The sequence below is a fragment of the Phacochoerus africanus genome, chromosome 8 (genome assembly GCF_016906955.1).
Source record: "Phacochoerus africanus isolate WHEZ1 chromosome 8, ROS_Pafr_v1, whole genome shotgun sequence".
Lineage (NCBI taxonomy): Eukaryota > Metazoa > Chordata > Mammalia > Artiodactyla > Suidae > Phacochoerus > Phacochoerus africanus.
In genome coordinates this window covers 75,135,625-75,379,539 of record NC_062551.1, presented here as the reverse complement: position 1 = coordinate 75,379,539, position 243,915 = coordinate 75,135,625, and the positions used below count along the sequence as shown (strand labels likewise).

Here is a 243,915-nt window from a genome sequence, read left to right as displayed (position 1 = left end):
TGGGCCGCTCCCGTGGCATATGGAGGTTCCCAGGCTAGGGGTTGAATCGGAGCTGTAGCCACCGGCCTACGCCAGAGCCACAGCAACGCGGGATCCGAGCCGCGTCTGCAACCTACACCACAGCTCACGGCAACGCCGGATCATTAACCCACTGAGCAAGGGCAGGGACCGAACCCGCAACCTCATGGTTCCTAGTCGGATTCGTTAACCACTGCGCCACGACGGGAACTCCAGAACTCTGGAATTTAAATGGCAGCTCCGAGTTTTTCCATCTGGAGGCAGAGTTTTGTGCACCGCACCATTAGCTATGGGGACTTCAGTTCTCTGAACAGGCAAGGGGACACCAGAGCCCATGGGAAGTCATCTAAAGGGGATCATAGCTGTAGTTATTGGCAGCAGAGTCACAGGAGCTGGTGGATGGGCTCACAGAACCAGAAGAGGATCTGGACAGGGCACCAGTGCTGTCCACTGCTCTGAGTAATGTCATGTTCTCATAATATGGAATTGTTACATGTGGGTATTTATGATTTGACCCATGGTATAAAATCCATACAACATAGTCATAATCTTACAGAATCTTTGAGAACAAAAACTCCTGAGGTCCTAAAATAGAACCACCTAGTTGGTTGGTGAGCCCAGAAGCCACTTCCAAGCTCTTTGGGATGCACCTGGGGGCTTTTTACCCCTCAGCCCCTCCTTGGCTCTTTGGATGGATGTTTTGATGCAGCCACTTTCAAGGGCCACTGGAAAATGAAAATCACTAGTTCTCTTACTCCTAGATTGAACCCATGGGTCCAGCTCTCTGAGGTCATTCTTCTCTTTTATACCCACCTAATGTGGCCCAAGTCAATCTTCAAAGGGGGTTTCCTGACACACCTATTTCTGAGACTCCCCAAGGGATGCTGATGTGTTCAGTCCATACTGATAATGTTTTCACGTCTTGGATACTCACCTCAAGATTGCTGAAAGTCACACTGAGACTTCTAAAACAACACCTTCCAGGAGAAAAATCAATGCAAGCTTTATATATAATGTTAAATTTCCTAGTAGCCACATTTTTAAAAGTGAAAAGCAGGTGAACTTAATAATATGTTTTCTTTATCCCAGTACATCCAAATTATTAGCATTTCAACATGTAACCAAAATTTTTGAAATATTATTCATTCTCTCTTTTTTTTTGGTCTTTTTGCCTTTTCTAGGGCCATGCCTACAGCATATGGAGGTTCCCAGGCTAGGGGTCGAATCGGAGCTGTAGCTGCCGGCCTACACCACAGTCACAGCAATGTGGGATACGAGCCTCATCTGCAACCTACACCACAGCTCACTACCAGATCCTTAACCCACTGAGTGAGGCCAGGGATCGAATCCACAACCTCATGGTTCCTAGTCAGATTTGTTAACCACTGAGCCACGACAGGAACTCCCCTTCTCTCTCTCTTTTTTTTTTTTTGAAAGCTAATGTATACTCTATACTTATGTCACATCTCTCTTAAGCTTACCCACATTTTAAGTGTTCAATAACCACAAATCGCTACCATATTGGGAGGCATAATTGCAGAATCTTCTCTATCAGGTTGAGCCTCAATTATAGAAACAGGTACTTTTCCTTAAATCTCCAGAGTCCACCTAGTCTGACTGCAAAGGCTATCAAACTTGATTGGTATAGGAGTTCCCTGGTTGCTCAGCAGATTAAGGATCTGGCATTGTCACTGCTCTGGCTCGGGTTTGATCCCTGGCCTGGGAACTTCTGCATGCCATAGATATAGCCAAAAAAAAAAAAAAAAAAAGTGGATTGTTATAATACCAAAAAAAAGAAACATAAGATAGACATCGGCTCTCTCTGGCCTTGGTGAGCAGAGCTTTGCCCTTCTAGAAGGTTCTCTTGCCTGAACATGGCCACCATGTTACCAGGACTGGCCTCCATCTCAGCAAAGGGAGGTTGAGAACCTGCACTAGCTTCATGGAAAGGGAAGAGGTAATTCCCTCACCTCCAGCCTCCTTTTCCTCACCATTACCTTGGCCACAATTTGATTTTACTTTTTTTTTTCCTCCCCTTTGGGGGCTGCCCCAAGGTGTATGTAGTTCCCGGGCCAGGGATCAGATCCAAGCCACGGTTGCAGCTTGGCAACACTGGATCCTTTAACCCACTGTACTGGGCAGGGAATCAAACCTGCATCCTGGTGCTGCAGAGATGCCACCAATCCCATTGCACCATAGTGGGAACTCCCTTGATGCTGCATTTTAATGTAAGATGTCTTTGGATCCCAAGTGAGAGGAGTTGAGGTCCCCATTATCTCAGCCCCTTGATTCCGGATGGGCTCTGATCCAGTCTCTGGCATAGCCAAAACCCTGTGGAAGTGGGGTTCCCCCACCAGACAAAAGAGCAGCCAAGGATGAATTCTGCCTGTCCAATGGGATTTATCCGGGATCCTCACCCAAGTGACATCAGGTTCAGGGGGCTGATGGCAATGTTATTGGTAACTAAATATAGTGCCATGACACCAAATGACAGCACATGGACTCTTTTCTAGCTGGACAACCAGAAAAAGGACATGTTGGGAGTTCCCTGGTGGTCTAGTGGTTAGGATTCAGCACTTTCACCACCACGGTCGGGGTTCAATCCCTGGTCTGGGAACTGAGATTCCACATCAAGCCTCCATGGCCCAAAAAAAGAAAAGAAAAAGGACATGTCCACCCAGAAAGCTCAGCTCCGCAGCTTTGCCTCAAGCCTGGCCGATGTGAGAAATCTGATTTTACACCTATACCTCACCTTCCTGGCCGGCCGAGCTCCAGTTCAGCCCTGATCTCTGAGAAAGCAAAGGTCCACTCTTCTCTAGCTAGTCTCAAAGCAAACGTCTTCAAGCCTGGGCTTTGCATCTGCCCCTGACATTCTGCAAGCTAAGGCCCACTTTATGACAAGCATGGGTAAACCCCAAGATGACTCTTTAAGGGTAGTCTCTAGGAGTTTCTGTTGTGGCTCAGCAGGAACAAATCTGAATAGCATCCATGCGGATGCAGGTTCAATCCCTGGCCTCACTCAGCAGGTTAAGGATCCAGCATTGCTGTGAGCTGGGATGTAGGTCGCAGATGCGGCTCGGATCCCGAGTTGCTGTGGCTGTGGTGTAGGCCGGTAGCTGCAGCTCTGATTCGACCTCTAGCCTGGGAACTTCCACATGCTGCAGGTGCAGCCCTAAAAAGATTTTTAAAAAAATAAATAAATGAAAGAGTAGTCTCTAACAAGTGTTCTAGGACCTTATGCATATGCTTCTCTGCCACTGAAATGTTGAAGATACATTTAAAAGGATAGCTTTGTTTTCCTCCTGATGGTAATTCCTGATACATAGCCAGTGCTCAGCAAATATGTTTTGAATAAAAGAATGAAACGCCTGTTTGGCTAGGCGATGGAAGCAGAAATATCTGTTCAACCAGATGCGATAATAACAGCCAGCATTCCTCAAACACTGACTACCTGCCAGGCACTGCCAGGTTGAACTATATGAAATGCCATCTTAAAGTTCACAATGATCAAACATTTTCGTATGATTCAGTCTAATATTTTACATTTATCATCTCATCTAATTCTCACAACAAAGCTATCAGGATGGTATCCCCACTTTACAGGTGAACAAACCGAGACTCAAAGAGGAAGTGACTGACTCCAGCTTACACAGCAGGGAAGCAGCAGGGACCAGGATTCACACCCAGGTGGTCTGACTCCGGAACCCACCTGCTGAACCCCTGCTCTTGAAGACCTTGTTTTAGAAACAGCATCCTAACCTAAGTTCAATGAGTCACTCTTTTATTCATACTAGATGAACCAGTTTTTTAATATACTAAATGAACTATTAGAATCTTGGTACTGCAGTTCCCACAGTGGCACAATGAGGTCGGCAGTATCGCTGCAGCACCATGACGCAGGTTCAATCCCCAGGCCAGCACGGTGGGTTAAAGGGTCCAGCATTGCTGCAGCTGGGTTGCAGCTGCAGCTCTGATCTGATCCCTGGCTTGGGAACACCATATGCCATAAGGTAGCCAAAAAAGAAAAAGAAAAATGAAAAAGAAAAAAGAAAAAAAAAAGAATCTCCATACCTGCATACAAGGTGTCTGGAGATCATAGGATTCCTATATCCCCTCAAAGGCAACAGAGGCCAGAGTGAAATGACCTCTGTATAACCCAGAATATACTCCTGAGCCTTCAACTCAGAGTAAGAAGGCATCTCATGAAATCATGAAATGCAAACCCATTCATTCTTTTCCACTATTTACTATAAACGTCTATTGTGTGTAAAATTAGAGCCATCATATAATTTTTCATCTCCCTCGGAGTAAAAGGGGGCACTACTGATAATTCTACCAGTTTGACAGATAAAAAGTGGAACCACGCTGGGTGAACCAGGACCCTGTTCTCCCTGAAAACCCTGTGTATGAGGCATGATCCTGTGCCTCAAGGAAATGAGAGAGTCAGGGAGACAGGAGAGCAAAGAGGTGAACTGATGGAGCAGACACCTGATAAATATTTGCTGAATGGAAAAATGAATAAGATGCAATAGCTGGGGAGTCACACATACATGCACACAATTATTTCCAGCTGGAAGGGTGGCCTCGGTATTCCCTGGGGCTAGGATGAGTGACTGCTGAATGAATATCAGAACATATGACTGGGCAGAGAAGGGAGGAAGGGCTGCCAAGCTAAGTGTAAGTGTGTGGCACGTTTAAGAAACGGCAGTCATGGAGTTTCCATCGTGGTACAGTGGTTAACAAATCCGACTAGGAACCATGAGGCTGCGGGTTCAATCCCTGGCCTTGCTCAGTGGGTTAAGGACCCGGCGTCGCTGTGAGCTGTGGTGTAGGTCACAGACGCAGCTCGGATCCTACGTTGCTGTGGCTCTGGCGTAGGCTGGTGGCTACAGCTCCGATTCGACCCCTAGCCTGGGAACCTCCATATGCTGAGGGAGCGGCCCCAGAAAAGGCAAAAAGACAAAAAAAAAAAAGAAAGAAAGAAAGAAAGAAAGAAAGAAAGAAAGAAAGAAAGAAAGAAAGAAAGAAAGAAAGAAAGAAAGAAAGAAAGAAAGAAAGAAAGAAAGAAAGAAAGAAAGAAAGAAAGAAAGAAAGAAAGAAAGAAAGAAAGAAAAAGAAACGGCAAACGTGGAGAGTGGCTAAGATACAGATTGCAGTCAGCCTGGAAATCTGAGGGTTTGAGCAACCAACGGGAACCCCCTGGAGATTTGGGGCAGCTGCAGTGATATGACCAATCTTGTATTTTAGAAAGAGGACAGTAACATATATTTCCTTGTTGCTATTAAGAAACTCCCTGAGGAATGATCAAACCAGGTACATCCCTAGATTTGTATATTTTGTAGCACGTTAAGATGAAATATATCTACATATACTGTCACAGAAAGATAGTATATTTGATGTTGGTATTTAAAATAAAGTCAAGGGAGTTCCTGTTGTGGCTCAGTGGTTAACAAATCCGACTAGGAATCATGAGGATGTGGGTTCGATCCCTGGCCTTGCTCAGTGGGTTAAGGACCCGGTGTTGCCGTGAGCTGTGGTGTACGTCGCAGATGCCGCTCGGATCCCATGTTGCTGTGGCTCTGGTGTAGGCTGGGGGCTACAGCTCCGATTCGACCCCTAGCCTGGGAACCTCCATATGCCGCGAGGGTGGCCCAAGAAATGGCAAAGAGACAAAAAATAAAATAAAATAAAGTCAAGCAAAGCCTTGGATTTCTGTGGAAATATACATGTGTATACACCTGCAAAGAAAAAGGTATGAGAACAATCCCATGGAATTTATCCAGAGAAAACCATGGCTCAAAAAGATACATGTGCTCCAGTGTTCATTGCAGCACCATATACAACAGCCAAGACCTGCGAAGAACCTAAATGTTCGTGGACAGAGGAGTGGATAAAGACGATGTGGTACACATTCGCAGTGGAATACTACTCAGACATGAAAAGGAATGAAATAATGGCATTTGCAGCAACATGGATGGACCTAGAGGTTATCATGCTGAGTGAAGTTAGTCAGACCATGAGACACAAACGTCATATGCTACCACTTAAATGTGGAATCTAAAAAAAGGATACAAAGAACTTATTTACAGAACAGAAACTGACGCACAGACTTTCAAAAACTTATGGTTACCAAAGGAGGCAGGTTGAGGGTGGGAGGAAAGGCCTGGGGGTTTGGGAGGGAAAGGTTGTAAAACTGGGTTGTGATGATGGTTGTACAAACTATAAATATGATAAAATATATTGAGTTTAAACAATTTTTTTAATTTAAAAAAAAGTGTGACTGAGGGAATTTAAACTTTATCTCTGTTGCTTAAAATTTGTACTTAGTGTGAATTTAATTGCATATGTATTTTTAAATAATTTTTTAAAGTTGCCAGAAACCCTTGGCATCTTATTTAAGCTGAAGTCTTCCCATCCTGATTAGCATAATCTCTTCCCCCTAATAATTCACAGTTCTTTTCTTCTTCTTCTTTTTTTTTTTCCTTTGTCTTTTTGTCTTTTCTAGGGCCGCTCCCACAGCATATGGAGGTTCCCAGGCTAGGGGTCGAATCAGAGCTGTAGCCACCGGCCTACGCCAGAGCCACAGCAACGCGGGATCCGAGCCACCTCTGCGACCTACACCAAGGCTCACAGCAACACCGGATCCTTAACCCACTGAGCAAAGCCAGGGATCGAACCTGCAACCTCATGGTTCCTAGTCAGATTAGTTAACCACTGCACCACGATGGGAACTCCCTCACAGTTCTCTTTTACTTTTTTCCCCCCCCAACTCAGCTTCCCACCACCAGTTTAAGAATGTTAGCTCCTAGAGTTCCCGTCGTGGCACAGTGGAAACAAATCTGCTTTCTTTACTCCACCTCCCTGAAAGGTGACTGTGATTCTTTTTCCCCATTTTACACAATAGGAAACTAATGCACAGCAAGGTTAAGTTGCATGCTGAAGGTCATATAGTAAATGTCTGATTAAAAAAATTAGCATTGGAGTTCCCTGGTGACCAAGCGCTTAAGGACTCAGAGTTGTCACTCCTGGGACTCAGGTTACTACTGTGGCTAGGGTTTGATCCCTGGCCCTGGGAACTTCCTCATGGAGCAGGTGTAACTCCTCCAAAATAATAAATAAATAAATGGCTGATATAACAAGATCTGAACCCCCAAAGGCCTCATGCTTAACCACTGCACCCCCTGGCCTCTCTAGAAAGTCGATTTCCTTTTAACACTCTGCACCCCTCTGACTTGTTTGCTTTCAATAAGCTGATATCTACTCATTACAAACCAACATTTACCACATTTTTTTTTTGCATTTCCTTTACACAGCTGTCTCAGATAGAAAGAGGTGCTCAAAATTCAGATTCAGCTGGAAAGGGAGTTTTACCACATATGCTGTTTAAAAAGCCCACACCTGCACACATTTTGAGGACCAAATTAACAGCTAATTTGAGAGTGTGCTGGGGATGTGGCAGGCAGATGAGAGCGAGACAGAGGTTAGCAGAGTGGGTAAGCTCTAACTGTGTGGTGTGGGGTGTGGGGGGGGTGCTATAGGGCCCAGCAATGGGACAGTCCCCAGAAGGCCTTGGGGCGCTTGCTAAATCCCAGCAGCTGAGCTGACGTCAGCAGGGTGAAACGCAGCTCCAGGTGGAGTGGGGGTGGCTCATGACTTTTGCTCCGGGAGTTCCAGAGAGTCTGCTCCTGAAACTGGAGAAGTCTGTAGCATATGATCGTCTCCATCCCACTCAGAATATTTTGAGACATCTAATTATATGGTGAGGGTTGGAGGGAAGAGTGTTTAGAGAAGTCCTTTCTAAGGGCAGGTTGGGAAGGGCCGTTAGGGAGCCCCAGGCAGTTCCGTGGGGCAGGGGCACCCTCTGCAGGTGGGCCAGAGGAGCTGCAGCCACCGCGTTCCTCTGAGCTGGGGTGGTGGTGGGGGGCAGGTCCAACAGCCCCGCCACCTCCGTAACAGAAGATGCTGACCCCTTAGCTGTGTGACTTAGGGTAAGTTGTTGACCCTCTCGGAGTCTCAGCTGCCTCAGCTGTAAACAAAAGACAAAAACCTTTACCTTGGGAAGTTGCTGTCCTGATAAGAGAGAAAACAGTTACCCAAATTGTTCTGCAGAAATCCTCCAAAAGTGGCAGCCGCAATCTTCAGCGGCAGTCACAGCCCCCTCACCACTGTCACTGGCATCACACAGTGGTAAAGATGAGGGCTGAGGGACCTAGCAGATGGGTGGGGGGCTCCTTTGAGAGCAAACACAGGCAGGGTTGGGGCAGGAGCTGGAGACCAGGGCAGCTGGAGAGGGTTTTTTTGCTTTTCATTTTTTTGCTTTTTAGGGCCACACCTACGCTTATGGGAGTTCCCAGGCTAGGGGTCAAAGTGGAGCTGCAGTTGCCAGCCTACACCACAGCCACAGCAAGCCTAGATCAAAACCACTTCTGCAACCTACACCACAGCTCATGGCAAGGTCAGATCCTTAACCCACTGAGTGAGGCCAGCCTCATGGATACCAGTCAGGTACACTGAGCCACACGGGAACTCCTGGACAACATTTTGATTTGCCAACTATATCTTTTCCAATTCTGGGAGATGTTTTCACCTCCTCTTCTTGCTCCAGGCTCACCATGCTGAATTACGCTGCTTCCTGGAAGAAAAATAGTCCGGCCAGAGAGCTGGGAGGTGCTTGGAAGAGGTTTGCAAATCTTGAAATGGTAGTGGGCTCACATTCATCCACAGAAGGGACTCCTCCCACAGCTGAAGGGAAGGGATGCCGCTTTGTCCCCTTCGGTGACTCAGCCCCTAGCCTCTCTGTAAGGGTCGCTGGCTCCCGCCCCACCCCCGCTCCTCCCTGGAGATCAAAGGGCTGGACCAGGTCCAGGCAGTGATCACCGCCATCCCCCTCCTTCTCACCCACCCAGGCTCCCTCCTCCCTTCACTCTTGTCCCTGAAAAAGCACCCAACCCCCTTGATGTCCCCCAAAAGTTCTCTAATGCTGAGTACAGGGAAATAATGGGTTAGCAAGACTAAGATCAGATGGAGAAGTTATGGAAAACAGCGAAGGAAGAGTGGTCTGCCGTCCTCACCAGATGGAAACGGAACCAGGGGGATTGATTGCTCCCAGTTCCCTTGACCAACTCAGTTCTCTGGTTTTTCTTGGAGAGAAATTCACTGAAAATGTTCATGTTTCATTATCATGAATTTTTTGCATTTTAATAGTGTGTTCAAGTATCATTTATCTTAATGACCAAGCTTTGTCTCTTTTTATAGATTTTCTCATTAACGTGTAGTTGATTTACAATGTTGTGCCAATCTCTGCTGTGAAGCAAAGTGACCTGGTCATACACACATACAATTCCTTTCTTCTCTTCTCTTCCATCATGGTCTATCCCAAGAGACTGGATAGAATTCCCTACGCTCTACAGGAGGGCCTCAGTGCTTATCCATTCTTTTTTTTTTTTTTTTTTAATCTTTTTGCCATTTCTTGGGCCGTTCCCTCGGCATATGGAGGTTCCCAGGCTAGGGGTCTAATCAGAGCTATAGCTGCAGGCCTACACCAGAGCCACAGCAATTCGGGATCTGAGCCGCATCTGCAACCTACCCCACAGCTCACGGCAATGCCGGATCGTTAACCCACTGAGCAAGGGCAGGGATCGAACCCGCAACCTCATGGTTCCTAGTCAGATTCGTTAACCACTGCGCCACGACGGGAACTCCCTTATCCATTCTAAATCTAATAGTTTGTATCTACTAACCCCAAACTCCCAGTCCATCCCACGGCCTCCCCCTTGGCAACCACAAATCTGTTCTCCATGTCTGTGCATCTGTGTGAGTCCGTTTCTGTCTTGTAGTCAGGTTCATTTGCGCCTTTTTTTTTTTTTCTTTTTTGGCCACCCTGCAGCCTAAGGAGTTCCTGGGTCAGGGATCAGATCCAAGCCACCGTTGAGACCTAAGCCACAGCCGTGGCAATGCCAGATCCTTAATCCACTGTGCCAGGCCAGGGATCGAACCTACATCCCAGGGCTCTCAAAACGCCAGCGATCCCCTTGCACCACAGCAAGAACTCCTGTGCCATATTTTAGATTCCACATGTAAGTGATATCATACGGCATTTGTCTTTCTCTTTCTGACTTACTTCATGTAGTCTGAGAATCTTTATTTGCATCCATGCTGCTGCAAATGGCATTATTTTGTTCTTTTTTATGGCTGTGTAGTCGTATCCCATCGTATGTATATATCACATTTTCTTAATCCATTCATATGTTGATGGGCATTTAGGTTGTTTCCATGTCTTGGCTGTGGGGAATAGCACTGCTATGATGGGGTGCGAGTATCTTTTTGCATTGCAGTTTTGTCTGGCTATGTGCCCAGGAGAGGGGTTGCTGGATCATATAGTAGTTCTATACTTAGTTTCCTGGGGAACCTCCATACTGTTTTCAGCAGTGGTTATGCCTTACATTCCCACCAACAGCATAGGTGATTCCCTTTTCTCCACGCTCTCTCCAGCGCTGGTAATTTGTAGATTTATTAATGATGGCCACTCTGACTGGTATGAGATAGTAGCTCATTGTACTTTTGATTTGCATTTCTCTAATAATTAGTGATGTCCCCGGGCCACAGATGTATGTATGCCGCAGCTGCAACAATGCCAGATCCATAACCCACTGTGTCACAAGGGAACTTCCATGGCCACCTTAAATGCATCTTAAACTCACCTTGCCCTAGTGCCGGCCCAGAGATTAAAGCTGCCTGAGTCTCCACTGGGTTTTCTCCTGTTTTTATTTACTCCTCCATTCAACCAATATTGATGACGTGCCTCCTCTGTGCCAGGTGCCAAGCCAGGCACTTTGGAAACAAAGATGAATTTGTTCATTCGTTAAATGTTTTTTGGTCACCTTCTTTATGCCAGTCCCTGTGCCAGACTCTGGGGACACAACAGTGAACAAGACAAACATAGTTCATGATCTGGGGCATGGGATGGTCAGTTGATAAATATATTCATAAAGAATTAAAAACAAACTTGCAGGTAGCAACATGTTCTCCAAAGACAATAAAGTGAATAGGCCATGGCCTCATATTTGGGGGAGACAGACATATAAATGGGTAATTGTTAAACCAGCATTATGTGCGTTAATGGCAAATGCAGAGGATGTTTTGATGGAGGTGGTCCAGGGGAGATTTCCTCATGAAGAGAATCTTGAACCTGAATCTTTTTTCTTTTTTCTTTTCTTTCTTTTTTGGTCTTTTGTCTTTTTATGGCCACACCAAAAGTCTCATAGTTTCTTTGTCTCATAGTTTCTTTGTCCTTTTCTTCCTGTAAACTGAGTCACAGGGGCTTAAGGATTCCTGTCCATCTGGACATAGGTACCCTCCCTATAGTAAACAAGGCCTGTGGGGATGTTACTCCCTGGAGCCCTTAAGCCACACATGTTAATCAATGGTCCTATCAAAGAAGGCATCAAAGCCCAGGCTCCTACCCTGATGACCTGAGTTAATATTCTACCTCAAAAGCAAAAAAAATTCTGAATTTTGGATGGGAAGGCCCCCAAGTCCCACCACAGGAAGCTATTGGGGTGAGTGGGTTCTGCTCAGAAGAAAATAAATCTCCCAGGCTATAAAATCATCAGCTATTCCCCCCTTAAATCCAACCCTCCCTGACTAGGGGAATCCAGTCACGTTGCCCTAAAGCACAAGACACTCGAAATAGAGTCGATTGTACAAATGACAATTGAGTCTATGCTTTAGGGTTGGTTTTTTTTTTCTTCTTCTTCTTCTTCTTTTTTGTCTTTTTAAGGCTGCACCCACAGCACATGGAGAGTCCCAGGCTAGGGGTCAAGTTGGAGCTGTAGCTGCTGGCCTATACCACAGCCACAGCAACACCAAATCTGAGCCTCGTCTGTGACCTACACCACAGCTCACGGCAACACCAGATCCTTAACCCACTGAGCAAGGCCAGGGATCAAACCCACATCCTCATGGGTACTAGTAGGGTTCGTTAACCACTGAGCCATGATGGGAACTCTGCTTTAGGGGTTTTTTACTTTTAATTTCCAGCCCTTGGAGAAGAAACAAGTCCTGAAGCAAGATTCGCACCCCAGCTTGCTCAGCTTTCTCATCATCCAAAAGACTAAAGTCTGTAAAATGGAGTTAGTTATGCCAACCCAGAAGGGTTGTTATAAGGACTAAAGGCGACTGTTTATATAAACACATTTGTAAGTGATGAGGTTCTGAGTAAACATAAAGCATCTAGCTGACTAGCCAGACGAATGGAAACAAACCAAAAACTCTGGGTCTTATCACAAAGACACCCTGGGAAGTTATGTCAGGAACAGGCCATGAAAAGCTCTAAGTCCGCCTGCAGCTGTGCCTTTCTAGAATCCCAAAGTTCAGGGCGGAGGTACAACCGCCCAGGAATTTATTTCTCCATAAATTTGAGCTCCCCAAATCCCCACGAAGCCCAGGAATGATATGACTGCAAGGCGCGAGGGCTCATTGGCACCAAGAGTCCCTCCATAAATCAAGGTCTCACTACTGCTGGCCTCAGACTGCTTTTTCCAAGGTGACCTGGACGAAGTAGACGAATCATTGCTAACCTAGGAGTGGCATCTGCCTTTGAGATGAAAGAACCCTGAAAATGCCCAAGGTACCAGCTCTCCAGAAACACAGCCCTTGGGGAGAGGTCATTCTTCCTTCGCCTCAGAAGGTAATGCAGACAGGAGGACTCGAGGGAGGGTGATAGTCTTTCCATGAGTTCAATCATTTGGGTAGCCTCTTGGGGCAGATGCCAGGGCTGGATCAGCTCCAGTGAAAGGTCAAGGTGTAACCGAGCAGGACTCTATGAGTCCTTCCCAGAGTGGACCTCCCCCCACCGCCCCCACCCAGGTCCTCCACCTGTCTTTTATTTTATTTTACTTATTTACTTTTTTGGTCTTTTGTCTTTTTAGGGCCACACCCACAGCACATGGAGGTTCCAGGCTAGGGGTCCAATCGGAGCTGTTGCTGCCAGCCTACACCACAGCCACAGCAACACCAGATCCTTGACCCACTGAGTGAGGCCAGGGATCAAACCCTCAACCTCATGGTTCCTAGTCGGATTCATTTCCTGCCTTTTAGCTATAGAAAAACTTTAGTCAAAGAACCAATTTAATCAGAGAAGTAAAAGAAAACACAGAGAAAAAACAGTAATGATAATTCAGCCATTTGGAGTTCCCATCGTGGCTCAGTCGTTAGCAAATCTGACTAGGAACCACGAGGTTTCAGGTTCGATCCCTGGCCTCGCTCAGTCGGTTAAGGATCCGGCATTGCCAAGAGCTTCGGGGTAGGTCGCAGACACAGCTCGGATCTTGCGTTGCTGTGACTCTGGCATAGGCCAGTGGCTACAGCTCCAATTAGACCCCTAGCCTGGGAACCTCCATAGGCCGAAGGAGCAGCCCTAGAAAAAGGCAAAAAGACAAAATAATAATAATAATAATTCAGCCATTCAACAAAGTCAAGGACCTTCAGTTCTTCAAAGACTGTAGATGATATTCTGAGCCCGGTCCCTGGAGCTGTTTTGGGGGTGCTAAAGTCCCCACCAGGTGAAAGAAGTCTACTGTATGCTGCCCACAAGCACGAGGACCCCAGACCAGAACAAGAAGGTTGATGACGCTGACTGCCCATCACCTCACCACTCACCAATCAGGAAAATGTCCACGAGCTGGGCACGCCCTGCTCCTCAAACACTGGAAGACTTCTCACTATCCCCTCTAAGTGGGGGCCACAGTCCTTGAGGGGCTAGCCTGCTGTGTTCCCCTCTTTGCCTGGCAATTAAAGCTAATTTTTCTGTTTCCTCCAACTCTGTCTCTGCGTTTCTAATTGGCTTCAGTGTGCAGAAGCAGGCGAGATTTCGGCAATACAAGTGACCTGAGCCCTGTCACCAGTTACCCCCAAGGCAGCCAGGTGAATCACAAAATCTTTTTTGTTGTTCTTTTTACAGCCACACCTGCAGCATATGGAAGTTCCCAGGTTAGGGGTTGAATTGGAGCTGCAGCTGCTGGCCTACACCACAGCCACAGCAAAATGAGAGTCAAGCTGCATCTGCAACATACGCCTCAATAATGGATCCTTAACCTACTGAGCAAGGCCAGGGATCAAACTCCCATCCTCACAGAGACAACACTGGTTCTTAACCTGATGAGCCACCACAGGAACTCCACAAAATCTTTTTTTTTTTTTCTTTTTGGCCACACCCACTGCATTTGAAGTTCCTGGGCCAAGGATTAAACCTGGGCCACAGCAGTGACAATGCCAGATCCTCCACCCACTAGGCCACCTGGGAACTCCTCACAGAATCTTAAATCAGCTGATTTTAATACCCTGATTTTACAGGCAAGGGAACTAAAGGCCAGAGATGGGGAGGGACTAGTCCAAGGTCACACAGCCTCAAGGGGAAGATTCAAGGTTAGGCCCAGAGGTCCTGGTTGTTTCCTGTGGCCTCACTATATACCTCCTCTGAGGCCACATGGCAGCTCTGGTCCAGGACTCCAGGAACTTAGCCCCATCCACCAATGCAGCTGGCCATCTTAATTTCTCCAGGAGAATCTAAATTATATGGGTGTGTTGGAGTTCCCGTCGTGGCGCAGTGGTTAACGAATCCGACTAGGAACCATGAGGTTGCGGGTTCGGTCCCTGCCCTTGCTCAGTGGGTTAACGATCCGGCGTGAGCTGTGGTGTAAGTTGCAGACGCGGCTCGGATCCTGCGTTGCTGTGGCTCTGGCGTAGGCTGGCAGCCACAGCTCCAATTAGACCCCTAGCCTGGGAACCTCCATATGCCGCAGGAGCGGCCCAAGAAATAGCAAAAAGACAAAAAAAAAAATTATATGGGTGTGGAAGCCAAAGACTATACAAAGGTGCTTTTCACAGGGTAGGGGAGGAGTTCCTGTCATGGCAGAGTGGAAATGAATCTGACTAGGAACCATGAGGTTGTGGGTTCAATCCCTGGCCTTGCTCAGTGGATTAAGGATCTGGCATTACTGTGAGCTGTGGTGTAGGTCACAGACGTGGCTCAGATCTGGCGTTGCTGTGGCTGTGGTGTAGGCCGGCAGCTGTAGCTCCGATTTGACCCCTAGCCTGGAAACCTCCATATGCCGCAAGTGCGACCCAAAAAAGACAAAAAAAAAAAAGCAAGGGTAGGGGATTAATAAGTACAAACTACTCCATAAAATAAATAAACTGCAAAGATATAGAGTACAACACAGGGAATATACCCAATATTTTATAATAACTATAAATGGAACATAATCTTTAACACCTGAAACATAATATTGTACATCAACTACAACCTCAATTCTTTTATTTATTTATTTTTTGGTCTTTCTGCCTTTTCTAGGGCCGCTCCCGCGGCATAGGGAAGTTCCCAGGCTAGGGGTCTAATTGGAGCTGTAGCCAGCCTACGCCAGAGCCACAGCAACACAGGATCCCAGCCACGTCTGTGACCTACACCACAGCTCACGGCAACACCGGATCGTTAACCCACTGAGCAAGGCCAGGGATGGAACCTGCAACCTCATGGTTCCTAGTTGGATTCGTTAACCACTGCGCCACGACGGGAACTCCTAACCTCAATTCTTTTAAAAGGTGACTTTTATATGTCGAAAACAAGTGGGCAGGAATTCTCTCCGTGGCTCATGGGGATTGGCAGCATCTCTGGAGTCCTGGGACACAGGTTCAATCCCCAGCCCGGCACAGTGGGTTAAGGATCCAGCGCTGCTGCAGCGTAGGTCATATCTGTGGCTCAAACCTGATCCTTGGCCGGGGATGCTATGGGGAGGCCTAAAAAACAAAAACAAAAACAAAACAAAAGCAAGTGGGCCGAGAAGGGAAAACATCATCCTGGGAGATACAGGGAACTGCAAAGTTAGCTAACTACATAAACTGCCAGAGCTGACTGAAGAGACTGAGAGACACGAAGGACAAAACCCACACCTGCCCAAGGTAATTGAGTTTCCAGAGTGAGATGGGCTCTGAGATAACCCATGCAGAGGTCTGGATAAAGCAGCTGATATGACTGAAATAGAAAGTTAAGGAGCTTCCGTCATGGCTCAGTAGTTAACGAATCCAACTAGGAACCATGAGGTTGTGGGTTCGATCCCTGGCCTTGCTCAGTAGGTTGACGATCCCGCGTTGCCGTGAGCTGTGGTGTAGGTTGCAGATGCGGCTCAGATCCCACGTTGCTGTGGTTGAGGCATAGGCTGGTGGCTACAGCTCCATTCGACCCCTAGCTTGGGAACCTCCACATGCAGCGGGTGCGGCCCTAAAACAGGCAAAGTCAAAAAAGAAAAAAAAGAAAGAAAGAAAGAAAGTTAAAACACGCACACCTCTTTCATAAAAAGACTGCTGTGAGGATTAAGATGAATCATAATGCTTGGCACATAGTAGGTGTTCAAGAAATGGTTTCTAACGCTAACTGACTGACTGAGCCATCCTGGGTTCCCTTCTCGCCCCTCTTTTACAGAACAGAACTTACCGTATTACAATTGTCTGGTAAGTTTGGTGAGGGCGGCACCGGTGCCCGGCTTGCTCACGCACTGTAGTACCCAGCACCTGGCACATAGTGGTGCTCCATACGTATTTTTGAATGAATGACACCTTTGCCCTTGATCGTTGAAGTCCCCTCGGACTCCAACCTTCCTGATTTGCCCCGGACTGAGGGGTTTCTTGGGAGGCAGGAATGCTGAAACCCGGTCAGTCTCGGGCAAACCGCAGTGAGTGACATGATAGATAAATTTTCAGGAAGAAAGGGGTTAAAAATCTGGAGAGGACAAGGATCGAATGGCTCCGCCCACTTAGGCTGTAGCCCCACCCCTTACCACGGCCCTCCCTCTCTGGCTCCGCCCCCTTCCTCTGGGAAGGTCACCTTCGAACGCGGGAGACTAAGTGGGCATGCGTCCGGCCCACGGCAACTACGCACGCTCTTGCAGGCTTTCTCCGCCTTCCCTCCACCCACTCGGGAAACCGGAAGCCACCTCCCACTCGGTGGTTCCGAGCAGCTAGCGGGTCCTCGGTGGACGCTGGCTCGGCGCCGCGGTGCTCGGTGGGACAGCGGCGGAGAGTGACCGCGGGTTAAGGGGTGGGGCTCGACGTCAGAAGCCAAAATGGCGGCGGTGGTCGCGGTCTCCTTGAAACGCTGGTACCCGGCCACAACTCTTGGCGGAGCCTGCCTGCAGGTGAGCACCCGCCCCGGGCGGAGGGGGCGAGCCAGGCGTGAAGGTCACGGAGACGGCTTGCAGTGGGGAGGGCAGCGGAGGGGCTGAGGGAGCATAGGGCCAGGCCTCAAGGAGGAGGACAACCCGCTCCCACCCGCGCAGTGCTCTAACTCTGGCCGGGAGCGTCCCTGCCGGTTATCTTTCTGCACCTTTCTGCAGCCCGCGAATTGGTCAGGGCGGAGAGGGTTTTTTAGACACAAGAAAGAGAAGTTCGGAGAGGGAACTGGAATTGCCCAAGGTCACATGGCGAGCGAGTGTCTGTTAGGAAGCATAATTCGAATCCGACCATTTGGCCGCCGAGCCCTTTTTCTGTCTCCTTTGGGAAAGACAGACCTGCCTGAGCGCGAAGGATAAAACTGGGAGGCGAGGTCACTCCTCCAGGGTGCTCAGTAAAGAGGGAAAGGGCGGGTGAACTGTTGGGGCCAAGGGAACAGAAAAATGGAAGGTAATCCGCTTGATGCCCTGAGGATATGAGTTTTCGTAAAGCAGAGTCATCCGCTCTGAATCCCTACCTGTAAAGGGTGTACCGACCTTATCGAGCTTGGCACTGCTCTTATTTATGTTCTTCAGGGTGCATCCCTTGAATTGTCAGGAAGCTACCCACTTGTGATCTGCATTCAAAATGGGAGGAAGGGAAATTGCCATCGCAATTTGTGTGTGTAAATCCCTTTCAAATCTTTTTCGTCCTTTGGGCTCCAGAAAAAACCCTGTAAGTTGGACAAGCAGGAATTCTTATCTCCGTTTTAGAGTTTTGAAAACTGAGGCCTCAGAAAGTGGTGTTTTGGGTTGTGTTTGTTTTTTTACTTGTTCAAAATATCACAGCCAAGAATGGGTTGATCCAGGACCAGACCCCAGTATTTTGAACTTTGTATGTGAAAAACTCCTAGCATAGATCTGGCCCACAAGAGAGGTACAAGAATTATGAATTCCCCTCCTCTTCCTGCACCTCCATGAGAACATATTCGCTGGCATATGGCCAGTCTTCTAACACCAGCTCTTTGCAATATGCTCTATGTGAACTCTATGTGACAGGTCATCTCGCAGCCTTCCTGAGAAGTAGGGCTGGGGATGAGAACTGCCTACCAGCGTCTTAAGCTGAGGGTTAAATTGGTGATTGATAATGACCTTGTTTACAGCTCCTTTTATACTTGCTGAGCAAGCAGTTAGGTTGTGAGAGTCCCACCAATGAGAGTGCATTCTGAAGCTCAGGTCCCTCCTCCAAGAATGAATTACAGAGAAGGTTGGTTTCATAGGTCAGTGTTGTAATTCCAGGTGAAGCCACTGTAGGGCCTCCTGAGGGCAAAGAAAATAAATTACACACACACCCCCATGTAGGAAAATGTATTCACATCCATAAATAGTGACATCATCATAATCCACCTGAATAGAATCCGTAATGAGCTTGGTGTACTACTTTCGGGTATACTCGGGTTCCTAGGAGTCTAGGACACAGTGGGAGATCTCTTCTGAATTCCTCATGCTTTTGTTTGTACCACTGAACCACAGTTCTGCCTGTGAGTATTGAACTGTAGTGTATTAACTGTTGTTTATGTTGCCTCATTTCTTCCTCTAGACTGTGTACTCCCCAAGGGCAAATACCACAGACTTTCAGCTGTGTGTCTCGTTGCCTCTAGCGCTGACGGGGCTTGCTATACCTATCTGCCAATTAGAATAATGCAAGAACAGGAGTTCCCGTTGTGGCACAGTGGAAACAAATCCCAACTAGGAACCATGAGGTTGCAGGTTCAATCTCTGGCCTCACTCGGTGGGTTAAGGATCTGGCATTGCTGTGAGCTGTGGTGTAGATCGCAAATGCAGCTTGGATCCTGCATGGCTATGGCTGTGGCCCAACTGTAGCTCCAGTTCAACCCCCTAGCCTGGAAACCTCCATATGTCCCAGGTGCCTCCCTAAAAAGAAAAGAAAAAAAAAAAAAGAATAATGCAAGAATGGATATGGTTGCCAATGTGGAAGAGCAGAAATTATTTTCTGAGCAATGCCAGAAACTTGGCCCTCCTGTTAATCCTATGAGGTAGATTTTAATACCCACTACTTTCTTACAAAAGGAAACAAAGTCAGAAAAGTTAAGTAATTTGCCAAAGAAGGTCCAGCTACTAAGTGTTAAATCTTGGCTTTGGACCACCGCCATTCACACCTTTCGGAAACTATCTCTCTCTGGTGAGACCTCCCTGCCTTTTTCCTCTCCATTTCCACATCTTTCCCGCCTATCTCTGAATCTGTTATCTGCACAGTCGAATTCAAGCTCCCAGCCTGCTCCCAAGGAAGCTCTCCTTAGAGAAATAACACGCTGCCTTCAGCGTAATCCAGAATTCACCCTTCTCATCCTCAGTCTGGTTTCAGTCCAGTTGTTGATATCTCGCTTCTTGCCTTCAATTATAAACTGTGCATTTCAGGAGTTCCCATTGAAATGAATCTGACTAGGAACCATGAGATCGTGCGTTCGATCCCTGGCCTCACTCAGTTAGCCACGAGCTGTGGTGTAGATTGCAGATGCAGCTCGGATCCTGCGTTGCTGTGGCTGTAGCATAGGCTGACAGCTGTAACTCCGATTTGACCCCTAGCCTGGGAACCTCCATATGTCGAGGGTGCGGCCTTAAAAAGCAAAAAGTGAAAAAATAAATAAACTATGCCTTTCAGCTTATCCACGATTTCTTACAAAGGTACACTCAGCCTTGAACTCTCATTAGTTTGTAGATTGAGGTAGAAATGCTTTTGACAAACCCCCTTCTTTGGGTTTGTCGTATAAATTGCCCAGCTAGGCTACAACGAAGAAAAAACTCAAAATTTTTGTCTGCCTCCTGCTTCTGCCCGTATATTCTCCTTTGCTGCCTGTGTTGTGGGAGAAGTGGTGGCACTGCTCTGGCTCCTCTCCTCTCGTGCTCTCCATCCTGTCGCCTGTTCAGAGGTGGCTGTCCAGGACTTCTCCCCTCACCCTGCATTACCAGCTTTGCTGCTCTATCACAGCAGCAGCAGCACACAAACACACTATAGTTTCTTCCATCTTAAAAAACCATATCCTGGGAGTTCCTGTCGTGGCACAGTGGTTAACGAATCCGACTAGGAACCATGATGTTGCGGGTTCGATCCCTGCCCTTGCTCAGTGGGTTAAGGATCTGGCGTTGCCGTGAGCTGTGGTGTAGGTTGCAGATGAGGCTCGGATCCCGAATTGCTGTGGCTCTGGTGTAGGCCAGCAGCTACAGCTCCAATTAGACCCCTAGCCTGGGAACCTCCCATATGCCGCAGGAGTGGCCCAAGAAATGGCAAAAAAAAAAAAGACAAAAAAAAAACCAAAAAACTATATCCAGCCACCATCCCAGTTCTCCACTCACCTTTATAGAAAAACTTCTCCAGAGGTGTTTCAACTCCCTGACTACAATTCATTTCCCCTTGTTTTCTCATGAACCTATTCCAGTCAGACCTTTCACCCTTACCACTTCACGGAAAGTACTTGTGCCAGGGCCGCCAGTGACCTTGGCTTTGTTAAATCCGACATCAATTCTCATGATACTTTGCTCCCTAAATCATAGTGTGCACTCCCTCCTTAAAACACTTTGTGGCCTGAGCCCCAGGACATGGCAGGTTTCAAGGTTTCCGCCTCGCCCACTGGCCAATCTTTCTGTCTCCCTTTGCTTGTCTCTCCACATCACCCCAAACTCCATAAATACTGGGACTCCGTCCCTAGGCCTCATCTTTATAGACGCTCCTTTGGGCTTTAGATACCTCCCAAATTTGCGTCTCCAACCCAAACTTCACCCCACATCTCTAGACTCAGATGGCCACCCAACTATAGTCTCAAAATCTCCACATGGATATTTAATAAACTTTGATTGCCTGAAGACAGAACCCTGGCGCTCTCCCTGCCACACACTTTTCTCCTGCCATCTCAGCTGATGGCAGTTCAACTTCATGTGGCTTGTGACTTTTTTTTTTTTTTTTTTAGGGCCACACCCTTGGCATATGGACGTTCCCAGGCTAGGGATCAAATGGGAGCTACAGCTGCCGGCCTACGCCACAGCCATGCCAGATTGGAACCGTATCTGTGACCTACACTGCAGTTCACAGCATCACCAGATCCTTAACCACTGATTAAGGTCAGGGATCAAACCCACATCCTCATGGATACTATTCGGATTGGTTTCCACTGTGCCACAACAGGAGCTCCCTACCTTGTGACTTTGGAGCCGTCCTTGTTCTCCTACCTCTTACATCCTGGCAGTTCTTTCTTAAAGTGTATTTAAAAACTAACTGCTTCTTGGAGTTCCCACTGTGGCACAGTAGGTTAAGGATCTGGCATTGTCTCTGCAGCAGCTTGGGTTGCTGCTGAGGTGCACGTTTGATCCCTGGCCCAGTGCAGTGGGTTAAGGATCCAGTGTTGCTGCAGCTGCAGCGCAGATTCAATCCCTGGAATTCCCTGGCCTAGGAACTTCCATATGCTGCAGGCGCAGCCATTAAGAAAAAAAAAAAAATGGTTCTCAAGACAGAAGGTAATGTGATCCTTTCAAAACTTGTCTCTCTCCTGTGTTCAAAACCTTCCGGTAGTTTCCCGTCTTTCTCAGGGTAAAGGCAGAAGTCCTCCCACCTGGCTCTCCATTGACCTTGCTGTCCTGTTCCCATCCCTCTCACTCACTCCATTCTCAGCAACCACTGGCGCCTCCTTGCACCTCAGACACATTCCCACCTCCAGATCTTTGTATTTGGAGTTCCCATTGTGGCTCAGCGAGTTAAGAACCCAGCATAGTGTCCATGAGGATATGGGTTTCATCCCTGGCCCATGGATTAAGGATTGTTGCTGCAGCACAGGTCGCAGATGCAGCTTGGCTATGGCGTGGCTGTGGCTGTGGCAGAGGCCCGTAGTGCAGCTCCAATTCTCCCCATTGCCTGGGAACGTCCATGTGCTGAGGGTGCAGCCCTAAAAAGGAAAAGAAAAAAAAAAAAGGTGTTTGCACTCTGTGCTCTCTGCCTGACCTGCTCTTCCCTAGGTAAGTGTATGGGTTGTTTACTTACCTCCTTCAGGTCCTTGATTACCTGTCACCTTTACAGTGAAGTCTTCGCTGGCTGCCCCATCTGGGGTTGTGGCCAGGATCCCCAGGCCCCCCACCCTCTTCATGGCATTTATCACCACCTGACAAGCTCTAGGTTTTATTAGTGTGCATCTCCTCCAGTCACTGTAAGCTCCACAAGGACTACGATGTATGTCTGTCTGTCCTTGATTCCCCAAAGCCTGGAACAGTCCCTGGAGCATAGTAGCTGCTGTGTAATTAATTATTGAACAAATAAGTGAATGAGAATATCTGGACCAACTACCACCCCAAAAACCTTGCTGATTATGCAAGTATAGTAACAACTTCTCTTGTTCCTTGGATCTTTGGGGGAAAGGAATTACCTTTTTGAACTCTTCTGTTTTGGATTTGTGTTTTCACAACTGTGTAGTGGCTAAAAGTTTGGGCTTTGGAGTCAGTGACCTGTGTTTGAATCCTGGCTCTTTTGTTAAATGACCTTATTCTCATTTTTTATTTGAGAATAAAAAGCTTTCTTCATAGAGATATTGTCAAGATTAGAGATAATTTAGTAGAACATCTGGCACCTGGTACGGGCTCGGTGAATGAGCTGCTATTATTACTTATACTTCTACTATGAATACCTACAGAACAGATTTTCCCGTTTCTACTTCAGGCAATTTTTTTTAAAAATCCAGGTCCCATAATCCTCTGGACTCTTAGTGCAGCCCTCAAGGTGAGCAAAGCTCCGTCACTATTAGAACCACAGCCTGCTCTGATCATTTTGATTTCGGCATCTTCTCTCTTCATTCTTGTTAGCACCACCAAGTGTTGCATGAGATACTTTCATTTATTTATTTTTTTTTTAGGGCCGCACCTGCGGCATATGGAGGTTCCCAGACTAGGGGTCAAATTGGAGCTGCAGCCACTGGCCTACGTCACAGCCACAGCAACTCAGGATCTGAGCCACATCTGTGACCTAGAGCACATCTAGAAGCAACGCTGGATCCTTAACTCACTCAGCGAGGCCAGGGATCGAACCCGAAACCTCATGGATCCTACTCGAGTTCATTGATGCTGAGCCACAACAGGAACTCCAATACATTTTTAACTCAAAATGAATTTAAATTAGTTGTTTTAGAAAAAAATAGTGGCACTTTGGGAAGCCCCAAAACTTATATTGGGATTTAGCGCCTTCTGATACTCTGTTGTGATTGATCCTTGCATTGCTTTTTTTTTTTTTTTAATGATTTTTACTTTTTCCATTATAGTTGGCTTATAGTGTTCTGTCAGTTTTCTACTATATGGCGAAATGATCCAGTCACACATAAGACTTTTTAGGAGTTCCCTGGTGGCTCAAAAGTTTAAAGATTGGCGTTGTCACTGCTATGGAATAGGTTTGATCCTTGGCCCAGAAACTTCTGCTTGCCTCGGGTGTGTCTTTTTTTGCTTTTTCTAGGGCCTCTCCTGAGGCATATGGAGATTCCTAGACTAGGGATCTAATCGGAGCTGTAGCCACCTGCCTACGCCAGAGCCACAGCAACACAGGATCCGAGCGGCATCTGCGACATACACCACAGCTCACGGCAACGCCAGATCCTTAACCCACTGAGCAAGGGCAGGGATCGAATCCACAACCTCATGGTTCCTAGTCGGATTCGTTAACCACTGCGCCACGACAGGAACTCCAAAAACGACTTTTTAAAATGATTTCTGGGAGTTCCCATCGTGGCTCAGTGGTAATGAACCCAATCAATATCCATGAGGACAGGGGTTTGATCCATGACCTTGCTCAGTGAGTTAAGGATCTGGTGTTGCTGTGAGCTGTGGTATAGGTCGAAGATGTGGCTTGGATCCTGCGTTGCTATGGTTGTGGTGTAGGCTGGCAGCTCCAGCTCCCATTCGACCCCTAGCCTGGGAACTTCCATATGCTGCTGGTGTGGCCCTAAAAAGACAAAAGAGTAATTTCTAAACAAGCCCAGGCCCTTTGGGGAAGATCCATATGATCAAGTTTAGACCTTTGTGTCTTTGTACAGTGGATGGAAAGCAGATATATTTAGTTAGGTATTAGAAGGAGCTGATAAGGTGAGGCCCCAGTGCAGGTAACCAGGATCAGCTTTGACAGGCCTTTGCGGGAGTGAAACTGAGCCTGACAGAGCCAGATGCCTGTTGCCCACTGCCAATACTATTAAATCTGGCTTTAGAACCAGGGAGTGATAGCTGACAACCTCAAAATCCCAGGTTCTATTTAAATTCCAAGTTTTATTTGTATTTTAGTAAAAAAGAAAAATTTTTTGAAGGGGTGATATTTTTTAGAGGCTTCTCATGCCTCTCGCTACCACCTACCTCAGACACAGCAGCTGCCCCCTCTGGGAAACAGTAACAAATTGTAGTGCATCACATCATGAAACAGGACTTGGTAATAAAAAGCAATGACTCTTGAAGAACAACAGCTTGGCAGAATCGCCAGGAAATTATGCAGGGTTTATTGGTTTGTTTTTTTTTTCCTTCTTAGGGCCACACCCACAGCATATGGAGGTTCCCAGGCCAGGGGTCATATTGCAGTTACAGCTGCTGGCCAATGCCAGATCCTTAACCCACTGAGTAAGGCCAGGAATCGAACATTCATCCTCATGGATGCTAGTCGGATTCGTTTCTGCTGAGCCACAATGGGAGCTTCTAATTTTTTTTAATTTTTAAAAAGCCAATTACCCCAAATTACATATGAAATGATTACATTATATAACATTCTTGAAATGATAAAATTATAGAAAATGTTACAGATTAGTGATTGTTGGGGATGAAGGAGTAGGGATGGAGGGCATGAGGGGCATGGTTGTGGCAGATATTCTGTATCTTGACTGTATCTCTGTTAACATTCTGGTTGTGATATTTTTTGGCCACACATAGGGCATGTGAAAGTTCCTGGTCCAGGGATCAAAACCCAAATCACTGCAGTAACCAGAGAGTCAGTGCAGTGATAATGCCAGATCCTTCTTATCCCACTGAGCCACAAGGGAATTCCTTTGGTTGTGACCCTGTGCTATGGTTTTGTACACTGTTACCACTGGGGGAAATTGAATAAAGGGTACTTGGGAGCTCAGTATTACTTCTTATAAATGCATGTGATTCTACAGTTATTTCCAAATGAAAAGTGTATTTTTAAAAAAAGGCAATAAACCATGGGTATATGCAGCAGCATGAATCAATCTTAGAAGCATTATGTTGAGTGGAAAGAAGCTAGGTCCAAGATGTATAACCTCACTCAGTGCATTTACTTATTTATTTATTAGCACCACACCTGTGGCATATGGAGGTTCCCAGGCTAGGGGTTGAATCCGAGTTGCAGCTGCCGGCCTACACCACAGCCCGGCAACGCTGGATCCTTAACCCACTGAGCAAGGCCAGGGATTGAACCTGCGTCCTCATGGATACTAGTCAGATTCTTTTCTGCTGAGCCACACAATGGGAACTCCCCTCATTGCATTTGTATGACATTGTCTAAGAGGCAAATCCATAGTAATAGAGAGCTGGTCACTTGCCAGGGGCAGGGAGAGGGTGCTGACGGTAAAGAAACACTGGGGAGCTTTCTGAATGGAAATATTCTGTCATAATTGTGGTAGTAGTATTACAACTTTATCAAAACTCATTGAATTATACTCTTAAAATTGGTGAATTTTATTGTAGTGCTTCATGTCATTGCATCTAACAAAAACAAGGAGTGTGTTAAGCAAGCTCCTGGGACTGCTATCTTTAATTTTTTCACTTCCTCCAGTTCCTGTTGTACACCACAAGGTGGCGTAGCCAGATGTTCTTGTCATTTCACAAAATGGAGGTCCTAGTGGGAAATGTTCATTTGTAGAAATGACTTTCCTTTCATTACTGATCTTAGCGAGGTTAGTGATAAGATAAAATACAACTTTCATCCTCACTTTCATTTTCCTAATACCTTTTCTTTCATACTAAGAGCTGATGTTATCAGCATCATTAAATTTGGGAGCAAGTATAAACTGCATTGCATGTCTTACAATTACTCAATTAATCTTAAGAGTTTTTACTTTAACAGTTTATAAGAGAATTAGCTGGCCCGGAATAGAATACCTGTGGCATATGGAAGTTCCCGAGCCTCAGCTTGTGACAATGCCAGATCTTTAACCCACTGACTGGGGCCAGGGATTGAATACGAATCCTCACAGACACTGTGTTGGGTTCTTAACCCCAATGATCCACAAGGGAAACTCTGTATTTTTTTTATCTTCAACTTAATAAGTGCTGTTTGGACTGGCAGGCTCCTCCCCTCCGTATCACCATAGTAGAAGCTCAGCAGGACTTGGTGTGGCCTCTGCCTTGCCTCATCTGCCTAAATGCAAAAGGGCTTCACGGACCCTGGGATGGGAGCAGCTTAGACTTAGCATTATATGTAAATGCCATATACAGAGGGGTCTAGGTTTGTTTTATTTGTTAATGGCTTGATATAAGTTGCACTGTTTGGTCTCTTAAGGTACATTTAAAATAAACCACTTTTAGGAGTTCCCGTCATGGCTCAGCAGTTAACGAACCTGACCAGTTCGATCCCTGGCCTTGTTCAGAGGGTTAAGGATCCAGCGTTGCTGTGACCTGTGGTATAGGCCAGTAGCTACAGCTCTGATTCGACCCCTAGCCTGAGAATCTACATAAGCTTCGGGTGCAGCCCTAAAAATGACAAAAGATAAAATAAACCACTTTTTGCATTTGTTTAATGCTCGATTTTTGTTCTTCAATCTTTACTAACCAGGGATTGAACTGCTCTATGCAGAGGCTTGGGCCAGATACCCTGGGAGATGGAAAACGTGACCTGTTCTGTGCTGGTTTATGTTATGTACCAAGTGACCGGGCTCAGATAGTTGGTGGAAATGTTATTCTGGGTATTTCTGGATGAGTTTAACATTTAAATTGATAGACTGACAAAGACCAGTGCTTTATTGTATCACTTACAGGTAGAATCTAAAAGATACAACAAACTGGTGGAGCTCCTGTCATGGCGCAGCAGAAAGGAATCCGACTAGGAACCATGAGGTTGCGGGTTTGAGTCCTGGCATTTCTCATTGGGTTAAGGATCCGGCATTTCTGTGAGCTGTGATATAGGTCACAGATGCAGCTCAGATCTGGTGCTGCTGTGGCTGTGGTGCAGGCCGGCAGCAACAGCTCCAATTAGACCCCCAGCCTGGGAACCTCCATATGCTGTGGGTGCAGCCCTAAAAAGACAAAAAGATAGGAAAAAAAAATACAACCAACTAGTGAATAAAACAAACAAAAGCAGATTCACAGATATAGAGAACAAACTAATGATTACCAGTGGGGAGAGGGAGGAAGGGCAGTATAGGGTGGGGGGGTGGAAGGTACAAGCCTTTGGGTATAAGATAGGCTCAAAGTTGTACAACATGGGGAGTATAGCCAGTGTTAAATCAAACAAATCGATAGACCAAGTAATGCATGTTGCCCTCCCTAATGCGAGTGAACCTTACCCAATCAGTTGTAAGCTGGAATAGAACAAAAGGCTGTCCCCCCTTTAAATAAAAGGAAATTACTCCCACCTCATTGCTTTCAAACTGGGACATTGATTTTTTTTTTTTCCCTACCTTTAGACTTGAAATATTGACTCTTCCTGGGTCTTGAGCCTGCTGGTCTTTGGACTAGAACCACGTCATCTGCTCTCCTGGTCTCCAGCTTGCCTGCTGCAGATTTTAAGATTTGTTGTCCCCTGTAATCACACGAGCCAGTGCCTTAGAAAAAATCTCTTATCGTGTGTGTGTGTGTGTGTGTGTGTATACGTACACACCATTGCTTCTATTTCTCTGGAGAACCCTGACCTAATACGCATACCTTCAAGGAGTTAGGACATAAAGAGAAGAAAACAGCATCAAGAGCCCTGAGAATAGTCACAAGTAAATAGGATGGCTCAGGGTTCAGGAGCCTGGCTGAAGGCAGACAGGCAGACCTGGGCTCCGGTCCTGGCTCACCTCACGAGCTCTGTAGTCATGGGCCCATCACTTGATCTCTGGGCCTTTTTTCTCATCTTTAAAATGAAGATTCACTGGCCTAGCATTTCAGACAGTATGTGGCAATAGTAGTGGTTTTAAGAATTGGTATATAAAAATTAGTGTATACAGTAGGAAATTGACAGAACACTGTAAAGTATAATGGAAAAAAATTTTTTAATTTAAAAATTAGTGTAAATTTTAAAAATATTTTTAATTTTTCTATTATAGTTGATTTATAATGTTCTGTCAATTTCTGCTGTACAGCAAAGTGACCCAGTCCTGCACACACATGTATATACACATTCTTTTTCTCACATTATCCTCCATCATGTTCCATCACAAGTAACTAGATATAGTTCCCTGTGCTATACATTAGGAAAAATTAGTATGAATTTAAATATAAAAATTTTTGAACATCTGTGCCCTTTTTGCAAATATGTTCTCATAGGGAGCCTGTTTTGGTTGAAGGAGGAAAAGACGTCAGGCCCACCCCGCTTAACCTGATCCTCTCAGCCCCGGGTGGCTCTGCAGGATTCCTTGGCTCACTGTGTGAAACCTACTGGCAGAGGCTGTGGACACTGGGAAGGTTAATAGAAGCATCAGAGAGATCAGGTCTCAGCGGTTTGTTACTTCCCTAAATTTATTTTAAGATACAGTATTCTGGGAGTACCCTTGTGGCACAGCAGTATAAGGATCCAGCATTGTCACTGCAGTAGCTTGGATCGCTGCTGTGGTGCAGATTCAACACCTGGCCCAGGAACTAGCACATGCCACAGGCGTGGTCAAAAGAAATTAAGATACGGTATTCTTTTTTCTTTTCTTTTTCTTTAAACAGCCACACCCGTGGCATATGGAAGTTCCCAGGCCAGGGATTGAATCCAAGCCATAGGTATGACCTAGGCCACAACTGCACCAACACCAGAGCTTTTCACCTACTGTGCCAAGCTGGGGATCAAACCTGTGTCCCAAGCCTCTGCAGTCAGTATCTTAGCTATTCTTTGATGTTTTGTTACAGTGGCCCAGGCTAAGACATATACCCCCAAAACACTAGCATCTCATTTTGACACCTCCAGTAGCTTTCTGACTGGTTTCCCCGGATGTCATCTGACAGGTCTTCCTTTGTGAACTAGTGATGTCCTTCCCGAGAGTAAAAATGATCGTGTCCCTCACCCATTATGAATTTTTGTTAGCTTTTCACTGTTCTTGGGATAAAATCAAAACCTGATTTGTAACTTCCTTCCCTCGACTTCCTCAAATCTGCCACTCTTCCTTCCCTGCTTCTCATTGGCCTGCTCTCCGCCCTGCACAGGTGCCTGTGCTCTCCCCCACCCAGGCCTCTACACATGCTGCGTCCTCAGCTTATAACGCCACTTAATCCCTATTCATCAAGCTGCAGCTTAAATCACTTATGGGGCCTTCCCTGACTGCTTAGACTGGTGTAAGTCTCTGCTGTATTCTTCCCTCTCTACACTTTTATTTGTTTGGGGAGGGGGGTACACCCAAGGCACATGGAAGTTCCCAGGCTAGGGATAAATTGGAGCTGTAGCTGCTGGCCTACACCACAGCCACAGCAACACAGGATCCGAGCCACATCTGTGACCTACACCACAGCTAATGGCAACGCTGGATCCTTAACCCGCTGATGGAGGCCAGGATCAAACCCGTGTTCTCATGGATACTAGTCAGATTCGTTTCTGCTGAGCCATGACGGGAACGCCCCCTCTGCACTTTATTATGGCTATTTCATTTCTCTTGTTCACTGCAGAGTAGCTTCTGTGAGAGCAAAGGCTTTGTCTGGGTTTTGTTTGTTTTTGCTTTTTTTTTTTTTAGGGCCACACCCATAGCACATGGAGGTTCCCAGGCTAGGGGTCCAATCGGAGCTGCAGCTGCCAGCCTACACCACAGCTCACAGCAATGTCTGATCCTTAATCCACGAGCAAGGCTAGGGGATGAACCCGCAACCTCATGGTTTCTAGTCGGATTTGTTTCCACTGAGCCACGACTGGGGACTCCCAGGCTTTGTCTGTTTTGTCAAGTGCCATTTCACCAGCCCCCAGCACAGAGGTGCTTAGCCCTGTGTGTTGGATTTCGGATGACTGCCTTTCCCAAGAAGGCTGTGTGTGTCAGTAACGTGTGGGTTTGTATCCAGTATTGTAGTTTATAGTGCCAGCTAGATAGAAGGATTTACCTTGTGTTTTTAATAATTTAAATGTTTCCTTCTTGTGAACTTTTAAAATTTCAGGCCTGCCGTGGGGCCCAGACAGCTGCAGCCACAGCTCCCCGAATCAAGAAATTTGCCATCTATCGATGGGACCCAGACAAGACTGGAGATAAACCTCATATGCAAACTTATGAAATTGATTTGAATAAGTGAGTATCTCAGTGAAAGCTAGGTATTTAATAAATGAAGGTAAGCTCTCAATCTGATTCAGGGACATGCTTTTCCCATCCTTGGAAGGTTTGACAACTGAGATGATCCAGTGGCTCTGGAAATTATCTATTTTTAAAACAAGAATGAGGAGTTCCCGTCGTGGCGCAGTGGTTAATGAATCCGACCAGGAACCATGAGGTTGCGGGTTCGATCCCTGCCCTTGCTCAGTGGGTTAACGATCCGGTGTTGCTGTGAGCTGTGGTGTAGGTTGCAGATGCGGCTCGGATCCCTCGTTGCTGTGGCTCTGGTGTAGGCCGGTGGCTGCGGCTCCGATTAGACCCCTAGCCTGGGAATCTCCATATGCCACGGAAGCGGCCCTAGGAAAGACAAAAAAACAAAAACAAAAACACAAGAATGAGATAGGTACCTGATTCAAAAAGATAATATCAAGAAAAAAATTTTTTTTTGTCTTTTAGGGCCGCACTCATAGCATATGGAGGTTCCCAGGCTAGGGGTGGAATAAGAGCTGCAGCTGCCAGCCGCAGTCACAGCCACAGCAGATCTGAGCTGCGTCTATGACGTACACCACAGCTCATGGCAACACCGGATCCTTAACCCACTGAGTAAGGCCAGGGATCAAACCTGCATCCTCTTGGATACTAGTCATATTCGTTTCCACTGAGCCATAACAGAAACTCTGCAAGCAGAATAATTTTTACAATATTCCTTTCCTTCCTCCAAGTCAAAGTATAACAATTTCTAGGAATACTGGTAGAGATGGCTTTATACATAGTATTTTGTTAATTTTATATATCTGGACCCACATATTCTTTAATTATAAACACTGTGCACTTGGCTGGAATGGTGATAGGACAAGATAGGGATATAGTTAAACTATTTAAAATGGTCCATACCTATGTATTAGCCTCCTATTTCTGTCATAACAATTGCAACCAACTTAGCGGCAAAAAAACATATTAGAGTTCTAGGAGTTCCCGTCGTGGCTCACGACAGGAGCGAATCCGACTAGGACCATGAGGTTTTGGGTTCGATCCCTGGCCTTACTCAGTGGGTTAAGGATCCGACGTTGCCTCGAGCTCTGGTGTAGGTCGTAGACGTGGCTCAGATCCCGCGTTGCTGTGACTCTGGCATAGGCTGGTGAGTACAGCTCCGATTGGACCCCTAGCCTGGGAACCTCCATATGCTGCAGGAGCGGCCCTAGAAAAGGCAAAAAGACAAAAAAAAAAAGGTTCTCTAGGTTAGAAGTCTGGTAAAGGTAAAGGTTTCATGACTGAAATCAGGGTGTCAGCAGGCTGTCTTCCTTTCTGGAGACAAATGGAGAATCTGTTTTCTGTTCCCTTCGAGCTCTTGGCAGAACTGAGCTCTTGGCAGAACTGAGCTCTTGGCTGTAAGACCGAGGTCCCTGTTTTCTTGTTGGGTAAAAGCTGGGGGCCACTTCCAGCTTTCAGAGATCTCTGCACCCCTTGGCTCATAGTCCCCATCGTCAAAACCAGCACCAGCCGGCTGAGTCCCTCACGTTCCGTCTCTGAACCACTTCTCTGCCCTCCTCTTTAAAGGGTCCCACAGGTGGCCAGAGGGAAGGGAGAGTCCACGAGCCTGGGAGCTGTGCTCTAGCTTCCCGCTGCTCCACTCCTCCCTCCTCAGTATAAGCAGAACTCTTCTATTGTATGAGCGATTTTATGTGTAAATGAATAAGTATTTTATTTCTTCAGTGGCACCAAAAAAAAAAAAGGTTTGAAAGCTACTGATACTCAAAATGCTTTTTTTAACTCTCTTTATCAACACATAAACTCTATTAATGAGATAGAGTTAATTGATATATAATCTTCTCAAACACTCAACCAGAAATTATCAGTACAATTCAAAGAAAGGAAAATTATTCCGGCCACATTTTCTGACTGTAATACAATAAAATTAAAAATTCATATTAAAAACAAAAAAGCCTAATTACTTGGAAATTTAAAAGCATTCTTTTAAATTAACTGCTTGATTAGGGAATAATAAAAATATTCTCAGATACCTAGAAAATAAAAACATTGCAAATTGAAACTACAGAACATGTGGCAGTTCTCTTGTGGCACAGTAGGTTAAGGATCCAGTGGTACCACAGCTGTGGTGTAGGCCTCAGCTGTGGCTTGGGTTCATTCCCCGGCCCAGGAGCTTTCACATGCTGGAGGTATGGCAAAAAAAAAATGCAGAATGTGATTAAAACTGGAAGAGTTAAATTCATAACTTTTTTAATGATTAAAAAATTTTTTAAGAGTGATTGCATTTAGTTGTAGTAATGGCAGAATAGCTTTCCTCAGACTAACCCTCCCACGAAAAATAACCACACATTCCAGTTTATAAGATAAATATAAGAAGCAGTGACTTGAGGCACAGGACAGTAACCAAAGCAGGCCAATGCTGGGAGTGAGTTGACCTGTGAAAGAACAGAATGTTACTTGGGTAAATCGGTTTTTTTGCATGTTTTTTACCTGAGGGCAAGCCCCAGTTGATGAGGGAGTGCAAGAGCTAAAACCAGAGGCTTGAAAAACCAGAGGATACATGTGGAGGTTGCCACAGCAACCAGAAAATGAGGGGGAAGTCCTAGAAAGAGGCACAGAGGGAAAGCCCCGAATGTGAACTCTGCCCAGATCCTGAGTTCAGCCAAACTAATTGCTGCCTTAGAGAAAAATCAGCACTCTTCTGAGAAGGATAATACAGTCCAGGGTTACTACAGCATGTTATTCACAAGATCAGCATATGAGCCCAAACTACTAATCATTCAGAGAAACACTTGACGCCTCCTCAAGTGAAAAGGCAATCAGTGGAGACAGCCTTGAAGCCCCACAGTTGTTGGAATTGGCAGACAGGATTTTTAATTGTGTTCATAGATAGAGGAAGATATACTCATGATGGGATAGGAAATCTCAGCAGAGAGGTAGACACTATTTTAAAAGAACCAGTGGAGGAGTTCCCATTGTGGTGTAGAAGCAAACCAGCTAGTATCCATAAGGATGCGGGTTCAAACCCTGGCCCTGCTCAGTGGGTGAAGGACCCAACGTTACCATGAGCTACTGTATGCAGCTTGGATCTGGCGTTGCTCTGCTTTATAGATGGTGAGCTGTTAACTAACCATTTAAGGTTAGCTATTAGCTACATCCCAAAAATAAAACTAAAATTTGAAAATTATTGGGAAAACTTTTCAGGGAGCTTTGAAGAAAGAACAAAAGCTGCCAGTATACAGAAGTTCTTTCCTAACCTGACTACTTCTCTCCGTCTTTAGCTCTCCACTTTCCAGAAACGTATATGCAGTGTGGTCATCAAAATAGAATTCTGCAGTACTAGTTCCCGTCAGTGGAAACAAATCTGAGTAGTATCCATGAGGACGCGGGTTCAATCCCTGACCTCAATCAGTGGGTCAAGGATCTGGCATTGCTGGGAGCTATAACGTAGGTCGCAGGTGCCACTCAGATCTGTTGTTGCTGTGGTGTAGGCCAGCAGCTACAGCTCCAATTCATCCGCTAGCCTGGGAACTTCCGTTTGCTTCAGGTACAGCTCATAAAAGCCAAAAAAAAAAAAAAAAACTCTGCAGGATTTAAAATGTGTAAGAATGTGCAAAAATAAAACTGGAAAAAAATTCTGCATGTGATCTGAGAAGGCCAAATGGTTAAGAAAAACAGCTACTATATGCAGATGTCTCAGATCACATTATGATAAAGTGTAGTAAGGCTGAACTTTGTATAAATACGATTAAGTTTTGTTGGTTTGGTTTGTTTGTTTTGGTCAGCTGTGGTCCTATGGTGTTGGATGCTTTAATCAAGATTAAGAATGAAATTGATTCTACCTTGACCTTCCGAAGATCGTGTAGAGAAGGTAAGCGTTTCCTTCCCTGTTAGGCTTGGACACTTTGGTTCTGATTCCTGAAAGAAGCTTGGGCCGGCCAGAACTGCCAGGGGTACCGGGAGGACAACTGCAGTGCTCTGCCAGGTGACCTTGCCACAGGTCACACTTCCTTTTCTTGGGCACAGTTCCTTTTCTTGGAAATTTGAACTGTGGTATGCGTTCTGGTTTCTGAGTTTGCTGTGGCTGTGGTGTAGGCCAGCAGCTGCAGCTCTGGTTCTCCCGCTAGCCTGGGAACTTCCATATGCTGTGAGTGCAGCCCTAAAGACAAAAATAAGATGAAGAAAACTCCTAGGGAGTTCCCTGGTGGCGCAGCAGGTTAAGGATCTGGCATTGTCACTGCAGCAGCCTGGGTCATTGCTGTGGTGTGGATTGAATCCCTGGCCCTGGGATTGTCCACATGCCACAGGCAGAGCTAAAACGGAAGAAGGAGAATTCCTAAATAATCATTCAGATGGTACTCGGGTGTGGGAAGAATCAGGCGGGTGCTGTGCCAGCTCACTGGCCCTGATGGCTGTGGGGCACTGACCGAGCAGACTCCATTCTGTGCACTTGACGTGAGGTAGACAAGGGTTATTAATCATTTACACTCAGTGTATGTAGGAAGATACTGAGGCCCAGGGAGGGACTTCCCAAGGACACAGAGATGGTGAATTGGGAGCCAGGGCTCAGCCAGAGTTGTCACATTCCAGGATTGCACTCTCAGGCGGTACACTCCGCTGGCCAGGCGTGGGAAACCCGGGATAAAACCAAAACAGGGCAGCTGGGGCCAAGACCAAGGGCTGTGATTGAACTTTCTCCCTGAAATATCCTTCCAAAAAATAAGTCTTTAGAGCCGTTGGCCCATCACTTTTTGTCTTTGTTCTGCTGTACATCTCAGGCTTTTATAAAGTCCTACTTCTAAGACATCTGTTTGGATCTTCCAGGCTTGGATTTGATGTAGCAATTGCTGACAGATGTGGTAGTTGGGCTGAGTCCTGCTGTTTAGGGAACATTCTTCTGTAATTAAATACCAACCCTCCCACATAAGTCCTGGCAACACAAGAAATAAAGACACTCTTCAGTTTCCTTTCCCCATAAACTTTCAGAGACAAGATCACAAGGTGTGGCCTATGGGGACTTAAAAAAAAAGAGGCAAGATGATTTTAATTGTTGCTCGTTTTCCTTGTTTGTGAAGAGAATTTCCAGGAAGCCTTTTTTTTTGTCTTTTTGCCATTTCTTGGGCCACTCCCGCAGCATATGGGAGGTTTCCAGGCTAGGGGTCGAATCGGAGCTGTAGCCCCCAGCCTACACCAGAGCCACAGCAACACGGGATCCAAGCTGTGTCTGCGACCTACACCACAGCTCACAGCAACGCCGGATCCTTAACCCACTGAGCAAGGGCAGGAATCGAACCTGCAACTTCATGGTTCCTAGTCGGATTCATTAACCACTGCACCCCGACGGGAACTCCCTCCAGGAAGCCTTTTTAAGAGAAGTTTCACTGTATTTTCTTTTTTCTTTTGGTCTTTTTGCCTTTTCTAGGGCCGCTCCCGCAGCATATGGAGGTTCCCAGGCTAGGGGTCCAGTGGAGCTGTAGCTGCTGGCCTACGCCAGAGCCACAGCAACACCAGATCCAAGCTGCCTCTGCAACCTACACCACAGCTCACAGCAACGCTGGATCCTTAACCCACTGAGCAAGGGCAGGAATCGAACCTGCAACCTCATGGTTCCTAGTCAGGTTTGTTAACCATTGCGCCACGATGGGAACTCCTATATTTGTTTTCTTTTGATTGTATACTTTTTTTTGGCCATTCCTACAGCATGTGGAAGTTCCCGAACCAGGGATCAGACCTGCACCACAGCAGCAAGCCAAGCTGCTACAGTGACAATGCTAAATCTTTAACCAGCTGAGCCACAGGGGAACTCCTACCATTTCTTATAAAAGCTTACTGCTCTCAGAGTTCCTGTTATGGCACGGCAGAAATGAATCTGACTAGGAACGATGAGGTTGTAGGTTCGATCCCTGGCCTCGTTCAGCGGGTGAAGGATCTGGTGTTGCCACAAGCTGTGGTGTAGGTTGCAGATGTGATTCGGATCCTGTGTTGCTGAGGCTGTGGCGTAGACTAGCAGCTGTAGCTCCAATTCAGCCCCTAACCTCCATATGCTGCAGATGCAGCCCTAAAAAGAAAAAAAAAAAAAAAGCATACTGCTGTGGTTGGATGCCAAGCACACATCAATAAACCGATAATATTCAGTCTCTGGGGAACTGGAGGAGTGTTTGCTGATGACAGACGTTTGTGTTCTCTTAGACCCTTACTACTCTCGGGAGAGGGAGATAGTATAGACCTATGAAAGTGACACCCCAGGACAAGTTTCACAAGTAATCACATTTCTCTGGCCTGAGGATCTTCAAAAAATAGCTTCAGAGAAGTGGGAGAGGGGTTAGGTTGCATAGTCACTTTTAATTCTGAAAATAACTAGGAAATTCCATACACAGGAAATTGTCCAGGCTAAGAAAATTCTCACTTCAGGGTCCTTAGTCAGAACCTTCTTTTTGCTTGCTTTGGTTTGGTTTCACATTAGTTCATTCTTCCAGAAAAGTGGGTCTCATATCCTCCCCTGGGAAGCTGTTCCACTCTCTGGAAACAACAGAATGGGCGCTGTCTCTGGATAATCTGTATCCAGGCTGAAAAGAAAAGAAACAGAAGACTAGTTCCCATTGTGGCTCAGTGGGTTAAGAACCGGACTAGTATCCATGAGGATGTGGGTTCCATCCCTGGCCTTGCTCAGTGGATTAAGGATCCGGCATTGCCATTAAATCTGGTGTAGGTTGCACATGCAGCTTGGATCCTGCGTTCCTGTGGCTGCGATGTAGACCAGCAGCTGTAGCTCTAATTCGACCCCTAGCCTGGGAACCTCCATATGCCGCAGGTACAGCCCTAAAATGACAAAATAAAATAAAAGGAAGAAAGAAATGGCTGCTTTTTCTCTCCGAATACATGAAGCAAGACGCTAGGGCTGGTGTGGGCACTCCATGATGCCAGCAGTGCATCCTTAGCAGGCAGCCTCCAACCTCAGGGCAGCCTCATGGTTTCACAGCATGGGTTTTCGAACTACAGCCGATAGGTCTACCTTCTAGGCAGGAGGAAGGAGGAAAAGGAAGAAAGGCAGCAGGCACCTCTGGCACAGGTGTATTCCATGTCAGCACCACTCCTGATGGTAGAGTAACAGCAGTCCCTCGGGGAGAATTTGCTGCTTGGACTGACGGTGTCTGGGCACCTCTTCTGTTCCCTCTCAGGCATCTGCGGCTCCTGTGCCATGAACATCAATGGAGGCAACACTCTGGCTTGCACCCGAAGAATTGACACCAACCTCAACAAAGTTTCAAAAATCTACCCTCTTCCACATATGTATGTGATAAAGGATCTTGTTCCTGTGAGTTTCTGCTTGTCTCTCCTTCTCTCCACCTCCTTCACTTTTTTTTTTCCCTGTGTGTGCGTGGGGGGGGGTATATGTGTGTGTGCTGTACTATAGTTCTTCAGGGCAGGATTTTTTCGTGTCTGAGTTTAAGGAATTTGAATGGCAGAAGGTAAATGGCCTAGAAGATCCTCCAGCAGCTCATGTAGTATGGACTGCTTGGGAATAACAGGGCGAGAATTCTAGACTTGGAATGCTTTCAGAAGTGAAGGATTTGGTCCTAAGTATAAAGAATTCTTGTGGAAAATGGCAGTTGGGAAAGCAGCGGTTGTTGTGGGTTGTAATTTCCGCCTCCCTGCGCTTGGCCACCTTCCCTTCCCTGACTGCGTGTTTTCAGGGCAACTGGGGAGAAAGGGCCGTGGGATTGGAAAGGTTCCCAAGTGGGTGAAGGAGAGATTTCTAACCGCACTGACGTTGTGACCGTTTCTCCTTGTGTGATCTTTGCACGTGTCTGTGCCAAAGGCAGAGGGTCTGACTTGTGCAGAAAAGTGGGCTGTGTCCAAGAAACAGGGGTAGGAAAGAAAGATAAGGGGCGGTGGTGGACTCTGACTCATTTCTTTTCCTCGCACCCACAGGATTTGAGCAATTTCTATGCTCAGTACAAATCCATCGAGCCTTATCTAAAGAAGAAGGATGAATCCCAGGAAGGCAAGCAGCAGTATCTGCAGTCCATAGAGGAGCGCGAGAAACTGGTCATTAGTCCCCCTTTCCGGTCCTGACTAGAGGGAGTGTGTGGCAGAGGGTTTGCTGGCAAGCGAGCCCGGGAGGGGAGGGGCAGCGGGAGATACTCTGAGTCCTCCGGAAAGGAGCCGCAAGGGTGGGACGCCCATCCTGTCTCAGATGGTCGGGTCTTGAGAAGTTGACAGCTGAATCGGAATTGTTCTTTAACCCTGTGGGCAAATAAGACACATGCTGGCCCTCTGCAGTCCTGCTGCCACTGCCCCGTTTACAGGTGGGAGTGGAAATGGTGGCGGCACACCTGGGATGGCAGCTTGGCTCTCTCCTGACGCCGCCCCTCTAGTGACGGCTGGGTGGTTGCGACGGGCCTGCTCACTCTTCCAAGTTGCTAGCCTCTTTACAGGCCGGGAAGGCTCTGAAAGGGAAAGGGTTCTTGGCAAGTTTTCGGTCTCTTTCTCTTGCACACTTTTACTTCCTCTGAGACTGATTTGCACACTCACACCCTGCACACGGTGTCCTTTGGACGGGAAGAGGTGGGAAGGGAGGACCAAAGGAAAATAGGTCCCAGCATCCTGTCTGCACCGGAGTGAGGCCATGAGCTGTCATGGGGTCACCACCTCGTTCATTTACATGACGGTCCATTAGCGGACTGAGCCCCCCCTAGGGTAGGGGCTGCGTCTTAAGGCCCTTTCTGGATCCTGGCATGTGCTGTTTATAGACAGATACTAGTTGTGTCAATGGATAAATGAATTCTGCCCTTTAGGTCTTGGGAAATATTTAGCCCCTCTCCTCTTCCCCATAAAATGTTAAGAAAGGAAGATCCTGGTAAGAAAAGCCAGCTCTCATCGTGGAGATCATGCGGGTCAGCATGGTCGGGTTGTAAGTCAGAGAAGCAGCAGACTTCTCTTCCAAGAGTTTCTTGTTTACAGGAGCTCCCGTCGTGGCCCAGCAGAAACGAACCCGACTAGTACCCATGAGGATGCCAGATCAATCCCTGTCCTCACTCAGTGGGTTAAGGATCTGGCATTGCCGTGAGCTTCGGTGTAGGTTGCAGATGCGGCTCGGATCCCAAGTTGCTGTGGCTGTGGTGTAGGCCAGCAGCTGCAGCTCTGATTCGACCCCTAGCCTGGGAACCTCCATATGCCGCACCTGCAGCCCTAAAAACAAACCAAAAAAAAGTTTCTTGTTTTCAGTTTCTAATTCCCAGGAGGTCTGACCCATCCAAGGGTCCAGGCAGGAACTGGCCACTCTGGCCCAGCTTGTCACCTCACAGTCCTCTGGTAGGCAAGCATGTAGCTGGTACATCTCCTCGATGTGGTGTCTTTAGGGACTGGAGGGTCTCCTGAGCATGTTTTCTAGATAATCAAAATTTATTCATTTAAGTACCAAACGTTTGCGTATTTAGCATTTTTCACTCCCTTAATACGCTGTACCTACCTTTTTCTCATGATTTTAAAACCCATTATGCTCATTACAGATGAGTGGAAAATACAGAGAACTTCTTTTTTTTCCGGCTACATCCACAGCATATGAAAGTTTTTGGGCCAGGGATCAAATCCAAGCTACAGCCACAGCCTATATCACAGCTGCAGCAACACCAGGTCCTTAATCCACTGCACCACATGGGAACTTCCAACAACTACCTTTTTTTTATAAGTAGACTAAAGAATATGATTGTCATTGGGGCCTTTATCCTGTGACCTTATGCTTCCTAGACCAGTGGGACCAGTTTATACTCCCACCAGCTGATTGCACGGAACATAGGTTACAGACTTCCGGTTACAGATTTGACCATCAGTTCTGTCATCTGTTTCCAGCTGTCACTTCAGATGTCAGTGTGCCCTTCTGTGTGGCCAGTTTTTTTTTTTTTTTTTTGTCTTTGTCTTGCTAGGGCCGCACCCACGGCACATGGAGGTTCCCAGGCTGGTGGTCCAATCAGAGCTGCAGCTGCCGACCTACGCCACAGCAACGCAGGATCCAAGCCGCGTCTGTGACCCACACCACAGCTCACGGCAACACCGGATCCTTAACCCACAGAGTGAAGCCAGGGATCCAACCTGAGACCCCATAGATGCTAGTCAGATTAATTTCCACTGAGCCACAACGGGAACTCCCTGTATTTTTAATCAGTTTCTGTTCCCCAAATCAGAAAGTCCAGGTTGTTAAAACTGGTTGGGCGGGTTGCCATCTGTGTGGCAGGGTTGGCATGGAGGCTCCAGGGCCAGACTGCCTGGGGTCCCATCCCAGCTCTGCTATTTGCTGCTGGGTGAACCTCAGCAAATGACAGCCTCTAGGCATCTCAGTTACTTACCTGTAAAATGAAACTCTAGAGCACTCACCCCAAGATTATTGTGACAATCAAATGAGATCAAGTCAGACACACCATACTTAGTACAGGTCGCTGTTTTAGGACGTTGTTGCTGTTCCATTGAAAAGTTGAGGTCTCTGCCGAGCCAGGGCAGAAGCTGGTGTAGACTCTAGATGCCTCAGCACCCAGGGCCTTTTTAATTTCTGCTAAACTGCATTCAAGGTGATGAGTTACCTTTCATGTTTTTGTTAGGGGGTTTTGTTTTTTAAGATAAGTGAGGGGTTACTAATTAAAGGATACATACACCACACTTGGACTTAAGAACTCTGGGCTCTAATTCAATTCCAAGATCTTTTTTATGAATCTGATAAATCTCAACAAACCACTCCTAGGATTTTGCCAAGAAGACTCAGGGGCAAGTAGGCACTTTGCTCATGGGCTGACCCCAGGCCTCCCGGGTAAGTTAAGGATGCGACTGTCTCCCACCACGGGCTCCTGATGCCCTTTCTCCGCACGCAGGATGGGCTGTACGAGTGTATTCTCTGCGCCTGCTGCAGCACCAGCTGCCCGAGCTACTGGTGGAATGGAGACAAGTACCTGGGACCCGCAGTCCTCATGCAGGTAAGGTGCTCCTTCGTGACTTCCAGAGAAGCTGACACTCAGGCTTCCAGAAATCCAGAAGGACAGTGTATTGTCGGAAACCACACACTTTGGGGGGCGATGGCGTCCTTCGTTGGCATCCATTACAAACAGGGTAATTGGTGGCCTTGCCTTCATTTGGCTTTAGGTAAATCTGGGGCTTCATCTGCAGAATGCCTTCATTTAGCGTGGCGTGGTGGGGTGGCAGCTGCTGGCACACTGTGCCTTGCAGATGCTTAAAATGTCTCCCTGCGCCACTGGCCCTCCCCTGCCTCTCACAGGGGTTTTCGATGACGTGCAGGCAGGAGAGAAGGAAATTGCATTGAGTGCTAATTACCCAGCTGTAAGTTTGGCAATTGTTTTCAGGCTAGTGAAAGCCTGCGGTACTGGGTTTAGGGCTTACCTGGGGAAACGTAGCATTGCTTTTCATTGCCTTTCACTCTTTGTATGCAGGTCACTGCAGAGAGAGTCGCTGCCTTCGTGCCCGAAAAGCTTATACTTTTAGATTTGTGGTTAGTGCTTTTTATAGGCTCTTAAGAAACTCAAAAAACAACCTCTTGTTTCTCATTTTCCCACAAAAAGAGAAGTTCCGTGGTTGTGTGACCACTTAGCAGTACTGATTCCTGGCCAAAGTAAAGATGGAATAATAAGGTGCATTCATGTTGGTGCTTGTATGGATGATCGAGCTGCTGGGAAACAAAAGTCCTCTCAGTAGCACTGCTGAAGCAGGCCCACTGACCAGGAGGTTAATCAGGTTTCAGCTGGCTGATCTCAGGCTTCTGGGATGGGTATACTGATTGAAGGAATTAATTAATAAGTAGAATAGATACCTTTTGCTTTTTAGGGCCACAAGCGCAGCATATGGAGGTCCCCAGGCTAGGGGTCGAATCGGAGCTATAGCTGCCAGCCACAGCCACAGCAACGCCAGATCTGAGCTGTGTCTGCGACCTACACCGGATCCTTAACCCACTGAGCGAGGCCAGGGATCAAACCCACAACCTCATGGTTCCTAGTCAAATTCATTTCTGTTGCACCACGACGGGAACTCCTAGAACAGATATCTTTACACGGGTCTGCTAAGTTATCAGTTTACTCAGAGACAGTGAGTAGGTGCTATGAAGACAGGGGGTCAGACGGTACCGTCCCTGCCTTCCCTCATTCATGATCGGGGGGGCAAGCTAAGCAGCCCCATGAAATTGGTAGAAGATGACTCCTGATGGTATATAATTAAGCACCAGGGACTAGGTGCATGTGGTTCAAAGGTTTGTGGGAATCATTAATCAAAATGATCAAAAGCTGTTACAAAACGGTTGGGAGACTTTCCTTGAAAGATGACAAAGAGTGCGGAGACGGCATCTGAGCTGAGAACTCTCCTGTTCTGCACACCTGCAGCTTTGAGTTGGACCAGAGGGCTGCTCTGGCCAGTTAAAGTTTTAACAGCTCAGCTCACCAGTCCCCACTTCCCCAGGCCTATCGCTGGATGATCGACTCCAGAGATGACTTCACAGAGGAGCGCCTGGCCAAGCTGCAGGACCCGTTCTCTCTGTACCGCTGCCACACCATCATGAACTGCACGGCGACCTGTCCCAAGGTAGGGCGAGCAGAACGCGCACTGTTATCTCAGAGTGAGCCTGGGGGCTGTCGGCGCTTCGTTGCAGGGAACAGGCTCTTTCAGGACCCCTGAAGAAGGGCTTTTAGGTAGGGTTCCCATGGGCGTGGCAGAAGTCAGGGATGCCATGGGGATCCAGGCACAGGCAGCTATGGGACCGAGTACCTCTCCCAGCCCCGAGGGCTCCGTGTCAGCGTCGCTGCTGGTCTGCTCTGCTCCTAGCAGCAACCCTGTGCTTTCTCTCTACTCTGAGTCTTTGCTCTGACTCAGAGCTCGTCCTTACTTAGCTTTCACTCCCTCTTCCTGTTTAGACTTCCTACTTCCCGGGCTCACCCCGCCTGCGGCTTCAGCATCTGCCTGTCTTCCTCAGCATTTCTCAATTCACATTCCTCGGAGGGAGTCTCGTTGGCCCAGCTCAGCTCTCCGTGGCCGCCAGCGCTGGTCAAGTGCCAATGCTGGTCTGGCCAAGTGGGCGGGGAGCAGCCAGGGCTGCCCTTCAAGCCCAGACTGTGGGCAGAGCAATTTCACTTTAAAGGTGCAGTGAGCAAGCAGGCAGTGAGATGGAAAGTGCTCAGCCAGCTAGCAGTTTAAAACAGAAAGTGCAGGCAGCATATGCTCGCAGACATGAACTCTAGACTGTTTGAAGGGCCCTCCCTTCCCTGGTCACAGTCGTCTCATGTGACGTTGGCCCTGGGGTTGGCTGTGAGGCTTGGTGGGGTCCCCACCAGTACAGGAGGGCACTGCCTGCATCCCTGCCCAGCCTCTGCCCGTGCGCTGGGTGACTCCTGAGGCAAGTTATGCCACTGAAGTCTTAAATCAATGCCTGGCACGTGGTAAGTGCTCAGGAAAGGGGCCCTGCTGTTATTTAAAAAAGCAAACAGGTGCTGGGCCCAGTTGAGCCAGTTAATCAGAAGACAGCCTCTCCGAGGCTGAGGCCCAGCTTGTGTATTTGCTCAAAAGTTCCACAGAGGATCCTGAGGTCTGGGCCTGGGCCTGGGCATGAACCTCTGCATCGCAGAGGGCAGCAGACAGATGAGACACTCAAGAACAGACCCTCTCTGGGACCTTGTCTGTGTCCTGCCCTCCCGTTCTGTAAAGCAGGGGTGGATGCTGGGGCTGCAAGGCTAGACATAGGCCCACATTGAAATAGAAGGGATCTTGAAAATCATCAAGTGCAACCCCTTTTACAGATTAAGAAACTGAGCTCATGAGTGGGGGGCTGGGGGGGCACTTGCCAAGGTCACTCTCAGGTTGGGGGCGAGGCAGGGGCAAGGCTAGAAGCGGGCCATCTGCCGTCCTGCACCAGGACTAGGTACCATCCTGTCACTGACCATGTGAATCTAAAACCCATTTGCTGAACAGGGGCGGGGCAGGGGGGCTGAACATGGTTCAGCAGCGTTGACAAGGAAACACTGTGGAGGGTCTTCCTCCTCCCCCAGCCCCAGCCCCTCCCTGGAAGCAGGAGTATCCCCAGCTTCCTGCCTGCCCTCTCAGAGAGAGTTTACACCACATGCAAATGTGTCCTTTGTCACAGTCGCCTGTCTTTTGAAGAATGTCTTCTCTCTCCCTTTCTTTCTCTCTGACGATCTCTCTCTCTTTCCACACCTTAATTTCAGAGTTGGCCTTTTAAAATGAGGGGACCCTTCCCTAGCCTCAGATGAGTGTTTGTCTAATTTTACCAAATTCTAGGTTACCTCCCTTCCTCCTTCAGGGCTGGCATTCATTAGGTTCGATGACTGAACCTCCTGCAGAACAGATGTTACAGCTGTGGGGCCAGACTGCAGCTGACCCTGGTGCTGCTGGCCGGTTGACCCCTACGGTGCTCATGAAGGGTTAACACAGGGTTGTTTTTCCCACATACCTTTGACACTGGTAGATGCTGACTTCTGGTAATGATGACTTAATAATACGGTAATGATGTGAAACCTTTAGAGAGATCTAGCTTTTTTTTTAGCTGCCCCTCATCATACAGAGTTCGGAGGCCAGGGATCAGATCCAAGCTGCAGTCACCACCTAAGCCACAGCTGTGGCAACACCAGATCCTTAACTCACTGTGCCAGGCCAGGAATCAAACCTGCAGCCAGTGCTCCCAAGACACTGCCAACTCCATTGCACCACAGTGGGAACTTTTTTTTTTTCTTTTTTTTTTGCCTCGCCCACAGCATATGGAAATTCCCAGGCCATGGATCGAACCCGCACCCCAGCAGCAACTGGAGCCACTGCAGTGACAGTGCTGGGTACTTAACCCCCTTAACCTCCAATATCCAGCTAATGTTGACACTGTCTGTAGTCATAGAAGAGACAGCTCTTCCCTGGGCTCACTTACCTGCTACCGTGAGCCTCACCAGCAGGACTCCAGTGAGACAGGTCTCCTACCAGGGAGAGCTGGCTGTTTTCAAATGTCTAAAAGTGGAAATAGAGTTCTTAGGAGCTCCCTGGTGGCTCAGTGGGTTAAGGATCCATAGTTGTCACTGCTGTGGTGCGGGTTCTGTCCCTACTCTGGGAATTTCCACATGTCATGGGCATGACGAAAAAAAAGAAGAGAGCTCTTAGCCCAAGAGCTGGCTAAGATCTGGGACTGGACTGGATTTGCACTCACTGTGCTTTGACCCTGCACCAGCTAAGGCAGGAGTTGGCAGCCAAGGTCATGGGGTTCTTCCATTCACTTCACTTACCATTTGAGTTTTTGATTTTTTTTTTTTTGGTCTTTTTAGGGCTGCACCTGCAGCACATAGAGGTTCCCAGGCTAGGGGTCTAATCGGAGCTACAGCTACCAGCCTACACCATAGCCATGCGGGATCCGAGCCACATCTGTGACCTACACTACAGCTCACGGCAATGCCAGATCCTTAACTCACTGAGCGAGGCCTGGGATCGAACCTGCAACCTCATGGTTCCTAGTCGGAGTGTTTCTGCTGCACCATGACGGGAACTCCCCCTACCATTTGGTGTTGATTCTCTTCTCTTTTTTCAAGGGGCTGAATCCAGGGAAAGCTATTGCTGAAATCAAGAAAATGATGGCAACCTACAAGGAGAAGAAAGCTTCAGCCTGACTGTTCCCAACCTAACGTGACTGTAACCAGCTCAACTGAACGTAATTTACATCTAATTTGAGTTCCTTCAAAGGTCTTTGATTTTCCACAAATACTGCATGTACAATAAAAATTTTAAGAAAAATAAATGTTATTCTACTTTATTAACAAAAAAAGCAAGCCTGTTCCTTGTACTTGCTGCAGACGGAGGTGAATGTGCCAGAAGGAGTGTTTGTCCTTGAAGAGGGGGCCAGGACTCCAGAACTTACCCACACTGGGAGGTGGATACTTTGGGTCCAGGCGTAGAATTGGTGTCACGCTGGACGACCTTGGGGAGTCCCTTCCTTTGCTGTTGCATTTGGCCATCTGCAAAATGGGCATCCTAACGGGGCCCCCCTCAGCCACCTGAGAGTGGTAGGAGAGTGCCAGCACTTGCTCTCAGTGCTTCTTTGTATCTCATCAAGCAAGATTACAGCTGCCTCCAGCTCAGCTCTGAACTCCAGTCAGCTCCACGAGTGACCTCCAGAGACCTCTCCCGGGAAGCAGGAATTCCCACCACTGCAGCTTGGCTCAGGTGATTACTACTAACGTGGTAACGCCGCCAAAACAGTACAAAGGTTCCTCAAGTTAAAAGTGGAAACCCCTCAAACTCCCCAAGTTTCAATCCCCTGTAGACAGTTCACATATTTCCTTCCGGACTTCTATGTCATTACAAATGTGCAGCATATATAAAGTTTTTTTCCTTCAAAAATAAGGCACGAAGCAATGTTAGCCACTTTCTATTTTTTCATCGTGGTGAAACACACCTAACAAAATTTACCACCCAGGAGTTGATGTTGTGGCTCAGCAGGAACAAATCCGACTAGCATCCATGAGAACACAGGTTCGATCCCCCGCCTTGCTCAGTGGGTTAAAGATCAGGCATTGCCGTGAGCTGTGGTGTAGGTCGAAGACAAGGCTCAGGTCCCATGTTGCTGTGGCTGAGGGGTAGCCTGGAGGCTACAGCCATTCGACCCCTAGCCTGGGAACCTCCATGTGCTGTGGGTGTGGCCCTAAAAAGACAAAAAAACTTAGCACCTCAGCCCAGGGACGTTGTTGGGCCGCCCTGGCACCATCCAGCTCCAGGAGTCTTCATCTTGCAAAACTTAAGCTCTACCCAATAAACACCAACTTGCCATTTCTCCTCCCAGCGCCTAGCCACCATCTTTCTATTTCTGTTCCTGACTGCTCTACCTCCTCAGTGGAATCACATAGTATACATCTTTTTCTTTTTAGGACTATACCTGCAGCGTATGGAAGTTCTCGGGCTAGAGGGCACATTGGAGCTACAGCTGCCGGCCTTGCCACGGCCACAGCAACGCCAGATCCAAGCCTCACTTGCTACCTACCCTGAAGCTTTCAGCTGTGCTGGAACCTTAACCTGTTGATCAAGGCCAGGGATCAAGCCCACGTCCTCATGGATAGTAATCAGATTCGTTGCAACTGAGCCACAACAGGGACTCCTGAAATTTTATTTTCAACCTTTTTTTTTTTTTTTTTTGTCTGTGCGCAGCATGCAGAAGTTTCTGGCCTCAGGATCAAACCCACACCATAGCACCAACACCACCAGATAGTGAACTTGATAGGCCGTCAGGGAATTCCAAATTAGCTTTTTTAACCACTGGTCCCATGCTCTGTGGCGTAGATGCACCGTAACTGTTTACCCATTTCCTCTCTAATGCACATTTGGGAGGATCCTACCTTCACTCTTACGAAAACTCCAATGCTGTTTTTAATTTGTAGCATTGAGATCATCCTGGACACAAAGGCCTCTTATCTTAGGAGGCTAAGAAAAATGTCTGACCGAGAAGGAACCTTAATGAGAATTTCTGGCTTTACAAGGGGGCAATTCAAGGGAGTTCCCGTTGTGGCTCAGAAAGTTAAGAACCCACCTAGTATATCCATGAGGATGTGGGTTTGATCCCCGGCCTCACTTAGGGAGTTAAGGATCCGGTGTTGCCGTGAGCTGAGGTGTAGACTGCAGACACAGCTTGGATCCTGCATTGCTGTGGCTGTGGTATAGGCCAGCAGCTGCAGCTCTTGATTCAACCCCTAGCCTGGGAACTCCATAGGCCACGGGTATGGCCCTAAAAAGCAAAAAAAAAAAGCACTAGTCTCTGACATTGTGAGAGGTCAGGTGCTGAGGGTAAAGATAAACAAGCTTTGTCCCCTCACACCTAGGAGCCAAGTTCATCAAGAAAAAAGGAACAAACATTAAATTATTAAGGAGTTCCCACTGTGGCACAATGGGATCCCCTGTATCTCCAGAACACTGGGACACAGGCTGATCCCTGGCCCAGTGCAATGGGCTAAGGATCTGAAGTTGCCACAGCTATGGAGAAGGTTACAACTGCGGCTCAGATCTGATCCCCGGCCCAGGAATTCCATGGGCCGTATGAGCAGCCAATACAGAAAAACAAATTATTAGAAATTTTGGGGAGTTCCCGTCGTGGCTCAGTTGTTAACGAATCCAAATAGGAACCATGAGGTTGAGGGTTCAATCCTTGGCCTCGCTTAGTGGGTTAAGGATCCGACGTTGCTGTGAGCTGTGGTGTAGATCACAGATGTGGCTCGGATCTGGCATTGCTGTGGCTGTGGCATAGGCCTGCGGCTACAGCTCCGATTGGACCCCTAGCCTGGGAACATGTGCCACAAAGTGCGGCCCTGGAAAAAGACAAAAAAAAAAAATTGGGGGGAGTTCCTGTCTTGGCTCAGCGTAGAGGAATCCAACTAGGAACGATGAGGTTTCAGGTTTGATCCCTGGCCTCCCTCAGTGGGTTAAGGATCCAGCATTGCCGTGAGCTGTGGTAAGGGTCAAAGATGAGGCTCAGATCCCACATTGCTGTGGCTGTGGTGTAGACTGACGGCTGTAGCTTTGATTTGACCCCTAGCCTGAGAACTTCCATATGCCGCAGGTACAGCCCTAAAAAGCAAAAAAAAAAAAAGAAAAAAAAAAGAAATTTTGGCGTTCCCTTGTGGCACAGCAGGTTAAGGATTGTCACTGTTGCAGACTGGGTTGCTGCTGTGGCGCAGTTTCCATTCCTGCCCTGGGAATATCCAAAATGCCTCGGGTCTGGCAAAAAAGGAAATTTAGAGAATACGGTCTTTGCCCTTAAGTTAGCATCTCAACTTTTTTTTTTTTTGTCTTTTTGCCATTTCTTGAGCCGCTTCCACGGCATATGGAGGTTCCCAGGCTAGGGGTCGAATTGGAGCTGTAGCCACCAGCCTACACCAGAGCCACAGCAACGCGGGATCCGAGCCGCATCTGCGACCTACACCACCGCTCATGACAACGCCGGATCCTTAACCCACTGAGCAAGGCCGGGGATGGAACCCGCAACCTCATGGTTCCTAGTCAGATTCGTTAACCACTGAGCCACGACGGGAACTCCCAGCATCTCAAAATTCTTGACCACCTCAGTAAGACCACACAGTACACAGTCCTCAGATGTTAAAGCTCAAATTTGGAAGTGAAAACTGGATAAACCTCAGGCTGACCTCCATACCGGGAGAGCAGCAGGGGAAAAGCTGCCTTCAAGGTTCATTCACACCTAATTGATTTCTGACAGCCCTGAGGAAGGTCACATTCCTTGGATGTATGAATAATTTGACTTTGCTTCTAATCTCTAGACCTTTGGGAAAGGTGTTTTTTTTTTCTCATGACTATAATTTAATGGCTTATAAAACCAGCTCCTGATAAACTGGGAAGCTGCCACTTCAGATCAGCTTCATCACACCTGTAGGTCACTCTCACCCCATTTAAGCTCGAGCTATGTTAGAATGTGACATCAACTCATAGTTTAATTTGCTACTTATTTAATCTTTCAGGGGAGTTCCCATCGTGGCGCAGTGGTTAACGAATCCGACTAGGAACCGTGAGGTTGTGGGTTCGGTCCCTGCCCTTGCTCAGTGGGTTAACGATCCGGCATTGCCGTGAGCTGTGGTGTAGGTTGCAGACGCGGCTCGGATCCCGCATTGCTGTGGCTCTGGCGTAGGCTGGCGGCTACAGCTCCGATTAGACCCCTAGCCTGGGAACCTCCATATGCCGCAGAAGTGGCCCAAAGAAATAGCAAAAAAAAAGACAAAAAAAAAATCTTTCATAGATTGCAGGCAAATGTTTGATTTCAAAGACTTTCCTAATTAAACTGCAGACCTGAGCAGAGAAAGACGATTTTGTCGTTACACTACTTCTGTGCCCTGACTGTATCCAGTCCATGTGCTTTCATTCACAGAAACGATCCTGTGGAATGCTTGGAGTTTCTCTAGGACTGAAGCTGGCCATCTCTTCTCACCTGGCCTTTGGGCAAGTTGTTAAACCTCTGATCCTCTATTTTCCTATCTGTAAAATGGGTATTAAGAGCACCCACCTCTCAGAATTAGGGGTAAAGTTCACATAAGAATATATGTGGGGAAGTCCCCATGGTGGCTCAGCAGGTTAAGAAACCCAATTAGCATCCATGAGGATGCAGGTTTGATTTCTGCCCTCGCTCAGTGGGTTAAGGATCTGGTGTTGCTGTGAGGTGTGGTGTAGGTCGCAGTCATGGCTTGGATCCTGAGTTGCTATGGCTGTGGCATAAGCCGGCAGCTACAGTTCCAATTGGACCCCTAGCCTGGGAACCTCCATATGTCTCCAGCGCGCCCTTGAAAAGACAAGACAAACAAACAAAAAAACAGGATCCAGCATTGCTGTGAGCTGTGGCATAGGCCAGCAACTATCATTAAACCCTTCAGCCAGCGCCAGGGAATTTCCACATGCTACAGGTGCAGCCCTAAAAAAAAAAATTTTTTTTTTAAATTCATATACCATTGGTATAGCAAAAATAACTAATAATAGGGATTTCTGCTGCAGCAGAAACAAATCCAAAATGAATAGTAACCATGAGGTTGTGTGTTCGAGCCCTGGCCTCACTCGGTGGGTTAAGGAACCAGCCTTGCCATGACCTGTGTTATAAGTTGCAGACAAGGCTCAGATTTGCTGAGGCTGTGGTGTAGGCTGGCAGCTGCAGCTCTGATTCACTCCCTACCCTGGGAACTTCCATATGCCGTGGGTGCAGCCCTAAAAGGCAAATAATATTATTAATAATAATTAATAGGAGTTCCCATCATGGCTCAGTGGCTAAGGAATCCGACTAGGAACATTGAGGTTGCAGGTTCAATCCCTGGCCTCACTTAGCAGGTTAAGGATCCGGCATTGCCCTGAGCTGTGGGGTAGGTCGCAGACGTGGCTTGGATCTGGCGTTGCTGTAGCTCTGGCATAGGCTGGCGGCTACAGCTCCGATTCGACCCCTAGCCTAGGAACCTCCATATGCTGCACTGCAGCCTTAGAAAAGACAAAATAATAATAATAATAATAATAACAACAAATGTGAAAAGCATCTAGCCTGCATTTGAGCAAATGATCCATAAACTCAATTTAACTGATTTATCTCAAATACCTACTGTGTGAAGGCTTAATACTAGAGAGACTTCAAAAGTGATTCATTCCCAGCCCTCTGGACGTGACAATTTGGTGTATTTCTGAAATGACTGGCAAGAATTGGAGACCTCCTGAGAGAATGGTTTATCTGTGCAAGACTAATAAATCTCATTTCTCATCTCTCCCATCACACTGACTGCTCGGCACCAGGAGGAGTGCCACTGACCCCTGACCCTCAATTCTCTTCCAGCCTCCTCCTTGCCCAGGAAACCAGCTGCAACTCCACTTTATGTGTCTAGACAGCCATGATCTTGTCATGGGGTTTGTCACTAGGTGAGAAATTCCCTTTTGTTGCAAAAATCTAGAGAAACTAGAGGAATTGAGAAGTTTGGCAATGCTCTAGAATAAACCAGTCCAAATCAGTGAATTCTTAAGCTGTTTGCCACATGGGCTATTACCCTAAACCTGGGATTGCCTCTTGGTGGGTATTGAGACAAAAGACACAACCAAGCCAAAGTTCCTGGAATAAGGAAGAATGTATTCTCAGCAGCAAGTAAGAACAGCACCTGGGATCTGTCCCAAAGTAGCATCTCCCAGCAGCAAAACTGGGGAAGTTTTAATCTAAAGGTACACATACATCCAAAAAGGGGCCTTGGCAGTGGGCAGAGTACAAGCTTTAGTTGATGACACAAGGGTCAGAAGAGGTCAATGTCATGACAGCTTAGGTTTCTGCTGATCTAGTGGTTGAGCCTTCAGGCTAATATTTACCACTGAAACAACTGGGAGTCTTTACTGATATATTATCTTTGCTACTGTTATTTCTCTTGCCAGATAACAGTTTTTTTTTTTTTTTTTTTTAGGGCCAAACCTGCAGCATATGGAAGTTCTCAGGCTAAGGGTCAAATAGGAGCAGCAGCTGCAGGTCTGTGCCACAACCACAGCAACGATGGATCCAAGCCACATCTGCGACCTACGCTACAACTCTTGGCAATGCTGGATTCTTAACTCACTGAGACACTGGCTGGGCCAGGGATCGAACCAGCATTCTCACAGACACTATGTCAGGTTCTTAACCCACTGAGCCACAATGGGAACTCCAACAGTTTGTTCTTTTGTTCCCTTAAGATCATTAATTACTGAGACCTGTTCTAGGGCAAGCCTTGCGACTAGGCTTAGATCACGAAAATCTTAGACCAAAAATGGCTTCTCTCTCTCTCTCTCTTTTTTTGTCTTTTTGTCTTTTCTAGGGCTGCACCTGCAGCATATGGAGGTTCCCAGGCTAGGGGTTGAATCAGAGCTGTAGCTGCTGGCCTACCCCAGAGCCACAGCAACCCGGGATCCGAGCCGCATCTGCAACCTACACCACAGCTCACGGCAACGCAGGATCCTTAACCCACTGAGCAAAATCAGGGCTCAAACCTGCAACCTCATGATTCCTAGTCGGTTTCATTAACCACTGAGCCACGATGGGAACTCCCAAAAATGGCTTCTCTTAAGTCAAGAAAGCCATACCTGGTTTTCTTTCTCTGGCCACCCCCACCCGCAATCCCATCTGGTTTCAGGACCAGGCAGATCATGTCCTTCCTGTGGGCCCCAAGGGAGCAGCAGCCCCAGAAGGGAATATCTCCCATGGGCCCAGCCCACAGATGAGTGCAGCCCAGCCCACAGACCACCCGGAAGACCACAGCGAGAGCCGCTTCCCTAAAGGGAACACTGGGCAGATGCAGAGCCTCCCACATCCTCTGTGGTTTGAAAGGAAGCTTCCTCTGGCCTCCTGCCCATGAAGACCATGGGCCAAGCAGCAGGTGCAGCTCCTCCCCCGAGGATTCTCCAAGGAGTCTCTTAAATGCCACGTTGCAACAGGAAGAATGACAAAGCAGTCATGCGATGCAGTCCCTAAGGTCCCACTTTTATGAAGCTTCTAGCCCAGTGCCAGGATCTCAAAAAAGCAGCCGGCATCTACCAAATTCCTGCCTCCTCACTTCATCCTACCAACAGCTTTCATTTTACAGATGAGGAGAGAGGCTCAGAGAGGGAAAGTGAATTTTTTTAGCTCACCCAGCAAAAAAGCAACTGATGTACATCCAGGCCCAGGTCTCCCTGGTGCTGGAGCCCAGCCCCGTGCCACTGTACCACACTGCCTCTTGGGAAGGTCATCTAGAGCAAACCAGTTATGCAAACTTAGCCATCCTGTTTACCACTGAAATTGGGGCTCCCCTGGTAAGTGTTCTGCCAGGCATCCGGCTAAGTCCTGGGGGAGGAGATGTGGGCTCTGAGAAGTTAAGTAGCTGCTCCCACTGGGGTATCTGCAGGTGAAGCAGGTCCTCTCACCCCATCCCCCGGGTGGTCAACCTGCTGCACTGGCAGCCTACCCCAGCTGAGCAAATGGCCCCCCACCTGCTCAGACCAAAGCCCCAGGGGAAGGGCATCTTTGATTCCATCCCTGAATCTCTGGCAATACTTACTCCTTTATCGAATGTATATATTGAGTTCTTGGTCCAGGCCTTCCCTGCTTCCCTTCCGAGTCTCCTCCCCACCATTACTCTCCGTCGCAGCTCTGTCTCCTTCCAGCCCTTTGCACCATAGGTTGTTCCCACACATTGCTTTGGAGTTTTCCTCTGCTTACCTTGGCTGCTCCCCATGTCTCTGTTCACCCTCCTAGAACAGTACCTGGCACTGCATAAATCAGCCTGATACATGATGATGGATCAGGCCACCTATCCTTGGCCCTAATGTGATCCTTCTTGGGTTTGCCCCAGAGTCTCCCCAGGCTCTCTGATCCTTTGGAGATCCTAGTCCAGAAGCCATCCACCCCAGGGTCAAGGGATGCCATGTCTGTACCTGTCACTATGGGGCAATGCCATGTGCCCTGCAGGGGCCTTCTTGTTTCCCACCTGTGCAGGTGTGTCTATGGTCATGCTATGAGGCTTCTGAAATCGGGTCATGCTTCTGCTATTTCTCTGGCTTTTTTTTTTTTTTTTTTGTCTTTTTAGGGCCATACCTGCAGCATATGGAGGTTCCCAGGCTAGGGGTCAAATAGGAGCTGCAGCTGCCAGCCACAGCCACAGCAATGCCAGATCCCAGCTGTATCTGCAACCCACGCTGAAGCCCAAGGCATTGCCAGATCCTTAACCCACTGAGCGAAGCCAAAGATCGAAGCCTCAGCCTCATGGATACTAGTTAGGTTCTTAACCCACTGAACCACAATGGGAACTCCTCTGGCATTTGAGAGGCTTTTTTTTGTGTGTGTGTCTTTTTGCCTTTTCTGGGGCCGCTCCCATGGCATATGGAGGTTCCCATTCTAGGGGTCTAATCAGAGCAATAGCCACCGGTCTACACCAGAGCCACAGCAACGTCAGATCCTTAAACCACTGAGCAAAGCAAGGGATCAAACCCGCAACCTCATGCTTCTTAGTCGGATTCGTTAACCACTGAGCCACGATTGGAACTCCTTGAGAGGTCTTTTGTACATCACTGCAGAGCCTCCCCAGGTCCATGCATATCTCTGTGAGTCTCTGGGCAGGAATGTCTTCTTTCTTTAATATTTACCCAGCAGAACCAGCACTGTCCCTAGTAAGCCTCATAATAATCAAGCAGGGATTGCTAATGTCATCATCATCCTATAGGTTAAGAAATGAAGCCCAGAGGAGTTCCCTTTGTGGCTCAGTGGAAATGAATCCGACTTGAATCCATGAGAATGCAGGTTCCATCCCTGGCCTCCCTCAGTGGGTTAAGGATCCAGCATTGCCATGAGCTGCTGATGCCCATCGGATCCCGTGTTGCTGTGGCTGTGGTGTAGGCCAGAGGCTATAGCTCCGATTCGATCCCTAGCCTGGGAATTTCCATATGCCGCTAGTGTGCCCCTCCCAAAAGAAAAAAGAAGAAAAAGAAATGAGGCCCAGAGAGGTCAAGTGACTTGCCCAAGGTCCCAGAGCCTAGAAGAGATGGAGGCCAGCTTGAATCAGCACGCATCATCCTCAACCACTATAATATGCAGCCAGGGCTGACTCCATGTGTGGAGAGTGTGATGGTGGAGGTGGGGGTGTGTGTTACACCTGTGTTTTAAGTGTCACACTACTGGGTGTGCTCTGTCTCTAAGTATCACCTCTGTGCGTTGTGTCTGTGTCTTGAGAGTCTAGCCTTTGTGTGTGCCTCTGAGGTTGTTGTGTACCTGTGTGTTTGTGTACCAAAGTTGTCCTGTTTCCCTGAGACAATTCTGCGTGTCTGAGAATTGTCGTGTCTGTTTCTCTTTGTCACAACTCTGTAGTCAGTTTGTGTGGGGAGGGAGAGGTGGGTGTACTTGTGTTTGTGCATCTGAGGGCTATTTCTGAGTGTGTGTCTGTGTGTTCATTTGTGTCTGCGGATTGTCCTGTCGGAGTCCCTCAGTGTCCCTTCTCTGTCTATGCGTCTGTCTGTCCCAGAGCTGTCGTATCTCTCAGTCCCTGCTTGCGCCTTGGCGGGAGGAGGGAGCGTGGCGGGGGGGGGGGGGGGGGATCGGACTACAAGTCCCGGCAGCCCAGGCGGCGCGCGGGCGGACGTGGGGCCGCAGAGGGCGGGGCGGGGCTTGGCTGCGCTCAGATCCCGACTGCGGCACCTTGGCGGCCGCGTCAGCCACTCGGCTCTGCAGGTTCCCTGGGCCGCCCAGCCGCGCAGCGCCCTGCGCCCCCCCCGGCCTTCCGCCTTGGTCCCCATCGCGGGGCGTCGCGACGCCTGGGCCCGGCGATGAGCGCGAGGAGCCACCATGAGCGCAGGTGAGTGCGCAGCCCCTGCAGACAGGAAACCGGGGCGCGGTCCCCAGGCCGCGCGTCGTCGCACCTGGCGTGGGTAGACACTCCCACTGCGCGGTTGCTGGCCGAGGAGCGACCCCGGGGGTATCACTGCGCCCGTGCCCTCCCCCCTTCCAGAGAGGCTAAGAGCCGGGGATGGCGCTGCGCAGAACCTTGGACGAGGAAGCGCCTGGCGCCTTGCAAGGGGCCGGGGGTGGGGGTGGGGGTGTCGGTGGCCGGGCACGCAGAGATGCCTCCCTCCCACTGGACGCCCTCCCGCACTGACGTCCAGGTGGGGGAAGAGGCGCGGAGGCCTCTGCATCCGGGTCCTCGGAGCAGTTGTTCCTCTTGGCTGAATGAATGAATGGGGTTGGAGAAGCCAAGGCTCCCCGAGTCCCTGGATGGGAGTGCCCCGGAGCCCAAATGCCATCCCTGAACTCCTGCCTCAGGCCCCCAGCTCCAAGGACCACACCCTCCATATTACCCATTCCAGGTCCACCCTTTCCAGAGCTAATTTAAATCCCACCTGCTGCAAATGAGGCCAATAGACCTCTCCTATCCAGAAGGGTCTCATTTCCATGTGGGTTGCTCAGAGCCCAGACCTCAGCCAAGAGCCACCAATGCTGGAGCATCCTCTCCACAGCTGCAGACCCTTCAGGCCTCTCCCTCCCGATCTCCCACCTTACCCCCCCACAGCACCACTCCCACTAATCAAAATCTAGAGTGAACCTGGCTGAGGGAGGGGAAGTACTGAGGAAATAGTCCAGATCCAAAGATCACAGAGCTCCTGGCAGATTGTCCCTCTTGCTCCTAGCCCAGCAGAGGAGAGGAGCTTCTGGCCACAAGGGAAACACAGCAGGGGGAGGCGGCAGTGCTGCCCTGAGCCACTGCCAGGTCACCAGCAGGAAACCCGTACTTCCGCAGGAAACAAGAGGTTCCCAAATGGTTTGACTCCAGCCCCTCTGTTCTGCAGTGCCAGTGGCATTGCCCCTAGGGCTGTGGAGTCAGACTAGGTTCAAGTCCAGTCTTGACCACTCAGAGCTGTGTGACTTGAGACGGGTTAACCTCTCTGTGCTTTATTTTAAATGGGGATCCTGGAGTTCCCACTGTGGCTCAGCAGTAACAAACCCAACTAGGATCTATGAGGACGCAGATTCAATCCCTGGCCCCACTCAGTGCGTTAAGGATCCGGCATTGCCATGAGCTGCGGTGTGGGTCGCACATGCAGCTCAGATCTGGCATTGCTGTGGCTGTGGTGCAGACCGGCAGCTGCAGCTCCAATTCGATCCCCTAGCCTGGGGATATCCATATGCCACGGGTGCAACTCTAAAAAGCAAAAAGGCAAAAATATATGGGGATCCTCATCCATACTTTCTACGAGGTGGCTGTGAGGATGAACGAAGAGGGATGTGTTCATTCAGACCCATTTTTTTCCAGCTTCTCCCCTTTGAAGCTGTGTGACGCTGTGTTCCTCAATTTCCCCAGCTGTAAAATGGGATGATACTAGTCCCTGGAGGGTTATGTGTGAAGATCAGCCCTTGTTGTTCAAAAGAGTCATACAGTCATTGCGAAAGCTTCCTCATCCCAAGCAGCTGGCCTGAGCCGGCTTCAGGAGAGATCAGACGCTGGCCTGACCTTCCTATGCCATCCTGGAGGAGACTGAGATGCCAATTGAGATAAACAAGCATTTCCGAGTGTTTTTTTGTTCTTTGTGTTTTCTTTTCTTCCTTTTTGACCACGCTTCAGCATATGGAGTTCCTGGGCCAGGGACCAGATCCGAGCCAGAGTTGCGTCCTAGGCTGCAGCTGTGGCATTGCCAGATCTTTTAACCTGCTGTGCGGGGCCAGGGATCAAACCTGCATCCTGGTGCTGCCGGGATGCTGCCCATCCTGTTGTGCCACAGCAGGAACTTCCCGAGTGTTCTGACAGGTGTTTTGCAAGAGCGTACCCTGGGCTTGACCTTGGGGATACCAGAGGGTTCCCTAGATGTGACTTCCTCCTTCGAGCTCCCTTCCCTCTTCCCCAGGCTGACTGGAAGAGCATTGTCATGAAGCGATGGGCGTGTGTGAGGCACAAGAAAGAACTCCCAGAGGGAGCATTTTGTGTAGATCCTGGAGAAGCCAGCCAGTGATGGACTCGGGTGGGGCCTTTGAAGAAGAGGCTCCTCCCTGTGCCCCTCACAGCTGAGCCAGGGCAGGAGCAAACGCAGTGACTCCCAGAGCCGTGGCTTCCACGCTCTGTAATACCAGCAAGGTGTGCGGGCCTTCATTCACTCGTTCATTCATTCAGTAAAGGGTTCCTGAGTCCCAGCCCCATTCCAGGCACTCTGAACAGGAGGGTGATGACACGTGTGCCAGTCTGATGTGATGGTGTCAGCGGATGGGGCTCAGGTGGGCAGAGAGCACTTTGGAGGAAGGCCCTTTCCAGCTGCGAGACAAATTGACAGGCAGACTGCCTCTCCCGAGGCTCAGGTCTCTCTGTAAGATGGGATGCGTTGCGTGATGGTCGCGGGAGCAAATCAGATCAGTGGGCGCAAAGGGACCTGCCCAGGCTTGGCTGGACATGCTGCAGTCCCATCCCCAGACCGGCTGCTGGCCTGAGGGTTTTAAGGCAGAGGGAGGAGCTGTTGAGTACACAGGGGCGCAGTGGCACAGCGGTGGGTTTTCAGACGGGGTGATGGTAATGTGGAGGGGAGCCTGAGAAATGGGTCAGAGCAGAAGCCACATCTCTTTGGCAGGGAGCCAGCAACCGCCCATCTGCGGAGGCCCATGCCTCAGGAACTGCAAACCCCACGTGTGCCAGCTGCTTGGGTATTATGACCCTAGAGATGGGAAACAGAAGCCCAGCGAGGCTAAGGCCCTTGGCAGAGAGCCAGGAGCACAGTTACTGATGGAAATGATGGCGGGGACGGTGGCAGTGTTGTTAAGAGCATGGGCCCTGCAGCCACACTGCCGGCATCCACGTCCCACAGGCTCTGTGGCCTTTGGGCAACTTACTTCACCTCTCTGGGCCTCGATTTCCTAATCTAAAGTGGGGATAAAAGTAGGCAGGACACACTGCATAGGGTTGTGGTGAGGAATTAATAAATGAATGTAGGTGAAGTCCTTGAACACTGCCTGGCCCATGTCATTGCCTGTTACCCCGAGGTGCTCTCTTCCCTCACGCCCCAGAAACAGCCCAAGAACAGCCCTAAAGGGTGTGAAACTCCCCACCCTGCCCCACTCAGGGAGCAGGGCTCTGGGGCAGATGAGGGGTTCTGGCAACAAGGATACTGGGGAGTTCCCGTGTGGCTCAGCAAGTTAAGAACCTGACTAGTGTCCATGAGGATGCGTGGTTGATCCCCAGCTTTGCTCAGTGGATTAAGGATCTGGCTTTGCTGAGAGCTGTGGTGTAGGTCACAGACGTGGCTTGGATCCCTTGTTGCTGTGGTGTAGGCTGGCAGCTACAACTCTGATTCAACCCCTAGCCTGGGAACTTCCATATGCTGCAGGTTTGGCCCTAAAAAGACCAAAAAGAAAAGGGCTGTGCTTGTTGATTCCCAGAGATCTAAGAGCCCAGGTTACCAGACTGGGTCAGTTGTCCTGAATGCCTGTTTCCCCTGCCCCGCACCCCCAGACCAGGCTCCAGGGCGAATCACCCCCACCCCGGACCCCCCCATACACACACCAGAGAGGGGCCTCTGCTGTTATCTGCGGGCTGTCACCAGGAAGGGGAAGAGATGATGCCCTGACAAGCCTCACTCACAAGCTGAACTGGGACCAGAGAGCAAAAGGGACCACCCCAGGGACCCAGGCTGGGTCACTGAGCCCCAGGGGAGAAGGCTGACCAGGCCTCCTGCCCTCTGGCTTCCAGCCTTTACCACTGGGCAGACACACAGTTGGTTGAGGGGGGTGTGTGTGTGTTCGATCCGCAGAGGCCAGGCTCTTCCTGGAGCGGGTTGCAGCTCCGTATATTTTCTGAGTCATCCAGTGGACAGGGGAGGGCTTGGCCGTGGGTGGGGCTGGGTTGATTTGGGTTTTGAGTCATCTTGCCTCAGAGGCCTCAGGCAGCGTAGGGCATAGGCCCTCTTTGAAAGTGCCCACATTGGTCCCCAAAACACAGGATCTGGGCTCTGACTTCCCAGCACCACCATTTATGGGGGTGGGGGCAGGGGCTTTGTAGTTCTGAGCCTAGGTTCCCTCGTTTGTACACATGGGAAGAATAAGAGTCCCCTCATCGTGTTGCTGGAGGGTTCAAAGAGCTGATTCATGTGGAAGGTGAGAGCGGCTCTTGTCACCTGGGAAGTGCTTAACGGATGTTGGCTGCTCTTATTGTGGTCATTACTCTCGTGGAGGCGGGGGCGCTGGGGTAGGAGAGAACAGACTCTGCTCGGCCTGATGGGAAATCAGATCCACCCACCCTGGAGTCATCCTGCCTAGAATTGCATCCTGGCTGTACCACATACTTGGCTCTGTGATCTTAGATGAGTTACTTAACCTCTCTGAGCCTCATTTTCTTCTATAAGAAGGGGATAATTGTGCTCACATGGCAGGGTCCTTGTATTAACGATGTAAAAAGACCAGGAGCAGAGCCCACAGGTATGGGCCCTTGGGAAATGTTGACGGTTGTAGTTGCTTTGAGGCTTGGGAAAGCTGCAGAAACCCAGGTGTTTGAGGGCAGAGCAGCTGTTGCGACAGCGGCAGCTGCCCCGGATAGCCTGGGCTTGTTGGATGGAACCTTTAGGTCTGCAGGGCTCTGGTTCCTGAGGGGAAGGGGAGTTCAGAAAATCAGGCCTCCCCCACCTGTCTGGCTTTCCCATCCCCCTTAGTGAACTTGTCCAGAGGCTCCTGGGAGATATGCAAATGCCCAGCAGGTCTGGGGAGGGGCCCAGGCATCTTCCTGTCTGACAGGTGCTCCAAGAGGTCCAGGGAGCACGGTTAGAGTAACCCTAGCAGAGGCTGCCCGTGGGTGGGTACTGGAGCCCCACCTCCTCCTGGGCCCCAGAGCAGCTACTGTCTGCCTACCCTGCTCGAACCGCAGCTCTCCAGTAGGGGAGGCAGGAGAGAGAAAGAATTTCTGCATTGGAGCCGCCTGATGTACTTCCCTGAATCTCAGCTTACCCATCTGTAAAACGGGGGTGATAGGGGGCTCTTCCTCACGGAAGGAACCTGTCGGCTGGGCCATGGCACAGCAGCTTCTCTTCTCTGGCTCACACCCTGGGCTGGGCTCTTCCCTCCCCGTCCCCCATTTCACTTTCCTAGTGAGGCCCTTCCCCTCAGGCTGGCTGACACTGGTCAGTCCAGACTCAATTTCTTGGCATCTCCTCGCTGCCAGGCCTGTGCTGGGCTCAAGTGTTGAACAAGAGTGAGCCGCCCTCTCCCTGCCCTCAGGGTGGAGCCCAGGTGGAAAGTGGGACACAGAGCTCCCAGGAGCTAACAGCTGGGTGCCTGGGTGCTGTGGCAGCTCAGGGTGCTCACCAGGCCCTGTTCCCTGACTCCAGGCCCACACCCTGTCAGAAATCACCAGACACACAAGGAAATAGGGCACTATGTGTGAGAACCAACAGAATGGCCAGATAACGGACCCTGAGGACTCGAGTTACTGGATTTATCAGACCATCTTTATAAAATGACTGTGCTTATGTTACATGGGGTTTTTGTTTGTTTTTTGTTTTTTTTTGTCTTCTTATTTTTCTAGGGCCGCACCTGTGGTATGTGGAGGTTCCCAAGCTAGGGGTCTAATCAGAGCTGTAGCTGCCGGCCTGCACCTCAGCCACGGCAATGCCAGATCCAAGCCACATCTGCAACCTACACCACAGCTCACGGCAACACCGGGTCCTTGACCCGCTGAGCAAGGCCAGGGATCAAACCTGCAGCCTCATGGTTCCTAGTCAGATTCATTTCTACTGCGCCACGATGGGAACTCCCCGCTTATGTTACATTTGAAGAAGGAAGAGAATCAGGAGCCCCTCCCTCCCCCACCAAAGGGCATTTCTCCTTTCTGTCCACAGACAGCAGCCCGCTCGTGGGCAACCCGCCCACCGGTTATGGGACCCTGACGATAGAGACATCTATAGATCCCCTCAGCTCCTCAGTTTCATCCGTGGTACGTGGGCAGGGAAGGGGCGGGGGACCCCCCCAGGGTCAGGGGTAAGACCCAGGCCCACCCGGGTACCTCCTCCAGCCCCCACCCCGCCCCGACCTTGGCCTCCTCTTGCCCGTGTCCCCAGAGGCTCAGCGGCTACTGTGGCAGTCCATGGAGAGTCATAGGCTATCACATCGTGGTCTGGATGATGGCAGGGATCCCTTTGCTGCTCTTCCGATGGAAGCCCGTTTGGGGGGTCCGGCTGCGGCTCCAGCCATGCAACCTGGCCCGCGCCGAAACACTCGTTATCGAAATAAGAGACAAAGAGGTGAGCAGGGGCAAAGCCTGGAGCTGGAGAGGGGTCAGGGTGGGCGGGGTGGCCGCTGACTTGCTGTGGGACCTTACACAGGTGGCTCTCCTCCTGGGGCTTCAGCTTTCCCGTCTGAGCAGTGGGCAGAAGGGCAGGTCAGGTGGTTCCTGAGGAGCTCACCTATATCCTTGATCCCTGCCTCCTCCAGCAGAGGCCACGTGGGGTGGGGCCTGGGAGTCGGGCCCGGGGGGGGGTCTCTTCCAGGACTGAGTCTCTACCTCTCTGTTCCAGGATAGTTCGTGGCAGCTTTATACCGTCCAGGTGCAGACTGAGGCCATCAGCGAAGGCAGGTGAGGCAGCCCTATTGTCCCTTCCCGGAAGCCCCTGCTCCCCTGCCCTCCTTCCACAAGGCCCTGATCCTGGCGCCCCCGGCCCCCGCCACCCACCCCCGCAAGGGAAGGTGGCTCTGTGAGGATGGGGAGGTGTCAGGTCAGACCCCAGGACTCCTCGGTAACCCCACACCCCTCCCCAGCCTGGAGCTGCCCCCACAGACCCAGGTGGAGGACGGCTGGAGCCAGGTGGCTGTGGGGGCAGTGCCAGAGCGTGCTTGGAAGGACACGGCCCAGCTCCACAGGACGGAAGAGGCAGTAAGTGGACAGCTGGCTTCTGGACAAGTCCTTGCCTCTCTCTGGGGCCCAGTTTCACACGGTGGGGGCAGGGGTTGGACTCTATCGTTCCCTGGTTCTCTTGTCCCAGACATCCAGCTGGCTGGTCACCTTGTACATTTCCATGCCGCCTCTCCTGCCTCTTCCCTGTGACACTGGTCCCTACCCCAACCCCACACGCACAGGCCCGGGGCTGCCTCCAGCCCACCTCTCCTCTCTCCCACCAGCAGCGGACACTACGCTACTACCTCTTCCAGGGCCGGCGCTACATCTGGATCGAGACCCAGCAGGCCTTCTGCCAAGTCAGGTAGGGTCAGGGCCAGCGCAGCTCACACCACCTCCTGCAAGGGGGCTGGGTGGGCAGAGGAGATGGCAGCCTGGACTCCCCTCTAAGCTCTGTGTCTTGGCCACCAGCAAGTCACTGAGCCCCTCAGGGTCTCTGTCTGTAAACGGTCATGAAGGGGGAGTCCTGGCCTTCTAGGGTTTAAGTCTGTAAGCACCATATAAGGCTTGGCACAGCATCTGGTGTGAGGTGGCAACGCCGCTGTAAATCAGACCACAGGCTCTGAACGTGGACCTTCTGTTTGGGCTTTTGTACCTGCTCTGTCACCCTTGATAAATGTCAGCTCACTTTATGTCTTAGTTCGAGCCCCAAGAAGTAGACCCCAAGACAAGGATTCAGGAGTTCCCGCCATGGCTCAGCAGTAATGAACCCGACTAGTATCCATGAGGTTGTGGGTTTGATCCCTGGTCCCACTCAGTGGATTAAGGATCTTGTATTGCCATGAGCTGCAGTGTAGGTTGCACATGCAGCTCAGATCTGGCATTGCTGTGGCTGTGGCGCAGGCTGGCAGCTGCAGCTCTGATTCAACCCCTCGCCTGGGGACTTCCATATGCCGCAGGGGCGGCCTTAAAAAAAAAAAAACAAGGATTCAAGCGCAGGGAATCTGTTGGGAAGGTGATCCCGGGAGGCAGGAGAAAGAAGTCAGCCAGTGGAAGGGGGTGTCATGGACACCCAGAGCGCAGACCCCTGGGGTCCCTTTGCGCCAGGGTAGAGCACGCACTCGGAGCGCCTTTACCCAAGGAGTGAGCAAGCCGGGTACCTACTCATCTCCTCCCTACTGCTGTCAGTTACGGGCCATTCCTGGGACATGCCCTCTGCTTGATTTCGGCCTTCCTGGCTCATGCAGAGATGGGCGCCAACAGGGTGTGGGGATGGCAGCAAGGGCCTCTGCTGCACAAGAAGAATAGCAAAAATCGCAACCTCCTTTGCCACCTAGTGCCAGGAATTGTCTGAGCACTTTGCAAAACTTACTTCATCCATCCATAGCCCTATGAGGTAGGTGCCATCACTGTCCCATTTTGCAGATGAGACACCTGAGCCCAGGGAAGTTAAATAACTGACCTAAGGTTGCATCGTTGTAAAGAATGCTCTAAAAGGGGAGTTCCCGTTGTGGCTCGGCAGAAATGAATCTGACTAGTATCCATGAGGATGCGGGTTTGATCCCCGGCCTTGCTCAGTGGGTTAAGGATCCAGTGTTGCCGTGAGCTGTGGTATAGACCAGCAGCTGTAGCTCCAATTCGACCCCTAGCCTGGAAGCTTCCGTAGGCCACACATGTGGCCCTAAAAAGCGAAAAAAAAAAAGAAGAATGCTCTAAATGTCACCAAGTAAGAGGGGGTGTCGTCACTGTCAAACATTCCCATCCTCTTCTGTTGTTCTTCCTGGGCGAGATGATTCAGGAGGACGGAAGAGGAACAAAAGGAGAAAGTTATCCCAGAGTTAGTGAGGAACCTGCTTTCTCCCAGGAGGGTGAGAGGTGCAGAGCTCGGACCCCGCCACCCACACAAGTGCCCCTTCCCTGTCCCCGCAGCCTGCTGGACCATGGCCGCACCTGTGACGACATCCACCGCTCCTGCACTGGCCTCAGCCTCCAGGACCAAACCGTGCGGTGGGTGCTGCCCTGAGAGCTGGGGACCCCTATCTGGCCCCTCGAGTGTGGCCTTCTTCCAGCCCCCTGCCTTCTCTGGGCCTTGGTTTCCCCAGCTGTAAAGCAGGGAGCTCTGTTACCGCCAGAAGGTGCGGCCCCTCCATCTGATGGCTCTGCCTCTTCTCCACTTACAGGAAGACCATCTACGGCCCCAACATGATCAGCGTGCCAGTCAAGTCCTATTTGCAGCTGCTGGTGGACGAGGTAGGGCCTGTCCCTGGGCCTCACCCCAGCTCTGTCCTGAGTTGGCTGTGTGACCTGGGCCACGGGCTTACCCTCTCTGGGCCTCTCTACAGAGGCAGATCATACCAGCTGTCGTCTTCTCCATAGCGGAGGGGCCTCTCAGGCCCAGCCCCAGTCAGCTCAGGGAGAGGCATTGGAGGTTCTGGTCCAGGCTGGGGCTGGGGCTGGGGACTGGTGGCCAAGAGACAAGCCCACATGGCCTGGCTCCTGCTGTGCACCGAGAGCCAGGCTGCAGAGTCTCGTGCTTCAGCAGCCCCGAGAGTAGGGCCTGGGAGGAGGGACACGCCGCTCACACATGAGGAACCTGAGCCACGTGGCGCAGCCAGGGTCACACTGGGACAAAGGGAAGTTCAGTGACCCAGACCCAGCTAGAGTACACTGCTGCGTCCCAGCCCTCTGATCCAGGGCTGACGCCTGTGAGAGGGAGAGGAGGCCTTGGAGTCTGGCCTGATTTAACCCCAGTTGGCCACTTGGGAGCTGTGTGATTTTAGGCAAGCGACTTAACCCTTCTGTGCCTCAGCTTCCCCAGCTGTGAAATGAAGCTGATGGTAGCATTCCCCTCGTGGAGCTGTCATCACCATTGTATTGACACGTAGATGACCTGCCGAGCAGGGGCCTGGCCTGTAAACACCCGTGTCCTCTTTAGAGCAAAGAAAATGGGGGTTCCAAGGACGTCTGGACAGGACTGACCAGGAGACAGGCCTGGCTTTGGTCCTTTGGCAGCTGCCTGGCCCTCTGCTCCCATGGGCACAGGAAGCCCGGCCTGTGGCTGGGCTGCCCCGGGGGACATGGGCCCTGATGCTGCCTCCCCGCCCCCCCCCCAGGCACTGAACCCCTACTATGGGTTCCAGGCCTTCAGCATCGCGCTGTGGCTGGCCGACCACTACTACTGGTATGCGCTCTGTATCTTCCTCATCTCTGCCGTCTCCATCTGCCTGTCGATATACAAGACCAGAAAGGTGGGTGGCGTGGAGTGGATGGGGCGGGGCAGGGGCTCCCCCAGCGGGCCCACACCCACCCACTCCCTTCTTGTCCCCCTGCCCACAGCAAAGCCAGACTCTGAGGGACATGGTCAAGCTGTCTGTGCGGGTGTGCGTGTGCCGGCCCGGGGGAGGTGAGAAGCTGGGGGAGGGGGAGAGGGAGGGAGGCCGTGGGGTGGGGTGGGGGCCCGGGCCGCACTGAGGCCCCTGCTTGCCCTTCTGCAGAGGAGGAATGGGTAGACTCCAGCGAGCTGGTGCCAGGAGACTGCCTGGTGCTGCCCCAGGAGGGTGGACCGATGCCCTGTGATGCTGCCCTGGTGTCTGGCGAGTGCATGGTCAACGAGAGCTCTCTGACAGGTCAGCCCCAGCCCTTGGCCCCACGGCCTCCCATCCCCGCTTCCCGGCCACTGAGTCCCTCTGCCCTGTGGGTGTCAGAACTTGGAGATGGAGTTCTCTTTCCCCTTGGCTCTCAGATAGCAATCTGGCCTCAGCAGTGCCCATCCTGCCCCCTGAGGCCCTCATGAGGGACGGCTGCTCTGTGCCAGGCAGCGAGCTCAGAGCTTTACAGAGGTTAAGCCCCCTCATGTCATTATTTTATTGGTTTGAATTATAAAAGCAGCACAGCTTGGAGTTCCCACTGTGGCTCAGCAGGTTAAGAACCTGACAGTGTCCATGAGGATGCGGGTTCGATCCCTCACCTCGCTCAGTGGGCTAAGGATCCAGCATTGGCACAAGCTGCAATGTAGGTCTCAGATGCAGCTCAGATCCTGTGTGGCTGTGGCTGTGTCGTAGGCCGGCAGGTGCAGCTCCCATTCAACTTCTGGCCCGGGAACTTCCATAACCCGCACGTGCGGCAGTAAAATGGAAAACATGATAGTGAAAGTAACACAGCTTGTTCCAAAATAATTCCAGCAGAAGAAGACCACCCCCGACTCAATCCTTGCCCGTGCCAGCACACCCTTTATGACTCCCCCAAGAGATGTTCCCAGAAACTGGCGGGCACACATCCTTCCAAGATTGTCTTTTGTCCTCTCTGAGCCTCACTGTGCCTCTTTGGAAAATGGGGCAGTGATTTCTTCACACATAGTTGCAAGAGTTAGATGAGCCCTAAGGCTTGGGTCATTCTGTGTGTAACCTTGGCCTTGGTGGGAAGGGGCAGCTGGAGGCCCCCATGGTCCTCACACCTCCTCCCTCCCAGGGGAGAGCATTCCAGTGCTGAAGACAGCTCTGCCAGAGGGACCAGTGCCCTACTTCCCGGAGACCCACCGGCGGCACACACTCTTCTGCGGGACCCTCATCTTGCAGGCCCGGGCCTTCGTCGGACCCCATGTCCTGGCAGTGGTGACCCAGACAGGTGGGGGTCAGGAGAGCCCAGCACCCAGAGGGGAGGTGACCTAGAGTAAGGCGGACCCACCTCTGTGGCTGCCCTGCTGGGTGACCCAGCAAATGCCCCCGCAACTTGGGGTTGGCTGCAGTAGGCAGGGACGTGGCAAGAAGGAAGGAGCCTACCGCTTAGGAAGAGAGCTGGGCTGTACAACTCCAGCAGCTTGGGAAAGGGATCCAGTGTCACCAGAGCAGATTTTTTTCAGCAAAAGCCACACGTCACTGGATCTGAAGTGGAACCATCAATTGTAGATGCTCTCCACTAAGTCCCTATTTACTAAACCCTTAATGAGGGCGGGGCGGGGCTGTGGGGCCGTCAAGTGTGGCCATCCTGATTGCTGACCCCGGAGCATCATGTTTTACAAGCTCGGAGGTGCAGATGGTGTTGGGAGGGGGCCCTGACCCTCAGCTTTCCCCGCCTCCCATCCCCTGTCCTGCCAGGGTTCTGCACAGCTAAAGGGGGCCTGGTGAGCTCTATCCTGCACCCCCGGCCCATCAACTTCAAGTTCTATAAACACAGCATGAAGTTTGTGGCTGCCCTCTCTGTCCTGGGTGAGTGGCCCCTGCACCCCTTCCGTTGGAGCCCGGAAGCCCCACCCAAATCCCGCTGAGTCTTTCGCTGTCTCCCCAGCTCTCGTCGGCACCATCTACAGCATCTTCATCCTCCACCGCAACCGGGTAAGCCTTGGGGCCGGGTGGGGGCTGCCAGTGGGGGCCCAGGGCCCAGCCAGCCTGGGCCTTGGCAGTCACAGTGCCTCCTGCCAGGTGCCTCTGAACGAGATTGTGATCCGGGCTCTGGATCTGGTGACGGTGGTGGTGCCTCCTGCCCTGCCAGCTGCCATGACAGTGTGCACACTCTATGCCCAGAGCCGCCTGCGGAGCCAGGGCATCTTCTGCATCCACCCGCCGCGCATCAACCTGGGGGGCAAGCTCCGGCTCGTGTGTTTTGACAAGGTGGGGGCTGTGGGGTGGGGCTGGCCTGGGGGGCGGGGGGACAGGTACCACAACTGGGCCTCCAGCCCTGCCTTCATCCTTTAGTGCCATTGACTGAGGGTTGCTGGGTGCCAGGTCCTGTCCTGGGACGGAACACTCAGAAGCTCCCCCCAGTTCCTGCCTGCGTCAGGCTCACGGTCTGGCAGATGAAATGTGTTTGTTTGAGAACCACTGGGGGCCTTCTGGGGCCCAGTGCTGCTGTCAACGCTGGGGATCCAGCAGTGACCCATGCAGAGATGTCCCTACCACCAGAAGGGGTGAACCAGGAGCACGAGGTGCAGATGGTGATGGATTCCAGGGAGAAAACAAATGGGGTGCACGATGGGTGGTACGTGGGGGTCACTCCCTTGGCGAGAGGGCTCTCAAGGAAGGCTCCTCTGGTCCTTTGGTGACTTCTGAGATGTGGGCCACACAGAGACGAGCGCGGGGCTGGCGACGTGGAGGCGAGTAAGCAGCATAGCTCATGCTCCTGGGAGGAACAGACCCTGGGGGGGGGGACATGGGGAACAGTTGGGGGGCGGGGGCAAGATGAGATGGCAGAGCCCTGATTGAGCGGAGCCTGGTAGGCCCCGGTGAGCTGTTTGGATGATTTAAACTGACAGGATGGAGCGTGATCAGACTCACCGGGCTCCCAGGCTAGCCAAGGGACCAGGTGTGTCGCTGAACCACTGGAATACAGAATAGGAAATGCAGGCATCCACCCACTCATTCATTCAGTAATGACACTGGGAGCTGTGCGTGGCCAGGCCCTCCGCCTGGTGCCCCAGTGAACTGGTGATGGGGCAATAAGGAGCCATGGGTGGGGGCCCAGAGCAAGGACCACCTGACCCAGCTGTAGGGTTGAGGAAGAAGACTTGGGCTTCCCATTGTGGCTCAGCAGGTTAAGAACTGGACTAGTATCCATGAGGATGTGGATTCAATCCCTGGCACGGCTCAGTGGGTTAAGGGTCCATTGTTGCCCCAAGCTGAGGTGTAAATTGAGGATATGGCTCAGATCCTATGTTGCCGTGGCTGTAGCATCGGCTGGCAGCTGCACCTCTGATTTGACCCTTCGCCTGGGAACTTTCATATGTCATGGGTGCAGCCCTAAAAAGAAAAAGGAAGAAGGCTTCCTGGAGGAAATCACGCCAGACAGAGAAACACGGGGGTTGGGAGGACGACCGGGCAGAGGGATCCCCACGAGCAACGATCCAGAAACGCGAGGACCTCTTCTGGCTCCAGCCCTGGCTCCTGGGGTTCCCACAGGCCCTGCGTGGCCGGGGGTGTGGGCACCCATGTCACCGGGCACAGCTCAGCCCAGGACTCATCACTGGACCGCTTGCTTGCCCCCTGCAGACAGGCACCCTCACTGAGGACGGCTTGGACGTGATGGGTGCGGTGCCCCTGAAGGGACAGGAGTTCCTGCCGCTGGTCCCAGAGCCCCGCCACCTGCCCATGGGGCCCCTGCTCCGGGCACTGGCCACCTGCCATACCCTCAGCTGGCTCCAGGACACCCCAGTGGGCGACCCCATGGACCTCAAGATGGTGGAGTCTACTGGCTGGGTGAGGAGGCCGAGCAGGTCTGCCCCCTGCCTCTGGGCAGCCAGGCCCGCAACCCCCCTGGTCTTCATTCTTGGACTCCCAGGGAGGTTGTGTCATGCCCACCCTCGAATAACAATGGCCCAGGCCCCCTGCCATGAGCTAGTGCTCTGCTGCGTGAGCCTCGACTCCTCCCCGTAGCCCCGGGAAGGGAGCTTACTGCTTGTTAGGAAGGAAACTGAGGCTGGGGGAGATTTGGAATAACTTGTCAAGGTTACCCAGCAGCTTATACGTGGCAAAGCCAGACTTTGAACTTGCGTCCACCCAACTCTAAAGCCCACCTTCTTGACTTCTATCCAGGCTCCCATCAAGGAGGTGTTCCATGGGTCTAACTTGACTCTTTCTTGCTGCCTCTCTCCACGGGTCAAGGACTGGCTGCCCCAGGCCAAGCCAGTGCCTACCCCTTAATGCCAGCATTCTCTGTCTGCCTCCCAGGTCCTGGAGGAGGGGCCATCTGCAGACATGGAATTGGGGACCCAGGTCTTGGCGGTGATGAAACCCCCACTTCGGGAGCCCCACCTGCAGGGCATGGTGAGCAGAGGGTGTGCCTGGGGGCGTGGGGTGGGAGGGGTGGGCTCCACAAGCCAGCCCCTCAGCTGCCCCCTCTAACCCCGCAGGAGGAGCCCCCCGTGCCGGTCAGCATCCTCAGCCGCTTCCCCTTCTCGTCAGCCCTGCAGCGCATGAGCGTGGTGGTGGCGTGGCCGGGGGCCGCTCAGCCCGAGGCCTACGTCAAGGGCTCCCCTGAGCTGGTGGCAGGCCTCTGCAACCCCGAGACAGGTGAGGGGGGAGGGCCCCAAATCCGCTGCGCAGCATTGGCTCTGAATGGGGTGGCGCCCGGCCTCTCCCTGCCCCCACCTCCTTGTCCCACTCACACCTGCCTCTCCCTGGCAGTGCCCACCAACTTCGCCCAGATGCTGCAGAGTTACACGGCCACTGGCTACCGTGTGGTGGCCCTCGCCAGCAAGCCACTGCCCATCGCGCCCAGCCTGGAAGCAGCTCGGCAACTGACAAGGTGGGCCCTGGGGACCCCTCCCCCCCCCCCCGGGCAGGGAGAGGCCCTCATGCAGGCAGAGCCCAGGGACAATGCACTTGCCTGGTGATGGGAGAGGGGTCTTGCCCTCTACGTGACCTCTGACCCCAGCCTGCCCACCCTCCAGGGACACTGTGGAGCGGGAGCTGAGGCTCCTGGGGCTGCTGGTCATGCGGAATCTGCTGAAGCCACAGACGACACCTGTCATCCAGGCTCTGCGGAGGACCTGCATCCGCACCGTCATGGTGACAGGTACCAGCAGGGCTGGGTTAGGAGGGCAGAATCCGCTCCATCCTGGGCAGAGCGAAGGATACCCAGCGTCCCTTCCCAGGCCATCTCTTTGGGCCCCTGCTTCAGCCATTTGAGGTGTCTTCACTGTCTCCCCCCACTTGACAGATGAGGAGAGTGAGGCTCAGAAGCGTGGAGTGACTTCTACCCAGGGCTGGTGGTGGACAGCCTGGGGACCTCCCCAGGTTCCTGCTTCCACCCCTGAGACAGGGGGGCGGCTATGTCCACCTCAAAGGTTGTGGCCATTTCATGGAACGAAGAAAGCTGCTAGCCAGGGTGACACACGGAGGGGACCCATAGTTTGTGTCCTTCCCCTTGTCCTTCTGCCCTGCACACACACACACGCTCTTCCCAGCAAAGTCCCGCAGCACTCAATAGTATATGCAGAGCTCAAGCCCAAGCCCCAAGTTTCTCCTAAGACCTTTGATACCTGGTTTTACAGGCAGGAAACCAAGGTTCAGAGACACTGATTTTGTGCCCAGGCTCAAGCCTGGCAGGTGGATTCCATCCAGCCTCAGTTTTCGCATTTCTACATGGCCCCCTCAGTGGCACCGGACTTTGACCTTGCCCCCTCCCCTCCAGGGGACAACCTGCAGACGGCGGTCACTGTGGCCCAGAGCTGCGGCATGGTGGGCCCCCAGGAGCGCCTGGTCATCATCCACGCCACCCCCCCTGAGCAGGGCCAGCCTGCCTCCCTCGAGCTCCTGCCAGTGGAGTCCTCCGCAGCCAAGAACGGGGCTAAGGTGAGGCTGACCCAGAGTTCCAGCCACACACCCCGCCCTCGACTCCACCCCTGTGTCCCCTGACCCGGGCCCCAGCTCTCAGGGTGGGCAGGGGGAGCTGAGCTGAGCTTCCCGGGCCCCCAGGATCCTGACCAGGCCGCAAGCTACACCATGGAGCCAGACCCCCGATCCAGCCACCTGGCCCTCAGCGGCTCCACCTTTGGTGTCCTTTTGAAGCACTTCCCCAAGCTGCTGCCCAAGGTAGGGCTGCCCTGGGCCTCCCTGGTCGTGCTGCATCTGGCCGTGCTCTGCTCCCTCCTCTCGGCTGCCCCAGCCCCTCCCTGTCTTCCTGTGCTCCCAGGTCCTGGTCCAGGGCACTGTCTTTGCCCGCATGGCTCCAGAGCAGAAGACAGAGCTGGTGTGTGAACTGCAGAAGCTTCAGTGAGTGCCTGTGCATGAGGGGCCTGCGGGGGGCAAGCCGGCCCTGTGTCCCTGTCCCCCAACCTGAGCCATGAGGGAGCCGTCAGCCCCCGAGAACCCAGCGGGCTCTCCCAGGTGTGTTGTGCCTGCGGGGACTGGTTCCAGGAGTCTCTGCAGATACCAAAACCCACAGATGCTCCAGCCCCTTATGGCAAGTGTAGTACAGGAGTTCCCGTTGTGGCTCAGTGGGTTAAGAACCTGACAGAATGTCTGTGAGGATGCAGATTCTATCCCTGGCCTTGCTCAGTGGGTTAAGGATCCAGTGTTGCCATGTGCTATGGGCGTGGCCCTAAAAAGCAAAAAAAAGAAAAAATGTACTGTGGTAGAGTCAGCCCCTCACATCCGTGGATACTGAACCTGGGGACAGAGAGGCCAGCTGTTGTCATGTCTGTTTGCTGAGCACCTACTCTGTTCGGTTTACTGAGCCCTTGCCAGGCACCCTGCAGGCAGTAGGGAGCCGACCATCCCTGCGTTCCGCCAGCCAGCCCCTGAGGTGGGTGGGGCATTGCAGAGCCAGCACGCGAATCCGGGCCCTGCCTGCCCTCCCCATCTGTCAGGTACTGCGTGGGCATGTGCGGAGACGGCGCCAACGACTGCGGGGCCCTGAAGGTGGCTGACGTGGGCATCTCGCTGTCCCAGGCCGAGGCCTCCGTGGTCTCGCCCTTCACCTCGAGCGTGGCCAGCATCGAGTGTGTGCCCATGGTCATCAGGTGAGGCGGCCCAGGGGGCTGGCGGCTGGGGGCTCGGCGGGGCCTGGCCTGGGCCCCTAAAGCCTGTTCCCTGCTCCCCAGGGAGGGCCGTTGTTCCCTGGACACGTCGTTCAGCGTCTTCAAGTACATGGCCCTGTACAGCCTGACCCAGTTCATCTCCGTTCTGATCCTCTACACGGTGAGCACCCGAAGAGCCCGCCCGCTGCCAGAGAAGGCCCCGTGCTGGGCCCCATCGAGGTCCTCCGCCCTGTGCCGGGGAGCCCGGCAGGTTTGGGAGTTGATGGTGGGGCCTCGAGTCCTCCTCCGGCCGTGTGGCTTGGGCACTCCCTGGCCCCTGGGGCGAGGCTGGTCTGAGGCAGGGATGTGCCGGGTGCACAGTAGGTCCTCAGAAACAGGAGCAGCTGTGCTGTGCTGACATTTCATCCCTGAGCCTTGGGATTCTCCCGTCTACGGGGGAGACTGAGGCAGAGCCCGGGGGTGGGGGGTGAAGGAGCCGGAGGCAGGATGAGGACAGAGCCGAGGCCTCTGCCCATTTATCGGCTTGGCCTGGCTGGGTTCTTGGCTGTGCCTCCCACATCCTGCCCAGAGGGTAGCACCCCCCACCGCTCTGCTCTGAGCACGCACTGCGCGCCCCCACTGAGCACATGTGACACCATGGAGCAGTGGAGACCTTGCCCCAGCTTCTGTCCTTGTGTCCACCTTAAACCTGAGGGCAGAACTAGGATCCATGAGGATGCAGGTTCAATCCCTGGCCTCACTCAGTGGGTTAAGGATCTGGCATTGCCGTGGGCTATGGTGTAGGTCGAAGATGAGGCTCGGATCCCTAGAGGCTGTGGCTATGGTGTAGGCTGACAGCTGTAGCTCTGATTCACTCCCTACCCTGGGAACTTCCACATGCCGTGGGTGCAGCCCTAAAAGGCAAATAATATTATTAATAATAATAATTAATAGGAGTTCCCGTCATGGCTCAGTGGCTAAGGAATCCGACTAGGAATGTTGAGGTTACAGGTTCAATCCCTGGCCTCACTTAGCAGGTTAAGGATCCGGCATTGCCCTGAGCTGTGGGGTAGGTCACATACGTGGCTTGGATCTGGCGTTGCTGTAGCTCTGGCATAGGCTGGTGGCTACAGCTCCGATTCGACCCCTAGCCTGGGAACCTCCATAAGTCGAGGACGCGTCCCTAAAAAGCAAAAAACAAAAAAACAAAAAAAACAAAACCCTGAGGGCGGGAACTGTGTGTCTTGCAGTCAGAAACCTAGGGGCTCCACAAGGGCAGAGCCTACGCCTCCCCTCAGGCTCGGTGTTCCCTGTCCCCTCAAATTGAGGCCTCTCCAGGGAGTTCCCTAGTGGTCTGGTGGTTAGGATTTGGTGCTTTCACCACTGTGGCTGCCTTCCATCCCCGCTCTGAGAACTGAGATCCCACATCAAGCCGCTGTATGCTGCAGCAAAAAAAAAAAGAAAAAAAAATAGGCCTCCCCAGGTCAGCAGGGATGTCTTCCCCCTCGGACTGCGAGAGGGGCTCCCTGCAAGCCGGGCAGTGCCTCCTCCATCAGCCTGGGAGTCCCGGCGGCAGGCGGGTGCCACCTCCTCGACAGGCCGCAGGGCAGGAGCAGCACCTCCCCTGTCAGCCTCCTTAAGGGCCGGGCTGGCGGCTCCCGCATCAGCCTGGGACCCGTCTTCCCCTCTGCCCTCCCTTCCTGCCGGCAGGTCAACACCAACCTGGGTGACGTGCAGTTCCTGGTCATCGACCTGGTCATCACCACCACGGTGGCCGTGCTCATGAGCCGCACCGGCCCGGCACTGGCCCTGGGGCGGGCGCGGCCGCCAGGGGCCCTGCTCAGCGTGCCCGTGCTCAGCAGCCTGCTGCTGCAGGTGGCCCTGGTGGCTGGCGTGCAGCTGGGGGGCTACTTCCTGACCGTGGCCCAACCCTGGTGAGTGGCAGGGAGCTTCCGCCAGAGCCTGCCCTGCCCCTGTCCTCTCGTGCCCTGACTCCCGGTCCCCGTGTCCCCAGGTTCGTGCCTCTGAACAGGACAGTGCCCGCGCCAGACAACCTGCCCAACTACGAGAACACAGTGGTTTTCTCTCTGTCCAGCTTCCAGTACCTCATCCTGGCCGTGGCCATGTCCAAGGGGGCGCCCTTCCGCCGGCCGCTCTACACCAACGGTGCTGCTGCGCTGGGGGGAGTGCTGCTGGGTGGCGGGGTGTGGGGGCCGGTGCCAGTGAGGGTCCCATGGGGGCACTCCCTGGGCTAACAGACCCCTCCTCCGCCCCCAGTGCCCTTCCTGGTGGCTCTGGCGCTCCTGGGCTCCCTCCTGGTGGGCCTCCTCCTGGCCCCCGGCCTCCTGCAGGGGCTGCTGGCGCTGAGGACCATTGCCGACACCTGCTTCAAGCTGCTGCTGCTGGGCCTGGTCGCCTTCAATTTCGTGGGGGCCTTCATGCTGGAGGTGGGGCCCGCCCCAGGTTGGGCTTGGCGCGGGGGCGGGTCCTGGGGCTGCGACTCAGCCACAGCTGCCCCTCGGCACCCTCCTTGTCCCTGGCAGAGCGTGCTGGACCAGTGCCTCCCAGGCTGCCTGCGGCGGCTCCGTCCCAAACGGGTCTCCAAGAAGCTTTTCAAGCAGCTGGAGCGGGAGCTGGCCGAGCAGCCCTGGCCGCCGCCCACCGGCCCCGTGAGGTAGTGCAGGCCCTGGCCGGTACCCTAGACACTGGAGCTCCCTGCCTCTGAGCCACCAACCGGGACCCAGCCCTGAAGACGCCATCGCCATTACTCCCGCAGCCCCGAGATTGGCTGTTGTCACACTTCGCCCCAAGTCTGCCCAGCCCAGCCTCCCCTGCCCGCACCGGGGGAAACGCTATCGTTCGTTGGCCCCCACTTCGGACATCCACGTAGAGACGGCGGCCCCACCCCCACTCAGAGCCGTTGTCAGTGTAGCAAATAAAGTCATAATATTTTCCTGGCTCGGCCGTGCCTGTCTTCTGCCTGATACCACTGACCCAGGTGCCGGGCTGGCAGCCCCTGGCACAGGTCTGCTCCCGGCATCCCCTCTTTCAGATCAGGTTGGACCACTCGCCCTTTGGAGCCTCCATGTCCTCATCCACAGTAATACTTCCAGGTTGAGCAAATGCCTGGTGCCCCATTCAGCCCCCCCTTTTTTTTTTGTCTTTTTACCTTTTCTAGGGCTGCTCCCACGGCATATGGAGTTCCCAGGCTAGGGGTCGATTTGGAGCTGTAGCCACCGGCCTACACCAGAGCCACAGCAACATTGGATTCGAGCCGCGTCTGCAACCTACACCACAGCTCATGGCAACACCGGATCCTTAACCCACTGAGCAAGGCCAAGGACCAAACCTGCAACCTCATGGTTCCTAGTCGGATTTGTTAACCACTGAGCCACAACAGGAACTCCCCCGTTCAGCCTTTTATGTGCATCATCATGTAATCCTTACAATTGTGGAGGACTCTTCCCCCTTCTACAGATAGGGAAACACAGGTTAGAGGTCACACAGGTCATCAGAGGTGAGGCCAGATCACTTTGACTCCAGAGTTCATGGTCAACTTGCTACCCTCCTGCAGGGGCAGGAAGAGAGTGGACTTGTCTCAAGACAAGTGCCCAGTGCCTTCCATGTGTTTAACTTGGGCAGTTCCCTGCTCTCCCCCACACCCCCACATTCTGGGAAGTGTCTGTGGTCCAGTTCCTCAGATGAAAATCCAGGCTCTGAGCCCATATCTCCCAATCAGAACCACGTGCACTGTCCCCCGGGGAAGGGTGGATGCTTCTGACCTCATCCCACCGGGGCACCCTGGCCAAGCCCTGATCTGGAGCTACAGCTCAGTCATCTGGTCCATCTGCACTGGGCAAGGGAGAACAGTAAAGAAAAGCCCCTGGTAGCCTTGTTATTGGAAGCCCTGGCACTACCCCCAGCCCGTCCCAGCAGCCGCTCAGTAAATGTTGAATCAAACTGAGAACAAGGGATGCAGGCCGTGAACAGGTACCTTGTAACACCAGGCACATCACAGATGTGAGGCCTGGGTTTGAATCCCTCCTCTACCCCCGGCTGATTATTCCTGCGTATGTTGGGCAGGCATGTGCCAGGCACAGGGGCTACAGCAGTAAACAAACGTGACCCCTGCCTGTGTGCTGCTTAGAATGAGATGTGAGGGGCAAGCAGGGAAGAAGCAAATCCCCAAGAAGACAGAACAGTGTGGGCACCTCCTACCCTCTCCCTGAATAGCTGCCACCTGTGCTTGGGTCCTTAAGGCCGGAGGAGCAGGTAAAAGCAGCAGAGGGAGCCAGAACACTAGAGGTGGCAGCTCTGGGGCTTCAGTTTCCCCCCTTGGTCAAGCTTAGAGGACAGCATTTCTGCCAGGCGGTTTCCTCTCCGACTCTAGTGGGACTGTACCTGGCAGCAGGGAAGGGCTGAGGGAGGGCTGAGCTGGCCCCGGGGGCCCATCGCACTCCAGGTGACAAAAATCCCTGCTGTTCTGCCCTAGACACTGGAGAGAGATTCATCCATTTATTTAACAGACCAGCACTGGGGAACAAATGATGCAGCAAACAGGCCCTGCCTAATAGGATTCAGAGTCTAAAGGATAGGCAGCCTAAGGGGGGCAAGGAGATCTGATGGCCAGGCTCTGAATCCAGGGGCATCTTGAGCCAGCTCCCAGCCTGGGCTTCCAGCCTCAGGCCTAGACTCCTCCTGGGACCAGGCAGGGCCGCCCCGGAGGCAAGGACGCTGCAACCCCCACACCCACCCATCTCTTGTAGGAGAATCTGCTGTACATCCATGTATTCATTCCACGAATGTTTTCTAAACAGCTGCTCTGAACCTGGCACTGTGCCTAATGAGCAAAAACTGAGGACGAGCAAAAGCAGACCTTGTCCCTGTCCTCACGCAGCTGACACGCTCAGCCGAGACAGGGGCAGGATTCAAAGGGTCACAGACAGAGGGCAAGAGCTGTAAACAGTAAAGCAGAAAATGCTTAAGAGCACTTACAGGGAGAAAGGGAAGGCTCCTCTGAGGAAGCAAGGGTCTGATCTATAATCTGAAGAAGGAAGACCCACCTCATCAATGTTCCAAGAGGAAGCAACAGCTTGAGCAAAGGCCCTGTGGCAGGTGGAGGAAGGGGCTTAATGAGAAACTGCCAATAGGCAATTGAGGCTGTTGGGAGACCTGGCAGAGGAAATGAGGAGGCAGAGCCAGACTGTGATGAAAGGTAGGGCCTTGAGGGGCTGCAGGTATCACAGGAAAGCAGCTGAAAGGCTTTAAGTGGAAGCCTCCCTGCCTGCCCCTTCCCTGTTTGAGGTGAGTGGGGCGGGCAGGGCCCGTTGGAGAAGGCCTAGATTAGAGGTCTGGCAGAGGCAGGATCCGTGGTGGGAGCCTGATTGGCTGCAGCGGCTGAGGGCAGGGGCGTTAGCCTGGGTAACGCGGGTGGGTGGTGGGGGTGGGGGGATACACTCAGGAATGGAGACACCCTCCAGGGGTTGCGAATTTGGACTTTGATCCTTGTTGAATTTGATGTGCCTTGGAGACATTTGTGGGGCCAGGCCGGGCAGCCCGAAGCCCGTGGGTGTAAAGAAATGCTGGTTATGGAAGCCAGCTGTGGCCGGGAGCTGGCTAAGGAGACTGCGAAGGCACAGCCGGAGGAGGCAGAGGGAAAACCAGGCCAGGGAGGATGTCCTGGAAGCTGGCAGAAGTCGGACAGGAGAGCGAGGCTTACTTCTCCCTGAGTGGCTGCCTCCCTGAGTGGGTGCCGTGCTTTTAGGAGCCTTGGTGTCCTCCTCCGTAAAATGCGGGTAACCGCCCACCTCACCACGTCGACCGCGGGCCCGAGGGGATGAGGACGCGAGGAGAAAGCGCTTTGCGCGGTGTAAAGCGCTGCACAGACGTGAGGCTGGCTCCGCGGGCGCCTCCTCCCCGCGGGCCGCCCCCAGAAGAGGGTTGCAGACCCGAGGGCGCGGCGTGGCGGCCCCGGCGGCGGCGCTCGCGTTAGGACCCAGCGGATCCGGGCTGGAGGGCGGGCGCCGGCCCGTCGGGGGCCCGGAGGGGGGCTCGGAGCGGGCAAAGGGGCGGCTCCGGCGGGCAGACTCGGAGCGGGTGGCCAGGTAGGCGCGGGGCCTGGCGGCCGGACCTGGCGGGGGGCGCTCGGGGGGCCCGGGTCTCGGGCCGGGACGTCGGAGGGACCCCGGGTGTTAGGGGTGCGGGGCTTTGCGCGTCCTAGATCCTGGGGGCGGCAGCGGGGATCCCCGATCCTGGGGCCGTCAGGGCAGATGCTAAGAGGACACTTGGAAAGTTTGGGGTGGTTTCGAGGGGAAGACGGGAAGGGAGGGGAGCCTGAGTTTGGGGGGAGCCAGAGGTGGGGGCGTCGGGGCGGCTTTTGTTCTCCCTGGGAGGTTGGACTGTGCCGGGCGGGGTGGGGGCGCCCGGCGGGAGCGGCGGAGACAGAGACGCGGAGAGACAAAGAGAGATCAGAGACCGGAGGGCGCGAGGGAGCGCGCCCAGCAAGTTTCCGTGGCTGATTGTTCCCAGCTGTGCGGCGGCGCTGCAACATCTGGTTTCCTCCGCCCGGACCCCAGGCCGGCCTCTGGAGCAGGCAGAGCCTCCTGCAAAGTGAGTGAGAGCGCGTGGTGGGGGGGGGGGGCAGGGGGCTCCGAATAGGTCCCGCTAGGCCCCTTCCTTCTCAGGCACAGACGGCGAGGGGCATCCCAGCTGTGGAAGGGGCCAGGGGTGGGAAACAGACCTAGGCAGGTCCTGGCCTCCCCCCACCCAAACCATCCGATCAGTCATCTAGAAGTGATGGGACATGTGGTCCCCTAGGGGGATCCCTGACTCCCACAGAGACCTGCCTCTGTACAGCCCCACCCCTTGTCCTGGGGCCCCTTCCCACCCCCGAAAGCCTGGGCCTGTATGCTGGACCTTCTGGGCAAGAAAAGAGTCCATGCAGGGCTGAGAGGCCTAGGAGGGGCCCTGGGGACAGAGAGGTACCCAACCCCACCCCCAACCAAGCTCTTAAGGCCCCCATTTGGGGCCTTCTTCAGATTGGTGACAGCTCCCACAAGCCTGCTGCCATCAGCCTTGGGGGGCATGGAGGGCACACTGAGGCCTTGCGGGGAGTCACCAAGAAGAAACTTCAGACCTTTCCGTCCCCCTACCAAGGGGAGGCCAAGGGTTTTCCAGATGGGGCTGTGGGAGCCAAATGTCCCCTGCCAGTGGGACAGCTTGAGTCACAGGTTTCATCTCCCCTCCCTGCCCGCCCCCCCACAACTGGGCTTCCTCACCCACCTCCTCTGACTGTAGTACCGGGTTGAGAAAGGAGGTGAGATGCTGAATGTACATGAGCAGGGGTCACAGAAGCCTTGGAATCGGGTGGGAGGAAGGGAAGACGCCTGCATTTCAGCCCCCTTCCTCCCTGTCTCCCTTGATTCCTGGGGGCGGGGTGTAGAACAGCAGTTAGGTCCCAGTTAGCCTTCTGGAAGAACTCCTTTGGTTGTGGCGGGGAGGGGGCCCTCCTGGATGGATGAGCCTCCCAGCGCCCCCAGCAGGAGGCTGACAGTCCTGAGGCTGCCCTTCCCTGAGCTGGGGCTGGACATGAGGACGGAGAGACTCCTCCAAGTCCACGGTGGGGCCAAAGATTGGAGGCTGGACTCAACCCGGAGTTCTTAAACTTCAAGAGCCTGGTGAAAGCTATGGACCCCTGCCCTCTCCCCCAAAAAACTACACTCACACACACACACACACACACACACACACACGTCATACAATGTCAGGGTGTTCAGAACCACTGGGCTGGGTGACATCACCGTCGCCTTCAGGGCTGCCCTTTCTAGGGTCCAGAGTAACCCTCCTCAGACTCCACCCTAAGTGCTTCCGCTGCAGCAAATAGACCTCAGTCTCGTGAGTGTCTGATGAAGTCAGCCAGGTCCTGGGAGGCCGGGAGGCCTGGCAGGAGAGGATCTTCTGGGAGTGGGAGCCCTGCCCAGGCCTGGCTGCCCCGGGGGCCCTCAAGGCCCGTGCACACATGTGGTTTCCTGCTGAGCAGGATGCTCAGGGCCCAGGGGCTAATTGGGAGCAGGCAGTGGGTTTGGCCGGCTGCTATGTCTGGGCTGTGATGTTGGCTGGACAGAGCTGGGGTCCCAAGGATGGACCTGGGGTCAGGGAGCCACATGAGCAGTGCATTAGACACCCGGGGACGTGCTCAACCAGAGGGTGGACGTGGGTGTGGCCAGGATAGCAGGGGCCAGGCTGATAAGGGATTAGCAGTGTCCCTTATGGGGGGTTCCCATTGTGGCTCAGTGGAAACAAACCCAACTAGTATCCATGAGAATGTGGGTTCAAGCCCAGGCCCTGCTCAGTGGGTTAGAGTCCAGCACTGCTGTGAGCTGTGGTATAGGTCGCAGACATGGCTTGGATCCGGCATTGTGGTTGTGGTATAGGTCAGCAGCAGCAGTTCCAATTCGACTCCTAGCTTGGGAACTTCCATATACCGCAGGTGTGGTCCTTAAAAAAAAAAAAAGAAAGAAATGTCCATTTTAGAGTTCTGTGGTAGCTCAGTGTGTTAAAGATGTGGCATTGTCACTGCTGTGGCATGGGTTCGATCCCTGGCCTGGAAATTTTTGCATGCTGTGGGCACACACACAAAAAGGAATGTCTGTTTAGCAAGCAGGGCAGGGTAGGGTCTGTTTGTCAAGATCAACTCTGGAGCCAGGTTGAAGGCGGAGTCTCTTGGGACCTGAACACCTGGTGGGCCATCAGGGACAGATCTCCCTCCAAAGTAATCCCCTCCCTAGGAGTTCCCGTTATGGCTCAGCAGTAATGAACCCAACTAGTATCCACGAGGACGTGGGTTGGATCCCTGGCCTCGCTCAGTGGGTTAAACCATCCAGCGTTGCTGTGAGCTGTGGTGTAGATCACAGAGGCGACGCGGGTCTGGCACTGCTGTGGCTGTGGTGTAGGCCGGCAGCTGCAGCTCCACTTCGACCCTGAGCCTGGGAACTTCCATATGCCTCAAATGCAGCCCTAAAAAGACAAAAAAAATAAAAAGCTCAAATGAGTCCCCTCCCCCCTGGACCCAGACTCCATGGCCTTCTGCCCTCTGTGTGCCTGGCTTCTGTTCCGAGTCCCTCCCCCTCCGGGCTGAATCCAGGGGAGCAGGAGTGGGCTCTGCAGCCTTGGGGGAGTGGCCTGGGGTGCAGCTTGCCCCCTCCTCTTTTTCCAGCTGTCCCCTGACACCAGCCCAGCTCACCTCACTGTGTAGCCATGAGAGCAGCCTCCCTCTTCCTGCTGTTCCTGCCTGGTAAGTGAGTGGCTCTGGGGCCGGAGGGGCTCCCTTTATGCGGGTGGGAGTGAGGTTTGTAGGGGAGGGAGTGGGCAGTAAGCTCTTGTCGTGCCCCTAAGGCCAAAGCTAAGCTCCCTGGCTCCCAGGGCTCCTACCTTCATGGACCACAGCCTGGACTGGCCAACCCCTCCAAAGTCTGGAGGCATCTCCGGACCCCTCCCCTCCCCAGCAGAGGACTGGCAGGATTCTGGAGAGTGGGCCCAGGCCAGGGTCCATACTTTTTTTCTTATGATGTGCAGGAATGGGGGCCCCCATGGCAGAAATTCTGGAGGCTTGGGTCTAGACCCCTTTAGGGCCCACCTAACTTGTACTATCTTGGCCTTGGAGAGGGGTTAGTCAAATGATGAATTCTTAATTGGGATCACAAAGGCCCTGCCAGGTCTAACATGCATTCATTTAACAGATGTTCATGGAGCTCCTACTGTGCACCAGGCACTGGGCTAGGCCCTGGGGCTACAGGGATGAAGCAGGCAGACTAAGCTGTGCCCTCATGGTGTTGCTTTTAGGGAAGGGAGATGTGAGGGACCTTGGATTGTGCTGCATGCTGTGATGCAAATGAACAGGAGGATGAGATGGAGGAAGGGGGGGGAGCCAGGGCCACCTAGCAGAGCTGAAATTTCAGTTGAGACTTGAAGGAGGAGAAACTAATCAGGATCACAGGCCCAGGGAAAGTCAAGTGCAAAGGCCCTGGGGCAGGCAGGAGCACGCTGAGTTCCAGGAGCAGCCAAGAGGCCAGCACAGGGAAGAGGGGTAGGATATGGTCAGTGAGGTGACCCAAGAGAATATTAGGGGTCTTTATGGCCAAGGAGGGCGTTTGGGAGTTCCCTGGTGGCACAGCAGGTTAAAGATCTGGCATTGTCACTGCTGTGGCTCAGGTCACTGCTGTGACGAGGTTTGAACTTCCATATGCTGCAGGCATGGCCCAAAAGAAAAATAAAGGAAGGGAGTTCCCACTGTGGCTCAGTGGTAATGAACTTGACTAATATCCATGAGGATGGGGTTCGATCCTTGGCCTTGCTCAGTGGGTTAAGGATCCGGCATTGCCATGACCTGCAGCACAGGTCACAGATGTGGCTTGGCTCTGGCGTGGCGGTGGCTGTGGCGTAGGCCAGCAGCTACAGCTCTCATTTGACACCTAGTCTGGGAACTTAGCCATATGCCTGAGTGCAGCCCTAAAAAGACAAGAAAAAAAAAGGAAGGAGTTTGCACCCTATGGGTCTAAGTGTCTGTTGAGGATCTCAGTGTCTTACAGGGCTGCCCTGGGGACCTCCACCTGCCCTCCCCAGAAATGCCTCAGGGCTTCTGCTGCCCTTCACGGCCGGGCACCCACTCAGCCTTGCCTCCCCACAGCAGGCCTGCTGGCTCAGGGCCAGTATGACCTGGACCCGCTGCCTCCGTTCCCAGACCACGTCCAGTACACCCACTATAGCGACCAGATCGGTAAGCGCCCTGCCGCCAGGCCTCCTTCAGTCCCACGCTTCCCCGATGTGCACAGCTCAGCCAGGGACGGGGGGAGGTAGGGCCATGGGAACCTCAGGGAGGGGTCCCTAGGGCAGGGGGCTTGCCTGACCCCCCAGTCCACATCCATCTTTCTTTTCAGACAACCCGGACTACTATGATTATCAAGGTAAAAGGCTGGGGGCAGGATAGATGGACAGGCAGCTGGGTGGGGAGTCCCTGCAGAGCTGGGGGGGGGGATGGGAAGGAGGGAGCAGACCCCTTTATCATCTCCTGTCGCAGAGGTGACGCCTCGGCCCCCAGAGGAGCAGTTCCAGTTCCAGTCCCAGCAGCAAGTCCAACAGGAAGTTATCCCAGCCCCCACCTTAGGTAGGCCAAATGCTCCAGCCACCCCTGGGAGTGGGGGGGTCCTGGGCCAGGGCTGGAGAGGGAACCCCACCCTGCCCTGAACATACCCCTCCCAGTAATCTCTGCCTACCTCTCCCCGACACCAGAACCAGGCCATGTTGAGACGGAGCCCACGGAGCCTGGGCCTCTGGGTAAGAGCCTTCCTAACTACTGGAGAGACAGACGTGGCCCCGGAAGTTAGGGTGCAGTGGGGGTGCAGCATTGGGAAGATGCACGACTGGGCCTTTGGCTCTTGCGGGGTGAACGGGGTGAGGAGTTTGCAGATGTGCCCCCTTTAGGCTGGCAACTCCAGCCACCCCCCACCCCCCAGCAGCCCTGGCAAGCCCCTCCCCGCCCCGCCCCGTCCCCTGGGCTTGGCTGGAGGCTAAACTGGCTGCAGCCTCAGGAGGGGCCTTCTGCTCCCAGACACTGGGGAGGGGCTGGAGCTCGCTGGGGGCTTCCTGCCAGCCGGGTGGTGCTGGAGGCAGGCGAGGACGGGGCAGGAAGCCCAGGCCGGCTCAGCGGGCCTGCCCCTGCCAAGAGCCTGAGAGCCAGCCTGTGTGTGAGCGACCCTGTCTCACAGCTCAGGGTCTGCGTGTGCACGGACCGCTTGCAAGGTGGCTGTGGCCTTTTGTGACTCTGTGGGTGTAGATTTGTGTTTGAACTTACATGTGTTTGAATATGTGCTTCTAAGCATGGCTGTGAATGTGTGGATGTATAAATATATTGGATAAAATCGGGCAGCCTCGGAAGGCCCAGCTGTGCTGTGTGTGTGTGTGTGTTGGTGTGTGTGTGCACGTGCTTGTGTGCACACGCACACCTAGGCTCAGCCCGAGGGCACAGGGGTACCTAGGCTCTCAGAGTCAGTCTCCCAGGGGCGAGGGTGGGGGCTGCCCCCCTCCCGCGCCCCCCAAGCCCCCCGCCGCAGCCCCGGTCTGATCCTGCCTGCCACACAGACTGCCGCGAGGAGCAGTACCCGTGTACCCGCCTCTATTCCATACACAAGCCTTGCAAGCAGTGTCTCAACGAGGTCTGCTTCTACAGGTGAGCACAGGCAGGGACTGGGGCGGGGACCATGGGGACGGGGACGACGGCTTCCAGCCAGGGTGGGCGTGCGGGGGAAAGAGTGAATCCCGAAACCGAACTCAACTCGGTTAAGCCCAGGCCTGGGGGCCAGGTCTTGGTTCCAACGTGAGGTCCTTCAGGGCTCCCAGTGGGGCTGATGGGGGTGGGGCTGACACCTCCCCGGCCCTGTCCCCCCAGCCTCCGCCGCGTGTATGTTGTCAACAAGGAGATCTGTGTCCGCACCGTCTGCGCCCACGAGGAGCTCCTGCGAGGTAGGAAGGCCTCCCATCTCTACCCCCTAGCCCGCCCCGCCTCCCCCGAGCCCCACTCACCATCCATCCACGTGTCCACCCATCCGATGTTCATTGTATTCTATTAACAAAAATGTTTTTTCCATCTTCTTAGGGCTGCACCTGTGGCCTATGGAGGGTCCCAGGCTAGGGGTCAAATCAGAGCAGTAGCTGCCAGCCTACGCCACAACCACAGCAACTCGGGATCCAAGCTGAGTCTGTGACCTACACCACAGCTCATGGCAACGCCGGATCCCTGACCCACTGAGTGAGGCCAGGGATCAAACCCACATCCTCATGGATTCTAGTCAGATTCGTTGCCGCTGAGCCACGACAGGAACTCCCACCTGATGTTTATTAAACACATCCTAGCTGGGCTAACTTCCAGGGAATCCTGAGTTCCCCTCCAGGCTGCCTTTTTTTCCCCCTCCGTCTTTTTAGAGCCACACCCACGGCATACAGAAGTTCCCAGGCTAGGGGTCGAATTGGAGCTACAGCTGCCGGCTTATACCACAGCCACAGCAACGCTGGATGCTCAACCCACTAAGCAGGGCTGGGGATCAAATTCCCGTACTCATGGATACTAGTTGGGTTCATTACTGCTGAGCCACAAGGGGAACGCCCCCAGGCTGCTTTTTATCCTCAGAACCTCCCCCATCACCGGGTTGGGATGGGGCAGAGGTTCCCACCCCCAGCCCCACCCTGACCCCTACTCCTTCCTGCCCCTCCCCAACAGCTGACCTATGTCGTGACAAGTTCTCCAAGTGCGGTGTGATGGCCAGCAGTGGCCTGTGCCAGTCTGTGGCGGCCTCCTGCGCCAGGAGCTGCGGGGGCTGCTAGGGTGGAGCTGGCGCCCCAGCCCTGGGCCCTCCGCGGATCTTGGGCCCCCAGGCTCTGCCTGACCTGGTGCTTTCTTCCCCAGCCCCACTCGCCTGTCATTCTGTAAAAAGTTAGAGGACTGTGGCCTTGGGGGTGGCCTCGGGCCCCTCCCCCAGTCTGTGGCCACCCCTGGAGCACAAACAGGGCTCCCCAAGGCCCAGGCCTTGCCCCCAGGCGGGGGACACCCCAGGCCTCTCTATGGGCCCCTCACGTGCCTTCCCCCTCCCCTCCCCCTCCGAGGGCAGTCCCCGCCCCCAGGGTAGGCTATGACCCTCCCCCAGCTGGTCTGCTTGGAGTTCCTACAGCCCCGGGCATAGTCCACCTTTGTTTTATACAAAATTAAAAACAGGTTTTTACAAAAGCTTCAGAGTCCCTTTTTCAGTCAAGAGCCAGAGGAGATGGCCAGGTGCCTCCACGACTGCATGTCCGCACTGAGAGGCTACACGGCCCCTTTGGGAGAAGGGTATGTTCAGGTGGCTTGGGGCCTTGCCTCTTGTCCTTGTCTCAGCCCTGCCTCCTCACCCTCCTGTGACGCTCTGGCCTGCCCAGAAAGACGGGCTGGGACAACTACCCGCGCCCCCTGCCAAGAGTGAGAGTGTGTGTGTGTTGTAGGGAATCATATCAGAGGTAGAAGGTTCGGGAATACAGCTTTCTCACTGGCGGGGCTGCTTGGTGAGTCTGAGTCCCCGCCACCAGAGGAGGGTGCAAGGCAAGATGGGAGGCCGCCCCTGAGGAAGAAAAAGGGGGTCTATCGGGTATAAGGCAGGGGTCAAGGTTAACGGACTCTGCTGTTAAGGGCATGTGGGAGGCGGGAAGGCTGGTGCAGTTCAGAGGGCTGAAACAGGCCTGCCCTTGTAACACCTGCCTCTGAGCAGCATGTGGGGAGCAGGCTCTGCCTGGAGGCTCAGCACACAGCCCTCTTTAACCCTCCAACGAGGCCTGTGTGGCGGGAACAGGTCATATTCCTATCTTACAGACAGGGAAGTGGAGCCTAGAGGCCCCCACCCTGGGGTCCACGGCGGTAAGAGGCAGGGCTGGGGCAGAACTTGACTGCTGGACTCCATGAGATGAGTGGCCTTGCCCCTTGGAAACACTGACCGAGCCCCTCCTGTGTGTACTTCCCCAGAACCATCCTGAGAGGCAGGTTCCCATTTTACAGATGAGCAAACTGAGGTGCTCACAGTTTAAGCAGCTTTGCCCAGGATCACCCAGCAGAGTCAAAGCAAGACCCCACGTCCACTCGCAGGCCTGCACTTGGTTTACCACGCCGTCTGGAAGGCCTGTCACTGTCCAAAGGGAGAGCCCTGTCCCAAGGAGGAGCAGCCAGAGAAAAGGGCAGAAAGCTTCGGCTGGAAAGGCCAGGTCCCGGCCCCAAGCCTGTTAAAATGGGACGGGGCGCCCAGGACCCTGGAGGCCCCTCCGTTGAGGTGCGTAAGTTCCTTCCCTGCAAACACAGGTCTTTCTAAAGCCTCCGCCATCCCTCTGAGGACCCCTCACTAGCGACCCAATCCCTCTGGCCCCCGGCCCCTCCTGTCCCCCCCCCCCCAGTGGAGGAGGTGAGTTAATAATAGTAAAGGGACACATCTGGACATCCGGACGTTTCTTAAAAATGGAGTCTTGTTATAAAAACCGCAACAGTGTGAACAGTTAACATTGTAAAAAGGTATAAAAATACAGGGACTCTGAACTCAGGAATTTCCTAATAAACTCTGAGCTAAGGCAGAGATATCTGGGAAGCCAGAGGAGGGCCTGGGTCCTTGGCCCTGCCCGAGGCCGGGACACCCCTCCTCTTCCCACGAGCCTGCACGCCAGGGTCGGCCCGAGACAGCGGGGTCTCCCCACCCGCTGGCTTTGGCTCGGGGAGGATCTCACAGGATCCGCGGGGGCTCATCCTGGGGGGAGGGGCTGGACTGACGTGGGGCCCACAAAGGACAGGGGGCTCTACGGAGGCTGGGAGGCCGCTGCTGGGTCTGGCCTGGTCCTGGGGTCCCCCCTTCCCCCAGCACCACCTCACCGGCTCCTCCTCACCCCGGGCTCTGGATGGACTGTGCCGAGGGAGCCCTGGGCCCTGGGGCTGCTCTCTACGACGCTGCCATGGGGGTGCTCACTTCTCTGGGGGGCCGGAGGAGAGGGAGAAGGAAGCTGAGCCCCTTCGAAGCTCCTGCTGCAACTGTCCCTTCAGGGTGGACACCTGGAGAAGAGAGAGGAGGTAGCGCCAGCCCAGAACACCAGGCTGGTTTTGGAGAAGCGGAGTGACTGATGGTAGGACCCTCAGCTATAGTTGGGACTCCAGAAGAGACCCGGTTCTGCCTGTTTCAGGAAAACCCAGGTCTCATTAAGAGCCGGTGTAGGAGTTCCCATTGTGGCACAGCAGTAACGAACTCAACTAGTATCTATGAGGATGGGGGTTTGATCCCTGTCCTCGCTCAGTTTAGTTAAGGATCCGGCGTTGCCGTGAGCTGTGGTGTAGGTCGCAGATGAGGCTCGGATCCTGTGTTGCTGTGGGTGTGGTGTAGGCCAGCAGCTGCAGCTCCAATTCCACCTCTAGCCTGGGAACCTCCATCTGCTGCATGTACGGCCCTAAAAACAAACAAAAAAGAGAGCCAGGGTACTTCCTACCCTTCTCATTTTGCTCTGTGGAGCAGTTGGGTGTCTCTGGACTGCATGGCATCTCTTTGGGAGCCACCCATCCCCACTCTGCCAGGATAGGCCTGACGCTAGCCTGACTCCAGAGGTGGACCTGTGACCCAGGCCTCGGCAATCAGAGCAGCCTTGCCCGGGGGCCATGATCAGGGCAGAGGTGGTCTCCAGGGGGCCTGCAATCTCAGCTGGCCAATGAGGATCGTCCTTGGGACGGTTGGGCCCTCAAGAAAAAGCGCCCCTCTCTCCCCTGGGACCTTGGGTTGCTAGCACAACCTGAGGCTGGAGCTGCAGAGAGCACCTCTGTCACCCAAGGAGATGGCCTTCTTGGGCATGAAGTCATGGCCAGGGGACCAAGTTCCAATGACACCACTTGGGCTTCTGTCCAGCCACGGCTGGTACCAGCGTAGATCCACCCGGACCATTTCAGTGATGGGTGCCATGGACCGCTTGCACCCAAGAGGTTACCATCGGCCCTCTCCCTGCCCTCCTCCTCCCCTCCCACTTCCTCCTTCTGCCCACCCTCCTTCTCCCGCAGCTCTACGCTCCCATCCCAGGGAAGGGCCAGAGCCCACCAGGACTGAGTACCTGCTCCTCCAGCCCGCGCACCCTCTGCCGGTGGGCCCGCTCCCGCGCCTCCAGGGTGCGTTCCGTCTGCACCTGGGCACTGCGCAGGCGCTCCACTTCCTGCTGCAGCTCCAGCTGCTGCTCGTCTGCCTCCAGCCGGGCTGGGCTGTGGTTCTGCTCCAGTGCCACCACCTGGGCCTGCGGGAGGGGCTGCCTGTCAGGCCTCTGGGCCCATGTGTGCGCACACATGCATGTGTGTGAAGGGGCGTCAGGCGCCTGCCTCCCTGGGGGAGGAGCCTAAGGGCCCCTTGGGGCAATGCAGGGGCTGCAGAAGAGGTTCTTGTTTGCTGCCCACCCTCCAGCCCTCCCGGCCTGCAAATCTTGGATCAGGGTACCTAGTGACCCCACTCAAGCACGCATGCATGCGCGTGCACTCACACACACACACACACACATTCAAGCACAAATACAAACCGATATAGATACGGTCATAAAAGCAAGCATATAAATACTTGTGTTCACACAGATGCCTGCATATGTACAAAAGCCCAATACTTTTACATACAGCTATACGCATGGAGACATCTGTACGCAAAGATACCTGTATATATTTATATCCCTAACACTTAGCTATGCCACTTCCGTGCACAAGTCATGCTACACACCCAAGGAAACTCTTACGTACACGCACAACTCTCCACGTCCACAACAAACACGAGGGCACAGGGCCTGTGCTGACAGGTCTTTGGCATCTCTTTTCTCTCCACTCTGGGGAGGACCCCTCCCTCTGGAACCTGGCTCTGGGCACCCCCTCCAAGGGTCTGGGCTGGTAGGTTGCAGGGGTGGGGCTGGGTTAGGGAGGGAGAGGGTATCCAGGGCTGGGTGGGCAAGGGCTAGACCTCCAGCAGCTGGATCTGCCTCTGGGCCTCAGCCAGCTCCAGCTCGGCCCCCGTGAGCGTGCGGTCCAGGCGGCCCTTCTCTGCACTCAGCCGCACCGTGTCCTCGTGACTGCGCAGCTTTTCCCGTTCCACCTGCGCGGGAGAGCAGGAGGGGATCAGGGTGCCCAGGGAAGGAGGGAGGTCCTGGGGAAAGGAGGAGGCTCAGAGAGGGGTGATGGGTTAGAGGTAGCAGGGCCAGGGTAGGAGGGGCGGGCCCGAGGGCCCCCGACCCCTGACCCCCGACCCTAAGGACACACAGCTGGGACCAACCATGGCCAGGACTCAGAGGAAGCGAAGAACAGGCCCAGAGGCACAGCCCACCTTGTCCAGTGTCCTCTTGAGGGCCACCCGGTCCTTCTCCAGCCGCAGGGCTGACCGCTCCACCTCCCGCTTCTCAGCCTCCAGCTGAGCCAGGGTGCGCTGCAGGCTGTCCAGACGCTCCTGCAGCAGCCGCCGCTCATCCTGCAGCTTCTGGACTGTGTGCAGGGCCGCAGCCTCACCTTCTTGCCGTTGCCGCAGCACCTGCAGCAGAAGCCAGCGAGCCCCTAATCCCTCTGGGCCGCAGGGTGTGTACCTGATGCTTAGGGTTGATGATGCTGGCCTGCTGTGCCCACTTGCTGGGCAAGGCAATTATGAGGCCCACATTGGGGCACTGTCACCAGAGGCCAGACAGTTCTCTCTGGGCCCGTTTCTCCATCTGTATAATGGGGATATGGATGAATGAACCAGGCTTCCTCACAGAAAGCTGGGCCTAGGTCTGGGGTAAAGTGGGGGTGGGGGGGAAGGTCCTGGGGATGGAAGGGCCCCCCACGGCCCTCACCTCCTGCAGCTGTTGTAGCTGGCCCTCAGCCTCTGCCCGCTGCAGCTCCACGTCCGCCAGCTCGCCTCGCAAAGTCTGCACCTGCTCACCCAGGGAGCTGCTCTGCTTCCGTGCCTCGGATGAGGCCTGCCGTGCGGCCTCCAGCCGTTCCTGGGGAACAAAGGCTGATGGTGCCAGGCTGGGAGCCCCGAGGCAAAGGGGCTGCCCTCTATTCTGGACCTCTGAGCCAGGTTCACAGCCCATCAAACAGGTAGTCATCTCACCTGGAGAGTGAGCCTGACAGCAGGCCTGACCCATAGCCTGCACACCAACCTACACAAGGTGGGGAGCCCTCAGACCCCAACTCTTCCCCACAAGCCTGCCCCTGGGTCCCTCAGCCTGTCCTAGGAGGCCTGGGCCCACTCCCCCTAGAGCCTCCTCTCATTAGCTGATGCTGTTATTGGGACCACCCCTCCCTCAAAGTCAGCTCTCACTGACTGCTGGCTTCACAGCCCCCTGTTCGCTGGGCTAGTCTGCCAGGGCCTCCAAGCCTGCCTTGTGGCCTCTCTCACTGGGCCCACCCGCAGTCAGATCCTGGAACCCCCATACTTGGAGCACTTGGCGGTCATGTTCACAGGCAGTCAGGGTCTTCTGTAGATGTGTGTTCTTATCCTGGGTGCTGGTGAGGCTGGCGTTGCTCTGGGTCAGAGCCTCTGTCAGGCTCTGCACCTTGTCCCGCAGGGCCCCTTCGCTCTCTTCCACCCTGGCCAGGGCCCCACTCAGCCGCTCCACCGTCAGCTGCAGAGTCCCCGCCTTCACCTCGCTGTCTGCCACCTGCTGGAACAGACAGGACGGTCTAGTGGCTCTGCTCCAGCTGTGCCAGGCGTGCTTAACCTAAGCCCCTGCCCCCTCTCTCTAGGCCGTTATCACTGAACCTGTTGTTCCCATGTGCTCAGACTGGCTCAGCCAATTGCAGCCTGGGCCCTGACACACTGCCAGTTAACTACCCTCACCCAGAGTGCCATCACCCTTGTTGTCTCAGACCCCATGTTCTTCCCCCACCCCCCCTCATTCCCCTCTTGCCCGCTATGGAGGAGAAAAGGTAACCAACACAGCACTGACATTTCCTGTGTTGACTTAGGTGGGTGACAATATAAGCCTAGAATTACTGAACATTCCAGTTAGAGCTGAGCTTCCTGGCGGCCAAGGCAAAGAGGGAAATGAGTAAAATCTATGTCTCTAACTTGTCCTATACATGCCTCCTTTGAAGGCAAATTCTATCATCAAACAATCCTAAATTCCACTTTCGGCTCTGCCTCTTATTAGCTGTGTGAGCTCAGGCAATGACGTCTCTGTGAGCCTCCATCTGTCCATCTGCAAATTGGGGTGATGATACTTGCCTCGTAGGGTTATCAGGAGGATCACATGCCCTCATAATGCCCTCGGCAAAGGGTGTGCAGAAGAGGAGCCTGCAGTTGGGGGAGGGGACCCACCTGCCTCTGCAGGGAGTCCACCCGCTCCTGGAGGGCCTGGGCCTGGGCCTCCCGGTCACTCAGGCCCAGGCGACTGCGCTGCAGCTCCCCCTCGAGCGAGCGCCGCTGCAGCTCCAGCTTGATGCTGCGGCTCTCGGAGGCGTCTAGCACCTCCTTCAGACGCCGCTTGTCGCTCTCCAGCTTTGCCTCGTTGGCCTTCATCTTGCTGACCTTCTCCTATGGATGCAGGGGAGGGCCCAGCCTCAGTAGTGCAGCCCACCCCACGCCTCCCACCTCCCTTGGGACCCTTAGGAGACAGTGGGGAGCAGCCTCAAAGGGGCTGGTCCAGCCACTGGCTGTGTGACTCACGGCTGGCCCCCGACCCTCCAGGGGTCCCATCTCCCCATATGTTCACAAGATGACTGGAGGGACCCAGAGCCCTTTCCATTTTGCCCAAGTCTAAAAGACTGTGACCCAGGACCATCCCTTCCTCCCTGCTCTCGGGCTCTACCCCATCTGTATGGTGGGGGGACGGGCTTGGCCCGGGGCTTCCCCAACTTGGGTGTTGACAGAGCCCTGGGGGTCGGGGGATTGTCAAAATGCAGATTCCAGGGCTACCTGGCTCTGCCGCGATGCTCTCCAGAGGCAGGCCCAGAGCTGCCTGTGGGACCTGGGCTGAGTGGGACAGGAACCCTGGGCCCCACTGGGTTGTAGGGGGTGATTACCCCCCACTCCTTTTACAAGGAAACTTAGGGACTGAGGACAGGGCAGGGGGACAGGCTGGAGTCCTCCTCCCATAACCATCCTAGGGACGGTGTGGGGTAGGAGCGTTACTACCACAGCCTCCCAGGCCTGGCCCCTCTTCCACGCTGCTCAGAGTCCGAGCCCTGCCATGTCTGGGCTCAGCAGCCCCACTCTGGCTCCTGCCCAGCTTTGTTCCTGGCCTCCTCCCGCGGCCCCTGCGGCTGGGCCCAAGGCCAGAGCTGGAGCCGCAGACACAACAATCTAGCTCGAGCTCGGCCTGGAGCCAGAGGCGAGGGGGTGGGCTGTGAGCAGTTGTGGAGGGCCAGGGGAGGGAAGGCCAGGGGAGGGAAGGCCAGGGGAGGGGGGGGTGGCCTCTGGCTGCAAGAAGTGCTCAAGGCTTCAGCAACCTGGATCGTCACCACCAGGGCCTGTATTTCCTGCCCCAGACACACACGCACACAGATGCCCCCCAAACACATAGAACTCCCAGAACACCACGGATGTGGCTGTACATAACAGGTTCCCTGAGCACCAGCCACGTGTTCAAAGTGCATGCGCAGGAGTTTCCATCACGGCTCAGCGGAAACGAATCTGACTAGGATCCATGAGGATGCAGGTTTGATACCTGGCGCTGCTCAATGAGTTAAGGATCTGGTGTTGCCACAGGCTGTGGCATAGGTCACAGACATGGCTTGGATCTGGTGCTGCTGTGGCCGTGGCATAGGCCCACGGCTACAGCTCCAATTTGACTCCTAGCCCGGGAACTTCCATATGCCACAGGGGTGACCATTAAAAAAAAAAAAAAAAAGTTCCTGGGCCAGGGATCAAGGGGTCATACCCAAGCCACCACAGCAACCTGAGCCACTGCAGTGACAACACTGGATCCTTAGCCCACTAAGCCACTGGGGAATTCCAGGTGGTGCCCCCTTTTACCGATGACGAAGAGGAGAATCACAGCAGGGCATGGACTTGAATCTAGATCCTTAGATCTTGAGCTTAATGATTTCAATATGGAACAAGATGATGAAATCTGAACATGCTTTTTTTTTGGGGGGGGGGGAGGTCTTTTTGCCATTTCTTGGGCCGCTCCCGCGGCATATGGAGGTTCCCAGGCTAGGGGTCGAATCCGAGCTGTAGCCACCGGCCTACCCCAGAGCCACAGCAACATGGGATCCAAGCTGCGTCTGCGACCTACACCATAGCTCATGGCAATGCTGGATCCTTAACCCACTGAGCAAGGCCAGGGATTGAACCCACAACCTCATGGTTCCTAGTCAGATTCATTAACCACTGAGCCACGACAGGAACTCCCTGAATGTGCTTTTGAAGAAAGTCACAGGCCAGTCACTTCGGTGGATGATGGGAGACCAGGCACACAGAATAGAGACACACACGGCCAATCTTAGAGACATCCATCCAGGCACATGTGGAACCCGCCACCCTCTCCCGCTGGCCCTCAGCTCCTGCCTACCTGGCTGGCCCGGAGCTCGCTCTCCGTGGCCTGCAGGCTCCTCTCCAGGGCGGCCACCTGGTTCAGTGCGGCCCGGCGCTCCCGCTCACTGCGCCGCGTGCTCTCCTCCTGCTGCACCAGCTTGGCCTGGACCCCGCTCAGCCGTCCATCCACGCTGCGCCGGGCTGCGGCCCCCACCCAGCGCCGTCAGGCCTGGCCAGGCGCAGCCCCGAGACCTGAACCAGGCCTGCCCTCCACCCACCACAGGGCCTGTCTCTGAGCCCTGGAAGGTACATGGCGTGGGGATGGACCAGGGAGGGTCCCCCAGAGAAGACAGCCCCCAACTCAGGCCACGGTGGCCAGGACAGAGACACAGAGGCTGCTCAGGCCAATCCACAGCCTCCCACCTCAGCTGCTGAGAGCACAAGAGAGCATAGCAAGGACCCAGGGTGTCGGGCTCACCTTCCTCACTCTCGGCCACAGCCTTCTGCAGCTGCCTGGCCCGTGAGGCTGTGCTGTCCCTCTCGGCCTCCATCTCAGCCAGCTGGCGACTCAGGGTACTCGTCTGGGCCCGGAGTTCATCCTGCAACCCCAGTGATGGGGTGGGGGGAAGACCCCTGCTCTGATGACCTGCAGCCCCTTACAGGGCCCTCGGCCACCGGGTTCCCTCTGCGGCCACTGACACTCCCCCTCACCCGTTCTCTCTGGGCACTTCGCAGCTCCTGCAGAAACTCCCGGAGGGCACCCCGCACTGCTTCTGGGTCTAGGTCTGGAGATGCTGGGGAGGTGGCAGGTCCTGGGGATGGTGGCTCCGACCCAGGGCTGTGTTCCAAGGGGCTGGGGCTGCTGAGCCCTTCCCCACTTCCTAGAGGAGAAGACATGGTCAGCAACACGGGAGCCCCGGCCTCTCCTGCCTGACTGGTGCCCGCAGGCTCCTAATGTATCTCGCCCAGCCCTGCTGTGCCCAGCGGTCCACAGAAAGATCCCCTCACCCTCTTCCTTAACCCTTCACTGCCCCCCATCAGCCCTCAGAATCAAACCAAACCTCTCTGACATCACCTGTTGCCCACCCCAGCATCTCCCTTTACAAGCTGGTCACTTCATAACACCTATAGTTCCCATATTCTAGAATATTCCCTCTTACAAAGGCACTGGGGGAGTTCCCATCATGGCACAGCAGAAATGAATTTGACTAGCATCCATGGGGATGCAGGTTCAATCCCAGGCCTCGCTCAGTGGGTTAAGGATCTGGCAGTGCCGTGAGCTGTGGTGTAGGTTTAAGACGTGGCTTGGATCTGGAGTTACTATGGCTGTGGTGTAGGTGGGCAGCTACAGCTCCAATTCAACCCCTAGCCTGGGAACCTCCATATGCTGTGGGTGCGCCCCCCCCCCAAATAAAAACCAAAGGCACTGGGGCCTTTGGACAGGCTGTTCTCATCCCCTCCACCATGGCTTCTTTCTGCCTGGCCCCTTCCTTTAGGCTTAAATGGAAAGATCACTCCCCAGAGGCCTCCCTGACCCTAGGCTGGAATGAGCTCATCCCACCCTTGAGGGGGTCCCCTGTCTGCCTCCTCACCCAGACTACAGGTGCCATGAGGGCTGCATCCAGGACCTGATCCAAGGGTGGCCACTCCATCCCCTCAACACTGCCCTGAACTGAGCGCTGACTTTGTGCCAGGTGCTGGACCCAGGCTGCCCTACATCACCTCACTGCATCCTCACAGGAATTCCCCAGAGGTAAGGACCAATCTTTCCCCTTCACAGGCTGGGCTGACTCAAAACAGTTAAGTGACTTGCTTAGTCTCAAAGCTGGGAAGACGCAGAGCTGGGACCTGAGGCCAGGTGCCTCTATTTACCAGCAGAAAAAACGTGAACTCTGCTTTGAAGATGATTGGCAATGACAAGAGGGCAGGGTGGACAGAGATAGGGCGGCACCTGGAGGTCAACATGGGAACTGCAGGATAGGAGGTCAGCCTGCCCTTAGCTATCTTCCTGCCTCTGCCAACGTGACATCCAAACTACCCCACAGCTCCATCAGCACCCAAAGGACCCAGAGCCTCCATCCCCTCAGAGTAAAGCCAAAATCCTTGTAATGGCCTGAAAGGACTTGCTGAGCGGGTCCTGTGTCCCATGGCCTCCCCTCCTACACCTCTCCACCTCGCTCACTATACACTCCTGCCACTCTGGAGTCCTTGCTGTTCACAGGACCAAGGGACTGCCACTCAGACCTTGCCACTTGCCTTTGCCTTCATTCTCTTCTCCATCCTTCCCTTACCCACCACTCCCTCAGTAAGGTTCTCTCTGTCTCCCCTCCAAACACCCTAGCCCACGCCTTGGCCTTATCTTCAAAAAATGTATTGGGATAAGACACATATAACAAAATGTGCCTTTCTGACCACCTTTGAACACATAATTTAGCAGCAGTAATTACATTCACGCTGTTATATACCACCACTCTCTGGGGGTTTTGTTTTTTTGCTGCATCCAAGGCATGAGGGAGGACCCAGGCCGGGGATCGAACCCACACCACAGCTGTAACCAGAGCCATAGCAATGACAACACCGGATCCTTAACCCGCTGGGCCATGAGGGAACTCCGACCACTCTCTGCTTCTAAATCTTTTCCATCACCTCTACTATGGGTTGAATTTTATCTCCTCAAAACTCACATGTCGAAGTCCTAACTGCCATGTCTCAGAATGTGACCTCATTTGGAAATAGGGTGGTTACAGACGTCATTAGTTAAGACAAGGTCATACTGGAAGAGGGTGCACCCCAATCCAATATGACTGGTGTCCTTATAAAAAGGGGAAATATGGAGTTCCTATTATGGCTCAGCAGTAACTAACCTGACTAGGATCCATGAGGATACAGGTTTGATCCCTGGCCCCACTCAGTGGGTTAAGAACCCAGCGCTACCGTGAGCTGTAGCGTAGGTCACCAATGAGGATTGGATCTGGGTGGCTATGGTTCTAGCTGCAGCTCCCATTCGACCCCTGGCCTGGGAACTTCCATATGCTGCAGGTGTGGCCCCAAAAAGACCAAAAAAGGGGGGGGTGGGAATTTGGACACACATTCAAGGAGAACTCTGTGTGAAGACGGGTGATGCTGCCATAAATCAAGGATCTACCAGAATCTAGAAAGCCTGGAACGAATTCTTCTCTGATACCTTCAGAGGAAGCATGGCCCTGCCGACACCCTAACCTTGGACTTCCAGCCTCCAAGACAGTGAGACATAAACTTCTATTGTCAGAGTTCCTGTCGTGGCACAGTAGAAACGAATCCCACTAGGAACTATGAGGTGGCGGGTTCGATCCCCGGCCCCGCTCAGTGGTTTAAGGATTCGGTGCTGCCATGAGCTGTGGTGTAGGTTGCAGACGTAGCTCGGATCTGACATTACTATGGCTGTGGTGTAGACCGGCAGCTGTAGCTCTGATTGGACCCCTAGGCTGGGAACCTCCAGATGCCATGGGTGCGGCCCTAAAAAGCAAAAAAGAAAAAAAAAATTCTGTTGTCTAAGCCACTCAGATTGTGGTACTTTTCTACAGCAGCCCTAGCAGATGAACACAATCACAAACTCTGTAACCAGTAAGCATACTCCTAATTCTTCCATCCCCACACCTTCTGGTAACCTCTAATCTCTTTCCATCTCCATGAATGTCACTTCTAGATTTTTTTTTTTTTTTTTAACAGCTGCACGCACCTATGACATACGAAGTTCCCAGGCTAGGAGTCAAATCAGAGCTACAGCTGCAGGAATAGGCCACAGCCACCGCAGCACAGGATCTGCGTCACATCTGGGACTTACACCATAGCCACGGCAACACTGGATCCTTAACCCACTGAGAAAGGCCAGGGATCAAACCCGCATCCTCATGGATACTGGTCAAGTTCTTAACTCACTGAGCCACAAGAGGAACTCTGAATACATTCTATCTTTAATTTATATATCACATTCATTGTCTGCTATTCCAAAGCCTAGACCATAAGCTCCATAAAAGCAGAAACACCTGTCAGTTTTGTTTACTGCCCCATCCCTACTACTTAAACTGTATCTGGTAGATAGCATATGCTTAATACATACAGTAACTGACTGACTAATGTGATCCTGGGGCTAAATCTCTGGATTTGAAGAGACAACAACCCAATATCTCATAGTGAATTTCCCACAGTTCTAAGATTCTGCAGATTCTATTTCAGGCCCAGGAATCAAGGTGAGATTGGGGTCAGGCTGAGACAAGATGAAGGCTCCTTCTTAAAAGGCTGCTTGCACCTGCTGAAGCATAATGCTGATTTTCCCACCGTCATCCACAGGGCCTCAGCAGCAGGTGGGGGTGGGAGGATCTCTTCTGAGGAAGTTTCTGGAAGGGGGGAGGTGCTGAGTGTCTGTCTGGGGGAGACATGGGGTCATAGGCCTGGTATGGAGGGGTGTGGAACCAGCGACGGGAGAATGAAGAGGATGAAGGGCTGATGGAGAGAGGGCAGGCATCAGTTACAGAGGTTGGAGACTCAAAGACTCAGAGGAGTTAAGGGCATTAAGAAGCGACATCCGGAGTTTCTGTCGTGGCTCAGTGTTACCGAATCTGACTAGGAACCATGAAGTTGCGGGTTGGATCCTGGCCTAGCTCAGTGGGTTAAGGATCCAGCGTTGCGGTGAACTGTGGTGTAGGTCGCAGATACGGCTGGGATCCCAAGTTACAGGTCCGATTAGACCCCTAGCCTGGGAACCTCCATATGCCGCGGATGAAGCCCTAGAAAAGACAAAAAAAAAAAAAAAAAAAAGAAGCGGCATCCTCGACTCCCTTTAAAAAGAAGCAATCTGGAGTTCCCGTCGTGGCGCAGTGGTTAACGAATCCGACTAGGAACCACGCGGTTGCGGGTTCGGTCCCTGCCCTTGCTCAGTGGGTTAAAGATCTGGCGTTGCCGTGAGCTGTGGTGTAGGTTGCAGACGCGGCTCGGATCCCGCGTTGCTGTGGCTCTGGCGTAGGCTGGCAGCTACAGCTCCGATTCGACCCCTAGCCTGGGAACCTCCATATGCCGCGGGAGCGGCCCAAAGAAATAGCAAAAATAAACAAATTAAATAAATAAATAAAATAAAAAGAAGCAATCTAGGGTGTGCGGATCGACCTCAGCGAGGGGGCGTGGCCTAGTGGGGGCCAGAAAGGGTCGCAGGGGGCGTGGCCCAGGCAGGCGGGTCTCGATAAGGAGACAGGGAGGCGCTGAAGGGGCGGGGTCTGAGACTGGTCATCAAAGGCGGGGCAGGTCCGCCAAGGGCGGCCTCTTAGGCGGCACCGAACTAGACCCGGTGACCCTCCCCCTCCCTGCGCGCTCACTCACCTCCCGCAGGCGCACTCTGGATGGGGGAGCCCGGGGCGGGCCGGGGGCCCGGGCTGGGCACCCCGCCAAGGCCCAGGCCCCGGCGCAAGGCAGAGCGCAGGCCGCCCAGCTGGGCCTCGGCCGCGCGCCGCTGCGTCTCCACGCGGGCCAGCTCGGCCTCCAGGCCTTGCGCCCGGCCGTCAGCCGCACTCAGTCTCAGCCCCAGCTCCGCAGCCTCAGCCCGAGCAGCCTCCAACTTCTGTTCCAGGCTGCGGGCGTGGTCCAGCTGCTGCTTCTGGGCTCCGCGTGCCTCCTCCAGGGAGCCCAGCAGGCCTCGTTCGCGGGTCCGGAACTCGCCCTCTTGCTCCTGCAGCTTCCGCTGGGCTCCCTGGAGCTGGGGAGGGGGCAAGGCCAGGAGGTGGGTATCATCAAAGCCGCCCCCCAAACCAAAACCCAGCCTCCTAGGCCCAGCCTGGAGCCCAGGGGCCCACAAATGGCATGCATGACACCTGTTCCATTGGTGGTCTCCACCCATGCAGGGCGTGCAGGAACATCATGCATGGGAACACTCATGGGAGTGTAGCAGGAAACTATTAGAATTTGTTTATCTCTTCCTTCTGTATATATGACTTGCAGTGTAAACTAACAGCTAAGGCTTATAAAGATAGCACTAAGTACTTTCCTTGCCAAGAATCAACTCTGATTGATGACTGGTGATTCTACTATGAATCACCTTTATTTTAGAGATGAGGAAACGGAGACCTGGGGCAGTTATGTAACTTGCCAAAGGCCACAGAGCTAGTAAACTGAGAGCTCGGTTTCAAAGCAGGGCACCCTGGCTCCAGAGCCTGTTCCCTGAACCACTAGACCACACTACCTTTTCAGTGCATGTAATTTATCAATTTAAAAAAAAAGGGGAGTGGGATTTCCCACCGTGGTGCAGTGCCTTTAGGAATCTGACTGCAGGATTTCCTGTTGCGGCTCAGCGGTAACGAACCCAACTAGTATCCATGAGGACTCAGGTTTGATCCCTGGTCCCTCTCAGTGGGTTAAGGATCTGGCGTCGCCATGAGCTGCAGGGTAGGTCACAGACACAGCTCGGATCTGGCATGGCTGTGGCTATGGCCAGCAACTGCAAGCTCTGATTTGATCCCTGGCCTGGGAACTTCCATATGCCCTAAAAAGCAAAACAAACAAAACAAAACAACTCACTGCAGCAGCTCTCACTGCAGCAGCTCTGGCTGCTGCAGAGGCAGGGGTTAGATCCCTGGCCTGGAGCAGTGGGTTAAAGGATCCCGTATTGCCACAGCTGCCACACAGGTCGCAGATGCAGCTGAGATTCAATTCCTGGCCCAGGAATTTCCATATGCCAGGAGCTCCCATATGCTATAAAAATAAATCAATCAATCACAATGAGGGGAGGCACTAAAAAATTATTTACTAGAGTTCCCATCATGGCACAGCAGAAATGAATCTGACTAAAAACCATGAGGTTGCAGGTTCGATCCCTGGCCTTGCTCAGTGGGTTAAGGATCTGGCGTTGCTGTGAGCTGTGGTGTAGATTGCAGACGAGGCTCAGATCTGGCACTGCTATGGCTGTGGCGGAGGCTGGCAGCTACAGCTCTGATTCAACCCCTAGCCTGGGAACCTCCAGATGCCACGGGTGCGGCCCTAAAGGGCAGAAAAATAAAAATGAAAAAATAAAAAGTTAGTTACTGATGAAGCGCATGATGGCCGCACACATACCCCTCTGGTTCAGAGAATAAGTGGACCTCTCGTGGTTATTAGGTTCACTGGGAACCATCTAGGGAGCACCCCCTGGATGCCAAGACCTGCACCAAGGCCTGGTATACACCCACTGCTGTGCCATCCCCCAGCCCATGAATGCTCTAAAGCAGAGAGACTGAGTGACTTAGTCCAGGCCACACAGCAGATTCACTACCAGAAAAGGCAGCGTGGAAAGAGTGCAGGCTTTGGAGTCAGACAGGCCTGGGTGTCTGGGTGACCTTGATTAGACTCTGGGCCTCAGTGTCTGGTTCTCTCTGTAAACTGGGACTAAGCATACCTACCTCCTGAGGCTGCTGGCAGAATCAAACAAGGTTCTATCTATAAGGCTCCCCCTGCCCCTGCGACACAGTTTCTGTAACTATTACTGTTATTATACCTGGGCAAGAAGCTCAAGGATCGAGGACAGGGACAGGACTCAGGGAACGATCTCAGAATGACTCTGGCACTGGAATCCCCCTGCTTCCATCGGAGAAGGCGAGGGGCAGCATGACAGCCTCTGAGGACCCTCTTCCTCCAGGCAGTCTGCCTGAGGTCTAGTTACCTCCTGCCGCACAGCCTCCAGGCTGGCCTCTCCCTTCAGCAGCTTCTGTCGGAGGCCCAGGGCCTCCCGTCTGCCCTCCTTTTCTGCCCGCTCGCCAAGGGCCAGGCGGCCCTGCAGCTCCACCAGTTCTCTTCCCAGCCTGGTGTTCTCGCTGTCCAGCATCTTCATCTGTGAGACAGAGGGGGCACAGGTAGGACCGAGGACCCATTCTCAGCACCCACAGCCTCTCCTAGCCCAGGGTGTGGGTGAGTGCCCACAGGTTCCAGCAACAGCCTGTCTGGCTCTGCCCCTATACCCTGCCCAGTCCAGACCTGGCACAGAGGGAACTCAAGACCCATGGTTCTAGGAACACATACACTGAATGCCACCTCAATCCACTGGGAAGCCTGATAACTCCACTGACCTTGAGCCATGCCAGGCATCCGGGCACCAGTGACCTCCGTGTACCATCTAATCATAATTACCTACCATAAAGAGTGGGGGTAGGGAGTGCAGAATCCCTAGGAGTTCTGCAGGACAGGAACTCTGGATCATCTTTCACCTCTGCAATGACGCCTAATGTTTATGGAATGCTTGCCATGTGTCCAGCCGTGTTCGAAGCACTTCACTCATATTAATTCATTAGTTTGGGGTAGGTACTAACATTACCCCTATTTAACAGACAAGAAAACTAAAGCTCAGGAGTTTCCTGGTGGCTCAGTGGGTTAAGGACCTGGCATTGTCACTACTGTGGCTCAGGTCATTGCTGTGGCATGGGTTTGATCTTTGACCTGGGAACTTCCACATGCCACAGGCACAGTACCCCCCAACCCAAAAATAAGATAAAATAGAGGGGAAAAAAAAAAACACCCTGAAACTCAGAGATGTGAAGTGACTCACCCAAGTCACACAGCCCCCTAAGCAACAGACTGGGATCTGGTCTCAAACAAGTGGAATCAAAAGTATGTTCTAGGAGTTCCCATCATGCCCTAGTGGAAACGAATCTGACTAGTATGCATGAGGCTGCAGGTGTGATCCTTGGTCCCGCTCAGTAGGTTAAGGATCCGGTGGTGCCGTGAGCTGTGGTGTAGGTTGCAGATGCAGCTGGGATCTGGCATTGCTGTGGCTGTGGTGTAGGCTACAGCTCCAATTGGACTCCTGGACTGGGAACCTCCATATACCATGGGTATGACCCTAAAAAGATTAAAAAAAAAAAAAAAAAGGTATGTTCTAGGCCCTTTTTCACCGGAGCAGGTGGGGGTGAGGCCTACCAATCCCCCAGAGCTGTAGTCAAGGGAACAGGAAAACATGCTATGACAGCAAAATGCCCAGCAAGAGCCTGGCACACAAATGTGAGTTCCTTTCGGGAATTCTGTGGTTTCCCAGGACCTCAACCCGACAGGAGCGCGCCTGGGTAGAAGGATCCGCCAGTGGGAGGTGGAAGGAATTGGTTATTCCAGCTGTGAAGTCTCTGGGGAGGCAGGGCCTGGATGCCAAAGGGAGCTGTTTCCTGTCCGGTCGGGCTTCTAGACTGGGAAAGCCTGAGCCCTCAGTGGCCAGGGCAGTGCCTAGGATACAGCAGGCACTTGTTAAATGCTCGCTGTTGTTAATGGGCTTGAAGACCATCTAGCTTAGGGCTCAGCAAACTGCAGGCTGAAATCCTGCAGGCCAAATCCCACCAGTCATCTGCTTCTGTAAGGGCCTGAGCTGAGAGTGGTTTTTACACTTTTAAATAGATGAAAATGGTTCATTTTAATTTTTTTTTTCTTTTCTAGCTGACCCTGCAGCATATGGAAGTGCTTGGGCCAGGACTCAAGTCTGAGCCGGAGCTGCGACCTACGCCACAGCTGCAGCAACACTGGATCCTTAACCCACTGAGCCAGGCCAGGGATTGAACCCATGCCGCCACAGAGACAAGCCAGATCATTAAACCCACTGTACCACAGTGGGGACTCCAAAAATGGCTCATTTTTAAATGGTTGAAAGAAAAGCAAAAGAAGAACAATATTTTTGACACAGGAAAAGTATATAAAGTTCAAATTTCAGTGTCTGTAAGCAAAGTCTTTTTTTTGGGGGGGGGGGTCTTTTTTGTCTTTTTGGGGCCGTACCCACGGCATGTGGAGATTCCCAGGCTAGGGGTCTAATCAGAGCTGTAGCCGCTGGCTTACACCACAGCTGCAGCAATGCCAGATCCAAGTCAAGTCTGCAACCTACACCACAGCTCGTGGCAACGCCGGATCCTTAACCCACTGATCAAGGCCAGGGATCAAACCCGCAACCTCGTGGTTCCTAGTCAGATTCATTTCCACTGTGCCAGGAGGGGAACTCCCTCTAAGCAAAGTCTTAATGGAACACAGTCCACTCCCTAGGTACCTGCCAGGCCTGCTATCTCACCACGATGGCTGAGTTGAGTGGTTGCAACAGAGACTAAGGCCCATAAAGTTGGAAATATTTACCACAGAGCACTTTACAGAAGAAAAAAAAAAAAAAAAAAAGGTTGCCAGGTTTCCAGCTCCCAATCTAGTTCACAAGATCTGCACCTCTTGTTCACAGATTCCTTTGAGAATTTGACAAGGGGAGTTCCCCTGTGGCTCAGCAGATTAAGGATCCAGCATTGTCACTGCTGTGGCTTGGGTTGCTGCTGTGGCACACAGGTTCAATCCCTTGCCTGGGAAGTTCCACGTGCTGTCGGCACAGCCCCCTGACCCCCTGAAGAATTGACAAGGGCCCCAGCCCAGTCTTTGAGAAATGTGGACGAGTGTGTACACAAATTTATACACACACACACATACACACGGTTTCAGGGTTTGAGGACTTCTCAAAGCCCATCCATTCATTCCAAGGTTGGGTAACAAGCCTTGTTACAGTTCAAGCCCCTGGTTTTGCATATGTGGGCCCTGGGCTATAGAAAGGGGGTGCTGTTGGCCCAGGGACACACAGCAGGTGTACAGGGGGGGTTCAATGCTGGGGAGAGTACCTGCCGCCGGAGCTCCTGCAGCTCCCGCCGAGCCTCCAGCCGTGAGCGCTCCACATCCTGCAGCCCAGCCCGCAGCTCCCCGGCCTCTTTGCCCACAGCCACCCGTGCCTCCTCCAGGAGCACCAGCTTCTGCTCCTTGTCCTCGTTGGCAAGCTTCAGGCTGGAGGGGCAGAGGGCAGAGGTCAGAGGTAGCCCCAGGTCCTAGGAAGAGTAGAGTGTGGCCCTACACAAAAGTCCCTTCCTCCAATTCTTGGGATGGGGCTGGCAGACTCGTGGTCTAGAGGTGCTCTAAGGCTCCTCCCCTGAGCGGAGCCCTCCAGAGCTGGGGATCAGGCCCTAGGCTGGGAGAGGTGGACCAGCAACGCACACTAGTCTCCAGCGGGATGCCAGCAGGGGGCGTCATAGAGTCTGGACCCAACCTTGCCTGCTGCCACCACGCCTCTTCCTTCAGGTGGGAAAGTCACCTAAAATGACCCAAGTTCAGACGTTTGAGGGCACAGACACCTTATCTGCCCAATTTCCCCAGAGCCTTGGGGGTGGGGTTAGGTTCGGGGATGAGATTGAGTGTGGATGAAGCTGGGGCTATCACCCCACCTGATCCGCTCACTCTCCGCCTTCTTCACAGCCGCCCGCAGCTCCTCGTTGGACCGCCGCAGGGCCTCGAGCTCCCTGGCCCCCTCACTCAGGCTGCGCCGCAGCTCGCCTGCCTCCTGGCGCTGGGCCTCGCGCCCGTCCTGGCTCTCCCGCACCTTGCGCTGGGCCTCCAGCAGCTCCCGCCGCAGCCCGTCGCGGGCATCCTCCAGCAGGCGCAGTTGGGTCCGGAGCTCTTCTGCCTGTGAGGACAGCAAGCGTCCACATACGGGGGGGAAGGCCCCACTCAAGCTGGGCAAAAACCAGCCCACCCCTGTCTCCCCAGCCGTAGGGTGCCTGCCCCATCCCTCTGCAGAGACTCAGACCACAGATGTGAGTTACGGTGTCAGCAGCGTTTTGCCCTGAAATAGTCATCAATCCGGATCATCCAGTGGATCAACCTCAAGAGAACAGGGACCCCACCAGCCTCTCCCAAAGAGCCAAAAGCCCATGTGTGCACAGCAGGCACTTAATTTATGTTTGCTGGGGAGTTCCCATCGTGGTACAGCATAAATGAATCCAACTAGGGACCATGAGGTTGCAGTTCGATCCTTGGCCTCAGTCAGTGGGTTAAGGATCCAGCATTGCCATGAGCTATGGTGTAGGTGGCAGATGCAGCGTAGATCCTGACTTGCTGTGGCTGCGGCGTAGGCTGACAGCTACGGCTCCAATTTGACCCCTAGACTAGGTACCTCCGTATGCTGTGAGTGTGGCCCTAAAAAGCAAATAAAATAAAATAAATGCTTGCTGTAGTTCCTGTGTTGTGTAGCAGAAACAAATCCGACTAGGAGCCATGAGGTTGTGGGTTCGATCCCTGGCCTCACTCAGTGGGTTTAGAATCCAGCATTGCTGTGAGCTGTGGTGTAGGCTGGCAGCTGTAGCTCCAATTCGACCCCTAGCCAGGGAACCTCCATGTGCTGCACCTAACAAGCAAAAAAATAAAAAAGTAAAAAAATTTTTTTAATCTTTTAAAACAAAAAAATAATGCTTGCTGTTTCCTTTTTTTTTTTTTCTTTTTTCTTTTCTAGGGCCACACCTTTTGCACATGGAAGTTCCTGGGCTGGGGTTGAATTAGAGCTACAGCTGCCAGCCTACGCCACAGCCACACCAGATCCGAGCTGTATCTATGACCTACACTGCAGCTCACGGCAACATCAGACTCTTAACCCACTAAGTGAGGCCAGGGATTGAACCTGCATCCTCACAGAGACGTCAAGTCCTTAACCCACTGAGCCACAACTGGAACTCTGCTGCTTCCTTTCTTTCCTTCATTGCCTCGTCCTTGAGTGCACACTCCTGGGCCCCCAGCCCTCAGTGCACTGCTGGGTGAGAAGGTGGGCAGGTGGGAAGGCCGCTCACCTCACGCAGGCAGGACTCCCGCTGCCTGCCCAGGTCTCGGGCCTGCTCCTGCAGCCTCTTCACCTCCTGGGCATGGGCCGCAGCGGCCTCCTCCTGCTGGGCCCGCAGGTCCCGCAGCTCAGATGTCAGGGCATTCAAGGTGCTCTAGGACAGACGGCTCCTCAGACTTGGCGCTGCTGCGTCCCCCTCACCTCCCGTCCAGCACCGACCCCAGCCAGGCTGGCTGAACTGCCCACTTTCAGCTCCAAACACAGCCCCTCACGCTGGCCTGCCAAGCCGTCTACGGGCCCCTATGATGCCTGGTGCGTGCTGTGCACATAGCTGGTCTCTCCTTCAGACTGCAGGACTCACCAGGGTGGAGCTGGGCCACCTCCCTCTGATGGGGACTCCCGGGGAAGAGCGACGCTCCACCCACAGCCTGGAGGCTGCCCAGGGCAGAGGAGGTTGCCCCAGGGCAGAGGCAGGCTCCCCCTCAGGCAGGCCTGTGTTCCCCCAACACTCACATGGAGTGCCCCCACTCCCAACCCCACTGCCTGCCCTACCCGGTCCTGCTCCTGCCGGCTCTGAGCATCGCGCTTCTGTCGCTCCATCTCCAGGGAGATGGCGGCCAGGCTGTGCCTGGTCCCTACCAACTTCTCCGACAGCGCTGTCTTCTCGGACTCCTTCAGGGACAGGGCCTGGGCAGAGGCAGGGGGCGAAGGGCTTGGGGTGATGGGTGGTCTTGGGGAGCATGCTTGGCTCTTTCCCCCATGCTACCCCGGGAGATGTGCCCTCTGCAGGGGGGACGGACTGGGGCCCCACAGGTGGAGCCAGGGCACAGGTGGAGGCTCACCAGCTCTGCAGCCTCAGGAAAGGGTACGAGAGCAGTAACAATGACCTGGCCACGGATGCAACTTAGAGATCTAACTAACTTGCTGCAAGAATCCTGAGGTGGGGCCTTTCCTTAGTCCCATTCTACAGATGAGCCTGTTAAGGCTCAAAGAGGAAAAGTAACTCATCCCGGGGGACCCAGCAGGTGAGGAGGGGAGATGGGCGGTCTGCCTCATCCCCATGACATTACAGGAAAGTCAGGAGGTAGCTCTTTTTGAGAGGGGTCGGCTGATGCGTGTGGAGTTCCCTGCTCAGAGGCGGTCGTGGGGACGCCATGCCCGGCCTAGCCTGAGAGGACGGATGGGAGAATGCGGGTCGGCTTTTCTGGAACAATGCCCATGGGGCCACGACTGAGGCTGTCGCTCAGTAAGCTCCCACTGTGTGCCAGCCCCACTCACTCAACGAGCGTCTCAGCAACGCTTCCCAAAGACCCCATCACATCCCTCCTCCTGCAGGCTGGGTGGCTGAGCAGGGACCAGCCCCAGAACAGGGGCCCCTCGGGCAGCCATGGAGGCCCCACCAGGGCTCGCGAACCTGCTGTTTCTCGCTCTCGGCCAGGAGGAGGCCCTCGTCACGCTCCTGCTGCAAGGCGGCGATCTCCTCGCTCAGCTCTTCCTTCTCGGCCTCGAGCCGGGCCAGCAGCTCCTCCCGCTCCCGCTGCAGCTGCCCCTGCAGCTGGGCCCGCTCGGCCTCCAGCTCCCGCCATGCCGCCTCCTGGGGGCCAGACCCGGGCATGTGTGACCCATGAGGCTGGGCCCAGGCAGCCCCTCACCAACCTTGGGGCAGCAAGGGCCACAGGGCCAGCGAGCAGCAGGTAACAACAGGTGGGGTGTGGTGATAACAAGGCTGTAAGAGGGACGCACCAGGGCTGTGCCAGCCCCAAGGGCAGCGGCGGCTTGGCCTGGTGAGGGTGGGGGATGGCAGAGAATGTCTCCTGGAGGAAATGAGCAGCAATCAGTCAAGTCAAGAGGAAAGAAAAAGAACGCAGACCACAGAACAGCCCTGGAGACGGCCTGGAGAAGAGACACGGTGTACAGGGCAACTGCACTATTTAAGGTCCCTAGGGCTCAGACTACAAGGGGGACATGGCGAAGAAGGGGGCCAGAGCCACAGGCAGCAGCCGGGTGAGATCCTGTGGGCTGCAGGGAGGGGTGGCCTGATGCTAAGGAGAGTTGGTACAATAGAGAGTCTCAAGCCAGTACGACAAGGAGCAATCTAAATTTTATTTCTTATTATTTATTTTTAGGGCCGGCACCCACGGCATATAGAGGTTCCCAGACTAGGGGTCGAATTGGAGCTGCAGCTGCCGGCCCTATGCCACAGCCACAGCCACGCCAGATCTGAGCCACATCTGCGACCTACACCACAGCTGATGGCAACACCAGATCCCTAACCCACTGAGGGAGGCCAGGGATCAAACCTGTGTCCTCATGGATGCTAGTCAGATTCGTTTCCACCGAGCCACAACGGGAACTCCCTGAATTTTAGAATAGCAGGTTGTTCAGCACGCGTGGAAGAGGGACCAGGATTGGTGGTTGGGGTAGAGGGGAGTTGGGTTGGCTGTGAGCCAGTAAGGGGGCCAGGGTCTAGGGGTGGCAGAGTAGCTGGAGAGAAGAGGACAGATTTGTGACATTAAGAGACTGAATCAGGAGTCCCCTGGAGGCAGTGGCCTCTCAGTTAAGGATTCCCTGTTGTCACTGCAATGGCTCAGGTTCGATCCCTGGCCCAGGAACTTCCGCAGAGTCAGGTGATGGAGGGGGAGTGAGGGAGGGCACAGGAGTTTGGCTCACTGGGGACTGGGAGGGTAGAACCCCAGACAAAGCCCACTTGGGGTCTGAGGGAGACGCCTGGCCCCAGCACTAGGCGCTACCAACTGTGTGGAAATAGTCCCCACTGCAAATGCTTTGCCGCCACCTGCTGGAGAAGTGTGATTCTATCCATCCAAATCCAAGAAGACCACGGGGTGAATGGTGCCCCCTGGTGTCATGTGCCACAGCCCCAACCTCCGTCAGAGGCAGCCCTGTTCAAGATGGGTGACTCCAGGTCCCCTGCCCAAAGGTCTGCTCTGGAGAGTATCTCAGGACAATAATAACAACAACAATAACCAGCATTTACAGAACATTTACCAAGTGCGAGTCTCTATGCCAAGCCCTTTGTATGGGTTATCTCACCTCATCCTCGTAATACTATCATTATCCCCATTGCTAAGATGGGGAAATGAAGGCACAGGGACCTCAGGCAACATGACCAGCATGTAGTCAAGGTCAGGTCCAAACCTAGGTAATGTTACTTGAGAGCTAGTGCTCTTAGATATGTCCATTTGGTCTTTTAGTGACCTGGCCCCTCACCTATGTGCTCTGGTCCCCAGAATGATCTTTCATATGCAAATAGCACTTCTTAGCAAATTAAAGTGCTTTCCTACTCTATATAGTAGATCAGCATTTTCCAAATATAGCTGTGGATCCTCTGCATCAGGATCACCAGGGCTGGACCAGACTGGGGTCTGGGAATCTGCATGTTTGATAAGGTTGGGTCCCTGATGGATCCTCTCAGCTGCCCCCAGGGCCTCTGAAACAGAGATGAAGTTCCATTGTACAGATATGGAGACTGAGGCAGAACGAGAAGGATGACCCGCCTGAGGTCACAGTGGTTCACAGCCCCCTGCCTGCCCCAACCCAGCTGCGCGAACCTTCTCTCGCTGGAGTCGCTGTAAGTCCTCCTCGTGGGCTGTCCGCTGCTCCCGCAGAGAGGCCTGGGCCTCCCGCTCAGCCTGCACCAGCTTCTGGGCCATCAGCTCCTTGTCCAGAGCCACCTTCTCCTCTGTAGATGTCATCTGCTGCCGCAGGCCTGCCAGCTCCCCTGCACAAGAGGGTTGGGAAGGAAGGACAGACTTGGATCAAAACCTCTCAGTAGCCTTTCCCTCTGGCAAAATCCCAGAGAGGAGAGAGAGCATCTGGTAAGCAGGCTGAGTTCCCTTGGAGAAACATCTTGACCTCTCTGGGCCTTTCTTCCCATCAGCTGCATGGGCCCAGTGGCCCTGCCCCCCTCCCTCCCTCCCTCAAATGGCATCAAAGGGATGAAATGATTGACAAGGAGGACCCCCTAAATGGGGAGGACAGCAAATATATGTAACAACCCCCATCACTGACTGCTGTTGCTATGGGCAGGCACCTGGCTGAGAGCATCACAGCTTCACAACACACCCAAGTGACTTATCCCCAATTTACAGATGAGGAAATGGAGGCTCAGAGGAGACAGGTAGCTTCCCAAGGCTGCACAGCTTTCCATAAGGCATCATCTTTATGACTAACTGCCGCACTAATGGCAGTGACGTGACCGGGGGAACAACCACCCCGGATGCTCCACAAACCATCCTTTGGGTTGGAAGTCCACCAGAGACTGTCAGCATGTCCCTTCCTGGTTCATCTGGCTCAGATGGACATGGACAGGAAAATAAACTTTCAAGGCCCCAAGGTGGTGCTTGGTAGACATTTGTAGAGCAAAAAAATGTGTTGAGCGAGAAAAAGCACTGAGTTGAGAGACTGGGTGGAAATGAGAGTCCTTGAAAAAGCAGCCAACAATGGCTCCACAGAGACTCAGGACTCTCGAAGGACCCTGACGACAAACAGCAGCCACTGCCGGCTAAGGCAGGCACTGTGGCAAGCCCATGCTTTTCACACCTCCTTCCGGCAGAGCCTCAGGAGGCGGGCATCCTCACCTCTAACGCCAGCTGAGGAACCTGAGGTCCAGAGAGGGAAAGGGCTGGCCGGGGAAAGCGGCTGGATGGGACCCGGCTCAGCCACGCTCCAAAGCCAGCAATCTCAACTTCAGTGCAACCCCAGAACTCGCCAGGTTCCAGTTGGAGCTGAAGCCTGGGGATCCCCACACCCCACACCCCTGGCCCTCATACCAGCCAGGGTCTCCTTGGCCAGCAGCAGGGTCTGCCCGTCCGCTTCCAGCTGCTCCTTTCGGGCCTCGAGCTGTGTCAGCTGCCGCTGCACCTCAAACACGTTGCTCTCCAGGGCTTCCTTCTCCAAGCTGCAGCGCATGGGATCCCTGAGGCCCTGGGACTCAGCCTCCTGGGCCCCAGGAAACTGCGGATCCAAGGGCGTGGCCAGCCTACCTGCCCAGCCTGGCCTGCGCTCCCAGCGGAGGAGGTGGGGGGGGAGACTAAGCCCTGACCAACAGACCGGGATGAGTTGGCCAGTTGGCTCCTAAGTCACTGCCCTGGGGGTGGGCAATGCTGGGGTGTGGCTGGTCATGGGGTGGCCCCAGAAAACCGCCCAGGGTGGGCTGGCTGGAGCCTTACCGCAGGCGTGTGACCTCCTCCGACAGGGTCCGGCCTTCACGCTCAGCCGCTGCCAGCTGCACCGCCAGGCCCGCCCGCTCCTTGGCCAGCGCCTCCTTCTCCCGGGCGGCCTGCTCCAGTGCCTCCACCTGCCGCTGCATCTCCCGCCGAGCCTGCTCCAGCTCCTGCTCCCGCCCGCTCAGCTGCCGGGAGAACTGGCCCCCACCCAGGCCCTGTGAGCCCGTCATCACGCAGCACCCCGAGCCTGGGCCTGGGCCTGACAGGCAGGAGATCGGGTTCACACCCAGGCTCTACCCTGATGTGCTGTGTGTATGTGGACAAACCACAGCTTTCTCTGGACCTGCAGTGCACACGCGTGCAAACGTGAAGGTCCTCACTTATCTGAGTAGTAACCAAACCCTTTCTGCACCCCAAAATGTCCAGAGAAGCTAAATATACAAAACAGACCAAAGAAAGGCTGCTCTGCAGGTCTCAGAGTGGGGACCTGGAGCCCGGCTCCCTGTGCAGCCAGGTTGATTCCTCGAGGACCTTCCTAGGAAGTCAGGCCTCCGAGACAGACACCAAAGGCCCCTGGATCTCTGTACCCCTCAGGTCGCTTCCAGCCATGACTTCCCAACAACTCTAAGATTCCAATTCTAAAATTCTCCACCATTTATCATATCGTTTATCTTTACTGAAAGGCGATTCACCTCAGCTAAGTGCTCATACTCTTTAAACTATCAGCCCGGGAGTTCCCACTGTGGTTCAGTGGTAATGAATCTGACTAGGATCCATAAGGATGCAGGTTCAATCCTTGGCCTCGCTCAGTGGGTCAAGGATCCAGCGTTGTTGTGAGCTGTGGTATAGGTCACAGACCTTGGCTCGGATTCCCCATTGCTGTGGCATCAGACAGCAGCTGTAGCTCTGATTCCACCCCTAACTAGGAATTTCCATATGCCACACCTGCAGCCCTAAAAAGAAAAAAAAGTCAGCTCCATATTACAGGTGGGGCCACGAGGCACGGGAGCTCAGGTGCTTTCACGAAGGGCCCCAGCAAACAGAGGTAGGGCTGGGTTTCAGCCCAGAATCAGGCTTTTGAGGCTGTGACCTTCCCCGAGATCGAATGCAAAAGGCCCAGAGCCTAGAACCCCGCCGCCACCTGCTCCCCATCCCCCCACACCCACCTGAGCCAGCTGCTCTTGCAGCCGGCAGCGCTCCTGGTGCAGTGTGAGGAGCTGGTGCTCCAGGGACTCCCGGGCCTGCTCTGCCACCCGCAGGGAGCCCTCCAGGCCCTGCCTTTCCACCTCCTGCTCCAGCCGCAGCTGCTCCAGCCGCTCCTGCTCCTCCCTTGCCAAGATGGCCTCCTGCTCCGCCTGCCGCTGCCGGCCCAGCAGGGCTGCCTTTTCCTCTTCTAGCTGTGGGGGCCAGGCGGAGGAGAGTGAGCAGATCTGCCCAGGCCCTCATCCTGGAAGGGGTCCCAGCTGGGGCCAAGGAGGCCTCCTCCACCCACCTATCAGAGCCAGCCCAGCGGAGGCTCGCCTGGGCTGAGGGTGGTGCCCTTGGGCATGTGGATGCTGGAGAGGAAGAGTAGGAAGGGCCCACAGAGCTGCTTTTCTCTCGGACCATGACAGAGAAGAGAGTCAGTGACAGAACAACAGAGACAGAAAGAGAGGCAGGAGAGTTCTCGTGGTGGCAGTGGTAACGAACCCGACTAGTATCCATGAGGATATGGGTTCAATCCGTGGCCTTGCTCGGTGGGTTAAGGATCCAGCGTTGCTGTGAGCTGTGGTGTAGGCCTCAGACCTGGCATCGCTGTGGCTGTGGTGTAGGCTGGCAGCTGCAGCTCCGATTCAACTCCTAGCCTGGGAATGTCCATGTGCCACAGGTGTGGCCATTAAAAAAAAAAAAGAGAGAGAGACAGGGACCAAGACAGAGGGACAGAGGTGCACAGAGAGATGTCGGGGTGTGGCCCAGGCCAAGCCTGGGGCGCTTCCGTGGGGTCTCTGAGGAGTAGGGAGGGCAGGGGATGAGGCAGAGGCCCCACGGGCATACCTGAGCAACCAGGTGGTTCAGACTCAGCTTGTCCTGGGCGAGACTCTCATTTAGGGCGCTTAGCTTGGACAAGGAGTCCCGCAGAGAGGCCTCCTCTGCCCTCATCTTGGTCACAGAGAGCTCCAGCTCCACGCGGCCAGCCTCAACCTGCAGGGTCGGGACCAGGGCAGCCAGAGACGGTTGGAGAGAGACACGGAGAGACGAGAGGAGGTGGGGCGAGCAGAGACGGGGCCCTCAGAGACAGGGTAGGGAACACAAGGAGGGAGCTACAGCCTGAGGCAGAAACCAAATCTCCACGGACGGTCTGCTGCCTGTGCAACCAGAGCTGTGCAAGAACCAGTGAGGCCGCTCACGCGAGGGTCAGAGGTCAGAGGCTGCTCCAGAGTGGGGTCTACAGTGGCCCTGCTCAGGGTCCAGCCCAAGGACCATGCCCCCAACTCTTAAGGACCCCAGGACCTGTGTCCGAGATGGGACTGAATGACCTGAGCTACAGCCCCTGTCCCAGAAGCATCTGGAAAATCAGGGATGTGACCAGTCCTAAAAGTCAGCCCACTTACGGCTGAGATCAGAGATTGGGCTGCAGTCTGGGTCAAAGGTCAAACTGAGTCCAGAAGGAAGGGACTGGTCTGTGGCCAGGGTCAGAGGGCAGCCTGAAATAGGGGTCAGTCTGTGGCCAGAGAGAGACGGCGTGGGGCCTAGGGCAGAGGTGGGTTTGTGGTGGTGTGGCCAGCGGGGACCCACCTTGGTCAGCGCCTCGGCCACCTCGGCCTTCTCGGCCTGCAGCATGTCCCGCTGCAGCGTGGCGCAGCTCAGCGCCTCCCTCACCTCCACCAGCGCCTTCGCCAGCCCTGAGCGCTTCCCTTCCAGCTGCTCTAGTTGTCTGTGGCTGTGGGACAGAGGGCGGGTGGGGGGCAGGGGTGCCCCATGTCACTTTTCTGCCCCAAGTCTCTGGGTGCCAGACATGCTGGAGCAGCCAGGGACCAGGCCCGAGGCAGGAGCCTCACCCACAAGGACAGTCAAGCCCCCTGTGACTCTGCACCTCAATCTTCACATCTGCAAAATGGGGTAACACCTACTTCATGAAGTTGTTAAAAGGATATGTGTGGTGATTGTACCTGACACAGCTCCCAAGGGCCTTCGAAAGCAAGGATAATATCCACAGCCGCCATGTACTAAATGTCACTGTTATTTATGCCTCAGAAAAGTAAACAGTGCAGCTGGAGTTCCCGTCGTGGCTCAGTGGTTAACGAATCTGACTAGGAACCATGAGGTTGTGGGTTCGACCCCTGGCCTTGCTCAGTGAGTTAAGGATCTGGCATTGCCGTAAGCTGTGGTGTAGGTTGCAGACACAGCTCAGACCCCCCGTTGCTGTGGCTCTGGCGTAGGCCGGTGGCTACAGCTCCGATTCAACCCCTAGCCCAGGAACCTCCATATGCTGAGGGAGAGGCCCAAGAAATCGCAAAAAGACAAAAAAAAAAAAGTAAACAGTGCAGCAGTTAAGAGGTTAGTTAACTCTGGGAGTTCTCGTGGCCCAGCGGTAATAAACCTGACTAGTATCCCTGAGGATGTAGGTTCAATCCCTGGCCTCCCTCCATGGGTTTAGGATCCAGCGTTGCTGTGAGCTGTGGTGGTGTAGGTTGCATACGAGGCTCGGATCCCACATTGCTATGGCTGTGGTGTAGGCTGGCAGCTACAACTATGATTCAACTGCTAGCCTGGAAACTTCTATATGCTGTGGGTACGGACCTAAAAAGCAAAAAAAAAAAAAAAAAAAAAAGGTTAACTCTGAAGCTCCAGTAACTGGGTTCAAATCCTGGCTCTTCCAGTAATTACCTGCGTGGCCTTGGGTAAGTTAAATGACCTCTCTGTGCCTCAGTTTCATCATCCATAAAATAGAGATAATAACAGCTCCTAAAGGAGTTCCCATCGTGGCACAGCAGAAATGAATCCAACTAGGAACCATGAGGTTGCAGGTTTGATCCCTGGCCTCACTCAGTGGGTTAAGGATCTGGCATTGCTGTGAGCTGTGGTGTAGATTGCAGACGTGGCTCAGATCTGGCGTTGTGGCTGTGGTGTAGGCTGGCAGCTGTAGCTCTGATGAGACCTCTAACCTAGGAATCTCCATATGCCACGGATGCAGCCCTAAAAAAAAAGTTAAAAAAAAAAGATCCTACATCATAGAATTACCACAAAAGTTAAATAAGAGAATCTAAGTGCTTTAAGTGGTGTCTGGTATTTAATAATATTAGTATTAATGTTATTAATAACTTTATCATTGACACTTTACCTCCTACCAGTCCTCTGATATCAGGTAAATGTCTCTACTTGCCTGAGCCTCAGCTTCCTGAAACGGGGCTGGTTAGAAGACCCTAACCAGAGGGGTGCGTGAGATTCCTTGAGACAGTAGGAGGCCCAGCACAGTCGGCATGTCCTAACCTCCAGGGACACAGCTGGGAGCCCCAGGCCCCCTGGAGTAGCCCCGGCAGGGAGCCAGAAGCTACTCACCTGCGCTCGAGCTCCCTGCGTGTCCACGCACTGTCCTGTGCCGTGTCCTCCTGCTCTTCCTCCAGCTGGTCCCGTTGGCGCTGCAGTTCCTTCTGAGCCGCCTGCAGCTTCTCTCGCTCCTGCCGCAGCTCCTCTGCCTGCTGTTGGGCCACCTGCAGGCTGTGGGCCAGACTGTCCTTCTCTCTGTAGGACAAGGGGAGGGGGTGCTGGGGCCACTCCCGCTGGCACTAGCCAGGAGCCGTGGCCTCCCCACCTCCAAGACCCCTGCCTCTAGGAAGCTCCCCTGACCCTGAGCACAGCCCGCCCATCCATCCCCATCTCCCTGGAGCTGACTCTTCCCAGCAGGAGGAACCCGCTTTCCTTCTCCCCCAACCAGCCCACTTGGAGCCCCAGTGGGACAGACAGAGGCACTGGAATTATCTCCAACTCCCCCACTGGATGAAGAGGGCACACTAGGCTCCTGAGACATGTGGGCAGTTTTGCTGCCAGCTCTGCTAGTCCATATGGCCAGAAAATGCCCCCTACAGCACCCTCAATGCTGGGAGATCCGATAGAGCTAGGTCTGTCCAGACCCCACAATGGCCTGCTGCCCAGGCCAGCAGCACGTGGTAGCCAGGACAGGAGAGGGAGGAGGCTCCTTCCAAGCCAGGGGCTTTGAGCTCAGGCTTAGGACTGACTACTGTCATATCCTCTGCTGCCGCCACCCCCCTTCCTTCAAAGTGACAACCTGGAAATATACCAGAAATGAAGGCTGGCAGTAGGTGGGAAAACACACAGCATGACATTAAGAAAAATCGTAGAATGCAAAATGAGGTGTTTGCTGGGAACACAGCTATATAAAAAGCCCTTCTTCCAAGGCATGGGGAGCATGGGGTTTGCTATCAGATGAACTTGAATTCTGGAGTTCCCATTATGGCGAAGTGGTTAACGAAACTGACTAGGAACCATGAGGTTGCAGGTTCAATCCCTGGCCTTGCTCCGTGGGTTAAGGATCCAGCATTGCCGTAAGCTGTGGTATAGGTTGCAGATGCGGCTCGGATTCTGCGTTGCTGTGGCTCTGGCGTAGGCCAGCAGCAAAAACTCCGATTAGACCCCTAGCCTGGGAACCTCCATATGCTGCAGGGGCAGCCCTAGAAAAGGCAAAAAGACCAAAAAAAAAAAAAAAAAAGAGAACTTGAATTCTAATTTCTACCCCCAGCCACATCACTATGTGACCTTGAACAACCTTGGGGCAGTAAGAGTTGTGAACTATATGACTTTGCTGGGAAGACTAACTGAGATAGACACGTGAAGCACTTGGCAATGAGCCTGGCACATTGTAGGTATACAGGGAAATGTTTGTAAACTGACTGCCAGGAAACACAATGGGAAGCAATGCCAGTGCATTAATAGGGTGCAAAAAATCAAAAACAATCAGGCAGTTCATGGACAATTTCTTGACTCCAAAATCTCCAAAAACAGAATCTAGAATACCACTGCCCAAAAGAACTCTTGGAGATGATGGAAATGTTTTATTGTCTTAAATATTTTAGTTTTATATGTTAATGTGCTACTGAGCCCTTGGAATTTGGCTAATGCAACTGAGGGGCTGACTTTTACCTTTTTTCTTTTTAGGGCCACTCTTGAGGCATATGGAAGTTCCCAGGCTACAGGTTGAATCGGAGCTGCAGCTGCCGGCCATAGCAACGCCAGATCCTTAACCCACTGAGCGAGGCCAGGGATTCAACCTGCATCCTCATGGATACTACTCGGATTCTTAACCTGCTAAGCCACAACGGGAACTCCCAGTATTTTTATTTTTGTAAATGTTTAATTAATTTAAATTTGAACAGACACATGTGGCTCATCATGACCCTGTCAGTGCAAATTCACTTGCTCATAGGCTGGGGCTGGCGTTAGGCCTAGACGCTGATTTATGCTTTGGGTCCCCCACCCCTGACCTCCTGGCACCTGCACAGGAGGTCGATGGCACTGCGCAGGCGCTGGGCCTCGCGCTGAGCATCCTCCTGGGCCTGTGTGGCCCCGTCAGTCTTGTCCCGAAGACGCTGCAGCTGTTCCTCAAGGGCACGGCGCTCCGCCTCGCTGTCACTAAGCTGCTTCCGCAGGGTGCTCAAGAGGTCCTGGCTGGCCTCGTAGCGCCCACGCATGTCCTGCGGCACAGGAATCACGGAGTCTAGGGGAGCCCCCCCTCCCTCTCTGCAAGGTGTTCCCCAGCCTACTCTGAGGCCCAGGCCTGGGTGCAGGGCTGAGGCAGGAGTGTGGAGCTGTCCCCAGACTAGGCTTCCACTTGCCTTCACTGTGCCCTCACCACCCTTCCGAGACCTCTGTGAGGACTCTGAGCCTCCAGCTCCTTGGGGCCCCCAGCAACTCTAGTCTAGGTGCCCAGGAAGCCAAAGCACCAGGCATGCTCCTTCCTCTCCCCACTTCAGATGCCCCCACAGCTCCCTGGCTCCTCCCCTTTACCTCCTGGGGGTTTTGGTTTTTTGCCTTTTTTGTCTGTTTAGGGCCATACCCCTTGCATATGGAAGTTCCCAGGCTCTCGGGGTCAAATCAGAGCTGCAGCTGCCAGCCTACACCACAGCCACAGCAATGTGGGATCCAAGCTAGGTCTATGACCTACATCAAAGCTCAGGGCAACACCAGATCCCTGACCCACTGAGTGAGGCCAGGGATCAAACCCGCATCCTCATGGATCCTAGCTGTATTCATTTCTGCTGTGCCACAACAGAAACTCCTACATCCTGGTTTTGAAGGCCCCTAGTTCCCAAACTCTTCTCATCCTAGGCAGACCCCTCCTCCCAGGCCTTTCCCCAGGGTCTGGCCCTGTGGGTGAGAGGAACCTCGTTTCCCTTTCTAACCCCATCCCAGGCTCCACCCTCAGCTGCTCAAGTCCCCCCCCTACAAGACTCGGATTCCAACACACAGCTCTCAGTCACCTCCACGGGTCCTGACTCAATAGCCCTTTCTCAGGATTCTGGCTCTACTCCCGAATCTCAGACTCCTCCCCTAAGGCCTTTGCCCCGCCCCCAGGTTGCCCAAGTCCCTTCCCCTGGACTCTAGCTCCGCCCCAGGACGCTCTGGCCCCTTCCTACCTGGACCTGCAGCTGGCGCTTGTGCAGAGCAGAGTGGATCAGGGCTAGCGTGGAGGAGTCGGAGCAGGCAGGGGACGGGCCTCGGCGTGGGGAGCGGCCGCGGCCCGGCGAGGAGCGCCTCAGTGGGGATGGGGTTCGGGCCCCCGAGAGCCCCCGCAGGCTGCCATCCGATGTGTCCGCTGTACGCTCAGAGCCACTTAACTGGACACCGCTCTCCATGTCCGAGAGGACGGCCTGCGGATGGGATAGGGAGGCAGGAAGAGGAAGGGAGCCGCAGGGTTAGTTGGGCAGAGAAGCCCAGGAGGGAGTGGGGCCACCACGTCCAGCTTTATCCCGAAGTCTAGTTGTTCCCACCTCCCCTAGCTCACAGGCCCCAGCCACCAGGTCTCCCATTTATTGGGAAGACGTGATTCGGCGGTTCTCACGGAGAGGCGGGGAACACGCGGCGCCTCTCCTCTCAAACCCCGGGGCTCCCCCAGGGGGCAGAGTTTCGGCTGAGCTAGCAGGGGTATCAGCCTGGGTCTCCAGGCTCCCCAACCACGTGCAATTCAGCTCAAGGCCACCAGGGGGCGTGGTGGTCCAGCACTGTCTGGCCTCCCCGTGCCCAGGGCTCCCACCCCTGTGGCCTTGACTGGCTCCATCTCAAACCTGTGCCAGGTCCCTCAGGGTCTGTTGCAGCCCCTCTCCATCCTCTGTCTCCAGGGCCGCCTGCTCCTGGAGCTGCAGGGATTCCTGGAGTGGTGATGGGGAGACAAAAGAAAGAGTGGTTAGTGTCTCTGCCCTAGTCGAAAACCCCGCCTTTGCCTCCCTCCCTAGACCACCACCAATCGGGTGGCGCAGAAGGCCGTGCCCAGAGGCCAGCAGCCTGGTGGACCCCACAGCAGCCCCAGTACCTCACTGAACAGACTAGGTCCAGAGAAGTGCAGTGTCCTGCCTCAGCTCACACAGCCTCTTGGAGGACAGCTGTACATAAAACCCAGGCTGGGCCCCACACAGAAGGATGACCTGCCCAAACAGCATCCTTGAGGGGCGTCCCTCTGGTGGGGAAGCAGCTGAGTTCCAAAAGAAAGCCCTGAGCTAGGACAGCAGAGGCGTGAATTCAAGTCCTGACTCCCCAGCTTACTGGCTTTGCGACTCTGCACAAGCATTTTCCCAAGAGCCTCAGGTTCCTCACACATATAGTGGGGATCATGCTACAGAAGTGCCGAGAGGATGAAATGGGATAAAGGAGGTGAGAGTGTCACCACTAGGGCTGGCACACACTAGGTGCTCAATTTATGAGTCTCAGTGGAATGCTCAGGGGTGGCCCGAGCAGTCCAGCCCTCAACCTGTATCCATGGATCTGATCAGTGCCCCTGTCCCACCCTGCCTCTCACCAGGGCTTCAAGCTTCTCGGTGAGGGCCTTGTTGAGCCGATCCTTCTCCAGATTCTGGTTCTGAAGGCGTTCCACTGTCAGGGCCAGCTCTGTCACTCTGGAGGTGGGGGAGCAACACAGGTGAACGGGAGACCCACCCAGCTTCTCAAATCCACCTGCTCTGTGTCCTTCATGCTTTCCAAACCTGAGGCAGTGACCCTAAGATTCACCTCCCTTGCTGGGTGACTTGGAGCAAGTCACTCTCCTTTCTGGGCCTCAGACCTCTCATCTCTAGATGAGACTGAGGGAGTTCCCACTGTGGCTCAGCCATAAGGAACCCAGCTAGTATCCATGAGGATGTGGGTTTGATCCCAGGCCCTGCTCAGTGGGTTAAGGATGCAGCGTTGCCGTGAGCTGTGGTGTAGGTCACAGATCTGGCGATACTGTGCCTGTGGCGTAGGCCGGCAGCTGCAGCTCTGACTCCACTCCTAGCCTGGGAACTTCCAGATGCTGTGGGTGCAGCCCTAAAAAGACAAAAAAAAAAAAAAGAGAGAGAGAGAGAGAAAGAATGAGGTGACCACCCACTTTATTTCATGGGAAAACACTCTAGGACTTGGCCAGGTCTCAGGAGCAGGGCGTGAACCTTCATCTGCCCGTTTTCTGAGCTCCCGCAGGGGAAGGGCCCATCACCAGGAAACAGATACCCCCTCCTCCCCACATCTCCAAGCACACACTCTGCGGGGAGCCCTGCCACACATGGTGCCTACCAGGCACCCACCGGGCACTGAGGTCGGCCTTGTCCAGGTTGCTCTGCACCTGCAGCTGGGCCAGGTCCTTCTCCTGGAGCACTCTGTCCCGAAGCTGCTCCTCCAGCTGGGCCTGCAGCAAGGCCTGCTTCTCCTGGGCTGCCTCCACCCGACTCTCAGCCAGCCTCAGGCCCGCGCTCAGCCCCAGGCCCGCCTCCTGGATGGCTCGTGAGGTCCGGGCCAGCTCCCCTCCCAGCTGCAGCAGGTCCCTGGTGGAGAGAACGCAGGATGGGGTTGGGGTGGGGGCAGGCCCCCAAGTGTACATTAAAACGACAGTGGGATGCTATTTGCCGCTCTAAGACTGGAGGGAAAAGTCACATAATGCACAGGGCAGGTGAGGCTCTCCCTTCCTCTGCTGGCGGGAAGGTGAGTGTAACCACACAGAGGGCAATAAGGAAGAGCTCGGAAAATTATAAAGGGACAGGCTCTACGAGCCACCAACGCCACTGTTTAGACTTTATCCTCCAGATGTGCCCCAACACAGGGGAAATGACCTGCATATAAGCAGATCCACTGCAGCACTGCTCATGTAAGAAATACATGTAACTCTGTAACAAATATCACAGAGTTCCCTTCGTGGCTCAGCAGTTAACAAACCCGACTAGCATCCATGAGGACATGGGTTCGATCCCTGGCCTCGCTCAGTGGGTGGAGGATCTGGCATTGCTGTGAGCTGTGGTGTAGGTCGCAGATGTGGCTCGGGTCTCGTGTTGCTCTGGCTCTGGTGTAGGCTGGAGGCTACAGCTCCAGTTGGACCCCTAGCCTTGGAACTTCCATATGCCACAGGTGCGGCCCTAAAGAGACAAAAAGAAAGAAAAGAAAAAAGAAAGGAAGAAAGAAAAAGAAATACTCTATGTCTGTCAAAAGGGAACTGCTATTAATAAGTCACGACACATGCATTTGATGGAATGCTCTGGAGCTGAGGAAAACAAACGAGGCGGCTCTTCAGAGTCCAACATGGGGCCACCTCCCAGTTATGGCTACTCAGTGAAGAAAGCATCTTCAAGAACTAAAAAGAGCTCCCTGGTAGCCTAGCGGTTACGGATTTGGCGTTGTTGCTGCTGTGGCTTGAGTTCGATCCCTGGCCCAGGAACTTCTACATGCCTTGGGTGCTGCCAAAAAAAGACTGTGAAGATGAAGTTCTACCAAGAGTATGTTAAAAAAACCAAGGGGAGGAGTTCCCGTCGTGGCGCAGTGGTTAACGAATCCAACTAGGAACCATGAGGTTGCGGGTTCAGTCCCTGCCCTTGCTCAGTGGGTTAACGATCCGGCGTTGCTGTGAGCTGTGGTGTAGGTTGCAGACGCGGCTCGGATCCCGCGTTGCTGTGGCTCTGACGTAGGCCGGGGGCTACAGCTCTGATTCAACCCCTAGCCTGGGAACCTCCATATGCTGCGGGAGCGGCCCAAGAAATAGCAACAACAACAACAACAAAAAGACAAAAAAAAAAAAAAGGCAAGGGGAGGAGTTCCCATCGTGGCGTAGTAGGTTTAGAACCCGACAGAGTGTCTGCGAGGACACAGGTTTGATCCTTGGCCTTGCTCAGTGGGTTAAGGATCCAGCATTGCCGTGAGCTCCAGCGTAGGTCACAGATGCAGCTTCAATCCTGCGTTGCTGTGGCTGTAGAGGAGGCTGGCAGCTGATTTGACCCCTAGCCCAGGAACTTCCATATGCCACAGGTACAGCCTAGTTAAAAAAAAAAAAAAAAAAAGCGAGGGGAGTTGCTGGAGACCACTGAACTGCTGAACTCTGCAGAAGGCGACTCAAGTAGAGGGTCTCCTTCAAAGACAAGATAAGGCAGCTATGCATTAACCACACTATTCTATAAGCTGCTACACTACGCCCTGGAGGTACGCACCAGTAAATGCCTGGCTAGTGGTTTCCTGTCTTATTCACTAAGAGGTAGCTTTATCATTACTTATGCCTGTTCCTGCTCGCTAACCTACATCAGTCACCTTCCTTAATAAAAGTCACGTGGGCTAAAGCCTAGGTGCCTTTGTTCTTCGGAACAGAGTGCCTCCTGGTCCTGCTTTCTAATTGTAAGAATCTTGGAGTTCCTGTCGTGGCTCAGTGGTTAATGAATCCGACTAGGAATCATGAGGTTGTGGGTTCGATCCCTGACCTAGCTCAGTGGGTTAAGGATCTGGCATTGCTGTGAGCTGTGGTGTAAGCTGCAGATGCAGCTTGGATCCTGCGTTGCTGTGGCTCTGGCGTAGGCCATCAGCTACAGCTCCGATTTGACCCCTAGCCTGGGAACCTCCATAAGCCGTGGGTGCGGCCCTAGAAAAGGCAAAAAGACCAAAAAAAAGTAATGAGAGTCTTGTGTGTTTTGTTATACCTCGCTGTCCCTCTTTCAGGATCTCCTGTTGCCCCGCAGGCCTGGACGCGGCAGGGAAGGGGGGATGTTTGTCATTCGCTGTAGTTGCTTGTATCAAATGAGCTGGAGTGTCTGGGCCAGAGGTGGGAGGGAGAATTTCCACAGTACACAATTTTGGAATTTGAAGCTTATGAATAAGTGAGTTATTCAAAAGCAAAATGTTAAAAATTTTATTTGCTAATTAAAAATAAAGCATTTTAAATATAATAAATAGGTTAACTCCTCCCCCTTTCTTGAATGAACTGTACCACGGGATATCTAATGGTAAGAAGAGGAAGTGCCTTATTATAGAAGAATTCCAGTTAATACATGAGGAAGAAGTGACAGAATGAGACAATCATGATTTTGCAACCTCTGATGAATGTCTGGACCTTGACATTGAATGTTAAGGGCTGCCAATGCACAGAAAGGGAGCCTCCTAGATGGCAGACCTTATGTGGAGGTCTTGTCAAAACAAAACAGGACACTGGAGGTCGCCTCGTCTGCACTGTTGATAAGAATGTAAATTGGTACATCCGCAATGGGGAACAGTATGGAGGTTCCTCGGAAAACTAAATATTGCAGCACTATTCACAATGGCCAAGATGTGGAAACAGACTGAATTAAATGTTCATCGACAGATGAATGGATTAAGAAGATGTGGAACATATACACAATGGAATACTACTCGGCCATTAAAAAGAATGAAATAATGCCATTTGCAGCAACATGGATGCAACTGGAGTTTTTTTTTTTTTTTTTTTTTTTTTTTTGTCGTTTTGCTATTTCTTGGGCCGCTCCCGAGGCACATGGAGGTTCCCAGGCTAGGGGTCGAAATCGGAGCTGTAGCCATCGGCCTACGCCAGAGCCACAGCAACATGGGATCCGAGCCTCGTCTGCAACCTACACCACAGCTCATGGCAACACCGGATCCTTAACCTACTGAGCAAGGCCGGGGATGGAACCCGCAACCTCATGGTTCCTAGTCAGATTTGTTAACCATTGCACCACGACGGGAACTCCTTCTTTTTTTTTTTTTAAAGGGCTGTACCTGTGGCATGTGGAAGTCGCCAGTCTAGGGGTCGAATCAGAGCTACATCTTCTGGCTTACATAAGAGCCACAACAACATGGGAACTGAGCCATGTCTTCGACCTACACCACAGCTCACAGCAACACCGGATCCTTAACCCACTGAACGAGGCCAGCAATCAAACCCATATCCTCATGGTTCTTAGTTGGGTTCATTAACCACTGAGCCATGAAGGGAACTCCCTGGAGATTTTCACATTAAGTGAAGTTAGAAAGAGAAAGACAAATGCCATATGATATCACTTATACATGAAATCTTAAATGTGGCACAGATGAGCCCATCTACAGAACAGAAACAGACTCACAAACATGGAGAACAGGCTGTGGTTGCCAAGGGGGACAGGGAAGAAGTGGGATAGATGGGGAGTTTGGAGGTAGTATATGCAAACTCTTCACTGAGAATGGATGAGCAATGAGGTCCTACTGTACAGCACAGGGAACCATATCCAGTCTCTTGAGACAGACCATGATGGAAGATAATACCACAAAAAGAATATATATATATGTGTGATTGGGTCACTGTGCTATACAGCAGGGATTGAGTCAACACTATAAATCAGGAGTTCCCATCGTGGCGCAGATGGTTAAGGAAGCCGACCAGGAACGATGAGGTTGCAGGTTCGATCCCTGGCCCCGCTCAGTGGGTTAAGGATCCAGCGTTGCCGAGAGCTGTGGTGTAGGTCGAAGACTCGGCTCGGATCCCGTGTTGCTGTGGCTGTGGTGTAGGCTGGTAGCTACAGCTCCAATTGGACCCCTAGCCTGGGAACCTCCATATGCTTCAGGTGCAGCCCTAGAAAAGACAAAAACAAACAAAAAACCCACTGTAAATCAACCATACCCTAATAAAAAATAAATTAGAAAACAAACCCTACCCATCCCGTGGGGTCAGTGCAAATTCCACTTCTTCTCTGAAGCATTTTTTCTGACCGCCCCAGCTCTCCCATCCCTCTGAGCACCTGGGACATCCTTTTTGTTCCACCTTCACGTCACTGACCATTCCTCAGTCTACAATTTGGGGGATCTACCTTTTTCCATCATGAGAGGTTCCAAGGTCCTTAGTAGCAGAAGCTGAATATTCTAGCAGATTAAAAGCAGGAGCTGCAGAGAGTTCCCGTCATGGCTCAGCGGAAATGAATCCGACTAGGAATCATGAGGTTTCGGGTTTGATCCCTGGCCTCGCACAGTGGGTTAAGGATCCGGCATTGCCATGAGCTGTGGTGTAGGTTGCAGACGCAGCTCGAATCCCGAGTTGCTGTGGCTCTGGTGTAGGCCGGAGGCTACAGCTCCGATTGTACCTCTAGCCTGGGAACCTCCATACGCTGCGGATGCAGCCCTAAAAGGACAAAAGACAAAAAAAAAGCAGGAGCTGCAAATCCTGACCTGGCTACTTACTGCTGTGTGATCCTGGGAAAGTCACTGCCTCTCTGATTTTCAGTGTCCTCATCTGTAAAATGGGGATTATTACAATTCCCACCTCACAAGGATGCCGTGGATGAGATGAAATAAAATGTACGGAGAGCCTAGCTTAAACACCTAGTAAACCTCTATGTTTTATTAGTAATGACTAGTAAACAGTCAATTTAATAAATACTAGGCATTCCCTTGTGGTGTAGGAGGTTAAGGATCCGGCATTGTCACTGCAGTGACTGGGGTCGCTGCTATGGCACGGGTTCAGTCCCTGGCCAGGAAACGTCCACCTGTTGTAGGTGTGGCCAAAAAAATAGTAAATGTCTTTAGTTTTGGTCATTTAGTCATAAATGGTCAATTTGGTAAATACTAAGCAACTGCCAAGATCTTGGTGAGAGTTATTATTATTTATTTTTGTCTTTTTAGGGCTGCACCTGCAGCATATGGAGGTTCCCAGGCTAGGGGTCCAATCGGAGCTGTTGCCACTGGCCTACGCCAGAGCCACAGCAACTCGGGATCCAAGCCACGTCGTTGACCTACAACACAGCTCTCAGCAACGCTGGATCCTTAACCCACTGAGCGGGGCCAGGGATCGAGCCCGCATCCTCATGCTTCCTTGTCGTATTTGTTTCCGCTGCACCACGACAGGAACTCCGAGAGTAGTTATTACTAGCTGCCTCTGCACCTCCGTAGGGCCTGGCACACAATAGGTATGTTGCCCTGGCCCCAAGTTCAATGGAGTTGAATTGAATTCAACTTGAAAAGGGGGGTTGTCTCCCAGCTGCTGCCACGTCTCCCCAGGCCACCCCCTCTGACAGCCAGGCCTTACCTCTCGGTGGACATCTTCGCCTCGCTGACCAGCCGTCGGACCCCCACAACCTGCCTCCAGAGGACGAGCAGACGGCTGTGCTCGTGGCTGAAGTAGGCATTGAAAGACTGGAGAGTAGAGGGGCTGAGTGAGGAGCTGGAGTGAGGACTGGCCCGCTTCCTCCTCCAGCTCTGAGCATCTGAGGCACTGTGGCCTGGGGAGCAGATCCTCCTGTGAGCTGGCTCCGAGCTGTCCACTCACCACCCCCCAAGCCTCCCGCTGGCACAGGGAGGTGGATTCCAAAGCCTCCACCAGATGCAAGCAGCAGCCAGGAAGGGCAGAAGTGCCAGGGACCTAGGATTGTGTCTTAGCTGCCAGCTGCGTGACCAGACAGGCTAACTTAACCTCTCTTTAGGAGGAGGAGGAGGATGGTACCTATCAGGCATGGTTATCATGAGGAAAAGACGAGAAAACACACGCCTAACACGTAGCATGTGCTAAGCAAAGCCAGCTGTTATTATTTTTTGCTTTTTAGGGCTGCACCCAAGGCATGTGGAAGTTCCCAGGCTAGGGGTCAAATCAGAGCTACAGCTGCCAGCCTACACCACAGCCACAGCAACACAGGATCCCAGCTGTGTCTTTGGCCTACACCATAGCTCAGAGCAACACCAGATCCCTAACCCACTGAGCAAGGCCAGGGATCGAACCTGCATCCTCATGGATACTAGTCGGGTTCATTACTGCAGAACCACTACAGGGACTCCAAAGCCAGCTATTATCATGACAACTATGTACCTCTTCTAAAGGGCTCATCTGGCCAGCAGGGCCCTCCCGCCCCCTCTCCTGATGACCTCTGCATCCCCACCACTCTACAAAGGCCCTTCCCCTCAGGTCAGGCTGGACCCGTGGGGCCCCACTGGCAACCCCACTCCAACCCCTGGGCCCACCTCTCCCTCACGCCTCCACGCTGCCTCCCGCTGCTCCAGCTCCTCACGGCTGCGAGTCCAGTCGCTGGTCACCTTGCGGATGTCCTCGCTCAGAGCCTGGTTGGCCGAGTTCGCCTGGTCCAGCTGCTCTCGGAGCATAGTGTTTACCTGGACCAGGCTGGCGCTTCTGGGTGAGGGGGAAAGGGACCGGTGGGTGCCTGGCAGGAGAGGACAGAGGCCCACCCTGCCAGCCACGCCCCCTTGCTGCTGCGCCCCACCTCTGCTGTTCCTCCTCCAGGCGGATGAGAGCGCTCTCCAGGCCTTGGCTGTGCTCTGTGTCCTGGGTGGGAGAAGTGGGGCATCAGGCTGGGAGCATGGAGGGAAGGGTCTGCCCTGCCCCACCCTGGCACCCACCCTCAGCCGCTGCTGCTCCAGCTCTGTGGATCTTTCCAGCAGCTGCTGTTCCATTTCAGAGCACTTCTTCTTGTACTGGAGAATCTGGGGGATGGGCGGAGAGTGACTGGTTACCCCCAGCGTGTGGGGGCAGGGCGAAGTGAGCACAAGGGTGGGTAGGAGCGGGAGTGGGCGGCCCTGACCTTGGCTTGCAGCCGCTGCACAAGCTGGGCCTGCCGCTGCTGGCCCTCCTGGTAGGCCTGCAGCTTGCGCCGGTAGGAGGCCTGCTCCTCCTGCAGCTGCCTCCTCAGCTCCACGCTCTGCCGGGCCAGCCCCCTGGGCTCCTGTGTTTCCAGCTCCCCAGGCTCCAGCCGCACAGCCTGCTCCAGCTGCAGGGAAGGGCCCTGCATGAGAGTCCTGGGCCTCCGGGGAAGGTAGGCACAGGCCTCTGCAGGGGGTGCCAGGCTGGGCCCTGACCCACAATGCCTTGCAGGCACATATGGGCAAGCCCAGGATGCAATGCACCTGTGCATGGGCTGATGCAGCCATGCATGGACACACAGACTGGGCGTGCACGGACACATGCAGGTAGACCCACAAACTTGTGCATGCAAAACACAAAGATGCGCTTTACAGGACCTGGGTTCCCTGTGAGCCTCTCCTCCAAAACATCCAACCCACTAGGGTGGATAATGATTAGATCCATGCCACTGTCTCCCCACCCCCACCCTAAGTAAGCTCAGGAAAGCCTGGATTTTTGTTCCCTGTTGTATCTTAGAACAGTAGCAGTAGCATGTTAATGAATTAATAGCATAAGCACACGTGAGTACATTCAGAAGCATCAATACACATGCGGAACTGAGCTTAGAGACAGGTACACACATAACGCACATGGGCGTCTCAAACATCCCCAGGGTTGTAGAGGTGAACTCCTTGCCCTGCCCCTACTCTCTGCATATACAGCACTCAGATTGGTAAGAGGCGGCTTATTAAGGCCCTCTCAGCCTGGCCTCAGACCCCCACCTCTCCCTCACCTCATGGGGAGCCTCTGCCGTCTGCCCCCTTCCTCTACCCCCAGGCCACTTGCAGCCCCTTCATCATCAGACCCTGGCAGAGGCAGGATGCCCGGCGGGCCCTAACTAGCGACGAAACCCCTAACTCCCTTAGGCACCTGCTGGTCCCAGAGGGCCCCCCAGCCACCTCCAGCTATTGGAGGAGGGAGGAGAGAGAAGGCAGCTGAGGATGTGAGGGACGAACAGGAGTGCCAGGGAACAACCAACAAGACGAGAGCCCAGGCATGGCATCCACACCCCCGGCCAGTCAGGTCCCAGGGAAGCCAAGGGCAAGGACAGCTACTCTCACCCACGCTAATAACGGTTCCAGGCCAGATCAGCCCTCCGAGCCTGTGTCAAGCAAGAGGGCTGGGACAAGTGAGCCACCAAGCTGAAAACAACCACATCTCCACTTCCTCCAACCCCCCACCCTCAGGGACAGCACTGGGACAGGGTGACTGTGCCCACGGAGGCTGCTTGGGGGCTTCAGTTCATGTCTGGGGGGGCACCCGGTCTGAGGGTGCAAGAAAAGGCAATATGCAGAGGGTCTCTGCCTTGAGGGCACCGTAGCTAGTTATCTGCGTGAAGTCCACCTAAGTCAGTGACAGAGCATCTACATCTGTGCATGGTGGCAGTGGTACTGAGATGCCGGGTGCGTATTGTGCACCCATGCGGTGCCTTCTTGAGCGGGGGTGTAGGGGTGGGGGGGTGATTTGTCATTTGTGTTGGTGTGTGACCTGTGTGTCTCTGTGTCCGGGCCTGCACGGGGACCTGGGCGAGGTGGCATCTGTGGTTCAAGGTTACATTGTGATGCAGGTGATGGGTCTGTGTGTGTGTTCGTGTGTTCTTACAAGTCCACATGTTCTTATGTCTGTGTGCACAGCTGTAAGTGGGCGGGTCTGGGGAGCGGCTGGGGTTTGCATGCATCTGTGCTCCTGTACTTTTGGCTGCATGTGTCCAGACGTGAGAATATTACTTTGTGTGCAGTGTCGCTGTCGCGCAGCTCTGACTGCACACATGGGTAGGACTGTACAGTGTCTGCTGCACCTTCTGCTGGGCCCGGTCCATGAATCTGAGTGTATCTGCGGGGTGGGCTTGGGTTTGTGGGCAGTGGTCTGATTGCGGCTTGCATTGTGTTTTGCACATCCGCGTGAACCAGATGCTGCCTGTATCTTGGACTTAGAGGGGTTCCTGCAGTCACCGTGTGTGCCACTGCTTCCCCAGTGCGTGCCTTCGGACCCAGGCCACTCCTGGCCACACCTCACCCCTTTCCACAAACTTTGCCCCTCATAGAACAGCCTTTCAATTTTACTTGTAATTCAAAAGGGAAGGAGGCTGCCACCAAGCCAGGGATGAAAGAAGTTTACTGTCTCCCCTAGCAACCGCTGCCCCAGTCCCCGCCATTTGATTCACTCCATCCAGGTTGCCATGGACACTGGGGGAGGCCAGGGGGCCCAGCCTGTGAGGCCGACTCCCTCCTTCCCATCCCAGCTGCCTCATCCAGAGACAGGAAGAAAGGGGGGCTCTTCCTCCAACCTGGGAGGTGGCTGCTGCCTCAGTTACCCTACATGCAGTCAACCGGACCAGATCCTCACCTCACCTCCACTCCCCTCTCCCAGGGATGCTGTGGGGTTCAAAGAGTCAGAACAATCACAGCGACTGCCCCCAACCCACCCAGCCCACATGCAGCTATTACGGCCACAAGGGTCGACCCTGCCACCTGCAGCCCAGGGACAAGTGGGCAGCAGGACAGGGCCTCAGGACCACAAAGCCCTGACCTGGAGTCTCATCTCAGCTCCCACTGACCTTGGCCCTGTCCTACACCCTCTCTGGGCATGTTTCCCCATCATCTCCAATGAGATGATCTCCAAGCTCTGATGTTCTCTGGGAACCTACGCCCAGGAAAGGCCTCAAGATCAATCTCATCCAAGCCCTCCCGGGGCCGGGGGCAGGTGGTAGGGCGCACTCCCTCTCAGACAGCAGACAATCACAGGCCAGGCTTCCTCCACGGGCTATTCGGGGCCTCCCCAGCCGCACGGGGAAAGCTTCTAGACTAACGCAGCTCCCCTGACCCCAGTCCCAGTTGCTGTGCCCTAACAGAAAAGCGATGCACTATATCCACCTCTTCTTCCCTTTCTCTGCCACCCTGGGGGGCAGTGCCAGCTTCATCATCAGCCAGAAGTTGGCATGTAAGAGGCGGCCCCTGGGGGCCTGACACTGTGCCAGGGGCCAAAAGATGACCAGCCTAAACTGGGAGGGGGTTGGCTCAGGGCCCACCACCCACAATGTGGATCGGCCCAGCCTGCCCTCCACACCACCAACGAACCCTGGGAAAACTAGCTCTGTGCTGCCCCCAGTGCTAGGGGACACTGTGGGGGGCCCCCTGCTCTGCTCCTCTACAAGTCTCAACAAGTCAGGAGCTTGTCCAGGCCGGCGAATGCCAGGACATGGGCACACCCCACAACCACACAGGGGATCCTAGGACAGCTTCACTCTCTGGGCTTCAATCTTCCATTTGTACCATCAGGGGTCACATCTGAGTCCTGCCAGCTCTCCTGGGGCCAGCTGACCCCTGAACCCCCAGCCCAGTTGTCTCTTCCCAAATCCGGGAAACAAAACCGCAATGCCGAGCCCTGGGCTGGGTGACCCCAAGTACCATGCTTTCCCTCTCCCCAGCCTCTGCAATCTCCTCTGGTTTTTCTGTTTGTCTTTTGTTTTTTTTTTTTTTTCCACAGCCACACCTGCGGCATATAGAAGTTCCCAGGCTAGGGGTCAAAACAGAGTGCAGCTGCCGGCCCTCACCACAGCCACAGCAACACCTGATCCAAGCTGCCTCTGTGACCCACGCAGCAGCTTGCAGCAACACCAGATCTTTAACCCACCGAGCGAGGCCAGAAATCAAACCTGCATCCTCATGGATACTAGCTGGGTTCTTAACCCACTGAGCCACAATGGAACTAAGGGGGCGTTTGTTCTCTGTGCCCCCACACCCCAATCAGGCCTGAGACACACAGCAATGAAATACCCCCGGTGCCAGGCACTTTATCCCATCATCTCACTAATTCCTCAGAGCTCCAGGCCGCAGTACCATCTCTACTACAGAAAGCAAGCTCACAGCGCGGCATGGTTTGCTCAAGGCTATTCAAGTTGGCGGAGCCACAGTTTCAATGGAGGCAGCCTGACTCCAGGGCCCACATTTTGCCCCATGCCCTGGCTATCTCCTGCCCATGCGGCAGGGGAGCCCCAGCCCAGCTCTCAGCTCGGGCAGCACCCACCCTCTCGCTGACCGCGCTGTACTTGATGGCCAGCTCATCGCGCTCTGCTCGGCTCTGGGCCAGCAGGTCCTCCACGCGGGACAGCTCCTGCTGCAGCAGCTGGTTCTCCTCCTGCAGCGACAGCATCGATGTCATCTCGGTGGCTGGCAGCGGGGCTGGAGGGGGACAGCAGGCACGTGATTGGCTTCCACCTGTGTCCAGAGGGACCACCTTCCTCTTATAGATGCCCTACCCATCCTGGAGGCAGAAAAATGGACCAGGCCCCCTGGAGGAGCTGCAGCTGAGGGGGTCCTTCCCAGACCCTCAAACCACATGTCAGGGTGCCACCCTCCAGGAGGGGCAGGAGCCCATCAACTTCCTGCCTGGGTGGGGAATGAACACTACCACCCCTTGGATGGGTTTTTTGGTTTTTTTTGCATTTTAGGGCCATACCACAGTATATGCAAATTCCCAGGCTAGGGGTTGAATCGGAGCTACAGCTGCCTGCCACAGCCACGTGGGATCCGAGCTGTGTCTATGACCTACACCACAGCTCACGGCAACGCTGGATCCTTAAACCCACTGAGAGAGGCCAGGAATCGAACCCATGTCCTCATGGATACTAGTGGGGTTCATTACCACTGACCCAAGCCAAGAACTCTGCCCCTCAGACTTCTGCAAAGCCTTGAGCTAAATTGAACTGCCCTCCTCCTATAATCTCAGGTTCACCCAGTGCACACCTTCCCTGGGAAAGAATGTGGTGTTTGAGGTTTAAGTCTTTGCAGCAGGTGGTCTGCAAGCAAGTAGAGGATGCTCAGCCCTGCCTTCTAGCAGTATCACAGGAGGAACAAATCTGGATACCTCTGAGCCTTCCATTTTCTCATTTGTAAAATGGGACCCTCCATCACAGGCTGGTGCCTGTCTCCCAGTGATTATTCAAGAATGGCAGCTGCGGAGTTCCGGTCGTGGCGCAGTGGTTAACGAATCTGACTAGGAACCATGAGGTTGCAGGTTCAATCCCTGCCCTTGCTCACTGGGTTAAGGATCCGGCGTTGCCATGAGCTGTGGTGTAGGTTGCAGACACGGCTCGGATCCTGCGTTGCTGTGGCTCTGGTGTAGGCCGGTGGCTACAGCTCCGATTGGACCCCTAGCCTGGGAACCTCCATATGCTGCGGGAGCAGCTCAAGAAAAGGCAAAAAAAAAAAAATGGCAGCTGCAATCATTAGCGTCATTATGACTTGAGGAGGGGGATGGGAGAAGAGGTGAGATGCAGGCAGTGTCTGGGGAGGGGGAGGGCGAAAGGGAATGGTACCTGGGTGCTCAGGCTGGGAGAAGTTGCGGGTGACAATCTCCCTGATGCGGGCAGGCAGGCAGGTGGGCTGAGAGTCCTGGGCCGGGTCCTGCACGTTCAGGCCCTTCTCCTGGCCCAGTCCCAGGATGCTGCTCTCCAGTGTCTGAGGAGGGAAAAGAGGGAGGGTCTGCCAGAGACCTGGGGCCCTGGGCTCCCTGGTGGGCATGGCAGAGAAAGCCCTGCTGCCCAAGATGTGGGTGCCCAGGAGATCCTTGGGAGATTCCAAAGGGATGTTAGTCTGGGAGTTAGAATTGCCAAAACCCCCAGGGAAGACACTCAGTGTGCCCCCACCCCCGGCAGGAGGCAAACCAAAGCCCATGACCCACTCACAAACTCCACAGGTTGGCCGAATGTTGGGGGCTCCAATACACCTCCAACCCAAGATGGGTGAGGACCCCACTGTGCCAGCAGAGGTCACCCCAACCCTAAAATCTGGAGGTAAGGACCCTCCTCTCAAGGGGCACTGGATAAAGGAGCCATGGAGTTGAACCCTGGGCTCGCTCTACCCAGTGTGGCTGGGAGCTGCAAGCTGGGGGCTCCTGCGCACCCCACCCCCACCACACCTCTTCCACCCTTGGGCTTCTAAAATGCACCCACCCCTCACCCAGTCCTGCTAGGCCAGCACTCCCCTGCCCTGGACTCAGTGGGCACAGCCCCCAGGACCCACCTGGATAACTTCCTCCAGTGCCAGCTGGGCCTCCAACGACCCCTCTAGCCCCAAGCTCATGGGGAGGGGGATACTGTGGGCACCCCTCTCCCCGCCCTTCCCCAGGGCCCTGGAGACCAGCACAGCCCACCCACCCCACAACCAGACTGCTGCGCTGAGCACTGGGCAGATTAGGCTTAAATCCGGCGGCGCGACCACGTGACCACGGAGGTGGGCGGGGCTAGGGAGGGGGAGGGGAGAGAAGCCGGGCAGAGGGGAACCGGGAGAAGAGGAAGGAGGAAGAGGGGGAGGAGAGGACATTGAGAGGAAAGAGGAGGGAGAGGATGGAGAAGAGGAGGGGGAGGGGTGGAGAGGGAGAAGGGAGGGACCTGGAGGTGAGGACCCCCCACCCCAACGGGGACTCCCACCCTCTCCAGCTGCTGGGTCCTAGAGTCCTCCAAGCCCAGGGGGTGGGGTCGACATCTTGGAGGCAGAAGGCAGAAAAGGCCAGTCTTCAGAGACCCTCCTTACTGACCCAGAACAAGGATCACATGGTTTGCTAAGAATGTCTTTACAGGCTGCTGGGATAACGTTTTCCCACAGCAGGTGCAGGGCAAGGAACACAGGCTGTGGAATTGCCCACATCAGGTCAGGAACTGAATCCCCCTTCCCCTCTGCTCCGGCTGTGCCCCTCAGGGAAACCGCCTTTGACTCTCCAAGCCTCAGTGTAAGATGCAATTATTGGCACCCATCTCGTGGAGTCATCTGGGGGCACAGAGAACTTGTGACTGGGCATTGAGCTCAGAGTGAGCATGCGGTCGGATCTGAAAATCCAAAAGGTACAGTCCCTGGACCCCAGGGCCCTGGGACTCAGGGCTCCCCCACTGCCTCCCGTCAGTCCCTCCCTAAGGCAAGGAGGCTGTGTGATGTGGTGGTGAGGCCGTCAGCTCTAGAATCAGGGTCGGATCCGGGGTTGCAGCGGAGCCCCAGCTCTGCCACTGTTGGCAGTGTGACCTTGGACAGGTTACCTCTGAGCCTCAGTTTCCTCATCTCTAAAATGGGGCTGGTAGCACCTACCACCCAGAGTCACTGTTAAGATTAAATGGGGGAGTTCCGTTGTGGTGAAGCGGAAATGAATCCAACTAGTAACCATGAAGTTGCGGGTTCGATCCCTGGCCTCCGTCAGTGGGTTAAGGATCTGGTGTGGCCGTGAGCTGTGATGTAGTTCGCAGACACGGCTGGGATTCCGCATTGCTATGGCTGTGGAGTAGACCGACAGCTACAGCTGTGATTTGACCCCTAGCCTGGGAAACTCAATATGCTGCAGGTGCGGCCCTAAAAAGCAAAAGCAAAAGCAAAAAAAATGGGTTGAAAGGTGTAAGGGGTTTGAATCACAGCCGGCTGGTGGTGAGCAGTTAGTAACCGGCAGCTGCTGTTCCTGTTGTCATTAGCAGCAGGTGTCTGGGCTCCTGCTACCTCTTGGCCCACTGCCTCAGGGTGCCCTCTGCTCTCAGTGTAAGTCCCATAGGAGGTACATGGTGTTATCTGATTAAATCCTCTCCTCGACCCATTTCAAGATGAGAAAACCGGGACCCAGAGAGGCTGGGCTCTTACCTATTCAAAGCAGCACACAGCTGCAGGAGAGATATTAGCCCTAAGCTCCTTCCACTTAGGCCAGGCAGCCTCAAGGGCAAGGGCACGGCATTTGCACTTCAAGGCCCTACCCCTGTCTAGGTCAGACCCAGGAATGCAACTGGTGCTGCATAAGTGCACATCATCAGTCCAAGCTGAGCCTGGAAGCCCTCACCCCTAACCAGGAATCTGCTCTGGAAATGGAAAAGCAGGAAACGGGGCACACCAGGCTAAAAAAGAAGTGCCACTGAGTTGCCATAGCGACCAAGGCCAGATTTAAGCAACACTAAACTCAGCCGAGGCAGGGAGCTGTCACTACAAAATCCTGGGACTCCCTTTTCCCACCTCCAGACAGCTTTCAGAATTCCCCTCTAAAGGCTGCCCTCTGAAACCGGAGCAGGGGGGAGGCCACCAATGCCCCTAGGCGGGGCTCTCCACCCCTGATTGCCCAGCTTGGCAGAGAGGGGAGCCCAGATGTGCTCAGTGAACTGAACTGAATTAATCTGTGCTTCCCTCGCCAGTGCCCTAAGGGATGGGGGGAGGGAGCGGGATGCCGGCTTTTGTACCAGCTGATTCCAACCCTTGGTTTTGCCTGCAAAGTTCTCCCCCTAGAGACTTACAGGTTCTACTGAGCCCAAGCAACCAAATCTAAACCCTGTGTGTATGTGCTTTTCTCTAATGCCTGCAGCTTCCACCTAATTCTCAAAACAACAATTGAGGAGTTCCCTGGTGGCATGGCCAGGTAGGGACCTGGCATTGTCAATGCAGTGGGTCAGAGCACTGCAGTGGCGCAGGTTTGATCCCTGGCCTGGAAACTTCTGTATGCTGTGGTGCAGCCAAAAAACAAAAACAAAAAACAAAAAAACAAGAATAACTAAATTTTTTTTTTTTTTTTTGCTTTTTAGGGCCACACGTGCGGCATAGGGAGGTTCCCAGGCTAAGGGTCAGATCAGAGCTACAGCTGCTGGCCTAGGCCAGAGCCACAGCAACGCCAGATCCAAGCTGCATCTTCGACCTACACCACAGGTTGTGGCAATGCTGGAGCCTTAACCCACTGAGCGAGGCCAGGGATCGAACCTGCAACCTCATGGTTCCTAGTCAGATTTGTTTCCGCTTTGCCATGAGAGGAACTCCCAGTAACTGACTTCATTATAGGAAAAGTCTGGATGTTATAGCTTCTGCGGCAAACCAGCTGTGCCTCCCCATCAGCCATGTGATCCTGAGCCAATGACTTTGCCTCTCTGAGCCTCAGTTTCCTTATCTATAAAATGGGATAATAACAGTGCCTGCTTCTATCATGAAGATTAAATAAGATGATCCATGCTTAGCTATGTGCCTGTACATAGTGTGACCGAAACTGCTGCGTTTATCAAAAAACATTCCCAAGGAGTTCCCCGATGGCTCAGTGGGTTAAGGATCCAGTGTTGTCACTGCTGTGGCGAGCGTTTGATCCCTGGCTCAGATGCTTCCGCATGCTGTGGGTGTGCCAGAACAAAAACAAAAACCTTTCTGGTCTTCTTGGGAAGATGGCCAGCAGTCATTTCCAGATACCTTTGCAGTCAGATATGGCCATGTGAAATTAAGAGAGAATGTATGCCACTTAAGACCTGGCCCATAAAGACCTCCCAGGAGGACTTTTCTCTTTCCCCATCCACCAGCTGGAAGGAAATAATGCTGAGGGGAGTTCCCGTTGTGGCGCAGCAGAAATGAATGTGACTAATGTCCATGAGGATGAGGTTCGATCCCTGGCCTCTATCAGTGGGTCAGGGACGTAGCGTTGCCAGGAGCTGTGGTGTAGGTCACAGACATGGCTCAGATCCCACTTGCTGTGGCTGTGGTGTAGACCGGCAACTGTAGCTCTGATTCAACCCCTAGCCTGGGAACTTCCATATGCTGCGAGTGTGGCCCTAAAAAAAAAAAAGAAAGAAAAAGACATAATGCTGAGTTCCTAGGGGAGGCCAGAGCCACAGGCTGGGAGGGGTCTGACTCCATGAGTCACCATGCAGAAAGCCACCCCCCAGACTTTTCGAGACATAAGTTTCTGTTGTGTTAAGCCGCTGAGATTTCAGGGGTTCATTATCACAGCAGCTAGAATTACCTTAATTACTACATGCTGTTAAACAGTGCATACGTGTTGGCTATTATTAGTGTTATCATGGCTATCACTGTCACGACATAGACTCCTCCCAGTATGCAATCTAGAACCTGGCTTAGTACACAACAGACCCTTAAACATTGTCAGGCGAACAGATACAGAGGAGAAACCCTCATTTCCTCCCCACTCTTTTTTTTTTCTTTGGCTGCCCCCTCTGCAAATGGAGCTCCCTGCCAGGGATTGAATCTGAACCACAGCTTCGGCCACACCAGATCCTCAACGCACTGGGCCAGGCCAGGAGTCCAACCCTTGCTGCCACAGAGACGCCGCCGCATCCTTAACCCACTGTGTCACAGGAGGAACTCCCCTCTGCACTCTTACTTAGCCCTCTGCCAACCTGCAGACCTGCCAGTTGCAGGAGCCAAAAAGTCCCTCAAAGCCAACTCATGAGTTCACACATACCAGCTGCTCTTAACCCAAACATCATTATTATTTATTCTCTGGCTACTGACTAGAAATTGTAATAAAAATACTGAACCAACCATGAGCCAGGCCTGTGCCCCAAACTCTGCATCTGCATCCTATCTGTTTTAACCTTATTGACAGCCCCGTGATGCTGGTGCTCTTCTACCCACTTTACAGATGACAACACTAAGGCTGGGTGAAGTTAAATGATTTGCTCAAGGACACCCAGCTGTGAAGCGCTGAAGCCACAGGTGAGACCCAGGTATGCCTGGTTCCGAAGTTTTAAATAGTAACAAGCAATGGAGTTCCCATCGTGGCTCAGCGGAAACGAATCTAACTAGTATCCATGAGGACGCAGCTTCGATCCCAGGCCTTGCTCAGTCTGTTAAGGATCTGGCTTTGCCATGAGCTGTGGTGTAGGTTGCAGATGCAGCTCAGATTCTGCATAGCTGTGGCTGTGGCATAGGCAAGCAGCTGCAGCTCTGATTAGGAGGTTCCCTAGCCTGGGAACCTCCATATGCCACGGGTGCAGCCCTACAAAGCAAAAAACCAAAAAAGAAAAAACACCAAACCCCTCAAATCCTACCACCACAAACAAGGCGTGACTCATCTGGCCCTGGTCCCCCTCTCCCCCCATCTCCACCCCCCTCCCCCAGCTCATTCCACTCCGCTGATTCTCAAACACACCCACCATGCTGCCACCTCAAGGTCTTTGCCACCTTCTCTGCCTGGAATGCTCTTCCCCTTTCTTTTCATGGCTGACTCCTTGTCAACCAGACCTTGGCCCAAAATGTCACCTTCTGAGAGTGTGAACCCTGACCTCCCAGCCAAAGCGGTTTCTGCCAGGAGCCATTCACTGTTTGCTCCTACATGTATGTTGTCTGCCTGCTCCAAGGGCAGGGACCGAGTCAGCCTTGTTTACTGATGTCGCTACAGGGCCTAAGGCTCAAAGCGCCATGAACAGCTGTTGAGTGAATGAAGGGATGCTAGGAGGTAAGTAATAATACAGGAAACTAAATGAAAAAAATACAAAGGAAAAAAATTCCTCTGGGTTTGGTGGGGGTCACACAGGGCAAGGCTTGGCCATGGTTGGTGTAACCTACAGACTGGGAAGGAATTCAGAGTAAACACTGGGCAATGTACCCAACACAGGACCCCTGGGTGGAAGGGGTATCTAGTCTCCAAGGGCTGACCCCCATTTCCAGGGCTTGAGAGAAAGACGGGAGAGGAGGGGCTATGTCAAAGAAACCCCAAGCTCTAGGAGTTCTTACTCCTCAGATCTTTCCTGACTGCAAGCCTGGCCTCGCTTGGCTTGGCCTTAGCCTCTGGTCTGATCCTGCCACAGGATTAGTTTATTGAGCACCTGCCGTGAGCTTAACCAAGGAAAACAGAAAATCTCAGATGAAAACAGATAGATGGTACCTTCATGGCCTCCCCCCAAGTCTAGGTCCCAGAGGGAGCTGGGGAGACGGGCCACCAAGGAGTCATACAGGGAATGACTCAGACGTCCCTTGACCAGCAGTGCTCAGAGCTGTTGTCCTCTTGGGTTTGCATAAAATCAGAAGGTAAGAGAGCCTGTTCAAAATGCCAACCCCAGGAGTTCCTGTCCTGGCACAGCAGAAACGAATCCGACTAGGAACCATGAGGGTGCAGGTTCGACACCTGGCCTTGCTCAGTGGGTTAAGAATCCAGTGTTGCTGTGAGCTGTGGTGTAGGTCGGATCTGATGTTGCTGTGGCTGTGGTGTAGGCTGGCAGCTACAGCTCTGATTCCACTCCTAGCCTGGGAACCTCCATATGCCGTGGATGCAGCTCTAAAAAGCAAAAAGCAAAAAAAAAAAAAAAAAAACAACCATCGAGACTAAAGGGGGAGGCGGGGGAACGAGACTGGTGGACTTCAAGCCCCACTCTGAGTAACTCGAGGAGGGCCCAAATTCCTGCACAGGCTGTGTCATCTTGGGTAACTCAATTGACCATTCTGGGCCTCAGTTTCCTTATGGGTAAAATGGAGCTACTTTCGACTCCGTTTGTTGCTTAGAAACCATATCCCAAGCGAGGAAGGCAGGGCCGGTGCCTGGCCCTCAGGAAGCTGCAGAAAGGGATCGGCTGGTGGCGGTGACAGTTGGGAAAGTCCTCCCACGGGAGCGCTGCCTGGCGAGTGAGGGGACCGCTGGACAGAGAGACGCTTCTCTGCTTGTCTGCAGGCCGCAGCGCCCGGACAGGCCTCTGCCTCGTCCCGCCCACCCCAGCCCGCGGGAATCTCTGCAGGACCGCTGGCAGGATGTCCGCAGAGGCCCCGGGCGCGCTCTCCAGGCTGCCGGGCCGGGCAGCGCCGGGGGCGCGGCGCGTGCGCCCAGAGCGCCCCCAAGGCCCCGGCCGGCGGCTTCATCCCGCCCCCTGGCGCGCGCCCGCTTTCCCGCCCTCCGCGCGCGCCGCAATCTCGGCCCCGCGGCCTCCTCCCACCGCAGCGCGCCACGCGCGCCCGAGCCCCTGGCCCGCGGTTGCGCGCGCTGCCGGGCTCCTACCTTCGTGCGCCGCCGCCGCTGCCGCCGAGGCCGAGCGGGCCGGGCTGGGCGGGGCCAGAGGGCGGAGCTCGGGCCAGAGGGCGGAGCTCGAGCCCGACCCGCCCACGTCCTCGCGTTGCCCGGGTGGAGGGCGCGCCCTGGGCCCGGGGCGGGGCCGGCCTCAGGGAGCGTGCGGCGGGTCAGTCTGAGAACGTTTAACCTTAAGCCGCGCTGCCTGGAAGGCCTTTCTTACAAGATCGCATTTACTGCTCGGGACAACCCAGCAAACAGAGCTGATTAGTTTCTTATATATAAACGTGAAATTGAAGATTAAGCCAATTAATGCTTAAGATCTCGAAGCTGCAAGATGGCAGACGGAATCGGAACCCAGACTCAGCAGCAGACTTCGACAGCGGTCTCGGCTTTGTGTTCCCTGGCCCTGCCTTAAAGGCCTTAAAACCCAAAGTGCTGTCCTGGACCCCTTGCCCAACAAGGCTGAGGAGGCCTGCCTGCCCCCGCCTCGGAGCCCACAGCAGCAAGTGAGGCCCCACTGACTGCACCTGTGGGGACAATGTCTATTTTCCTGATGGTCCTGCAATCCTGGATGAGGCACTCTAGCCTCGGTTTGTTCATCTGTAAAATGGTGCAACCCCACGTGCTGCCCATCTGTTCTCACAAGCTCAGGTGCTTTCTCCACAGGGAATGGGGAGAGGACCATAGAGGAAACCAGACTTGTGAAGCTAAACAGTGACGTGTCCTTTCTAATCTAACAATAGGTTACTTACTGGTCCTCTCACTGGGCCTCAACTTGCCTGCGTTTCTGAAGGATTAGATCCATTTCAAAAGGGGGAGGCAGGTCTGAATTTCTAGGGCTGAAGGAGAGGTGTTTTGCCTGAAAAAAACATGTTTAATTTTGTGATTCTACGTTTGGAAAACAGTAAACAGCCAGAAAGAAAAGCAGCGGTCTCGGCTGGTGATTCATGTTTCCCCACTGGTAGGAGCGGATGAATGGAAGTTTGACAAAGAGGAGGCTGGTTTTTACATCTGAGAAGCTTCAAGAAGGGCTGCCAGGGTGCTCTTTGGGCTCTAACACCTGGGAATGGTGCAGGCAAGGCTGTGGCCTGGGCCAGAGTGGAGCGCTGCTGGTCACAGACATCTGAGTCAATCCCTGGGGCCTAGGCTGAGGAGGGGTGCGAGGTTGGGAAGACAAGGGCATGATTTCCCTGAGGTGTCCCTTGATTCAGCTCCGGGAAGGCTGAGTGACCTCTGCCAGTAAGCAGATGGGCCCCAGGTGACCCAGCATGGCCCAAGGCTGTGTCGCCCTGTCTGGAGTCCCCACACTTCCTGTATCCTAGATCCCTACCCAGGCTGTGATAGGCTCATGGCCTCTCCATTCCACTTCTTCACCCCAATGTGGTGTATGGAGTTCTCGAGCCAGAGAGATCAAACCTTCTTTTTACTTTGGTCTTTTTAGGGCTGCACCTGCGGCATATGGCTAGGGGTTGAATCGGAGCTGTAGCCGCTGGCCTACACCACAGCCACAGCAATGCCAAATCCTTTACCCACTGAGTGAGGCCAGGGATCGAACCTGTGTCCCCATGGATACTAGTCAGATTTGTTTCCGGTGAGCCATGATGGGAACTCCTAAACCTGCTTCTTAACACGCCAGAGATGCTGCTGAGCCGCTGACCCCATTGTGCCACAGTGGGAAATCCTCCAGTCCACTTCTGATCCTGCCAGTCCCTGCAGAGCCCTCCCTCACTCTGGAGTGAGCTGGATCTGTGCTCAGGCCCCCATCCCTCCCCCTCCCTCCAGCAGAACTTTCCAGGCCTCTCTGCACCAAGTCTCCTTTGGTCACCTGCACCTTGTGGGCAGCCTACTCTGGCTGCCTGCTACACTGTACTAGCTGCTCCCTCTTCTATTTTTTTTTTTTTTTTTTTGCCACTCCATGGACATGTAGTCCCCAGGCCAGAGATCAGATCTGAACCTCAGATGCAATCTAAGCTGCAGCTTCAGCAAAACTGCCCGATCCTTAACCCACTGTGCAGGGCTGGGAATCGAACCTGCGTCCTAGTGCTCCCAAGATGTTGCTGAGCCACAGCAGAAACTCCATCCCTTTTCTATTTTCCCATTCTACCTTCAGTCCCCTTTGAACTCTTCTGCGAAGGAGAACTGTAGGCTACAAGTTCTAGGATTATTTCCATATTGCAGATGAGGAGACCAAGACTCAGAAAGATATAGTCGCTTGCCCAGGAAGTTCAGTGGTTTCTAATCACAAAGTTCTTTCCTCTACACTATGCTGCCTCATGTGAGATTTGGGGAGGGACAGCAAATACAGCCTCTGTCTGCCAGACCCTCTTACCCCAGAACCCCCAGGAGCCTGCTGCAGGGAGGCACATACTTCCACCAGCCCTCCACGGGAGGCCTTGAACTCCCCTCTTCTTAAAGAAGCTGTGTCCCCTGTTGTGCTGACTCGGTGGCTCTGCTCAGCTCAGCCTGCCCTGTGGTCATTTGAATCCCCAGGGCTGCTGCTCCCTGGTCATGCTGTTGTATAATGAGGTGCTGCCCAGCCCAGTGTCCCCAGGTCCAGCCACCAGAAGGGAGTTGTGCTAGGTACTCACCTGCTCCCTGCAGAGGGTTCTAAATCTGCAGCTTGGGTAACTGGGAAACCAGTGACTGAATTACCAGCCCCAGGTTGCTAGGGCCAAGTGTCTGCCAAACCAGGGTGCTAAGCTGGGTTGGACTCTGCCCACCATCAGCAAAACCACATTAACCAGGAGGCGTAGAGGACAGGTGTTCCAGTTAATTGGATTTGCTGGATATCTTAAGGATAATTGACAAGGTCACTGTATAATGTCTGACTTTCATAGCAAAAAATTAGAAAAGACTAAAATATCCAGAAATAGGGGACTTGCATATATTAGTTGTTCTTTTAATGGAATACTGTGAAGCCATTCCAAATGCTACAGAATAATATTCAGGGACTGGAGAAATTGTTAGAAGATGTTAAGTGAAAGGTTTCAGAAAGGACAGAATTAGCCCATGTTTGTCAAGGAAAAAGATTCTTTATATATATATATATTTTTGTCTTTTTGCCATTTCTCGGGCCGCTCCCTTGGCATATGGAGGTTCCCAGGCTAGGGGTCGAATCGGAGCTGTAGCCGCTGGCCTACGCCAAAGCCACAAGCAACGCAGGATCCGAGCCGCATCTGCGACCTACACCACAGCTCACAGCAACACTGGATCCTTAACCCACTGAGCAAGGGCAGGGATCGAACCTGCAACCTCATGGTTCCTAACCACTGTGCCACGATGGGAACTCCCTATATATAGATATAATAGGAAAAAGATGAGAGCACACTAAAATGTTAACTATGATCTCTATCTTTGGGTGTTAGGATGACAGATGGTCATTTATTTATTTATGGCTGTGCCTGAGGCATGTGGAAGTTGCTGGGCCAGGGACTGAATCTGTGCCACAGCAGCAACCTGAGCCACAGCTGTGAAAATGCCAGATGCCTAAACTGCTGTGCCACCAGGAAACTCTGACAGAAGACTTTTTTTTTTTTTTTCATTTTTGGCTGTCGCAGGGCATATGGCGTTTCTGGGTTAGGAATCAGTTCCAAACAGTCACAACCTATGCGGTAGCTGTGGCAGCACAGGAACCTTTTAACCCACTATGCATCCTGGCGCAGCAGAGACACTGCTGATCCCATTGTGCCACCGTGGGACCTCCTAGATGATCTTTTAAAAAAATTTATTTGGAGTTCCCGTTGTGGCGCAGTGGTTAATGAATCCGACTAGGAACCATGAGGTTGCAGGTTCGATCCCTGCCCTTGCTCAGTGGGTTAACGATCCAGCGTTGCTGTGAGCTGTGGTGTAGGTTGCAGACGCGGCTTGGATCCCGAATTGCTGTGGCTCTGGGAGCGGCCCAAGAAATAGCAAAAAGGCAAAAAAAAAAAAATTTTTTTTTTTTTTTTAGGGCCACACCCGTGGCATATGGAAGTTCCCAGGCTAGGGGTCCAATTGGAGCTGTAGCCGCCAGCCTACACCACAGCTCATGGCAGTGCCAGATCCTCAACCTACTGAGCGAGGCCAGGGATCAAACCCGCGTTCTCATGGTTGCTAGTCGGGTTCGTTCACTGCTGAGCCACGACGGGAGCTCCCCTAAAATTTTTTTAAAATTTTATTGTAATTAGAGTGTAGTTGATTTGCAGTGTTGTCAATTTCAGCTGTACAGCATAGAGATCCAGTCACACACACATATGCATTCTTTCTCTCACGCTATCTTCCATCATGTTATCCCAAGAGACTGAATAGTTTCCTGTGCTGTACAGTAGGACCTCATTTCCTATCCATTCTAAATCTAATAGTCCATTCTCTGTCCATTCCACTTCCTCCTCCCTCCCCTTTGGCAACCATAAGTCTGTTCTCTATGTCCGTGAGTCTGTTTCTGCCAGACGTCCTTTTAAATGTAGATTTTTTTTCTTTGGAAAGATGGTATACTTACATAGTTTGAGTTCAAATAGTATAGAAATTTATAAAGTAAAACTAAGGGTCCCTTCCTTCCTTATCTCCTAATCATCCAGTCTCTCCTGCAGGCAACCTGTGGGGTGCTGTTTCCTGTTTACCTTTTGAGATATTTTAAGCACATAAAGCATATTTTCCCCACTTTTGTGCAAAAGAGAGCATACCTACATGTTATTCTGTACCCCAAACTTGACATTGTCTTACAGTTTCCATGGGGGGAAATCCAGGTGCAGCTTTGCTGGGTCCCATCAGCACATCTCTCACAGGCTGCAGTCCAGGTGTCAGACAATAAATGTATTGCTCGAAGTTTTAGGGTGACTGTTACACAGCAATAGAGAATTAACATAGATGTGTAGGCTATGTCTAGTCTTCTGCTATGATAATATTATAGTTGCTTTTTATTATTTTTGTTTTCATATTGCATTACATATCCATAATCAGGTCCGTTCTGCCCACAGAGGATGGTATCTTCCTGCCACTCCTCTCAGAGAAATCAACAGCTATTATGCACCTACTGTGTGTCGGTGATGCATTTCAGTGGCTTCCAATCACCTATGGAATAAAGTCTCACCCCTTGGCCTGTCATTCAATACCTGTCACATTAGGGCTTTCATTTCTTCTTTTTTCTTTTTTGGTCTTTTTAGGGCTGCATCCTCAGCATGAAGAAGTTCCCAGGTTAGGTATCAAATTGGAGCTGTAGCCACCGGCCTACACCACAGCCACAGCCACATAGGATCTGAGATGTGTGTCTGCGACCTACATCAGCTCACGGCAACACCAGATCAAACCTGCATCTTCAAGGATGCTAGTCAGATTTATTTCTGCTGAGCCACAACGGGAACTCCACCTTAGGACTTTCTTAATCTACATGGAGAGAATGGCAACTTTCATATATTAGGCAGGCTTTAGATGCCAGCCCTGTTGGCAGCATCACTCAAGATCATCAACCTGGTTATAATCATGGATCCTAGAGACAGGCTGCCTAGGTTCCAATCCCAGCTCTGCCACTAAGCAACTACTGCGACTTTGAGCAAATTAATTACATAATCTCACCTCAGTCTCATTTTTTTTTTCTTTTTCTTTTCTAGGGCCTCTTCCTGCAGCATATGGAGGTTCCCAGGCTAGGGGTCTAATCGGAGCTATAGCCGCTGGCCTACGCCAGGGCCACAGCAATGCGGGACCTGAGCCGAGACTGTGACCTACACCACAGCTCACGGCAATGCCGGATCCTTAAACCACTGAGCAAGGCCCGGAATTGAACCTGTGACCTCGTGGCTCCTAGTTGGATTCCTTAACCACTATGCCATGACAGAAGCTCCAGTCTCATCATTTTTTTGAAACAGGGATGAGTATCTCGTAGGGTTGTGATGAAATAAATTCTATGTTACATGCGTAGAACAGCGCCTAGCGCAGAGTGAGCATGACATAAGCAACAGCTGCTGTTAACACCAAGGGAAAGTGAGGCCAATGCCAGCACACTTTTGTAATTAAATCGGTCTAGGTTCTTCTCACACTGACTCCCACCTCGATACCCTTGACTCCACCGCCTGTATTATCTACGGCTGCCTAATGCTATCACAAACTCTGCAGCGTCAAACAACATATTTACTAACTCGGTTTCCCTGGGTCAGGAGTCTGGGCACAGCTTGGTGGGGTCCTCTGCAAGGTTGCCATCAAGGTGTTGGCCAGGACAGGGCTCCTCTGAGGATCGACTGGGCAAAGGTCTGCTTCACACATCAGGGGGTTTTGGCAACATCCAGTTCCTTGCAGGCTGCTGGCCTAAGAGCTTTCGCTCTTAGCTCTTAGCTTTCGCTGCCTTGACATTGTGATTCTCCCTCTAGGGCAACTCACACAACATGGCAGTTGGGGGAGTTCCCTTCGTGGCTCAGTGGTTAAGGATCCGGACTAGGATCCATGAGGATGCAGGTTCCATCCCTGGCCTTACTGAGTTAAGAACCCGGCGTTGCTATGAGCTGTGGTGTAGGTCGCAGAAATGGCTTGGATCCTGAGTTGCTGTGGCTGTGGTGTAGGCCGGCAGCTACAGCTCTGATTCGACCCCTAGCCTGGGAACTCCCATATGCTGTGGGTTTGGCCCTAAAAAGAAAAAAAAAATAATAGAGAGAAGGAACATGGCAGTTGGCTTCTTTCAAGCCAGTAGGACAGATGTCACAATGTTATGTAATATAATCATGGCAACGTCTTTTTTTTTCCCTTTTTGCCTTTTAGGGCTGTACCCGCAGCGTATGGATGTTCCTAGGCTAGGGGTGGAATTGGAGTACAGCTGCAGCCTGTGCCACAGCCACAGTAACGCTGGATCCTTAACCCACTGAACAAGGCCAGGGATTGAACCCGCAACCTCATGGTTTCTAGTCGGATTTGTTTCTGCTGCGCCATGATGGGAACTCCCAATCATGGAAATACCTTGTAGTCTGTCTGCCACTGTACAGTCCTCCTGCTGTACAGACAGCAGCTCAGGTCTCAAAACCCCTAAACCCGACGCCCACCTCCCATCATTCATTTAGCCAACCTACACCCCACCAATTTGGAAGCTCCAGTCAAGGGTATAACTGAAGAGATGCCTAGTTGGTACTGAGGGTTCCCTAGCTGGGATTCTGATTGATGGAGCACCAGACTGTCCCCACCCCACACAAACCCCTCAAGGCGCTTTTCAGGAGAGATTTTTTTTTTTTTTTCTTTTTACAGCCACACCCTCAGCACATGGATGTTCCCAGGCTGGGGGTTGAATCAGAGTACAGCTGTGGCCTACACCACAGCCACAGCAACGCCAGAGCCAAGCCGAGTCTGTGGCCTGCACTGTAGCTCAAGGCAATGCTGAATCCTTAACTTGCTGAGCAAGGCAGGGATCGAACCTGCATCCTCAAGGATATTCATCAAATTCATTTCTGCTGTGGCATGAAGGGAATTCCCAGGCCAGATTTTTTGACTGCTGTCTCATCAGCTGCCTTATCATCACCATTATGAATAACGGTTCTGGGGGCATTACCTGATTCTACATCAGGTGATCAAGGTCAAACTCTAGGATGGCCACTTGCCAGTGCTTTACATACCTCGTCTTAACACTTAGGTTATGGAAGGAGCCGGTCTAGGTCCAAAGCCCAGGTCTGTCTCCAGGACCTAAATGCTTACTTTCAAAGTTACATGCTTCTACCTAAGGGTCTCCTGTAAGTCTAAGCTGCTTCTTTTCCAGCCTCCAAGCACATAGATGGGAATGGAAAATAGACAAGAAAAAAACTGCCTACTTTGGAGACTCCTTTGATGCAATCCCCTTTCCTTATTCAAAGGACACGAGGATCCTGGGTTCCAATTGCCTCTGTCCTCCTGCATGCTGTTTCCTAGGCCAAAGCGGCCACTTCCACAACCAACAACAAGAACCATCTCTCCTACAGAACCCACAGGTGGGAAGAGAGCCTTTATCTTATTTTTTGGCCCCTGTGCACCTGTACATCCTTACTATTTAGGGAGATGCTTCCACACGAGGTCTTGATGGGAGACACGGGTTCCCTCCCACACTGGAAGGCAAGGAACCCAGAATGTCCCAGAATGGCAGACAGACTGTACTCTTCCAGGTGAATGGAAGAGAAATTACTTGTTGCCTTAGGACAACAGGGCCAAATTCTCTCATTTTCGCTAATCTGAAACCCTAGCCCCAGACTTTTAAGTCTGGACACACAGTCGGTGGTGAGAGGAGCAGTGAGTCATGGCATCCGGGAGGGATCAGCAGCCATGCTGCCAGATACAATTCCGTCTCTGACGTACACTGACAGAGAAAAAAATATTTATTTTTTTATCTTAGAAATCTGGTCCCATAAAAAGGTCAGCATTTTTTTCAGTTCATCACCTTGACCCTTTAGAAACCTTTCAATTAAGAGGTAACGTATGTCGATAAAAGCAATTTTAAAGATGTGCTCAGATAAAATTCTCATAAACCAGGAACACAGGCAACCCTAGACTTCCAGCTGCTTCAGAACTGCTTCTGTCATGCACAGTCCCTGAAGGAGAAGAGAAAGCAAGAGCTGTCTGCAGACAAGGCACTTCGGAAACCACCAAGGAGCAAACCCAAGCCGCCAGGAACCACACAGTAAGCCTGTGAATCCAGAGAGCTGCCAATGGACGGGAAGGCCGAACCCCCACCTCCATGAGAACAGCCACCACTTTCTGGCCCAAATACTGTCCCAGCTGGCTTCCAGTGCCCGCCTGGCCTGGCAAGCATGGGCAGCAGGCACATGGCCGAGATAAACACAGCTTCCCAAAGCTCACAGCAGCTCCTGTGGCTGATGGTGAGGAATGCTTTCCGAAGCACCTTGGGGGCCTCCTGCAACCAGTCCTTTTTGCAAAGACAATGAGTTAGTGCATTTCAGCACATTAGCAAAAGCAAGTATTAAAACATTTTTTAAAAGCTGGTTAATACCCTTGACTTCCTTCCGGACTGTTCAAGCTGCTGCCTATAATCCTGCTAGAATCCCGAAGGAACCCCTCCTCAAAAGGCGCCAGGACTGCAGTGGCTACAGCCAATGGGAGTGCAGAGAGCCCCCTTCCAAACAGTGATCGCATGACACCTGTAACCCCGGGGAAGGGCTGATCTGAATCCAGGCGACACATTCATTCCCTTCTTTTCCCGGGGCTTGTATTTAATATGGTCATTGTGAGGGAAGAAGCAGTCTCAGTCTTTCTTGTGTCAAGAGGACAGACAGGGACAGGGATCCTGGAACTCTCTCCTCCGGTGTTCCGGCTGCATCCTTGAATCCCAGGAACCACTGTGACATGGTACCAATTTACTGCTTAACGTGCCCAATCTGTCAAGAGAGTTCAGGTAAGGAAGGGAGGAGCGTCATCTCCAAAGAAGAGGCTGGCCAGGGACTGCTTCACCCTCCTTCCTTCAGCCCAGATGAGGTGGCTCCTTTCCAGAAGTTACATGACAGAGTTGTGCTCTGGTCAGAACTGAACCCAGCCGGTGCCTGGCTGAGGCTGGCTGGAAGTCGACCTGTAAAGGTTAGACGAGAAGTGGGAGATTTCAGAGGTTTAAAGATACAAAGCAGGAGTTCCCATTGTGGCGCAGCGGAAGCGAAACCGACTAGGAACCATGAGGTTGCGGGTTCAATCCCTGGCCTCGCTCAGTGGGTTAAGGATCTGGCACTGCTGTGAGCTGTGGTGTAGGTCACAGATGAGGCTCGGATCCCACGTTGCTGTGGCTCTAGCGTGGGCCAGTGGCTACAGCTCCAATTAGACCCCTAGCCTGGGAACCTCCATATGCTGAGGATGCGGGGCCCTAAAAAGACAAAAGACAAAAAACAAACAAACAAAAAAAGATACAAAGCAGGTAAAATGTGACTTTCTTCAGAAGAAAGAGCTCCAAGAAACCAGCCCCTGAATGTTCTAGAGCAGGGGTCAGCAAACCATAGCCCAGGACTAGACCAAATCTAGTCCCTTGCCTGTTTTTATAAATAAAATTTCATTGGCAGCAGCCACACTCATTCATTTATATACTGTCCATGGCTGCTTCTGGGCTCCAAGCGCGGCACTGAATAGCTGGAACAGAGAGCACATGGTCTGTGAAGGCTAAACTATTTGCTTCCTGGTCCTTCATAGCAAATGTGTGCTGGGGATTTCCCTTGTGGCTGCAAGTTTGATTCTTAGCCCAGGAACTTCCATATGTTGTGGGCGTGGCCAAAAAGAAAAAAAAAATGTGTGCTGGAGCTTCTGTCATGGTGTATCGGAAATGAATCTGACTAGGAACCATGAGATTGCAGTTCAATCCCTGGCCTCGCTCAGTGGGTTGAGGATTTGGTGTTGCCGTGAGCTGTGGTGTAGGTCACAGATGTGGCTCGGATCCTGTGTTGCTGTGGCCGTGGCACAACCTGACAGCTACAGCTCCGATTCAAGCCCTAGCCGGGGAACCTCCATATGCCGTGGGTGTGGCCCTAAAAAACAAAAAACAAAAAGTGTGCTGATTCCTGTCCTAGAGCTTGTCCACATAACAACTGTGATTGGTACTTGGCATCTTTCCATCCTGACCCCAAGTAAAGGCTTGAAACTTTATGGAAGCAGAAAAGGCAGGAGACGGTGCTTGCCTCAGAAGTCCCATGAAGATAGGCCAGGTTAACTCTCAGCCCAGTGTCCTAGAGAAGCTGGCAGGCTGGGGGGTGGGGGCGGAGAGCAGCAGAAGAGGGAGGTCCTGGGCAGAAGCCAGGGTGCTTGGTGAGGTGGTTTAAAAACCAGCAAGAGTTGCATAAGGAGGCTCCAGGCCATCCAGCAGCAGAGAGCAGCGCAACTCCTTCACAGAGCAAAATGAGCCACCAAAGTGGACACTCTGGGGCTGTCCCCCGGCTGGCCTGAAAATGTCCAAGTCAGAGCTGTTGCTCCCAATGTCAGAAGGAAGGCATGTGGGGGCAACCCAGGTTTTTAGAGAAATAGCGCTGGCCCCAATCCCACCCAGACCTTCCTCACCCTGTGGATTTGGTAAAGTCTCCCCAGATGTCAGCGGTGGCAGCAGTGGCAGGCTTGGGCTGCGGCCAGGACACAGTGGCACCTCCTATTGATGTCCCCAAGTCCGAAGGGAAGGGAGAGAAGAGACAGGAGTCAGGGACCTCTCTTTCTGGTTGTCCAGTGACCCCAAAATCAGACTCATGATTACAGGAGGTTGAGAAAGACACACACAGATGTGCTTTGGGGCAGCAAAACACCAAGGAGCAGCTATGTTTCCACTGTCACCTCACAAGCCCTTGAGGGCTCCTAGAGAAAGAGCAGAAGGCCCCGGACAGGTGGCGGGGAGGGGTGCGAGCGAGGGCAGCCACACGCCATCTATCACTCGCACCTGAAGGTGGCGTTGTTTTCAACTCTTTATGCTGGAAGTCTGTTTGAAACTTAATTTCCTTCCCTGATCTCTTGCATGAGAATGCCCACTAAGGTCATACAAAGCCCTCAGTCCACTGTCTGGATCAACTAGTTGAGAAACAAGTGTCAGACCCATGCCAAGTCCTGGAAGCCAACTGGTTAGGGGTTGGGGAGAGCCTTCTAGAAGTAACACAGAAGCAGGTATCTCTGTGTATATCTTCACCGGGGTGGGTGGCATGATGGGGCAACAGTGCCTGCTTTGTGTTTTCCTAGCACCTCCCCCGTGCTACCAACCGTCCCTTCTGAAGGCCCTGTGCCTGCCACCCTCTTCCTTCCCACCCATTTGCTATTTCTAATCGGCTCTGGGCTGGGAAATGAGATAAAACCAGAGCCTTCAACAGTTGACTTTACAGTTCACCAAGTGCTCAACAGACATTATCTCGTTTCGACCTCACTACAGCCCCTGGGGGGAGATAGGACAGGACCAGCTGTTTGACGGTGCGCAGGTTACTTAGGTCTCAGTCTCCTTATATCTAAAAAGGAGACAGGGTTCAGGCCCTGGTCTCGCTCAGTAGCTTGGGGATCCGGCGTTGCTGTGAGCTGTGCTGTGGGTCATAGATGCGGCTTGGATCCAGCGTTGCTGTGGCTGTGGTGTAGGCCGGCAGCTATAGCTCCAATTCGACCCCTAGCCTGGGAATTTCCATAAGCCACAGGTGTGGCCCTAAAAAAGCAAAAAATAAATAAAATAAAAATAGAGACAGAGTTTCCACTCAGTGGTAACGAATCTGACCAGTATCCATGAGGACGTGCGTTCAATCCCTGGCCTTGTTTAGTGGGTTAAGTATTTGGTGTTGCCATGAGCTGTGGTGTGGGTCGCAGATGCGGTTCGGATCCTGCATTGCTGTGGCCATGGTGCAGCCTGGCAGCTACAGCTCCAATTCAACCCCTAGCCTGGGAACTTCCACATTGCACACACGTGGCTCTGAAAAGCAAAAATAAATAAAACGAGACGGGGACAGTCACAGCGACCACTTCACAGGACTGACTGCTCTGAGGATCAAATAAGGTGATCTATGTGGAAGGCTCAGACCAGGCCCGGCACACGGCGATGATCACCACGATAATACTAACAAACGGAGAACTTCCGCTGGGTGCTTACAATGCTCCAGGCGTGGTTCCAAATCCTGTTCGAGGACTAGCTCATTTGATCCTCACAAGAAACCTAGCTGCAGGTTTCATTACTGTTCTCACCTACAGATAAGAAAACTGAGACACAAAGTAAGGGAAAAATTTCTGAGTAGCACACAACTGAAAAGCTAGGATTTGAACTCAGCCAGTCTGGTTTTAGAGCATAAAAAAAGCGCTCAACAAATGTCAGCTATTCATGACTCTTTTTTTTTTTTTTTTGCTATTTCTTGGGCTGCTCCCGCAGCATATGGAGGTTCCCAGGCTAGGGGTCCAATCAGAGCCGCAGCCACCAGCCTACGCCAGAGCCACAGCAACGCAGGATCTGGGCCGCGTCTGCAACCTACACCACAGCTCACGGCAACGCCAGATCGTTAACCCACTGAGCAAGGGCAGGGACCGAACCTGCAACCTCATGGTTCCTAGTCAGATTTGTTAACCACTGCGCCACGACGGGAACTCCTATTCATGACTCTTATACCCTCTTTGCAGACATGCTAAATGTCTGCTTTGTACATCAAAACAAAGGCCTTGGGAGTTCCCGTCGTGGTACAGCAGAAACGAATCCAACTAGGAACCACGAGGCTGCGGGCTTAATCCCCAGCCTTGCTTGGTGGGTTAAGGATCTGGCGTTGCCGTGAGCTGTGGTGCAGGTCGCAGATTTGGCTCGGATCTGGCACTGCTGTGGCTCTGGCATAGGCTGGCGGCTACAGCTCCAATTCAACCCCTAGCCTGAGAACCTCCATATGCTGCAGGTGCGGCTCTAAAAAGACAAACAACAACAACAAAAAAGGCCTGGAGAGCGGGACTTGGGGCTGTACTTGCAGTATTGCCAGGGCCCAAAACCTACCTGGCACACAGCAGGGAGTCCACACTGGCCATTAAAAATGCACCAGCAACGGAGGGAAGGCCTAAGACAGTGGCTCTCAGACCTCAGTGAGCATACAAATAAATATGCAGATTCATGCCCCTGTCCCAAAGCAGGTGGCTCTCCCTGAGGGTTCCTCCTGGCAGCCTCCCAGGCTGAGGTGCTCTCCACAGGGCTGAGGTTTGAAGCCTGACCTCCTGATAGGGGAGCCAATGTCCACAACCCTTTAAAGGGAAAAAGAAAGCAGGCTTCCCCTTCTGATCCTGCCCTCCCCCCAAGATGCGGCTGAGAACTGTACAGAGAAGGTGGGGACTTCCCGTGCGGCTCACAGTGTAACTACTTGGCACTGCTTTTACGGTGGCTGTGGCTGGACTCCTCGCTCAGGAACTTCCATATACCTCAGGTGCGGCCACATACTTAGGAAAAAAAAAAAGGAAAGAAAAAAGAATAGTGACAACCCCCAGTCTGGGGAAGGCCAAGAGCATCAGGCCGGGCCAGGCAGGTGGGGTGGGGACGTCCAGGGATGAGGCTGGCATCCCAGCACTGATAAGAGGCTGGCATTAACTTCCGGAATCCCAGGTCCCCAAAAGGCACTCCTCACACCCTGGAACAAGCACCTGCGCAGCTTCCTGGGGGCGCGGCCGCTCAGCTTTCCAGCACCTGCCAGTCTCACTGAGGAGCTTGCTTCAAGCCACATCTCCAATTTTATGTATTTATTTATTTATTTCAATTTTATTTCCTACTACTCACCTTGGAATACTTAGACTGTCCCCATCTCCCTAAACACACCAAGTATTTAAAACTTAAAAGTCTGGAATGCCAGGTGTCCCCTGCCCCAACCTCCTCCAAGGGCCAGTTTGATGCCACCTCTTCCATGAAGCCTCCCCAGATCACGTTGCTGGCAGTGAGCCTGGGCCCCATACATTCGGTCTTTGTGCCCATGAATCCTCTCTCCTACTAGACTGAGCTCCCTGTGAGCAGAGACCATGTCTCCACCTACGCACTCGCTCAGTGAGCCGCCTCTGAGAAGCAGGAACCCACAAGCTGATGATTTCACAGCAGCAAATGAGCTGCAGCCCCTGCCCATCAGGGGAGGACAGAGGCTCGGAGGGCTAAGTGGTGGGAAGAGAGGAAGCCCTTACCCCATGCGGGCAGGACCAGCTCTATGGCGCCCACCTTCCAGTTTGTCACTCACAGGTACCGAGTGACCAAGAGGTGTGAGCAAAGGAGGGAAAGCCACGGGGTCCCAGCCGCCAGGAAGAGGAACCCAGCAAGCAGAATCACCTCTGAACACTGACCTGAACTGGGAACAACTGCTGGCTGGATCACAGAGCCCCCCACGGACAAGTGCTCCCCAGGGTGCGCGATCAGGGTAGAGGTTCTCCCCCCTGGGGGAGGGGGAAGCAGGCTCAGGCCTCCTGTGCTGGCGGGCCGGGCTCGGGGAGTCCCAGCTGCTCCTTCCTTCTTCTTCATGTTCTAAGGAGAGGGGAGGAATGCGAATCAGTCAGCTCCGCCAGAGTCCCACTGCTACTGGGGTCAAGGTGACCTCCAGGCCCCACACATCCGTGCCACCAAGAGATGGTCAGGCGCTAGCCTCCCAGCACTCTCCCGGCTATGGGCTATATTCAATGCATCACAAATAACTTCCCAAAGTGTAACTGAGGGAGTTCCCCTGGTGACCTGGCGGTTAAGGATTCGGTGTTGTCACTGCTGTGGCTTGGGTTCTATCCCTGGTTCGGGAATTTCCCAATCTGCAGGCGTGGACACACCCACACACACCCACACACGGAGTTCCCATCATGGCTCAGCGGTTAACGAACCTGACTAGCATCCATGAGGATGTGGGTTCAATCTCTGGCCTCGCTCAATGGGTTAAGGATCCAGCGTTGCCGTGAGCTATGGTGTAGGTTACAAATGTGGCTCAGATCTGGTGTTGTCATGGCTGTGGCGTAGGTCAGTGGCTATAGCTCCGATTGGACCCCTAGCCTGGGATCCTCCACATGCCATGAGTGTGGCCCTAAAAACACCAAAAAATGAAACAAAACAAAACACCTCAGCACCCGACTTTATTAATCATCAGGGAAATGCAAATCAAATATAATGAGGAGCTCCCTTGTGGCACAGCAGGTTAAGGATCCAGCACTGTCACTGCAGTGGCCCCGGTTGCTGCTGTAGTGTGGGCTCGATCCCTGGCCTGGGAACTTCCACATGCCATGGGCATGGCCAAAACAAAAACAAAAAGAAACAAAAATCCACAATGACATAGCCCTGCACATCCATCAGAACAGCTAAGCACAGACAAGGGTATGGAGCAACGGGAAGAGTCCTGTGCTTCTGGCAGAAGTGTAAACTGGGAAAGCCTCTTCAAAAAACTGCTGGAAAGAATCTTTAAAGCTATGCATTTGAACTGACACCCCTGCCAGTCCACTAGTACAGAGACCCAAGAGAAAGGCACACACGGGCACCAAGAGACTTACATTCGAACATTCATAGAGGCACTACTTGTAACAACCCCAAACTAGAAGCCCCCCACATGCCCACCGTCAGTTAAATGGAGAGATAACAGGACACATGAGGGAATGGCACCATGGTGAGAAGTACAGGTGACAGTGTGGCTGCGCTCGCCAGGACTACATGAGGGAAGGAGTCAGACACAAGAATATGAAGCACATGATTCAATTACTTAATCCTCCAAAACTAAACCTAGGCGTTCCCTCCATGGCACAGGAGGTTAAGAACCTTACTGCAGTGGCTCAGGTTGCTCAAGAGGCGCAGGTTAGGTCCCTGGATTGGCACAGTGGGTTAAAGGGATCCGGTGTTGCCACAGCTGCGGCTTGGATTCAATCCCTGGCCCAGGAGCTCCCCTACGCTGTGGGTGCAGCCGTAAAATTAAAAATAAAAAAAAACAAAAACAAAACCTCACGTGTTCAAAGTCAGGGGAGTGGTCACTCTACCGCGTGGAAAGGGGCAGGAGAGGGGCTCCCAGAGCACTGACACTCTTCCGCTCTGTGTCTGGGTAAATCTGGTTTTTAAAAATTCACTGAGTTTTGCATTTACAATGCATACACTTTTCTGGATGCATATTATACTTCAACCACACATTTAAACACAAAAACCTGAACAAGAAGGCGAACAAGAAACCAGAGCAGCTACAAAGATGAAGAGGACGCAGCTCCCGCCTTGTCAGAGAGCAGCAGCTTCATCAAATGCCCAGACCACAGCCCGAGGTCCAAAGCCCTCAGAGACCTTGCTGAGTCCAGCTGTGCGGGGTTTTTCTAGCTCTCTGACCCTGGGCAAGCCCCTCGACCTCTCTACACCTCGTTTCCCCACTGGCAAAGGGGAGAGAGTTTAATTCACATGACAAGGACCTAAAAACGCTACCTGGCACACAGCTGCTGCTCATTAAAGGTTAGTTTCCTCCCGGCAAGACCAAGATGCTCATCCCAACCGGTCCGCCGGCTATGACCTGGATTTCCTCTTAAGGGCCAGCTGGCCCACTTCGAGGGGCCCAGACCATCACCAGCATGAAGCGGAAAAGAGGAGAAAGAGATGGTAAGCAAACAGGAAGAGCATCATATTAGGGTTAGAAAGTTTCTTCAGAAAACAAATCCACCGGGATCTCATTTCCCCCAAATCCTGCAGCCAAGCAAAGGCCAAGTCTTAGCAGCCAAGCCCAGCACAACCCTTACTCTCAACAGGAGCGAACGGGGGAAAGCCAGACGCAGGGCAGCTCTGGACGAAGACACAGGGAGCCAGGACATGACCACCAGCAGAAGGTGCCTGTGACTCTCAGTGCCCACCCTTGACACTTTCCAGCCCAGAGAGCTGCCAAGCCATCCTTAGCCAAGGCACAAAGCAAGACGCGGCGTGAGATGAGTGCACTGACCCCTGCCCCTAACAGCCAGGACAGAAACACTGGCTCTGGCAGGAAGCAACTGATGTTTCTCAACTCAGAGGCTTTGCATGTGCTGTTCCCTCTGCTTGAACCACCCTTTGACCATTCTTTCCTTGGTGACAGGTTGCTTCTTCCAGGAAGCCATCCTTGGTTTCCCCCACTCCCAACTTAGGGCTGCAGCCCCTCTGGGAGCTCATGGCACTGAGGACATCCCTGGGCTGTAGAACCAGCCTGGCAAGTTGTAACCACACCCTGACTCCCCCGATCCCAGCTTGACTCTGAGCTCTATGATGGCAGAGTCTTCTCATTCACCTCCAGCATAGTACCTGGCACCGGGCAGCTTCTCAATAATATGTGCCAAACTGTTAGAAAAGAGTGAGACAGGTTCCAGGCCGGGCTTGGTGTGGTGACCAATGCAGCCGAGCGAGGCTGGGACTCACCGCAATGTTGAGCTTGATGGTCTGGCCCTCCTTGAAGCTTAGGTCCAGCTTGGGGCCTTGGTCTGGGTTCTGGGCTTGTTTTGCAAATTCACACTGCTGCTTCACCCATCTGGGGAGAGGGCAGGAAGGCAAAGGTGAGGAAGAGGTGAGGTGCCCTGCATCCAGGCACTCACGTCACCCCTACCTGCCACCGGTCCAGGATGAAGCCTTTACTGCACTGGGGCAGTAGACACCAAGCAGCTTGGGAGTCAGACCTGGATTCAAAACCTGGCTGTGACACGTAACCAGCTGCATGAACGTCAGTTTTCTTATTGGCAAAATGGGATGATGATTCTCTATGCCTTAAAGACTGCTATGAAAATGCCACGAGATCATTTAGGTAGAAGGTCCTGGTTTTCAAGAAACCTGAGAACCTGGTTTCTCCTCAGCAGGTGGCATGAAAACTAAGACAAGATCTCGACACCTCCCAAGGCCTTATAAGGTAGGTGGGGGAACAAGACAGACACCCAGGCGTTCCCACTGTGGCTCAGCAGTAATGAATCCGACTAGGAACCATGAGGTTGCGGGTTCGATCCCTAGCCTCGCTCAGTGGGTTAAGGACCTGGCGCTACCGTGAGCTGGGTGTAGGTTGCAGACTCAGCTCGGATCTGCTGTGGTTCTGGTGCAGGCCGGCAGCCATAGCTCCGATTGGATCTTTAGCCTGGGAACCTCCATATGCTGTGGGTGTGACCCTAAAAAAAAGACAAACAAAAAACAAAAGATGCCCAGGAAGGAGCAAGAAAATGGTCCCCCACCCTCCACAGAGCATCCCTCCAGCAGCTGCCCAGAGCAGAGAAGAGCCAGAGGCGCCCACATGAGCAGCGGCACACTCCCTACTTGCTGGCAGCCAGAGGTGCGGTCCTGCAGATGGCGGGGGAGCAGTCCTTCCTGCCCTTTTAGGTTCAGAAAGGACTGCCAGGCTGTGCCCTGAGGGAGCACCACGTATCACACCAGGGAGGAAAGGACCAAGAAAGTTCCAGAGGAGCCTGACATTGACCCTGACTGCTCAGGGGCCTGGTGAGGGAAGAGATGTTGACAGCTGCAAGGCTGGGCCAGCTGACTGGGGAGGCAGAGGTGGGCCAGGAAAAGGAGACGACTTCAAAGCAGGAGTGAGGACTGGCAGAGCACAGAGAAGGCCATCTGCCCTGAAGGAGAAGTGAGTTTTCCCGAGGCTCTGCAAGCAGACAGACCACACGCAACCACCTGGGCACCCGAACCTGGGAGATCACTCTGCCCAGGGGAACGGGGAGGAACCACTCACTTGAAATGGTCCTGCAAGGCAACATTGAAGTCAAAGGCGTCACCTCGGTCCCCGAAGCCAATTCCAATAAATGCCCGTCGCCCTGGGGGACAACACACGATCAATCCCACTTTCCAGAGGCAGGGGAAACCTCTCAGAGGACAAGGCGCCCAGTCCCATGCGTACCATTTCCGTCTTCGATGCGGATAACGAAGTACCTGCTGGAATCCGTCACACTCTCCACCGCTGTGCCAGGAAACTGATCCACAGGGGCCTGAGCAAAAAGCTCCCCTGAAAACAAAGGTGAGGGTGAGTCTTAAGCCCCTGGCAGCCTCTTCCTACCACACTACTGGGGCCTTTTTCCTGCGAGGCAGATAGGCAAGCCCTCCTCTAGGATCCTCCTCAAAGGGAACAAACAGGAACATAACCAGGGAAAGGTTTAAGTCAGAGACAGCGGACAGGTCAGATCCAGCTCACAGTTTTAATGTTCAATTTAATTGCTAATGTTTCAAAATCAAGTTACACACAAAATAATCCCGATTTCTGGAGCTCCCTCTGTGGCACAAAGGGATCAGCGGCATCTTGGGAGCACTGGGACACAGGTTTGATTCCTGGCCCGGCGGGTTAGGGATTCAGCGTTGCTGCAGCTGCTGCTTAGGTCGCCAAGTGTGGCTCAGATCTGATCCCTGGTCCAGGCACTCCATATGCCACAAGGTGGCCAATTAAAAAAAAAAAAAAAATCCAGATATCTGACTTCTCTTAAAATCAAAAGATCTAGCAACACTGGCCGGCATTTCCACATGAGAATGAACTGGAGCTGCTGGTCACCCTTTCACGTTAACTGTGTCACCCTGGTTCAGGCATATCATATCTTCAAAAAAGGCCTGGTCCCTGAGGCAGGACTCCAGCGGGGCAGGTGAACTCAGTGCAGAGGCTTTTTGCACTCACAGAAGAATATGAAACTGGCTGATTTAATCTAATCTCAGGACAAGAATGACTGCTTTCAAAAGGCGCTCTTGCAAATTGCACCCCCTTGTCCACTACGGCTCTCCAGGTGCACGTAACACACACCTTCTCACCTTCTGAAAGCATTTACAACTCAGTCATTTTCTCACGTGCTGATCTCTGGTGATGCATAAGTACTTAATCAAATAGTCTCTACTGAATCCTACGTTTCAGAGGTGACTGGGTAATCAAGGCTGAACTGAATCCAAACAGTGGCCCAAGTTTGTAGCTTCTTGTTAATTCCTCTGCCCCCTCTAGTTTGCTACCTGGGGATCTGGGATCCACCTGGATGCCTTCAGTCTAGAGCAGTGGTTCTCAATCATAAGTGATTTGGCTTTCCCTTCCACCAAAGGGAAATCTGGCAAACTTGGTGACTTTTTTTTTGCCACACCCATGGCTTATGGAAGTTCCTGGGCCAGCGACTGAATCCGAGCTGCAGCTGTGACCTGTGCCACAGATGTGGCAATGCTGGATCCTTAATCCACTGTGCCACAGTGGGAACTCCAGATTTGGTGACATTTTTGATTGCCATAACTTGGAGGGTATACTGGCATCCAGTAGTTAGAGGCCAAGGATGTTGCTAAACAGCTTAAATGTGACTTAGACCACAGCACTCAATGGCCCCAAATGTCACTAGAGCTGAGGCTGAAACACTTCAGTCTAAAGTGACTGGAAAGTGAAACACAAATACAACTTAGTGGGCATGACCCCAAGCTGCAGGTGAGGCGCAGCTTTGAGCAGTGGCTGTTACACCAGGTGGTCACCTTAAAGTCAGTCCCCAAGACTCCCCAGAGATAGGTGCTGTCATTCCCCTGTGATGCCATCTGGAACACCCCAGCAAATCTCACAGAGTTCTCTGGCCTAGCCACAGCAGCTGTCCCTTCAAACTCCTTTGCCACCAATGCTCAATCGTGCTCAAAACAAATCAACACTCTGGGTCACCTTGCATTTGGTGACAAAGCATGTGGATAAATACATGCTTGCTTTGTATTTCCAACAATCTTGTGAAGCAGGAGCTCATGTGATCCCCACTTCACCAACAAGGAGGCCAAGGTGCCAGAGGTCATGTGGCTTGCCCAAGGTCCCACAGCTCAGACACAAGATGCCACTCTGAGAAGAGGCAGCCAGTTTTGCCCACGCCTCTGCAGTTCCGCTTTATTTGCTCCACAAAGGAAAATCTCTACACATTAGAAAAAATAAATGACTGAAAGCTGGGACATCTTACTGCACAAATCCCTGCTCTGGGTGGGCATGTGTGTGTGTGGGCAGGGGGATCGGGGCTACCGCAGACCATGTTGCCCTCCACTCACCCAGAGGCACTGGGGCTGCAGGACTTCCGGAGCGATTTCACCAAAGGTGACAACTGCCAGCTGACCCCAGCACAGCCCAGCTTGGCTTCTCTCACCACAAAAGAGCTGAGAGGGCAGTTTCCAGCTCTTTCAGTTAATAGGTGTGGTCAGTCTGGGAAGTTACCAGTTAGTTAGTCGATAAGCAGGATTCCCAAGGAAGAAGCTGAGCTCAGCAGCAGGGGCTGGGCGTCTTCACCCAGCTTATCTTCCAGGGCTTCCTACGTGGACCAACCCGCAGGTCTTTTCTCCCTGGCCTCCAAAATTAGTATTTTCTTAAGGACATCCAAAGAACATGTGCCTGACAGGAAATACTCCCTTTTAAACTGAAGGTCGGGGGAATGGAGGTGGCTTATAAGGACACCCAGGCCTTTGAATTTCAGGACAGGGTCCCACGGTCCCTGGGTGGCTTGGCCTGGCCAGGCCTGGGCTGCCTCTCCCTTCACAAAGTGGGAGGTCTGAGACCTCAGCCCCTCCTCGCAGGCCTCCCTTGCCTTTACCTGAGGTCCTGTCCTCGAGCTTGATGTAGGCCACCTGCCCTTTTGCAGTGATCCGCAGCCGGCCACTCCATGATGGCTGGTCCAGCTGCCACTCCGAAGCCCTACAGGGACAAAAACCATTGTGCCTCTGCCAGAGGCTCCTGCTGGGGACGAGAATGGGAAGGGCATTGCGGGCTGCCTGCTCTAGACCAGGGGTTGGCAAAATTTTACACGATCTCTGTCCCAGCTACTCACTCTGCTGCTGCAGAGAGAAAGCCATGACAGTGCGTGAACCTGTCGATGCTTTAAGTATTTTAACCAAATATTTTCTACGGAGCATGACTATGTTTCAGTGAAACTTTACGGACAGTCTGAATTGCAAAAATCATTCTTAGCTTGTGAGCCAAAAAAAACCACAGTGGGTCATCGTTTGCCAACCCCAATTCTAGATTATAGAGACTTTCTCTGGAGCAGGATTCCAAGTTTTCCTTCTGTAAAGCAAGCAGCTACTGGGACACATGATTTGTTTAAGACTCTGTCAGGCTGTGGTGGTCAGAGTGATCTTTTGGAACCACTGAGACCACTGTGGAAGAAAAGAGAGAAGAGAGCAACAGGACATGTGAACAAAGTGAATGAGTGTTCAAGAAACATATTCTCAAAGGTATCCCAAGAAGAAATAAACCAAGGAAACCATGGACCGATCACAATGGCCCCTTTTGGCTCCTTTAAAGCATAAACGTGACATTTTAGTTCTAAGAAGGAGCTCAGTAAAGCCCCCAAAGAGCAAAAACCTCGGGTGTTTCCAAGAGGCTTTTCTTGGAAGTCCCTAAGCATATGCCAGGACTCGGAAAGACACCATACTGTGGAAGCAGATTGTTTTGAAGTCCACACAAATGCAGACGCTCGACTCACAAGTCAGCAGACTCAGTTTCAGTTCCTCTTCCCGGGGCAAGAGGCCTTAGACTCAAGCGGGGCAGAGCTCTAAGGCTGAAGTGCAGGGGCTGGCAATGTCCTCTAAGTCAACATGGCCAGCCCTAACATTTGGTAACTTTGATCCCTGGGGGACCAAGAAGGACCAAACTCATCCTAAGGAAGGGGATGGGGGGTAGATGACCATCCCTGGTTTGGTGGCCCACATCCCGTTTGACGACAGAAAGCAAATACGCGTTTGTTGTTGTTGCTACTGTTGCTTTCATATTTTTAAACTATGTCATGGATGCCAAAGGTCTTCAAGAACACATCTGTTCACCATAAAATCAGCTATGAGCCCGTGTTAACACAACTGGAAAGTAATGAGAGGCCAGGTAGGTGGACACTCCATGGTCATTGTGGCACAGGCCAATCCGGTCTTTCCAAATAACTTGGACAAACACTGTCTTCAAGAACCCCATCCATTCGGGGAGTTCCCGTCGTGGCGCAGTGGTTAACGAATCCGACTAGAAACCATGAGGTTGCGGGTTCGGTCCCTAGCCTTGCTCAGTGGGTTAACGATCCGGCGTTGCCGTGAGCTGTGGTGTAGGTTGCAGACGCCGCTCGGATCCCGCGTTGTTGTGGCTCTGGCGTAGGCCGGTGGCTACAGCTCCGATTAGACCCCTAGCCTGGGAACCTCCATATGCCGCGCGGGAGCGGCCCAAGAAATAGCAACAACAACAACAACAACAACAACAAAAAAGACCAAAAAAAAAAAAAAAAAAAAGAACCCCATCCAACACCTCCCTCCCACCCCGCCCCACTCCCAGTGGCACAAAATAGCCATAGACTGGGTTGTCTGTATCAGGTACATCTTTTTTTCTTTTAATATTTTTCTTCTTTTGATATAGTGACAACATGTAAATAACACAAAAAGGTAAACAAGGAAAGGACGTCTCCTTCCACCCCCACCCCCGCCCCGCCCCTGTTGTCCTCCTATGGGCCAGTTTCCTGTCTTCCCTGCCACATACCCTACATCCACAAATACTTATGTATTGATTCGGCTCAGGTGAACATTTCACCAGACAAATGTGGATGGATTCCTCCCAACTGCCACAGGCTGTGATAACGGCTGGGCTTCGTGCCAAGGAAGAGTCCTTGGGCTTTCAACGTCAGCTCTCCTGGACGGGTCCTTGGGGCGGTTCGGGGCTCCCTTCCTTCCCCTCGGGGTTTCTGCCACGGATGGGGCCCCTCCCTCTTAAGCCTTTTCAGGGATCCCTTCAAGGCCATCAGCGCTAGAAAACAAACGTCTATGACACCACCACTCCTGACCACGTTTAGGGGCCCCAACAGCCCACCGGCGTCCCCCAGCGCTAGACACGGCTTTCATGCCTTCCCCACGGCCGGGAGCCCTGTGCGTCGGACTGAGACAGCCGAAAAGTCTGGGTCCCCCTCCCTGCTCTGGCCTCGAACTGGAAGAAACCTCAGCATTACTTCCCCCTCTCCTCCCAAGAGCCTGGACCTTCCTCAGCTCCCATAGGGGGGCGTGTCGGGGAGGCATGGATGGGGTTAGGCCGTGGCCAGCCTGGCCCGGCGGCGGGTGGTCACCTGTAACCACGGTTGGTGGCCCGCGGCGGGATGCGGTAGACGTGCACCTCAGGCTTGACACAGAGAACCGACTCGTACCCTCCTTCCTCCATCTCGACGCCGGGAGACCGCCGGACTTCCGGCTCCTTCCCCGCGGCGGGGAGGAAGCCGCGCGACTCTATGACCCGCCTCGGGCTAGAGAGGCAGTTCGTTCACCTCAGCGGTTTCGTCGCCCGCGCGCCCTCTGCTGGAGGCCCTGGCTCAAGACATGCGGCGGACAGACACAGGCATCAATCACAAGAAGACAAGGGCTGTCTGGAGGACTACAGAGAAAGTTCAATACAGAACCCACTGCAATCCGTTGTCTCATTGTCATCCCTATCGCCTCCAACCTAGCGTCCAGTTGGCTAAGATTCAAAGCTGTAGCTACCTAGACAGCTCACCCTGACACCTCTGGGTTCTCCCAGACTTTGCCTCCTTCTGCTCTACCTGGATGTCCTCCCATCATCTGACCCTGTAAGACATGATCAAGGCTCTTTCTTCTAGAAAAATCCTTACCTGACCCACCAGCAAAGTGCAATGTCCCTACTCTGCCACCCTTATCCTAGCCCATATCTGAGGGAGTTCTCATTGTGGCTTAGAGGTAAAGAAATGGACTAGTATCCAGGAGGATGCGGGTTTGATCCCTGGTTTTGCCCAGTGGGTTAAGGATCTGGCATTGCCATGACCTGTGGCATAGGTTGCAGACGTGGCTCGGATCCTGCGTTGCTGTGGCTGTGGTGTAGACTGGCAGCTGCAGCTCCAATTTGACCCCTAGTGTGGAAACTTCCATATGCCGTGAGTGCAGTCCTGAAAAGCAAACAAACAAACAAAAAAAGTATCTTGGTCTTAACTTGGATTTCTCACAGAATGTGATAGGAGATACAATGTCTAATCAGAGTCAAATTCTCAAAATCCTGTCTCATCCTTTACCATTCTCTCATTCATTACACAAGTATTTAATTCAGTGCTTATAATATGCCAGATCCTATGTGAGGCACAGCTGATCACAAATCTTTGGTTCACTGAATGCTCCCAAATTTTCTCCATCTCTTTCTTCCCTCTACTCTCTCTCTCCCCATGCCCTTTTTACTCACTCTAGGTAAGCTGTTTATTACAGGATTGGTCTATTGTCTTAAATTTTAAAAAACTATTGTGATAGGAGTTCCCGTCGTGGCGCAGTGGTTAACAAATCCGACTAGGAACCATGAGGTTGCGGGTTCGGTCCCTGCCCTTGCTCAGTGGGTTAACGATCCGGCGTTGCCGTGAGCTGTGGTGTAGGTCGCAGACATGGCTCGGATCCTGCGTTGCTGTGGCTCTGGCGTAGGCCGGTGGCTACAGCTCCGATTAGACCCCTAGCCTGGGAACCTCCATATGCCGAGGGAGCGGCCCAAAGAAATAGCAAAAAGACAAAAAAAACAAAACAAACAAACAAAAAAAACTATTGTGATAAAATATACATAACCTTGGAGTTCCCATCGTGGCCCAGCAGTAACGAACCTGACTGGTATGTATGAGGATGTGGGTTCGATCCCTGGCCTTGCTCAGTGGGTTAAGGATCTGGCCTTGCTGTGAGCCGTGGTGTAGGTCACAGAGGCAGTTCAGATCTGGCTTTGCTGTGGCTGTGGTGTAGGCCGGCAGCTGCAGCTCTGATTGGACCCCTAGCTTGGAAACTTCTATATGCTGCAGGTGCAGCCCTGAAAAGCAAAAAACAAACAAACAAAAATAACAAACTACCATTTAACCATTTTAAGTGTCTAATTCAGCAAAATTAAGTACATTCACAATGTTATATAACTATCACTACTGTCTATTTCCAGAACTTTTCATCATCCCAGACGGACACCCTATACCCATTAAGCAAAAAACCTTATTTTTCCTGCTACCCCCAGCCCCTGGGAATCTGTTTTACTTCCTGTATATGAATTTGCCTGTTCCAGATACTTCATATACTTAGAATCATGCAGTATTTGTCTTTTGAGTCTGATTATTTCACTTAGTTTAATTGTTTTCAAGGTTCATCCGTGCTGTAGCCTGTATCAGAATTTCATTCATTTTAAAGGCCGAACGTTATTCCATCCTATGGTGTGAAAGAGTTAATAAACAGAAACTTCTATTAAATAGAGTCAGGAGACCAGAATGGGGAGTTCTCACCCCTTGAGATGATAATAGAGTCTAACAGGAAGAGGAAAGATTCCTCTTCTTCCCCAGCAAGGACTCAGCCAATGAAGAGTCATGAAGTGTATGTTTACTGTAGCCCTCTTTTCCTGGACTTCCTTTTTCCCCTCTATAAGGGTTCTGCTTCCCTTGCCCTGAGGGAACTTGGCACATGGCTGGCCATGTTTGCAAGCCCTGAGTTGCAATGTTCTGCTGATCTCATGTAAACCCATCTTTGCGGGAAAATTCTGGCCGTCTATTTATTTCAACAATGGATACACCACATTGTGTTTACTCATTTATCTATTGGTGGACATTTGGGTTGTTTCCACCTTTTGGCTATTGTGAATAATGTTGTTGTGAACACTGGTATACAAATACGTGTTCAAGTCGTTGTTTTCAAGTCTCTGGAATATACATCCAGAAGGGGATTTGCTGGCCCACATAGTAATTCTACGTATGGATTTTGAGGACCTACTGAACTGTTTTCCACAGCCAGCTGCATTTTACATTTCCACCAGCCATAAGCAAGGATACTGTGTTCTCCATGTCTCTTTCTGTTCTATAGATAGATTCATTTGTGCCATATATATATATATATATTTTTTTTTTTTTTTGCTTTTTTTTAGGGCCACATCCGCAGCATATGGAGGTTCCCAGGCTAGGAGTCCAATCGGAGCTATAGCTGCTGGCCACAGCCGCAGCCATGCCAGATCCGAGCCGTGTCTGCGACCTACACCACAGCTCATGGCAATGCCAGATCCTTAACTCACTGAGCGACGCCAGGAATTGAACCCACAACCTCAGGGTTCCTAGTTGGATTCGTTTCTGCTGCACCACTCGGGAACTCCCATTTGTGCCCCATTTTAGGTTCCAAATATAAGTGATATCACATGGTATTTGTAAAGAGCTAAACTTGGGGAGTTCCTGATGCGGCTCAGTGGGAATGAATCTGACTAGCAGGCTTGATCCCTGGCCTTGCTCAGCAGGTTAAGGATCTGGCATTGCCGTGAGCCATGGTGTAGGTCGCAGACATAGCTTGGAACCTTCATTGCTGTGGCTGTGGCGTAGGCCCAGCAGCTACAGCTCCGATTTGACCCCTAGCCTGGGAACCTCCACAGGCTAAAAAGACCACATAAATAAATAAAAGCTAAACTTTGAGAGCGTGTCCACCATCAAGACGGAGTCCCATTACTTCCTCTCAGGAAGCCAAGCAGCGTGAAGATGGCCCACAGTGATGTTTTGGGCCTCCTCATGTGGCTGCCCAGGCAGGGAACCTTTCTCTCATGAACCTTCCAAGGGAAGGCTCACTCCGTGCCAGGGTTGGCCAGGTCTTATAACTGTTCCGAGCACTTTCGGTTCAGTTCAGTCTAACAAAGATGGGCGTTGAGCATCTTGGCGCTGAGTGCCACCGAGATGAGGTCCACCCAGCTCCTGCCTTCATGGAACTAACAAACTGGAGGAGCCAGAGAGAGAGAAAAAAAAAAAACATTTGCAATGAAGAATGAAAAGTGCCACGATGGAAGAAATCCACAGGGTGTGTGGGAGCTAAGAGGAGAGAGACGCCACGCAGCCGGGGCGCAGTCAGGGAAGGCTCTCTGGAAGAGGCTTACCTTGACGAAATAATGCGCGTAAGGTAGGCGGGGCAAGGATTGTTATCCTGGTTGTGCAGTGGAGCCACTGAAACAGTCACCAGTCTGGGGAACCTATACTGCCCTCTAGCGGCGGGAGGTCAGACAGCCCCTTGCCTTACTCTCAAACCCCAGCCACGTGGTTAGACATGCCTGATGCATCTCTAAACCTCTGCTGCCACCGGAAATAATTGGACCTCCTGGCTATTCCCAGGTTAACTACATTATTTACCAAACGAACTCAATTCAACGCAACAGGCAGAGTATCGGCTCAGAGAGAGCCCATCCCATTTGTGAGGAGGTGACGTGGGTGCAAAGTCTCGCTGTGATTGATCCAGCTTCTTTCTGGTAGGTCCAGGGCCAAGGTGGGGGTTTGATGTGAGCAGCTTCCCTTGGTGGCTTCCAGAAATACATATTTTAGGTTACTTATCATCCTTTTGTGCTGTATTTCCCTGCCATCATAGACATTTCAAAGAGAAATTCCCTCATTTCTCAGATAGGAAAAACCACTTACGAAAGGGCATTTGAAAATAAAACAATCTTGGGAGTTTCTGTTGTGGCTCAGCAGGTTAGGAACCCAACTAGTATCCATGAGGATGGGGGTTTGACCCTTGGCCTCACTCAATGGATTAAGGATCTGGCATTGCTCTGGCTGTGGTGGAGGCAAATATATGCTGCAGGTGAGGCTGTAAAAAAAAAAATCTTAAAAAAGAATAAAGTTGGCAGACTCACGCTTCCCAATTTCAGTACTTACTACAAAGCTATAATAATCGATAAAGTATAGTAGTGGTATAAGGGTAGATCATAGATCAGTGGAACAGAAGTGAAAGTCTAGAAATAAATCCTCACATTTATAGCCAGTTAACATCTCATAAATGTGCCGAGACAGTTCAACTGACAAAGAATAGTCTTTTCAACAAATGGCACTGGGATGAGATTTCCATGTTCCACAAACAAAAGAATGACGTCAGACCACTATCTCACACCATACACAAAAATTAATTCAAAATAGATCATAGACCTCAATGTATGAACTAAAACTATACAACCCTTAGAAGAAAACATCGGTCTTCATGACCTTGGATTTATGTTATAATAAAAAGTGTCTAATGCATTCTGAAATATGACACCAAAAGCACAAGCAAAATTTAGATACAGAGTTCCCAGGTGACCTAGTGGTTAAGGACTGGGCATAGTCACTGCTGTGGCTCAGGTTGTTGCTGTGGTGCAGAGTCTATCCCTGGACTGGGAACTTCTGCATGCCACGGGTGTGGCCAAAAAAAGAGAAAAATTCAATTAAAGGGACTTTAACAAACTAACTTTTGTGCTTTAAAGGACAAAAAAAAAAAAATGAGGATATAATTGACCTAATATGAGAAAAAAATTGCAAATTGCATTTCTGATAAACAATAGATAGGCATATAGAATATGTAAAGAACTCTTACCATTCGATAATAAAAATACAACCCAATTTATAAATGGACAATGAGTCTGAATAGACATTTTTAACAAAGATACTCAAAAGCTCAATAAGCACATGAAAAGATGCCCAAGAGGAGTTCCCACTGTGGCTCAGTGGTAATGAACCCCACTAGTATCCATGAGGATGAGGGTTTGATCCCTGGCCTCGTTCAGTGGGTTAAGGATCCAGCATTGCCGTGAGCTGTGGTGTAGGTCACAGACGCAGCTCAGGGCTGGCATTACTGTGGCTGTGGTGTAGGCTGGCAGCTATAGCTCTGATTCGACCCCTAGCCTGGGAATTTCCATCTGCCCAGGGTCCTAAAAAGACCAAAAAAGAAAGAAAGAAAAGATGCTCAGTATCGTTAGCCATCAGGGAAATGCAAATCAAAACCACAGCGAGATACCACTTTACACCTACATCAACGAGAACGGCTAGAATTTTAAAAAAAGGACGCAATAAATGTTGGTAAGGATGTGGAAAAATTGCAACCCTCATACACTGCTGGTGGGAATATAAAATGATTCCGCCACTTTGGAAAATATGGCAATTACTCAAGGGGCTGAACCACACGGCCCAGCAATTCCATTCCTAGGTATACACACAAAGGAAATGAAAATATATCTTCGCACAAAAATTTGTACCCAAAAGCTCATGGCAGCCTTATTCATAATACCCAAAAGGTGGAAACGACCCAAATGTCTATCAACTGATAAATGGACATGCAAAATGTAGTATACTGGCCATAAAAAGGAATAAGGACCTGGAGTTCACGTCGTGGCGCAGCGGAAATGAATCTGACTAGGAACCATGAGGTTGTGGGTTCTACCCCTGGCTGTGCTCAGCAGGTTAAGGATCTGGCGTTGCCATGAGCTGTGGTGTAGGTCTCAGACTTGGCTCAGATCTGGTGTTGCTGTGGCGTAGGCCGAAGGCTACATCTCCAATTAGACCCCTAGCCTGGGAACCTCCATATGCCGCAAGTGCGGCCCTAAAAAGCCAAAAAAAACAAGGAATGAGGACCGGTACAAGTTGCAACACAGATGAACCTTGAAAACATTTGCTAAGTGAAAGAAGCCAGTCACCAAGGACCACAGATTGTATGATTCCGTTTAAATGAAATGCCCTGAAATTCCCTCTGTGATGCAGTGGGTTAATGATCCGGCTTATCTCTGTGGAGGCTCCAGTTGCAGCCCTGGTGGCGAACTGGGTTAAGGATCCAGCATTGCTACAGCTATGGCATTGGTCACAGTTGTGGCTCAGTTTCGATCCCTGGCCCAGGAACTTCCGTATGCTGTGGGTGCAGCCAAAAAAAATATATATGTAGTAAATAAAATGTCCATAATAGGCAAATCTAGAGACAGAAAGTAGATTAGTGGTTGCCTAGGACTGGGAGTGAAGGACTGAGGAGATGGCTAAAGGATGTGGGGTTTCTTTTGGGGGTGACGAAAATGTTCCAAAGTTGGAGTGAGGATTGCACAGTTCTGTGAATGTACTTAAAAGCCATTGAAGTGTACGCTTTATTTTTGTCTTTTTAGGGCCAGCGGCATATGGAAATTCCCAGGCTAGGTGTTAAATCAGAGCTGCCAGCCTACGCCACAGCCACAGCAACATGGGATCTGAGCAGCATCTGCGACCTACACCCCAGCTCATGGCAACGCCACATCCTTAACCCACTGAGCGAGGCCAGGGATGGAACCTGCATCCTCATGGATCCTAGTCAGGTTTGTTACCGCTGAGCCACATGGGGAACTCCCTAAACCATACACTTTATAATTTTTTTTTTTGTCTTTTCTAGAGCTGCACCTGCGGCATACAGAGGTTCCCAGGCTAGGGGTCTAGTAGGAGCTGTAGTCACCGGCCTGCGTACGCCACAGCCACAGCAATGCCAGATCCTCAACCCATTGAGCAAGGCCAGGGATCGAACCCTCAACCTCATGGTTCCTAGTCAGATTCGTTAACCACGAATCGTACACTTTATTTTTATTTATTTATTTTTTTTGTCTTTTTGCTATTTCTTTGGGCCGCTTCCGCGGCATATGGAGGTTCCCAGGCTAGGGGTTGAATCGGAGCTGTAGCCACCGGCCTACGCCAGAGCCACAGCAACGCAGGATCCGAGCCATGTCTGCGACCTACACCACAGCTCACGGCAACGCCGGATCGTTAACCCACTGAGCAAGGGCAGGGACCGAACCCGCAACCTCATGGTTCCTAGTCGGATTCGTTAACCACTGCGCCACGACGGGAACTCCGAATCCTACACTTTAAATAGATGCGTTTTATGATAAGTGAATTAAATCTCAATGAAGCTGTGAGCAAGGAAGTGCCCTGAAAGGGGGACATAGACTATATTTGCCACTTAACACACTTGATTCTGTCCTAGATTCCATGCCCTTCTGCTAGGGTTGGAGGCTTCCCTGCTTGTCCAGATTCTCACGGAACTTGTAAGCTCCAGATGGGGGTGGAGGCAGGGCCAAATCCCCTCTGGAGCCTCTGCCCCTTTAAAACCTCAGCTTGTGGAATCCAGGGACCTGAGAGTTCTGAGGCTGAGGCTGCGCTTTCTGAGGTGGAGGCAGTGGACAATGGGGGGCGTGTTTGAGGGGGTCCGGGAGGGGGGAGATTTCCCCCGGAAAGAAAGGCTTAGAGGGAAGGGGTGTGCTTAGGGAGCCCTAATGGGAGAGAAGCAGGGAGAAGAGAGGAATGCCAAGGGACAAGAGAGGGGATTGGTTACAGTGCTGACTTCGTGCCAAGTGAGAACCAGGGCCTTGGGGAAGCTGGCGCTGCACCTGATGGGAGGGGGGGAGGTCGCCTGGGGACAGAGGTCTGGTTTGCATTATGAGGATGCAGGCCCAGAGGGTAGGACTGTAGGGCAGGCAAGGTTGGGAGGAAAGGAGAAGAGAGAGGGGCACCTTCCCTTGTCCCTGGTAAACTGTGAGAGCCATCAGGGCGCCCATGGTATCCCCAAGTCCTGACGTTGTGCCAAGCACAGGCACCTGTTTGTTAAGCAATAGTCATGGGTAGGAGCTCCCATCCTGGCTCAACGGAAACGAATCTGACTAGCATCCATGAGGGTACAAGTTCGATCCCTGGTCTGGCTCAGTGGGTTAAGGATCCAGCGTTGCTGCGGCTGTGGTGTAGGCCAGCCGCTACAACTCCGATTCAACCCCTAGCCTGAGAATCTCCATATGCTGCTTGTGCGGCCCTAAAAAGACAAAATAATAATAATAATGATCATGGGTAAACGAGTGAATGACTTGAGCTTCTTTGAAGGCAAGATAAGATGGTGAGATAAGCAGTCTTGGGAATCACTTAGGCCTCGGTTTCAAGCCAGTTCCTGTGCAGATTTGCTGTGTGGCATTGGAAAACACACTGGGCTTCTCTGAGCCTCAGTTTCCATATCATTAAAACAGGGCTGTCTAGTCTCTTATGGTGGAACTCGATAGAGGATAATGTGAGAAAAAAATGTATATACATGGGTGACTGGGTCATTTTGCTGTACAGTAGAAATTGACAGAACACTGTAAACCAACTATAATGGAAAAAATAAAAATCATTTAAAAAAAGTCACACATAAATTATATTCAAATTAAAAAATAAATAAATAAAACAGGGCTGAACCCAGTGACCTCAAGGACAAGGCAGTTAGAATACTGTTTGCATGGAGTTCCCATCATGGCACAGTGGAAACGAATCCAACGAGGAACCATGAGGTTGCGGGTTCGATCCCTGGCCTCGTTCAGTGGGTTGAGATCTGACATTGTTGTGAGCTGTGGTGTAGGTCGAAGACACAGCTCAGATCTGGCGTTGCTGTGGCTGTGGCTGTGGTGTAGGCCGGCAGCTACAGCTCTGATTCAACCCCTAGCCTGGGAACCTCTGTATGCTGCAGGTGCGGCCCTAACAAGACAAAAGAAAAAAAGAGACACTAGGAAAGGCTTTGGAGGAATTCCCTGGTGGATCAGTAGGTTAAGGATCTTGGCTTGTTACTGCTGTGCCTCAGGCTGCTGCTGTGGCATGGGTTCAATCCCTGGCCTGGAGGGGGGGAAAGGAAAGGCTTCAGAAAGGGATGTGTCCAGGGCAGGGTGGAGGTGATTTGGCAAACTATTGCCTTTGGAGACTTTAGGGTACCCAGGACCGTCATTCCCCACTCCTATTCCTGAGCCCCAAGAAGAACAGAGTTTTCATCTATAGCAGCAACAACCGTGATATTTTGGGGTTCTCTTTAAAATGCACGTTAGGGATTTCCCATTGTGGTGCAGTGGTTAACGAATCCTACTGGGAACCATGAGGTTGCGTGTTCGGTCCCTGCCCTTGCTCAGTGGGTTAAGGATCCGGTGTTGCCGTGAGCTGTGGCGTAGGTTGCAGACGCGGCTTGGATCCCGCGTTGCTGTGGCTCTTGAGTAGGCCGGTGGCTACAGCTCCGATTCGACCCCTAGCCTGGGAACCTCCATATGTCATGGGAGCGGCCCAAGAAATAGCAAAAAGACAAAAAAAAAATGCACGTTAGGATATTTGAGGCTCTGAGAATTCCTGCATTTTAACTTCATTTTAACTTGGCACTTTCTAGACACTGGCCCTGCCCTGGGGTAGATGCCCTTAGCACTGACTTGCAGCAGAATCTTGTGTTATAACAATTATCATCAATCGATGGAGCCAGGTTGCCTGGAGTTTGCGGACTCAGAAAGCTTGGAGCTGCTTCTAAGTCACTGACCAGCGTCACCCAACTAGGAAGTGATCAGCCTCAAAACCCAGCTGTAGAGCCTGAGCTCTGAGGTAGCAGAAATTGTGCACATCTCTCTCAGACCTTGTCTAGAAGTTCCCCAGGGTGTCTCTGCCAAGTCGTCCTCAGTGGGATTCCCCGACCTTGTGTACTACATATACTGCACTGTAGGTTCGTGGTAGAGCCATTGGTGCCCACCAACAGCCTCTCTCCCCTGCCTGTCATCTCCGCCTTCTGTCTCCAATGCCTTCCCCAATTAGGCACAGGATCCCTCCATCCTTGTGGCCAGGGTGATGCCCAGGGAGTGGGCGATCCCCTCCGGAACAGGCCAGCCCCTGAGCTAATGCCATGGGCATCTTTGTTCTAGGTTGTGTTTCCAGATGCTGAAGAGATGGGCAGTGGGAAAGAGCCCTCATCTGCCCCAGGAGAGTCAGAGAATGGGCCCAGATGCAGAGAAGCATTAGAGCAGGGCTCCCTGGAGCTCGGCACCCAGGAGCAGAGGCAGCCAGCAGGACCAAGGTGAGCTGGGGGCTTCCCAGAGAGCAGGCCCAGGAGAGAGCCCCCTGTGACCCACCTGGTATGGAGAGGGGAGAGAGAACTCCCAGAATAAGGTGGATCCACCCAATCACAGCCCCGTCCTTCTTTTTCACAGCATGACCCACCCAAAATAATACTATTTCATGTTGGCCTTTTGTCCGAGCTCCCCCACTAGACCAAAAACTTCTGTTATGGGTCTTGTTTAAGGGTTATTTATGTGCTTTGTTCAACCTCAAGCCCCTCATGCCTGGGACTCTGCCGAGCACACAGTAGTTGATCAATAAATACATATTCACTGAATTCCTAGAATGAACAAAAGAGAAGCCGAGATGCACGGAAACATACATTTATGTGGTATTATTATTATTGTTATTATTTTCTAAGTAATGTAAGTATTTATTAACTTGTCTGCAGTGAGAATGTATTCTTTTTAAAAAGAGAAAATGAGAAATTCCCTCGTGGCACAGCAGGTTAAGGATCTGGTGTTGTCACTGCTGTGGCTTGGGTTGCTGCTGTGTTGTAGGTTCAGTCCCTGGCCCAGGAACTTCCACATGCTGCAGGCGCAGCCAAAATGAGAGAGAAAATAGAGAGACCCAGAGAGAGGCAAAGTGAAAGACTTGAGAGGCTGGCCGGCTAATCATTTGAAGTTTATTATAACCAAAAACCTCTAAATAGTCTCTTCTACATGAAAAGTTAGGGGAATCAATCAAATCCAGGTTGGAGCATCCTTGAGAGAAGTACTGCATACCGTGCTGGGGGAAATATAAGCCACTTCTCCCTCCCTCCCTTCCTTCCTTGCTTTCTTTATCTTTTTGTCTTTTTAGGGCCGCATCTGGAGGTTCCCAGGCTAGGGGTCTAATCAGAGCTGCAGCTGCCAGCTTCCGCCACAGCCACAGCCACAGCAACACCAGGTCCGAGCCACGTCAGCAACCTACACCACAGCTCACAGCAATGCCAGATTTTTAACCCACTGAGGGAGGCCAAGGATCGAACTGGCAACTTCGTGGTTCTTAGTTGGAGTCATTTCCACTGAGTCACAACGGGAACTCCTCTTTCTTTCTTCTTCCTTCCTTCCTTCTTTCTGTCTTTTTTTTTTTTTTTTTTTTGTATTCTTAGGGCCACATTTATGGCATATGGAGGTTCCCAGGCTATGGGTTGAATCGGAGGTACAGCTGCCAGCCTACTCCACAGCCACAGCAACACCAGATCCGAGCCACATCTGGGACCTATACCACAGCTCACAGCAATACTGGATCTTTCACCCACTGAGCAAGACCAGGGGTCAAACCGTATCCTCATGGATACTTGGGTTCGTTACCACTGAGCCACGGCCAGAACTCTGGAAATGTAAACTGTTTCAAAACGTCTGCTGACACAACTTGGCAATTTGTTTAAACTGCCTTTATTTTTTTATTATTATTATTATTATTTTGTCTTTTTGCTATTTCTTGGGCCGCTCCCATGGCATATGGAGGTTCCCAGGCTAGGGGTCGAATCGGAGCTGTAGCTACCGGCCTACGCAAGAGCCACAGCAATGCGGGATCCGAGCCGCGTCTGCGACCTACACCACAGCTCACGGCAACGCCGGATCATTAACCCACTGAGCAAGGGCAGGGGCCGAACCAGCAACCTCATGGTTCCTAGTCGGGTTCGTTAACCACTGCGCCACGACGGGAACTCCCCTAAACTGCCCTTAAACTGTCATTTTTTTTCCTTTTGGCCACAGTATACAGATGCTTGATATGGGATCTCAGTTCCCAGATCAGGGATCAAGCCCAGGCAGCAGTGGTGCAAGCCCTGAATCCTAACCACTAGGCCACCAGGGAACTCCCCAAATCACTTGATGGCTATCTTTACTCTCATCTATTTCTAGAAATATGCCCTCAGGAAATAACAGAGATTCAGGCAAAGCTTTATACACAAAGGTTTCCATGGTCACATTATTTTAAGTACTAAAAAATTGGTAACACCAGCATGCACTAAATGTCAACAACAGAGACATGGTTAAGTAAATTACGGTTATCTATAAAACAGGAATTTTATACTCTGATTGAAGAGCATGTTGGGAGTTCTTGCCGTGGCGCAGTGGGTTAATCCAGTTTCACCAGCTCAGTTCACTATGGAAGTGTGGGTTCAATCCCCAGGCCTGCACAGTGGATCCAGAGTTTGCACAGCTGTGGTGAAGGTTGTAGCTGTGGCTTGGATTCAATCCCTGGCCAGGAACTTCCGTATGCATTGGATGCAGCCATGAAAAAAAAATTAAAAATAACAAGCATGCTTATGAAAGACTTCTGGCATAAGAGAAACTTAGATTATAATGTTCATTGGAAAAAGATTGCGGAGTTCCCATGGTGACAGAGCAGAAACGAATCCAACTAGTATCCATGAGGATGCAGGTTCAATCACTGGCCTCACTCCGTCGGTTAAGGATCCGGTGTTGCTGTGAGCTGTGGTGTAAGTCACAGACATGGCTCAGATCTGGGGTTGCTGTGGCTGTGGTGTAGGCCGGTAGCTGTAGCTCCGATTAGACCCCTAGCCTGGGAACTTCCATACATCACAGGTACAGCCCCCTCCCAAAGAAAGAAAACAAAATTGTATTCGTGAAATAACTATGTAAAATTATGCAATTATTTGAAGATGGTATTTAAATTCATCCCCATGAAAAATATGGATGTATCTCCTTAGGAAGAAGGCTGGAGGAAATACTCCAGAATATTAAAATGAGATCAGAGAGACACAGGTTCAAATCCAGAGCCATCAACTTTAGTGTAATGACCTGAGGCTCAAGTCTCCCAACCTCTCTGAATCCCAGTTCTCTTTCTTTTTCCTTTTTTTCTAAAAAGCAATAAGTAATCATAAAAATATTGCATCCTAACTCTCTTAAGCATTGACTTCAAAGTCTGTGATTGGAGGAATTCACGTTAGGCCGTATTGTTTCTCTTAGGCATTGAGTATGCATCTTTGGGCTGCCTAGCCCCTATGCGGGTGCTCTGGGAACTACAAAATGTGTAAGAATATAAAACATGCCCCATTCTGGGAGCTGAGATGTCCCTTTGTTCTTCCCAGGATGAAGCAGTCATCTGGGGCTCCCCAGGAAGGGCCCTGGGAGCTGCAAGCTGGCCAGGATCAGGCCGTGCCAGGAAGTGAGCTGGGGGTGCCACCTTCCACGGTCCCTGTGGCACAGGAAGGGCTTCAGCAGCAGGGTTCGGGGAAGGAGTCTGAGGACCAGCAGGGGAGCCAGCAGAACCCAGGGACAGTGGAGGGCCAGGCCCCCGAGAGCTGCCAGGTAATGTCCAAGGAGACCCGAGCAGGAGCGTATAGAATGACTGACCCTCAGGGGAGGTGTAAGGGCAGGGAATTGTTGAAGGCAGGGAAGAGACGGGGGTTCTGCGTAAAATTGAAATTGGGGGAGTTCCTCTTGTGGCTCATGAAGAACCTGACTAATATCCATGAGGATGTGGGTTACATCCCTGGCCTCCTTCAGTGGGTTAAGGATACAGTGTTGCCAGAAGCTGTGACCTAGGTTGCAGATGAGGCTCCTATCCAGTGTTGCTGTGGCTCTGATTTGACATAACCCCTGGCCTGGGAACTTCCATGTGCCACAGGTGTGGCCATAAAAAGAGAGAGAGGAAAAAAAAAAGGAGTTCCCATTGAGGTGCAGCAGAAACAAACCTGAGTAGTATCCATGAGGACTTGGGTTCGATCCCCGGCCTTACTCAGTGGGTTAAGGACCTGGCACTGCCTTGAGATGTGGTGTAGATCGCAGACTCAGCTTGGATCCCAAGTTGCTGTGGTTGTGGTGTAGGCTGGCAGCTGTAGCTCCAATCTGACCCCTAGCCTGGGAACTTCCATATGCTGTGGGTGTGGCTCTAAAAGGACAAAAAAAAAAAAGAATGAGAGAGAGAAGGAAATTGGGGCATGTGAGTTTAACAAAGCTCAAACAGTTTTTTGGGAGTTCCCATTGTGATTCAGTGGTTAACAAATCTGACTAGGAACCATGAGGTTGTGGGTTCGATCCCTGACCTCAATCAGTGGGTTAGGGATCCGGCATTGCCGTGAGCTATGGTGTAGGTTGCAGAGGCAGCTTGGATCCCATGTTGCTGTGCCTCTGGCGTTGGCCAGCGGCTACAGCTCCAATAGGACCCCTAGCTTGGGAACCTCCATATGCCGCAGGTGTGGCCCTAAAAAGACAAAAAAATCCCCCAAAGGTCAATTATTTTTTAATGTTAGGCTATTCTAGCATCTGTTTCTTAGCTGCTGAATTGTAAGAGATGGTTATAGTGTAGTGCCTCTTCCAAACTTATTTGACTGTAAAGTATATTTTAATTTATTTTTATTTTAAGATTTAGGGATTTTTTTTAAAAAAACCGCTTTGGTACACACTTGTGCATACTTCAAATGTGCAGTTAGATGTTTGGATGTATGTGTACACCCACCTCACCACAATTAAGGAAACAAACACACCTGTCACCCCCCCACAGCTTCCTGTGCCCCTTTGTCATATCTCCTCCCACTCATCCCTGTCCCCAGACAACCATTGATCTACATTCTATCGCTAAAAATTTGTATTTCCCAGAATTTTCCGTAAATGGAAGCAGACATACAGAAGAGTGATTGTTTTGAGATTCAGCTCCGTGATTGTGAGGATGAATATTTTATTCTTTTGTTGCTGAGTAATATTCCATTGTATGGAGATGTTCCAATTTCTTGTCCTGCTGGATAGCACAGGGAACTATATTTAATATTTTGTGATAGGGAGTTCCCATTGTAGCTCAGTGGAAACGAATCTGACTAGCATCCTTGAGGACGTAGGTTCGATCCTTGGCCTTGCTCAGTGGGTTAAGGATCCGGCATTGCCATGAGCTGTGGCTTAGATCACAGATACGGCCTGGATCTGACGTTGCTGTGACTATAGCTATGGCCAGTGGCTACAGCTCTGATTCAGCCCCTAGCCTGGGAACCTCTATATGCCACAAGGGTGGCCCTAAAGAGACAAAAAAAAAAAAAATCCTTTGATAAACCATAATGGAAAAGAATATGAAAAAGAATGTGTTTATATGTTCAAAGAAATTAATGCAACATTGTAAATCAACTATACTTCAATAAAATAGATTAAAACAAATAAAACCCCACAATTTCTTCATTCTTTTACCTATTGATGGATATTTGATTTGTTTGAACTTTGGACTCTTACGAATAAGGAACATTCCTGTCTATGTGTACACGTACTTCCATTTTTTGGGGGCAAATAAATGCCATAGAGTAGAATGGACCATATGGTATTTGTATATGTGACTTGTTAAGAAACTGCCAAACTTGGGAGTTCCCACTGTGGCTCAGAGGGAACAAACCCAACTGGTATCTATGAGAATGCGGATTCAATCCCTGGCCTCGCTCAGTGGGTTAAGGATCCAGCGTTGCTGTGGCTGGGGCGTAGGCCTGAAGCTGCAGCTCTGTTCGACCCCTACCCTGGGAACTTCCATATGCCTCAGGTGTGGCCCTAAAAAGACAAAAAAAAAAAAAAAAAAAAAAAAGGAAAGAAAGAAAGAAAAGAAACTGCCAAACTTTTCGCCAGAGTGGTTGTCCGTTTTCCATCTCTGTCAGCAACATACGAGAATTCCAGTTGCTCCACTCCCTCCCCCAAACTTGGTGTGGTCAGTTTTTAATTCTAAGCATTCTCATACGTACATAGCGAAATCTCATTGTGGTCTTTACCTTCATTCTCCTAATCACTAATCCCGTCGAGGATCTTTTCATGCGCGTACAGGCCATTTGTGTATCTTTGGAGAAATGTCTATCCAAATACTTTGCCCATCATTTTCACAGAATTAGTCAGTTTATTGTTGAGGTTGTAAGAGTTCTTTGGGTGACCTGGATACCAGATTGTTATCAGATCTATGATTTACAGCCCACTTTATGGATTGTGTTTTTACTTTCTACCCTTTTTTTAAAAATTGGGTTGTTTTCTTATTTTTGAGTTTTGCGTTCTTATGTATTCTGAATACAAGTCCTTTATCATATATGTTAATTTCAAATGTTTTCTCCCAGTCTGTGAACTGTCTTTTCCAAAAGTTCTCTTAACAGTGACTTTCAAAAAACAGAACTGCAGCGACTATGCCTGATCCTTAACCCACTGTGCTGTTTGGGAACTTCCAGTTCTTGATTTTGATGAAGTCTAGTTTATCCATTTTTTCTTTATGGCTGTGCTTCTGGTGTTATTTTCTGGAGATCTTTACATAATTCAGAGTCACAGGGGATTTTCTCCTATGTTTTCTTCAAGAAGTTTTATTGTTTTAGGTTTAACATGTAGGTTTATGACCCATCTTGAGTTAGTTTTTGTATATGGTCTGAATGTTGGATCTGGGTTCTTCTTTTGCATTTGGCTGTCCAGTCATCCCAGCACCAACCTTTCTGTTGATTTTGCATCTTTGTCAAAAATCAATTGACCACATATGTGTGAGTCGGTCTCTCTACTTTTGTTTCATTCATCTATTTATCTGTTTTTATTCCAACACCACACTGTCTGTTTTTGTTTGTTTGTTTGTTTGTTTTAGAGCCAAACCCACAGCATATGGAAGTTCCCAGGCTAGGGGTCGAATTGGAGATGTAGCTGCCAGCCTACACCACAGCCATAGCCACACCAGATCCGAGCCATGTCTGCAACCTATACCACAGCTCATGGCAACGCCGGATCCTTAACCCACTGATCGAGGCCAGGGATCAAACCCACGTCCTCATGGATACTACTTGGGTTCATTAGCTGTTGAAGCATGACGGGAACTCCCAAGCTGTGTTGATTATAGCAACTTAATAAAGTCTTGGAATCAGTTAGTGCAAAAACCCGCTTTGGCACAATATTGTACATCAACTATGCTTTAATTTTAAAAATTAAAAAAAAAATCCCCTTTGCAGGGAATGTCATGAGGGCTCTTGTTCTTTTAAACGTCCCTTGGGAAATCCTACTTAAAGAGGACCGTCTCACTTTCTCCGGGCTCCCATTGTATCGCACAGAGAAGCATGGGTTCTGACCTCAGGTCAGCCATGCATCCTCTGGGCCCCAATTTCCTCATCCTTCAAAGTGGGGGAATGTGTGCTCCCTTCTAGGGGTGCTGGGAGACCTTGGTAAGATAATACTTGCAGTGCTCGGACCAGAGTAAGTGGTGACAGCTGGTCTCTGAGTGAGTATTGAGGTTCACCTGAGAGCCAGGACAGAGCTCCCCATCTTGAGGTCCTTGTCCTTGGCAGGGCCCAGAGAGTCAGCCCACCCCAGGGCACCTGGCAGCGAGTGAGTCAGACGTAGTGCAGCCTTGTTGCACCTTGGACAGCTGTGGGCAGCAGCAACCGGGGGGCAAGCCCTGCGAGGAGGCGGACACCCCACCCACCGGGCCACAGGGTGCTCTGCCACAGCGTGGCCCAGGGGGACATGACAACAGTTCCCAGGAAGCAATGCCCATGGCAACTCTGGAGGAAAAGACGGCTCACTCTTCCCCACCGTCTACACCAAGACCTAACACACCCAAAGAAAGGTAAGGAATCCTCTGATGCCCCCCCCACCCCATTCCCTGACCCAACAAGATTGCTTTTCTGCTAAGTTACAAGTGAGGTGAATTCTAGTCCTGATAGTGTTATTATTATTATTCTTTTTTGTCACTTTAGGGCCGCACCCATGGCATGTGGAGGTTCCCAGGCTAGGGGTCTAATTGGAGCTGTAGCCTCCGGCCTATGCTAGAGCTGCAGCAATGCCAGACCCGAGCCATGTCTGCAACCTACACCCCACCACAGCTCACGGCAACGCCGGATCCTTAACCCACTGAGCAAGGCCAGGGATCGAACCCACGTCCTCATGGATACTGGTCGGGTTTGTTAACCACTGAGCCATGATGGGAACTCCTAGTCCTGATGATCGTGACATGATGTGGGATCTTGATCAAGTCATGCCTCTCTGGGCCTCCATTTCCCCATCTGTATAATAGCTCTGATACCAAAATTCCTTGGTTCCATGGGCCTATTTTCTTTTTCTTTTTGCTTTAGGGCTGCACCTGCGGCACATGGAGGTTCCCAGGCTAGGGGCCTAGGCCACAGCCCCAGCAATAGCAGATACAGATCCAAGCCACGTCTGTGACCTACACCACAGCTCATGGCAACACCAGATCCTTAGCCCACTGAGCAAGGCCAGGGATCGAACCTGTGTCCTCATGGATGCTGGTCAGATCTGTTTCTGCTGAGCCACCAAGGAACTCCCAATGGGCCTATTTTCAATCACCATGTTCCCATAAGGAGCGAGAGGTCCTTCTGAGATTAGAAGGCCAGGAGGAAGAAGCTGGGGTTGTGGACCTGAGCATCCTGGGGACAGGGTGCGAGGGGCAAGCCTTGAGCTGAGCCCTTCTCCCACCCGGGGTTTCTCCCTTGTTTAGGGACCAGGCTGTGGAGATCCAGCCAGCACTGGGGTCTGCTCCTCCACTTGTAAGTAGAGCCATAGTGGGAATGGGGATGGGGGGCGGGCGGGGGGGAATCAGGCAGAGGAAGAGGACAAAGGCAGAAATGGGACAGTATTCGGAGTCAAACTGGGGAAGGTGTGAGTGTGCACACGTATGTGCATGCATGTGTGTGTTTGCATCTTGTGTGTGCATCTTGGGTGGGGGTCAAGGATGCTCTTACACTCTGGAGCCCTTGGATTCCCCCCAGATTATGGCTGTTTTTCCACATCAGTATGAATTTTTTCCATCCATTTGCTGTTAGTCACAGCACACATCCCAAAGCTTCCCTGAACACCTAGCAGGCTCCCATCCCCCTCCCAGCCATCCCCAACTCTGCAAACTCTGCCACTTCCTAGTTGGGTTTTTTTGTTTTGTTTTGTTTTTTTGTCTTTTTGCTATTTCTTGGGCTGCTCCCGTGGCATATGGAGTTTCCCAGGCTAAGGGTCTAATCGGAGCTGTAGCTGCCAGCCTATGCCAGAGCCACAGCAACGCGGGATCCGAGCCGCGTCTGAGACCTACACCACAGCTCATGGCAACCCTGGATCCTTAACCACTGAACGAGGCCAGGGATTGAACCTGCATCCTCATGGATACTAGTTGGGTTCGTTTCCCCTGAGCCATGACAGGAACTCCACTTCCTAGTTCCTTGACTTGACTAGGCAACTCGTGAATACAGACGTCATCATCTGCCTGGTGGAAAGGTAGATTGGAAAAAGAGCAATCAAAAGAGCCTTTAAGGAGTATGATCTATAAAAGTATTGAACCACTATGTCATATACTTAAAACTAGTATAATATAAATCAACTATACTTCAGGGTTTTTAAATTTTTTTAAATTTTTTTATTACTCAATGAATTTATTACATATATAGTTGTACAATGATCATCACAATCCAATTTTATAGGATTTCCATCCCACAACCCCAGCGCATTGCCCCACCCCCCAAACTGTCTCCTTTGGAAACCATAAGTTTTTCAAAGTCTATGAGTCAGTATTTGCTCTGCGAAGAAATGTTATTTTTTTTTTTTTGAATGAGACTTTAGAGTTCTCTTGTGGCACAGAGGGTTAAGAATCTGACATTGTCACTGCAGCAGCTTGGATCCTTGCTGTGGCATGGGTTTGATCTCTGGTCTAGGGAACTTTCATATGCCATGGGCACAGCCAAAAAAAAAAAAAAATGAGGCTTTAAGTCTGAGGTCTGAGCATCAGGTGGTACATTAACTGAGGTGGTGACACCGGGGAAGGAGCAAACAGGAAGAACCTAATTTTGGTCCCAGGAGGCTCAAAAGGCTGCAGTGACACACCCAAGGTCACAACTGGTTAAGTGGTAGGTTCATGTTCTAGACACCCAAGAAGAAATGTTGGAAGGACGTCTGGGGTCGGGAAGGACGGGGAAGTTGGGATGGGAGATGTGAATGTGAGAAAAATGGGGGTAACATCAGGAGAGGCAATAGGGAGAAGGAAGACAAATTCCCAGGTCCCCAGCACATTCAGAAACGGAGGAAGGGCGAGGAAGAGCTGGTGAAGGAAGCTGCTGGATACTCAGGGAGAGAGCCAACTGGTGAAAGTGGAAGTCTGAAGAAGGATGGAGGGGTCGTCTGTGTCTTTCACCCCCGAGGGGTCGGTTCTGGGGGGACCAGAGATCTGACCACCGCCTTGCAAGAGTCTGGCTGGGGAGTGGTGGCTGAAGCTGGACTGGAGATAGGAGCAGAGTGGAGATGGAGCACAAGCCAACTCTTTCAAGGAGTTTTGCTCTAAAGGGAGAGCAGAGAACTGAGTAGCTGGAGGGCTTTGTGTGAGTATCAGGAGAGCTTTTTCTATTAAAGAAGAAAGACCATATAGTGTGTTTACATGCTGATAGGAGTAACCTCGAAGAGATGGTAGTGCTGATGCTTTAGGAAGAGCAGGCCTGCGGTAAGAGCTACATCTTTTTTTTCCTTTTTTTTCTAGGGCCGCACCTGCCACACATGGAGGTTTCCAGGCTAGGGCTCGAATCGGAGCTACAGCTGCTGGCCTTATACCACAGCCACAGCAACACCAGATCTGAGCCACATCTGCGATCTATACCACAGCTCACGGCAACGCTGGATCCTTAACCCACTGAGCAGGGCCAGGAATTGAACTTGTGTCTTCATGGATACTAGTCCGGTTCGTTTCTGCTGTGCCACAATGGGAACTGCAAGAGCGACATCTTTGAATGGGAAAAAGAGCTGGGTTGGAGCCTGCGTGGCAGGGCCTGGGTGGGGGTAGGCAGAGACAACACATCCCATAATTGGAGGGATGATGCAGGAGGTGCTGACTTGGCTGAACTAATTAGTGGGGATTTATCGAGTGCCTACCACATGCTGGCTGCTGGGTGGATGTGCACAAAGAGGCAGAGGAGGCGTTCCCATCGTGGGTCAGCAGAAACAAATATGGCTATTATCCACCAGGACGCAGGTTTGATTCCTGGCCTTGCTCAGTGGGTTAAGGATCTGGCATGGCTGTGAGCTGTGGTGTAGGTCGCAGACATGGCTCAGATCCCGCGTTGCTGTGGCTGTGGTGTAGGCTGGCAGCTGCGGCTCCGATTAGACCCCTAGCCTGGGAACCTCCATGTGCTGCGGGTATGGTCCTAAAAAAAATAAGAGGCAGAGGAGGTCCTGCCCTCATGAAGCTTCCTTCTGGTCAGACAAGCAACGAGCATGGACAGAGCCATTGTAGGTTGTGTTGATTGCACTGAAGGGAATAAACAAGTGGTGAGACTGGGCCTAACTCCCTCAAGGCCACAGGTCAGAGAACCAGGAGGTGGCAGAGGTCAGGGGTGGGGGAGGACACGATGTGGGAGCCTAATAGGATGCAGGAGAGACCTGGGCCACCCCAGGGGCCCAGAGAGGAAGGGGGAAGGGTAAGGATCTCCCACAGAGTGGGTGGCAGGGAGAAGCCTTGTGGGACAACCTGGCTATCTGGAGTCCTCCTGAATCCCCTCCCCAACCCTGTTCCCAGGAGGTGAGGGACCTTGGAGAGAGGAGGGAGCCAGACCATAGCCTGAAGCTGCTTCAGGAACCCATGGTGGCTGCAGGGGCCCAGAACCTTGGCAACCCCCGGCCCGGCTTCATGAAGTGCCTGCTGGAGGTGGAGGAGGAGGAGGCCACCCATCGGAGAGCCACCAAGGCCCGCGCCCTGCCAAACCGGAAGTCCCCCAGGACTCTCACTCCCGTGCCTAATTCCCCCCCAGCTGGCAGCTCAGCCCCAAGCCTGCCTCTGACCCTGCCTCAGACCTCTGCCTCGGCCCCTGCCGTGGCCCCATCCCGGGCCCGGCCACCAGCCCCTGGGCCAGTCCCTGGGCCAGTCCCTGTCCCCATGGGAGTCCCCATCATGGCCCTGCCCATCCCCATGTCAGACCTGGGCTGGAGAAGGACAGAACTTTTGCACCACGGCAGGGAAAGGAGCCTGGACTACCCCAAGGCACGGTAGGGGTCACCCGAGAAAGGGCATCTGGGGTCAGGGCCCACGTCCCTGGGCCCCTGGCCTCCCTCTCCCAGACTCTGGTCCCTGTCACTGCACCTGTTTATTCCCGCTCTGTGTCCCCTCAGCTTCTTGCTGCCTTTCAGCTCTTCCTCTTTCATATCGAGGCCCCTTTCTCCTGCTGACCCCTTTCTTCTTCCTAACTCCCCTCGAGAATCCCCTCACTGGGGCCTTGCTCCTCCGTCTCCAGGTCACCCTTAGACTCTCCTGACCTCTCAAAACCTCACCCAGGCCCCTCCTCTGACCCCCTCTGCCCCGCTCCCCCCCCCAGCTTTGGCGTGGGGAGGGGTGGGGGGGTTGGATGTGTGCCCCACCTGCCCGGGCTCTCTTCTCTGCAGGCAGGAGCTGGAAGAGCACTGCCTCCAGAAGGTGTGTCAGACCTGGGAGGAGAGGTCGGAGGAGGAGAACCTCACGCTGCAGCAAGAGGAAGGTGAGGGCGGGCCTGGCCAGGGGAGCCCCCTTGAAGGGCAGGCAGACCTCAGTCCTTGGGTTTATAGGCCGGGGGCGGGGGAGCGGGTTGCAGCTGTCCCAGTGCCCGCCCCAGACCTCCACTAGGCTGGGGGGCAGTGCGGAGTGGGAGGCACACTCCAGCTCTAGGACACCTTTGGGTGGAGGGGCCAGACCCCCCCCAGATCTCTTCCCCGTTCCAGAGTTCCAGAGCCGCCCTTCTGAGTGAATGAGGCAAGTCCTGCAAAGCTCTTTGGTTTTTGGAGGTGTTTCTGCCTTCCCCCAACCCAAGCCTATTTTTTTTTTTTTGCTTTTTAGGGCTGCACCTGTGGCATATGGAAGTTCCCAAAATTCCCAGGCTAGGGGCCGAATCAGAGCTACAGCTACTGGCCTACACCCACACTTGTGCCACATGGGATCCGAGCCACATCTGCAACCTACACCACAGCTCACAGCAACGCCGGATCCTCAACTCACTGAGCAAGGCCGGGGATCAAACCTGCATCCTCATGGATACTAGTCGGATTTGTTTCTGCTGAGCCACAACAGGAACTCCCCAAGCCCGCTCTCTTGGTCCCCTGTTGGGGCCCCCTGGATGGGAGGCAGGGGTCCCGCCTGTCCTAGACCATCCCTCACCATTTAACAAGACCACCTGCCCTGGACATGTTACTGAACCCAACTTGGGTCCTCTCGCCTGTGAGCAGTAAAGCCCATCTCCTGACACCAGGTTGCAGTGAAGGAAAGTGCAGTGTTTATTGCTGGGCACCAAGCGAGGATGCAGGCAGCTAGTGCTCCAAAGACCCAAGCTCCCAGACAGATTTCAGGGAACAGTTTTAAAGACAGGCTGAGGGAGAGTGTTGTAGGGTGTGTGATCAGTTTGGGGACAGTCTTCTGATTGGCTCGTGGAGAGGTCAGCAGGAGCCACCCTTGCCCACCTTCTGGTTCCAGTGGTCCAGAGTCTGTGTGCTTGGGCTCAGCATGCAGTTAACTTATTCCCCCTGACGGGGGTTTCAGTATCTGCAAAACAGCTCCAAGGACAGAGCTCAGAATATTATCTATAGCCTTGGAAAGGAACTAAAGGCCCTTGACTTTAATGGTTAAATTATTATTATTTTGACTTGCTTGACTGTTTTCCTTTCTTTCTGCATTATCTCACTTCTCTGATTAAATGTATTCTTTGGAACTCAAGGAAAGCCTAGGAGGCTAAAGTTTTTCTACAAACAAGAGGTAGGCGAATTTCCCGTCATGGTTCAGTGGAAACGAATCTGACTAGCATCCATGAGGACACAGGTTCAATCCCTGGCCTTGCTCAGTGGGTTAGGGATCCAGCATTGCAGTGAGCTGTGGTATAGGTCACAGACACAGATAGATCTTGTGGTGTCATGGTTGTGGCTGTGGCGTAGGCCAGCAGCTGCAGTTCCAATTTGACTCCTAGCCTGGGAACCTCCATATTCCTTGGGCGCAGCCCTAAAAAAAAAAGAAGAAGTAGGCAGAGGACTTGGGAGATGGGTCTGTCCCAGGAAGCTCCACAGGGTCCTGCTCAGTTATAAACAGATTCCCATTTTCCACTGCATCCCACCTCCACAAAAATTTAAGTTCCAAACACCCACCCTGGACCAGGCACCATGCCCTTTGCTTCCCATCATGTGTGGGGGTGGGCCCCATGCTTTGAGGAGGAGCAATTGCTGCTTCCTCTGGGCTCTGGAGATGGCCTAACCAGAAGTCCACATCTGCTGCCAACCTGGCCACACCTGCCCTGGCCCCGGACGAGTGGGTGCACGCCCTCCTTCCACCCTCCGCTCCTCCCCAAAGTCTGAACCCCCCACCGAGCCAGAGTGGCCCCCATTTCTGCCTTCCCTGAATATGCTCTCTGGCTCCCCAGAACCCCATCCTTGAACTTCACTCCATTTATTTATTTATTATTTATTTATTTATTATAGCCTCACCTGCAGCATATGGAAGTTCCCAGGCTAGGGATTCAACTAGAGCTGTAGCTGACGAGGACCCAACTTTTGTCTCCATTGGCATGATTCTGGGATTTTTCCCAGCATCCTTCCTGGTCCCCTGCTCTGGTCCGGACAAGCGAAGCTTTCCTACAGGCTGGATCCATCCAAATAAGTAACTGCCGAGGACCAAAGCCAAGGCACAGACTCAGAGTCAGAAAGATCTATTGGGTCCTCTAACCTCTGAACCTCAGTTTCCCCATTTTTACAAGGGGCTGAGCATTCTGTACTTACTTACATGGTTAATTAAAACATGGTTATAAGAGCTTAGCACAGTGCCCGGCACATAAGAGGGGTGTCCTGAGTGCATGTGCTCCCGGTGCAAAATGAAGGTGACTAGTTAGCTTCGCTTTTGCCACACCAGCTGAGTCCTTGGCCCGACCTTGTACCTATAGAGTGAAGTGAGTCCACTTTCACTATTTTAATTTCGTCCCTCCACCCAGCCCTGGTGATAGAGGATGCTGGGCAGGAGGGTGGTTGGAAGGGATGGGATTTAAATGGTAGAAACAGGTAACATCCCTGCCCCCACGTAACCCTGCTGCCCACCCCAGCCTTCCGCAGCTACTTTGAGATCTTCAATGGTCCTGGTGAGGTGGACGCACAGAGCCTGGAGAACATCCTGGTCCTCGTGGGCATCTCCCTGACACCGGCCCAGATGGAGGATGCCCTGATGAGCGCTGATATTGATGGTGAGTCAGGGGTGGCATCATTCTGAGCCCCAGGCAGGGCCGCATTCACAGGCAGCACGACATCGGTGCAGCCACATGGGGCCCTGCACTCATAGGTTCCTGAGTTTGGTTTAATGCTCAGCTCTTACAGTCTGGAAATTCTTTTTCTCTTTTTTCTTTTTTTAATTTTACGGCTGAACCCTCAGCATGTGGAAGTTCCTGGGCCAGGGATTGAATCCGAGCCACAGTTGCAGCAACACTGGATCCTTTAACCCGCTGCTCCTGGTCAGGGATTGAACCCGCACCTCCATAGTGACCCAAGTCACTGCAGTCAGCTTCTTAACCCACTGTGCTACAGTGGGAACGCCTAGACGTTCTTGATAATTTTTGAAGGAGGGGCCCTATTCTACCTTTATTTTTTTATTTATTTTATTTTATTTTATTTTATTTTATTTTTTAAGGTAGCACCCGTGGCATGTAGAAGTTCCCAGGCTAGGAGTTGAATCAGAGCTATAGCCACTGGACTATACCACAGTCACGGCAATGCAGGATCTCGGCTGCGTCTGCAACCCACACCACAGCTCATGGCAATGCCAGATCCTTAACCCATTGAGTGAGGCTAGGAATCGAACTTGCATCCTCATGGATACCTAGTCAGATTCATTTACTCTGGAGCCCCAGAAATGACCAAGATGTACGTCCTAACCCTAAGATATAGGTGATTTCTGAGATGGCTCCTTCCAGGCCTTCGTGTGTGCGTCATTGGACATTCCTCCATGGCATGGTCACTCATTTCACCGGCTGTATGACCTTGGACAAATCACTGAAATCCACCAAGTCTCAGTTTCCCCATCTATAAAATAGGCCAGTACCCAGCTCACAGAGCTGCTAAAAGTATTGAGTGAGATAATCCAGGCAAAGCATTGAGCATAATACGTGGAGCGCAGAATGCATCCAAGGACACTGAGTGCTAGTATTATTCATTCATTACTTGTTAAATGCCTTCTGGGTGCTCATTCCTGTGCTGGGCACTGAGAATAAAGAGATGTGTCAGATCCATGAGCCCTGCTCTCAAGGAGCTCACACTATCAGCGACATAGAAGTGAGAGTTAGAAAGGAAGCAACGCTTAAGGCGCCTTGGAGGGGAGTTCTCGTTGTGGCTCAGTGGGTTAAGAACTGGATTAGTATCCATGAGGATGCAGGTTTGATCTCTGGCCTCTATCAGTGGGTTAAGGATCTGATCTGGTTTTGCCATGAGCTGTGGTGTAGGTCATAGACTCGGCTTGGATCTGGCGTTGCTGTGGCTGTGGTGTAGCCTGGCAGCTATGACTCCGATTCGAACCCTAGCCTGGAAACTTCCATATGCCATGGTGCAGTCCTAAAAAACGACCGAAAAAAAAAAAGTTGGCTTGGAGGAAGGAATCAGGAAGGAAGGCTTCCTGGAGAGGGTGATGCCTAAGCCAAATAGCAATGCCCAAGCCAAATTGTTAGGCAGGGAGAGAAGAAGGAAGAAAGGTATTCCTGGTGGCAGAAATAACCTGGGCAGGAATTCCCACTGTAGCACAACAGGATCAGCAGCGTCTCTTGAGCACTGGGACACAGGTTCAATTCCCAGCCTGGCACAGTGGGTTAAGTATCTGGTGTTGGTTGCAGCTGCAGCTCAGATCTGATGCTGGGAACTCCATATGCTGCAGGGCAGCAAAAAAGAAGAAAGGAAGAAAAACGAGGAAAGGAAGGGAGGAAGGGAGAAAGGAATGAACCTGGACATCACATGTGATTGGCTAGATGCAGGGAGCACAGCAGAGCTGGGAAGAGTCTGGGCGCCGGACCAAGTGTCCTACTCTGCTTCCTCCATCGATGTGTGACTGTGAATCCTCGCACACAAGCTAGGAATTGACCTCAGCTTGACCCCTACATGACTCATCTGTGACATGGGGATTAGAGTACTAGGCACCCCCAGAGAGTGGTTTCAAGGATTAGAGGCCGTTCATTAATTTGCTAAGTAGTTCAGAGAACATTTGCCAAGCACCTGCCTGTTTTTCCTTTGTTTTGGTTTTGCCCCCACCCGTGGCATATAGACATTCCCAGGCCAGGGAGCAAATCCAAGCCATGTTGCAACCTACTCCACAGCTGCGGCAATGCTGGATCCTTAACCCATTGTGCCATAGTGGGAGCTCTGCTCCTACTTATTTTCAGCCCTGAGACCACAGGACAGAATGAAACACCCAGTTCCTGCCTCCTGGAATTAAATCCTAGATCTTAGGTGTGTGTGATTCAAGTACAAGAGTTTTATGAGAGTGCTGGACTGGGGGGGTCTGACCTGCCCTGGTCTGACTTCTCCAAGGAAGTAATGGTCCAGAGGAAGCATCAAGTGAGAGAGTTGGAGGGTGGTGGAGAGGATTCTAGAAAGAGGGAACGGCATGTGCAAAGGCCCAGAATAGTCAAGAACACGGCCTCTGGTGGGAGAGCAGGTTAGCACTGGGAGAGCTTAGAGACAGGCAACAGGCAGGTCTAGCAGGGCTTTGAAGGATAAAGTGGGAGTCTTGTGGGTACAATGTTTTGATGCAGAGATTAGCACATGGTCGTAACAGTGGCAGACAGTGAGCAAGTATTACATGCATGGCCCTGTTCTAAGTACTTTGCCTCAGAGTTCCTGTGTGGCGCAGCGGAAACGAATCCCACTAGGAACCATGAGGTTGCAGGTTTGATCCCTGGCCTCGCTCCATGGGTTAAGGATTTGGCATTGCCATGAGCTGCAGTGTCAGTCACAGATGCGGCTTGGATCTGACGTTGCTGTGGCTGTGGCATAGGCCGGCAGCAACAGCTCTGATTAGACCCTTAGCCTGGGAACCTCCATATGCTAAGGGTGCTGCCCTGAAAAGACAAAGGACAACCCCCCCAAAAAAACCCCTATGTACTTTGCCTCATTTTCTCTGCCATGAAAAAGGTGTCTTGGTCATCTTTATCCTGTAGATGAGAAATCGAAGGGTTAATGAGGTTAAGAGACTTTGCCAAGGTCACAAAGATGGTAAGTGGTACACCTGGGTCATGAACCCAGACTGCTGCTTCCAGGACCTTCTGGGAGCTTCTAATTGAGGAGATTTTAATTTTTGCCTTCTGTCCTGTGTGTACTGTGCTTTCTGCATTGACTATGCATTACTTTTATAACCAAACCTGATGAGTAAATGCTAACAACCATGCCTGGATTGCAATGCCTGCCCCTGTCCATGCTGTATTCTGGTTGCCACAGGAGACGGTCACGTGAACTTCAAAGACTTCTTGGCTGTGATGACAGACACCAAGCGCTTCTTTTGCTCTGTGGGTGAGCAGGGGTGAGCCCAGGGCATGCAGAGCTGGTGGCGGGGGAGCCAGGGGCCTGGGGTGGAGCAGGGGAGGTTGGGCATCCAGGGCAACCACCATCCCTTGTCCCCAGAACAGAATGCCCTGATGGACATGGCTCCCCCAAACCCCCACACTCTGCTCTTTGAGATCCTGTCCCTGCTGGTGGAGATGCTGGCTTTACCTGAGGCAGCCTTAGAGGAGATCACCAGGTGAGTAGGGCTGGTGGTTGGGGGTGGCAGGTGGCAGACACAGCAATGGCATTTTGGCAGCTGAGGACTTTTGATAGCTGGGACTCCTGGGTGCAGGTGAAACCCACAGAAAACTGGCTTAGGCAAAAGGGGAATGTATTGGTCCACATCACTGCTCAGGGCCTCAGGAATGGCTGGATCCAAGAGACCAGATGATACCATTCAGGCTTATTCTCTCCAGTTCATCTCTGCATGGGCTTGGGGCTCAGCTAGGCTCTTCCCACAGTGGGAAACGGGCCGCCCCATACACATAACCTCCTTGTTCGGCAAGCAGCAAGAGGAATGCCTTCTTATGGTGCTCAGATAGCAAGCCCAGAAAAGAGGGGGATGGAGCTTGCCTAGGAATAAAGAACACAAGAGATGCAAGCCTCTGCCTGTTTCCAGAGTGGGCGGGTGGGTGGTTAGTGGTTCCTCTAAGGAAGTGATGGCTGTTACAAAAACAGCATGAATGCTCCAGGGCGAGAAGCAAAGCATCAAGGCAGAGGGGCTCGGCCGGGTCTCTTGCAGCACCCAGCGGATCTTCCCTGTCGCTCAGTAAGTTGGACCATTTTTTCCTACCATAGACCAGGCCTTTCCCACAGGGGCCGGCGGTGGGGTGGGGGTAGGGTGGGGTGATTGCAGGCTGTTCCAGCAACACTAACTTTGCAACCCCAAAGACAAGAGATCTTTTTTCTCCCAAGTTCTATAAATCGCTAAACATATATAATTCTGAAGACAACATATATAATTTTCAAAGCAATAAAAAAAATCCCATATATCCATTTCTCCAGTTTAAAAATAGATAATTTCTGGAGTGCCCATTGTAGTGCAGCGGAGACAAATCCAACTAGTATCCATGAGGATGCGGGTTTGATCCCTGGCCTCATTCAGTGGGTTGGGGATTCGATCCCGCTTCGCTGTGAGCTGTAGCTCTGATTCAGCCCCTAGCCTGGGAACTTCCATATGCCGCAAGTAGAGCCATAAAAACAAACAAACAAAAAAGATAAAAATAGATAATTTCCAATAACCTTGAAGCCATGTGTGCCCTATCCCAATCATAAAAGACTTTTTCCCCTAAAAGGACCCAACCATTATTCCCTTGATTTTGTTTTAAAATTTCTCTCCTTATTTTTTCCCTCATTGCTTACTGAAAATTTCAAATATACAGCAAAATTAAAAGAATTTTAAGGTGAATTTTACACACCACCTACATTTTTTTTCTTTTTTCTTTTTTGGTTTCGGCAAAGCATTCAGAAGTTCCTGAACCAGGGATCCAGCCCTTGCCACAGCAGCGACCTGAGCTATAGCACCAACACTGGATCCTTAACCTGCTGAGCCACACCAGGGAACTTCTGACTTGATTTTTTTAAAAATGTCTTTATTTCAGAGTTCCCGTCGTGGCGCAGTGGTTAACGAATCTGACCAGGAACCATGAGGTTGCGGGTTCAGTCCCTACTCTTGCTCAGTGGGTTAAGGATCCGGCGTTGCCATGAGTTGCGGTGTAGGTTGCAGACGCGGCTCGGATCTTGCGTTGCTGTGGCTCTGGTGTAGGCCGGTGGCTATAGCTCCAATTAGCCCCCTAGCCTGGGAACCTCCATATGCTGCGGGAGCCGCCCAAGAAATAGCAAAAAAAAAAAAAAAAAAAAAAAAAGACAAAAAAAAAGTCTTTATTTCTTTATTTTTTCCTTTTTAGGGCTGCACCCATGGCATATGGAGGTTCCCAGGCTAGGGGTCCAATCGGAGCTACAGCTGAGCCACGACGGGAACTCCTTTGCTGAGACTTTTAATAAGGAAACTCAAATTGGAGATTTAAAAGCCTGTTGAGGCTGAGAAGCCAAGTCAGAAACTTACTATGAGACTTAACCTACAGATTTGGATGAATTCCTCTCTTTTCAAGGTCCCTGAGATCCTCTGAAGTGCCTAGGTCTGTAAGGAAGTGATTTTTACTCATCTGTAAGACCTGGAACCCTGTAAATCAGGCACTAGGCCAGTATTTTAAGTGGGTTTTAGTTCTTTAAATCTGTCTGGTCGTATCTGGTTCTATGTTTACCATTTTTATTTTTATTTTATTTTTTTGGTCTTTTTGCAATTTCTTGGGCCGCTTCCCGCAGCATATGGAGGTTCCCAGGCTAGGGATTGAATCGGAGCTATAGCCACTGGCCTACACCAGAGCCACAGCAACGCAGGATCCGAGCCGTGTCTGCAACCTACACCACAGTTCATGGCAACGCCGGATCCTTAACCCACTGAGCAAGGCCAGGGATCGAACATGCAACCTCGTGGTTCCTAGTCAGATTCATTAACCACTGAGCCACGACGGGAACTCCTATGTTTACCATTTTTAAATATGACAAAGTGTCAAAGCCTTGGTAATAAAGCCAGTGTTTCCAGTTACGTCCTGCAGCAAGAATACGTAGTTATTGGAGTTCTCTTTTGGCTCGGTAGGTTAAGGGTCCGGCAATGTCACTGCAGAGGCTTGGGTTGCTGCTGTGGCACAGGTTCCATCCCTGGCCCTGCAACTTGCACACGTGAGTGCATGGCCAACAAACAAACTACTAATTCCTGTATTTGGCAGCAGGTTAAGGAGCTGGCATTGCCACAGCTGTAGTGCAGGCTGCAACTATAGCAAGGTCCTATCCCTAGCCTGGGAACTTCCACATGCCAAAGGCACGGCCAAGAAAAGGATCACAGAGTTCCTGTCGTGGCTCAGCAGTTAACAAACCCGACCAGTACCATGAGGATGTGGGTACGAGTCCTGGCCTCACTCAATGGGTTAAGGATCCGGCATGGCTGTGAGCTATGGCATAGGTTGCAGATGCAGCTCGGATTCCGCGTTGCTGTGGCCGGCAGCTACAGCTCTGATTTGACCCCTAGCCTGGGAACCTCCATATGCCTCGGGTGCAACCCTAGAAAAGACAAAAAATAAAAAATAAAGGATCACAGATTACTATGAAACAATACTTGGTTACACATTTAAACAATGTGACAGTAAAAGTTTTTAAAGGAAAAATGTGAAGTTTTATACCTGTGAAAAATCATAGCTCTTTAGTCTTGAGAAGAGGACCCAATAAAGAGAACACGAAGCACAGGAAATGATTTTTTTTTTGTCTTTTGTCTTTTTTGTTGTTGTTGTTGCTATTTCTTGGGCCGCTCCCGCGGCATATGGAGGTTCCCAGGCTAGGGGTTGAATCGGAGCTGTAGCCACCGGCCTACGCCAGAGCCACAGCAACGCGGGATCCGAGCCCTGTCTGCAACCTACACAGCTCACGGCAACGCCGGATCGTTAACCCAGTGAGCAAGGGCAGGGACCGAACCCGCAACCTCATGGTTCCTAGTCGGATTCGTTAACCACTGCGCCACGACGGGAACTCCAGGAAATGATTTTGATACAACATGGAATCTTTGCCTTCTCAGAGAATTACACAATAAGTAAAGAAAAATATTTTACCAACCCAAGAAAACTTTACCCTTAAAAAAATCTTTTTTTTTTTGTCTTTTTATGGCCATCCCCACAGCATATGGAAGTTCTAGGCTAGGGGTTGAATCGGAGCTGTAGCTGCTGGCCTTGGGCCAGATGGTTCCTTCTTAGCTGGTCTCGGATACCCACGCTTAACTGGAGATAAGAGGTTCAACAGGGGCTGCCGCACCATCTGGAAATAATTAGCATGTCTAAAGAAAAGATTAAACCAGCTAAAGATCAGCGAGGGAGAAAGGAAAGGGGGAGAGAAAACAGAATTTTTTTCCCAGTTAAATATCGGTTGTATAATAGCATATTACATTACCAAAAAGATATTGGAAACTATTTTTAAGCAGACCTAATGTAAAACATAATTGTTGGTGAAATGTTTATTAACTTTTATCCCACCTAGATTTGTTTAACTTGTTTTTAAGAATTGTGCTTAGATTACTCATGAAATTTTCATGAGAAAATCAACAACTTAAGTTTTTTTTTTTTCTGGATAAATTAGGCAGGTATCAGAAATCACAGAAACAAAGAACCTCAACAGTTAAACATATGGCTGTCTCCCCCTTTTTTTTTTCTTTTCTTTTCTTTTAATTTACGGTCCTGGAACTCCCATGTGGCTCACCACATCACTACTTGGCGTTGCTTCTACAGTGGTTTAATTTACTGTCCTGGTTGACACACATCAAGCAGTGCACTTTAATTGCATTTAATTGCATGTTCTTTTCTCTTTTGCTTTTTAGGGCCACACCTGTGGCATATGGCAGTTTCCAGGCTAGGGGTGGAATAGGAGCTACAGCTGCCAGCCTACGCCACAGCCACAGCAGCATCAGATCCGAGCTGTGTCTGTGACCTACACCACCACACACGGCAACACTGGATCCTTAACCCACTAAGTGAGGCCAGGGATCGAACCTTCAACCTCATGGTTCCTAGTTGGATTCATTTCCATTGTGCCACGATGGGAACTCCGGCATGTTTTGTTCTTGAGTTGAATTCGTAGTATTATAATGTTAAACATCTGGTAGAGATAGCATAGGCTTGTTTGACTAGTCTTAATTGATACAAGCGTTTTTTTTTTTCTTCTTTCTTTAAGCCAATTAAATACAGCTCTCTTACAAATTAATTTTTAGCAATACCATCTGGAGTAGAAATATATTACATACATATTTTATGTGTATATATATACATAAGTAGATATACAGAAGATGCAGAGAGAGGTCTCAAGGCTTTCTTTTTTTTTTTACTTTTTTTTTTTGGTCTTTTTAGGGCTGCACCCTTGGCATATGGTGTTTCCCAGGCTAGGGGTCCAATTGGAGCTGTAGGTGTCAGCCTACACCACAACCACAGCAATGCCAGATCCAAGCCACATCTTTGACTTATACCACAACTCACGGCAACGCCAGATCTTTAACCCACTGAGCGAGGCCAGGGATCGAGCCTGTGTCCTCAGGGATACTTGTCAGGTTCGTTACTGCTGAGCCACAAAGGGAAATTCACAGGAGTTTTTCTCGTTATGAACATAATAAATTTCATATGCTTTTCTCCTGTTAATCTTATGTCAGTCCCAACTGAAAACCCTCACAGGGCAGAGGAAAATTTCACCTCTCCTAAAGTTTTGAACAACAAGGATGGGCTAGCACTGGCTGGGACACTCCGCTCACTCAGGGTTGGGGTTGGGGGGTACAGCAACTGAGAGGTCCTGGGACCCAGCTAAACCAGCAGAAGGTAAGAAGTCCTACCAGGGTCTGCAGTGTCCTGGTCAGGAGGGGAAAGTAACCATTTCTTCTTGTCCCTCCCTTCCCAAATTCAGATTGGCAGGAGAAAAACATTTGTCAGAATTAGTTCTCTGGATAGTGACCCTTGTGAATTTGGTTTGCGGTATCCGATAGTTATTGATCCTTTCTGTCCCAGGGACAGCTGTTCCTTCCCCGTTTGGCTCATTTGCATCCTGAGATCTGGGCTTGGCTTTCCGCCTGCTGGGGTGTGCAGGATGTCAGGCCTGTCTGTGTCCTCAGGTGGCCAGCTCTCAGGTTGGGAGCCCAAGAACATGAAGATGCCCTGACAGGAATGTGGGTGGCACCCCTTTTGGGGTGAGCATCCCACTGTGGCTGGCATCCCATGGACCATTGCCAATTCACACGGTGGGAGGGTTATTTAAGTCTTTTTTTTTTTTGTCTTTTTATGGCTGCACCAGTGGCATATGGAGGTTCCCAGGCCACAGCAATGCCAGATCCAAGCCTGTCTGCAATCTACTCCATAGCTCACAGCAATGCTGGGTCCTTAACCTACTGATTGAGGCCAGGGATTGAACCCGAGTCCTCATGGATAGAAGTTGGATTCTTTAACTGCTGAGCCACGACCGGAACACCTATTTGTCTTTTTTTTTTTTTTTCTTTAAGAGGCATATGGAAGTTCCACAGCCAGGGACTGAATCCGAGCCTCCCTGCTGCAATGACACTTCCTTTAACCCACTATGCCAGGCAGGGGAGCAAACCTTTACCTTGGCAGTGACCTGAGCTGCTATAGTCGGATACTTAACCCACTATGCCACAGCAGGAACTCCTATTTAAGTCTTTGTTTTTGCTGTCTTTGGGAAGGCTCTGGATCTTAGGAGGGCTGTATGTTTTGCATCCTCTTTGAGGATGCCTTTTGCGTCCATGGGTGAATCCTAAGAGGCTTATTAGTTTTGTTTTTCGGTCACTTGAAATAGGTATACCTTTGGTTTTAAGAGAAAAAACAAAAAACTCATTACTGTGAGGAAATTTTACTATTAGTACCAGCTGAAACCTGATAATAAGATATTGAAGTGACTTTTTTTTTTTAAAGGGGCTATACACTTAGAATTTGGCCTAACATTCAGAGCCTGATTGGAATTATTTTTTAAAAGTTCTTTCCTAAGCTAAAATGAAACCATTACACTCAGATGGGGGGGAAAAACTTTCTGAAGCCTTTGAGAGATGATTTATTACAACGCTCTAGGAGGGAGTTCCCGTCGAGACGCAGCAGAAACGAATCCCACTAGGAACCATGAGGTTGTAGGTTTCATCCCTGGCCTCACTCAGTGGTTTAAGGATCCCAAGTTGCCATGAGCTGTGGTGTGGCAGACGAGGCTCAGATCTGGTGTTGCTGTGGCTATGGTGTAGGCCGGCAGCTATAGCTCTGATTGGACCCCTAGCCTGGGAACCTCCATATGCCGTGGGTGAGGCCCTAAAAATACAAAAGACAAAACAAACACTCCAGGAGCTCCTGCTGTGGTGCACCGGGATTGGTGGTGTCTTTGATGCCACTGGGACACAGGTTGGATCCCTGGCCCGACACAGTGGGTTAAGGATCTGGTGTTGCCTCAGCTTCGGGCTAGGTCACAACTATGGCTCTGATCTGACCCCTGGCCTGGGAGCTCCATACACCGTGAGAGGCAGACAAAAATGACCAAACAACAACATTTCAAAGACATATGGTTCTAAGTCTAGGACATAGGAACCTTTCAATTTCCATCTGAGTTGGAAATCTCCCTGATATAAAGAAACAAATCCAAGATACTGTAATCGGATGGGCAGGTCAGCCTGCTTGATATCCATTCAGGCTGCAGCCTAATTCTTTGAGAATTAAAAGCTGTCCTGGCATTCCCCATTTTGACTCAGCAGTTAAGAGTCTGAGTGGTATCCATGAGGATGCAGGTTCAAATCCCTAGCCTCGCTCCATGGGTTAAGGATGCGGCATCGCTGCAGGCTTTGGCATAGGTCACAGATGCAGCTAGGATCTGCTGTGGCTGTGGCTGGCAGCAGCAGCTCTGATTCGACCCCTAGCCCGGGAACCTCAGTATGCCACAGGTGCTGCCCTAAAAACAAACAAACAAAAAACCTGAATTGGTTTTATAAAATGAGTCTTTACAAAAACACAAATTTGGCTCTAGGAGTAATTCAAAGCCCACTCACTCATCTTTCTTACTAATCCCAAAATCTCAAGACACTTTCAGATACAGTAAAAGGTCAGGATGTTGGAAAGAGAACAGGGCTATCCTGCACCTAAGAAAAAGAGGGCCATGTGCAAACAAATGAAAAATCCTTAAAGTTTTCTCCACAAATATTAGGAAAAAGCTTTAGGAGTTCCTGTTGTGGTGCAGCGGAAATGAATCTGACTAGGAACCATGAGGTTGTGGGTTCAATCCCTGGCCTTGCTCAGTGGGTTAGGGATCCAGTGTTGCTGTGAGCTGTGGTGTAGGTTGCAGATGAGGCTTGGATCTGGCATTGCTGTGGCTCTGGCTAGGCTGGCGACTATAGCTCTGATTGGACCCCTAGCCTGGGAACCTCCATATACCATGGGTACAGCCCTGGAAAGACAAAAAAACAAAAACAAACAAAAAAAACTTTAGCCTTCTGGGCACTTAGCTTTAACTTGTTCCATCTGTCAAAAATATGATTTGGATGAGCTATTTTTATAGACTAGTGAATTTTGCATTATAGTACCTATCTCATAACTAAGATTTTTTTGTCACACCTGCAGCGACCCAAGCCACAGCAGAGACAATGCGAGATCCTTAACCCACTGAACCATCAGGGAACTTCCATAACTAAGAGTTTAAAAGCCTTGAAGTTCCCATCGTGGCTCAGCGGTTAGCAAACTCGACTAGCATCCATGAGGACTCAGTTTGATCCCTGGCCTCGCTCAGTGGGTTAAGGATCCGGCCTTGCCGTGAGCTGTGGCATAGGTTGTAAAAACGGCTCGGATCTGGTATTGCTATGGCTGTGGCTGGCAGCTGTAGCTCCGATTAGACCCCTAGCCTGGGAACCTCCATATGCCACTGGTGCGGCCCTTAAAAAAAAAAAGGAGAAAGCCTTAGAGTTCCTTTGTGATACAGTGGTTTAAGGATCTAGTGGTGTCACTGCTGTGGCGTAGGTTCAATCCCTAGCCTGAGAAGTTCCACATGTCTCAGGCACAGCCAACATAAAATAAAGTAAAATAAAATGAAAGACTTGGAGTTCTTGTAGTGGCTCAGCGGAAATGAATCTATTATCCATGAGAGATACTAGCTGCTGGTTCCTTTGGTCAAGGGCGGCCCCCACAACTGTTTAATTCCCTTGCACTTCTGGGTTGCATATGGGTCAGGGAGGGTCTGGAGCAAGAAACAAGAGGTAAGACCTGAGGTGAGACCATGTCAGATTGTCCCTGTGCCAAGCTGGTTGAGGCCCACGTAGAAGTGGCTGCTGTGACAGTGGCTAGGATGAGAGGTGGGGCTTAGAGATGGTACAAGGACCTTATATGAATATCTCCTGCACTGCTCTTTCCCAAGCATTTAGTTGAGTGGCCAGCACACAGTAAATACTCCATGAATATTCGACTAAATGAGTGAACGAATGAGTGGTGCTGTAGGCTGGTGGGGAAAAGGCCAAGTAGTGATGAGCTAAGAATATTAAGTAGGGGAGTTCCTGTTGTAGCTCAGCAGTAACAAACCCAGCTAGTATCCCTGAGGATGCGGGTTCGATCCCTGGCCTTGCTCAGTGGGTTAAGGATCTGGTATTGCCATGGCCTGTGTTGTGGATCACAGAGGCAGCCCGGATCTGGGGTTGCTGTGGCCGTGGTGTAGGCCGGCACCTATAGCTCTGACTTGATCCCTAGCCTGGGAACTTCCACGTGCCGCAAGTGCAGCCCTAAAAAGACAAAACAAAAACAACAACAAAAAGAATATTAAGTGGGAAGTTCTTCTGTGGCCAGTGAGTGGGTTAAGAATCTGGTGTTGTCACTGCAGGAACTCGAGTCGCTGCTGTGGCACAGGTTCAGTCCCTAACCTGGGAACTTCTGCATGCTGTAGATATAGCAAAAAAGAAAAAAAAAAAAAATTAGGTGGGCTCTGATGGGTAAGTACAGGTTGTCAAGGGGCTATGGTGGGAGTCTCCTAAGGAGAGAGGACTTTCTGCAAGTGCTGGCCCTTAAGAGGAAGATGAGCAGGAGTTAACAGCACAGCTGGCTTACAAAGTACTTGCACATCTAAGTAAAAATATCAGTAATGTGAGTTCCCATTGTGGCTCAGCAGGCTGAGAACCTGACTAGTATCCATGAGATCCCTTAGTGCAAGCTATGGGATAGGCTGGCAGTAGCAGCTCTGATTCGACCCCTAGCTTGGAAACTTCTATATGGCACAGGTGTGGTCCTAAAAAGGAGATACACACACACACACACACACACACATATATGCCAGTAATGGAAATCGTGAGCAACATTTACCAAGCTCTTCCCATGGGCCAATGTGCTGAATGCCTAATGGGCCTTGTCATTTACTTATGTATTCATTCATTCACTCATCCATTTATGTCTTTTGTCTTTTTAAGGCCGCACCTGGGGCATATGGAGGTTCCCCAGCCTAGGGGTTGAATCAGAGCTGTGGCTGCCGGCCTACACCACAGCTACAGCAACTCTGGATCCGAGCCGCATCTGCGACCTACATCACAGCTCATGGCAACACCGTTTGATCTGTTCAGAGAAGCTGTGACTTCCAATGATCAACAGAGATATCCATTGGGAAACCACCCACTTTGCACAGGGGTGACTGAGGCCCAGAGCAGGGCAGTGACTTGCCCACAGTCACAGGAAGTTGATGGTAGAGCCAGGATTAGAACCCAGACCTCCTCACTCCCAGCTTGTGTTCCTGCTCCTGAGCTGGCCAGACAGAACAGGAACTCGGGAAGGTTGAGGGAAGAGGATGAATTGAACACAGCCAGGCTGAGCTGGGTGGGCATTGCCTCCCCAGCTATTACCAGAAGAAGCTGAAGGAGGGCACTGGTAAGTCCCGAAAGATGGAATCAGCCACAGGCCGGCTGCGGTCCCGGAAGAAGCTCTCCTACAACCCCCAGCAGGCAGACGTCTTGGAAGTCCCCGAGCGAAGAGTCCTCAGGATCCTGAGCCGGCTGAAGCAGCAGAACTTTGGTGAGGGGTTGGGTCCCCCATACCGCCAGGCCCAGGAGCTGGGACATGGTTTCCCTCTTTGGGTGGTTAACTGCGTGCATCGCCCGTGGGCTGATAATCACCACCTCCAGCCTTCTGCACTCCTCTCTCTGAGATTTAGCCCTGAGCACAGATTGGTCCCAAGAGCCTGGGCTAAGAGAGTAGTGTTTAGCAATCCCAGCTCATCAGTTACGGAGCACCACCAGGCAGGGGTCACTCCAGCTCCCCTCGCTGTGCTAAGCCCCGTGCACATGTGCTAGATTTTGATCCTCATAGTCATGCATTTACTCCATGTATTCAAGATGAGGAAACGTGCCCAAGGCCCCATGGCGAGCATGTGTAAGGGGAGTTTATACCCAGGTCTGACTCCAAAACCTGTGCTCTTTCCATTGGCAAGTTTTCCTCCCCAGAAGAATAGACTCCTCCTGGGTACCAAGTGATGGGATAGCTTTCCAGGATTTCACATGGGTCTACCTGGCTCCCAAGGCGGGCCATACTCTGCAACATTGCCCTCTCCTGCCTCTTCCACCTTTGCCAGCTGCCAACCTGCAAAGCCCCTATGCTCAGGTGCCTTGCATCCCGCTCTGCCCGCAGCTGGATAAGAGGGTGATCCGACGGAAGCAGGGCAGCCACTACCTACTGGACCAGTGCACTCCCACCAGCCTGGGCCCTGACATTCATAGCTTCTTCTTCCAGACTGGATCTCAAGGAGGCAGGTGGGTGCCGAGAGGGCAGAGGCCCAGCCCTGGCCCATCCACATCCTTCCTTATGAAGCCCCCAGTCTAAGCCAAGGGGAATCCATCCTTCTGAGAGATGATACCTGGGAGACTGTGGTTCCAGGGAGGAAAAGGAGGAAAGGATGGAAGGGGCAAGAAACTAACCTTTGTTGAGAGCCTGTGTACCAGGTAGATTGTTCCTAAGTCAGGGTACTTATGCCTTTCTGTGCCTGGGACTCGTTGGTACTTCCTGCCTTGCTCATGCAGGGGGTTAAACCCTGCCTGAGTCTGATTCCACGTCCTGACTAACAGGAAAAAGGCTTGCCAGCGAGGGAGAGGGAAGCTTCCCCTGCAGCAGCCCTCTTTCAGGACACTGGACTTGGAGCCAGGCCCTTGAGCCCGACTGCCTGCTCCATCACTTGCCAGGGAAGGACCACCTCCCCGTGGGTACTCAGGACGGCTCATTTCCTCCCATCCTGCTCCACCTCTCTCCCCAGGGAACTCAGCTGTGACAGCAGAAAGTGGCTCAATTCTGCGCCGGCTCGAACCCACTGACCCTGCGGAACCTTGACTCTGGGCAGCTGCTCAGGGCCTGCAGATGGATGGGTCACCAGGCAGGGACCGCTGCTGGGTTTTGCTTTTGTGGCCTGGTAAGCCAATAAACAACTAACCTCAGCCTCTGTGCCTGGTGCCAGGGAGGCCCCAGGTTTTCACACTTCCACTCAGCTCTTAGAGTGCAGGGCCACAGCCTCCCTCAGGCTTTGGAGCCCCTGAAGCAAGACTCACCTTAAGACTCTGCCCAGGGTCGGGGTCCTGCTAGAGGTGGCCCTGGGTGCAGCCTTGACCTTCTGTGCACTCTCAAAGCACGTAACTGGGACTCCTTAGATGGCTGTCTCCTGCCTTGGACTGGGAGTCCTGCGAGGCACTTGCGCAAAGGGGACGGTGAACACAAGGGAAGTGCCTGGCAAAGACCCTGACCCCTAAAACAGGCAGACCCCATGGAAAGGCAGGAGGGGCCTCAGCCATGCTCTCACCAGCAGAAACCCAGTGATCCCCATCCCTTGGAGCCTTGGCCCCCAACCCACACACCACCCCATCCTATTACCCAGAGAGTGAGCCCCTTCCTGGGACTGAGCAGAGGTAGCTCCCCAGTGGTTAAACAAGCAGCCACCCCAAGAGGTTAGGAGGCCAGAAACTGAAATAAGGACAAGGCTCTGACAAGTTTAAAACATGTATTTAAAATACAATTTATAAAATGCTTAATCTGCCGACTCAGGAGCCCGCGGTGCGGGGTGGGGTAGGGTGGGCAGCTGCCCGCTAGACCAGCAGAGCAGGACCGCAGGGGTGCGCCCCTCCCTCCCGCGCCCTTCTGTTCAGATACCCAAGGGGCCCACGTGCACCCCTGGGATCACATGGCCAAAAACTGGCCCCCAAAGGTTTCCAGAGTCTCTGCCTACCAGGGAGGCTGGGGCAGCCCTGCCGGCCCATCCCTGAGCAGAGCATCCCCAGATGGGGCAGAGCAGGGTACGGCTGGGCTAGACAGGACAGGGCGGGGCAGTGGGCTCTGGAAGGGGCTGATGGTAGCAGATAGGGTGTTGCCTCCTGCCTGCAGGTGGGGAGCACCCTGATTGAGTGGGCGGAGAAGGGTTGGTCACCAGGCCCAGACCCCCAGCTCCTTTGGTTATAGGCTGACATCAGAGTAGTGGCTCATGGGAAGCGGTTAGCTGGAAGGTCTGAGGCCTGGCTCACAGGGTTAGGGAGGAGCTGAGGGAAGGGGACAGTACCGTGAAGGCAGATAAAGGGGCAGCAGCCTCAGGTTTCTGCCCCCTACTCCCCTGGGGTTTTCCAAGCCAAAGCCTGCAGCTTACTTTAAAATTAAAAAAAAAAAAAAAAAAAAGCACTTAAGGAAAGTTAGACAACTACAAAAAAAGAAAAGAAACAAATCAAAAACCACCCACAGACACACAAAATCCAAACCGTTCTCCCATCTCCCCTCCCACCTCCCCCGAACACAACAGTTTCCTGTTTTCATTTCTTTCTTTTAAAAACGTTGCCTGCCGCCTCTCCATCTGGGAAGTCAGGATAAGACTGCTGGTGGGTGGTGACAGGCACACGGCGGGCAGAGCCCCATCTTTGGCCAGAGGGAGGTGGGCACATCAGTCCCTACTACATCCTCGACGCACAGACGCCCATCAGCAAGCCTTCCCTGGGCTCCCACGAGAGGAGGGTGGCAAGAACAGGTGGTCCCAACTGCTGAGCCATCAGCACTTCCGGCCTTCCCACCTGGCTCCCTCTGTCCCGTTCCCCCACGGACAAGGAGCGTCTTATCCTGGGCCAGAAACCGCTACTACATGAAGGATGGACACTATCCATTTCAAATGCAGAAACCTGTTCAGGGCAGTGGAACTGTAAAGACAGCAGCAACCTTCTCCCGTGGCCACTCCTCAAGGTCCTTTCCCCTTAGGACAGCCTGTGGGCATCACTTAACATCCTGCGGATTCCTACTGACTGAGGCTCTGTTCCAGCTCTGCGCACCGACAACTTCCTGGCTTCACACAGTTGTAAGGTTGTGCTGTGGACTAGCTGCTGACCCAAGTGACAGCTGGCCTTTCCTCCTAAGGGGAAGACGGAGCGGGCCTGGCTGACATCTGCACAGGGCAAGGCTGAGGGCCGGGCACACCAAAGGTGGAGCAAGCCTGCAAGACCCAGCTTGCCACCTTGGCCACCGCAAGCTGCCCTGCTCACAAAAGTCACACCAACCACTCCAGAACTCATCTGCTGAGCGAGGAGGCTGTCTGGCTGTCTGAGGGACATAAGGCGCGGTGCAACGGAAGAGATTGGAAAGCCTGAGCGGGGCCAGACTGCACACACACAGCTGCTCTGGGTAGGGCCCGCTAAGCCTCTTCCACCTCAAAGAGCCAAAGCCTATCTCTTGGCTCCAAGGACAGAGGGGAAACTGCCTTCACTCCAGGCCCTTCTCAGGAAAAAGCAGTGGAGAACAGCAGAGGCCTAAGGGGAACCAGTCTGTCATGACCAATCTTTGCAAAATGCACAGCCTGTCTTTTCCCAAATGGATTCAGAACAGTCCGCTCTCAAGGCAGCAACTTCTCAAAGGAAATGTATCAGGCAGTAGTTAACAAGCTGATGCCATCAACAGAGATGGCCCTCCCCTGACCCTTGAGAGTTCTCAGCCTTGCTGGACTGGGAAGATCTGCCTACCTACTAAGCACACTAGGCAGGAGGCGCAGAATCCTGGAGGCAGAGTCTCTCCTGGCTTTCCTTGTGCCGACAGCACAATACTGCATAAATCTCACAGCCCACACTCCTAAAGCCGGGGAGTGCAGCCTCACTCCCTGCTCTCTTCTAGAAGTAGTAAGCCTGGCTGGTAGGGAACCATCCTGAGGGGTTTGGAAGGGGAAGTCTGTTCACTTTCCCTATCTCCCGAAATACTAGAGGTGAGGGATTAGCACCCTCCCCAGGCTCTCTGAGCCTACAGAGTTACAGCCCAGTCTCCAGGTAGGGCCCAGATGCTCTGGGACTTAGCTGCAGGGAGGGAGGTATAGGCATGGGGTGCTCATCTGTCCCGGGGGCTGCAGAGCCCTGCCCCTTTTCTGGGCGGCAGTAAGAATACAGAAGCTAAGCTCACCAAAATCCTATTGGTTAATGTTTCTAGTGAATTGCCCAGAAACATTTTTAAATTGACTACCAAACTACCCTTTTTCTCAATTAAAAATTCATTAAACTGCTAAAACCCCTCCCATGCACTTTTTTTTTTCAAATCAAATATTTGTATAAACAAACAAAAATAGGAAGGAAAGGGAAAAAAAAGAAAGGATATTTTCAAATGGAACTTGCTTTTAAGTGATGAAGACATGCACTTGAGGGTGGGTGGATGGGAGTCCTCATTTGTGTTTGAAATTCAAAATTAATGAGCATGATAAACTGTTATTGCTGGCACTGGCTTTACCCCAAGTGGCCAAGTGGCACTGTCTGACTCTCTGAGTCCTTGGTGGGTCCCCTCAACCCTCCTCTAACCCCCACCCTTTCCCTTTCCATTGACTTGGGACAGCCCTTGTAGACATGCCAATCACAGTGGGAAGGGGGGGGAGGGAGGTCACAGTGCATGGGGTTCAAGGTCACAGTGGGCGGAGCAAAGGGGATCACAGTGCAAGTAAGTCAGGTCGTTCCCTCTGCTCAAGTCCAGCTGTCTGCCACGGCAGTGCGACCCGCAGCGGACGACCCAGGAGGTGGCGATGGCGGCGGCATCCTTTCCAGCCCGCATTTATCTGCGCTGTTTGAAGCCTTGTGACCCATCAGGACCCAAAGGCTGTCTGATCACATTGTTGGGCTGCCTGCTGTCTTCAGGTTGGGAGATCCTGGTTGGCCTGAAGGGAAGAAGATGAGAGGAAGGCCTGAAAGAGGATATAAAAGAGGTCCCCAAATCTTTTTGCCATTTCCAGGGCTGTTCCTGTGGCACATGGAGGTTCCCAGGCTAGGGGTCGAATCGAAGCTGTAGCCGCTGGCCTACACCAGAGCCACAGCAATGCTGGATCCGAGCCGCGTCTGCAACCTACACCACAGCTCACGGCAACACCGGATCCTTAACCCACTGAGCAAGGCCAGGGATTGAACCCACAACCTCATGGTTCCTAGTTGGATTCGTTAACCGCTGAGCCACAATGGGAACTCCAGGTCCCCAAGTCTTAAAATCAACCACTCATGCCTCTGGGGCAGAAGCCACAATGGCTATCTGCCAATTCTGGCTCCCTGAGCCTGCCTCTCGGCAAGCCGACTTGGCACATCTGCAAGCTGGGAAGCCCTTGCAAGCATATGGGCAGATGGTGCATGTTCACCTCTGGCGCCTGCAGCACTCTCTCCCCGAGGGTGGCTCACCATCATTCACTGGGAGGGGAAGGGAGTGCTCAAGGGCTTGTCCTGTCCAAAGGCAGTGACCATGGACAGCACATCCTTCATAGAACTTCGTGGGACAGGAGTTCCCATTGTGGCGCAGCGGAAACAAATCTGACTGGGAACTATGAGGTTGCGGGTTCGATCCCTGGCCTCGCTCAGTGGGTTAAGGATCTGGTGTTGCTGTGAGCTGTGGTGTAGGTCACACGCGGCTTGGATATGATGTGGCTGTGGCTGTGGTGTAGGCTGGCGGCTGCAGCTCTGATTCGACCCCTAGCCTGGGAACCTCCATATGTCACGGGTGTGGCCCTAAAAAGACAAAAAAAAAAAAAAGGACTTCGTGGGACAAACTCCTCAGGCCAAGGTAAAGACCTCTAACCAAGAGTTCAGCAGGAGTTCCCGTCATGGCGCAGCGGTCAACGAATCCGACTAGGAACCATGAGGTTGCGGGTTCGATCCCTGGTCTCGCTCAGTGGGTTAAGGATCTGGCGTTGCCGTGGCTCTGGTGTAGGCTGGTGGCTACAGTTCCGATTCGACCCCTAGCCTGGGAACCTCCATATGTCTCGGGAAGCGGCCCTAAAAAAGACAAAAAGGAAAAAAAAAAAAGCTCAGCAGTGACCTGGTACCTGCCACTGCTGTGCTCTGCTTCTCTCAAAATCAAAGGCTTAATGGTTGACCCGTATTACTATGGAAAACTAAAGAAAATGGACTTTTTCTTCTTTGCTAAATGAAGGTTTAGAGAAGAGATAACGGAAGTCTACCAAAATAATGAAGACAGAGAAAGAAGGTACATAGCTTAGTTCTTCCAAGCCCCAGAATACCAAGCTCAAGGAGGCTTCTCAATGTTAGAAAGAAGCTGTTTCAACAAATACTGCTTTACTAGGAGGTGACAAACTTATATAATGCAACCTCTAGGACTGCAGAGGGAAAAAAATGCCAGGAATAAAAAAGAATTTAGAAAATTCACAAAAACATCAGTGAGTCATTATGAGCCTGAGAAGATAACATCCAGAATTGTCATTTAACTGCACAACAAACGGATGAGGCAGCTACAAGCATTATCCCATTTTTTAGATTAGGCCATGAGCACATAGAGAGGTTCAGGAGCTCTAAGCACAAGAAAGTGGCAGGGGTGGACTCAAACTCTGGCTGATTTTGACTAAGTCCATGCCTTTAACCTTTATGCCACACTGCCCCCTGGTGCCTGCAGAGGCAGCATGCCAGCACCTTGTGACCTCAAAGCTTTCAAGGCAGTCCAGTGCAGACTACAAAGTCACCCCAAATGCGGCTGGATGGCTGGAGCTGCGATGGTTCCAGCCTCTTCCAGCCTCGATTCTGCCTGCTCCTCCCTGCTCTGCATGCGGCCAGGCCTCCTCTTCCTCCTTAAGGTGGCCTGGTGGAGTAGCGGCTACACTCACCTGTCGAGGATGGGTTTCTCTTGCTCCTCCTCGGGGCTGGCACTGCCCAGGATCCGCTTCCGGGCCTCCGCGTATTCCGCCTCCCGCTGTGCTAGGGACTTGACGGGAAGGGCTGGCCTGCTGGTGGAGTTGGGGCTGCTGACCACACCGTTGCTGGTGGGCCTCTTGAGGATGCGGATCTGTGGAGGGGGCCCCGTGGGAAGGCTATCGTCCTGAATCACAATGGGCACTTTGGGAGGAGATTTGGATTTCCTGCTGACAAAGAGCAAACACAGTTTCACAAGTCCTACCCTGGACTACAGGGGCCCCAGCCATTTCCCAAGCCCACTCCTCATCACTTTTTCCTCCCTTCCCCTCTTAATTCCATTCATTATTCTCTGGCCTCTGACCAAGGGGTTCTCAAAAGAGCAACCTTGCTTATAAATAATAGCTCACACAGCCCACAGGTGTGCTGCTCCGACCTAACCCCAGGCAAAGGGGGACAACACCAGCTCAACCTGGGGCTTCAAGCCCCAGGTTCATCAGTCACGTCAACCACCACATGGCGAAACATTTCTTATCCAGAATCCAATGGCCTCAGTTAAAATCCCAGCTTCCCTACACAGACCAGAGTGTAACAGGCCGGTGCGGTGGGCGCCCCTTAGCTTGGGGGTCAGCAAAGTATCCAAGGTTCCACAACACGTGCTCAAGCCAAACACTACAAAGGAGCCAGCAGCTCTGCCGTCCCTGCCTGGCATCAAGACAGGAGTTACCAAACCGCCTCAGTCTTCTGGTGAGTGACCTGTGCCTCCCAGAGGTGAGCTACTCCAGACCACAGGATCGCCTCTTGGGAGGAACCAAGCCCTCCCTCACCAGGGCTCTCCAGTCTGCTGGACGCGGCGGGGCTGGGGAGGAGGAGGATCCTGGAAAGAGCGCTGGGCAGTGCTCTAAGGAAAAGCATTGCCCAAGGCTGGTGGATGTGCACATCAGGCATGTCCGCAGGGAGGACAACTCAGGAAGGGAAAGAAACGAAAGCCACGGAGGAACAAGGGGTCCAGGCAGGAATGGCCATCCCTCAACAGCCACAAAGACCCTCCCCAGAGCCGTCAACTAGCTTCTCCTCAGACCAAACAGCCCAAGGGGCCTGTTTTCAGAGCCTGGTTGTTAGGAAGGGTAGGGACCAGAGGGCTGCTGCCAGAGGAGCTGGAACGAGTCTCCATTGGGACCGTTTGGCATGGCCAGGGAACTAACCGGGCGTTAGTGTGGTTGCTGAGCCGAGCAGACAGACAGGGAGCCAGCACTGCCATCGAGGAGGCCAGGAAAGCCGGCGGGCGGGCAGGGCACCCTGAGCACTTGGGGAGTGACTGTGCAGCCCATGGAGCAGGTCCAGAGGGGTCCTCTCCTCCTCCCCCCTGCAGCCTGTCCCTGCGGGAACTTGACAGGCTCCCCTGGGGCAAAGAGCTATCCTTCAAAGTCTTGAGGAACTCCTGACAATCTTTTCTTCCAAGATACCCTTGCAATGAATGCCCTGAGCCACAAGTCACAGAGGGCCCAGGGGAATCATCTGTCCAACCTCCTGTGCCACAGAGAAAGAAAGTGACGTCCAGAACAGGAAACAACCCGCTCCAAACCTCAGAGTGAGGCTCAAACGCAAGGCTTCTGGCTTGTCACCCCACTCTCCATCTGACCAGCTCACATAGGGTGCCCACTAAGGGGGGAGGCAGGTGCGACACTCCAGCCTCACTCCCAAAGCCGCAAGCCACCATGTCCCTAAGGGAAGGGTTTACTGCCCAGGAGCCTGACAAACCTAACAGCCAGCTGGAGAACAGCCGACTGCCCAGCTCTCGATGGCAGAGAGCGGGAGCCCTCAGACCAGACAGCAGCCTTACCTCTCCTTTTGTGTGATCTTCAGTTTTTTTTCCAACCGTCTGTCTATTTCCTAGAGGAAAAAAATGTATATAAAAAGAGGAAAAAAATCTCTCTCAAATAAAAACTTACGTCTTTATTTTCAGAGCTAAGGGCAGTGTCCTCTCAGACCAGGGACATTACTGTGTCCTTTGAAGTAATGGATGCAGCCCTCCCTTGACAAGACTCTGGGGTTTGGGGTCCTGACTCCCTGCAGGTGCGTCACCCTCCATCCCTGTGGCTGCGGTGAGAGTTCTAGCCCTCATCATTCACCTGGGTTCTTTGTACAACCTCCAACTAGCCTCCTGGGCTCCAGTCTGTCCTTCACAGAGCCACTCAAGTCAACTTTCCGAACATAAATCTGATGGTGTCACTTCCCCACTTAAAATGCTGCAACTGCTTGGCGGATCCAGTCCAAGCTCCTAAGCCTGCCTTGCCCACACATTCCTTTAGCTTCTAGTCCTGTTTTACACCCGAGCAAAACCCAGCTGTTGTTAACCCCCGAACCAAGCCTGCTGGTCCACCTGCCTGCAATTTCCGCCCCCTTGCAAATTCCCGTTCATCCTGCAGAACCCAGCTTGGATGCGCACCTCTCCTTTATGAAGTCCTCTCTGATGCCATTCAGTTAAAATCACCTGCTCCTCAGACAAAAGCTCTCCCTTTTACATTTCTTCATGATCGTATGTACCACATATTTTCCGAGCTATTTTCTTTACTCATAAGGACTTGAACTCTGTGATTAGCACCTAGCAAAAGGCCTAGAACAAAGCAGCAGCCTAATGTCTGTGGAACTGGGTGGGAGTCAGAGTCCTCAGGCCCTCAGCACCAGGAATTCCGTGAAGCCTCACAGCCTCGGGTGCGAGCATCCATACACAGGTCAGGGAAGCTATGCACAGAGCAAAGCCCAAACCTCCAGGCTCCTCAGCTGTCCCACTGCTTTTTCTTAAAAAGTCAAAACATCCCAACTCAACAGTTTTTAGTGAGGGCAAGACCACCCAGCTGTTGGAGAGGGAGCAATTATATGCAAAAGTACGTATTTCTCTGGAAAGCAGGATCTTTAACAGTGGTTCTCAACAGGGAGACTTTGCCCAGCGGGAATTTTGGCAACTTTGGAGACATTTTTAGGTGTCATTACTGGAGGGGAGGCGCTACCGGCATCTAGTGGGTTGAGGCCAAGGATGCCACTGAAATCCCACAATGCATAGAACAGTCCCACAGGAAAGAACTATCTAGCCCCAAATGTCAACAGTGCCAAGGTTGAGAAACCCTGATTCATAAGATGGATGTGATTTCTAAAAGAGTCTGTTACAGCAAAACACAGCAAGTTAAGAACCACTGCCTTAGTAGAAAGTTTTTGAAATTTGCTGAGATCCAGCTCAGAGCCAGCTAGTTTTCACAAATGCTCTGTATGTCCTGAAATAGGCCATTGATGAGTGCAGTTCAAGCTGGGTAACTATATTGTTCAATTCTTCCACATTCTTACCGATTTGTTCCATCTATGGACTATGGAAAGAATGAGAATTATTCTTTTCAGTACATTAAAGCTTACTGTGAAATGATCTTTACCTTAAAATCTATATTATTTCATATTAATAAAGCCATGTCAATTTTCTTTTGGTTAGCATCCCCTGGAAGATGTTTTTCTCTCTTACTTCTTGTCTTTCCATGTCCTTATTTTTGTTCCCTGTACACAAATATGAACCTAGCCAGGGATTGAGCTCTCACCACAGCAGTGACCTGAGTCACTGCAGTAACACCAGATCCTTAACCCACTGAGCCACCAGGGAACTCATAGACTAACCATATGAAGCTGGACTTATATCAAATCTGACAATGACACACATTCTGACTGATGTTTAGATGTGTCAAAATTTCTTGTTTTGAAGTTCCCTGGTGGCCTAGTATTTAAGGACTGGGTGTTGTCATGCTGTAGCCTGGGTTTGTTTTTTTATTTTTTATTTTATTTTTTATCCTTTTAGGGCTGCACCTGTGGCACGTGGAGGTTTCTAGGCTAGCGATCGAATCGGAGCTGTAGCTGCCAGCCTACGCCACAGTCACAGCAATGCTAGATCTGAGCCGCATCTTCAACCCATACCACAGTTCAAGGCAATGCTGGATCCTTAACTCACTGAGCGAAGCCAGGGATCGAACCTGTGTCCTCATGGATACTAGTCAGATTCATTTCCACTGAGCAAATGGGAATTCCTATAGCTTGGGTTTGATCCCTGACCCAGGAACTTCTGCATGCCACGGGCACAGCCAAAAAAAATAAATAAATGAATAAAACCAAATTTTTTGTTTTTAAGAAAGAACCAAAATATATTTAGGCAAGCACCACAAACTGTATTCTGAGGTCACAAAAACTCTCTAGACGGGGTAGGAAGCCTCACTCAAGCTTGGAACACAAGTTGCTGCCCAATGACTGTTTAGTAACTGAATGGAAATGGGGAACCGAGGGTGAGAGAAAGACCTAGATGATGTCTGTGAACAGACAGACATGCACGCAAAGTGAATCTATGCCCCCAGCACAGTCCACCTCAGAAGTGTAATTCTTCTAAATTTTTGGATAAATACAGTGTTACTGTCTGCGTAAATACTATTTTTTTTTAACATGAGTTTAATGCCCTCTACCTTTTAAGGGCCTTTCAGGGCTTTCTACAAACAACTTATAGTTTTTCAAGTTCCATACTTTATCATTTTGCTCCAATATGAAAACGACACTTGCTATTCAAGTTTCTCCATCATAAGTGCAAGGTTTAGTATCTATGGGATTTAGATGTCTTCAAATAGGGTCAAACCCAAATGCCTCCACAGGCTGGTAAGGAACCAAACTGCACACACAGGGAGCACAGCACAGTGGGGAGGTGAGGGGGCCACAAGGCACCAAGGAACGCCCATTTCCCCTGCAGACGGGCAGCCAAGCCTGCGCTGGCAGGGCCAGGGCTGCTATTTTAGCAGATTTTTATGGAAAAGCTCTAAACTTTTAAACTTCATTCCATTTTGCTGTGAGGGCCAAAGAAGACACATAGGCAAATGAGCCTAATCATTTGCTGATTTTTTAAAACACTGTGGTAAGATACACAGCACGTTAGCTGAATCTGAGAGGTCCATTCAGGTTTCCTGAGGAGGGCAAACTGCTTCCTTCTTTCTCTACCGCCTTGGGGAAGACAGGGAATCTGCCCAGGCCCAGCAAACAGAGCCTCGGTGGAGAAAAGCCCTTCAAGAGGGCATTGGACTCTATCTGCGTACATGTGCCTCTGTCCCCAAACTAGAACACAACCAGCACACCTGGTGTGTAACATAAAACTACTGGCCTTTTTCTTTTTTCAGTCTCTTTGTCTTTTTAAGGCTGCACCTGAGAAATATGGAGGTTCCCAGGCTAGGGGTCCAATCGGAGCTGTAGCCACCGGCCTACACCACAGCCACAGCAATGCAGTATCTGATCTGCATCTGTGACCTACCCCACAGCTCACGGCAATGCCAGATCCGATCCATAACCCACTGAGCAAGGCCAGGGATCGAACCCGCATCCTCATGGATCTTAGTGGGGTTCGTTAACCGCTGAGCCACGAAGGGAACTCCTAAAACTACTGGCTTTTAAAATAATGCCTTACATAAATGTAATGCTTTATGGCTGTCAGTACACCCTCCCAAACACTCATTTTCTGGTCACACCCAACCCCGTTTGATAGACCAAGTAGCTTTTATCCTTCACTGCCAGATGAGGGCAAAGGGGCTCAGGGAGGTTAAGGAACTTAGCCCAGGTCACATGGTGGTACATCATAGAGGTAGTCCTAGAACTAAGGCCTTTGGAGGCTCTACCCACCCATCATGCTGCTGCACCCCCACAAGTGCTCAAACCCCTGGAAATGCTGGGAAAGCCATTAGATACTGATTCCCTCTTTCTCAGAGTCCCTGAATTCTACAGGGCTTCCTGGCACTCCAATAACTACTACTCCCGTCAACCTCCCTCACACCGGGCAGAATGGTTTATCAGTTGAGAAGGAATTCCTCCATCGGATGAGAAGACAAGATATAAACCCAACCGCTCTGGTGGCAAGTGGATCCTGGCTATCTCCAAACAGCCAGCTGGACACTTGCACACTCAGAGCTGTCCAAGCAGGAGAGGGAGTGCTCTGCCAGCAGCTGGAGAGGGCACTGCATCTCACTCTGGAATCTGTCCAGGTACCATGAGTCAGTCCATTCTCTCCTTGGACAAGGCCTTGCAATCAACCTGCTTTCAGATTTGTGATGTATAAAGCTGGACCGACTGGAAGCCTTCCTACAGGGCGCACTGCAAGGAGAATGCTTGTCTCCTCCAGAGATGCAAGAGTCCAAAGGAATTAAACAGGGTTCAGAATGTGTGAGGAAGGATCTAGCCATGGGCCCCAACAAGGAATCTAGCCACCTAAGGACACCACCTCTTTTACAAGGATGCACACAGGCGGGGCCCAAGGTCAAGGCTCCTGTGTTAGAGGCCCAACTTTTATGGCTAATGGAAGAAACCCTAAGCTCATCACTTTACGTCTCTGCTCTGAGTGTAGAAGGGTTGCTTTGCTGGGGCACAAGGCAAGTGTTGGGGCATAAGCACTTCAGAAGTGAGGTGCTAAGAACATTTGATTTTCTGTGGCTTCTCCTTCTAGAAAGGCTCTTTACTTTCTATCAAGTAGCTTTGAACAGATTCCAGAAGATAATGCTCTGTGCTCTGAAAAAGTGAGGTGGACTTCTCTCTTTGGGTCAAAACCCTAAGCACAAGATCTGTTGTTACCAAGCACAGGTACCACTTCCCCCGGGGAGCTACACCTCTACAAAAGTGAGGTACATGCTTCTTGGTCTGAGAGAACAAGCAAAACCAGAAAGAAAGAGTGGGGGCAGGAGGTTATGAAGAACTGTAGTGGGGATCAAGGAGTTCTGGACAGGGCTGGTCTGTAAAGGAGAGGCCACGCCACAAGGTGAGCAAAATGAGACATCAACCCCTGCAAATTCAACTCACCTGAGGAAGAAACACATTTTCCCTGGCTGCAGATACTCTTAATCCTCCAACGATTATGCTTTCGTGAACCTCCAGCAGAGAGCTGGGAATGGAAGCAAAGGAGGGGAAGGAGACACCTCAAACAGCCTAATTTGTTCGAAAGGAACAAAGGAGACAGGGGATCAGGATGCATGTGCAAGGGCAGGCAGATCACAAGGACAGCCTCACTCCTGTAACACTAAGAGGAGGATGAGAAAGGAAAAAAGAAAAGTGAGAAGGGGAGAGGTGAAGAAAGGCAGAGAAGAAAAACAGGCTAACTCTGGGTCTTGGTGCAAAGCACAGAAAACAGGGCACCATTACAGCTGTACTGTTCACTTTGGGATGGTGAAGCTCATTCAAACTAGCCGAACTTGTAAGAGACGGAGTGAACAAACCCAAATCCTCATGTGTTACACTGGGGGGTGGGGTGGGGTGGGGTGGTGGTGGTGCTGTGTCCTGTCCTGCTACCGCCAGTTCCCTAGAGCCCCCAACCCTGGTCCTGCTCCACCACAGCATCCCTCTCTCTGACACCAAAATCCTCCCGTACCAGTGTGGCCAAAATATCTCCAAAGAGTCCAAGTAATCTTGTACTGAACGGGGGTCTAAGAGGCACCCTTAATTCTTGGCTCTGAGTTAGGAAATAACATCAGCGACAGTTACTACTTCAGTAACTTTTCTCAGAGAATTAGTCTGTCAGTTTCCATTTCAAAAGATGCTATTTTCTGTTTTCCTCTCAAATTCAAAGAATACTGACTGATCTTGGGCTCCCTGTGAAGCACTATGCCCCACAGGCTCATCTGGTCTTGTTCAGCGGTCCTGAATTGGGGAGCACATACGTGCAAGTAGACACTGGGGGGATCTGAAGAGACAGGCGCCCTGAGGGCACAACAAGCATTTCCCTCAGAACCAGAGCCTGACAGGTCCTGATGAAAAACAAAGAGGAGATGCGACCACCTTCCAAGACGTTCTGGCTCCCAAACTCCCACCATAGCAGGCAGTGCCCAAGCGGTGTCTAATCCTGAATTTCAGTGTTGGGCAGGAATCCGCACCCACTCACCTGGCTAAAAGACTGCCTAGTCAGGGTGTCCTGGGAGACAAGGCACCTCTGTCTCCCATAACACAACCCTGGGTGGGATTCTGGCTCCTCCCCTGAGGGCCTCCATTTTAATTAGGAATAAAGCAAACAGAATCCCTGGGTAGAACAAGGAAAATTTGGTCTAAAACTATCAGATAAAAAGCTCTCTGTACTTTTATTTTATTTTTATTTTAATTAATTAATTAATTATTTTTGTCTTTTCGTCTTTTCTAGGGCTGTACCCGCGGCATATGGAGGTTCCCAGGCTAGGGGTCTACTCAGAGCTGTAGCCACTGGCCTACGCCAGAGCCACAGCAACGCGGGATCCGAGCCGTGTCTGCAACCTACACCACAGCTCATGCCAATGCCGGATCCTTAACCCACTGAGCAAGGCCAGGGATCGAACCTGCAACCTCATGTTCCTAGTTGGATTCGTTAACCACTGCGCCATGACGGGAACTCTGTAACAGCTCTCTGTACTTTTAGAGGGCACTACCGGTCATTTCGAGTTCAGATGTGCAATCTACAGAGACTTTTCCAAACAACCTTCACGATCCATGTGTTTAACTCTGTGCTTCATTCCTGCCTTATTTCTCTAGCAGTGGCATGACAGTGACAGTGACAGAGTCCTGCCCCAACAGGGCCGGCCATGTCCAATGCTTCTGCTTAACTCCCCCTCCGCAGCTAGCTCTAGGGAGGGAAGCACCCTGGAGTCACATTGCCCCAGGTTTGACTCTACAGTGATGCCTCAGGATCACCGTAGGGTTCAAAACGTTAGCTCAACTCCTGAGCAAACCCGACCGGGTAAGTCAGGAAAACCGAAATGCAGAATGCAGAGGTTGAGACAAAGGAGATCTGTGGGGCACAGCTAGGCCACCGGGTTCCATTTCTCACAAAACATTCCTCCTTCCTCTGTTACTCCCAAAGCAAGGAAAAACATTCCACTTTAATTCCGTGGGTCATTGTAGGGCACAGGATATAGTTCTAAAGCTCCCTACCTAAGGAAGTCGAGGCTTTGTTAATGTATATCAAGGCCATTCTCCCTTTGCTTCGCTGTGACAAAAAAGCTGGAGACAAACATTTATGGAAAACCTGGTATAAAGTAGGAGATGTGCTAGAAGCTGAGACCCAGAGATGAGGAAGGCAATCCCTGCTGAGGAGGAGAAGAGCCCAACCAACGGGGAGAAGACAGATAAATGAACCACAGCTGCTGTATTAGGTGTATACTCTGTGTTTTGGAAAGAAAAATGAAGAGAGGGAATGATCTTGCCACGAAAAGTCAGGGGAAGCTGCAGGAACTTAAGGATTTGAGTTTCAAGGAGAAGAGAAGGGGCATCAAAAAAGTTGGGAAGAAAGAATGAAAACATGGAGTCCCTGCTGTGGCGGCATAAGGATCGACAGAGTCTATGCAGGTTTCATCCCTGGCCTGCCACAGTGGGTTAAAGGATTCAGCATTGCCAAGGCCGTGGCACAGGTTGCAACTGTGGCTTGGATCTGATCCCTGGCCTGGGAACTCGATATACCACAGGGTGGCCAAAAAAGAAAAGAAAAGAAAAAAAAATAGAAGGAAAGAAAAAAGAGACCCAAAACAAGATACTTCTTAAATGGAGATACTCAAATCTAAAAAGGTATCTTATAATGGACCCATCTCTCTTTCAATCTAAGTTTGGAAAACCATCTGAGATTACTTTAGCTGCAGTCAGCAATGGTTCTTATTAGTTGGTATCAACACTACTCAAAAAGCTACTGCAGAAAATTAGTTATAACTCCTAGGGCCAGTAAGATATGAACTGGAAGAAATTAGGGGCACTAGAAAACCATGAAGGGCTTTGGGGTGGTGTGCTGTTAAAGATCAAACAATTCTTATTTGCTGGTAAGGGAAAACCACTTCCTGCTTTCTTTTCCAGGTTTGCTACAGCTTTTAGGACTTGTCTGAGCTTGCCCAGAAGGGGGAATCCTTTGGGCACATTCTCCTCTGCACCAGACCTAGTCACACCACCCAGTACAGTGCTGATGGCCATGCGAGGCTGCTAATAAGCACTTGATCATGGCCAGTCCAAAATGAGATGTGCTTTAAGTGCCAAGTACACAGCAGACTGCCCGGACTTAGTACAAAAGAGAGTAAAAGAGCTCATTAATATATCTTTAATACTGATTATATGTTAACATGATACTACTTTGTATATATGGGGTTAAGTTACAAATATTAACACTCCTTCATACTTTTTCAAATGTGGCTTCTAGAAATTTTTACATTACTTATGTGGCTGGCATGATACTTCGAGTGGACAATGCTGCTTTAGATCAAACCTTAGAGTAAGATATATCTCTGCTGTACATTCATCTTTCAGTAACTATAGACTGAGCTCCTTAAGGACCCAAGAGTCATGTTTTTTACTGATGTGCAAAGCCTACTCTGTTGGGTCCTATTTGTCATGTCGGCAGAGCAGCAACTAGCATTCATCCAGTGTCCAAAGTGTGGCTCAGGCCCCTGGCTCTGTGTAACACTCACCACCTCACTTCAATCCTCCTTTTTTTCGTCCTTTTTTTTTTTTTTAAGGGCTGCACCCTCAGCACATAGAGGTTCCCAGGCTACAGGTCAAATTGGAGCCATAGCCGCTGGTCTATGCCACAGCCACAGCCACGCCAGATCCAAGCCTCGTCTGTGACCCACACCACAGCTCAGGGCAACGCTGGATCCTTAACCCACTGATCGAGGCCAGGGATCAAACTGCAACCTCATGGTTCCTAGTCGGAGTTGTTTCCGCTGCACCATGACGGGAACTACAGTCCTTTACTTTATAAAAGAGTAGAAGAGGCAGGGATGAGAGGAACATGCTGAGCCCAAACCCTAGAATAAAACAGGAGGCAGAGTCTAATGGGGCTCCCCTTTCTCCACGTTTACTACTGCTTTCTCCTTTTGGTTTTCATACAACGCTAAGCAACACAACTCAAAACAGTGCACGTTATTAGTCCTCTGGGGCACCAAGAAAGAGACCCCCCCAGCCAGTTTTGTCACACCCTAAGGAAACAAAGGCCACACCCTCAGGGGCTGGAAAGGGGCCCTGACACTAAGAGTGACAACACTCTCTGCTCCAACACTGTCTTCCAGTGATGCTCTACTTGGTGCTTTATTTAACTCTCATCACTAGGCAAGGCAGATTTTATAGATCTAATATTACAAATGAGGAAAACGAAGCTGAGAGAGAGGGAGTGATAAAAATTATTTTAAGGCAAGACAAGAAAAATTTAAGCATAAAAGTTTCCTCTGTGTAAATCAACTACACTTTGACTAAAAAAAAAAAAGTCTCCTCACGGAGTTCCTACTGTGGTGCAGTGGGTTAAAGAAGGATCTGGCATAGGTCACAGCTGCTGCTCAGATTCAATCCCCGGCCTGGGAACTTCCATGTGCCATGGGTGCGGCCATTAAATACAATTTAATAAAAGTTTCCTCTGCTGGTTTGGGCCTCCTCCCTCCCAAGCGTGCATTGTGCACCTACATTACGCATTAACCAGACCTTCCCAATGGTAGAAATACCTGCTCAGCCATAAAGATTAATTTTTCTTCTGGAGTTGGCCATTTAATTCCGTAGCAGATAATATTCCTTTCTCAATTCTGTAAAAAGTCAGAATGACCCACAACTCACCTTGCGCAGGCAAACCTTTCAGGTGAACTCTACGCACAATGCTGACAGGCAATTTCCTTTTAGAGAGTGACTGGTATAGAACAGACGCCTCGGACCACCTGGGGAGATCCTGGACCACAACTAATGGAAATTCTTAGCTGCAATACTTAGTTAAGGGCTCATTAATGGGACTAGCTATATCACTTGTAGTCTGTCTGTTTTACAAGATTATTGTTTCTTGCACTATCAAATGTGTAACTGAGCCTCCAATAAAATTAACTATGGCTGGAGTTCTCTTGTGACGTAGCAGGTTAAGGATCTGGCACTGTCACTGCAACAGCCTGCATTGCTGCTGTGACGAGGGTGTGATCCCTGGCATGGGAACTTTTGCATGTCATGGGCATGGCCAAAAAGAAAAAAAAAAGGAGATCCTGCTGTAGGTCAGTGGGTTATGAACCCAACCAGTATCCTTGAGGATGTGGGTTCTATCCCTGGCCTTGCTCAGTGGGTTGGGGATCTGGCATTTGCTGTGAGCTGTGGTGTAGGTTGCAGACATGGCTCTGATCTGGCATTGCTGTGGCTGTGGCTGTCAGCTGCAGCTCTGATTGAACCCCTAGCCTGGGAACTTCCATATGCCACGCAGGTACAGCCCTAAAAAAAGAGAAAATGAAAAAAAAGAAAAAAAATTAACCATGACTAAGTGACTTGAAACAACTGACCAAATCTGCAGTTCTGCGAGATCAGTGACTACAACAGTCTAACTCTAGATATGGGAAGAGGCAACAAGAGGGAGCCATTTCTTGGACCACAAAAGACTAGTAAGTCTGGTGGTCCAGAGGATTTTGGTTACTGTTAACAAGGCCTAGTCCAGTAATAGCCCAGTAAGTGGCCTATCAATGACATGCTCACCAGATCGAGGAATGAGCATTCCTAGCACTCATCAGGCAAACTGGTCATAAAATGCCTCCCCAACCTCAGTTGAAATTAAGACCAAAAGGGAAGGGACTGTAAATTAAAGAGTGCTGCCCACCATCCAGTTCTACAAGAATCAAGCCATTAGCCACTGCAGTCACTGACCCACACTGATTCACAACACACCGTGAAGGAATTCAGGGTGAAGATCAGGATGAGGACTTTTGTGCTCTGGGAAAACTGGCAGAACTGACCCTCAGATAGTCAGATATTTTCAGGAAAAAGCTTTATGTGTCTTTTTTTTTTGTCTTTTTCAGGCCGCACCCACGGCACCCGCAGCATATGGGTATTTCCAGGCTAGGGGTCGAATCGGAGCTGTAGCCACCAGCCCGCACCACAGCCACAGCAACGCCAAATCCGAGCTGCATCTGCGACCTACACCATAGCTTACGGCAACACCAGATCCTTAACCTACTGAGCAAGGCCAGGGATTGAACCCACAACTTCACGGTTCCTAGTCAGATTCGTTAACCACTGAGCCATGATAGGAACAGGAAAAAGCTTTATGAACCCAGGTTCTCACATCTTCCCATACTTAGAAAGCACTAAAATCATTAACTAAGATGCCTGTTCCTCACGAACAGCAGCAACCTTCAAGATGTGTGCCTGAGTTACATGTATCCACTGACCTCCCTGCTTACCTCTTCGGAACAGTTCTCAGAGCTACGTGAGAGACTGTCTCCTGGGTTATAATCCGCAGGTTGACTAGAATAAAGTGTTCATTTCTTTCTTAGACTGACTATTAACTTTTTGTTGACAGCAAGTAGTGACCTGCCCCCAAATCAGACCTGACACTTGAACCCTTAGCTGAGACTTCTGGCTTCTCCTGCCATGGATGGATACAGTGGGTCACTGACTGGCAGAGGTGACCCATCTTTTCTTGCTACTTCTTAGAATGAACATAGAAAGGCTCCTCTCTCAAAGAAAATATCAGGCATACAGACTTTGGGGGATGAAGCAAAGTCACTATTACCCCAACCCCCTGTACCCCAGGTTTTATTCAAGCATCCAAGAGTGCCTTCACCAAAGGCTAGTTAGAAGCATGGCACTCAGCATGGGCAGGAAACCCAATGCCTCTAGGGCCAAGCCAATAATGCAGACAGGACAAAAGGCCACAGGTAACACAAAAGGTAGGTAACATGGGCGGGGCGGGGAAGGACTGTGGAGGAGAGGAGAAGAATCAAGACCTTGGTAAAAGCATTCGGAATCAATATTTTATGTATGTATGTATGTATGTATGTATGTCTTTTTGCCATTTCCTGGGCTGCTCCAGTGGTATATGGAGGTTCCCAGGCTAGGGGTCGAATCGGAGCTGTAGCCGCCGGCCTAGGCCAGAGCCACAGCAACGCTGGATCCAAGCCGCTTCTGCAACCTACACCACAGCTCATGGCAACACCGGATCCTTAACCCACTGAGCGGGGCCAGGGATGGAACCTGGAACCTCATGGTTCCCAGTCAGATTCACTAACCACTGAGCCATGACGGGAACTCCCAGAATCAATATTTTAAAAACAATGTCCATCCACCCCCACCCCCCCGTCCCTTGCAAGAAGTCTACAGGCCAAATACCCACGGGCTGTCAGTTAGAACTCTAGATACAGGGATCCTAAGTTAGCAGAGTTGTTCAATCTTCTCAAGAGATCTGAGCAAAAATTTGCATTCTTTCTCCACATGGCCAGATGTTAAAAAGTTGTTCCCCATTTATAATACAGATCTCAACCAGCATCTCACTTGCAGTCATGGTTTAGTATGACAACTAACAGCAGCACTGTCCTTTTGGCTTTTGAGCACAGAGTTCAAGTTTCTTAGATACACGAAATTTATTAGCTCATCATCCAGGCTACAGAAGCAGGAGGTTAATCCCAGGCAGAACAAATACAATACTTCAAAAGAACTAGTAACTAAAACATCCTAAAGCACTTAACTATCTTCTAAGAAGCAAAGGCAAACTGTCCCCAAAGATCCCTAAGCATGGGTTCAGGATGCCAAAAGCCTCGGCCAAAGTCAACCATGTGATATCCTCTCTCCTGAACACTAAGAACAACAGGACCTACACCTCACCAGGTCATGAGATGCAATGGGATTATGAATGTAAAAATGTACCCCTTGCCAGTAACAAGCCCTCAAGACGCTATCTGAGAAGCCCTTCCAGAGTTGGCCAGAGGGATTTGGGAGTTCACAGGTTTGTAGGCAGTGTTCATTCACCAGGGAGATGTGCAGCTAAGCAGCAGAGACAGAACTGACAGCTGGAGGGTCACACATGCTTTTATAAGTCAAGAAGGCCAGAGCATCAGGGCTGGGAATTTGGCTCTCAAGGTCTATGAAGAGCAATGATAGTCCTAACATTTCCAGAGTCACAACTGTCCTATATAATTTTATCTAAGGATCACATCCCCGAAGAATGCATTTTTTTTTTTTTGGTCTTTTTGCCTTTTCTAGGGCTGCTCCCATGGCATATGGAGGTTCCCAGGCTGGGGGTCTAATCGGACCACACCAGAGCCACAGTGATGCGGGATCCAAGCTGCGTCTGCGACCTACACCACAGCTCACGGCAACACCGGATCCTTAATCCACCGAGCTAGGTCAGTGATCAAACCCCACAACCTCATGGTTCCTAGTCAGTTTCGTTAACCACTGAGCCACGATGCGGAACTCCTGAAGAATGCAATTTTAATTGTACATATTTATCATTTCTTTGAAAAGGAATGACTATTTCCTATGTTCATTTTATAATGGAAAGAGTTTTGGGGAGTTCCCGTCATGGCTCAGTGGAAACAAATCTAACATCTATGAAGATGCAGGTTCAATCCCTGGCCTTGCTCAGTGGGTTAAGGATCCAGTGTTGCCATGAGCTGTGGTGTAGGTCACAGACTTGGATTGGATCTGGCCTTGCTGTGGCTATGGCGTAGGCTGGCAACTGCAGCTTGGATTTGACGGCGAGCCTGGGAACCTCCATTTAGAAAAAAATAAGGGTTTTGGGTGTGGGGAGGGGATAGCTTACTGTGAGGTACATTTTAACATGTCTAACCCTCAGAGAGAAGACTCTTCAGGCACATACAGACCACTGTTGGAATTTGTGGCTAATTTTTGTGGTGCCTGGTTTTAATCTTTATCCTGCATAGAGCTGGATGTTAAGAAGAATGCTTGGTAGAGGCTAGCAGAATTAAAAAACACTTGGGGAGAGAAATCTCTATAGTTACCACTTAAAAAAAAATACTTTATTCTCCCAGGAAACCGAGTACTCCACCTTGTGAAGACTAGCTAACTGATATGGTCAGGAACTGACATTAACTGTGGGGGGCCCACCGGTATAGAGGTAGAAACTGGAAAGAAAGGGCTGGCCCCAAGAACACTTTTGAGTCATCAGATCTAGACAACTGGAGTGACTTTTCTCTTGCAGGAGTTTAGCAAAACCTTTAGAAAGATTCTTACACTTAGTTCTGTCCTGATGTAGAAGCAAAAGCAACTTTCTCTGAATTCCAACCCACAGCAACCATGGCAGCTCTCTTGAAACCCAGAGCACGCTGGGAACAAGACCCCCCTCCATGCAGCCTAAAAGAAAAGAACTGAGCAGTTACGAGTGAAAAGCTCATTATCCTCATTTCTTTAAAACCACAGTGAACCATCATTTTCCAGAGTCCCAGGGACAGACTGCTCAGCACAATCACGTCTAAACTAGCCAAATGCTTTACAGAAGTAGCCCTCTGAAGACATCAGGCCCTAGAACTCAATCTTCTCAAAAGGACCAGAAAAAGCTTTAGAAATAGCATTTTAGAAATGGCTCCTTTGAGCAAGGTATACCTGGATTTGTGCTTTCTGATACCACAAATCTCAAATGCCTTCTTTACTTAAGACATAAGGAAATCAGCACCAGGATGCCCCCAAATAACTAGTATTTGCCCACTATCCACAGCCACAGCCATGATGACAGCAATTATGGTAGCACTAACTAAAGACTCCAGAGGTGGCAGCCATACTTCAGGGAGAACAGCCCCTAAAGGTAAGTAAATCAAAGTTCTTATCTCTTAAATTTAAAAACCTAACTATGCCACTACTCTGCTTTATTTATTTATTTATGCTTTTTTCCCCCTCCAAGGGTCGAACCCGAGGCATATGGAAGTTCCCAGGCTAGGGGTCAAATCATAGCTGCAGTTGCCAGCCTACACCACAGCCACAGTCACACCAGATCCAAGCTGAGTCTGAGGACCTACACCACAGCTCACAGCAATGCCAGATTCTTAACCCTCTGAGCGGAGGCCAAGGATTGAACCCACATCCTCACTGATACTAGTCAGATTCATTTCTGGTGCGCCACAATGGGAGCTCCAATACTCTGCTTAAAAAAAAAAAAAAAAAAAGCCGCCAAAGCTCTTCTTTGCTTTCAGGACAAAGTCCAAGTTCCCCAGAACCAAGAACAAGGACGCACTTCCTGATCTGGCTGCTGCACACCTCTTGGGCCTCATCTCCTTCCACTCAGCCCTGCCAACTCCGTATCCCCCGCCAGAAGGAAATACCAGTAGCTCCCCAAGTGCTGCACTCTTCTCTCACTGCCTCCTTGCCTATGTGTGCACTGGCCCTAAACTCTACCTGCTCCTCCCTGACTTGCTACTGCTCTTTTTTTATTTTTTAAATTAAGGAGGCATTCTTTTATTTTGTTTTTGTTTTTTTGGCCTCGCCCATGGCATGTGGAAGTTCCTGGGCCAGGTATTGAACGGCACTACAGCAGAGACCTGAGTGGCTGCAGTGACAATGCTGGATCCTTAACCTGCTGCACAAGGAAACTCCTTAACTAGCTTTTAGAAAGGCTTTGATTTTAACCTTTTTCTCCCTCTAACTTCTACTCCATGCTTGCACAGTAATAATTAACCACTGCCAGATGTCTTAAGAATGTAACCTCTGATAACATCACTGATGCACAAATCTAAGTCGTTTTTCAGAACAAGGTGATCTTTGCAGGTTCCACGTCCAGACCACCAGGTCACAGACCACCAGGCAGGAGGCAGGTAGACTAGCCTGCTCCTGGAACTGTGCTTAGGAAATGTCCTAAGAGAAAGATTAACCACTAGCTTCCCCTCTCTTTCCCTTTTAAAAATTCTTAACTAAAAGACCAAGTTGGTGTTGGTTTCAGTCTTGTCCCCCACTCCCTTGTTTAGCACCTTGCAATACAATCCTTACTTTGCTGTGCTGTGAGCATACAGGTCCTTTTCAAATTGAGCAAATTGGGAATTCCCACTGTGGTGTAGTGGGTTAAGGATCCGGCACTGCTGCAGCTGTGGTGTAGACTGCAGCTCCAGCTCGGATTTGATTCCCTGGCCGTGGGAGCAGCCAAAAAAATGGGAAAGAAAAACAAAAAACAAAAAACAAAAAAACTGAGCAAACTAATGGCGCTTCCTTGTGGTGTGGTGGGATAAGGGTCTGGTATTGTCACTGCAGCAGCTGGGATGGCTGCTGTGGTACAGGTCCTATCCCTGACCCAGGGAATTTCCGCATGCGGCCAAAAAAATTGAACAAATTATTGATCTGATTTTGGAGGAAGTACAAAGATATCTTCCAATTACAAAATGTGCTATTTGGACTGGGTCACTTTGCTGTACAGCAGAAATTGACAGAACACTGCAAAGGAACTATACTTTAATAAAACACAACAAAAACACAATGTTCTATTTGTCCCTTGAGATGTGCTTAAGACAAAGGACACCATTTAGAGTTTGAATCGACATTAACTCAATACGACATTTTCATTTCTCCCAAAGGCAGTATGATTTTGAAAGACGCATTTCCTTGGAGTTCCCTTCATGGTGCAGCAGAAATGAATATGACTAGGAACCATGAGGTTGCGGGTTCGATCCCTGGCTTTGCTCAGTGGGTTAAGGATCCAGCATTGCCCTGAGTTGTGGTGTGGGTCACAGACCCGGCTCAGATCCCATGCTGCTGTTGCTGTGGTGTAGGCTGGCGGCTACAGCTCCAGATTAGACCACTAGCCTGGGAACTCCATATGCCGTGGGTGCAGCCCTAAAAAACCAAAAACACACACACAAAAAAAAGAAGCATTTCCTTGATGGAATGTAAGTTATATTTTTTTGAATTGTCCTTTGATTGAAGATGTATCTCCTTGGGAGAACAGGTAAAGGGGCAATTTTATATCAGGTAAGTGTCTGTCATACTAAAAGCAAAAAGATTATTTACAGAATATTTGAGGTTAAATCTTACATCTCTGGTGTCCATTTAGCTATAAAGTGCGGGAGTGGGCTAGCTGTTCTTTAAGCAGCTTACCTGTTCTGAAAAACTAAAGCAATCCTCAGTTTCTGAACCCTACATTCATTTTTGTTCTTCTCATTTTCTTCTTCTTTAATGTCAGAAACTTATGTCCCTTTGAAACAAGTGAGAAAAAAACAAAGAAAGGACAAGATGCTCAAGAAACTTATCATTGAGTCATTCCAACTGTAAACCAAACTTTTTTGCAGGGAGTAGCATGAAGGGTCCTAAATGATTCACTCACACTTGTGGCAGGCACCTCTGGCAGAGATTGTGAATTCTCTAGCACAAAATTACTGCTAAGCACTCTGTCTAGCACATGGCAGACCTCCCAAATGTTTGTTGATTGAAAAATACCTAGCTGACACCTGTTGCCCTCTATAAAATCTTTCGATTGCTCTCCCTACTCAAGTCACAAATCCAAGAAAGATGGCTGGCCCGTAAGAACTATACAAAATACCTCCTGAACGAATCAACTGTTCAAATCATCAATCATGCTAAGTGGGGAAAAAAACACCTTGAGAGAAATGCTTGAACCACCACCAGGAAAAACTTCAAAGTCAAAATTTCAACATTAAGGGAATGTTAAGGGAGTGCATCCATTTCTTGGTCTCTTCAAGCGCTGACAAGCACCCTCAAAGGAGCTTGATGAAAAAAACAAAAACAAAACCCACCTTCTGTTGTTCCATTCCGGTAACACTAGGCTCTCCACGCCCCACTCCCGACACATAAACCTTCAAGGTGGATGTCACTCGAGCCAGAACTGAACAGACAATGAACACGAGGAGGACAAAACCAAAAAGACATCTCCCCACCTTCACAAGGATCACCATAGAACCGCAAACTCTGAGAAAACCAAATTAAACGCGAACCTAATAGAACTGACTATTCCGGCTTGAAATAGAGTATGTTTCCTACAGCTTGTGGAGGCAAACAAAACTCCGAAAAGCAAAGTCGAACGGTCCATTTTTCCCCTCCCTTCCCAGGAATGCAGCTACTTTACATATCACACCCCTCCCCCCCTCGACCCCGGCAATCACTCTGCGAGACCCTTCCCGGGTGATCGGATCGTTGGGTGCGCCTCGGGGAGAAAGGCTGTCCGCTAGGCTTTCGGTTGTTCCGGCAGGGTCCCCGGGAGACCAGCCTGCCAGAGCTCTCAGTAAAATTAAAAGAGGAAAAACCCAGACTCGCCCACCGTGGCGGATGGCGCAAAGCGGTGGGGGATTTTAGCATGCCCAGAAATGACTCGATTTCCTCTTGCTCTTCTCCGGGGCCAGATTTGCCGCCTGGGTCCGCGCATTCCCTCCCCCCACCCCCCGCCCCCGCCAAGTGGTGTGTCGCTCCTAGTCGGAGCACATGAACTTTAAAATGGTGCTTTGCACAGGGGACCGACAGGGAAAAAAGGGGTCGGGTCAAAGGCGCCTGGGGCGGGCTAGCGGACGCCAGGAAAAGAGGCCCTGGTGGCGGGTGGGGCGCCCCGGATGACGCGCACGCCGGTAGGGAGTAGGGAGTGGAAGGAAGAGCACCAGGCAAAAGTGCAGGGAGAAATGGAACGTGGCCCCTTTAAGAGGCCTTCACCGAGCTCAGGAACCGGGGGCCTCTCCTTCACCCCCGGCCCGGCGTGTGGGGCCCTTCCTCAGGGAGAACCATCCCCAGACCCGCTCCCCCGAGGCTTTCCTCACGCCAGGTCCCGCCCGGCCCAGCCCCGGGGCGGCGGCTCCTCCTTACCCCGCTGTCTGCCGCCTCCTCCCAGCTCTCAGCGACCTCCTCATCTTCCATCTTACTCGCCGCTTTCCCTCCTCCCCCACCCCCTCCCCGCGCCTGCGTTCTGAAGCGCGCCTCGGTCGCGGGCGCCGGCACGCAGGGCTTTGCTCAATGAACCCCGCCCCCTGTCAAGCCCGGAAGAGGCTCCAGGCCAAGGCCCAGGAACGTCAAGGAAACCATCTTGGAAAAGGGAAAGCATAAAGTTGCCATTTTTCTTAAGGGCAATGTGTCATCTCTCTTGCCAAATGGGAGTCCCTGTGAAGTCATCCTTTTTAGTATGGGAAGTGTGTTCTTTGGAACCATCTTTTCCAAGGGCAGGAAATTACTCTTTTTTTTCTTTTAAGGTGTAGTTTTCTAAGCTGCAGATTATGGTTTTTTCCAAAATTTTGAAAACATATGTATACCTCGACAAAGTGAAATAGCGGACATAACACTGTCCAGTTTAAACTGGTTTTGACTCCTTAAATAGGTTGTTGATTAATCAGACTTTGAGGTATTTTATAGAGGCAGCACTGCTCATGTGCGAGATGGGAACTCTTGTTTCCAGGAGGACCCCGGAACTAAGAATCTTCAGTTTAGGGAACTCAAATAGAAATGTTGCCCCCGGAACCCTTTACCAGGCGTAGCAAGAAGTCTTTTGCGGAGGAAAATCCGGTTTCCAGCCCCGCACCGTACATTGCTTACCATATATGGACTGCTTTGAAAACTAGCCAATCAACTTGTGCCAACTTTGAAATTTCCCTAACCCCTTAAATTTTGCCCCAAACCCTGGCTGGGACGGGGGAGACAGATTTGAGCCCTGCCTCCTGTCTCCTTATTGCTACCTCGCAATAAAGCTCTTTCTTTTCTCAAAAGTTAGTGCCGTAGTATTGGCTTCTAAGGGCGCCAGGCAGTGAACATGGTCCGTTCTGGTAAGAATTTCTGGCGACGGTGAAGGGACCAAGGTCTTGCGATCGCCTGTCTGAGGCACTGTAGCCCCCGGCTGGGTGTAGGCCCTCGCCACCGACCCTGAGTGGCCACCTAGACTGAATTTGTCTAGAGGCTCGGCTGTCGGGTTCCTGCTTCCCGCCGCTGCGGCGCTCCAGGCTTCTCTACGTTACTCTCACTTTTGGGGAAAGAAACAGCTCCCGGATCTTTTGGGTGAGTAACCTCGTTTAACTGCGCTTGTGCCTAAATTGTTTAATATAATTTCACCAGGATTGTGGGTTAGACTCACAATCCCTATACTGTCTAAGGGAGACAGTATAAAAGGTTACAGCGGCTGAGGTACTCAAAAGATCGGGTTTAGAGTCCCAGGACTTTGGATTTGTCTAACTATTTTGTTTGTTAGGAATTGGGGTTAACTATTGGATGACCACAGCCACACTTCTAATATATCTATTTTATGTCATTTTGCTGTGGTCATCCTGAGAAAAAAACCCTTTCAAAATGGGGAATTATGACAGTATACCTGACGGCAGTCCCTTGAAAAGTGTTCTTGAAGGTTGGTCACTGTATAGCTCTAAGTCTATGAAAAAGAAGAAAATGATTTCCTTTTGTAACCATGTCTGGCCCAAATATCAATTGGAATCTGGGGAAAAATGGCCCAAGAATGGGTCTTTGAACTATAATACTATTACACAGTTGGACTCATTTTGTAAGAGAGAGAAAAAATGGGGGGAAATTCCATATGTAGAATCATTTATGTCTTTATATAAGAGGATAAATTTGCATATGACCTTTAAAATGATGATTCAGAAGGTTGAACCTCAGAAAAAGCCCCTTTTACCCGAGTCAGAGCCTGAAGGTGTTCCAGTACTGCCTCTGCGGGCGCCTGTTGCGGTAGCCCATCCCTCAGCACCACCTCTTCCCATAGCCCCTCTCTCCGCACCTCTTCCGGTAGCCCCTCCCTCAGCACCTCTTGAAGTTCCCGTGACTTCTGACGGGGCTCTTCCTGCAGGCGGTGCTAAGGCTCCTACCAGTGCTCCTAGGGTGGCTGATTCAGCTCTTTCCAGATGGTCGCCCTTACCAGATGGTCACAAAGGAACGGTCTCCACTCCCTGTACCCTCCAGGGTACTCAATCTGGCCCGGGGGAAACTCTACCTCAGGCAGGGCAGTTTCTGTTAAGGCAGGTGCCAGCAGGCTTGGACGACCAAGGCCAACCCAGAGCACTTGGACTCACACCTTCTTCATCAGTCATTAATTTACATAATTATAAAGCTAAAATGCCATCATATCAAGATGATCTTAAGAAGATGGAGACTCTCTTTACATCCGTTTTTGCTGTTTTTCATCCTAACCCGGCTGACATACAGACCCTCAAGCATATCTTCCTCAGTCAGGAGGAACCCAGCACGATATTAGAGAAGTCCTGCCTGGAAGCTGAAAGGCTCCATGACTTACAGCCAGATGATCCAATCAGAACTCAGGCAGAGCTGGCCATCCCTGAAACTGAACCAGGATGGGATCCCAGTGACCCAGGGGATCAAGCAAGGCTTAATCATTATAAAGAATGTTTAATAACTGGACTTCAAAAGGGGGCAGAGAACTTCAAGAGGGTCCAGAATGTACAACAAGGGCCCAAGGAGGACCCATTCACCTTCCATGTGAGGCTTTTTGATGCTTTACGAAAATATACTGATATAGATCCAGAACACCCAGATAATCTGGGACTGGTCAAGGTAATCTTCATCAGTCAGAGTGCCCCAGACATAAGAAAGAGACTACAGCAACTGGAACGGGGATTGTGGATGCCAACGTCTCAGTTGCTTCAGATTGCTTTTGAGGTATTCAATGGCCGAGATAAAATTAAGGAAAAGCAGGAGGAGCAAAACATCACAAGGCAGGTTGTACTGCGCAGCTGTAACCAGTCAAGGCCCAGCAGAACATCTGGAGGACAGAACAAACGACCAAGGGCAAAACCCCAGGGACCTCCAAAATCTGGCCAAAAAGGCCATCCATTTGTTGAGCCACGACAGTGTGCCTTTTGTAGACAGAAAGGACATTGGAAACGGGACTGTCCCAGAAACCCAGCGAGCCTCCACTCCCTCAAGAGAGCATCCATTACTGGTGTATATGGGGAAGTCTCTCATAAACCTTTTCTACCACGGCTCGAATGTCACATAGAGAAAACATTTGTCAAGTATAACGTTATGTATGTGCCTGAATGTTGTGGTCCCTTGTCAGGGCAAGAACAATCAACACATTTAAATGCCCAAGTGCCTTTCGTAGGAGAAAACGGAGACACCAAAGCACTCCCAGCTCAACACTGTGCCCTCCAACCTGCACCATTACAGTCGGGAGACAAGCCTCAACCAGATGTCCCTGAAGAAATTCTACAAAACGTAAGAGCAGATGTTTGGGCGGATGGGACTCCAGGAAGAGCCAAGACGGCTAAGCCAGTAGTTGTAAGACTCCGTCCAGGCACCCAGGCTCCAAAGGTACCACAGTACCCATTAAAGAGGCATGTAAAGGAAAAGATAAAGCCTCTGATAATCAACTTTCTTAAACACAAATTAATCCGACCTTGTCAGTCCCCATATAACACCCCCATCCTGCTAGTACAAAAACCTAGGACTGAAGACCTCTTTGTACAAGATTTGAGAGCCATCAACGAAATCGTAGAGGAGATACCTTCAGTGGTGCCAAATTCTTATACTTTGCTGACAGCTTTATCAGGAGACTTTGGCTGGTTTACAGTTCTGAATGTAAAAGATGCCTTTTACTGCATACCCCTAAGTCCTGAGTCCCAGGAACTGTTTGCCTTTGAATGGGATGATCCACAGACCAATATAAAACAGCAATATTGCTGGACTGTACTTCCACAAGGATTTAAAAATGCTGCCACCATCTTTATGGAGGTCTTTGCCAAGGACTTGAAGGATCTCCAATTAAATGAAGGACGCTTACTCCCATATGTGGGTATGATACTCATCGCTAGTAAAACGAAGGAAGCTTCTGACCAAAATACAATTCTCACTTTAAACTTTTTGGCAGACCGAGGATATAAAGTCTCCAAGGGAAAGTCACAATTTTCTCAACCAACTGTACCATTTCTAGGAATTGAGTTATCAAAAGGACAAAGAAACTTATTGCCGAGTCGAAGGGAAGCATTAGCTGAGGTAGAGGTACCTGCCACCGGAAAGCAATTGAGAAGATTCTTAGCAATGGCTGAGTTTTGTCGGATTTGGATTCCTAACTTTGGACTCATAGTCAAACCTCTGTATGAGGCTCTCAAAAGGAGTGTCAATGAGCCACTGAGCTGGACTGAAGAATGCCTTGAGGCATTCCATACCATCAAGAAGAAAATTTTAAAAGCCCCAGCACTTGGTCTCCCAGACATCAGAAAGCCATTTGATCTTTTTGTGCATGAAAGACAGGGCCTGAGTCTTGGAGTGCTCACTCAAAATTTAGATTCTGCCAGAAGGCCGGTAGCTTACTTTTCCAAACAATTGGATGCTGTAACTCGAGGATGGCCAGTTTGCCTCCAGGCTGTGGCTGCAACCTGTGACCTTTTACAGCAAGCTGAAAAATTTACCCTGGACTGTCCCATCACTGTGCACACCCCACATCGTGTGCAACGTTTACTTGGACAAAGGGGCAGCTACTGGCTTACTATCAAGAGGCTGAAAAGATACGAGGCCATACTCTTTGACAACCGAAATGTAACATTAAAGGAGATATCTGCTTTAAACCCAGACACTCTGCTCCCCAGTACAACAGAAGAACCTGTTCATGACTGTATCCAAAAAATTAAAGAAGATTATTATAGCAGACCTGACCTGACTGATCAGCCGTTAGAGAATCCGGATATGGAAATGTTTACACATGGGAGCAGCTTCATGGACCATGGATTCCGAAAAGCTGGGTATGCCGTGATAACTCTTCAGGAAATCCTAGAAGCAGAAGCCCTCCCTCCAGGTACATCTGCCCAGAAGGCAGAGCTGGTAGCCATCAGGAGAGCTCTGCATCTTGGAGCTAAGAAAAAGGTAACCATTTATACTGATTCTGAGTACATCTTCTCTGTCGTGCACGTATATGGGGCCATATGGAAAAAGAAAGGCCAACTAACATCAGGAAGAAAAAAAATTGAACACACAGAGGAGATATTGGCCTTATTAAAATCTGTTTTCATGCCGGAAGAAGTAGCCATAGTACTTTGCCCATGCCAAGAGACTGACGGTTATATAACTAGAGGCAATAATTTGGCTGAACAGGCTGCCAAACAGGCAGCCAGAATCAAACACCCTTAGTGCTCATTCCAGGTATGGACCTATCCCTGTTTAAGGCTTGTGTTATTCATAAATGGATCTGGAAAGAGCATACAAATGGGGATTTCATGCTGACTGCTGAGACCTGGATGATGAGCAGTACCAAACATCCAAAGAAGGCTGGATATGTAATGAATAGGGACTAGTGCTCACACCCCAGCATTTAATGGAAAAAATTATTATTTCTCTATGTCAAGGAATCCATGATGGAAAGGATGCAACCTATCACTGGCTCCAAAGTTGATTATTGTCAGGCCATAAATGCAAAGAACCATCCAGAAGTAATACAAAATGGCCTCATTTACATCAGAAACACTCCTAAAACTGGGCCACCTCCAATAATAAAAGGGGTGTGAACTTGAGGGACAGAACCCGAAGATGACTGGCAAAAAGACTCATATCAAGAGCTGTGGGACATTCTAGCTATCTACTGGTATTGGAGGACACCTTCACAGAATGGCTCAAAGCTTTTCCACACTGGAGAGAGAAAGCTTCCTCGGTAAAAAGGCCTCACTAGGGAGTTCCTGTTGTGGCTCAGCAGATTGGGAACCCAGCTAGTATCCATGAGGATGCGGGTTCGATCCGTGGCCTTGTTCAGTGGGTTAAAGGATCCAGCGTTGCTGAGAGCTGTGGTGCAGATCACAGACAAGGCACAGATCCCAAGTTGCTGCGGCTGTGGTGTAGGCCAGCAGCTGCAGCTCCAATTCTACCCCTAGCCTGGGAACTTCCATCTGCTGCACCTGCAGGCTCCCGCTCCAAAAAAAAGGCCTTACTAAAAGAAATTATCCCTCCTTTTGAGTTCCCTCTTTCAATTCAAAGTGATGGTAGAGGAGCTTTCGTAGCCAAGATCACTCAAGGGGGATCTGAAGCTCTTAGAATACAGCAGAAGTTAAATGCTTCATAGAGCTCTCGTGACCGAAATGATGAATCCTATCTTTTAAGAGACAACTGCCAATGTCAAGAAGCCAACTTTACTTGAGATGAGGTCTTAACAGTTGCCCTGCCAAGGGTAAGAGTAGCCCCTTGAAGCGAGCTTCATTTGAGCCCTTAATGTTATACAGGAGACCATTCCTTAAGACTAAGTATTATTTCAGTCTTGAAAATGATCCCATTCCAAAAGAATTAGATACTATAAAATGTATAGTTTCTTGGTGTTCTTTTATTTTCTGTTAATATTATGCTTCTAGATGATTCATTTTTCCCACAGACATCCCTGTGCACTGTCTAAACCCAAGGAATTGCATCCTCCTCAAATGTGGAAAATCACTACCCCGAGGATCAACTGCAACCCAAGTGGAATATGGGCCCTTTGAGGTCCCTCTGGTTACACATTCTTCAGCCTCGCTCAAAGGAGTTAAACCTTGGATACATCACTCCCGAGTAAAAATTGTACCCATTTCCAACCAGCACCCACCTTGTGCCCTTTACGGTTCCCAAATGGGACATACTCTCCATGGACAGGAGGGAGGAGGAGGACCCAGCACCAGAGGGGCCTAGAAACCCACTATGGACTTCTTGGCCTCTAATTATAAATTACTTTTCAAATAGAAATAGGACAGGAGTTCCTGCTGTGGCTCAAGGGGATCAGCTGCATCTCTGGTGCGCCCAGATGCAGGTTTGATTCCCCAGCCCAGAATAGTGGGTTAAGGATCCAGCGTTGCCCCAGCTGTGGTGTAGGTCACAACTGCATCTTGAATCTGATCCCTGGCCTGGGAACTCCATACGCCGCGGGGCGACCAAAAGAGAAAAGAAAAGAAACGGGACAGCTAAGACTCTACCTGGCCAGGAAGAGAAGAGGACATTTCAAAAGTAGACAGCTTCTGCCCAGAAGTCTCAACCAGGCCTACATACATCCGAATCAAATCACTAAAAATGTTAAAAATAGTGTGTTTTCATGGATTCCCAAAGGAATAAGGTCTGTTTTTGGAGAAATGTTAAAATTAGGACTCAGTTTTGTGTATATTGGGATTAACCCCTTTACTCACCAAATTTTTTACTTATCGTCTGTCCTGTATATTTAAAAAGGCCTCCCAGATTCACATGATGATTGCCCAAGACTTAAGAGTTCAAGGTGGGACTCAGGAATATTTACAATCCAGTGCAAAAACAATTTCATTCCTCTATGTCCCTAATCTACGCCCCTAATCAGCAGGAAGCAGCTAGAGCGGTCGTCGCCCTATTTCCCTTAAGATAGAGGAATGTACAAAGCAAAGGGGGGAATAGAAACTGCACATAAAATGTTGACCTGCTTTCACTGGTTTTGCTTCCTTAAATAGGCTGTTGTTTAATCAAACCTTGAGTTATTTTATAGAGACAGCATGGCGCGTGTACAAGATGGAAGCCCTGGAGGACCCTGGAACCAAGAATCTTCAAGTCTTTGGAACTCAGACAATAGAAATGTTGCTGCTGGAGCCCTTCACCAAGCAAGAAGTTCTTCAGTAAGAAAAACCTGGGAATTCCCTGGTGGCTCAGCAGGTTAAGGATCCAGCATTATCACTGCTGTGGTGTGGTTTCCATTTCGGCCCAGGAACTGCTGCCTGCCACAGGCGTGGCCAAGGAAAAGAAAAATCTGGCTTCTAGCTGCCCAAGTAGCTTGATTCCAATCAGCTTCTGACTTTTAAGACTAGCCAATCAGTTTCTGCCAAGTTTGAAGCTCCCCTCACCCTTTACCTTTTGCCCTGAACACTGGATAGGGAGACAGATTTGAGCCCTGCCTCCTGTTTTATTGACTTCACAGTAAAACTTGCTTTTTTCAAAAACCGGTGCCATAGCATTGGCTTCTATGTGTGTCAGACAGAGAGTGCTTCTTGGTAACAAAAGCCTGAGAAATGTCTGCTGATGCATAAAACATTATTTCTATCTGATAGAGTGGAAATGTTTACAGTATTTGCTGCTCAAAAAGCAGCATTCCAAGCATCTACTAAGACTACATCTTCTATTAACATTAGTTGATAAAGGAGTTCCCATTGTGGCTCAGTACATTAAGAACCCGACATAGGGTCTGTGAGGATGTGGGTTCAAACCCTGGCCTCGTTCAGTGGGTTAAAGGATCCAGTATTACTGCAAGCTGCGGTGTAGGTTGCAAATTTGGTTTGGATCTGGCATTGCTCTTGCTGTGGCTATGGCTGGCGGCTGCAGCTCTGATTTGACCCCTAGCCCAGGAAAGTCCATATGCCACAGGTGTGGCTGTAAAAAGAAAAAGAAAAGAAAAAATTAACATTGGTTGATAAAATTGCACCTGAGCTGGAGGACCAGAACTACTGAAGTTCTCTAATGACAGATCCATACCTTCATATTGCCTCAGAAACTTACTTTATGTGTCTTCCTAAACAATGTTGTTTTGGAGTTCCCATCGTGGCTCAGTGGTTAACGAATCTGACTAGGAACCATGAGGTTTCGGGTTCGGTCCCTGCCCTTGCTTAGTGGGTTAACGATCCGGCGTTGCCGTGAGCTGTGGTGTAGGTTGCAGACATGGCTCGGATCCCGCGTTGCTGTGGCTCTGGCGTAGGCCGGTGGCTACAGCTCCGATTAGACCCCTAGCCTGGGAACCTCCATATGCC

At 51.6% G+C, this 243,915-nt stretch overlaps 7 protein-coding genes and 2 long non-coding RNA genes across 21 annotated transcripts; 5 read left to right on the top strand and 4 right to left on the bottom strand.

Moving 5' to 3' along the window:
* Nucleotides 1–16,884: 16,884 nt before the first annotated feature.
* On the top strand, nucleotides 16,885–46,433 carry SDHB (succinate dehydrogenase complex iron sulfur subunit B). Its single transcript, XM_047792086.1, has 8 exons — nucleotides 16,885–17,207; nucleotides 30,525–30,652; nucleotides 34,447–34,532; nucleotides 37,840–37,976; nucleotides 38,594–38,710; nucleotides 41,524–41,625; nucleotides 43,112–43,234; nucleotides 46,228–46,433. The coding sequence occupies exons 1-8, from the start codon at nucleotides 17,136–17,138 to the stop codon at nucleotides 46,303–46,305; spliced, it is 843 nt and encodes a 280-aa protein (XP_047648042.1). The 5' UTR covers nucleotides 16,885–17,135; the 3' UTR covers nucleotides 46,306–46,433.
* LOC125133678 (uncharacterized) lies at nucleotides 36,996–39,701 on the bottom strand. Its single transcript, XR_007136495.1, has 3 exons — nucleotides 38,998–39,701; nucleotides 37,720–38,908; nucleotides 36,996–37,227 (listed from the first exon to the last, which is right to left on the bottom strand). It is a non-coding gene; the product is annotated as an uncharacterized LOC125133678 (long non-coding RNA).
* A 9,879-nt stretch (nucleotides 46,434–56,312) lies between the features above and the next one.
* On the top strand, nucleotides 56,313–76,894 carry ATP13A2 (ATPase cation transporting 13A2). 5 transcript variants are annotated; one of them, XM_047792082.1, is made up of 29 exons: nucleotides 56,313–56,490; nucleotides 62,495–62,589; nucleotides 62,714–62,896; nucleotides 63,170–63,228; nucleotides 63,411–63,525; nucleotides 63,774–63,850; nucleotides 65,416–65,493; nucleotides 65,667–65,736; nucleotides 66,600–66,734; nucleotides 66,823–66,889; nucleotides 66,981–67,112; nucleotides 67,954–68,109; nucleotides 68,580–68,690; nucleotides 68,770–68,816; nucleotides 68,904–69,092; nucleotides 70,467–70,673; nucleotides 71,145–71,240; nucleotides 71,327–71,486; nucleotides 71,601–71,721; nucleotides 71,867–71,991; nucleotides 72,610–72,770; nucleotides 72,894–73,010; nucleotides 73,111–73,190; nucleotides 73,787–73,939; nucleotides 74,021–74,117; nucleotides 75,647–75,870; nucleotides 75,951–76,102; nucleotides 76,214–76,383; nucleotides 76,480–76,894. In XM_047792082.1, exons 1-29 carry the CDS (start codon nucleotides 56,481–56,483, stop codon nucleotides 76,612–76,614), a joined length of 3,522 nt encoding a protein of 1,173 aa, XP_047648038.1. In that variant the 5' UTR covers nucleotides 56,313–56,480; the 3' UTR covers nucleotides 76,615–76,894. The 5 variants fall into 5 exon arrangements, with proteins under 5 accessions (XP_047648038.1, XP_047648039.1, XP_047648037.1 ...); XM_047792083.1 differs by having other exon boundaries at nucleotides 63,771–63,850; nucleotides 66,627–66,734; XM_047792081.1 differs by having other exon boundaries at nucleotides 63,771–63,850.
* Nucleotides 76,895–79,579: 2,685 nt separating this feature from the next.
* MFAP2 (microfibril associated protein 2) lies at nucleotides 79,580–87,710 on the top strand. 2 transcript variants are annotated; one of them, XM_047792446.1, is made up of 10 exons: nucleotides 79,580–80,040; nucleotides 80,465–80,545; nucleotides 83,151–83,228; nucleotides 84,624–84,710; nucleotides 84,871–84,897; nucleotides 85,011–85,097; nucleotides 85,223–85,267; nucleotides 86,072–86,159; nucleotides 86,379–86,452; nucleotides 87,207–87,710. In XM_047792446.1, the coding sequence occupies exons 3-10, from the start codon at nucleotides 83,192–83,194 to the stop codon at nucleotides 87,308–87,310; spliced, it is 549 nt and encodes a 182-aa protein (XP_047648402.1). In that variant the 5' UTR covers nucleotides 79,580–80,040; nucleotides 80,465–80,545; nucleotides 83,151–83,191; the 3' UTR covers nucleotides 87,311–87,710. The 2 variants fall into 2 exon arrangements, with proteins under 2 accessions (XP_047648402.1, XP_047648401.1); XM_047792445.1 differs by having other exon boundaries at nucleotides 79,586–80,040; nucleotides 84,621–84,710.
* Nucleotides 87,711–88,948: 1,238 nt separating this feature from the next.
* Nucleotides 88,949–143,553, bottom strand: CROCC (ciliary rootlet coiled-coil, rootletin). 5 transcript variants are annotated; one of them, XM_047792078.1, is made up of 37 exons: nucleotides 143,513–143,553; nucleotides 136,113–136,254; nucleotides 134,822–134,976; nucleotides 130,698–130,883; nucleotides 130,516–130,599; nucleotides 130,380–130,441; nucleotides 130,123–130,288; nucleotides 129,197–129,303; nucleotides 123,489–123,725; nucleotides 122,732–122,828; nucleotides 122,004–122,087; nucleotides 121,356–121,589; nucleotides 120,214–120,413; nucleotides 118,264–118,446; nucleotides 116,500–116,644; nucleotides 115,759–115,905; nucleotides 114,891–115,121; nucleotides 113,728–113,921; nucleotides 113,329–113,456; nucleotides 112,108–112,277; nucleotides 109,953–110,132; nucleotides 109,091–109,225; nucleotides 108,549–108,692; nucleotides 107,154–107,392; nucleotides 106,560–106,719; nucleotides 103,604–103,771; nucleotides 101,296–101,668; nucleotides 96,655–96,824; nucleotides 96,422–96,542; nucleotides 95,981–96,144; nucleotides 93,787–94,002; nucleotides 92,903–93,127; nucleotides 92,315–92,464; nucleotides 91,816–92,016; nucleotides 91,456–91,587; nucleotides 90,578–90,754; nucleotides 88,949–89,540 (listed from the first exon to the last, which is right to left on the bottom strand). In XM_047792078.1, the coding sequence occupies exons 3-37, from the start codon at nucleotides 134,954–134,956 to the stop codon at nucleotides 89,454–89,456; spliced, it is 5,832 nt and encodes a 1,943-aa protein (XP_047648034.1). In that variant the 5' UTR covers nucleotides 134,957–134,976; nucleotides 136,113–136,254; nucleotides 143,513–143,553; the 3' UTR covers nucleotides 88,949–89,453. The 5 variants fall into 5 exon arrangements, with proteins under 5 accessions (XP_047648034.1, XP_047648032.1, XP_047648033.1 ...); XM_047792076.1 differs by lacking the exon at nucleotides 143,513–143,553 and adding an exon at nucleotides 136,819–136,944; XM_047792077.1 differs by lacking the exon at nucleotides 143,513–143,553 and adding an exon at nucleotides 136,819–136,944 and having other exon boundaries at nucleotides 134,834–134,976.
* Nucleotides 143,554–151,800: 8,247 nt separating this feature from the next.
* On the bottom strand, nucleotides 151,801–168,043 carry NECAP2 (NECAP endocytosis associated 2). 2 transcript variants are annotated; one of them, XM_047792072.1, is made up of 8 exons: nucleotides 167,888–168,043; nucleotides 165,392–165,492; nucleotides 162,727–162,831; nucleotides 162,562–162,643; nucleotides 161,262–161,370; nucleotides 158,225–158,402; nucleotides 154,487–154,571; nucleotides 151,801–153,023 (listed from the first exon to the last, which is right to left on the bottom strand). In XM_047792072.1, the coding sequence occupies exons 1-8, from the start codon at nucleotides 167,977–167,979 to the stop codon at nucleotides 152,975–152,977; spliced, it is 801 nt and encodes a 266-aa protein (XP_047648028.1). In that variant the 5' UTR covers nucleotides 167,980–168,043; the 3' UTR covers nucleotides 151,801–152,974. The 2 variants fall into 2 exon arrangements, with proteins under 2 accessions (XP_047648028.1, XP_047648029.1); XM_047792073.1 differs by lacking the exon at nucleotides 154,487–154,571.
* Nucleotides 168,044–189,695: 21,652 nt separating this feature from the next.
* SPATA21 (spermatogenesis associated 21) lies at nucleotides 189,696–209,412 on the top strand. Its single transcript, XM_047791438.1, has 9 exons — nucleotides 189,696–189,764; nucleotides 189,863–190,329; nucleotides 190,723–190,814; nucleotides 193,386–193,523; nucleotides 196,753–196,824; nucleotides 196,936–197,053; nucleotides 207,283–207,458; nucleotides 208,015–208,192; nucleotides 208,690–209,412. The coding sequence occupies exons 1-9, from the start codon at nucleotides 189,696–189,698 to the stop codon at nucleotides 208,745–208,747; spliced, it is 1,368 nt and encodes a 455-aa protein (XP_047647394.1). The 3' UTR covers nucleotides 208,748–209,412.
* On the bottom strand, nucleotides 209,408–235,151 carry SZRD1 (SUZ RNA binding domain containing 1). 3 transcript variants are annotated; one of them, XM_047792068.1, is made up of 4 exons: nucleotides 235,070–235,151; nucleotides 216,387–216,436; nucleotides 214,519–214,773; nucleotides 209,408–212,577 (listed from the first exon to the last, which is right to left on the bottom strand). In XM_047792068.1, the coding sequence occupies exons 1-4, from the start codon at nucleotides 235,118–235,120 to the stop codon at nucleotides 212,475–212,477; spliced, it is 459 nt and encodes a 152-aa protein (XP_047648024.1). In that variant the 5' UTR covers nucleotides 235,121–235,151; the 3' UTR covers nucleotides 209,408–212,474. The 3 variants fall into 3 exon arrangements, with proteins under 3 accessions (XP_047648024.1, XP_047648025.1, XP_047648026.1); XM_047792069.1 differs by having other exon boundaries at nucleotides 214,519–214,770; XM_047792070.1 differs by lacking the exon at nucleotides 216,387–216,436.
* A 495-nt stretch (nucleotides 235,152–235,646) lies between these two features.
* LOC125133668 (uncharacterized) lies at nucleotides 235,647–243,187 on the top strand. Its single transcript, XR_007136494.1, has 2 exons — nucleotides 235,647–236,245; nucleotides 241,563–243,187. It is a non-coding gene; the product is annotated as an uncharacterized LOC125133668 (long non-coding RNA).
* Nucleotides 243,188–243,915: the final 728 nt, after the last annotated feature.

Bases quoted from the DNA above. Each gene is read 5' to 3' on its own strand.
- SZRD1 (XM_047792068.1), bottom strand. From the start codon at position 235,120: ATGGAAGATGAGGAGGTCGCTGAGAGCTGGGAGGAGGCGGCAGACAGC. The intron at 214,774-216,386 runs GTAAGGCTGCTG...GCTCTTTGTCAG, and splicing joins AAGATCACACAAAAGGAGAG to CAGGAAATCCAAATCTCCTC. The intron at 212,578-214,518 runs GTGAGTGTAGCC...TCTTCCCTTCAG, and splicing joins GAGAAACCCATCCTCGACAG to GCCAACCAGGATCTCCCAAC.
- MFAP2 (XM_047792445.1), top strand. From the start codon at position 83,192: ATGAGAGCAGCCTCCCTCTTCCTGCTGTTCCTGCCTG. The intron at 85,098-85,222 runs GTAGGCCAAATG...CCCCGACACCAG, and splicing joins TATCCCAGCCCCCACCTTAG to AACCAGGCCATGTTGAGACG. The intron at 85,268-86,071 runs GTAAGAGCCTTC...CCTGCCACACAG, and splicing joins CACGGAGCCTGGGCCTCTGG to ACTGCCGCGAGGAGCAGTAC.
- SPATA21 (XM_047791438.1), top strand. From the start codon at position 189,696: ATGTGGGAGCCTAATAGGATGCAGGAGAGACCTGGGCCACCCCAGGGG. The intron at 190,815-193,385 runs GTGAGGGCGGGC...TGCCCACCCCAG, and splicing joins CACGCTGCAGCAAGAGGAAG to CCTTCCGCAGCTACTTTGAG. The intron at 196,825-196,935 runs GTGAGCAGGGGT...CCTTGTCCCCAG, and splicing joins GCGCTTCTTTTGCTCTGTGG to AACAGAATGCCCTGATGGAC.
- ATP13A2 (XM_047792081.1), top strand. The intron at 63,526-63,770 runs GTAAGTGGACAG...CTCTCCCACCAG, and splicing joins TCCACAGGACGGAAGAGGCA to CAGCGGACACTACGCTACTA. The intron at 73,191-73,786 runs GTGAGTGCCTGT...CCCATCTGTCAG, and splicing joins TGTGAACTGCAGAAGCTTCA to GTACTGCGTGGGCATGTGCG.
- CROCC (XM_047792076.1), bottom strand. From the start codon at position 136,878: ATGAGCTTGGGGCTAGAGGGGTCGTTGGAGGCCCAGCTGGCACTGGAG. The intron at 120,414-121,355 runs GTAGGAAGGGGC...CCTGTGCCGCAG, and splicing joins AGCGCCAGCTGCAGGTCCAG to GACATGCGTGGGCGCTACGA. The intron at 112,278-113,328 runs GTATGAGGGCCA...CCTCTTGTGCAG, and splicing joins GGCCAAGGAGACCCTGGCTG to GGGAGCTGGCAGGCCTGCGG.
- SDHB (XM_047792086.1), top strand. From the start codon at position 17,136: ATGGCGGCGGTGGTCGCGGTCTCCTTGAAACGCTGGTACCCGGCCACA. The intron at 17,208-30,524 runs GTGAGCACCCGC...TTAAAATTTCAG, and splicing joins TTGGCGGAGCCTGCCTGCAG to GCCTGCCGTGGGGCCCAGAC. The intron at 41,626-43,111 runs GTAAGGTGCTCC...CCACTTCCCCAG, and splicing joins GACCCGCAGTCCTCATGCAG to GCCTATCGCTGGATGATCGA.
- NECAP2 (XM_047792072.1), bottom strand. From the start codon at position 167,979: ATGGAGGAAGGAGGGTACGAGTCGGTTCTCTGTGTCAAGCCTGAGGTG. The intron at 154,572-158,224 runs GTCAGTGTTCAG...GGACATCAATAG, and splicing joins AGCAGTTGTTCCCAGTTCAG to GAGGTGCCACTGTGTCCTGG. The intron at 153,024-154,486 runs GTGAGGAAGGTC...TAACCTTTACAG, and splicing joins GACTTTACCAAATCCACAGG to GTCGACTTCCAGCCAGCCTC.